At 41.4% G+C, this 288,358-nt stretch overlaps 8 protein-coding genes across 18 annotated transcripts in view; 6 read left to right on the plus strand and 2 right to left on the minus strand.

Annotated features, from left to right (window-relative positions):
* Nucleotides 1-57,212: 57,212 nt before the first annotated feature.
* On the plus strand, nucleotides 57,213-60,833 carry id4 (inhibitor of DNA binding 4). The gene is made up of 3 exons (XM_030072920.1): nucleotides 57,213-57,904; nucleotides 58,455-58,520; nucleotides 59,309-60,833. The coding sequence occupies exons 1-2, from the start codon at nucleotides 57,530-57,532 to the stop codon at nucleotides 58,500-58,502; spliced, it is 423 nt and encodes a 140-aa protein (XP_029928780.1). The 5' UTR covers nucleotides 57,213-57,529; the 3' UTR covers nucleotides 58,503-58,520; nucleotides 59,309-60,833.
* A 51,037-nt stretch (nucleotides 60,834-111,870) lies between these two features.
* Nucleotides 111,871-186,293, plus strand: ncalda (neurocalcin delta a). Of its 8 annotated transcripts, none has more exons than XM_030072329.1 (9): nucleotides 111,871-111,974; nucleotides 113,904-113,995; nucleotides 114,829-114,926; nucleotides 116,182-116,306; nucleotides 132,967-133,039; nucleotides 169,127-169,537; nucleotides 178,902-179,007; nucleotides 182,011-182,130; nucleotides 183,752-186,293. In XM_030072329.1, exons 6-8 carry the CDS (start codon nucleotides 169,160-169,162, stop codon nucleotides 182,106-182,108), a joined length of 582 nt encoding a protein of 193 aa, XP_029928189.1. In that variant the 5' UTR covers nucleotides 111,871-111,974; nucleotides 113,904-113,995; nucleotides 114,829-114,926; nucleotides 116,182-116,306; nucleotides 132,967-133,039; nucleotides 169,127-169,159; the 3' UTR covers nucleotides 182,109-182,130; nucleotides 183,752-186,293. The 8 variants fall into 8 exon arrangements, with proteins under 8 accessions (XP_029928189.1, XP_029928190.1, XP_029928193.1 ...); XM_030072330.1 differs by lacking the exon at nucleotides 183,752-186,293 and adding an exon at nucleotides 145,996-146,046; XM_030072331.1 differs by lacking the exon at nucleotides 183,752-186,293 and adding an exon at nucleotides 112,849-112,956 and having other exon boundaries at nucleotides 111,882-111,974.
* Nucleotides 186,294-187,152: 859 nt separating this feature from the next.
* Nucleotides 187,153-200,839, minus strand: LOC115373521 (grainyhead-like protein 2 homolog). 3 transcript variants are annotated; one of them, XM_030071967.1, is made up of 16 exons: nucleotides 200,522-200,839; nucleotides 199,549-199,735; nucleotides 198,666-198,891; nucleotides 198,445-198,575; nucleotides 198,231-198,286; nucleotides 196,557-196,815; nucleotides 196,254-196,365; nucleotides 194,952-195,046; nucleotides 191,731-191,889; nucleotides 191,522-191,579; nucleotides 190,666-190,805; nucleotides 190,508-190,545; nucleotides 189,818-189,909; nucleotides 189,571-189,656; nucleotides 188,622-188,686; nucleotides 187,153-188,454 (listed from the first exon to the last, which is right to left on the minus strand). In XM_030071967.1, the coding sequence occupies exons 1-16, from the start codon at nucleotides 200,533-200,535 to the stop codon at nucleotides 188,340-188,342; spliced, it is 1,833 nt and encodes a 610-aa protein (XP_029927827.1). In that variant the 5' UTR covers nucleotides 200,536-200,839; the 3' UTR covers nucleotides 187,153-188,339. The 3 variants fall into 3 exon arrangements, with proteins under 3 accessions (XP_029927827.1, XP_029927828.1, XP_029927826.1); XM_030071968.1 differs by having other exon boundaries at nucleotides 196,659-196,815; nucleotides 198,445-198,891; nucleotides 200,522-200,838; XM_030071966.1 differs by having other exon boundaries at nucleotides 198,445-198,891; nucleotides 200,522-200,838.
* A 1,488-nt stretch (nucleotides 200,840-202,327) lies between these two features.
* LOC115373523 (zinc finger protein 706) lies at nucleotides 202,328-206,973 on the plus strand. 2 transcript variants are annotated; one of them, XM_030071969.1, is made up of 3 exons: nucleotides 202,328-202,484; nucleotides 203,469-203,617; nucleotides 205,305-206,973. In XM_030071969.1, the coding sequence occupies exons 2-3, from the start codon at nucleotides 203,483-203,485 to the stop codon at nucleotides 205,398-205,400; spliced, it is 231 nt and encodes a 76-aa protein (XP_029927829.1). In that variant the 5' UTR covers nucleotides 202,328-202,484; nucleotides 203,469-203,482; the 3' UTR covers nucleotides 205,401-206,973. The 2 variants fall into 2 exon arrangements, with proteins under 2 accessions (XP_029927829.1, XP_029927830.1); XM_030071970.1 differs by having other exon boundaries at nucleotides 202,377-202,484; nucleotides 203,431-203,617.
* Nucleotides 206,974-214,214: 7,241 nt separating this feature from the next.
* LOC115374299 (14-3-3 protein zeta/delta) lies at nucleotides 214,215-229,945 on the plus strand. Its single transcript, XM_030073154.1, has 6 exons — nucleotides 214,215-214,353; nucleotides 217,801-218,141; nucleotides 224,375-224,498; nucleotides 227,740-227,903; nucleotides 228,185-228,280; nucleotides 228,780-229,945. Exons 2-6 carry the CDS (start codon nucleotides 217,836-217,838, stop codon nucleotides 228,834-228,836), a joined length of 747 nt encoding a protein of 248 aa, XP_029929014.1. The 5' UTR covers nucleotides 214,215-214,353; nucleotides 217,801-217,835; the 3' UTR covers nucleotides 228,837-229,945.
* Nucleotides 229,946-232,547: 2,602 nt separating this feature from the next.
* Nucleotides 232,548-239,336, plus strand: LOC115374298 (polyadenylate-binding protein 1). The gene is made up of 15 exons (XM_030073153.1): nucleotides 232,548-233,603; nucleotides 233,955-234,148; nucleotides 234,329-234,444; nucleotides 235,060-235,199; nucleotides 235,355-235,449; nucleotides 235,626-235,763; nucleotides 235,886-235,981; nucleotides 236,366-236,638; nucleotides 236,987-237,077; nucleotides 237,240-237,353; nucleotides 237,548-237,690; nucleotides 237,913-237,997; nucleotides 238,188-238,318; nucleotides 238,721-238,814; nucleotides 238,968-239,336. The coding sequence occupies exons 1-14, from the start codon at nucleotides 233,411-233,413 to the stop codon at nucleotides 238,808-238,810; spliced, it is 1,899 nt and encodes a 632-aa protein (XP_029929013.1). The 5' UTR covers nucleotides 232,548-233,410; the 3' UTR covers nucleotides 238,811-238,814; nucleotides 238,968-239,336.
* Nucleotides 239,337-243,147: 3,811 nt separating this feature from the next.
* Nucleotides 243,148-287,671, plus strand: LOC115373319 (E3 ubiquitin-protein ligase RNF19A). The gene is made up of 10 exons (XM_030071642.1): nucleotides 243,148-243,372; nucleotides 263,942-264,937; nucleotides 275,272-275,480; nucleotides 275,874-276,018; nucleotides 277,988-278,150; nucleotides 279,660-279,774; nucleotides 282,694-282,855; nucleotides 284,072-284,285; nucleotides 284,451-284,594; nucleotides 284,750-287,671. Exons 2-10 carry the CDS (start codon nucleotides 264,228-264,230, stop codon nucleotides 285,546-285,548), a joined length of 2,661 nt encoding a protein of 886 aa, XP_029927502.1. The 5' UTR covers nucleotides 243,148-243,372; nucleotides 263,942-264,227; the 3' UTR covers nucleotides 285,549-287,671.
* A 40-nt stretch (nucleotides 287,672-287,711) lies between these two features.
* spag1b (sperm associated antigen 1b) overlaps nucleotides 287,712-288,358 on the minus strand; it is a 17,167-nt gene continuing 16,520 nt past the window's right edge. Inside the window, exon 18 of the mRNA XM_030071643.1 lies at nucleotides 287,712-288,358. This exon is cut by the window's right edge and continues 1,102 nt beyond it. The gene's annotated coding sequence lies outside the window, so the exon portion shown is untranslated.

Here is a 288,358-nt window from a genome sequence, read left to right on the forward strand (position 1 = left end):
GGAGAGCTGCTTTTCAACAGAGTCTTCATGTTCACAGAGAGGGAACTGGGAGTGGAACTTCACTGCAGTCAGTATGTTTGTGGTAAGTAAATGTCATTAGGTGGAGAGTGGAGTGTGTGAGTAGTTTTCCTCTTTTGCAAGTGATGAAGTGTTGCCGTGACCAAATCTAACCATGGGTCAGATTTTCACCAGGGTCTAACAGTTAGTTTATTTTGCAGTGGTTCTTGCTGCTGTCTCTGTGTGATCCAAACCCAGCCTTGACCACACATTTTATACTTTCTCGATCATATCCGCACTATTCTTAAAGGTGCACTGTGCAAAACTGAGGACACATTGAATTCAAGACAGTTCAGAAACAGCTGACGTAGAGGAAGCCTTTAATTTATCAGTGAGTTAGGTCAACAATAACAACCATGTAGACTTTACCATCAAATTTTATGCTCATTCCACATTTTTTGTGAGCTGAATCTAAAACAGTGTTTGTCAACCTCGGGTGTGGGGACCTCCAGGGGGTCCTTGAGGAGGTTCTCAGAAAAATGGGAGATATTTTACTTTCATTCTTATTTAACTGACTAAAAGTTAGCCCAGTGAGAGAATGTATGTGAATGACTATCCAGCTCATAGGATTGTGCTTCACTGCTAACCTGCCAGTCTACAGTTTAGACAGTTATGAAATAATTAAATCTTTTCACATTAGGAACCCTGAGATGACAGCTCATCAAATACAAGTCTGCAGCCTGGTGTTTGTCAGTTTGGGGTTTCTTGACACCAAAAAGGTTGAGAAGCACTGGTCTAAAGGGTTCTCATTTAAATGTAATTTTACATAGTGCACATTTGAGAAAAAAAAAAAAGCTGCCATGAGTGAAAATCCTTTCCTAGATTAGCTATGATTCATTGGCGGGAGCGGTTGGGGGTACTCTGTGCACAATCGAAAGAATGCGTTGCTTTTTCAAAATCCATAACTTTAATTCAGCCAATTTAGGAAATGGCTTTTCTGGGATTCAGAAACCTCTTCCACAAAAAGGTTCTTTTATTCAGACTTAAAAATACAACCAAAATGAGTGAACTGTCACTATTAAATAACTGTTTCAGTTTCTTTTTGATTGACTTGGGGCTACATTGACCCCAACCTCGATGTATCTGCTAACAAAGACAAACTGGACTGTCCATGTTGGGATGATGACTGATGCCGGTGTCAACAGGAGACATGAAGGATCACGGCTGCATCTGCAGCCATGTTGACCTAACAACACACATCCAGGCAGGCAGGCGGGCGGGCACGCACACACATACAAAACCAGGAGGTGTTGTTGTCTGGGTTGCACTACAGTCCATCTGTTGTCCAGTCAGGAGGTGAAGCCGGGGGGGAGGTGGGGGTTGAACCTTGGAGGAAACACTCCCAGTATCGCTCATGTCCAGCAGCAGGGGGTAGAGTGTGTGTGATGGCTGAGAGGAATGCCTCATAGCGAGACCTGAATTGTAACCTGGCCCTTGCTAACTTTGCCTGGTTGTGACTTTGGCTAGCTCTGACCTAGTTACTTCTCCACTGAACAGGTGTTGTGTGGGTCAGCCGAGCAACCCTGCAAACTTGGTGATGTGTGGTAATTTTCATCTTGCGTTTGACTTGACCCTGTCCTCTTTTTGTTTATTTATTAATCAAAATTATAATGAGAATCACACACACATCCACACACACATACATGCTCGCACCATGAGCCTATCGCATAAACACCCGAACATGTCTGACCATCAATGTCCACGCTCGCTGTGACCTTATGACTTTATCCAGAATGTGCACCATATGTGAATCTTTATGAGTGAAATAGACTGCATCTTTATAGTGTGAGTGTGTGTGTGTGCATACATAAATTGTATCATAGTAAATCTGAGCAGATGTTTAAGAAGACTGTCTAATATAGTTATTCTGATCCCACAGTGTGTCAGGGTGTAACCGAATGTGAATAGGGGGCGTAATTGAACTGTCAAAGGTCCGTGACCTCTGCGGGGTGTCACTACTGCTCTATTAAGAAGCTCTCTGAGGATCACAAAAGCAATTGATTAGGCATTAAGCTCACATTCACAACAAGTCGTAGAAAAGCCAAAAATATGTGAGGAATGCGGGGCCAGTGTGAACTCAAACACTACACTGAAAATCAGGACTTCCTGGTGGTCCTTAGTCAGTCAAAGGAAAGATGGCTTCCCAGCTAAAATTCCCATGTAGGGATGTGAAACGGTAAACTGAGATGTAGGATTCTTTTTTCCTCTATTTTTTTGCGGGGAAACTGGCCAGTTCAGCCTTCAGATTGCATAGTTAAGATAGAAAAAAAGAGAATGATATTTAGGATAGTTATACAATATTGTTACGTAACGCACCACCTGAACACAGTGAATGTCCACATGTTGAAATAGTCTATTTCCTGTCTATTTCTGTTCAAATTGCTCACTCTGTCCAGCTTTGACTCCACCAGGTCAAATTCCTGGTTCGAGTGAATGCTTTTTTTTCCCCCACTAAGTTAATTGAAAACAACTGGATTCTTGTTATTGTAATGAAAACAGCTGGATTATGGGTATTGTAATAGCATATCAAGTACCATATTGAGACCCATGCAGGTGCAGTGCATGATGGTTGACTGAGACTGGGATCCTCTTTACCTCCCAGTCCTCTTTGCCCCAGTGCCTTCCACCCTCATTAAACCTCTACCTCATCATCTCTATCTCCATCACCGATCTCCTCATCCTCATTGCATTTTCTCCAAACCGAGGCCTCCGTCTCCTCCTCAGGATCCATCCTCCATCTGTCCTCCTCTCGTACTAGACCTCCATCCTCTTCCCATCCTCTCTCCCTCCGTCCTCTCTGGGCCGCGTCGACACATCTCACCTCCCCACCTTGTCTCCTTCCCATTAACTTTGGAGCAGATGGCAGGGCCCTGCTCTCTCTGTGTGAGCTTGACTGACAGGGGCTGGTCATCAGCCTCCATAGAGGACCAGTCATATGCCGCTCTGCTCCATCTCTCTCCTCTACCATCCTGTCCTCTACCTCCCCTCCTCTCTTCTCCGCCCTCCTCTTGCCCTGTCTTTTCCTTTCCTGCTTCTGGTTTGCCTCCTTCTCCTCTTCTATCCTCCTCTGCCTTATAGCTGTGACCCTCTGTCCTTTACATCCCCTATTTCTCCTCCTTCTTTTGCTTTATTCTCTCATGTTTCTCCCCTCTCCTTCCCACCCTCTCTTCCCTTCTTTCTCCTTATGCCCCTTCAGTGCACTCTTGGGAAAGATGCACTTACATGTACAAATTCTGCCAGAGAAGGAGATGGAGAAGGTGAATTTTGTGTGTGAGAGACAGCGAAAAGGAGAGAACAAAAGATTGATTTTCCCCAAGCTTCTGGCACTGCAGCCCTCTTTCTTTTAGTGACCTCTAAGAGCAAAAAAAAAAAAAAAGCAGAAAACATCATCCTCTCCTCTCCTTTCCTCTCCTCTCCTCTCCTCATGTGTTTTTTCGGGTGACAGCTGTGGCGAGCAGGGGGAGTCCTCAGCCACTGATGACAGGCCAAAACCTCCACATCACCACTAGAACGGAGAGAAGATGCTTTCGGCTCAATGTCAAATCTGCAGTGTCAGGACGGCAACCTAGCTGCCACAGTTCCATTTCAAGGAAGCCAAATCTTTTGAGAAAATATGTTAGAAGCACCCACCGTTTACGTCAAGGTCTTTGCAAAATAAAGGCGAGAGAACGGTACGAGGAGAAACTTACACGGCTGCATTCTTTTGTCGGCAAAACGGTGTCCCTGTTCTTCATTGTGGTGACTGATCGCTAAGTCGAATTGATTTTCCTTCCCTCTCCGGGGAAGAAGTAGGTCTCTGTCCCTCTGAAGACAGTAAACTGGCAACATAAATAGAGTGGCAGGATGGAGAGGAAATGAGTGAAGATCCATCTTCAACGCACCACAGAGAAACAGCTGTTTCAGGTCACAGCCAAAGATAAGCCTCCTCATTTCTCTCTCTCCCTCTGTCTCTTTCTCTCTGTCTCTCTCTCTCTCGTGCTCTCAATCTCACACATTTGACACTCCACCCGACTGTCTTTAATCAGTCTCGTGCTGCCTCACTTTCCCTCCTTCACCACCCTGCGCTTTCTGATCGTGTGTCTCTAATGGGAAAGTGCTCATTGTGCTCATCCTCTCTTAACCTTCACAGTCCCAGGATGCTTCCTTTAAATACAGCACAGATGGGACACGTTGATGACTAAGCTTAAATGTTCAACTTAAATAAAAGATGTTCTCAACATCTGGGCACAGGTCCAGAATAATTCATGAAAACGACCTTTAAATCATGTGAGCCTTCCTGTGTTTCTCCTATATATTCTGCACGCTTAAAAAGTAATTTGAAATCTAAAATTGCATTTTAATGTGGCCCTGATGGATTTTTTTCTGTGTTTGTTGGCTCTCGCATTAAATAATGAAATGTGATGCCTCATCAATCCTCGGTGGGAAATGCTCTTTCCACTTCAGAGATCAGGATCATCCTTCAGCGCCTTGCTCAAGGACACTTCAGCAGGACAGATGCACGGTCACACATCTTGAACTTGGGTCCTCCAGTCGAAGGAGTGTGTCTCAAACCACAAGGACACGAGTTAGTGAAAGTCCTCATTTAATTTGAAAGGATCTACACCCAAATTAATATATATTTTATAGTCTTGTGCTTCTTACTTGGTGCTCGGTATCTTACTTGAAGCCAACTTTTCTGTCATCCAAACTTTAACTATTAGAGTAACATTATGTCGGAGTTGAGATACACTAGATGTGTGCATCAAATCCCTCCTCATTCACTGATAAGGTTGTGTGTCAGTGTATGTGCTGGATTACACTATAGAGGCTGTAGACAGCTCACTCAGTGTGTGTGTGTGTGTGTGTGTGTGTGTGTGTGTGTGTGTGTTAGTGGTTGTGAGTCGACCTGGACTGTGGAGACCCCTAGACAGCTTATTCACAGCAGACAGATAGCAGCAGAATCCTTATCTAGCCTACCTTCTCTGATAGTGTATTGATGGGCCAATCTGCCTGAGACTGCTGAATTCAGGAACAAAGGCACTGATAAGTGTGGTAGGAGAGTGCAAAGGACTACAGGGGATTTAAACTAGGAAAAGTACCCAATTGACTCTTTGCATTTATGTTGTGAATGGTTGGAGATGTGAAATAATGAAGCACGACCAAAATCTATAAGTTAAACAATGTGAGTCTGCACCTGAGTCAGTGCAGAAACCATACAGTGGCTGATTCAGTCTTGTTGTGTTTGTGTTGTAGGGCTCAGATTTGTTACATAAAGATCAACTTTTCAGAAGTGACAGGAGAGCTCAGACAGTTATGCATCACCACCAAACCTTTCCCTTGAAAATAGAGTTTCAGGTTCCAGTTTGCCTGTAAATTTTGTCCTTTAAATACGCTTAATTGTGACATTAGAAAGACCATAGGACTGACCCATAACTGTGTGTTATCGATTAAATCTACTCGTAAATGTGTATTTGCTGTCAAACAACATGCCGAGACGTGAACTGCTACAATGCTAAGCTAGCTAATGCCAGCATGGTTTGTAATTTTTCATCGCAGCCCAAAATTTGTTCCACACCATGTAAACAAACAAAGACATCCACACTAAATCAAAAGATATGAAGCAAACCAGACAGTGTTGACTTCAGACAAATATTCAGTTTGAGTCAGTAATTATGAAAGCCAGTGCATTTTCTCGTTCCTCTGGCAGTACCATGTTCCTGCACATTGAAGGTAAATAGTGAAGGATTTCACACCATGGCCACTGTGAATACTTGAATCTGATTGGCTGGACGGCATCCATTAAAACTGCACATTAGGTCACCTGAAACATAGTCCCTATATCAATATGTTAATCCACAGTTCTACATGATAGTCACTGATAAAACCTGTGTGTCTGGTCTCATCACCATTTAAAATGGCAAAATTTCACTGTCTGTCATTGACTCTCATTTAAATTTGTGTCAAAGGTGAAAAAAAAAAAACAAATTTCCAGTTTGACATTGCAAAATTTTGAACAAAATTGAACTTTGCCCTGTAAATTCCTGTAAATTCCAGCCAATGGCTACAACCAAGCGAGTAAAACAGAAAGGCTTTTGACAGCGGTCATCAGTCTTATCACTTCCATCATATCCTGTTTCACTGCAGTGCAAAACTCTTCACGTGATACAGATATGCAGTATGCAGATGTGACCTTTACCTGTTAGCTGCCACAATCGGCCCCTTTTTTCAAATCGGCATTGCATAACACTAATGTGAACATTTTCCAGAAATTAACATTGGCTTAATGCTCACACCAAAGAGATACCCAACCCACATGTGTCATATTTATTTCAATTTTTCAAATTCATGTACCACACTGTGGTTGCATAATGTTAGTCAGTCTGTTCCAGTCTGACCCATGTGAAACAGTCTGGGCATCACAGTTTAACCAGCGATATAACTGGCATCATGATACAGGCGATTGTGCAACATGCAGTGTCTGAGGAAGAATAATACAATACATTTCCAAGAAGCAGGAATCAGTTGTGTTTTTCAGTGTTTTAATCTGAACAGCGACTGCAACATGAACATAACTCAAATCTCGATACTTGGCAAAAATGTATCAACAATCAAAATCACAAGAGGAAGTATCGTAATATATCGACATTTCTATATTTTTCATGGTTGAGACGACTGGCAGCCGGTTTACAGCTGTGGCATCATTATTTCTCCACCACCTCCTCCTCCATAAACCCTGGAGCTGTGTGCCATGAAGAGGACGGACTGGTTGTCCCCTGCTCCCCTCCTGCTTTGCTTTGGCTCCACTTGCATGTGCTTTTTCTTCCCTTTTACTGAACAGGATGAACAGATCTTCCTGTCAGCCTTTCACTCCTTCCATCATCCACCAGAAACTCTTAGCCTGTTTGCTTTGAAAGAATACCTCCTTCCTCTTTTTTGCCATAAAATAATGTAGGAGACTTTCCCGCAGAATCCATCCCGGTGGCACATAATGGAAAGTGCAAAGGATGCTAACATTGTTGGTGCTCTTATTTGATATATTTTGTGTTATATGTTTGTTATTCATTTGCATTTTGTTGTCATTCTGTTCCCTCTTTTATTTATTTATTAATTTTTTTGACACCTTACAGTATCTTGATCAGGACCCCATTAGAAAAGAGGTTGAAATCTCAATCAGGAATTTCCTAGTTTTAAAAAAAGGTTAAAAAAAATATATTGTATTTAATGCATCAGTGCATTAATGTACAATTATAAAGTACCTTACAGTAATGAGGCACCATCAATTTGTTAATATCACATTGATAAGCTTGATGTGAAGAACGCGGACAGTGTTTCTGCTGTGCCTGTATGTCTCTCAGTGATGTGAAGGGGATTTCTGGACGTGTTTGCTCTCTGTGGGTGAGGCTGCTGACGCCTGGCTGTAATTACACTAACAAGCGCTCCCTCTATTCAAGTTGGTGCTTTCTTGGGAAAGTTGGATGACACTGAGCCACAACATTTGCCTCTTATTCTCCCCTGAATGTTTTATTAAGACATTAATACGCTACATACGCTTCCTCTGAATTACGTTGCTGTCAGCTTTGTTCTTTTCCCTGAAATTTCCCATGAAATGCTCCACTTTAAGTTGGGTGATCCTTTTACTCATCTCCCAGAAAATAGAAGCTTAATTAAAAAAAAAAAAAAAAAAATTAATTCTCATTATTCTGGAAGTGGTGCTTTTGAATGAGCTCACAGTAGGTAAGAGAAAATGGAGTTAGTGTTTTTTTTTTTCTAAACACCTGACAGTTACTGTATTTATTACTGAGAAGTGAATTTTCACATTTAAATGCAAGTGCTGATCCAGTTTAAAAAAGTTTCAGTATTAAAAAAAAAAAAAAAAAAAAAAGGCGGTCCATTAAAAGTTATTCCTCTCCATCCAGCTCAGTAATTCTGCTTGATGGAGTTGAAAACTTTCCCACTCGACCTTGGGCTCCTTTCAGATTCAATCTGAGTCTCAGAAGCGTGCGTGGATGTACGTGTGCATATGTGTATTTGTGTGTAGTTGTGTGTGTGTGCGTGTGTGTGTGTGTGTGTGCACGCGTCTGCGCCTATGGATGTTTCTGTTTTCTATGTGCAGTTGCTTGTGTGTGTGTTCGTGTGAGCTCCACTATGTATGTATGTGCATTTCGTTTGTTTGCATCTATGTAATGTTTATGTGTGTGTGTGTCTGTGTGTGTGTGTTTGTGAGTGAGTTGAATGCAATAATTCTCAGACGTCTTATGATTAATTTATGTCTTACCTGCCTTTTTACTGAATTACTCGGCGGGCCCTCAGGGGTTTGTGCTGCACGCAATGCTGCAAATAACAGCTCAAATGAAAAAATGCAAATGATCAGGCTAGATCCAGCACCAAATCCATAGGGACCCCTTAGACACACACACACACACACACACACACACACACACACACACACACACACACACACACACACACACACACACACACACACACACCACACACCACACACACACACAAAACCACACAAACAAACTCTCTGTGTGTGTCTCTTGCATTTGCTCCTTTCTCTCTCTCTCTCTCTCCCCTCTCTCTCTCTCTCTCTCTCCCTCCCTCTCATCCTCTCCCTCCATCTCTCTCTCTCCCTCTCTCTCTCTGTCTCTCTCTCTCTCTCTCCTTCTCTCTCTCTCTCTCCTTTTTACTTTGGGGAGAGGAAGCCGGATGAATATCAGCGGGGGTCAGAGAAATGCTTGCAGTGAATAACAGAGGCATAATAAACACAAGCCTTCACTCAAATTATGAGTGCTGCAATTTCACACACATACACACACACACACACACACACACACTCGCTCACACACTCATATCCACATGCACACAAAGGAATCCAATCAATCAGCAAAGTTGCCTTATCTCCTGCATATGAAAATGGAACTTCAGAAATTAGCTCATTTATTTTGGACAATTAGGGTTATTGAAGTGTGACAGTGAAAATTTAGTGTTCACTGAGGCGTGGGCTTGGCAACAATAGCAGGGAGCCAATTGAGTGCGAGAAGCATTTAAAGCTGTAGTATTTACTTATCAATGTAACCGGCGCTCTGTGTTGATCTCATTAAAACCTCTTCCTCTGTGTTCCTTTATTTAGATGGGACAGAGACAGAGAGCGGAGATGAGCAGAGAGGAGGGGGAGAGAGACAGGAGCAGTCATCCCTGTCACAGATGATATTATAGCCAGATCAAAACAGAGAAATGAAAGAAATTATCTCAACAGAGTTTTGAAAACTAGGCCCTATACCTGTGAAATAAAGCAGCTCCACTCCGTCGTGGAATTGAATTTATTCTGAGCTGAGAGGGTTCACTGCTGCCGCGTGTCGCCCTGCCTCTTGTCGCTCACTTCAACAGAGACTTTTCGCATTTCACATTTGTGAGTTAGTGCTGTAATTGCTTAGCAAACAGTGTAAAGTTGGGAAAAATGTCAATACAATGATTTGCATCTGTGGTTAAAAGCCATCCAAGTGTTGTCAGAATGAAAGCAGAGATGTCTGCTGTGCTGCTTCCTATCAAGGTAAGAAATTAGCTTGTTTTGCTCCAGCAGCTTTTTTTTTTTTTTTTTGTCTGTTTGGCTTCATTTATGAGGTGTTGTGGTGTGTGCTGTGTGTTTTCAGGGTGGCGTTTTTGCCTATAAAATATTTGCGCAGGTTAATTTGTATAATATTTGTTTCATTCCATATCATAGTCATTTTCAAATACTACACATTTTCTAATCTTTTTTCTGAACCACTCCTTTTTTTTTTTTTTTTTACCCACAATGCACTGGAGAGTATGCCCAGGTCGTAGGCTCCCACCAGCTCACCTGCAATGACTCACATGAGACAGCAGGAACAGCCACATGTGAATATAGGACCATTCAACGGTTGAATTTAATTTAAGAAAGGGTGCTCTTGAATATCAAGGACATTTTTGGAAAAAAATAACAGACATTTTATGAACTTTCAAGAGCATTTTTCCCTTGAAAATGTCTGACCCTGCTTGGATTGTTTTGTGTTATTACATTCTCAACATTAATCAATACCGGCTCAATTTTTTTTTACATATAATTTTATTATGTCAGGAAGACATTGGCTCATTTGTCTTGAAGTAGCCACCTGCTACATGTGAAATGCATGCTGAGTGACAATAAATACTGTTACTATGTATGTTGATCTCATGAACCTAGACCAAAAAAATACCAAATTTCAGAAATGAGCTGGTGTGAAGGAGGGATCCAGTATTTCTCTCTGTGTGTGAGCAGTTCTCTGGTTGAACATTACACTGTGTGTTGCAGAATTTGTATCTGAGCTGCCAAGGCAAGAATGAAAATCTGCATTAATATCCTTGAATCACTTAGTTCCTGCACATTTTCAAAAGTACTTTTGAATAGTTTATCTCAATTACATTGAGTAATGATGATGTATCATTGTGCCTACATATTGAATACATAACCTGTTTACGTAGCTGATGCATCTCCTTTGCTGGGTAAGTTGAAAGCAGGTATTCATTTTATTTAAGACGTGATGAAAAAGTCCCAAGGAGATAAATGATAACACGTTACAGCAAGATCTCTGCCTCGAGAGCCAATAACTTTGTGCCAAACTGCTGACGGAGACAAACAGCGATACACCTGTACTAGCAAACATTTCAACCTTTAACACAATGCTTCACATCGTGCTAATCACAATACCTTATCAATATGCAGTGTTTCCCAGCACTTTAACATCTACCTAAGAGGTCCAAGATTAAAATTTTAAATGAACGACCGCCTTTCGCTCCATTTCCCTACCAAAGTCTGCATAATTCATCACAATCTACCATGTAGTGGCAGTTGATTTTAATCAGGCCATTTCTAAAGAAGGTGGGTAGTAATAGTCTGAATGGAGTTCATACAGTCCCGTCGCCTCAGACGGTAATCTTCAGGGGGAGAAATAAGGAAACAGAGAGAGGGGCCATCTATAAAGTGATAAATATTTAAGAAGCAATTTTAATAAGTAATATCTCCTCTCAACATAAAAGAGATGTTTGTTATGGCCTCCCGGTTGTCATTACATATTCAGATGCTCATGTGATTTTTTTTTTTGTGCCATCAGCATCTCTTCAATATTAACACCTCCGCAGATGGATTTCTGATTGCCTGGCTAAATGTGTGTATCCCCTGCTTCTAAATTATTATTGCTATTATCATTATTAATGGCTTTTCTGTTTGCAGTCAATTTACAACTCTCTCTTTGAGAAGAAGGGATGTGTCTGGATTATTTCCAGTGTCTTTTCCCTTCTGGCCTCCATGCATTCTCTACTCTACGTCTCACCCCGCCCCCTCCACCCCTGAACAGAAAGAGTGTGTTCATAAGAATGAAACTGATATTAAAGTTTTCACAAAGGAAAAAAAAAGTTTATTGAGCCTAAAAAGAGACAGCAAAAGACAGAGGGAACCAATTCTGATTTGTCCACAGAGCCCCTTTGTATTTCCTCCTTTGTTTTTGCCCCTGATTTCCACTGATAGCAAAGAAATCATGGAGCCAGCCAAAGAGAGACACTCCATGGAGGTGTATGACTATATTAATCTATACGATGCCACATCCCCAAATTATTTAGATCGCTGGATGTCATTAACTTCATTGCAAGAAATGTCCCAAAGCATCGGTTTAGACTCCACCAAAGACGATCGAATTCAAACTGGATTGTTTCTGCTTTTTTGCCGCCATGCTGCCATAAAACCTTGACACTATGATGTAATGGTTTGATGGTCTACGTGCAGAACCACCAACACATTATAATAATGATAATAATAATAATAATAATATGCTCTGCTATAGACACCGCAAGCAACTTACAGAATCTGAGGAACTGGAGGACTGACACTGGAATGACAAAATGTTTTTTAGGGCTTTTTGATCCCAGTGAGTCTACTGTGTCTTGCAAGTTAACTACTGTGGGTCCCACCATTACGCATCCTGCACAGCTTTGTATAAAAAGTGTCACTGGGTCAAACTGGGACTTGTGGCCAAGTACACTGAGCCCAGTGGTAGTCCATAGGCACAGTAAGGCACAGTATCCAGTGTCTTCCCTAAGATACAGAGGCGCTGAGCACGTGAGAGTTCCCAGGAGAGATGGAGCTATTGACATCTTACTACTATACAGACAGAGTCATTATATCTACATCTATTATTTCTCTGGACTCTGTCGTCTAGAGGTCTTAATCAGGACTATTAAATGAAGCATTTCTTATAAAAAAAAAAACAAAAAAAAACAGTCTACCCAACCCACTTATTTTACTATTTTTCTGTTCTACCCAGACAAAGAATATGCGATACAATGACTTACTGGCCAGGTTTAATGTATTTTTTATGATACAATATGATATACCTGCCCTTGTTGATGGTATATAATGGATAATGTTTTGTTTGTTTGTTTTTTTTTAATGATTTTGTATACAAAATGCTGGACTCTCACCATTTGAGTGGGCTGGGTCCTGGATGCTTTAATCAGCAGCACTCATTGTGGCACAGCCTATCAGATAACCCCAGACCAAGTATATATCCGTGAATGAGAACATGCACTACCATCTGACCTAACACACATCAGCACAGGACTGAAACATTATCTAATAAAGGTGCAGATACACAGAATGCAGTGTTTGAACTCTAATCTCTTTTGCAAATACATACAAATACCATGCAGGTTATTGGATGTGAATGAGACAATCTGTTATAGTATTTGTGTACTTTACTGTGAGTCTTGTATATTATTCCCAGTAATTTTATCTGAATTAATTGAACTGATTAATTGAACTGATGGAACTGAACTGAAATGAATTGAACTGATGTATGCTTCACACATGTATATATCAAGGGGGATGCCATTGCCTCTCAGCCCCCTGCAGCCTCTCCTTGTTTACGACACTTGGCGAGCAACAACACGGGCAGATACATGCTGCATGGAGAGGAGTAACGCTACACCCTGTCCACTCTCCATCACAGGAAGGAGCCCCTCTTAGCATGCCACTACAATAGAGGACACTTTCCTCCACTGTTCTGCTGAAAGACACACTAACACACTCACACACACACACACAGTTACACTAACACTCACACACTCTACCGAAGCGAGTGAGCGAAGTGAGGCTGGCAGCCAAGGCAGGCTTGGCACAGGGCCTAATGATGCCCGGCATGCGTCTGCTCTCGACAACGGCGGGGTAACACCTGCCAACTTTTACTAAGGTGTAAATGTCTCTATTAGCAAGCGGCTGGTCCCGCGTGTACGGCACTCGGATCAGAGAAGGGACTCCGGGCGCTCTGGTTGCTGTTCAGAACCTGGTAATCGGTGGGTCCAGTGGGCCTGTTCAGCAAGCCGCTGTCTTTTTCCACTCATGTATGCAATCTTTTCACATTATGGAGGCGGCACGAAAGACCAGGTGTAAATGTGAAAATGGAGCTGTGCATGAATGGAAATTTGACTGCCCTGCCAACTCCACACTCAATCTTTCTGTCTGTGCTTGTGCTTGTTGTGCTTGTCGTTAGTAATCATGATCTCTGTAACAGCTTGCACGCTCGCTGTGAAACTTTTGTGTTGCTAATTGCACCATTTTTGCAAATTCTGCTATAGTCTGAAATGTGTCTCTGGGGTATCCCCTCATTTGAATGCATTTAAATTTTTTACAGGGAAAATTCAGATCACACTGGTGTGAAATCACTTCTCGACCAGAGTGCCCTCTCCCACACTCCCGTCCAGATAATTTCCTTGCACTTCGCACTCTAGAAGTACAACATGGCGTCTGCAATATAGACGGGATATGGATGGGAAATGGCTTTCCTCCTCACTGCAAATAAACAGCCCACTAGTTTATACTGCTGAAATATTTGTTTGATTTAGTTATAGGGAACTGAAATGGCCCCTGCTGTGATATCCCTTAGTCATGAGTTTTTGCTCTGTCTGGCCAAGTTCACATTGGAGGAAGGAAATTGATTTTTCTGCCATGATTATGGACGAGTTTGTATTTTTATTTAATCTATTTGAATACCAGGAGCGCCATGTTACACAACCTCTTGAAATCAAAAAATGTGTCTTAAATGGAAAATCAATTCATTAAATGTTTCCTTAACCCCGACCTTAAAATTGCTTTCCCAACCAAAGTAAACAAAGTGTTTAAACAAGGCCCTTGTGAATGAGAATCCCTTTTCTGGACAGTAAAAGGACCCTGGTTTTATTCCTGTGTGTCCAGGCGAGGTTTATTTTTCTCCAATCATAATCCTGGCTTTGTTTTTACAGCAGGCTTTCTATTTGCATTCACATTCATAACGCCTCCTCCCATCATACCCATAGGACATATTGTAGGACAGAGTTTTGTACATTATGCATACTGCAGATACCAGGTTATTGGATATGAATAACATAATCCGAACGGGAAACAGAAGGCATTTGCATATTTTGGCAAAAGCTATTGTTACATTTCATTAAGCAGTACTGAAACCTATATTCCTATGAGAGATGAATATTGATGCAACCTAGCACTCTTCAATAATGCCATTTGTAACGCCATAGGATTAAGTGGGGCCTCTTACACTGAAGGACTTTCGAATAATGCCTTATATGAATATCAGGGATCTAATGAGAGGTTATGGGTTCTCCTTATTGGTTTATCATTGTTAACTGAATTTGGGTGGGAAATATGTAAATGACTCTCCATCAGCTGGTCAAGAAGCCAGAAAGATGTCTGCTATATTGATTCTATAATGAACGGCTTATGACTGGCACCTGTCTTCCAACTTCTACAGATGAGCTGCTTGACAGCCAAATGCAGAAGACTAATGTGATTGAATTGGGCCGCTCCCAGGTCTGGATGTTACTAATAAAAAAATTTTTAAATCTGTATTTTAAGACTAACAACACATTTGAGAGAATGTAGAAAAGAAATTTTACTGATCCACCTGCATCATCCATGGATTTCATCCTTGATGCCAACGCCACATTCCTGATGAAGATATCATCTCCCCATCTGAGCTGATGCAAAAAGTTGTCCATGTACAGAGTGATGACCTTTAGAGGTCACAGATGGAGCTCCTGTCAGTCAGCTAGTAGACTGGTGCTGAGTCGGGGCAGGTTGGGGTGCGGTCAGGATGAGATGAACAGGTGTGAGTGGAGGGAGGGCCCGGCATGACTCTGTAACCTTGGTCGTGTGCGTGTGTGTGTGTGTGTGTGTGTGTGTGTGTGTGTGTGTGTGTTTGCGTGTGCATATGTGCATGTATGTGCATTCAACGCTAGTGTGCAAATAAAATGTATGTTTGCATATAAGCAGGCATAAAGGCGCATGTTTACTTTAAAGCATGTGAACTAATGTATACATGTGTGCATTGTAAGCAGCAACATTGTACAGAGGGCGAGGATATACACAGTGTCAGTGTGTGTGTGTGTGTGTGTGTGTGTGTGTGTGTGTGAGTGTGGGTGTGTGTGTTTGTGTATGTGTGCACATGTATTTGCATTTGTGTGTGTACATATGCATGTGTGTATAGGTGTATGATATGTTTGTTTCCTCAAATGTGTGTGGACTAAGTCGTGTCTAAGTAGGTGTGTGCTTATAAGTGTGTGTGTGTGGCCTGGGGTGTGACCCAGCTTATTTATCTGTGGTGCAATGTGAGAAGTGGGAATGTGGAAATGAGCGCAGAGTATCCAGTGTTGGGTTACGTCCTCTGTAACACAGCTGTGTTTTAATCAGCGCAGCACACAGTCGAGCTTGAGAAGTGGACGCTCTGTGTTTTTACAAGGCGGGCGGTTCTGGCCGCACCAGAGAAGCAGGTTTTACCACAGCACAGGCTGAGGGAGAAGTTACACTGATATATCAGCCTTTTATTAAAAATCAGACCTCAGCCTGTCAGTGCCATCCATACGTTTGATTCCATATTTATTGTTGAATCGAACATCAGTGGTTTTCAGTGGGAAGACCTTAACCTGAATAAAGTAGCAGCAACAATAATAGTAGTAGATTTATGTCATTCTATTCTTGACTCTTCATTGCATGTTTCTGACTTAATTTACATAAATGATGTAATTACATAAATAAATGTAGGCTAAATAAACATATTGCTCCTTAATGGTTAAGTTGGAGTAAAGGTTTGAATGAATGAATGAATGGATGAGTACAGTAGTAGTCGTAGTAATAGACTTTCTTCACAGCAGCCATTTTGACATGAAATAGATAAACAAAGAAACACAGGTGTTATTAATTAATTCAATTTAGGTTCTGTTCCATTCAGGTCTAACAGAGTCAGAGTCCCAGTTTTGTTCATGCTGACTCACTGGAAAGACTCTGCTACACTGAGATGGAACAAAAGTGTAATGAATATTTACCTGCTATTTCATTTAAAAGTGGCTGCTGTAAAAAAGCTGCGTGAGAAGTGTGCAGTGAGACAAAACTGACATACTGGACGCAATACTTTATTTCCTAGGATGGTGAAGTATGATTAATTACCTTACAGTCATTCTCTACAGCCTTTCCCTAATGCTCCTAACACCTAACCATAACCATTAAGCCAAAAAAAAAAAAAAGCCTGTGGCATCCTTGGAAAAAAAAAAAACTGGCACAGTGGATGTACATGTCGCGGGAAGACCTGGTGCTCTGCCTCTGATTGGCTAACCTTAACTCTAACCCAACCTGAACCCTAACCTTAACTAACCTAACCAACCAGAGCAACAATGACCAGCCAATCAGAGGTGGTTATGCAATTTAGTCTCTCCTGAAAGGGTCTATAGTAATAGTACATTTGTAGCAGTTGTAATAATTATACTGTAATAGTAGTAATTCTAGCAGTAGTAGTACCAGCAGTAGCAATGAGAGTAGTGGCAGCTATAGCATAGTAGTATTAGTAGTAATAGTTGTAGTGCGCTAATGGCAGTGGCAGTAGTAGTGGTTGAAGTAGTGGATGCAATAATAGGACTTGTAGTAGTAGTAATGGTAATAAAATATAAACATATATTAACCCTGTCACTGTATGAACATATGTGACATCCTTTCAGATTCCTAGATGGTTGTGTGTGATTGTGCTTAATGGGTGAATGACTGGATGGGTGGAGTTTATACTTTTATGGATCAAACTAAGCCTATTCACTATAGTGGGCAAGGCACTGGACAAGGCATTTATCACATTTCTGATGTCGCATGTTATTTTGAGCCAGTTTATTTTCAACCGCAAGCTTTGGTGTCAGTTAATCCACAAGTCAATAAAATAAGGTGTCACTAGCTTTGCTCTGTGTTCAATGTAACTAAAGGCTGAGTGCTGACTCAAAAGTCAGTGTCAAAGCGCCTCAGGACATCTCCTTTGGCAAACACAACTGTTTCTGAGGGACGGATCAACACAGAGCAAAGAGCTGAAAGAGTAATACTTGACCAAACATTTTTTTTTTCATGATCATTAAATATCGCTTGAACGCCATTGTTCTCTGTGCAAACAAGCTTATCGGAAATATACAGAAAGCGACCCAGCAGCAGGCAATGGGAAAATGATGACTCTTGTAGTCTGAGAACTTGTGAGTTGCTTTTTTTTTCAGAGCGTGGCTGTATATGTAATTGCTCTCTCTCTCTCTCTCTCTCTCTCTCTCTCTCTCTCTCTCTCTCTCTCTCTCTCTCTTTTCCCATCTCTAATTCCCCCTTGCCCGCTCCCTCCCTTGTGAGCAAACACAACCGACCCAAGGCGTTACTTAATAGTGCTAAACACACACATTCCACCACACACCTGCATGCAGCTCTGCCTTGACGGGATGAGGAATGGAGAACCTGCCCTGAAAACACGCGCGCACACACATACTCACACACACACACACACACACACACACACACACACACATTGCACCTGCATATTGTTGAACAGGAGAGCTTGTTGTCTTCACAGCCAAATTCCACTTTCCCAGAGCAGGGCCTTGTGGAGCGGCTGCTTATTAGCTAGATGCATCTTTTTCAGACTCGAAGATCTCTACCCACGGTTCCTCTCAGATCTCTGGGCCTTTTTGAATAATGAATAATCAAATTAAGCCCACAAAAGCTAATTCAAGGATGGTATCTGGTTCCTGGACAGTGCCAGGTTCAGCAAAAAATGTTTACAGCGGCAAACTGAATGATGATTTCTTCGTCTGAAACAAAAGCTCAGCAGCTGGTAAATGGTCTCTGTTTGCAAAACACATGCAAAATGGATCAAGGAAAATTGGTTTTAAGGGAAATTGAGTCCCAGAAATATTGAGTAAGCAGTGGCTATAGCAGTATATTGTCTCCACAGTGGAAACCAAGAGACCTGCTGGGCCTATCAGAAAACAGCTTACTGTTTGATAAATACACACTGGCACAGGAGGAATATTTCCTTATTAGAAATTCAAAATCCCTCCAGGAAGAATATTGGCCACGATAAATCATTTACCGTGGCTGGCCGCCTTCACTAATACTGCCGAATCAGCAAAGCAGAGCCAAGTCTTATATGACCATCAATTATTAACACACAGTAACGCTATTAGCATATTCTTCTGGGCTGCAGAGAGATGCACAGTGGAGGCGGATTGGTAGATAGCAAGATAGGTAGATAGATTGGTATGTAGATATATAGATGCCGATTCCCACAAGCCATATGAATATAATAGGGGTCCAGAAGCCTCTATTTTATTTTCCTCCATCGCTCCTCTCCTGCCCCGGTCTCTAATCTTGGAGTCTAACTAAGTAGGAGCTGGATCGAATCTGACAGATGGATTATGAGGTGATTATTTATGGAGACTTTTTAATTAAAAGAAAAACTGCTTATTAGGAATCCTCAGTTCCCTCATTAATAGCAGGCAGAGGAAGAGTCTGTGTTGTTGGTGGGTTGGCGGGGAGCACTAATGAGAAGGGGTAGGGGGGGGTGGGGGAGGGGGTTGCATATGGAAGTCGGGTGGGGTGGTGGTGGGGGGTCAGAAGGTGTGTACTGAAAAAACACCATTCAGGGCATCGTGGTACATCAGTGGGCTAAGGTGCATAATATGTGCACTTACAATCAGTGTAGGTTTACGGGTTCAAATCAAATCAGTACCATCCAGCAGTGCAGAATATTAATTTGCTGAAGGGCTTTAAAATATTAAAAAAAAAAAAAAAACACCTTTCTGCCTTTCGGTACCACTTTTTAAACATTCCCTCTCCTCTTCCTGTGTGCCCTGAAGATGTGCAGCAGTTAGCTTTGTTATGGGCTCCTCCTCATGACCCTTAACTGTTTCACCATGTTTGCAAAGGACTTTGACTTGTATTGTTGCATGAAATGTGCCATGTAAATAACATTTGATTTTAAGTAGGAGATTAACATTCAAAAGATAAGGCAATGTAAGACAGAGATGGAGGCTACATGACCAAACAGGCCGTGGGTACAGGGTAGTGTGGCTGAGAATGAGGCTCAGACAAATAAAAGCTGTGGAGGAAGCTGTTGTGCGGCTCACATCATGAAAGTGAAAACGTTGCACTGTGAAAAATGACAAACCAATGGAGCATGAAAACATGCATTGCCGAACCGCAATTACTGTTTCCCCCCACAGGCCCTGCAGAGAAACCCACCACAGTGCACAGAATATAGCACGACCAGGTATAAGCAGCATCATGAATTAACCAGGAGCCACCGATACCAATTCAGCTGAGAGAGGACAGTGCAGTGAAACCGGTATGTGGATAGCGACGGTGGCCACCTGATGTTGGTTGCCCTCATGTACTACCTGCTGTTTTGAATAAAGTATTTGAATTTGAATGGAATTGTTTTGACTTGCCGTGAATCCAGAAAGTCTCCCACGCCGGTCGAAACAAGCTCTAGAAAACACCACAAGCCCTGAGGGGGGTTGAGGTCAGGCTCTACACACAGACACACACACACACACACACAAACACACACACACACACACACACAGATGAACGAGTGGCGAGTCCTGCTACTGGAACTCTCATATTGTCTCAGTCCAACAATGCAGCAGCTGGCACAAACAGGGAGCTATTTAACAGCCACCAATTGATGCTATGCCACCAGGTGCTACTGTGTGCCTTTCCCATCCTCATTTTATGCATCAGCAGAATTTCGTTTGCCTTTATTTTCATAGCTCAAATGCTGGGGAGAAAAAAGGGGGGGACCATAAACGCTGATATTTACGCTCAGCTCCTGAAATGGGGCAACGTGAAAGGTGTGACATTGTGCGCTGACACATTGCGAAGATAGATAGATACCCCATATCCTTGTGCTTCCCTCTCTTTGTGCACACAAAAGATGCATTCATTTGTGCTTATGTGTGTGTGTGTGCGTGTGCGCATGATGTACATGTTTGCGAGTACATGTTGTTAATACCAGCAACTGTGTGGGTGCGTGTTTCCCAGCATGTCTCTGTATCTGTGTGCGTTCTAAGCACCAGAAATAACACACTTCCATGGGACCTTTTAAATGGACACCATCTGTCTCTATCAGGCAAGGCTTTGGGAAAACTAACGCTCCGGCTCAGATGCTTTTTTACCAGCGGCCAGCCGAAAATGAACTGGCATCATCACTGAAAAGAAAAAGAGCCAAAAAGAATTTTTAAAGAAGAAGAAAAAAATATGTATTTCTTCTTCAGAGTGGAATTTAGAGGGAAAAGAAAATGAAACCTGACTGCCGAATGCATTTCACAGGAAAAAATGGTGATCCAGGGTTGTGTACTGGGAAGTGCAGGCAGCGGGACACGAAAAACATTTCTCACATGGATATGACTTGTCATATTGTCCCAGTGTAAACAGATTACGAACACAGACGCCCACACACACACACACACACACACACTCATGCACACACACATGCACTCCTTCACAAAACAGAGCAGCACCTGGACAAACTCCCTGTCTGTGTGAACCCCTATTAGGAGCCTATCATTCATTGTAATGGCCGGTATTTTCACTGTCAAAGAATCATCCCTATTGTTTAGAGAGAGCACAGCGACTGGACTGCAGCTAACACTGATGCACCTGTGCCCCTGTGTGTACGTCTGTGTGCATGCGTCACTTCATCTGTATTGCCTGCCCGTCTGTGTATCCGTGTATCTTTGTCTCTGTGTGTGTGTGTGTGTGTGTGTGTGTGTGTGTGTGTGTGCGCTTTCTAATCAATTCATCTGTCTGCGTTCCCATCTACCTGTCTGTCCTCTCACCTGTCATTTACACCGCATGTCTGACAGCTGTCTCGCTCCTTCCCTCTCCCTCTCCCTCTCCCTCTCCCTCTCTGTCTGAAACCTCTCTGCCTCTCCTGTCAGGCACACTGAGACAGACACAGACGTGATGTGATGGCCACACTGTCTGATAGCCCTCAGATCCTTCACGGTTTAACTGGGCTTGACTGTGGATGAGCCTCTAAACTGCCTGCTACAATAAGGGACACGTCCGAGAGAATGGGTTTGACCCCGCAGGTCATCTTGCAGATTAAGCCTGTTCAAGACAGACCCGGGGACAATTCACACCTCAATAACACACAGGCAGCCACACATACATGCACAGCAGCAGCAGCAGCAGCAGCACACAACCACACACACACATAAATATAGAAGGATCCTGTCACATCTCCATATGTATGCACACGCAGGCAGGGGTTTGTTTGGGTGGGAGATATGGATCTCCGCAAAAATGCGCAGTTTGAGCATAATGGTTTGTTTGCAAGGCACATGTGTTTGTGTTAGTGTGTGCGTGTGCGTGTGTGTGCGTGCGTGTGTGTGTCATCTATAGAGCAAGCAGACATCACAGTCTGGCACACACACAGACCAGGAGAAGACACCCTTGGGTTTTCTCCTGACTTTAAGCCGGCCTAATCCCTGAAAAAGATTTGCAACAGTTTGACGTAATCCTTTTGCATTTCAGCCCTCCTCACTCCCAAATGCCTCCTCTGCTGTGGCTTTGCTAACAATGCACATGTGATAGCTTGATGTAATTAGTCCTGTTAAAGGTTCTTCAACAAAAAAAAAATGGTTTGTTCACATTTTACACCGCAAGCCGCAAACAAATGCGTGATTTATGTGGTTATTAGCACATGTAATGGCTTTCACTGCACACTAAAGTGCCAATATCTGGGGTGAATTACAAACAGTTTCTTAAGACTTTCTTCAGTGTACAACCCCCCCAAAAAATCATGATTTATGTGGTTAAAATTACTCATAATAGCTTATAATGTAAAATCATATATCACTAACTGGACTGAACACCAGCTGCCGAGGGGTAGCTTCAGATTTGCTTCATATAGTTCAAAGGGATGGTAAACCCAGATAAAAACAGGATTATCTAGTTTAGTATTACTCTTGAGTACTATCTTCATCAGAGTTTCTAAAAACTGCAATAATATGAAGTTTTAGGGGCTGTGTTGTCTACAGTGACCCTATCCGGTGTGGGCTTTACTTCCTCTTTGGATGGATTGTCTGGATCCTGATAAGACCAACCTACTGTCCAGCAACATTAGAAGTTAGAAATTTGGATTACTGTAGTAGAAAAGTTCATCTTAGAAAGTCTATCTCTGACCTCCTCACTGGCTAAAGCTCCATAAAAGATTGATGCACTTTGCTAGCCTTTGCCTCTTCTGATGCATTGTTTGATTGGTACAATAATCCTTGGTGTACCATGCTAACAAGCTAATTAAGCAATATCGCCAAAGGGAATGCTGCTATACTGAATATCAGCACGGCTGTGATTTGGTGTGTCAAAGATAATCACAGTACAAGTAAAACTAAGCCCAACCAGCATGATGACCTTGAGGGTGATATTGCCTTTATACAACAGTTATAAAAACAATGTCATTCATCAAATAATGTTATGATTTACTAATTTAACCTTTTTTTTTTTTTTTTTTTGGCTCCACCAGCCCAAGTAGGTCAGTCAAGTCAGAAATCAAGCAGCTAAAATGACCTTAAACAGTTTACCAACCACAGGCTAGCTGGCCTGGAGGTTTTCCCCGCAGTATCTGCTGATGCTACTTTCTTTCCCTGAAAACTGCCTGTAAAGCAGCACTAGCTGAGCCTCTGCTCAACCAAAACCAAAGCTAAAACCGCTTGTCGTCTTCTGCCCACCATTCTCAATTTAACTCCAGTTACTTATAGAAATGTGTCCAACTTTGTGCTGACGTGGTGCAAAGTTTATTAACATTACAATGTAGAACCCAGGAATTTATGCATGTAATGGTTAATACTGAACACTAGTAAAGTGGAGTGATACATAATAGCAACGCGACAGAGTGCTGTTACACTTTATGTATATCAGCACTCATGGAAGGCCTCTCGCCCAATCAGATTGTCCCACTGGAACTACCTGTTATATTGCAGTTACTGTTACTCGCTACCTGAGCCTAGCAGGGCACGCAGGTGCAGTCGAAGAATCAATCAAATGAGAGCAGAGAGAACAAAAGCTGAGGTCTTGTTTTGATTGGATCACTCTTACAAATGTGAAAAGTCACTTTCAATCCCCAGCAAAACTGCTTGTTTGAGAAATCAACTGATAAGCCTCTCTCTGCAAAGAAAAGACTTCAGATTCTTGCACTTCAGTTGTGTTTTCTATACCAAAACATGATGACAATTAAAAAAAAGAAAAGAAAAGAAAAATTACATATTTTGTTTTCCATCCCTTTAAAGACAAAGCATGTTATCAAAGCCCTGTTAGGCTGTATGTATTAACTTGAAGTTAATTAAAGCTCTCAGAGCTTTTATCAGCAGTGGTGTCATGTTGGCCATGATAAGTTGTGTCGACATGAAAACGTGGAATGCTCTTTTCACAATGCAGGAGTCTGTAAAGCCACAACTGTTGGAAATTTGTCAGCCTCACCCAGAGAGAATATATTCCCTGTCCCCATTCTCACCATCTGTAACATGCAGCAGCACAAAAAGGATTGTGTCAAACACGTTATCATGTCACAAATAGGATTGTGGCAAACTTGTCACTGTCAGCGAGGAGGTGGTAAACGGCGGGTATGAGCTATAAACTCCTCGTCTGTGTACAACAGCTTTAAAACAACAGTGATCTTTCCATGACAGCATTAATTTATTCTTTATTTTAGTTTAATCGTGACATCATGTTAAAGGTGAAGGTGGTCGCAGCGAGGCACCTGTATGTACTGATGATGATGATGATGATGATGATGATGATGATGATGGTGGTGGTGGTGATGATGGTGATTGTTCCAACAGTGTCTTATTTACACATTGTGACCGATGACTCTCCGTCTCCACCAACACCTTCCATGACAGCACTGTCACAGCACATCACATGTCCTGTCATCACAGATGTCACTCCTTTACTGCTGGCAAATGGAGCATTCTCACAATTTGGAGGTGTGTTTGTGTGTGTGTGTGTGAGAGAGAGAGAGAGAGTGTGTGTGTGTGTGTGAGTCCTTGGGTGTACAGTAAACCCACTATATGTGTGTGTGTATTTACAGTAAGTGTGTATCTGCATGTTTTATGATTATTATGTGTGGTTGTAAGTGGGAATGTGTATGTGGTGTGTGAGCTCCTGCATGCATATGTGTACCCATGTATGTGTCCCTCATCAAACTCTGTCTACATACGTGCTTCCTTTTAGGTCAGTGTGTATGTGTGTATGTGAGACATCAAGGCATGAGATATTTAATAAATGCCACTATGGGCCTTCCTTTTGTCTGTCGCTTTCATATCCCAGAATCCTCTTGGCCAGGCGTGCTGTTCGCCCAGTAGTGACCAACGGGAGAAATTAAAATACTGAAGGTAGGATTTATTAAACTCAGTACAGGAGATGCATGCACTCACTTTCATGATTTTTGAGCATGTAATTTCATTATTAAACTTTATTTGATACATGAATACATAAAAGATTGATTCATTAAAGCAAATTATTTAAAAATTTGACAAATTGTGGGTGTTCCAGTGCCCTCCATTCAGCTTATTCTGCAAGTTTCAAACTGATTTCACCCACTTCTCATAATTAGTTCCCATAATGGATTCATTTTTAGTATGTCACCCTGGTATTTTGTTGAATAAAGATATATTTAGTTGAATCAGGCCTTTGATGGAGGAACTGGATAGAGATTCATAAATCAAATGTTAGCCTCCTGTCACAATTGGAGCTTTCTGTATGGGGGCTGGCACTATGTAACACCAGCCGGCTTTCCACTGTTGTGCCACATGGTGCTAGAGCTGTCTTCGAGCCAGACGATGTTAATGGCCCGCAGCCTCAATCCACAAGAACAAAAAGCATTTGTGTTTCCACTGTTGTGCCGATAGCCCCGCAGTCTTCACATGCCACCTCGGTGTAAATGCATGTGAGTGGGAAGTAAGTAGTGAATGGATAAAGTCTGCATACCTGGCACCAAGTAACTACTGCAAAAAAATGTTTTTTCCTTTGGACGCCTCTTTGTATGTTGTCTGCTTTAAATGCCTTGTACTAAGACCTCAGTTTTTTCAGTTTTTTGTGGGCCTTGTGTGTCGGATCCCCTTCTCTCTTACCATATAATGTCCTCATTTCAGAAAATGCCGCCAATTTGACGTTGGACATTATCCTCTTCCCAGATAGTGACCAGAGCCCTCATGTCCGCGTTTCACCACGACTGCTGCTTGTTCTCCATTTTTCTTTTCTCTGTTATTTTTCTGCTACAAAAATGAGCTGTTGTGCTGACATATGTACCAGTGACACCCATTTCCTCACTTATCATCCTCAACTCAACCTCAGACCTCGGTTAGCCCTGTCTGGACCATGGGTATTTGGTGGGTCTTCAGCACCTAGAAACTGGCCTTGAGAGACCCACCAAGGCACGATCCAAGTCTGGAAGTGACAATGGAAATTTGAAACTGCATATGGAAACTGGCCATGGCACGAACGAGCACGCCCATGTTTTGGCGCGACAGTGGAAAGTCGGCTAATGAGTGTATTTTTTCTATGTTTTTTTTTTTTATGACACTTTTCGTATAACTCAAACACATCTTGTTTTATATCCTGCAAACACAGCAGCATGTTGTGCACAGTAGTTAGCACTTTATTACCGCCAGATCATTTTTTTTCCTACAGTAGAGCCACTGCTGGGCTCTGTAGTTAAAGTGGATGAGTGCAGCAGCGTTGGCAACAGGCAGCTTGTGAGGTAGAAAAACAGAGCACCGCCTTGTGCCCATACTTAGATCTGTAGTCATAAATCACACACAAACACACACATGCACACACACACACACACACACACACACACACACACAAATGAACATGCAGGCACGGAAACATACTCACGCTCTCGCAAGCGAGCTGGTCTGCAGGTGGGAAGGTGATTACTCACCACAAAACAGGGGTTGGACAGCAGTAAAAGGAGGGCGTTTAACTGGTAAACTTTAATGCTGGCTCCACAGGAAGACCAGAAGGAAGAAATAAAAAGACTCACAGTCCACTGTACCAGCTGAAATCAGATGGAAATCAGTTGCTCGGGGTGACTGCAGAAACAAACTGGAGCCTGGTTATGGAAAAGAACAGCATCTTATGTCTAGAATTTGAATTAACAGCCTAAACCTGGACATGACAGTACTGACAAAAACATCATAACACACACCTGACATACTGTAGATAAAGTTAAAAAAAAAAAAAACCTGAAACAAAAACACACCTGCAAACAGTTTTAGAACATGCAAAGTGCATTATGCAAAACTAAAGGTCAATCAGAGGGATGTTTAGACTCAGCTGAATAAACATGTGATCTATCGATGAGTGAGGTTGATGATAAGAAGCATGCAGAGGCAGAAACGTGTTTTTTCCATGTTTATTTTCAGTTGAGTCTAAAGGCTCCTGCGCTGTTAAAGTTGACTGTCAGTTGTATATTAGTGTGAAATAAGTTTTGGTGGTATATTTAGAGTTCTGTGGAAAAGCTTGACAAACAGCACCTCAACCCACACTTTGTGTTTTCATTTGGTCCAGATTGTCTCTCTCAGGCTTCCTTACCTGTGAAGCAAAACTGCCCAAAGTCTTTCCTATGAAGGGTCAACAATCAATCTGGATGGAGGGCTGTGTGCGATAAATAAATGTCGATATTATGTGAACTTACATTAAAATGTATTATATTTATTCTTCATAGATTAGACCATGCAATTTACTAGGGAAGCTTAACATCTCTATGTGGTACATTGCTAAAACTCACATTATGCACTTTTTAGCTGCACAAAATCTACGTTTCAGCATTACACTTTCATTTCGTTTCTTACAGTTAGGATTTTACAGCACTTTCAAAACAAGAGGAGATCAAGCATGAGCCTGTCAAATGTCACACTGAGCCAAAACAAAGTTTGGGCCCGAACAGGGCGGCCCTGCTGTAAAGTTTGAAAACTCCCAGCAGGAAGGGAAAATAATGAAACATATCAATAGAAAGCAGCTCACTGGGCCATAAAATATAGAACTGGTGGGTATTATAATTAATGTAATTATATTTAATATTATAGACAGAGTCTCCCTGGTTGTGATTCAGTCTTTAAAAGTTATAGTATCTTTCTACTATTACTTCATTTCCTGAGCCAATCAGCTGATGTGTTTAAATGCTGCTAACTTATAGCAAACTGATAATATCTCTGGTCCAATCAGTTCCTCCTCATCGCTGCCCTAACCAACTGCAACTGTCTCTAATGTAGCCGGGACAAATCACAAATTCAGCTTTTAATAATACTGGAATTTAAAAATGAACTATATCATTAAAGGAGTATTGGTACTTACACTCCATGGACTGAAGTCCTATAATTTTCCCGAGTTCTAGAAACTACTAAAATCACTTTTGATGTGTGAGAGCTGCTCTTTTGAAAATGTACATCATCTAAGATCAAAAGTAGCAAAGCAGCTGCACATGATTCTATTTTCCGGCCTATAGGTTTGAGGTTATTACTGTAGCGGCGTCTGGTCTGGTGTAATGATGTCTGCTATATGATCACACCAGCATCCTCCTCATCTGTCTGTCTCCATGCATGGCCCATGCATCCTCATTAATGACCTATTTCATGGCACATTAATTTAAATGATTTTAGGGAATGCAACATTAGCACATCTCCCTGCTCATAACTCTTTCTGAGAGGGCAATATTTGGACGTTTAATTTTCTGAAATTCGCTTCATTCCACCCAGCCCCTGCTTGTCACAGATAAATGGGACCATGGGTGGTATTTATCTCTCAGGGAATATCTTGTATAGGTGAAGCAAATGAGATGCTTTGGTTGTTGATTTTCGTTGCTATCTTTGCCACTGTGTCCACTACTGTCCTCGGTTCAGCCTTGGCTTCTATCACCTCTCATGATAACTACCCGGCTCTTCTTCTACATATTCCAAACAAACACAAAACACAAAGCAGATCATTTCCTGTGACCCAAAGGATTTTATTTGGAAAAAAAAAAAAAAAAAAAAAAAACCTATACCAGATACCAAGAGCTTTAAATAGAAAATATAAATTGAAAATGTTAGGAAGTATTACCATTAATTAGTTAGTCTATTAAAAAAAAAAAAAAAAACTCATTTGAAAAGCATTAGCCAGCCACTTCAGCTCATTACAAGCCAGTTCTTGGTCTGAGGTATGTTTTTTATTTTTTATTTTTTACTTTTTTAATGTAGCATTTCTCTGTGTTACATCATCAGACCTGATAAAAGAGTTTCTTCTCCATCTAAATGCTGGTGCATCCTCTCTCTCCCCTCAGCGTACTGGTGTCAGTGGTTTCACTGCTGCGAGTTAACAATGTTAAAGTGCCTCTCCTGGATAGATCTCCCTCTGCCCTTTTTGATGTATTGCCTCACCTTGCATCATCGGCCTTGATAAAAACTCAAATCCCTGTGCATGTTCTTTTTTTCCTCACACACTCACTTTTTCTCTTTGTCTCTTTCTCTGCAAGCTTGCTGTGAAAACGTGCTTCTCCCTCGATTTTTGGCCTTAGCGTTTCAACATATTTCTTTTGTCCAGGTACATCTCTTCTGTGCGGATACAAGTGCATTCCTCTTCTCCCCTCTCTCTCTCCCTGCAGGTTGACTGCACTAAAATACCTCTCCTGTCCTCCACAGGGCGACCTCCATTTTTTACAAAGAGTAATGTTTCTTTTCATCGTCTGTCACCCCCATCTCTGTCAGCTGTCTACAGCTCCTTGTGATGCGCGCACACACACACACACACACACACATACACACACACACACACACACACAAACACACACCTCAGTATATGACAGTCTATTGCCTCACGATGGCTATCTGGTTGGTTGGAGAAGAACAGGGTGGCACTTGTGACAAACTGACAGGATTTTTTTATGAGAGCTTTACTCTTTCTCTCTTTTTTCCTGTTCAGTCCCTTTGCGCTCGCGCGCACACACACACACACACACACACACACACACACACAGTGACTATGACTGTATGTAAAACTTAAATGAATATGATATTCAATCTATAGTGTATGCTATTAGTGATCAGGCCAATGTGAAATATAGCCAAACAAGTTATTTTTTCTTTAGGCTACAATATATTTTCATATTATTTAATAAATGTCCAATATTTTTGCTCAGTGTCTGAGCATTAAGTGGAAACAGAGAGCACACAATGGTCAAACTGAAGAGGTATGGTTTCTTCAGAGCACCCTGCCTCATAATAAGATCCATACGGGCAGATCATGGGAGGATTATGGGATGTAATTAAAGGGGCTATTTAATGTTTGCCATCGTTTGTGAGGGGAGGGGTCTTCATAAAATGACAATGGCCCGGGTACACACAACTGGCACACATACATGCACACTAAGACATGTGTGTGCAGGAGGCATCTGTGCACATAAGCTAATACAGAATATACACACACACACACACACACACACACACACACACACACAAAGGCACACTCATGTGCACATGCACTGACACAAATGTTTAATGCAAGAAGATCTCATAAATGTAGTATGCAAGCATTTAAGCCGCATGTAATAATTTTTATTGGACAATTTTGAATAATTAGCAGGGCTTATAAAGCCTAGTTTCTTTATTAAAGCAAGCATTATCATCTTGCTTTAATAAGGCCTGTTTTTTTTTCTCAAATCAGCCAGGGCTGTCATTCCAATCAGATAATTCAAATGAGCAATAATGAATTTCAAGTCCTCCCAGGGAGGGGAAAGAGAACTCACTTCTTAAGCCTTTTTGACAGTTTGAACAAACTGATGTGGGTTTTTTCCATATCTTGTCACTTGCTTCTTTTTGTCATTTTTGAACCTTTGTATTGAATAATGCCTTCAGTCAGTGACACTGAAGTTTATTGCTCATCTAAAAACAAAGAGACACCATTATGAACCTTGCAGATGACAACTATTCACTGCTGAATGACAGATTTGATTATAGCAGTTGTCCTCTGAAAAGCATTTCTCTGTTTCCCTCAAGTGACTTTCCTTTTCCTTTTAATAAAAAGTGATATTTATATCACTCAATATGCTTTTTGCAAATGGATTCACATGCTGATTTAAGATTATAGCCCTCTTTTTATGTAATTGCAGACACGTCGATGTGTAAGTGCTAAGCCTACAGCACCATATACCTGACCGTGACCGTGGATTTGGCTTCGTGCTGAGAACAAAAAGCATCGCTACAGCGGGAGAAGGAGCCAATCTATACCACGGGGTTGCAGAAACAATTCTGCTTTGAGGTGGAGCAACAGTATCGCAGCAGTGCAGCGAGAAAATAACTGGTAAAAGTTCTTTGTCTGACTGTGGTGGAGAGGATTTCACAAGCACTGCCTCTCAGCTCCTGTAGGAACAAACATGTGATGCTCACGCTGAATATTAGACACACCTCTCCAACCTTTCACTTCCCTCCCTCCCCTCATCTCTCCATCCTGCCTCGACTCCGCTGTGATCCTCCATGGGTGTCACATCCAATGAGTGAGGTCACATCTCAGTCACCCAAAATGAACATCAGGAAGGACCTAAGAGAGAAGTGGGGGGCTGGGGGAGGGCAGAGGGAACGAGGGGCAGAGAGAGAAGGATTTCTGTGTCAGTTGTTTTCTCATTGCTCAATCAGCCAGCTACTCTGGCTGTCAAGACACATATGCATCTATATGACAGTGTCTGTGTCGGTGCAACTGTGTACATGCACGTGTGTGTGTGTGTGTGTGTGTGTGTGTGTGTTTGTGTGTAATGATTTCTCTGCAGTCAAACTGAATCTGAGCTTTCAAACCAGACTCTCTGTTTGGGGATACTTGCCTGTCTCAGGGAAGACACTTTTAACTAAATAAATCAAAACGTGTTTATCTTCCCAGAGGTAAAGACTGTGAGTGTATATGTGTATGTGAGTGTGTGTGTTTGTGTGCATGTGTGTGTGGCGTGTGCATCGGTAACAAGTGGAAGAATGCAATTAACTTGCCAGGGCATCTCTGGAGAGATGGCGGCACTTTGCGATTCTTTACCAACATAAATTAAAGGGATCGAGCCTGAGGCAAAGCTAGACACTGACAGCCTCTTAGGCCTGACAGCATCCACAAGCCTTCCCATCATGCCACAGGAGGACCAAGTGGACAACGCTTTCTACCAGTCATTAATATGCATTTTGTGTGTGTGTGTGTGTGTGTGTGTGTGTGTGCATGTACATGCATTTATACACAGCTCTGTACCAAAACAACCCTCACATTGTCACCTCTGAAATTACTACACCAACAGTATTTAAAATGTCTTTTAATATTAATTAAAGCTGCAGTTCAATATCAGCTGTGATTTTAAAATGACATACCGGCGTATGGTTAAAACCATAAACCAGAGTCTTGCAGAGTACCAAGCGTGGCTTTTTGAGATGATGTGGTGCAATTTTTGTGTAATCCAGAGGCAATTAATGGGGGGAGGGGGGGGCTTCCTTGGCAGTGAGCTTAATCTCATTAACTACAGTACACAGTGTTTTTAAGCTTTGTTATTTGTCTGTGCATTCAGCCCGGTCTAGACAATATGCCGTCTATTTCACAAGTAGGAGCACGACAAGCTGTTTATGAGATCTTGAGGGAAATGTGATGCTGCAATATGGCAGGGCTTACAGATAAGCCTCCCTCCATAGCAGAAACTCAAACAAGAGAGAGTTGGTCCACAGCCTGGAGGCGTTTACTGGGTGTATTGACACAGAGCCTCCTCCCTGCGCACAGCCATATTTAGATAATACTCAAGTTTTTCAGAAAAGATGACAGAGATGGAGGTCTTTTTTTCTAGTGGTACATTTATATGAGATTTGGTTTGTTGCATTACTTTGATTTAGTGTCCTCCTGTCTTCTATTACAGCATCAGGCTAATCAGACCTTAGACCTTAACCCAAACCTTGTGGCCATGTAACCTGAATAAATTATTCGCGGGAGCTAGTTGGCTCTAATGTATTTGCTCAACCTACATCCATCCAGTGCAGTGTTACTTCAGTCTGTGTATGCAGCTCAATGCAGTAGTTTCTTTTAGGTTGGTCAGAGAGTTTTTGTCACAATCAAAGTGTTATAGAAATGACCTTATTTTGAGTGTTTTCATTGTTGAACTGTCTTAACAAAGGGATAATCCACTATGAGCTGTGCTTTAAACTATTTCAAAACATGACTACAAAGTGTATTAAATACCATTTAGCACACATCTCCTGCACAATGGCCACTTGCCAACAATATAAAAAATAGGGTGAGATTAATTTAGGGAGTGACACGGTCTGAAAATAAAATTTTTCTGGACATGTTTTTTTGTATCGGTCAAGCCTTAGAATGCAGATGCCACCGATGTGATTCAAGTAAGGGATAATCAACTCGTAGGTGTGTGTTAAGCGGTTTTAATGTGTGAAGCAGAGGGTGGTTTGCCTCTGCAAAGTGCCTTAAAACCGTTTAACGCACACCTACAAGTTGATTATCCCGCTGATACCGTGGTCATTTGCCAACAAAATAAAGGAAAGAGGAGGAAACGATATGAAAAACGGGTGTGTTTCCCTTCCCGGTCGTAACTTTATCAAGTCAATAACTCAGCTGTGCTCGCCATGGTTGATAATGAATAAGCTGTGACAGCTGTGCTTTTTAATGTTGCTATGGTTACAAGTTGGGTAGCGGATGTATTTAGAGCGGTGATTAAAACTGAGCGAACTATTTGGGCAGTACACCGTTTTAACACACACCTGCCAGCCAATCAGAAAAGATTATGGTATAACTAACATTATTCAGCGTGAGCCACAACATTGTTAGCTGTGTGGATTTGCCAAAATAAATTAAATACTGCACATATCTACTCACTAGCTCAGTGCTGATTATTAAAGGCTGGAAAATGATCATTATATTCCACAAAACTATCATGATTAGTGTAATGAGAGAATGTGGCAGCTAACAGCTGACTTGGTTAGCCGTCAGATGGGGAGAGAAACGCAGTTTTATTTGATGGGACAGGTGGAGAGAGGACAGTTTGTTCAAAATTTTTTTGAAGTGTTTTATTGGTTAAAGCTCCTAATATCCTAGTCTTCATTTTTCTTTTTCTTTTCTTTTTAAAGATTTTTTTTTTTTTTTGCCATTTCTGTTTTATTTGACAGTGACAGTGGAGAGACAGAGGAGGCAGGGGAGAGAGGGAGGAGGACATGCAGCAGGGGATCCAAACTGGATTCGGACCCTGACCACTGCAGTAAGGACTCGGTGACGTTTGGTACACATGTTTATTCAAAACTTTATGGCCAGAGTATGAATTTAGCACAGCCAGAGCACCCAGCCTCTCCGGCCAATCAGAAATAGGTATGAGATGAATTTAACCTCCAATGATGAATATCTACAAAGACCTGACTGTAAACCTGGATTTCTTTATTGGCTCTGGTAGACCAAAACAAAGTCACCAGGAGAAGACTACAGTGTGTTTAATCTGAATACTGACATTTATTTCTGTAACTCATGACTGTGTCAGGTGGAATGAATGGAATGTTTCTTCAATCAGTTCAATGAGGCCCAATGAAATTGTTCCCAAAGGCTTATCACAATGCTATCAACCGGTGGGTTTTTTCCCAAAAAAAAGAAAAAAAGAAGAATACCTCTAGAGACAAACGCACTGTAATCCAGATCAGAGGATTTCTGTGTGTAAATGATGCATTCGTTCCAAAAAGGGGAGGGTATCAAAATTACCCAATCATCAAGGAACAAATTTGGCAGCAATACACACAGTGAGCATGGATGAGACTAATTTACTAAACATACCCTCCAGTCTCATAATTACATGTAATTTTACCGGCATAATTAACTAATTTAATTACTACTCCTCAAGAGCATCAATTATTGATATTACAGAGCATTCAGATGGCAGGCAGTGCTCTCGACGTGGCGCGCATTCAGAGGGTGGTAAACACATGCCAGCTCTCCAAGAGTCTTGGCCAGCTTCCTGCTAGTGAGCACAGCGAAGGGGAGAGAGAGGTAGAGATACAGGGAGGGGGAGCGTGAGAGAGAGAGGAGGAAGAGAGGAAGAGTTTGCGGTTGAGCATGTGTGTGTGAGTGTGTGTGAAAGAGGGAGCATGCCATCAGCGACGTTCAGGGCTCCTACACACAGTTAATTACAGCTTTGTGTCGGCCTCATGAGGAATTTCAGAGGTGGACAGATGAAGCTTGTTGGCCTCAGACGGCTGGATGTCGGCCCATCCCTCCTCCTACAGAAGTGTGATGATCCAAGCTGCTGGGTGTGAGAGGGAGAAAAAAATCCCGGTCGTGTTGTCTCAAGGATTAAACTAAGAGCCAGAGATACATTGTATCGTATAGATGTTGAAGTAAAAAACATACGCAAAATCAATTTGCAACAGCTCCTCTCAAATTATTATCATAATTTCTTTTTCTTGTTTCTTCAATCAAGTGACTCACAGTAACTAGAAATTTGTCTGTATTTGTATGTTTGTCCTTAATTATCCTCAGCGCCACAACAAAAGAACATATCAAATGGTTCTTATGGAGCTGAAGACAAAAAAAAAATCAGTACATTTATCCTCTCTATTTTCAGTTTTAACAAACCAGTGACGGCTTATCACTTACATCATAATTTTATTTCAACAATTTATAGTCTTGGTGATTTATTGCTGTGAGGTAACACCCATTTTCAAATTACATCATCACTAAAGCAGCACAAAGTGATTTCTGCTACCGGGTGCCTCCGGGTTCACGGCAGCTTGGTTGTATAAATCCAAAGGTTAAGGTGAACAAATGTGTTTTTGGATGCAAATGAGGGATATATGTCACTTACACAAGACCCCTCTTGAATTACTTGGATTATTTTGTCTCTGACCTCCAATTCAAAAACGTGAAGCTGCAGACTTTCAGCAACAAGGTAAGCAGCTTTGAATGAGCTTCTTCTCTTGCCGCATGCTGATTGCAAGGACAGAGGCACTGATGTGACAATGATCTGAAATTTGGATGCATTTATCTGTACAGCTCAAGAGACGCTTTGAATGAACATTGAATGTTTAAATGAATTTAAAGTTCATACATTGTGTATAAACCATTATTTTTACCCAGAACATTTTTTTTTTTTTATAAGAATGACTACTTTGGATCAAAGGCGTTAAAAAACAAATGTAGGCTCCGTTTGGCCCTCTGACTAGTAACATTTTAGTGTTAGTAGATACTGATGACGGCATATCTTTTTAAAAAGTGTAAGAAAGACAGTTTATGGTATCCCTGTAACTCACATTAGACTGTGTTTTTTGATCACGCAGTCCATAAGCTACCTTTATCTGAAATAGAGTATCATTATGCACAGATTATTTGTCATGCTACCGCTGCAGCACTCTTCCATACTGGACCTCTGCCCCTCTTATGTGGCCCTGCATTATCACCCACTTTTGATCCATTAGTACAATTTAAGGCCTGAGCACAGCACTCACCAAGAGCGCTTTGAAATGCTGCACAACTACTCAGAAAGAGAAAAAACACTGAGCAGGAAATGCTGCACCTTTTAGCTGAAGGTTGGAATGGGCGAAAAACAAAATTGTAAAATGAGTGGGCGTGTGGAACACGCATGGCCATGAGTTCATGTTGTTTATAAAATAAAATGCCCAACAGTGGACTGGAGAGAGTAGGATTGATACTGAAATGTCTTAGCCTTGGAAATAGACGGCAGACTGCTTTCAGGGAAAATCCACTACAGTATATTGTACAAAACAGAAACGCAGCCCACCTACACAGTGAATTTGTGTATCATACATAGTGTAATGAACATCATGCGGATTAGATGATAATTTGCGCATTTGGTCCTTGTGTTTATTGCTGATGATGCTAAGAAAGTTTGATGTTGTTTTCATGTGGTATCACATGAAATCACCTGTTCTACAAAGCAGTCTGCTCTTCAGTATGATGCTATTCTGATGTCTAATGAGTAAAATGCACATTAAACTGTCAAGACAACAGCAAAAAGGCTAAGTAGCTCATTATGGTACTATAGTATACTGTAGAATTCAATAGTACACATAGTAATTGTATAAATGCAAGAGTTAATGTCCTTATCCCCACTCAGTGTGTAAACCAAGCTCGTCCCAAGTGAGCTGGCCGGCCCGTACTTGAAGTGGAAAGACGAGACAAACCGAACACCAGGGTGAAAATGAAGTGTCTGACATCAGGATAGGTGTGTGTGTCAGTTGACGTGTGTGTCTTCAAGTCTCTGTGTTTGTGTGTTTGCTGAAGATGTAGTAATACTGACACGGAGACAGGAAGCAAGAGAGAGACACAGAGAGAGAGAGAGGCAGGGAGAGAGAGTGTATGTTTGTGTATGGGCTGTGCACCCATACACATGTTGCACGCACACCAATAAACTGCACACACACGTTTGTGTATGCGCTCCCATATGTGTTTGTGCACTCACATATGACTACGAGTGTGTGTGTGAGTGCCCCGAACATCTCCTCTGCGCTCCTCTCTAATTATATTCATAACAGCAATCTGAATGTGCAGGGCCCATGATGAATGTGCCACCCAAGTGTGACTCGCTCCTAATAGGATTCTGGGATACGCCAGCGGTCGACAACAGGGGCCCCGAGTGGCAGACAATGCCCCACGCCTCAGTGTCACACGTACACACACACACACACATGCAAGCAGAAATATGACGACGCGCATACATGCAAACCCTTGAGCATGCAAGCACACGGTCACACACACACACACACACACACACACACACACACACATTCTCTTCAAAAAGCAGTGAGTTCATATGACTGTCACTGAGCATTCTTCTCTTTTCACTTGTTCTTTCTCACCCCCTCTCCCTCTCATCATCCCCCACTCCGCATTAATTTGTAGTCAATCTCACCTCCTGTGTAAGAGGTTTTGTACCCAGCCTGTGCGCTGCATCTGTGTGACAGATCTGACGACAACTTGTGATGAAGTTACTGAGTAAGAAGTATTGTACTTGTTAAAACAGACAGGATTTTGAAATCGTCCTCGGCACGGATGTCTCGCACGTATTTTGCAAAGGCTTCCCACCTTTGCAGATGCAATCTTTTGCTAAAAAAGCTGTTGTTGACTGGATTTTTTTTTTTTTTTACACAAATCAATGCTCGAGTGTCTTGAGAGCTCAGTGGACTAAAGTGCCTACCATGCACTTGCAGCACTGGTCTAAATCTGGCTCACAGTATTGCTAGCTTGTCACAACCTCGCTCGCTCATTGTTCCTCTCTCTCGCCTTTGTAGGGAATGGACAAAATAACAGATGGGAAGTAAAGCATGAATCAAGTATTTGTAAAGACGTTGGGCTGTCTTCATCCTTAAATCAGCTTCAGTCCTCCTTGAACTGCTGTCCTGCAAGTCCTGAACTGCCTGTAGTGGGACACTGGTCTAATCTTTAAGAGTTAATGCCTCCAATTCATTAAGGGATGAAGTAAGTGGAAATCTACTTTACACCTCCTGTACCCACAGAGTCTCTGTTACGTTTAATCTGGCAGCATGGGAGCCCATGGAGGGAGTTTGAGTTTATTCAAGTGTTTGTGATATCACGTTTGTCTACCATTGTGCATGGGTTTGCTTTCACTCTGATTTACCGAAACATCAAGAAGGACGAGTGATAACACGCGGCTCTGTAAAATGGGCTCTTATTCCTTGGCTCTTCTATGAGAACGCAGAGCAATTCTGCAGACACACCCACCTCCATGTTTAAAAGCTGGAAACATACAAAGAGTCTGACTTTATCCAAATATAAACTCAAAAACGTGATTAGAAACTACTCATAGTGCAGGTTTGGTCACACCAGGTTATGCGACTTTGAGCGTTGGCCTGACACGCAAACAGTTCCCAAATGGCAGCCCTGCCATAAATACCAGCTCTGTAGAGCTTACGAAGTTCAGTGTTTGTTCAGACTGTGCCACAGAGGTGTTGATTCAATACTGTGGTCTTTTGTGGCTGTAGTTTTGTGATGTTTAGTGTCTGTCTATCCCTGTCAGCGAGCTTCAAATTGTGCTCACTGCTTCCCATTGCTGACAAATTCACTGTTGGCCGTTCACTGAAATCATTTTCAGCATTACCCCCTTTGCCACATTAATGCTTTTTTTGCACACAGATGCACATCCAACTCAGGCATTAAATATTTGGCCTCGCAGGAACAGTGTTAGAAGGATCAAACCTCTTTTGAAGATGGCACATATAGCTAAAATGATTCACTTGTATAGCTTCCTTTGTAATTCTTGGTCCAGTTACTTCAAAGTCTTTTTTCATGTGGTGCTACTGGTATCAGCATCAGCCCCTCCTTCAGGTCAGCCAGGGTCACTCCTTGGCCCGTCTGACATCAAAACTAAGTCACTGTGGGTAAGAGCATTACCTAAATTGCTAACATGTATGTATCTACTGTAAAAATATAATAATTATAGTAAAAGCACAAGTCGACAGCTGTGGGATCTTGGCATTGTCCCAGGGGTGTAAATGCACTCCTGCTAATGCACTTAAAGCATAGATGCAAAGACTCTGTGCACTTGATTATGATAACAATCAGTGTCCTTTCATAAAGTGTGTATTCCGCCTGCTAATAAAACAGCTCTTGAAGATTTCCTCACTCTATGGTATACAAACATGCATAATGCTTGATTACCATAAGAAGGAACTCTACCATCAGGATCAATTAGGCGCCTGCAGCTTCTCAGGTACGTGGAGATGAGATCTGAGACTTGGAGTGGATGTATAGGATAAGACACATAGTGAGAGGCCTTTCCTCTGGGATGCCATTACCATGGTGAGATGGCACAGGAGGCCGTTCCTCAACAATACGCCACTCCACATCCATCCGTCAAAGTGCCAGCCTGGTTTCTCCTCTCCTGCCTCCCAAGAAATCCATTGTGTCAAGGCGAAATCCCCTGGCAGTGAGCTCTAGTGCCTCGTGGCCCGATAGCATATATATCACATATATCCTTCCAACAGCTGACATCAAAGCCACGGATGTTTGATGTGTTGGTCGTCCTGGTTGGTCCCAGATGAGCTGGGGGAGAAGAAGAGATGGTGCACACATACATAGGCATGTACACAAACATGCACAGACGTACACATGCAGGCAGGCAGGGAACTGGACAGCCTATCAGGCCCCCACAGGCCCCAAACAGGCCCCTCTACAGGGCTCTGATAGGCTGTGGCATTGATAGACCATCTGTAACTGTGTCACGTTGGATTACAGTGAGCGGGGCTGAAAACACAAAAGAGAGAAGAAGAAGAAGAGAGGAGGAGGGAAGAGGAGAGAGAAGGAGGGGGAAAGTGAGGGATCAAACCCTCTCCTCCTCCAAGAGAGCCTCTCTCACTCTTTCTCTCAGAGACAGGTCCTTATCCTGGAAGAAAAGACTTAATCCCTCAGCCACCCCCCTACCCCTTTTTTTCTCTCCTAACCACCTCCCTCTTCTTCCTCATCGCTCTCTCCCTGCTTAATCGCCTCCCTCTCTTGCTTTCCCTCCTTTCCTCTTTCTCTTTCGCTCTCTCTCTCTCTCTGAGGCAAGTGAATTGGGAAGAGGGGTGGGGTGGGGGGGGGTGCTGTTGAGGGACAGTGGTGTCTCAGCTGTAAGGCTTTGTGTTCCCCTTGGGAACCTGCCTAGGAGATTGATCTGCGCAACGTGAGGAGCACAAAGACCTTGGGGTTTACGCGCTGCAGAGCCAGCAATGTATCAAGATGTATCCAGCGTGGGAGTAGCCATACCTGTCTTATCGCATCATGGATAAACGGACAGATGATGGGAGGAAGAAGAAGCGGAGGAGAGGGAGAACAAGGGAGAAGGGGGTGGATGGGGTTGCGCCGCTTGTGTTTGACATAAATTGAGCAACAGTGAGAGGAGAATGAATTCATGTTGTGCGTGGTGTTTTGTTCAAGTCTGATCTTTGGGTAAATCCTTTTTTCATTGTGGGATATTGTTTCTTTGCAAAATATGTGCTGTGAAAGGCATTCTTTCTCCATTTGGTTGTTTCCCTTCTTGTGTCAAAAGATGGCAAAGGAAAGGACATGATGAACACAACAAATCTATGCTGATAGACAGATTTACACCCATAAAACTGAAATCGCCAAAAAGAGCTGAACACATTCCTTTACTCAAGACATTTGCCTCTAAGTGGGCACATTCACTGCTGCATGACAGTAACACACAAGTGGCATAAAGAACAAAACAACAAACAAGAAAATGAACATTGCCACACATAAATTGTCACTTTTAAAGGTGCATTATGCAAAACTACAGAGGGTTGACTTAAGTGAGGATTGTTGACACAAAAAAAAAGCAGAATAAGCACGTAATTTGTCAGTCAGCCGTGAGAACCATGTAGATTCAACTATGAAATGATGTGCTCATTCCCTGTTGATTTAGTTCATTTGATTTGAGTCTAAATGGCTTTCACTTCAGCCACCACTCAGTAAAAATGTTACAACCCCACAGACAAAAGTCTCAATCTTAACAATTTCATGGAATCGCTTAGTTAGAGTAGTTATAATTTCTATCTAAACAGACAGTATCTTGTTTAGAAATTAAACTCTTTATACATACAACTCCTCCGGTTGCTCTCCTCGGTGTGATTTGCACCTTGACTGGAGCAGCACACCTTGGTTTTAAATCCATCTGCTGTCTTACCAGGCCGTTTGCTGTAGCTCGCCCACACACTGTGGGCAAAATAATAAACACCCCCAGGCTCTGCCAAGGCCTCTCAGCCTTTTGTGATAGATAGCATTCTTTTTTCTCTATTTCTGCTGTTTCCACTATCACATCACACACACACACACACACACACACATACACTGACTTAGGAACACACAGATGCATGCACAGGCTCACACACGTGCACACACTTTTGGCACGGCCCCTTGGTGTTGGGCCCACTGCAGCAGTGAGATTGAGTCTATGGGTCCGCTGTGTGCTGATGTATCTAAGAATCCTATTTTGCTGCTCTATTGTGTGAGTGGAGATAGAGGCCCATCACTGAGAGCGCAAGGTCACAGAACACATCAGCACAAAGAGCCCTATCTGTCTCCCTGTGTCCGTGTGTGTGTGTGTGTGTGTGTGTGTGTGTGTGTGTGTGTGTGTGTGGTGTGTGTGTGTGTGTGTGTGTGTGTGTGTGTGTGTGTGTGTGTGTGTGTGTGTGTGTGTGTGTGTGTGTGTGGTGTGTGTTCTTGCTCTCTTTCTCTCCATCGTTCCTGCTTTTCTCTCTTACTCTCACTAGCTGACTCACAAAAACTCTCTCTCTCTCTCTCTCTCTCTCTCACACACACACACACACACACACACACGCACACACACACACACACACACACACACACACCTATTCTCCATCTATCTCTGCATCAGTCACTCTCTCTTATTCATTCACTCTACAAGCCATGAGCAGACAGCCTCGTTCCTTGAATGCCCTGACCTAAAATACACTGAAATAGCCACAAAAGCTTCCTTGGCCACTAAATATCAGGCCTCTCAATCTGGACTCGGTGACTCAGGGCTTTTATTTATCAGGCCTCTGAGAACATAGAGGACTGATCACATGGCTAGATTGGCATCACACTTTGCGGGGTTATGGGGGCGGCGTGGCTCAGGAGGTAGAGTGCTCGTCGAGTAATCTGGAGGTTACTGGTTTTGATGCCTGGATATTAAAATGATCTTGAAAGTATTTCTCATCCTGATCCCTGGAGTTGTTTGCTCTCCCACACAGACTGAGCTGGGTTAGTTGAAAAATGCCAGAAATATCTATTTTCTCCCTCTACCAGTGAAGTGGTGAATAGAACATCTGACGTCAACACAGGTTGGTTTCAAAAAAATAAATCACTGCTCCCATGGAATAATATGGAGGGTAATAATGTGACCAATTTAAGGAATTATGAGTTTACTGCACTGCTGCTTTCTACAAGAGAAAATATTTGGAAATTGCCATCGTGTTAAGAGAGAGCAATTTTATACTAGCTGCCACTATAAGATGACTGAACAGGTCACTATGACTTAAGTTATGATTCACATTCATCTGAATGCGGCATTCTACTTGAATAGCCCTCTTAAACACACAACCCAAGAATATTAGAGCACACTGATCTGGGTTCATCCTGTGCAGGAGGAAATTCACGCTGAGAGTCACTGTCACCTTACATCGCCGTCACAAGCGGTGCTCTGTGTTCGACATGAGGCTCCGAACCCGGTGCAACTCAGGTTAAATCCTGAACTTTCATACCGAGCGAAGCAGAGCTTGACCCGGCTCTCAACCATGATCTCGACCAGGGTTGTTTTTGCGGGGTCGGCTAACCCAGCTGGACCCCTTCACGCTGACGATCAGCCCACGCATTTCCTGGGTCGCCAGTCTGATGTGAGAGGGGTTTCGGATAGTGAGAGTGCACCGAGTCCTGACCATGTCACTCCTTATGATCTGAGGCACGCCGCTCCTCCCAGTCCCATTTGGTTAAAATCATTTTGCCATCACCAGCTGACCTCATCCTGTCACCAGTTCATGAAAGCTTTTAAATTTGCAGTCCTTAAACCCTCAGTGTCAGGAAGGTCTTTCTCAGGGAAATTCCTAGTGCACAGGCAGTGATGCATTTTATGTTTCTGCAGTTTGAAATGCATAAAAAAAAAGAGCAGGGTCGCTAAGGGCGGAATGAGTCGGTTGCCACCATGGCTTGACAGACCATCCACACAAATTCAAACTCCATCAACAAAAAATTATCTCTGGGAAGTGCAGTGCAAAACAAAAACAACAACAACACAGCACTAGCCACCCAACCACTAAGATTAAATTCAATTGAATTAAAATCTTATTATTTAAGCCTTGAAAATCATGCCATCAAAAATCATGTGGAGATAAAATAGAGTTTTGCAGATTACCACAACATTTTGCAGGTAAAAATGATTGGTGATTTAAAAAAAAAAAAGGAAAAAAAAACCATCTGTAGACTTGGATCAATATTATTTTAATGACACAGAGCTTCACCTGATGACTTACAGTGCAGTGCACACATCATCATCATGCGGCATACATCATTATCGTTAATGATCCGCAAAGCTAAACTCTGCTCTGCTTCTTTGAAAAGTTTGATGCACTACATAGGGGCCGTGGTCTTTAATCAAACATGCTTTCCGAGGCTTTTCAGAAAATATATTTAGCATCTCTAAGGAATGTGTTTTCTATCTCCCATTTTCAAATAGATCATCTCTGAGAATGCTCCTATTATAGAAATCCCAAGTGAAAGAAGTTGAAGTAGTCTTCATCGCTGGCCTGGATCCTGAAACAGACATAAACAATCTACAGTATGTGGGCCAGAGCCTGGGAGAAAGTAAATGTGACATGAAAGGGAATAATCCTAAAGAAATAATCCACGCTGCTTTTATTAAGTGGTGTCCAATTCAGAGAGAAAGAAGCGTTCGCTATACTAATACTGTCAATCAGGTGTTAGGAGTTTTGTGTTGTTAATCCACAGAGATGAGGGTACTTCAACCATATGGATTCTTTGTAGCAAACGCTGGGGTTTGATAGAGCCCTGAGTGTGTGTGTGTGTGTGTGCATGCATGTGTGTGTGTGTGTGTATGCATGCATGTGGGTGTGTGTGTGTGTGGCAACACTGCAGCGTGCTACATAAATATTGTAGTGGGTTCTTAACCATTCTCTAGAGTCTTCTCTCGGCAACTGGAAGTGAATAATGCATTACGGAGATGCTGGAAAGATAGTGGTTTATTACAGTTTTGAAGCATAATATGAGTTGTTTGCCTCTGAAACTGTTCAGCCGGGGAAATGGTGCTACTTATTGTGGACTTTTTTATGGGGCATTCTCTTTTTTCTTTTGATACATATTTAATAATTCAGGTTATCTCTCTTTCCCCAAAGCAAAAAAAAAAGCACATTGGAGATTTTTTTTTAATCTTAGCACTAGCACATGTCAGTAACATTGGAGAGCTCTGATCAAAACATAGCAGCTATTATTTAGACCTGGTAATTTGGTTTTCTTTGAGACTTTTTTTTTTTTTTTTTGCTTGCTATTGCTGTTTCCATGGTGATATAAATCATTTTTCCTTTTCTTTACAATGGATCAAATGGAGCTAAAAGCAGAATCAAAGAAGACTCTTGCCTTACCGAGGTGACAGAGATCCTACCTCTACCATAGCTTTGTTCACGGCTCATTAGAGAAGGACCTGTCTTGTAAAAAAATAAAAAATAATACAAAGAAAATCTCAAACAGCACAATGCACTCATTACAATTGTTTTTCTGTCTTCAGGCAGTGCCAATTTTATAGAATCACAAAATTAAATATACATCAAACTCAAATTCTATAACATGTAAAAATGGTTTGCAATGCTATGTAAAAGATTTAAATATATATATTTCATATATATATGAAAACACACAAAGCAGCGGCAGATTTATTTTTCTAACTTTCTAGGATCATGACACTCCATTAAAGTTATGCAGCTATCTTTTTTCCCACCCTTTATTTATTGTGAAACACAATCCCCATCCCCACTGGAGACCTTCACATCTTTTCATTTGTGGATATTGGGAACACTCACACACACACACACACACACACACACACACACACAATTTGACATCACATCAAAGCGTGACAACAGTTTCCTCTCAAAATCATCATAGAGGCGAAAGGAGCTGGTGATGGAAATGAACCATTAGGGGGAAAAATCACATAAATAGTGCTGGTTTGTAAAATTAAATTGATAGTGGTAGTCTATAAGATATAGGGCTAAGAGGTAAAGGCCTGAGTCGCTCTCTCGCTCTCCCTCCCTCTCTCTCCCTCTCTCTCTCTGCTCTTACGATGTGCAGGCTCTTTCATCTGGTAAACAAATGTCTGAGATCTAAAGGCTTTCCCATAGTTGTTATGCTAACCTTGGAGAGCGAAGCCACTCCATTAGCATTTGAAGGAGCTAAATATTAGCTAAGAAAGAGAGCTCTCCCATTTAAAGGCATGAGAAAAAGTCTGCTGCCTTTGGTACCTAACCATCTGTGCTGGCTCCTCTCCCTGCACTGCAAACACAACTTTAGCTGAGGGTATGAACATCGCATACTTTGAGCATGCCTCTGAAAATAAGCCTTTCTAGTACTCTCTACTCCACATCTATTAATTTAGATAGGCTCCGGTGCTTCACTCCATCCAAATAAAGCTGTTTGGACTCAAGACCAAGCAGGCAATTTTCCATGGCAAGTCCATTTTTGAAAATCTCCCGGTTCCTCTGTGATTGCGGGGAAATGTCTGTCTGGATGCGCCGAAGCCAAACCAAACTATCAGTGCAGTGAGATATAAAATGCAGCACTATTTTAAGAAGACTATGTGCTTGATCCCTCACAGATTGCCCCCCTTGTAAGCTCAAGTACATCGAGCTATCTAAGGACTTGGCAATTTTAGGATTCACTCATACCCCTTATCATTATGTGTGTAATTTAAACAAGTGCAGATTGTGTACGGCCCCAGAGGATGAGGAGTTCTGTCTGGAGATGAGAAGAGGGTGGTGGGAGATGTGTGAAAATTTGCAGCTAAGGTGTGAAGATTGATAGTTACGAGTTACATTTTTTTTTTTCATAACATTGTAAGTTTAACTTCTGGTTAACAATCAGCTCGGTAAAGAACAAACATAACTTGTAGCCAATGATTTCCTCAGATGCTTTAAAAAGTAATGAAGTTTGAGAGTAAATTTGCATCCTGATGCCCCGTGGTGCAGCGGCAAAACCGTATCCTTGTATGCACATGATCTGCCTCTGTGGCTGAAACCAGGGGAGGCTGGTGGTAACAGGGTGATTTTATGGAGCGGAGGGATGCCCCCCACCCCCACCACACACACACACACACACACACACCACCACCACCACCTTCCCACCCCCCAGCCTTGCCGCTGCACTGCAAGGCACACCTGTTACACTTTCCCAGGGATGTGGAGGTGGAGAGGGCCCAAACACTGTGTGGCACAGAGCAGGAATGCACACACACACACACACACACACACACACACACACACAAAGCTCACACAACAGCAGCAGCAGCCGCCCACACTGCAGGCCATGACACTGAACATTCATTCAGCCTCTGTCGTTTTCACCGCACATTCCAATGCCACAAGTCGATCTGGACCCCCCAGTTTCCCACCATCCAACACCACCGCCTTTTATACATGTGTGTATATATCTATATATCAATAGATAGATAGATAGATAGATAGATAGATAGAGATATGAATGATGATAGATAGAAAAGGATGCCTTGACGTGTGGAGAAGGACAATTTTTTTTTCTTTTTTTTTTGCAAACCCCAACAGAGAGGAAGAGTTAGCAAGGGCGAACCAAGCGATAAAAAACAGATGTTTAAAAGACAAGACTGGGATGGCATCCTGGTCCTCAACCTGTTGGAAGGTTGCAAGAGAGGGAAAAAATGAATTATTCAAATCAATTCAGAGATTAGCTGAGGAAATCAGATGAAACGTCCCCCTGTAGAGCGCAGGAATGAAGGGATGAGAAAAGGGACAGAGAAAGGGATGAAGAGAGGATGGGTTAATGACTGGAAAGGGGAATGGGGGGGGGGGACTGCGGGTCAACCTGAGCTCAATGCAAAGGCCCCCGGTTCTCATTATGGAGAGCAGGCAGAACATAATCCCATCCTACTGCTGCCACAAGTGGCCTTTTGGTAGCAGAGGGAGAGGGAGGGAGGCTCAGGGAGACGGGAGAGAGACAAAAACTGGATTGGCGTTTAAGGTTTTGCTGCTTTATGACGTATCAGATTAAAAAAGCTGAATGGAAACATACAAATTGCAAAAACGTAATGAATATCGCAAGAAAATATTACGTTATTTTTGACGTTTTTTTTTTTTTTTTGATGAATTACAGTGGAAGAATATTTGTTGGAAAAATAATGAGTTTTGGCTCGATAAATACCTCAGAAGTGCTTTAGGACGTTGTGAACTGTTTTCTGTTGTCTATCGCAACCTCCAGAAATGTCACGTGCTGTCGCGGCTTTGTTTCAGGTGTCCATCACGATTGTATGGCAATTTGTCGGTGTATTATGATATTGCCAAGTTCATTTCTTTGTTTTTGTCTTTGGATGAAAGCATGAAATATAGCCAATATTAGCTGAATGGAGCCCGAAAAACAACTTGGCCCAACAGCCCTCCAAACAATTTTTGAAAGACTCTTTCCACTTGTGTTGTTTTCTCACATCCAGGGACCCTGTTGATTCGGTTCAAACCAGATGATGCACCTAATTCACATCTTATTTTGCGCAGCGTTTCAAAGGTTTGTGTTAAAATTGATGGAAGGCAGAAGTAAGGAGAGAGTGGAGACAAAAAGGAACAAGGAGTAGAGGAGGGAGAGGAAAAATGAATCGAGGAAAGGGGGATGACTTCTCTCTCGTGATTCTTTGGTTCTTTCTTTCTTTCTTCCTTTCTTCCTCACCCCCAGCCTCTTTCTTCCTCCTTCCTCCGTCCTCTCTCGCCCTCTCTCTCTCTCTCTCTCTCTCTCTCTCTCTCTCTCTTGGTCTGAATAACATTCCAGTCAGTGGTCTGCAGTTGGATCATAGAGATGCCGGGTCTCTGCTGGCGTCCGGGGTCGCCGACAAGAAAGACAAGGAGCAGATGGTGGTCTTTGTCATTCCCTCCTCTTTTCAGCCTCCTGGCAAGCCTCACCACCTCTCTCTCTCTCTCACTCTCTCTCTCTCTTTCTGTCTCACTCTCTCTCTCTCTCTCTCTCGCTCCACCACAGCAGCATTGCGGGGGTCTGAATAGGCCCGGCCTCCGCTATGCAACCAGCCTCATAGGTATGGACCTCCACAACCAGATGGTGAGATTATTTGGAGCAATTAATTCTTTGAGAAAATCAGTGGGAACATGTTTGCAGCAGAGATTTGAGGGCGCGTGGTTGAATGTGTTGAATGACATTCCTCCTTAAAGTCCCTCAGAAAAAAAAAAAAGAAGTTTTGAGCGGGTGGGAGGGTCGGGGGTGGGGGCAGGTGGGTTGCTGGAAGAACGGGGTGAAAGAGAAAGGGAGGGTTTTTATTCGAGGAAGAAAAGCGCGCGCAAAGTAATGGAACTGTGTATGGGAACTTTCCGTAATGAAAAGGGGTTGAGGGTCTTCAATGGCGTTTCCACATTCAAGAAGATATTGCAAAAAAATAAATAAACAGGCAAAATATGTAAGCTTTTTTTTTTAATATATAAAACATTCTCTGTTACATCAGGACACAAAAGATATACATCAATATGGAAGAAAATGACTAAGAACCTTTCAACTGCAGTGATAAGATCACTTAGAAATCATTTGACCCCAGGCTTTTTTAATTCTCAGTAAGCAATGAAAAAAATCATAGTTATAATCATGAAAATCAACACTCCAACAATTGATTAGCTGTCCAGACCAATCAATCAACATATCAGTCAACGTGTCCATCAACTGCTGGCCATTCAGGCCCAGCAGCCTGTTGTGCGAAGCAGCGTCGCAGAGACATAAGGGCTCTAATCCGTCACCACACAGCATCATAGACCTCCTAATGACCCCGCAGGTCAGGGGGTCGAGTCCCTCATTAACTCTGACACCGGTGTCATCGTCACCCTTTCTCTCAACACTTTCTCTGAGGAATTTGTCCCTTTTCTCCCTCGCTGTCCGTGTCACTGTGTCTCCCGCTCCCTTTCAGTGGATCAGACCTCTCCTCTCTCTGTTTGACTGATGTGGACTGGTGTGGAGTGAAACCAGCTGAGGCGACTCCAGGCCACAGCGGCAGGATGACTGACTGACAGACAGACGATAGTTGAAACTAAATACAGTAGAGGCGTAAGGATACACCTGTGGTCAGGCTGGTGTATCAGGCCGGTATCAGTCTTTCATTAAAGTTGCTGCATATAGCATTTTAATAAGATCACTCTATCATGATCAAATGAGCTGTAATATGAAAGCGATAATGCATGATGAGGTTTCCCAAAATAGGAATTTAATGGATGCGATGAAGGCAAATAATGCCATGTCGCGGAGTGGAGTAGCCTCTGCCAAGTCCAGTAATTTCCTATATTGGGACACCTCACCGTGCATTATTGCTCTTATGGCCCCATGCCAACAATTTAAAAATAGGATAGAGTTAATTAATTTAGGGAGCGATATGATCTAAAAATACAGCTTCTCTGCTCGCACTGTTTTAGGTCGGACTAATATCAGTATCTGGAACAGATGAGCAAAAGAAACGCTACTGGCTTGTGCAGCTTTTCACATGGGCCATGTCAAATTACAAAAAGATGGCACATATCTACAAAAGAATGGCTCAGCCGGCTCAGGATTAATGTTAATGCTACACCTGTGTTTATTGCTGAAAAATATTCACAATAGTTTTGATATTAAGATTTTGAAACCGAGGCAGAGCATGAATTAAACTGTTGACAGAAAATGTCTTTAGTGTCCAGATCACCTTTATGGTTATAAAAGACAACCTCCAGCCATTCAAGTGTTTAATGTTGAGGTGTTGGGATTATGCTAATGGTTAAACATGAATGTGGCGATAATATCAAATCTGATATGAAGCAGTCTGTTAATCACGTCTGACAAAACGGAGGTTCCTGTTTTTATCATTATCATCATTATTATTATTATGGCAATGTGGCATGAGGGAATTTTACTCACACAGCATTATGTGTGGCAGTCTGTAAAGCCTGAGTCACCAGGCCTTAAAGTGCTGCTGACACACCTTTTCCCCCCTCACTTTATTGTAGTTTAAGAAGCTGAAACACAGGGAAACACTAAATACTTTAAATATTTTTGCTGATAGATTCCCATGCCCATTCAGGTTTGACAGAGCACTTGGTGGGGTTTATCCTGACTGATCCTCACATTTACCCCAAAATCTTTAATGCTAATTATCAATCATTTTTACGAACAAGGGCTATACCACCATCTTTCAATCCACTTTAATTGCCCCCTCAGTTAAACTTTGTTCAATAATAAATCAAAGGACCACAACTGATCATAGTTCTCCTTTATAGTGTTTACAGTAGAATGTGGGTAGAAATCTGCGCTCATGCTATTTACAAATCCAAGCTTTGACTCATATCCTAAAGGTCTAAGAGCTGCTCTCTGGTTTTACTTTATTATTTTAAGGTGACTGTGTTTGAAAGATTAAAAAAATAAATAAAATAGACATGAATGGGAGCGGCAGACTGCAGAATTAAAAAAAAAAAAAAGTGCGGGTAGAATTCCAGAATTCCAACAGAAGAGACGGCCGGGACGGAGGAAGGATCAATATCCAGCATCGGATGTTTACCTGGCCAACGTCACGGCAAGAAAAATGCAGCATGTCCAAACAGTGCTGTACATAGAAACAGACAGGGAAATGAACATCTGTGCATCTTAACTGATCCTGTGCAAAACATCAAACACACAGCCAAACTACAAGGAAGCATCTCTGTGTTTCATAAGAGGTTTGTTCTCGCCAAAACAAGTCCAGTAGAATTTTCTCCAAAAGGATAAATGCATCAACTTGGCATTCTTGGATATTTAATCTTGGTGTGTTCCTTTAATTTGCTGCTGATGACCAAATGAACGCAGCCTCCGTGTTCATATGAGCAGCTTATCTCTCCCTGTGATTCTCCTCACTCTGCGTAAATACAGCGGCAAGGGAACCTGCAAGTCTGTGTCTGAATGTCTACTCTGAAACAAAACAAAAAAAAAATCTGTTCTGGGAAATCCATTGACAACATATCAACAAAGCGGGTTAATAACATAAGATGATAAAACTGGAGCTGGATCAGCTGGAGATCGGGCTCTGACGCTCCAACAGGAGACAACAGGCAGCAGATGTACAACAGGATGCAACAAAGGTGCACCTGTTGTGACTCACACACACACACACACACACACAGATACACACGCAGATAGAGACTGTCTCACACACACACAGATATCTGTCTGCACCTACGTGTTGTTGGGTCTCTCCACAGTTTGGAGTACAAACAGGACACGACAATACTGAGCTAGCATCCAAATTGCCAGGTCAGGAGTGTTTAATGTGACCACGGTGGGAACTGGGGAACTGAAAGTAGCAGCTGGGGGAATTATGAAAAACTCCCAGTGCCCATGTCGAGAAACCACTGAATAATGCTTTTAGAGCTGACTGGACTACTTATGACCTAAATGAGTCTGGCCCAGAACAGAGCTCCCTGTTTTAGCACAGTTAATCTGAGAATAGATTATGGCTGCTAAACACAAAGCCCACAGGTGGACTGGCACATGTGCGAAGGGAATTATCTGTTTCTTTCCTTTTCCAGTGTGGTTTTGCTACGGTCTTTCCCGTAGAGTTTCCATGTTCTGCCAGTTTACCTGGACCGTGAAAAAGATTTCTATTCACAAAAGAGGACACAGAAATTATCTCTTTTTTAATTTAATGTATTTTATATCACTCGGGTTATCAGTGCTAATTGAAGGGAAAATGAGGGTGCTTGTGGTTACAGGTGTGTACGGATATAAGTGTGTGTGTGTGTATGTGTGTGTGTGTGTGTGTGTGTGTGTGTGGTTGCATGCGCGCGGGTGGATGGTTACTCAGGTTGCAGTGTAAACAGTGAATGCACCTGTGTAAATGACAGAGAGAGAGCTGTTGTGTTTAGTGGCAAGGCCATCAGGGAATAAGACATGTTGTGCAAACTGTGTCACCTGGAGAGTCGGAGAAAGAGAGTGTGTGTGTTTGTGTGTGTGTGTGTGTGTGTCGCCACCCATCACAACTGCAGCCAAGCCAGCCAACCACGGCCAGATCTGGCTTTAGAGGTTTGTCCTACAGCTGAGAGACAGCAGCTAACAAAACGCCACGGATGTAAAGGCTGTACATCAGATTGCCTTCGGGGGAGAGCCAAGTGTTGTCTGAGCTGAGACTCAGAGAGACTCAGAGGGAAAGAGTGTGTCACCGCCCGGTGCACGCAGACAGACAGAATAACAGAAAGCAAAGCCACCTGCAGGGTGCTGTGTACAAGCCACGAGCTATTCTGCTATAAACTGCTCAAACTGGAAACAAGAAATGTTGGGCAAACAGGTGGGGAGGAAGGAGCGAGTGTGCCGCCGCCCATCACCGCTCCAACCAGCCAGCCAAGCTGCACAGGCTGTGTTCAGCACGCAGGCGACACGATGCAGGCAGCGAGGTATTTTGAAAGTGTGAGCTATCTTTAAATGGTAGCTCCACACCCACAGATTGGCCATGAGGGAATGAGGCATGTTGTGCAAACTGTGTCACCTGGAGAGAAGGTGAAAGTGTGTGTCAGCTCCCAGTACAACCACAGACCAGCACTGTGTGTCTGTTGTAACCCCAATGCTGCTGTTTTTTTTTTTTTTTTTTTTTTTTTAATGTTTTCAGATGTCATGTTATTTGGATAGTCCAGTCATGATACTTAAGTAATATCAGGTGATAAACTGAAGATGCTCAACAAAGTATTTATTGCCTTTTTGCATCGCCACAAAATACTATTTTTCTCGTATTTCTGATCACCCACAATTATCTGTACACCTGTCGATGGACTTTTTAGTGACAAATTACAGTCCCCGGATGGCTAGTTTCATTTCAGCATGGGGCATCCAAATAAAGTGTGAAGGAATACGTGCTTCTCTATGAACTGAGACAATCCTATCATCCTTGATCTTATGAAACCCTTTCAAATCATGTTGGATAAACTCAGAGATACATGGTGGTCGAGCTAAAATTAAAACTACTTTGCCTCTGTTGTGGGCCTTTTATCTGATGGCACTGATGTGTCACAATCCACTCACAACAAACTATTCTAAGACCGATGATATGGTTGCTATGCACCCAGAGTTTTAGAGACCAGAAAGTAGATTGCCAACGTTGTTTAGTAATTAATCCAATAGTGCCTTGTGTTTTTGAGCTGGCAGTATTATTTATGTTTCATGCACCTGCATAAAATATGTCCAGGCATCTCCGCTGGTATCAGAAGACACACTGACATTCTTTTTATCATTAAGGCTGCCTTCTACTTTGCCTCCGTGCCCAAAAGCATGAAATACTCCTTTTAAACTCTACCTTGAATCCGATAGGCCTTGGCTTATAAACCCTGCTGAAATATTTTTTTTTGTATTCATTATGTCTTCTTTTTTATCTTCCACTTATCACGTCTTTTCTTTCCTTTCAGATGTCTAATGCACTAAGAAGACAAGTTTCACCTTTATAACACCTTTAAAAAAAAAAACTTCAACCTTAATATCTGAATCCAAAAATGTCTGGAAGACGCAGGCAGTGTAACTGTAGACCTAATCTTAAGTTAGCATACCTCGCAATGTCATGACACACTCCATAAACTGAGAGAGGAAAGCTTGGAGGCACTAAGCCTGTTGTATAACTGTGGATTTAAAAGGCGTAGATTGAGCATGAGGGAATTAGAGGTGTTAGACCATCTCTGTCACCTGAGAGTGTGTCTCACCACCCATCACAACTCCCACTACAGCACAGGGAAGCCGCTTTTACATGTTTAGCATAAAGGTTCCACTTTTTGCATGCCTGTTGATGCACCACAAGGGCATGTGGTTGAATTTCTACAGGGCTGATCCAGGCCAGGTGCACGACTTCTCCTTAGCTATATAACTTCATAAAGATACAAAACAGGAAGGATAGTGTAGTAATTCTGCGTCCCAATCCTCATCATGTCCTTATTATCTATTATATTGTGTTAAAACATAGCACAATATACTCGATATGTTCTCTTAAGCTGCATGCATGGAAGCTGAGATTCGTTTTTTAAGTGTGATCTGTGTGATCAGAGCGGTTAAGTTTGTGCACAGAGCTCTGTTTCTTCACTGCAGGTGTTTACCACACCTGTGTCATCACAACAAACAGAAGTTCAACCACCACCTTATCTAGTAATGAGTCTCTAGTTACCATGTGCTGGTCCCCAGTCAGCTCAGCCATAAGGCCTATAGGGAAGTACAGACAGGAGGGCCACAATTAGACAAGTAGATGCAGGGGAACCACGAAAACGCAGAGACAGATGGACAAAGAGATAATGCACAGTCATGTTTCCTTCTTTGTTGTGAGCACCGTTTGAAATATTGCATCTATTAGGCTTACTTGAAGTCAATATACACATCATTGACCGGGCGCAGAGCTGAAAGACAGACAAGAATGGAAAATAACAAGGTTATTGAGCACGACGAGTCACACAGCACCTTGTTTACGTTCCTGCTTACACACACTGACCACACACACAGAACATACAGGTCTTAGGCTATAACAAGGTTATTCCTCAAACCTTAAATGCAAATACTTTACACAACAAGGGGAAGTCTGCACTGCACCTCACATGTACAGTCAGCCTCTTGCATTAACCTCCACCAAGAGCTAAATGCCAGAATTTTTTTTTTCTTTGATAGATAAATCAGCGAGGATCATGTTCCACTTTGGCCAGTATCTGTTTGAACTGGAAACAGTTGAATGTCTCGATTTTATACAGTCTTTGTCCCATCTCAAAGTTTTATGACTACTTTTCAAATTGCTGCCTTTCAGTTTGAATTCTGCTGCTCTTCTTTATGCAAAACAAACTTGATCCCCTGCATAAGTGAATGAGCACGTTTTAAATTAACACACCTTACTTGGTTCTATATGAAAGAGCATTGACATATCTGTATGAGGAAAAACTGTATATTAATTATTTAGGCTGTTTTTTTTGTTTGTTTTGTTTTGGTTTGGTTTTTTTGTTTTTGTTTTTTTTTTAAGCTTACCAGCCCTCCACAAGTGAAACAAATAGTTAAATTCAGACACTGCAAGTACTCCCCCAGTTTGATTATCTTCAGTTTTGGTCAGAAGGACACGATGATAAGTCAGTCTTTGCTAAGGCTGATGTGGACAGTATGGTTCCCTAACTCTTCTGTCATCTTTTTCTCACAGGGGCGACTTCATGCATCATGTTGCTAGTGGAAAGGCTACCATCAAAGATTCATACTACCGACCCCTTTGAAGTTGTCCCTGAACCAAACATTGTTGCACACATTACTGAGCAGAACAGACACATGCCATGGCAACAGAAAACACGGGGAGAGACAGAAAGAGGGAGGAAGACAGAGACGAGAGGAAAATACCCATTTAAAACCATTTAAGCCTTTCAATATTCATGACGGGGGAGACCGCGGCGGTTCCCATAAAGTTTCGGACATTAAACCCCCAAAGAGGCACTGAGGTGGGTGTCATCTCCGCGAGCCTCATACCTCGGGGCCCCATATGCGTCCTGGCTGGATAACACTCAGGCAGGACACATGCTGAACTGGAGTTGTGAAGTGTAGCGTCCGTGTTGTCTTGGCAACCTGCCTAGGAGGGAGGGAGGGAGGGAAAGAAAGAAAGAAAGAAAGAAAGAAAGAAAAAGAAAAAGACAGGAGGAGAGGAGAGGAGAGCTGGGTGTGAATGGATGAGGTCCCGGTGCGGCGCCAGGCAGTCTGCCCGGCAGGGCGGCTCAATAGGCGGCTGTGAGGGAGGGAGCGGAGCGGCGACGCGGCCCGGGGAGCGGAGGAATGCAGCAGGAACAATAACACACAGCTGGGGGAAGGAATGGCAAGGAGGCGCCGCCAAATTGGCCTATCCCGGCTCCCTTAGCGCCATAACCTCTATTCATTAAGGCTTGTAGATATGAAGATTTTTGTACTCTGAAGTAATCCAGACACTAGCAATAAGAAAGGCGAGGACTTCTAATCAGCCAGCGCATCTCTAAGCTGGAAATACTTCCATGGGGTTACATATTTATGTACATCTAAGAGCCATTTTGCAAAATAAATAACGGCTGAAATCCCGTAATAACTTTTTAGCTATATACCGATCATTACAAATATCACAGAGAAGGAATCAACCGGAATATCATGGGAATATCGTAGTGATTTCACATGTAAAAATATCAGAGCATATGGAATCATTATAAAGTCATTATGCCTACTGAGTCCCACAAATAGACCTTAAGTGCCTATAGAAATATGTTTGGGACACTGAAGTGCTTTTTGTTTATAATGGAGGCTTATTTATTGACCGATTTCACTATTGAGGCTTGGGCCAGGTCAGGTGATTTTTTTTTTTTTTTTTTCCATTAGGATAGGCCATTTTTTTCCTCCCAAGCTGGTGGTTTGGCTCAGTTGTTTCTGTCACTGGAGAGATGAATGAAAGTGGCTGTGCGTAATTACACACTAGTGACAAAAGCTCCAAAATGTAATCCGACGGTAATCAGCTTGGTGAATTGCGCAAATACAGGCCTACAATCACCTTTGACTGCATCAGTTATGGGCTAACCTTCAAGACAAGCCTCCTGTCCTCATGGTGTAATTCTATTTGAGATGAGTGGTCTTAGACATATTAACGTTTTTTACTGTGGAAAACGCAATTGAATCGTTTAATCTCTCTCTCTCTATCTCTCTCTCTCTCCCTCTCTCTCTCTCTCTCTCTCTCACACACACACACACACACACACACACACACACACACACACACACACACACACACACATATACACACACACACACGCACGCACACAGATGCATACACATATGCGCGCATCCACAGTTCTCTCACACATACACATACGGATAATGCCACCCCCCCCCCCCCCCCCCCCCCCCCCCCCCTCTCTCTCTCTTTCTCTCTCTCATACACACACGCACACACACACACACACACACACACACACACACACACACACACACACACACACACACACCTCTCCTACCGACAGGCAGGCAGCCCACCGCAGCGCACACAGAATGAGACACGCCTTTTTCTCGGCTCAGTTGTCGGGTCGGTGGGCAGCGGGCTGCCGGTGATTGACCAGCTTCTCTCCCTGATCTGTCAACCGACTGGCTTGGCGCCTCCCCTCTCCTCTATAAATGTAGGAAATCTATTCATTCCCTTCACACTGAGCCTGGTGAAGTAAGAGGAGCTGTGGGGCTCCACGGGATGTGTTGACAGACTAGAATTAACGCCTTTCGGGTTATCTTCTTCTCTCGGCAGACTGAGGCTGCATTAGAGTAGCTTTACCGTGTTTACAGCGCCGGGGTAATCTCAAATACCTCCTGCTACCAGTAGCTAATTGTTTGGGTTTTTTTCATTGCCTCTCTCTGAGCCGTTGGTTGTTATCTAAGATGAAGGCTGTTACTCCAGTCCGCCCCCAGAAGGACTCCTCCTCCAGCAGCAGCCAGCTCTCCCTGCACTATCTGTCGGAGCGCAGCCTCAACATCGCCCGGTGCAGGATGGAAGAGGAGGACCTGTTCTGCCTGCAGTACGACATGAACGACTGCTACAGCCGGCTGAAGCGCCTGGTGCCCACCATACCGCAGGATAAGAAAGTCAGCAAAGTGGAGATCCTCCAGCATGTCATAGACTACATCCTGGACCTGCAGCTGGCCCTGGAGACGCACCCTTCTCTTCATAAACAGCCACAGCGGACCGGGACCTGCCCTCCTCCAGCCTCCAACCCCAGCCGGACACCGTTGACGGTCCTCAACATTGACCACCAGGTAAGCCCCCCCACCGGCTCCCTGCACTCCTATTCCCGCTCCCACCGGGACTTACCGGGGACCCCGTTTGCCTCCCTGTGCCAGACTACCGTCCGCCCGTCAGACTCAGACAAAGCGCGTCATGCCCGTTATGTGTCATTGTCCTTTCAAATCCGTGTCAGGAAAATAGACTGGAAATAATCAGAATGCAAGTGCTACCTTACAGCGTAGCCTTGCAAAATCATGCGTAAAAAAACGCATTTGGCGAGGCTTAGATTGCGCACTTGATTGCGGGCTTTATGATTTGCATGATAATGACAGTGTGTGTCAGAGGCCCACCTTATCCCAGGATAGGTGAAGTACCTCAGTCTGCAGCCCACTTCACTGCGCACAATAAGGGCCATTTGTTATTCAATAGGGCTATAAGAGAAATGAGATATTCTGCCGCTTTGCTGTATATCATTTATTTTGCGGGGCGTAAGGCCTTGCGTTATTTAGTGTTGTTCACTGGAGCTAAAAAAAAAAAAAAAAAAAAAAAAAAAACCTTTCACATGTGTTTTATTTTTTGTAGAGGACGTCAATAGTCAAAAAGCCGGAGGACTCAATTTTATGCCGCTGAAATATAAGCACTGCATTGGTAAGTTGACTTATTAAATATCATTTATCATTATTCAGAATGTTGTTGAATTTTATTGTTTCCTATCAAAGGCCAGACGTTTAGTTATTACCGGCCTGTAACACTCACTGTCACAGACACTGTTCTATGATGCCGTTTGCTGTTGGGCTCTAGCCAGTAGCAAATATTGGTAAGTGATGGTCCTTGGCGCATCCTCATTACCTTGATCATAGTATACTGCATATCGACAGTCTCTCAGAGAGCTTTGGGGAGGCCAGTAGACGTCAGGGAAAAAAAACAGTAATTGAGGAACATGAAATTGGCAACAACCTTTGCAGCAGCTGTGCATTGCGCAATAACTGTCACTGGTGTAGCAATCTGGGAAGAAGAGAGAGGGTTAAAACCTCAGCTTGCCCTCTCTTTCACTCTCACACACTCCTCTCTCTCTCTCTCTCTCTCTCTCTCTCTCTCTCTCTCAGTTCAATCCAACCCTCTGAATGTTAAATTATCAGTGTTGCCAAAGCATCCAGATACACCTGAATATGAGAAACAAAGCCTAAATGCATGTCAGTCAGATGACAGTAGCAGCCTGTCCCTGTCTGTGTGGATGGCCGGGCCTGGGTGGCAGTCTTGGCTGCTTGCAGCTGGGTCTTGTAAGCCTTGCCCAACAGCCTGAGGAGCTGTGGTTGTTGTTTGACCTGGTTTGTTTTGGGTTGTTGATCAAGCATGGCCTCTGTTTTGTCGGTGGCGCCAGTCAGTCTGGAGCTCTGGGTTCACCCCCCCTCCTCCTCTATTCATCCCCTCCACAGGTGTGCAGGCTGCACAGAGCCGCTCCAAAGCCAGCAAAGCTTCGCCAGGGACTCACACCCAACTGGAGGCACAATCACAAGGGGGATTTCAAAACCGCTGGGAGGAATAAAACCCAAATAAAATCACCATTTATATGCCCTTTTTTTGGTTCCACTGAACAGGGAATCTGTGTCCGAGCAGCCGCCCCTTAAGTTGCCATAATAACTTTATTTCTTGTCATTTGAATTCTTTTTTTATTTTTTTCTAAAAGGGCGAAACATGTGGAATCCCTATGCTGTGAAGTTTTTTTGTTGGAAACCCCTTGGTCAACAGATTGTGAATTGTGCTAAAAAGAAAATGTAAAAACAACTCCAGTTTAAAGCTTTACTAAACAGCGAAAAATTATTGTACATGTTTTGGACATCTATTGTTTAAAATAGATGATTTGTGTTGAACAGGGGTGTTATCCCTGGGATTGAAAAATGTTTAATACTGTAAAGAACAATTCTGAGTCAAGACAATTAAGATTGTACATATAGAGAAACAAATGTTCTATAAATGTATGTGAAAGGAAATACTTATATGCTTCAAATAGACTATTGTAATTATAAGATATTTTTATTAAAACATTTTTTTGTTGTTATGTAAATATTGTGTTTCCACTTTTAAGTCTTTAGTGAATGACCGTGGTTATGCTCTGCCAATAACATCCTCACATCATCATATCAGTTTAACTCTTTGCAGTGTTTTGGAATAGTTTTAATATGTAGCATGTCAGGCTCCATTGCAAAGATATTGAATGTGCACTGAAACAGCCCTCCTGTGTAGATATGTGGTGGAGTTCAACTCGAGTTCCTCTCCTTTCTTTCATTTGCCCTGCTCAGCTTTCTCTCCCATTGTTTTGTATTCATTAACTATTTCTATAACAACTTGGAGCCGTTCACAGCTGTGGGGTCGGTTTGCTGTTTGAGCAAAAAAAAAGGCCCAAGTTTGATTCTGTTGTACTGGACCCTTGTTTAAAAAAAAAAAAAAGAAAAAAAAAAGACAGACTAGATCTGAGCGTTACAGCACTTCTGTTTACAATTAAAAACCTACAAATCACTGCATAGCAATGTGTCTATTATATTACAGGCTCTATGTTTGTCTTTGTGCGGACAGTGGTTCTCCTTGACAAGTTAATGATTGACGCCATGGAATCATTAAACTCTGGTTATGAATTGATTAAATACGTGAACATTAACAGACTCTTTTTGGATGACAAAGTATACTGTAAAGAAAAGCAATGCTGTTTGCTAGATATTAATTCAAAGATTTCCCTGTTGGAAAGTCAGCAGCCATTGTTAATGTTTAAAAAAAAAAAAAAAAAGAAAACACATAATTAATAATGCCTTTATTTTTCATGACATTGAACACCGAATTTACCTCACCTCCCTCCTGCCAGTGTGAGAGGGCACTTGTACATTACTGTCAGCTGCACTGTTGGACTTGACCTTCACTGGCTTGTGAGGAGTTGTCAAAACAATTAAAGGGTAAAGTTTCCAGGAAGAATTGTGTCGTCTCAAGTTTTGTCTCAGGGGACATTTTGGTTTATTGGTTTCAATGCCAGCGCTGTCATGTGAAATAATGAGGAAAGCGAGGGGAAATGCAATATAGCACCGGTAAACTCAGGGTGAATTTAGCTGCATTAAGATGTCAGTTTGATGTGGTCAAAGACACCACTGTGTGTTAAGAGTGTTATTCTAAGTCTTGACGCGTCACTTTCTGAAGTACTGATTTATCAGGTTTTCATGGTTTTGTGGGTCTCAAGTTCTTGTTTTTTTTTGTTTTTTGTTTTTTTTTTAATATATATTAATTTCATCATACACACAGCTGCAGTTTCATCAGGCCCAGACAAGACAAGTGACAGTTTAGAGGTCAATTTGTGTAAACAAATTGCATTAAATTATGTAAAAGTAAAACTACAATACCATTATGCTCTTTTATCTCACATATCTGATCTAGTTTTAAGTGTTTTCTCACAGCAACTTAGCTCCTCAACTGAGATGCATTTAGATTATTGGCAAGAATTTATTGCACATTTTATTACAATTGTGGCACTGCAAACTATTAAAAAAAATCTTTATGGACCAAATTAGTGGGATTATTCCTACTGAAATGACAGGAAAAAAGCTTTAGTCATATAATGGATCACTGATGAGGATTATGCTTACTGTGCGGAACTTAAATAAGCCTCTACATTTACAGTGTATATAACATAATCAAATGAGTGTGTTTTCAACCACCAGTTGAATTTAATTTGTGGAAAAAAGGAGAACCTACTGAGCACATGTAGCTAAAGGAAATGTATTCTGGTTAGCTATTCATTTAAATTAAGATTTTAAGCATTTTTTCACATTTAGCTGATGCTTTTACCCAGAGTGGCTTGAATGAGTACAGCTCTGGAATACAGGCAGAGATTCCCAGATCAACCACATTACAAACAGAGTGTTAGGGTAAAAACTACATCGCTTACAGTAAAGATGTAAAAATATTCATCTGTGGGGACAATGATCAAATATGACAGATAAGAGTGAGAATAATGAAAGAACAGAGAACACCTATTGCAGTTTTTTTTATCAGAGCATACAGTTTTCAAAAAGTCCAAAAAGTCTGATGTGTGAAAGTCTCAAGTCTGATTTTTAAAGACCTCATCAAATTTTATTCAGATAATAGAAGCATTTCAGTGGAGGCATCCAGATCTGAAACTATTCCCAGTAATTATTCAGTAATCTGAAGTAAGCAGTGGTTTACTGAGTTTGAAATGTTGATGCTTCATGTTTGAAGCCTTTAAAGTGACCTGAAACTTTAAAGTGTTTTTTTTGTTTGTTTGTTTTTGTTTTTTCTTTTTTTTTTTTGGTTTGTTCATTTTCTTTTGTTTTTTAAATTAAGAATTCAGTCTTCCAGCTGCACAACACCCACATTCATCTATCTATGTATCTATCTATCTCACAGTCTTTTCAAAACCATTCTATTTGACTATACATCCCTGTTCCTGCAGTTTAATTTTTTTCTTGACTGCCTCGCAGGACAGTTTGTCAAACTGTTGGATGCGGGTTAAAACGGGCGCTCGACACTGACAGAAGGCCAGAGAGAGGGAGAGCAAGTCAGAGGCCTTGTGTGTGTTACAGACACCTTTCAGACACCCGGCTCCTCTATGGCCATCTGAGGACAAGGAGGCCAGGCCACCTGTGGGTGTTTATAGTCCACAGTTAGAGAGCCTGGCCTCGCTGCCCTTCACAAGCACTGTCCTTGTGATGTGTAATGGGTGTGTATATGTATGTGTGTATGTGCATGTGTGTGTGAGATAGGAGGTTAAAGAAGAAAAAAAAAACAAGTGTTAAAGCGCAGGTGGCTGGCTTGACAGTTAGACCTTCTTGATATGATTAAAGATATTCTCGGTCCCAGCGAGGGCACAACACAGGCCTTATAGTTCAAACCAGGGTTTAGCAGCCGTGAACGCACGGTGGTTCAATACAAACTGAATGCATTTTCCAGGAAATTCCACTTTTTTATGGAGAAAATGCACAGATGCAGTGGCGGGGTAAACCCTGCTAAGCTCAGCCGACTCTCTCTGTGATCTTAAATCATCATATACGTTGTGAGGAAATCGAGTTAACAGTTCCAAATTAATATAGGTCTTATATGGATAGGGTCTTTCATAAAGCATCAATTTTATGAATGCTTTTAATTTATTTTTGTTCATAACACTCAACAGGCCTCATATTCGCCAGCTGAGGATTACGATTACCCACCCTTTTGATGGCTGAACTTTATTTATATGGTGCCTTCAATAAAGGCGGGCTGATTCACTCTAGGAAAATAAGGTGTATAGTTTGAAGCATAGACACCCACACACACATTATTCACCTCCAGTCCCATCAATATTTCAGTCATAAGTTCAGTTCAAGTTCCCACTCTCCTGGCTACTATGCAGCTGCACTGACATACATGTTTACAGATAATATATTTCAAAATGTGGTATTTCCGAGTAAATGCACGTATCTATAAATACAAGAAGGATCTCCTGACAAATGCATTTGGCATGCACTCAACAGCCATGCAACCATGCATCCTTATACATACTACATAAAATTCCAGGAGAAAACGTCATTCCTCCCAGCTGCAGTGCTAATACAGCATAGTCAGAGGACAGGGGACTTTTATTATAGCTGCATGATCTGTAGGTCTCTCTCTCGATTCCTCTCTATTAGTCGGCACCTCGTCTTTGCAAACGCTCGGAATCCCTGGACACATTATTCATCTCCACTCCTATTATACTTTTCTGCAGCCATATGTCCGCTCCCAATTCCCACTGTCTTGCTATGATACAGCGCTAGCTATCGTAGAGGTGCCTCTGTAGCAGGACAGCAGCGTTGCAGGACTATCCAAATAATCCCTGTTGGGAGCGGGACAGCAGTGCAGTGAGCAGGGCAGCGAGCCTGTGAAAAAAGATGTGGGACTTCGATAATAGCTTCATCTGCAGCTTTCTCTCCCCCGTCATTATTTTCCACATCGCCTGCTCGCTCTGAATTTCCACCGTCCGGCTCCTCGGCCTTCCTCTCCTCGTGCATGCACTCCCTCGTCCGGATCGTGGGAAAGCATCACATCCTGTTTGATAAGGAGGCCCAAACCACATTGGTCAACCTGTTTCCAGTGGGCCGAGGCTGAGGGAGTGGACAGAGCAGCCCCGTGACCAGTCACTCGGAAACGTCATTATGAACACAGTATCATTATTATCAAAACAAGGGACTGGCCGTGCTGCAAGAGCAACCAATTGTTTGAACAGGTGTGTGTGTGTGTGTGTGTGTGTGTGTGTGTGTGTGTGTGTGTTCATGCATGCCTATCATTTGTGTGTTTTCCTCTATGAGCACAATCTTAAAATGACTTTCTCGCAGACGATAATAGATATAAATTTGTAAAAAATCGGCTTGTCGATGATTAAATGACAGAGCCTCTCACTCTGTCTTCTTTTTCTTCTCCCAGGTAAAGCTACTGCGAATCTAAATCGGTCGTCGCCATGGCCTGAGCAAAAGACTAATCAAATTATGTTGTTTTGTGCAGTTTCACACAAAAGAAGCGCACCATCTCCTAATTCCACAAATTTGTACGACGCACCGTGACACAAACACATTAAACAAGGATGCTCGCTATCGTCTCTGTCTTGAATTAACCTTCTGCATATGTTAAACTGCAATAACAGGTTTAGCAGTGGTGTCTCGCCTCTCTCTCTCCCTGATTTAACTCCACATTATGGTGTTCCACGGGGGCCTATATCCCCGCGTGTTAATCACTGCTCTTCCCAGCGCACAGAGAAATATATGGCGAGTGCTTGCAGAGGAACAGTGGAGGACAAAAACGTGCTCGCTCTTGGACACTACTTGATTACAGACTAATTGGTCTAGAGTGATTAAATATCTCATGCTTCTCACTAATTGCAGCTATTTAAAGCAGCTATTAGCTTAAAATGCCTGCCACCAACAGCCGTTTACTCATAAACAAAATGTGAGATGCGGTAGTTTACCTGTGCTGCTCACACGCAAAAACAAAAGATTTACAGACTCGGAGGGAAAGTGTTGCGCTACAGCGAGACGTTTCAAACACATCAAATGTTAACTTCGTTTTTAACAAAGAAAGCAGACATGTTACGGAATACACTGCAAGTCTTTTTTTTCTTAATCACATTTTTGAATAATGAGCCACATTATTACAAAGTAGCTATCTGTCATTTTTCCCCCCTCCTGCTATTCTAAATCAGAATATGTAGCAGATGTACATTTTACTGATGCTTAATTAATCACAATTATATTTTTCACATTCATATTACTTGTGATAATTGATGTATAATTATTTCTTCATTTGGATTGTGTGTGTGCGTGTGTGTGAGTGAGTGTGTGCCGATGATTCACCCTTACTGTTTTTAGGTATGAGGAGAAAATATGAAGAAACTCCATTGTGGATAATTTATTCTAATTTACCATACGCAGCCAAAGCTTTACACTCAGGGTATTTCGGGTATAATCACCAAGGACATACAGGCTTGATGTGTTTGTGTGATCTGAGCCTGAAGCGGCCATCAGACACAATCACAAAAGAGTTAATGTGTGTACACCCACCAGTTTAGCTTTAGTCAAGCCTCTTTTAGGCCAACAACAAACAACGACGAGGGGTGAATGAGAGAAAGTGGGTGAGAGAGGGAGAAGGAAAGAGGCGCAGTGAGAGCCAGAGGACGAGGGAATAGAAATATAGAGTGTGAGAGAGAGGCAGACGAGAGGGAGGAGGGAGGCCTTGGCATCGCCAGTGCCAACCGCGGCTCCCGGGAGACAGGCGATGAATTACAGAAATGAGATCTCAGACAAATGCCAAGCTTTTCCAAGGAGCGACGAGAATGGCTGCGCCCCCCTGGAGAACACAGTGATTAGAGAGGGGGGGAACCTGGGGTCTGCCAAGCCCCTTGAAGGATCTGTGAGTGTGTGTGTGTGGGTGTGTGTGTGTGTGTGTGGGTGGGTGTAGGGGTGGCACTGGGACAACAGCCATGTCACAGAACATGACCCTGAGGTGCAGCCATCAGACAGCCAATATGGCGAGTTAAATACCGCTGCTGCATCAGAGCGGAAGGGCTCCAACTGCCTCCAATCAAACAGGTTTCTGTTCACCTAATGAGCTTAATTAATGAGGCTTAGTTTAGGCTTCTTTTGCTCCAGAAAGAGGCTGCAATGTGCGAGTGAAATATCTCTCCAACTCAGGTACGGCGGATGATGCGTACATAATACATTTCAGCAGGGGGCCTTAATCTTTTTCAGCTAAGGAAACAAATTGATTAAATCTGGAGGAATCTGCACGATACAGGCCTGCGACACATTTTGGGTCCAAGGAACTATTTGGAGAATTGCGGCAACAACACAATAAAATGAGGATAAAATACGCTACAGAGTAGAAATTCAAATGGCTCATTTAGCTGCATTTTCTTAAATTGATTTTGAGCACAAGATTTTTTGATATTTCTTAGCTATTTATTTTTATTTATTTTAGATAGGTATATAGATAGATAGACTGTTTTTTTCTGGTTTCAGACTCAGTGAATGCTGAGCATTGTCTGAGTCAAGGTCGAGACAGAGAAAAAAAGTCATATAAAAGAGGGTGTTTCTGTCTTTATTCAGACTGACAGGAGTCTGCATGTGATATTATGCCACTATTTTAAATTCTTTTTGGACTCAGATATGAGCTATCAGATTCCCTCAGTTGAAATTGTCTTTGAGTGGCAATTCCAAGCCAAAATGGGGATTTTATTTCAGCGACTGCCTGAGGGGAAACTACATCAAACCAAACAGAAATCACGTTGGAGTCGGAGATGACAAATGGAGACTTGGGATAACTGCATTACAGCGATTATATTTAGGAATGAAAAAATTAATTTTGCCCCACTGTAATGTTTCAGTTTCTTACAGATTGCACATCCACCTGCAGATACGCGTATTGATATAGATCATTTACAGTTTCATTAGAAAAAACATTTGTTCACATTTACAGCATTACATATTTGTCTGCATTATGCCCTGCTCCGTCGCACTGAAACTAAACTGAAACCAGAGACACTGAGGGGAAATTTAGTGCAACTACATTAAGGGATAGCAGCAGCTGTGCCGTATACAGGACACTGTAAGCTGTAAATATTCATAGGCTAAGTATTACACATGTTGGCCATTAATGCACAGTGGGAGGAGAAATAATCTATAACCTTCTACGGCAGGGATAACTTCAGCTACAGTGCATGTCAGCTAAAATAAGGCCTCATAGTTCTGTGATTATTGTGCTTTTGAATATCAATTTGTCTAAATATTTGCTCGTGCACAGCGGGCGCAAAAATCTCGCCGCAGCACAAGCCGAGTGGAAATTTAGCGAGAACTAGATCAAAACGAAAGAGCACAGCCGCGCGCATGATCCCTCCATATGTTTCCATATAGATATCAAGCCATCGATTAGGGGAATGCTGTCATCTAGTTGGCAGCGATTAGGCTGCTGGGTTTGGCACCCAGTCAACAACTAATTCACATGCTAATGTCTTCCAGATCAGGTCTCGCCCCCAAACTGGTTTCCCTCATTGACTTGATTCCCTGATTGGACAGATGGCCACCTTTCAATATCACAGTCTGTTTTTGTTTAGGCTTGGGGTACAGGAGGGGGTGGTGGGGGGGTGGATTCCCAAGCTTATGAATAAACAACAACAATCATCTAGATAAACAACAACATTATCTGGCGGCTGAACCTTGACGACGATCCATTATGGCCATTACTGTCACATCATGTGCTACAGTCAGCTTTTAATTGCTCTTATTCACTATTGAGAAGGGGGGGAAAAACACAGACACTGTATCAATTGGCACTCTTAATTGATTTGTCCCTCTGCTTGCCAAGACCGCAGTCAATAGGCGAGCACTGAAACCTATCAAAGAGGAGCGCCGAGTGAAGGCACAAGCACCGGGGACAAAATAGCTGCAGCTTGCGGAGTAGGAAAAGAAAAAGAAAACAACATTTCCCTCCTCCTCCACCACCACAACACCCCCCCCTCCCTCATATCTCTCCCTCACCTCTTGTTCTGCTCTTTCTTTCTCCTCTCTCCATATTCTTGCCTGGCAGCAATCATTCTCAGGAGACTTTAGCTGCAGTTGTGTGAGGAGAATGTCAGTTCTGTGTGTGTGTGTGTGTGTGTGTGTGTGTGTGTGTGTGTGTGTGCAAGTCTGCGCCTCCTCACGATACGTCCCCTAGATGTGCTCATTAGCAAAACACAAGTGTGTGTGGCTCCCTAGAACAAGGCATTATGGGTACTGCCAGTCTATCTCAGTCTCGTGAGTTTGTAACCAACTAATGAACAGAGCTGAGGATGAACACAGGGCATGCACACACACACCCACATACACACACACATGTATAATGGCTTTAAATGACCTTGAATGCTATAACGAGTTGTTTAATATCATAGTAATGCTCTGATTTTGAAGGCATATATGGTTGTGTACAGTCTGAGGCATAGCAAACCCACAACAAAGTCAGCTGTGTATTCTCTATATGCCTTTATGGTATTGATACGCTTTAACAAGTAAATTTTATAACAAATAAATTTATAAGCACAGATGTAAATGGAGCTAATGCATGCAGTGTTTGCTCTGGTTCTGTGTGAAGGTGTATCACCGTGTTATTTATTCATTCAAGGTGCAGTGCTTGATCAGTACGTGAGAGTTAAAGTAAAAATGTAGCATAGCCTTTACCAGAGGGTGTTACAACACTGTATGTTAAGAAAAAGCATTGTTCAGTAGCAAAAGGTAATATATTACAGTGAGAGTATACGCTCATACATATGCATTTCTATGTAAAAAAAAAAAAAAAAAAAAAGGAAACTGTTCAAAGCCAGTCATATTCCCAATGTTCAAAACTAATCAGTGCATGGCCATGAACGGAAAAAAAAACATTATAATCTTGCATGCAATAAAACCCTCTGAAACGAGCTGAACAGGTGCATAGGTGAACAAAGATAAATATAGCCTGGGCTTGATGAAATAATTTCTCTACCTGTCCTGGATAATAACTCATTATGTTAATCACAAGGCCTATTAATCATTTTCTCATTTGAACTGTCATGACGTGATTGTCGTAGAGGAGATTGTGTGAAGTACAGCGAAAAGATTCACCTTTCGCCATTTATCAAAGTCGCGCGGGGAAGTTTGAGCGTCAAACTGGAAATCAACACTGAGGTGAGGCCGTTGCGGCGTGTTTTCACGGAGCCATAACGATGAAAAGCCGCTCATATCTTCAGCAGTAAAGCAGAGAAGCGGCGATGATAAACGCATTTTGCACCAGAAACTCCGTCCAGTTGTTACATCCTGATGGCTCTGTAACACAACAGCACAACGGGAAGCATATTAGCAATAGCCAGGAGAGTGTGTGTCGGTGCATACTGTATGCGTGTGTGTGTGTGTGTGTGTGTGCTTATGAGTGAGTGTGTGGCACCAGGCTCATATATTGTGATTGTCTCATTGTGAAAATGCCCTACTGGGGTGGCCAGCTGTTCCTGTGCCCATAAAGAGGAGGCAGGAATGTCTGGTGGGATGAAGGAGGCTGCAGAGACACAGAGCGAGATTCACACAGTCGCTTTAGAGGAGCAGATGTGGGACACACACACACACACACACACACACCGTCACGCACAAGGTATGCACATATACAAATTCAACATACACTACTCTTGCACACATACTGTAGACAGAAGTGCACACAGCAGGCTTGCGCACACACACACACACACACACTCAAATCACAAATAAAGACACCCACTCACATACACATCCACAGAGAAAAATGCGCACACAAACTCAAAGACACACACTCACACGAAGACACATAGACATACACACACATGTACGACACAGTTACACACACTTACATACAGAAACAAACACACACCCAGCAGCAGGCGAGCTGGTGGAGGTGTTATCGGTCCATATCTGTGCTTGGAGCCACAGCAGTCTCCAAGGCTGCTATCAGCTCCCCCATTATCTCTGTCTGAGAGTGTGGAGGAGGAGGAGGAGCAGGACGACGACAAAGTCTGCCCCCCCTACCATCAACCAGCTCCCCTCATGGCTCCCCTCACACACACACACACACACACACACACACACACACACACACACACACGCAGACATTAACACACTCAGCACCAACTCGTTAAGAAGGCGGAAATGAAATGTCTGTCCCCCGAGTCGCCACAGCAGCAGGGCCTCGCCACTGTGGCACAGGTATGGCAGCAACACAGAGCCAATAAAGGACAGAGGATGGAGGGAGGAAGAAAAGAGAGAGAGAGAGAGAGAGAGAGAGAGAGAGAGAGAGAGAGAGAGAGAGAGAGAGAGAGCAGCCTGCTGCCCTTACCTCAAGTCTCATTAACTTAATGGTCTCAGTGGATGGTGGAGGGATGGAGAGCAGGATGGAAAGGAAGGCAGACAAGGGATGGAGCAGAAACATTCTCACTTTATTCCACATAACAGTGAATAAGGGCCAGAAAACAAACTTCTATGATGTTTCATCAATATTTTAGTGCTAAATCAACAATAAACCACCAGAGGTACCATGGTCAGTAGATGAGGTGACTCTGCTGCTTTCATTTTTTAAAAATCCAGTCAAATCATAGTCTTTCTTTTGCTGATGAAATAAATAAATACACAATAAGTATCAGTTATAGGACTCAGTATTGAAGAAGGCTGAAGGTGTATTTTAGAGGCCACTCACACTGGCAAGTTTGATCCGCGCCCAAGCACGATTGCCCTTAAAATCCGGATTCTTTGACCAGTGTGATCGCTCCGTATCGTGCTTGAATACAGTACACTTCCTCCGCTCTGGCACGGTTGGAAGGGGTGTGCTTCTGCACGGTACGGGCGCGTACATGAGCACATGCACGGTCACGCACGCAGTGCGCGGACGTAAATCATGCAACTTTCCTCCTGCCTCTGCAAAATTGTTTAATGTGCGCAGCGCGATTACCGGCGAATGGCCGCGTTGCGCAATCAATAATCAACCGTGTTGTCTGTGTCATTGTCTGTTGTGCTGCTGCAACCGCGTATAAACAAAAGTCGGTTTATAATGAAAGTACAGCAGTCTGTGTGCGGAGATCCGGCAGACCTGGTGCTGGCCGGCACCGCGTCGGCACTGGCCGGCACTGGCCGCGGCACCGCGCGGTGTGCGGCCACCTGGTCACCCGGTCTGCTGGATCTGACAGGTGCCGCTCCGGCTGTCAGTTGGACCTTTCTGAAGGAGGAGGAAGTTACCTCCGAAACTGTCAAGGTAAATAAACATCCCATGTCTGATTAAAAGGGCCATAAACGTTTTTTAGTTAAAAGGAAGACATGATGTATTTGAACTACATTGATTTATAATGACGTCGGGCCATGCCTGTTGTCGTATTTCAACGTGATGACGTGCACACCGGGGGCAATCGTGCTTGGGCGCGTTTGGGAAAAAGGTAATGTGAGTGCAGGCCAGCCGGGGACTGGGGAGGGGGGGATTTTGGCTTTAGCACGATACGGGCTCAAACTTGCCAATGTGAGTGGGCCCTTAGACTACAGGAGCTAGGCTGCATGCGTCTGTAGACAAGGTATTGTGTTGTAAGAAAGACCACAAGCTTGTTTCCCAAAAAATGGCATATATGAGCAACAGTAGCCTAGAGGTTAGCGAGGTAGTCTTAGAACGTTGATCAAAAAATGTCTGGACTGGAAGCAGGTGGGTCGGATCAGAGTCATGTCAACAAAACACTATCCTGATCTCAGAATTCAAGGGTTTACATGAATAAGAGCAAATAACTACACTGAACTACACTCATTTTCATGAATTCGAATAGCTCCTTTGCTGGTGAAGACAGAGGAAGAACCCAATACACACTGCGCTCTTCATGTCACATGTTATCACACACACATGCCAGATTATGTTCAGAGGCCCATCGTCTGGGCTGCTGAGTGATAAATGGTGCTACATGTATCTATTTTATATCAAAAAATCTGAATGGATCAATGTGTATGAAATACGGTCACATACAAATTGCAAATATTGCTCTCATATCTCCTTAGCCATGTAACATTGTTTACTGGTAGAGCCGGCAGCACGCTGTACACGTGTGATGTGACTTGTTTTGTTTGGTTTAAGTGCTTAAATAATTCAAGGCGGCGATGCTGGGGAGTGAAATTGCTCTCCTAGCGGAAGGAAGGCCTGGCGATTCTCTCAGTGCGTCCAACTCACTGATAGGGGTGAGCTAACTAGTCTGACAAACCACTGTGTTGTGTGGATATTGTGTTTCTTCCAACTACAAATGCCATCTGATCATTTGGCTCACGTCTGTGGAGGAAACTGAGGCTCAGTGTACCCCAGTGAGGCAGCGTTTGGTAAGTGATGGGTCCACTTTTACTGGATGTTTTTTAAGCTATAAAGGGCAGGACTATCAACATTACACATAGTAATTACACTAAGGGCCCTATCTTGCGCCAGACTCCCTAAACCCGCTATCTGCGGATTTAGGATTTAGGAAGAGGCGTTCCCCCGTAAAATTGCTATCTTGTGCACCTCCCGCTATCCGCAAAACACCTCCGCTACCCGCTATATTATGAATAGGCGTGTTTTGGGCGTTACGCCAGTTAAACCAACCAGTGTGCCAGGTGCCATTGCCTTTAAGGGCAGGATGCGCTATCCTAAATCCTAAATCCTAAACCCGCGATGGAGAGAGGGAGGTAGATTTTCTCAGGGCTTCTACTGAGGCTAAAGCAAGTTGGCTATATATATATATACATATGATATATTATATTATAGGCGAGTTAATTCGGGAGGTGGAGCCACATGTGTCCAAGTGGACGTATCACAAGGTTGTACTGATTGAGTAAAATCCCCGGCCACACCACACACACACAAGAGGCAGAGGTGGAACTATGTGTAAACTAATTTATTGACAAGGTAGATTGGGCAAATACAATATTAAAATAATAATAAAAATATAGCACAGCTGCTGGCTTATGATAAAACAATAAAACGTGCTGGGGTAAGTGTCCAATTAAAACAGTCTTTCCTCTAAACAGTCTATATGAGTAATATACTCAGTCCATTCCGGCGGCGTCCCGGTATCAGTCCGACCGTGTGCGTGGCGAGGCTCCGTCGGGGCGCGCATTGAAGCCGCCTGGGCGCGCTCTCCTAACAGCCCAAACTTTAGGGAAAGCGGATAGCGGGTGGTCAGGACCACCCGCTATCCGCTTTCCCTAAAGTGTGTGCGCAAGATAGCAACTTTAGGGATAGCGCATGAAACACGCCCACGACGCACCTCCAGGCGCAAATGATGCAGTCGGCATAACGGAGAGCGGGTAGCGGGTGGCGCAAGATACCGTTTAGGGATAGCGGAGGTTCCTAAATCCGCAATTTGCGGGTAGCGGGTCGTGGCAGCGGATAGCGGGTGGCACAAGATAGGGCCCTAAGTCATTGTATAAGGATCTGGTCGTGTAACTGTGATAAAAATGATTGCTGTAAATGAGATGGTGTCTCTCTTTTCCGTGCATTGATCTGTTCACAGCAGCCTCCCTCGTCTTCGGGGAATGTAAACATTCCTATTTTGGAGGACGTGTTTGTCCCAGACCTTAAAATATCCAATCACACAACAACATGAGCCACAGCTTTTTTTATGCTTCATCTCCAGCAATTTGAACTTGTTTTCAACTTGAAAAACCACTTGCCACTGCCTACTGTAAACAGCTGACCAGATGTTTTCACTCGTCTCGCAGTGACACAAAAAGCATTCTAATGAAACGGTCTATACTAAATCAATTTATACAATGCGCAGTTATTTATTATAATTTTATGCAGTCACATCCATACTGCATCCGTACTAAATTAGCTTTTTGCCCCAAGTGCTGCGGATACTACACAGCTGCTGGAAGTTGTTTATTTACATGTTATTTTTCAGATTTGACCGTAAGATCACAAAATTCGGGGCTTATTTTAGAGGTCCACATCCAATTTGTGATCAGCTTGTCTGGTTTGTGAGGCTTGTGCCACAGTAACTGCAGCTCTCAACAGCTTCCACTCCCTGACCTTTAAGCTTTTGTGGGAGAGTGTATGTGCTGCTATTTTAAAACCAATGGGCTTTTTTTTGGCACTGGCTACAGGTGGACTCGCTATCTGTCGACGACAAGACGTAGAATTGCAACACTGATGCAAAAGTTTCACAAAAAAAGAGGCCGATCACTGTCGACTTCCACCTGCATGTTTCTTTTACCCCGGTCTACCTCAAAACACTGATGTAACTAAAGATCCTATGCTCTATCTTGTGTATTGTGTGTATAAAAATGTGTACACCTCAAACTTATTCCCAGATCAAGGCTCATCACCCAAATCCTCTCAGTGTCTATTTTCTCCCCACAGACAGGCCACTTACTTGTTTCCGCCACTGGCAGTGTCTTTGTGTCGGCGACGCGGCCGTCAGTGTTGACATGGTATCAGCCGCTATCGTCTGGACTGTCCAACCACTGGCGCCGGACACAGAGAGGGCCTGGTGCGCTGCCCTTGGTCTGACATAGCATGGAGATAGACACTCAAGAGAGACGTATGAGTGGGTTCTGAGAGGACCACGGTCTGGGGCATAGAGGTAGAGTCCATAGAAAGACTTCCTGATGGTACGCCGGACAGTAACATTGTGATCGCATGTGAAGCACTGCAGTGACCGACATGACAGCTACTGATGTGTTCACTTCACCATGGTAACACACTGTCTTCCACTGTCCTTTATGCGTGTCCATAACAATAATCCATCAAAGGTCCATGTTACAGTAAGAGCACCAGCTCAATAACAACATAATGAAGTTTACTGTATCGAGAAGACTCTTCTTTCTTTTCTAATTCTCTGGTCTGGAAATATTAGCAGCTGCTGATTTGCAGCATGACAGGACACAGGCCCCCGGCTGAGAGACAGACAGACAGAGAGAGAGAGATGACAGGTGCCCAACTATTCTCCATACATCAGACTGGCACTTGGTAAAAAGAGGGAGCCACTACAGAGATGTATGGGAGAAGAGAGATATATGTAAGAGGAGTTGGAAAGATGGGAGGGGATGATGAAAACCCTGGACCAAAAAAGACCAGGGAAGGCCATAATTCATGAGAAAGAGCTGTACAGTGAACTTAGGTATTTTGTTTCTGCTAAAAGCACCTTGATCACAGCTGTGTGAGTCTAGAGGGGGAAGCAGCATCTTTAGAGAATAGCTTAGCCACCATTACAGCAACTCGCTACACTGAAGTTTGCAATTTCACGCGCAAGGTTTTCTGTAAGTTAATGAGACACAGGCAGACAAATACACACATACACAGTCACATTTGCTCTCTCTGTGTCTTTCCCTCTCCCTCTCTCTCTCATACACACACAAACATAAAGCCACACTACAGGGACCATCTGACAAGGCCAAAGTGATGTTGGTTTCAGGGGACCGTGAGCCGGTCCCTCCACAGATGGGCCGGGGCCCTGCACCCTCTCCCTAATGCTCCATTCTGCAGCTGTGTGAGATTAGCTAGGTACCATCAATGCTAATTTGTGCTGATACAACCAAAACTTTTATTGAGATGAGGGAGGAAAAAAAGGAGGGGGAAAAAAGCCAACACACCCCTGGTAAATTGAAGATATCTCCTTGAGTGTACTGCACAGGCTGCACCCAAGGTGTACTTCACACAGGCCAGGGTGCATTTAAAATGTATCAGTATAAATGATTGTTATATCTCCATATGATCATTCCTGGAAGTTTTTACAATGTTTTTAACCTGTGTAGAGGTATAAAGCATGTCATATAATTGTATTTTACGTGTATAACATATCTTGTGTTACAGCTTCTGGAATGCTGTTAGAGCTTGTAAAACACCAAGAGTGGCTGCATTTCAGCCTTTTTCTTTTAGTGTTGCATCATTTTTTGAGGCTTTGCTGAAAAATAGAGGAGGGGAAAAAAAGCTCACATCAAGAAATGCTAGACACTGAAAGCCTGTAGATATAGCCTGCTAAAGTGTTTCAGCCTGCAGTAATGTTAAAAACAGTGAATTTACAGCTTTAGTTTTGAAAAAAAAAAAAAAAAAAAAAAAAAACATCTATATATGTATGCATGTGTAGATAGATAGATAGATAGATGTGTGCATGTGTATGTGTGTGTGTGTGTGTGTGTGTGTGTGTATACATACATACACAGGGGCTTTCAAATAACACGAGATGAGAGAGCTGGCAGTGAATTAGAGTCACTGTGGCCTTGTGAGCTGATATAGATTAGACTAATGGTCTTGCCATCAGTAGGTTTCTTTCCTCTGTGTGATGTATACTTGTGATATCCAAATTACCATCAACACCTCTTTCCCTTGTCATTCCCTTCCTTTCGCTCTCATTTCGCCTGTCACTCACTGTTGTACGACCACCCAATAAAGCAACCAAAATATTCTTGAAAATGCTTTTAGAAAGGCGTAAGAAACAGCACGGTAGGCTCCATGTTTCCCCCTCCTTGCTGATGAACAGTGCAGAGTATGATTTATTATGTTTTGTGGCAGAATTTTCACCGTCGTAACGCCACAGTCTCATTCCTCTATTTACATCTATTTACACATGATGCATTTATTCATTTTCCTCCAGCCCTGGGTTTACCAAGTTTCATCCACTGCTTCAATAACCCACTGAAACACATCAGACCTGTAAATCTCATCAACACACACACTCACTCACACACACGTATCGTACCATAAGAGAAACCCTAATATGGTAACGCTGACTGAATACAATGCATTATTTATTATATGCATAATGTCTCCCAACTAGCCTATTTTCCCAAAGATAAGTAATATACACTGTAATGTCATTGGCACACTCACCTCTACACACACCGCAGTTGGAATAATGGGAAGGTTTGTTCACTTTATGAAATACTATTCATCACAACAGAGACAAACAAATTTGATTTCGGCTGTGGATTACTCACTGGTGGAGATTGATATTGTTTTCATGCAAAACCAATAAAAAGGCATCGTGTGGCTGTTTTGATTGCATTATCAGGCCTGCAAATACACTTAATAATAAAAGTGTGTACTAGTGCCTCATGACTGAATTATTACACAGCATGGTATAGTCCTTCGGGTTTTTAATGCAACTCTGATACAAAAATAACTGAATAAAGCCTCTTCAAATAACTTAAGCCTGCCTGGTGCGACAAAGCGCAGTCGTCTGATCTCCATCTCTACCTTCACGTGTGTAAGCATTATTTTATATCTTATCTACACTGCTCATTTTGAATGACTTTTTGAAAATGGCTTTGAATACTATCTATAAGGTAAATGTGGATAATGGCAGTGACAGTTTTTGATGGTGATGTAATGCTGCTGCCATCAAGATAGTATCTCAGGGTATATCTTATGGACACTGTAGTCTTGAGTATGTGCAGGACAGTGGCTTAGGGCAAGGACTCAGGACCTTTGAACTAATGTCATGCAATGGAAAATTTAAAGGAATATTAGGCTAAATAGTGACTTTATCATGTTTTTTGTTGTTGTTGTTTTTTTCACAATGGTCCATAAGCAGGTGCTCTTTTATTTTATTGATTTATTTATTTATTAAGCATAGAACTTTTGGCACTTTTGGCATGGCACACAAACTAACACTACAAACTCTTACAAAAGCCGCCTACCCCATACATATTGTTGCCAGGTGAGTTCCTGTGTCTTGTCCAAACTCTTACAAAGTCACCCGAGTCTTTCATAATTTTAAGAGCTGAGATCTCACAAGCTACAGGGCAAAAAACTCTCCTGCCACATCAGGGCAGAGGTATGTCCGATGCATCACAAAGGATTACACTGTCGAGCTTAAAGCTCAGACACTCTGCTGTCTGAGTAAAGTTCTGAAAGTTGGAAAATGACTCTCTGATGGGAAATGTTGCCTGCCCTATATCTGATTTCAGATAAAGCCTTTTAGAAAATACTTGAAAATTATTCTTTAATAGTGACAATTATAGCCCAGCTTCTGTATGCATACATTATCCAGTGTACAGATAGGAGGGCCTGTGCGAGAGAAGCTGCTAATCAGACAGTAATCCTTTTAGATATACATATTTTAACTTTGACTGATGTGTTTGGAGAGTTTATATCAAGCAAGGAGAAACAAATGAAAACTAGGCCAGTGCTAGTTAGATACATGCCACCTGGGGGGCTTATAGGTAGGTCACAGTTTGTAAATTGAAACCTTGCACAGCTGATGATAGCTTATTCCTTAGTGTGACCTCAAATGTAGTCGACAGATTAATGTTAGGTTCTATAATGGTCATGAATAAACTCAGCTCATATAAAACACCTATTTTCATTTTGTTACGCTATCTGTGTTAGCTATTAGACACCACACCCTGCCCCCTTTTTAAAATCCTATCTTTATTTTCCTGCAGTTAACATCAACACCAACATTGAGATTATGTGCCGTATTTAATCCGTTTTGGTAAATGTGTACAATTCCTTGGCTCAAGTTGAATAATGATAGTCGAATCACCTAGTAGCATCTCCAGACTATTCTAGATTAGTCCAGCCTGTGTGAAAATAGTGCAGCACATTGCTCCCTATATTAAGTGTCTCTTTTTTAAAACTGTGGTCATGATACAAGCACAATGCATCGCGGGGTGTCCCGATATGGGATAGGGAATGAGTTGCCAAGGTGGAGGTAAATCCACATTGTGGCATTGTGTGGAGTAGAGAGGTTGTGATCACTCTGTATAGCCTGTCAACATAGCCTGTCAACATTTGTACATAAACACATGAACACACTGTTTATGAAGCTGAAGAAATTAATCTAGCTGGGTTACCAGCTGAAATTATGGGCTGAAATTTCCAGACCCTGTTTCACTGTCACGGTGGGTGGTAGGTTTGGACCCAAATGCAGGAGCCAGGAGGCACAAAGTTCAGATGAACAACAAAAACATTTAATAAACTCAAAGGTGATGCAGGTGATGCAGGAAACACATGGCAGGTAGCACAATACAGAACACAATGAACAGACAAAGAACAGCACTCAAAACAGGACTTAAATACACAAGAACTAAATAGCTAACGAGACACACCTGGGGAAGGGGCAGGAACACAAGACAGGAGAACACAGAGGATAGGCTGAGGTTAAACACTGGGAGGGATCAGAACAATCAGGGATAATTGATAGACACAGGACAGGTGTGGCACTGGGAGGGGCACACAAGACTAACCAGACACAGATGAAATCACTAAAAAAGAACCAGGCAAAGGAAACACATGAAAACAGATACATGAGACCAAACAAAACACAAGAAACACAAAACCATGATATTCACAGAATGTGACCAATCCATCCGTCTCTGTTTACAAGGTGTGTTACATGATTCCTTCATCATCTTGCAACACATTGAATGCTAAATGCATTTAGTAAACACACCTAGGACAGTCCCACCACCAGTTTAGTTCAAACTCACAAAACCCTGCACTCCAAGCGGCACATCCACCTTTGAGAGCTGTGAAACAATGACTTTCTTTAAAACATGGCAAAGCTTTCTGCTCTATGTGGATCGCGCCTTGTGTTCACACACACGGCTCCTCCGGCTAATTTGCAGTGTCCATTGCATGTGAGAGACGGGCTTCAATGTCAGGATGGTCTTTACTGGGAAAGTGATACGTTTGAAAAAGACTTCAGAGTGTCTGACTGACAGGTACATCGCTGAAAGCTTAGCATCAAAGATGGGGGGGACAAAATACAAAAAGAAGGAAATTGCAGTTTAGCACATTTAAGTGGTAAATCTCTCGCACACACACTGACACACAGGCACACACAGGCACACACACACACACCCAGAGTGTCTCCCCATCTCTGTGTGTGTGCGCCTCTGTCTCAGATCTGGTGCCAAGTGGGCACTGTGTGTTTGTCTAATGACTACCTGCTGCCTGGCAGAGCTACATATGGACACTACAGAGAAATCTGATTAACCACTCAGCCCCACTCTGCACTGCTGCGTCTTTCATGAAACCTGTTTCTTTGTGTGTGTGTGTGTGTGTGTGTGTGTGTGTGTGTGTGTGCGCGTGTGTGTGTATGTGTGTGTGTGAGCATTTCCCCACAATGTGGTTATATAAATTAATTTATATGTAATAAAATGGCCAATTAAATCTATTCTAATGTTAGACATTTGCTTCCTCTTAAGGTGGTTTCTATTGGCTTTTTTTTTTTTATCGTTTTGGATAATTTAAGAACATAAGCTCTGTCACAAAGGCTTATGATACTCACACATTTTGTTGGACAAATCAATACACTTTTTTTGACTTTTGAATCACACACACAATTAGTGTGGTCAGAAGGTTAACGAAGTATTACTGTAAAAATGTACTGAAGTAAAAGTAAAAGCAGCTCTTTTCAAATGTACATGGATTAAAAGTTAATGAGTTACTTTTTCAAAACAATAACTTCCTCAGGTGTGATCTTGTCATTTCTTTTTTTAAAAAATGTAGTGAAGGACATGTAATTGTACTTCAGTGTAAATGTATTTATTTACTTCCAGCTGAGCTAGAGATAAACTCCTTTACCTTCACTTGACTTTTTTTTAGACGAGCTCTCTGGTTTCATCAGTGGTGGAAAAAGCTCCTTTAGTAAAAGTAGTAAGACTGTCCTGGCCTGGCAGGAGCTCTTGTCCAGACTTATTTTGACAAACCCTGCTGTTCATGGTACAGTGGCCTAACTGCATACCTTAAAACAGACTTCAGACTTCTCACCTAAAGGTAGTGAGGGTTACTCTAAATCTCCCCTTGAGAGCTCACCTTGGCCCGTCCCGTTGTGAGAGCCCTGGGCGGCTGAAAGTGCAGGACAGAGTCTCTCAGATGGAGCTGTGTGTGGTGCTGTCCCTCAGTGTCAAACTAATAATTTCATCCAGGTGAGGGATTTTCACAGCCACTCCACTGGGGGCAGCTCCACTGATTTTGTTCCTCCCAGGTTTAGGAGTACACATTTACCTCAGTTTCTGTCCACAGAGGTAAATGTGTGGAATAGATCGCCAGGAAATGTTAAAATCATAAGCAGCTCGGCGTTGACGTTTAACAACTGGCTCAGAGGTTATTTACAGCAGGTTATTATGTCTGATAATACGGTGCATTTTTCTTTATTTTATTTCTTGGTTCTGTGTTGATGTAACTTATTTAAACTTGTATATAATCTATCGAGGGGCTGCAATGTAATGCAGATATACTGATGTAATTATCTCTGATCTGCACAGTTGAATTAGCTTTACTCACTGAGTGGTGATGATTGCCTTGCATTGTATTGTTTTGTACTTTTGTTTTGACTCATGTTTTTTGTGTCATTCTTGCCATGTCCGAGCTGCCGTCGTGACCCCCACCCACTACACTCCCATCCCCAAAGACACCACAGTGGAAATGAGCTTCAGGGCTTTCTTGTGTTTTCCTGATCTTTCTTTTTCTGTGAGCACTCGCTGGTTTAGTCTCTCCTGGAGGAGCTGGAGAGTGAGCCTTATTACAACAGGTTCAGTGCATCCTCTGCTGCATTGTTTGTTTCCTCCTTCTTTTTCCTCCTCTTGTTTTTCCATCTCCTCTATCTCTTCTCCTCAGTGCTTTAAAGGACTGATGACACTTTGGGGCTCTTGGCTGATTTTTTTTTCCTGGAAGAGCTTTCTATCGAGGCTTGCCTTTTCTCTCTCTGTATAATTGAAGGATGATCAGTGAATCCAAATAAAAACTGTCATGTCAACTGTCGATCTTAAACAAAACAGGGACTTATTTAAAAGCCATGTTTATATTTTTTGGTGAATTTTATTTTATTCAATGCTTTTTTTCCCATTTAACATATGATCTTGCAGGTCAGCAGACATCTTTATACATTGATATCAAAAATAATTTCTTAGAGATATCAAGATAATAGATTTAACCATGGAGAATCATTTTTATGGTTTCTGAACAATAAAAGGAGATATTAGCACTAGATTTTGCAGATAAATAAATCAGTCCATTAATAAACTGATTAAATGGAAAAAGATTTATACATGATCAAATTACCGTCATGTGTTGGAACAGCACTGGCTGAGTTCACACGAGCCGACGCTGCAAAGGGGAGAACAAAAATGGCACATGCACAGTTTTCTCCCGTCTCGCCCACATGAGCGATGTGGCGTCTGCGGTAACCATGACAACGGCCCGTGCATGACAAGCCCTGCTCGTGGAGTGTCTGCCAGCTGTGGATGATAATGCTAACATTATCCTGAAAGAAACCTGAAAACCATTTCAAAATCCCAAATTAATCTACCTGTTGCTCATCCGCAGCGATTAGCTCATATTCTGTTCCCTCTTTGTCAGACATTTATTTACATGAAAATACAGATTATTGGGAAACAGAGTCTGAATGAAAAGATTTGGTGTCATATCAAGTCATCATCAGGATTGAACACACGTCAGAAAGACATTATCACATATATCCAGACACAAGAGAAATACTGTAAAAGCACAAATGAAAAGTTTCAAGTCCCAGCTCCGAAAAGATGCCACGACGAGGCCTAATTGAATCCCTCAGGTTTTCAAAAAAGGTCGCTAACAAAGGAACAACGGTTGACACATTCATTTGCCTCTCTCTCTCTCTCTCTCTCACTCTCACTGTCTCTCTCTCACACACACACATTTTACTGTTGTGTCAGTTACTGTCTCAGTGGTTTTCCTCACTCAGTCTGACACATCCACAAACTGTATGAGGACTCGTCAGAGCTGGTTAACCCTTAGGACGCCCCGAACTGGAAAACAGCCAGGGACCGTCACAGAGGCAGCCAGTTGTCAGCAACTATCATCCCCTCGCCTCCCAACTCCCCCCAGCGCCATCACCGAACACCAACGAGCACATCAGACAGGGAGCAGGCCGTGTTGATGAGAAGAAATTTGCTAATTGTTTGATTATACAGATCTCCATGATAATGAATCGCTACTCCACGGTCCGGGAACATGGTGTGCAACCCGAATTACCACCCCAACACTCAAGCTGTGAAAGTTGATTACTCATTAGCGGGTGACTGAGTGGCACAAACAACCCGGGTGCCCCCTTTAAATTCCCCTCCTCTGTTTCTTACTGTATGTATTTGTAATTGCTGTACGGGATGCTGTGGCACAGAAGGTGGCACCAACATGGCTGCATTTAAAACCAATCCAAACCAAACCACTGCATACTCAAGAAGCTTAAGAAATATGGTGTTTTCTCAGTTTTTATGCTGTGAGCGAGCAAATGTCAAACAATGTCAAAATGTAAAATGTCTGCTTGGAGTTACCACATGGCCAAGTTTTACACTGATAACCACTATCTGGAGGCAGGATACACCTGCAAAATGTCACTGAAATACAGAGCAGGACTGAGTTTGAGGCCAGAATCGCTCAAAATCATCACTAATCTCACATAGCCAGACGTGTGTGTAAAACAACAGAGCTTTGGAGAAGTTGAATAACGAGATCTTGTGGATCCAGACGGAGCCGTGTGACTGGCTCGGAGTTTGAGGACACACGGCTCAAACTCTGTCAGGGCAGAAACTTCGCTTTATTAGTTTAACTCATGGTTTAGCTATGTCAACGATAACATAGGAAATGCCAACGATAAAAATATACGGTATATGTTTCAGTAAGAGTTTGAGTTATCACGCCTGGCCAACAGCCTGTGATGTTTTACGTGGGAAAAAATGCACAATTTTAGTCGTCTCTCCTCTCCTCTGAAGTAATGCAGATGGCAAACACTTTGATTAAGTTTTGGTCATCATTTCCTAGGCCTAATACACATGTAAGCACCAGTGCCATTCTGTGCCCTAGTGCAGTTTTATTTGAAGCCATTTGAAGCTTGACGACAGCCCACAACGTGTCTGTCCTTTACTCATCAAGTGCTCTGCTTGAATTTCTTCAGACCTCAGGCTGTCAGTGTCGTGAGTCCCCGGGACCCACAGGTAGTCATTTGAGTGGGTCCAAGTGAAACTGAGTGGGTCCCCAGTAAAATTTGTGTTTTTTCATAAATTGTAGTGTGTAACTCAATTTTGATGTTATATGGTTATGGTTATGATTATGGTTTAATTCATGCTACAGCCATCATCAGAGACAGATACAGGCATGTGGAGGTGCTCTTGGTGGGGTGAGCAGAGGCTGAGGCAGGGAGGGAGGCATCAGAGGGAGATTTAGAGGCAGATGATATACCTGCAGTAGTTTGTTGGCCAGCAATATGTTTGGTCTTTGTCTTTGGTGGCATTTAAAATGTTTTCCTTTAACTGATTATTCAGGAAAAATAGATGGATGGTAAAGTATTATTGGTCAGTGATCATCTGGCAAACAGATGTGATTCTTTTTTTACAGGGTTGGCGAGGTTTCTTTTGTTTAATTCTATAATTTCAATGTGGATTTGGTGTTTAAAATTTAGTGAGAGAAAATAGGGTGTGTCCCCTGGGCGTTTAAAGTGAGTTTACAGCCTCCTTTCAGATTTTAACACGTCAGACACGCAGGACACGTGTCTGGCAGCATCTCGGTCTGTGTCTGCCTCTGGGTAAAACAAAATGGAGGTCTGGCTGGACATTACCTCGGTAGCATTCCACTGCAGTGGCAACAAAAGCATCTCCCTTGAAACTATCGAGCTGACCAAGAGCAAGCATGTTGCTGGAAATATCAATGTTGACATCACGCTCTCACGATGGAGAACACACACTTGTGCCTTTTCATGTTTAAGGGCTACGAGGATGAGGAGGGGGAGGAGGAGGCTAACATAATAGTATGCATCTCAGCTTACATTGTAGGACGAACTCCACCAAAGCAGCAGCATCAGTGCTTTCCGCCTTGCCATGGAAAGTGCTGTTTCAAACTGATTTATTCTTCCTATGCATGCACAGGATCGTGAGATATGCACAAGGGAAGGATAGATTTTACCCATCCTTGGAAAACCGCTGGATGAAGGCTGCATTTCTCGGCCATATTCGAAGGATCTCTCCTAATGAAACAGCCTCTGATAACGTAGCAGCTGAGAAAATCCACCTGCCTCTTAGACTTTAAGAGGCAGCTTGTATGATCAGAACTGATGTCACAATTAGTTGTTGACCATTTCCTAATTAACCTGATTCTTTTCATAACGTTTTTGTATTTTTGTAGCCAACAGCAACAGCAAATCATCCACCTGCAACTGACCTGCTGTGCGGACCGAACAAATCACACAGTATTGTTCTCGCAGTGTGAGGTAATTTGCCGTTTCCATGCCATGTAAGGACCACAGTGACCACAAACACTGATGACTGTGGCTGATGAAACCTTTTATTCTTTTAAGAGTAGCCAGCCAGTATTCAGGTGCATGCCAGCAACTGTCCTTGTTCCCAGCATTTGTGTTTACAAGCTTTCTGGCTTTCTTACAATTGTGCAATTTTTATTTTGGTCTGTTTGACTCAGTCAGGTATCATTAACCTAAATGATTGATTTGTGACCATCAATCCATTACTAGTTATAATTTCTGCAAAGCAATATTATTGTCTAACACTTGCTGTATTGGTATCACTCAATTCAATTAATCCCTTCGTAATGACAATTATATGCTTATGCACCAATTATGTGGAAATGACGAGGGCAATAAAAGGGCGAATCTCATCTGGAAAACAAACACAGTGTGAGTCAGTGACATAGGCTGGCTGGAGCGAGAGGCTTCACTGAAGATGGACAGCTGGATAATAAGCGGTGTGTGTGTGTGTGTGTGTATGTGGGTTATGTGTCCATGTGTATGTGTGTGAGCAAGTAACAAAATGAATTTGATTGCGTGCATGTACATCCATGTGTGGGCGGGCGAGCACTTGTGTGCATGTATGTGAGTACATTTATGCATGTGTGTGTGTGTGTGTGTGTCCGTGTGTGTGTGTGACTGCTGCAACAAGACAAAAGTTAATGAGGTTTGAAGGCTGTTGTGGCAGCGGCAGCCTCGTCTTTGTCTACATCCTCTGCCTCCCTGCTTCCTGCCCAGGCCTTTATTAAAAGGATAATGCAGCAAGGGTCTTTAAGTGTGCAGCTGCAGAGAGAAAGACAGAGGGAGAGGGGTAGAGAGAGGTAGAGGGAGAAGGAGAGAGAGAGAAAGAGAGAGTGAGAGGAGTGAATAAGAGAGGATGGCACAGAAAAAAAGAGAGAGGCAAAATTAATGATGATGAGAGGACAAGAAGGGAGAGCATCTGAACAAAGAATGCAGGGTTAGATAGATAGATAGATAGATAAATAGATAGATAGATAGATAGATAGATAGATAGATAGATAGATAGATAGATAGATAGATAGAGAACAGATGGGAGAGACTTGGTGCTCGAGATGGGCAATAAAGCCAGAGCAGGGGAAAAGAGTAATTACAAGAGGTGTGAGGGGAAAAAGGTCGTAATTAGGGCATTAATGGAAGGCAGGGAGTAAGAGCAGAAAAGAGACTCAAAGTGAAAGATGGAACAATAAAGGTCTGGGAAGGAGATAGAGACAGGAGAGATTTAGCGGAAGAAATACACAACAACTTGGGTATCTGGGCCATCTATGAAGAGCACAATGAACACATGGGGAAAGAATAACACAAAATCAAGCTCAAGCATTGGGACAGTGGGCTAATTTTTTTTCTCTACAATAGCTCATATTACTCCAGCAAATTTTTTGACATTGAATAGATGCTGATGCGATGACTGACAGCAGCGTGTCAAATCCATATAAACAGTGCCCATTGCTGCGTTCATAGCTTCTACCAGCATTGTTTGTAAAATTGGGCCCTAAAACCATTTCTGATATCTGTTCAAAAAACATCCCTGCTTGCAGTCTGTGCAAGACACTAAAGTGGTTTTATACACTGTCTAAGCAAGTGACATTAATGACATTGCTGTGCTTGGAAGCTGCTGTTCTTGGTCATTAATCTATCTTGGGTATCTGTGCTGTTGTCTCTGAAAAGAGCTGTTGACTTTCTCCCCCGTATAATCTTTGGAAAGTATGAGCTCCACAAAATACTACACATCCAACTTCAGTGTCTCGGGTGGAGGGAGACAGGCAGGAAAGGAAACCTTGCCAAATCACACTGTCTGGGTGGATAGATTGCATTTAGCGTAAGTGGGAAAATAACTTTTTTGTGTATTTCTGGTGAACTTTTCCTTTATGCACAACACGTCAGCTAATATATCAGATGTAGTGCTGTTATATAAAATAAAATGTTGACTAGGAGGGTCAGTCACTTTCTGCCAGTGGTGTAGCTGCGTCATCCTGTGCAACTTGCAAGATATTCTAACTGGGGACACGACACAGAAAGCAACAAATTGAAATAAAATGTAACGTATGTTGTCTTGGTGGGAATATTCTTTCCATTTTGATTTTACCTAACAAAATGCATATAATGTAAAAAAAAAAATGTGTATAATGTGTGGAACAACAATCAGCGAGCGGCACATCTCATCAGAAGGCCACAGACATTTCTTCCTCTGTGAAATAATAACCGTACAACCCGTCTGCTGAAGGGAACGGACATTAAGGCAATTTTTTTCCCTGCTTTGTACCAGACAATTAGTAACCTGTTAATTGGCGCAGGTGCACTTGTCTGAATCCAGGGCCATCGTTATTTATTAAAGGATCTCTGCGGACCTCCCGTTGGCTGAAATTAGCCCTCCTCTCGGCCAATGGCGGGTCTCAGGTGTGAGCGTTGTGGCCGAGACGGGTGCCTGTTAGTGTTAGCGAGTACATTGTAATTAGTCCACGGCTGTAATAATTCTCTCTCTCCTCTCTCTGTTCGTCTGGTTGGAGTCCTGGCCTCTCTCACCAGCTGCCTTCCTCCTTCCCCCGTTTTCTCCATCTTTCTCACCTCTCCCCTCCTCTCCCTGCCTTGTTGCCTGTTGCAACATACAGCCTCCAGTGGTCTGTACGCCGATGTCTTTCGCATCTCCTTCCCTTTCCTCTTATCTACATATATGAGGATGTGGTGATATGATGCTCACATGGCCACCTACAGTGTACTTGTGTGCCTTTTTTGTGAAATGCATGCAGAGAAAACACTCAGTGCCGATACTGCAACATGCAAGAACATGCAAGTGCAGAGAGAAAGCTGGCTCTGCTCCTCATCTGCTATGTGTCTGTTTTGCTCCTGGTCTAAATCAGCCCTTATAGCCAGACATGTTAGATATCACTGCTCATGCTGACTACCCACTTCCTCTTCTGTTTATTCCAGATACACCATTGCTTTCCTTCTCAGAAATGTAAAAAATATCACATCCTGTGTGCCGGATGATTTTTTTCCTGGAAAGATGTAGCAAAGTGTTTACAACCGCAAACGCAATAGCTAAAAAGCTGAACTAACATGAATTGGTTATAGGTTGAATTGCTGTTGTGTTATCCAATTTGGCGGTGTGGAGTTTTCTGTTTTTCTTGCATGTTTTGCTGTAACAATATAAAATGTCATTATCCTGAGAGGCGTGAAATTCTCAAAATGTACATGAATGGAAAAATGATGAGAGGCCATCATGTATCATGCAGCCCAAGTGTGTGTTGTCCTTTCATCCCTGATCTGTGTGTGTGTGTGTGTATGTGTGTGTGTGTGTGTGTGTGTGTGTGTGTGTGTGTGTGTGCATGCCAGCGCCTGGTCTTACAGTACTGATACAGAGAAATACAAGGGCTGTCAGACACAGTGATAGACAGCCATGCAGAGTGTGACAGCTGCCTGGCTGGCTGGGCGTGGGTTTGGAAGGAGGACAAGGGTGTGTGTGTGTGTGTGTGTGTGTGTGTGTGCGTATGTGTGTGTTGATGGGAGCTGGAGAGGGTGGGGTGACGGACACCTGACAGACTCACGCTGGGAGCTTCATTTCCCCACCATCCAACATGATGTTCGTTAACACTGAACAGAAAGACACAGAACAGGAATCCGTCTGCTTGTTTAGATATGGAGTAGACACGTGTTTTTATTACTTTGGTTGTTCACTGATAAGCTCATTAATTTAAAGTGAAGACACCATGAACATTCACAGGGGTTACTCCAAGGATTTTGAACATATATCACTATATGAAAAAAGACTGACCCGAAAGCCACCACCCTGATTTTCTCAGGCCAGAAGCATATTTTCTCCTCCGTTCTGTTTGCACTCAGTTACAATTAAACTTTCCAAATGCGGCATTTTTAAACATCAGCATATTATGGTGAAATTACCTGTAACGGCTTGGTATAATTACGTCAACAAACGAGACCATGATCAAGATGATGTGCATTTTCTCGTTCAAGAAGATAGTGGCAGTGATTTTTTTCATCGGGGTTTCACTCCTCTGAACATGTGACAGAAACTCTGGAAGCTTTAGGTTTGTTTGTGCTGGAAGAATAGCACCATCTATCTCTTTTGTGTCATAAAGTAAATTTGTTGTAAAAGCTGATTTGTGGCAGACTCTGTAAAATCTGAGGTAGTCTATATAGAGAGATATTACACCTACAAGAATATGTGAGGTCACGTCCAGGGGGAAACACTGAGCTCTAAAACTGGACAAACTAACTGAAATGAACTGCAGTCAATGGAACTTTTCCAGAAAATCATCTCTCTAAATTTAAAAAAAAAAAAAAAATGTAAAAATGTTTCACTGTGCATTGGCGAAAATGATCAAATTATGGTTAAGAAGATACATCCTTTTATGTGCTTAGATGAATGAAATCTGGAAACATTTAGGAAAAAGGTGCCTTTTTTCCTCGTTATGCAACCAGTCAACGTTTTTCAACCATTGATTTGACACCACCTTATTATTATGTCTTCATTACACAATGAGAGTAGTAGTCCAGTTACTAGGAAATATTTGGATTCAAATGCAATGGACATTTTATTGCATTTAGCTCAGTTGACCACCATTTACTCCACTCTGTTTAGCAAATGTTCAGCACTGCCCCCGATGGTCAAAATACTGTACTGCACTCTTTCTCTCTGTCTCTCAGCAGCCAGTGGCAGTAGTTTTGTTTTCTCTTTCATGTAAGCTTTGGTGTAAAAGCAGTGTTGAGGCCAGGTGAGACTGCTAGTCCTGTCAGGAGTGGTCTTGTTTGTTTACAGTACTTCTAACTATCTCTCGAAATTAATGAGGTAATGATTTCTTGAAGGGTCTATGTGTAATTTCTGCACCAATGCAGACCTCTATCGTTCAGTGAGCAAATAACAACAAATGAAAATTGGCTCGGCTCCTCCTCACGTCCCTCTCTCTCCCGTCTGTCGCCCAGCAAACGAGACCAGCACTGTCAAGGTTAGCGAGGTAAACCACTATGCTTATCACTTTTTAGCATGATTCAAAATCCCAGCAGTTTGCTTATCAGCAAAATATACCTCACAAAATATTTCACTTACTTTAATCACAGCTCTTCTATTCTCTTTCAAAAACCTATTAATATTTGCTCTTAACATTCTATACTGTGTATGATCAATACACATGGTCTCTAATTATCAAGTGTCGATTATTGAGTTCTCTTCCTTTGTCTTAGTTTTGTGAGAATCTTATTCACAAGATGTAAAATTAGATTTTTGCCAGCTAAATATAAAATTGTTGCCATCGGAAAAGGTTGGAGAAAGAAAGTTATAAGTAACATTGTTAACGCTGTGCTACATTACAGAGAAATTCACAACAAAAGTATACATGCTGCACGCATGCATGAGTCCATTTAGGTGAAAATGAGAGTGACAAACACATGTGAAGTCAGATTTCAGACAGATCTTTGCTGCTGTTCATGGGTAAGATCTCCTGCCCTTGTGTGTCTTCCATTCCCAGCCTGTGGAGAAACACATTATATTCCCTTTCCACATGTCTGCTCTCTTCTGTCAAAAGCATTCTGCTGTGCGAGTTAAGTCAAGCTTTTTCTAGACATTAAATGGACCTTCTTAGCCTTGCCCTTGTGTTTAGATTTGTCATCTCTTGGTTTTTGTTTTATTTGTTTGAATTTTTTAGTGCCTACTAGGTCTGTCAGAAACACCCATCTAGGGGTTTTCTCTGTTGTTAGTGCAGAGATGGATGCATGGGCAGTAATTAGATTGCCCTGATGTAATTTTTGACCAATCAACACGTCTCACGCTTCAAAACATGATGGCTAACGCAATTCAAGACGATCACCTCACCTTCATCTCTGTGAGGAAAACTATTTTTCAGAGGCAGTTATTTGTACAAGAAAATATGTATTTATCAGTTATGGTCTATTCCTGTTGTACCTGCCACCACTTTTCATTCAGAGGGCATGCTTCAGGGCACCCAAACACAACGTGAACAACATCCATTCAGAATAGTCCTCTTGACTGCCTAAAGCGCAGTGCAGTTATTCCAAGACTGATCACGTCCTGAACTTGGTCCTCTTCCTTCTTCACTTGGGTTTCCATAAGTGCCACAAAGGGCGAAACTATCATAACAATGGGCCGGTTGCTACCCGTCTCTTCATCTGTTAGAGTGGCTTGTTGATATATTAGGCTTTTACCGAAGTCTGCTGGCAAGACACCAAATGCATCTTGTCCCTGAGTAAATGCTTGTAAAAGCGTCTATTGCTTGGCTTTTAGTGCAGGTCTAGCTGTATTCAGTTTCTTAATAAGATCGCTGTTTACATTTTCATCAGTCATTGCTTCCATTGGACATTGTGCTGACTGATTACGTCATCACCACAAAGTGAGTGATCCAATCAAAATGCCAGAACATCCCAGTGACTGGACTGCTCTCTTTGAGGATGAGGCAGCCAGAACTACAAAGTACCAAAAAAAAAAAAAAATCAAACTCAGTAAGTATGGTTAATATATAAACAAACGGTACCCATGGACAATAATTAAACCGAGTCAGGCCAGAATTTTCTGTCTTTATATTATAAATCACACTGAGAATTAGTTTAGTGAGCTTCTATGCTTTTTTTTTTTTTTTTTTTTTTTTTTTGCTTTATTACGGACTCCTCTGAAAACACCCACTAAATAGGGTAAAACAACAAAAAGCCTCTTTATTCCATGCCTTTTCAATGCTTGTAGTCCTGGATAGTAAAACTGAATCTTACACACACACATCTGCTTCATATGGCTGGATCCAGGGTTGCGAGATGTGAGTATATATAGTTAATGTGTAATGATGTGTTGTGCAGAGGTAAGGAAGGGTCACAGGCACAGATGGGTCTTAAAATTTAACCAGATTGGCCGGTGCGATCTGAGAACTTGAGGGTGAAATTGTCCTGCATCTACAAAGTCGAGTAAAAACAGCCGCCGTCCATTCAGACACCTTCAAACCGCCATCATTTGTAGCTAGGTCACAGTCTCCATACTACGTGTACACATTCGTATGCTGCGTGTGTGTTGGTGCATGTGTGAAGTGTGTGAAGTATTATTCTCTCCATCCTCTATGTGGACATGGCCTACATTTTCATAAGACACATCACAGTGACACACAGAGATCTAATATGGCACAGAGGACAGACCAAACCAAGTGGATGAATCCCACTGCTCTTCTATGGGCAATTTATTCACATCCATCACTTTTAGTCTGGAGCACCGGGAACCGGGGAGACTGGTTAATTTATTAGCCATCTTCCTCCTCCTCAGTGGCTTCGGGAGCACCAGAGAAAGCCAGGCATGCAACACACAGAGCGGTTTGAGGCGGGGAGAGTCCACAGTGAAATACCTTCAGACATCAAACACAGTGACAGCATGGCCTGGCGCCGCGTTGCTCCTCATAGGTGTGATTTAAAGACTTCAACACCCCAAACGGCCAAAAATCCAAATTCAAAAAGAATATCCTGATGAAAAAAAAAAAAAAAATCACATAACATTCCTCTAAGGACTATCACACTCAGCAGAGAGTTTATGATGACCTTATCATACTTAATGATGTCTTTTACTTTTATATTCCTGCAGTGATTTATCATTTTGTTGTTGTAAAAAATTACCATACAATTACTGTAGTTCCTATTCATAAGGGTAGTTGTGAACATGCCTGCTTAGAGATCAGTTGTTGCTGGGATTCAGTTATTTTATCTCCTCTTTTTTTGTCTTCTAATTTACAAATTGGATTTTCCACTTCCACATGTCTTTCAAAAATCAGTAAGGTGCCAAAAACTATTTAACATTTTGAATGTTTCATATTACTGCTATTATTACTATTTTCTTTTGAAACTAAACTCTGACTGGAACATAGTGACTGAGCTTGTGAGTCACTTCATTCATTTAGTTTTTGTTACATTATTTCTCCATGTATCACCCTCTTTGTCTGGTGTAGTAAAGGAAGAGAGGAGAGGAAGCAAGATGTTGTTTCCTTGTTTGAAAGTGTCGTTTGATATGGAAAGAAAAGTGTAAAATGTTGGAAAAGTTGAGAAAAAACAAAGGGGAGGAAACAGCAAAAGAAAGAGAAAGTGAAATAGCAGGAAAATGAGAGGTGAAGAGAAAAGGGCGGGGAGCACTCTCTTCTTCCCTCTGAAGAAAAAAGCAAAGCGAAGGTAGACTCTGCGATGACAGCGGGGTCTGAAAGCAGCAGCCTTCTGAGAGGATCATACCTCCTGTCAGACCATCATTCAGGATGTCATAAATCCTCACACACACACACACACACACACACACACACACACACACACACACACACACACACACACACACACACACACACATCTATAGGCACAGCAGCCATAAAAGCAGACAGCTCAGTGGGACCTGTCTGAGGAAAACATGAGTGAATGGAGGAGAAAACACCAGGGTCAACACAGGTTGATGGACATGCAGTGCTACACACACACACACATACACACACACAACACACATACGCGCGCACACACACACACACACACACACACACACACACACACACACACACACACACACACGCACACACACACACACACACACACACACACACACACACGCACACACACACACACACACACACACACACACACTGTGAATATTTCTGGCCGCTTGACAGCTCTTGTTTGCCATTCAGGGGATAATTTGGTTGGCGGGAAGTGGAGATAGCATTCTCCTTGTTAACAAAAACGATTACAGTAAATGTTTTCGGCTTCTTTATAACCACAGAGGGGGAACAGCAATTTACCTGTCGATCTGTCTCTCACCCTTTGTGCTGAATCTGAACCACAAAATGAAAAGGATTTCTGAACTGTAGCTAACGAGTCAACATCACCAAAGGCTTTATTTGCATTTTTTTTCTTGTTTGTTTGTTTGTTTGTTTGTTTCAGTGTTAGTGCACTCCAAAGTGGGTTAACCCTCTCCAGCACACACACACACTTGATGCTACACCTGTGAATTCATCACCTGGTTCTGTGATCCACTTGTTGTGGTGGCGTCATACACCACCCAGCATATAAGGGCTTTCACTGTTAAACAAAGCAATCAACACAAGAGTCACAACACTGTCGACCAAATAAAGCCAGCGCGTTTACCGTTCATCTACCAGCTGTGTTACTTGGGTGTTGCGGCGTATCCAGCATCATCACAGATAATCAATAAGACACATGAAGACAGTGGACAGGGTGCAGTCCACACCTTCATGTGAGGACGGAGGTCTAGACCTTCTGCCGAGCTAAGGGCTGCTAATTGGGACGGTCCACCGAGGATTCCCCCCCCGTCATCAGGGGATCGCCTCACGAAATCAAACAGCTGTTACTGGCTGCTTGTTAAACGTTACACCATCCCCCCTTGCTCTGTTACAGCACCTTTGTTTCTGTGGCGAGCCTCATGTTGGCCTAGCCCCGCTGGCGTCCTGTCAGGGACAAGGTGAAAGGCCAACTCTCACTGTCCGGCCTCAAGTGCCTCCTTTAAATGAGGTGAGTTCACCAAAGTAAAGACGTGAAGACTTTTCTAACACTGGCTAATACTTTGTCAAAGTTTTGTTTAAAGCACATATTATAGCACATTATAACACGAAAAGTGGTGTTAGCACTTTTATAGTTGACATCGCTCATTTGCACATGCACTGATAGATCATTTTCACAGCAGCCATTTTGACAAGAATAACGGGGAAACACAGGCGTTAGTAATAATGATAATGAAAATGGTGTAACAGAGCCCAAGTCCTGGTGCTGGCTCACTGGAAGGCCCTGTTATTCTGAATTAATGTCAGGAACGCTTGTGTTTACCCCTCTATGTCAGTCTATGCCAACTATGCCAATGATGGCAAATTCAATTTGTTGCAGAGGAAATACAGGAAAGTATTTTGGGATTATTTTTCTGAAAACCACAGCAAAAAAAAAAGTCCTTGGTGCTGTGGCAATGGGAAAAAATGTGTTTGCTCTTTTGCCAGTCAGAAGAAATCTGACAGATACATGAATGAGTCAACTCTACAAGTACTGAGGCCACATTTTGTGTTAAAATATGCTCTTTAATCTAACCCTAGCATTAGCTATGATCCCTCTATGCAGAGCATCAGCTTCATGCTCTTGTTTAAATTAGCAAAATGTTGCTGTGTAAATTTGCATTGTCCTGATTCAGATAAAATAATAAATATATAATAATTAATAAACTTTGAGATACTCAATAGTAAAGTACATGGTTGTTCAAAAAATGGCTGTAACCTAAATCGCAAAGCTTTTAAAGTTCATTAAAACTTTAGCTATGCTACTTGAAAAAGACTGTGCCTTGATTGTTAAAATGGTAAAGCTCATTTTCTAATTATATTTTTCTTCAAACAAGGACTTTTAAGTCTTCCCAAAGATATTCATTGTTGATAGTGTATACCACTATATTTATATTTAGGACAGGCTGTATATATTTTCCTACACTTTTATGAAATGTTGACTTCAAGTAAAGTATTTGTGAATAAATAACACTGTCTTTATTCAACAAAGTAATGTTACACTGAAACATCCATTACCTTGCAGCTGTACGCTACAGCAAACCAAGTATGGGGCAGATGGAGCGGACAATGACATCAGGTAGATATTGTTAGGCTCTCACAGTTAAGTCCACTGTCTTCCTCCTTATCTACATATTTCATATGACAGACAGCATCCTGCTGAGCCTCGGTAACCTATTTATCCCTCAGATGTTAAGTAGAGCTGAAAACTGGTGCGCTGCGCTCTGCTGCGTTGAGTTGAGCTGTGTTGGTTGTGTACCCTTCCCTCCCTCAGCCTTCCTCTCTGCTGCGCTCCCTATCACTAATGCAACAGACATTAGCATAGTGTTTGATGTTGAGTTAGGAGACATTTAGACGCTCTCTGTTTAACAACTGTGTCAAGTGTTTGCCGCGTCTATTTACTTCAATAACAACATCAAACAATACACTCACAGGGCCACAATGACGCCCCGGCTGCGGAAGATGACGGGAGAGAGAGATAGACAGAGAGATAAATAGTAAAAGAGAGAAAGAAAGAGAGAGAGAGAGAGAGAGAGAGAGCACCCTTGTCATTTCCACCTTACCTCCCAGCGCTGAAGAAAATGGACTGTGTTGCTGTGAATAACAAGCACGGTGAGGAGGCCGTGGTGGCCACTGCAGGCCTTCATTAGAGCCCAGCCAAGACAGCAAGAGTCCAGCTCAGGTAGCCACACACCCAGCTGAGCAGTTCATTACAGCTACTCTTTTCTTTTCTTTATACTGTATTTCTGTCAAATCACACCCTTACTTCTCTAAATGAAAGGGCCTAAGTGTGTGTATGGTGGCATATGATGTATCAGCCAACCCATAACGCTTAAGTCCTTCTTCTGTTGCATTTTCATTTCGTACATGCAGAACAAAAATATTGTAATACTACCAGCAGACGCAATCAGGTGATTGCAAGACTATTTCACAGACCTCTTGACCACTGAAAAGAGGATAGGCGTTATGTTTCTCAAGCATTTCCTCCTGTGCATGTAGCAATTTATGTTGCAAGCAGGAAAAAAGCGGCACAGCTAAATCTGCATGTGTCAAGCCATGTGAAATTTATTCGTAGAGAATTCTAATAAATAGGTTTGCCCCAAAAAGCTGTACTGGAAACGAGAAGTTAAGAGCAGCATAGCTGTGCGGATGCTATGTAAACGTTTCCACCCCAAGTAGCAAGCATTGTTGCCATAGAAGCCTGATTCAGTGTGTAATTGGTAATGGGTGCATTAGTGAGGGGGAGAGGTGTGAGAGGCGAAGGTGAAATGTCTAATGTTGTGGTGCGCCTTCTTTTCATATGTTAACTGTGCTGTGTGGGTGCACTTGTTTACGGGCTGCTGTTTGGTCAATGAGGTAAAGGAGGTAAAGGTGGAGTTTGCACTCAATTTGAAGTGGGCCGTCCAGCCAGCGGGCTTCCAACCTGCCTGCTATGAAACCTTGGCAACAAGCGGCCACACTACAACAAAAGGTATATGGCCACACACAATTCACTGTATCACAAGCCAAACCCATGTTCACAGTCCACATTTGCAATTCCCACAGATTTTTTTAGAGGCAGCAATAGTCCTTTAGTTTTGTGAGAATAAAACCATGGGATATGGTTAAAACAGTTTATAAAAAGAACTGCTTAATTAGGCCTGAATTCAGTCACACTTTAGACTTTATAGCCCACTCTGATTATTCCCCTGAACTGCAACAGGTGACTGGTTTTATGTATCTCAATTCACAGAGTGACCACAGCAGCAGCTCACTGATGAGAAGTAAGGACACCTCTACTCCCCTTCTCAATCCATCTATCATTCTTAGAGGCGGGGCTAATTTGACTCCACCACCCTCTGCCTTTTAACAAGCTAGACTTAGTCGTTCGTATGTCTCCATGCAAGTAAACAAATCGAAATAAGAAGTCTTCAAAGGTCTATCCTTTTATAAACTGAAATGTCAGGTGTACAATATTTTCAAATTGTGTGAATGGTGGTGTACTCCTCAAGCTGATCCTGGAGATAAGCTTGAAACATTTACCTTGATGCACAAGCAGGCGGGTTGGATTTGTTGCCTGTTTTCCATCCAAATGCTCTGTCCACCTATGAAATTGAAAGCACCCTGTCCATCAGACCAAGCAATTGCCAGAAACAGGGACAGAACTTATGCATGTGTATAAATGCATGTACATATACTGCATAACCATGTATGCATATATATATAAGTGGTAGTGCACGTCCTCATGCATGTGCAGGAGCAGAGGACAATACCGGGCCAGTCCAAATAAGAAACGAGAAAATGATGGATTGCAGCAGAGAGAAGGTAGGCGGTGCAAAATAAATGGCTCTTGAATTTGCATTGATATACTGAGACAGTGTCTGATTCCCTGACAAGGGCAGGAACCATATTATGAGGGAGGGGGCGCTCTAGGAGGAGGCCTGTCAGTGGAGAGAAAAACTGGGGAAATATGGACTCTGTAAATCAGTGATATATTGAGGCACAAGGCCATTAATGCTTTGTAAGTTAAAAGGACTTTATAATAAATTTACAAGCAGTCAATGAAGAGAGACCGAGACCAGGGCAATATGCTTGTGTTTTCTGTATTTGCACTGCTGAGTTGATTAAATTGAATTTCTAATCATACGTTCACACTGTGAGCAACACTATCACCCCGTCACCTAAAGTCCATTAATTTCTTACAGAGCTGAGCGACCAGGAAAACAGCCTCCATTCACTCAGACCCTTTCATTTTATAAACAGCAGTTCCACTTTTTTGATTATTGATTAATGCTACCTAATTAGTGCTTTCTAGCTAGCTATTTTATCTCATCAAAACAATGGAATGTTATGATGACTAATTCCAAAGCAGCTAAAAATAATTGATTTTCCTGTTCAAAACTTGGCAGCTGCAGATTCCCATGGTGTGGCTAGAACAGAGTGAACCATGAACCAAGATACTAAGATTTTTAGTAGAGACATTTGATGCAACGTGGAACAATTGAAATTTAGGAAGAGCCTTGATAAGTGAGTTTCGTCCAGGTTAGAGCCTGAAATAAATATTCATCTAAACTGATTAGAAGAAAGTTGTCCATCTTTGGATTTTTAAAACACACAGTTCAATTAAATGTTCATTCACTTTTGTCTCTGTGTTTTGTTGCTGTATAATGGTAATTGTCTTGATAAAGACTGGATGAATGTCAGCATAATCAATGTAGAGTCCGATTATCTGGGTAAATTTTTGGATCATCTGCATAAAAGTGTGTGTGTGTGTGTGCACGAGTGAGTGAGTACGTGTGTTTGCTTGCATGTCCTCCTTCTCCAGCATAGAAAAGTCCAGGAGGTTCAAGGAGGGAGATAAGAGGACCCAGAGAGAGAGAGAGAGGGGCAAGAGAGAGAGAAAAAGAAGGAGAGAAAGCTTTCTGGAAGGAGGGAGATAAGAGGGAAAAGGTGAACAGCAACACTTGTCACAGTTGATGCTGCTTCAGATTGGGACCTGGAGAATTTAATGGAATCAAGGCAGGATGGGATGGGGTGAAAGCACAGAGGCTATTGGGATGTTCCCAGTGGGATGTAGTGTTACGTTACAGAGCACTGACCTGTGGTTGGAATAAAACGCTCCCTCTGTTTATCCTAGATAGATTCAATATTAAATATAGTTGCAAGCGGCATTGCATGGGCTCCAAGCACTTGGAGTAATAAGGCTGAATTATGAATCCAAGTAATGAAGAATGCAAAAAGAAGAAAAAGGACATCAATGAGAAGAATTTGGAATGGAAACACAAGGGTTCAGTTTTTTTCAGTTTTCATCTTAAGTTATTTGGTCGCTTTAACATCACCTATGGGCCAAATACCACCAAATTTGGCATGTTCCTTCAGAGCACATACATGGACTTCTGAAATTAATTTTATTAAGATAAAATCATGTGTTCATAGTTTAGGGTAATTTTTGTAAATGTGTGGCCCCGCCCACACAGACTTAATTTACTTTTTGTAAATTAAGTCTCGCCCACAGTATTTGAAAAACCTTTGCCTGCCGATTGTAGCAAAACCAGGTCAGTTGTCCCGGGCCCTGGGTCAACAGACGGCCTGAAACGGCCCTCTAGCATTTAGATAATCTACTGGGGGGGGTCTTTGGAGATCATCTTGTCAAGAGCAAGAGCAAGACACATGGCAGCCCTAATAGTATTTGTCTATTATTTGTAATCTGTGCCCAGACCTAATAATAATTGCATCACACAGTACAGCAACTATTAGAGAAATCCCCACAGCCTGCATTACAGCTACAGGATTGTCCAATCAACCCTGTTGAGGATAGAGCAACAGTGTAACTCTACCCTCAAAAGTGGGACTTAATAGCTTCATCTGTACGGTTTGCAAAATTAAATGTCCATTTTAGTTATACTTTGCATCTTTGGGTTGTGTCTAATTACCGCATAGAAATATGATACATCAGTATTATAGAAGTAATGTTTTTTTGTCCCTGCTTCAACAAAGAGCTCACACTGTCATAAATATTGACAGGCTTTACATCGCACTTTCATCTCTTTTTTCTACACATTATTATGCATGCATGCATTTTATCCCTACAATCAATACCTGACAGGGCTGTCAAATACACAGACCTCACAAGATGTTTCAGATGTGTGGCTGGCAGGTGTTTCTCTGTTTAGGCTGTCAAGGACAAATGGTGGGAGGTGGAAGGGTCAGTGGTAAGTGATGAAGAGCAATCTGTAAGGCATCTCTCCTCTATTGAGTTCCATCAGCCGCTGGCTAAATGAGGCTACAGCAGCTCTGGTAAGCAGGGCTGCTGGAAAACGTCAGATGACATTGTTTGTGTCTGTGTGTGTGCACGAGTGGATGCATATGTGTTGTTTTGAGTGTGTGTGTGTGTGTGTGTGTGTGTGTGTGTGTGTGTGTGTGTGTGTCAGCATGCACACTTTCATAAGGCTGCATGTGGGTATATGTGTGAGTATGTGCTCTGAAGCGGTGCCCTCTGATTCTTCACTTCCTGTACAACAATCCGGCGGAGGAGGCAGAGGCCTCTTTTCTTTGATATGAAGAGCCGCCAAAAGGTCCTTGGCTGGAGGTTGATATATGTCAATCAGCTTTTTTCCCCCCTCACACAGCAGCAGCAGCAGCAGTGTCTGCTGTCCTGCCTGTCTCTCTCACCTACAGCGAATCCCTCCCCAGCACTGATAACACTCCAAATAACAGGTGAGCGACTGCTGGCAGAAAGGAGATTGCCTGACCTTATTGTTTGCCTTCGCCTCCTCTTTGTTCTTCACAAATAAAGGGTTTTTTAATAAACTGAAAGGTCCTCTGCCGTGGCCCATAGAGAAAATGAAAGGGGGCAGTGAGGTATGGTACAATGTGGCGGGAAAAAAGAGCAGCTCATCAGAAAATAACAAAGGTGCAAGTTAAAGATAAGGCGGCTGTCAGAGATTAATCCAGGCCTGCTTGATTGTTTTCTTTAATACCAGACCTGCTACAGCAAGCGATAAGTTTGCTGAGTAATTTGGTTTTCTGGGGGACGTGCAGCGAGTGGGTGGCTGGGTGCTCGAAATAATATTCAGGTGTGCTCCATAATTGATTTCTTTTTTCTACCCCTCAGTTCTCAAAGAAAAATGAGATGAAACTCAAAACTGCTTTGACTTGCCTTTCTGTTCCACCCTGCTCTCTTTCTCGCTCTCTTCTTTTCTCCCCTTTCTGCTCTCTTCCCTTCTCTCCTCTCTTTCCCCTTTGGATTAATAAACTGGCTTTGTTGAAGACAATAAAGGAAGGAGAGAGTGTGCTTGAGGAAGCAGTTTTCTCCTCTTGCTCGAGGCTCCATTGTGATGGTTTCTGAAAGAAGAAGAAAAGGAAGAAGGGAGGACAGAGCAGCAGACAGACAGTGCAGTTTCTCAGTGTGAGTCTGTGTGTCACATTCTGATGAGTCTGTGGAAAATTAATGCAAAGAACAATAGATTAGTATCTATTAGTTTGGTAATGAAAAGCGCAGATACAGTCACCCTATGTTAATTTGGTTGCAGAAATGAAATATGTAAATATGGTATGGCAGGAAAATGAGTTGAAAAAATGCTGCCTCTAACTTATCTGAAAGGACTTTTAATTTTCTGCCACAATTATCATTCTTTCCCTCTTTCTATCTCCTCACTTTAGCTGCTAGTAAAGTGTCTCTGAGCACCGCATGCATATTGTATGGGTCAATATTGTTGGGAGCCATATGGACTTTCAGATTAATCAGAAAAGCAGCATAACAGTGGAACAATAGGCATATCAGCTAGGGCCAAACTTCCCCATATTGTATTTTCATTTCAAATCTCAAAGATGAGATGCCTTTGCATTTTTGAAAAGAAGAAGTGCACAAGCTAACTCGCAGTGAAATATTTATTGTTGAATTAATCATTCAACATCGCTCATTCTCCAGGCTGAGTGCGACGTCAGTGCTGCGCCCCTTTACCCCTGTGGATTTGAATAAACAACTTGTTTTTACCCAGAAAGAGAGATAGGAGAAATAGACATCGACGAAAAGGTTTTTATATTTTTCATTATTTTGCCATTTTGATGCCAAAATTGATCCACCTCACAATTCCCTCGTCTCTGCTGCCTCTCTCTGCTTCCTCTCCTCTCCTCTTGCTCTCTCTCTCTCTCCCTCCCTCTCTCTCTCACTCTCTCCTCCTTTGCAGCCACTTCTGAAGAAGATGGCCTGTACTCTAGGGCTGTTTTCCAATTATGGCCCAGCCTTTTCAGGGAAGGTCATTATAATTAGAGATCCATTTAGCTTTTCTGTGAAAAGCAGGAAATAATTTTTTTGTGATTGTGGTCCCTGGAAAAAAAAGCTGTATTGTCAATGTGCTGATCTCAAGTGGCTCTATTATTATGGCTGGGTGGACATGGTGCATGCATTAATGGCTTCAGTTGGGGAGAGATTGGCCTTTTGCACATTACTACTGCATGAATGGAGAAAGACATCTTGGAAATAGCTCTCCAAATCAATACTAGGCCTGGTGTACTGTATGTCTGTGTGTCCTCTGCACTTACTGAATCACCTCAGCAAAGAGGTGATAATGAGCAGAGAGGAAGACTTCACTGGGAGTGGAGTTGCAGTGGGGTACAACCTGCCCGAGAGAATGAATTTATAAAATGTAAACTAAGGGGAATTGATTGTATGGAGGTACTGAGTCCTGTGTTTTAACACGCCTGGGCTGAGTTTCCACTGAATATTAGGCTTGCTAAGGTCAGCTCAGACATAAGATAAAGGTCAGTGATGATGTTACTGCATAGGCATTTATTCAAAACACAAAATTATTGGATCCAGCATGTAAACAAGCATGTCAATGTCAGATAAGTGTATTTGCTATATGTCACTATTTCTGTGTGTGTGCCAAAGTGAGTGTGTGTCCATGGTCAAGGAATTCTAACTTGAGTTGCTTAAATAAGATAATGTAAAAATAAGGGGAGATATAATACATTTCAGTGCACCATACAATACATTTAGTACCATAAACACCACAAAATCTCTTTACAAGTCATGCAGTCTCATTTTCAGAGTTTTTTTTTCTTTCTTTCTTAAAACAAGTGGGAAAAAACTGCCAGTGGGGTAAAATAATCCCACTCATGTCTGTATTTTTTCTGGGAATAAATAAGCCCATTTGATTCAAGAAAATTCTGTAAACAATTGAGTTTACAGTTTATAGTTGAATATCTTTGGTAACGAGTGGAATATCATCCAACGGGCAAATTTTGAGAGTGAGACTTGTTAAGTCATGACATGTTAACATTATTTTTTTTTTCAATGAAAGGATTACTTGGATGAGATACAAATAGAAACAAATTGTTGTGTTGTGAAAATGATCATGTTTCAATCCCCAACCCAACCAATTCACACAATTTTTATTGTGTGTGAAGTTTGAATTTTTTCGCTAAAGTTATCTTAGCTTCATTAAAGTTGTTTACTTAAACCTACCTAAACTTATCCGTCAGCGAACAATTTCTCATGAAAAACACATCAGAATTGCATGTCTGAATCGTGCTATTGTGACAATCCATTTTATGGTGGAGGAATGTAATTTTTTTCATATCCGCATTTCAGTTTGTGCTCATTTCACAAAATTTTATGATTTTATCCTGGCTGATTTATCGACAAAGATACCATTCCAGATCTCCTCTATAGTCCTGCTCAGAAGTGGAGCTGTGCAGCATACAGTCCATACAGCAGTGTACTCTCTCTGCAGCTCCTCTCAGTGTTATAGAAACAGATGGCTGGGGACCAATCCTCCAGTGTGGTGGAAACCAACTAATTGGTTTGAGGTAAATCGATATGGTGCTGGCAGCAAACCCCTCCTTTCCCCTCACAGTCCATCAGTCTCGCTCTGCAATTACCCCATTGATTGGCCAGTGCTAATTGTGGTTCTCATTATTGTAGGTTTCAACCAGCCACCATCCCAGCAGCCGAGCTCAGGGGTAAACAGCGAGGAGAGAGTGGAGCTGCCTGCGGCTTCTCTGTGGATCAGTGGGCTCAGCTCCAGATCCAGATTATGTAATATTTTATTGAACCTCAGGAAGTTCCCATTCCTCTGGCTCTCCTCCACAGGCAGGCCAAAGGTCAGAGGTCAAGCTCAGCAACAGAACAGCAGTGTTGCAGCTAATAGGGACTCAGCATCTTGCTTAAGGGCACCTCAGCAGTGGGGGTGTTTGCTCACAATGAGACCTCAACTAAGGCACAATGTTTAAAAGATGGTCCAAGTACCATGCCATCCTGCCACTTTGGTCACTGTCTTTTCTGTATGTCACTCTCTTCATTATATTATAAAACAGAAATCCAGTAAAATTATTTTTTAAAGAAAAAATTGGACACATCATGTTGGAAACATCATGCAAAATATCTCTATTGGTGATAGAGTGGATGCTGTGCAGCACAGTGCTGGGCCATGGCACGTACATACGTCTCCCTGTTCCTATTTTACCCTCTTTGCCTTCTTTTCTACTCATTTCTACTGCATCCAGTGATGTGATGCACTAGAACTACAGCATCTCTGAGTATCCATGTGGGTGTGACGGGGAGGTGCGATGATCTTGCAGGGAAAAGTAGGAATGCATCCAACAAAAAGATCCATATTAACACATCCATGACTGTATGGAGATTTAAATCATCTCTGTTAAAAATAAATGGAAGAATATGCTGATTGGATGCAATAATTTCACTTGTCTCCAAAGCAAACCAAGATTTATTTTAACCAATGTCATTTTCTTGATCTTGGAGCAGTAGTTTATTTCAAGATATTAACATTTGATTCCGGAAAACCTCTAATAGTAAAATTCAATTGGAGACGCATAATCTTTTCTCACTGCATTTGCATTTCAGCACTAACTATGGCAGTAAATAACTTGGGAAGAAGTACATTTTTCACAGAGGAAGCACACACAATAAATGTGTGATTATAGCAGACAGAATTCTCACCCAGGCTTCCCACATAGTGTGTGCCAGTCTACTTATCTGTTATTAGGCTATTAGGTTAGTTAGGATTTAAGGTGTAAATGTAGCAGCCAGTTGCATGAGAATCCGCCGCCAGAGCCCAACAAGCGAGGCCAGGGGGCAACACACACACACACACACACACACACACACACACACAGATTTACTACAACTATCTATTCACACACAACAAATCCAATCATCATGCTCATGTTTACAGGTAAGCGCACACACATACACACACACACACACACACACACACATACACACACACACACACACACACACACACACACGCTGTGGCCTCCACTCGTCCTGTTCTTTCCCATGAGTCTCTGTTAAAATTGACCTTCTCTGTCTTTCATCACAGGAAAATATCACCCTCAAAGAATAATAAGGCCGCCAGACACATTAATTAGAGAGCGTCTATTTAGATAAACATCTGAAAGGGTGAGAGAGACAGAATGTAAGGGAAGTTATTAATATTTCATACTGAAATCATTTGAGCTTTTAAATCTGCAAAAATGGCACATCTACATTTGGCGAATGCGGTTTCCTTTTTACAAACCTCATATTCATTATATTTGCTCCACTGGAAAAACAAAATGCTTAAATTTGTGGAGAAAATATTTTGTGTGTGAGGTTTGTAAGCTTTCTTTTTTGTGCCATGGTGATTTAATTCTCAGCTGTCCAATTTGATACACATTTGGTGATCTTCATATGTAAATTTGCTATTTGTGGTTTAAAGCTATTATTTGTAGCCCCTTTTGATAATAACTGAAACACACCCTGAAGATTACAAAGAGGATAAATAAAATGCTTTTTTTTTTCAGTTTTTTTCCCCCAAACTTATTCAGCCCCAGTGTCCTTCAGGTTAGGTCTGTGACATGTGATATAGTTAATTGTCCTGATTTGTTGTCTGAGCGTGTGTGTCTGTGTGTGTGTGTGTGTGTGTGTGTGTGTGTGTGTGTGTGTGTGTGTGTGTGTGTGTGTGTGTGTGTGTGTGTCTCCAGCAGAAGTCTCAGGCTCAGACCCACAGATGGTGGGGAAGCGACGGAAATGACTGTTAATTAAGAAAGTGACAGTTCTGGAGACGGACGTAACACACATCGCTCTATTCTTCTGTATCTCAGGTGTGTGTGTGTGTGTGTGTGTGTGTGTGTGTGTGTTTGTATATACTAGTGTGTTAACATGCTTAAATACATGTTATGTGTTGGTGTGTGTGTGTGTGTGTGTGAGTGTGACTACTATCTTTGTATGTGTGTGTGTTGCTGTGCAAACGTGTAGAGGTACATACTTGTTTTTATGCACATGCTTAAATGCATTTATGTGTATGTGACTGTTTGTATGCATATTTGTATGCATTGTACAGTATGCATAGGGTCTGAATGCCATGTGGGTATTTATATGTATGTGCATGAAATGTGTGTGTGGTTTTTATCTATATGTTCATGTGTATGTACATGTGGATTTGTACACGTGTATTTGTCTTTGTCTTTGTTTGTGTGTGTGTGCGTGTGTGTGTGTGACCCTCTGCAAATAGGGTTTGGTGCTACATCTGGTCCCAGTCAGAACAGTTTGCGGCTGCGTCTCAATCACTGCTGCTGATTGGTGTTGTTCTCATGAACCCGCTGCCTGCGCTGAAGGTGGGAGACGTGACAGCTCACTAGCAGCTCTGCTCACACTCTTTCTTCTCACGCTTTCCAAGTCAAGTGCACAAACAGTACACTCGTGTCATTTGCCTTTACTCAGTGTCACAGCTCTGTGGCCAATTTTGGTAACCAATTTACATCCCTCTCGGTAGCTACTGGGTTTAATTCCATCAGGGACACAAAATGGAGCAAGTGATAACAATCTGTAGGGGAACGTTAGTCCTTGTTGCACTATTACACCCCTGTCTCAATTAGTAAAGCTCACAGTGACTTCTGTTACTTCCTTTTATTTCCGTTTGTCTTAATGAAAGTATTGCTGCCTTCAGTTCAAGTTCTGTCGGAAAATACTCTAATTACGAGGTGAGGATGCATGAACAGTGACAAAAGTGGTAACTACGTGTGAGAGAGAGGGAATGTTCTGTGATTTCCGTGCCGCTGAGATGTGATGCCTTGGGGACCAGGAGCATGGAATCTGATCGGAAAGGTCACATATATTCTAATTACATGTATGCAACTATTCTGTATGAATAAATGGCTTTATTTTATGTGTCTATTTTTCATTCTTTGTTCAGTTCAGCTATGTTTTTTTAATCAATCAAGCATCAATGTCATGCCTGATGGTCATTATTTGTTCACCTGCCAATAAGCTACTTTTGTTGCAGGGTCCATTTTATTATTATTTCTTATTAAAAGCATCAAATGTTTGGCTGGTTGCATTTACAATTATCAGACTCAGGAGTTGGTGGATGTGAAGGCACCAAACTCATAACCATCATTCGTTTCAGATACTTTGTGAACGCAGGCCGATGTTTTATTATTGCTGCTCTAATGATGATGGACCTTTTCAAACACCTCAGTCAGCCTCAGTAGCCGTCAGTGTCTAGAGACACAGACAGGTTGTGTGGGTGTTTGTGTGTGTGTGTGTGTGTGTGTGTGGGTGGGTGGGTGTGAGGTGGGTAGTATGATGGTTGCCAAGGCGACAGAAGATCCCATCCCTGTTCTGTTACAGCAGGCAGCAGGAAGACTTCATCAACTCTTGGTGACCCCCCAGAAACACAGGTGCAACATCTCCCTCCCTCCCTCCCTCCCTCCCTCTGTCTCTCTCTCTCTCTCTCTCTCTCTCTCTCTCTCTCTCCCTCTCTCTCTCTCTCTCTCTCTCTGTCACCCAACAGTCAAGACCTTGACAAGCTGAATAGGCCGTTTGACATCCATACAGAGTGCTATTAGGCGATGAGGGGACTTGGGGGTGAAAGGATGATGGAGGGAGGGAGAGAGAGAGAAGAGACGGAAGCAGAAGGGAAGAGGTGGAAGGGAGAAGAGGACACCGAGAGATTTATAGCAAGAGAAGGAAGGTTATAGCTGTGGATAAAACACAAGCATACTCCATATGACATAGAAGTAGCATTGGTCCAACAACACAATATGTAATGTATCTGTTGGAAACAAGTGCTTTAAACTCCATTAAAAACATTCATTTAATATACCTGTACATCCTAATGATTTGGCATTTTGATTAATAAAAGACAAAAGCAGAGAAATTTCTCAGGCAGGGATCAGCGTCACACACAACCTGATTACAGAGCCTGATGGAATTATCATATTTACAATAAGACCTTTCCAATATGAAGCTGAGCTATTGTGCCTCGGATGGCTTCTCCAGGCGATAAACTGAACCGTGGGCAAAGATACAGTCAGTAAATGTCAGAGCAGTTCGACAGACAGAGAGAGAAAAACCTGAGATGGATGCCTGACAAAATGAAAAAGAAAAGGACAAACTGGTGAAATGACACATTGATTGTGATCTGACTTTTTAGATGCATACCCACCACCACAACAACTACGTCATTTATTTGACAATGTGTTTTTGTGTGAGGCTTGCAGCATTTACGAAAACATAAAAAAGCAGCTTGTCTTTTTTTGTATTTTTTTAATTAGATTCTCAAAAATAATCACCTCTTTCGGAGGGGAAGCTGCAAGGGTCAAAAAGAAATGAGAAGTTAGAGTGCAATTCAGCATGCTCTTGTTCTTTTCCTGGTTATCTCTTCACCAGGAAGTCTCAGGGAATGTTTAACATGCGACGCTCTGGTTTGGACCTTTTCTTGGCTCCGTGCCTCATGAGTGTAATTTGGATGAGTGCAGCTCGCTTGCCTTTGGGCTCATTAACAACAATATAAACAGTAATTACTGTGATCGCCTAATTAATTCATTTAAAAATGCTGCACGGTTTAAAAGGCATGAGCAAATCTTTTCTGGAGATAACAATTTTACGGAATCATTGTTGACATAATTAGCAATTTCATGTTGCAAAATGCAACCGAAATAATTAAAAACTTTTTTTCCCCCTATTTTATACATTCACTCTTTTAATATTCAGATTCCCCCCGCTCTTTTTTCCTTTTCACTAAGCCTGCTTTCTGTGAATTATCCCTCTCTGATCCCGTCTCTCCCTGCATGGCAGCTCTGCAGTCCTGATAAATGTAATTCTCCCCTCTGGACACATTCTTTTCTTTTTAGACCATTTTTATACTCTCCTCTGATCAATGAGCTTTACTCATTATAGAATTCTTTGGCTTCATTCTGCGTGTTTTGTTGAGGTAAAGAATAGTCATTTGGGCTTGAATTCTCCATTAATCATATCTAGTTTATTGGCCAGTTAATTGTGATTAACAATAATTAAGATTCAGCAGAACAAAACCTGGATTTGTTGTGGGTCTGGGCTGCACACATAATGAATGATGAAATCTTTACATTGCTTCCACCATGCCCACAATTTTCGGAAATATCCTCCAAAAAAATTGTTTTTGCAGAAAGGCCCTATGATATGCAGCATTAATACATATGTTCCTTAATAACTATAAGAAATGACCTTATTCTATATGATTTATTAAGGATTAGATCATTTTATATGTAAGAAATTTGTTCTTAAAAAGAAGTACACCAGATTCATGTTTTAAGTTTCATTTAGATTCTAACATACATTTTAATATACATGCCCACATCTGATTTTTTTTTTTTAATATATTACTTATATAATTTGAGATATCTAGTGATTGCTTTGGAGATTTTTTAAATTAGATTCTTTAGATGCTACCAAGCGTTAGTGTGTGAGATGAGGACAGGAATGTCAGTAGCATGTGACAGAGTGGTTTATGTCACAGCCACAGTCCTCTGACCCTTCAAAACCCCAATTAGTATTCCTGCAGAATTTATTACCACGCCTGGCATCACTTCTTGTTGATTGCCTCTCTACTCATTAAAGTGAGAGTAGATTTATGGACAGACCTAATTGATGCATGGGGTAGAGGAGAAAAAAAAACACCTGACTAACACAGAAACACGACAAATCAATATGCGATTGAGTGTAGCTTGGTAGATATTAAAAAAAAAACAAAAAAAAACAACTGCCATAGGTTAACTGGTTATAGGTATGTGTTGGTTTTCTGGGTTCTGCAATGTGGTGACAATTATTTATAAAGCTAAACAAACACAGAGGTTATGGGGCAATCTGCTTTACCAAGATCTACAGATCAGTGACAGTTTTGAGACATATGGGGCAGACACACACACACACACACCCACACACATACATACATACACACACACACACACACACACACACAAATTGAACTATTTTCTTTACCTGATGTTTTCCACAGATACACAAATTTTAGTTGCATGTAAACAGCCTATTTATGGTTCTGTGTAACTTAATTGGCACAGAAATAGGACAGCCACTGTAGGAATCAAATCAAATCAAAATGACTATAAGCAAATACTGCAACAACAATACAGAAAAACAATCAGTAAACAGCCTGGATTTAAATGTATTATATGCATATGTATTATATATTGTATTCTATATCATAAGAACAAATGAGCGAGAATGAGTGAATTATAAAAGTCAACCTTTCACACCCTGAAAATTTCTGTGTGTGATCAGGAGGGTATAGCACTTGATCACCACCTGGTGGTCATACCTATAAACTTTAATGTAACATTCTAGTAGCCAAACCAGGCTTAATCAATGTACAGTATTTTGACTGATGGGTTGATTGTTTGATTGAAAGGCAAATGCACATTTGGCAGTAAAAACACCCCGTCTTATCCAACAAATGATGACAAATAGTTTGTTGAGAGAAAAGATGAATAGGTGCAAACACGTTGGGGGTCATTATGCCAGGTTGGCAACTAAATTGCATCTTAGGTTGTCATTTTAAACTTGTCCCAGTAGGATCACTATATTGAGATGGTCCTATTTGGATAACCACTACTATGAATTATTGCTATTACAGTTAGAGCTAGAATGCCTTTATTGTCATTGCATAACTGTACAATGAAATGTGGTGCATTTACAGAGCGGTAATGCAATAAACTCACACAAGCAGCATTCACCAAACACACGCATAAGCCCAGATATTTGAAGTGAATTTGTCTCCCTAAATATTTTTTGTAATCAAGTGTTAGCTGTTATATCACATTCATTCCTGAACTTGTCACTTAGAGATGAGCATTTGCTTCCTAAGCTGATGCATCTCGAAAACCAACCTGTCACAAATGGTAAGACAAGCCTGTCTTCTCTGGACGTCCGCTAGATGCCACCACACTCCTAAAAAACAGAGCTCATACAGAAACCTCAATCAGCTCAAACTGGCTTTTCATCCATCTTCTGCAGACTTTGTGAAAGAGTGGATGAAATGCAAAAACTACTGAATGTTTAATCTGCTAAAAAGTAGATTTGTTGATATGCCTGCGATGTTAGCGCTTTGACTTCCTCTCTGAAAGAGAAATTTACTCCGAAGAGGAACCAACCGGGGATGAGGTTGAGGCAAGAGCTCTCACTCCGCTTCTATTCCGGATACCACGTACGTCAGCAGATGGACAAGTCGCGGTATGCTTATATCTCTTCTTAAAGTTTCTAAGGTTTAATGGGATCAATCTTTCCTGGACGCGAAGCAAAGCCACCGTGTGTCAGGCATTAGTAAATCAGTCTATATGGTAAACGCCTCGGGTAAAGGCTGAGGGCAGACTCCCGGTTTTGCAGACCGGAAGACGAGCCACTACTTAAACAATAGTGATTCATCTTGCCATTACACTCTCTCGGATCTGAGCGCCTACAACTGACACTTGTTGAGGGTACATGTGTTGTGGACAGCAGCCGGTTGATGAGGAACCACTTCTGGGGACTAAACCGTAAGCTTCGTGAGTCTACCTGCTTTAAATAATTTACAGTCGCTATGAGAGCTTGTTCCCCTGAACGGCTTTCTTTGGAGAGTCAAGTGTTCAATAAATGTAACTTTTATCATTTCAAATGACAGTCTCACGTTAGCTCCGTACAGTTTTTAATCAGCAAATAACAATGCCCGCATAGGAAAGTTGAGCTAAAAACGAGAAAATGGTTTATTTTAAGTTTCCGTGCAGTAACGTCAGGTCAGTGGTAAGTTACCGTCTGTAGCTGTATTTTGGTGCATCCAAATACAATAGCATGTAGCTGAGTGTGCTAATTGGCCTTTGTCGAAACGAGCTCCTTACACTGACAGTTCAATTATTGATAAAACATACTTTTCTGCTCCCAAAAGGGTTTTTAATCTTATCGGGTGTCCATTAGCACACTGTAACTATTAATTACGTTTGTCGTACCACGTCTGTCCCGCTGCTATTAACGTCTTGTGGCATTTTTAACTATATTTGTCTACCATCAAGGTTCAAACTAAAAGAAAAAGCTAATTTGCTGAGCTTTCACGTGTGTGTGTGTTAGCTAGCAAACAAGCAAACAAGACCGCTGGCACCTCCTTAAGTGGCAGTCAGACAGGTTGGACGTAGTTTCAAATTCAAACTTTATTTCAGACCAACAAGTCATAGCAAATAAAAGAAAACGTAAATAGAATAAAAAGAAACGTGAAAAATAGGGCATACAAAATGAAGCCAACATTCAAGTCAAAGTGAGAGTGAAAGAGCAGTTCTCTCTAGGGTTAGCTAGTTCAAACTAGTTAATGCTGTTCTCTGACTCATCCGAGCTACACATACAATTATGAAATCAAAGTCATTAGGTGTCTGACAAGTGCCTCACATGTAGGAGCAGCAGAGAACAGTTGGCTGGCTCTGTGCCACCGAGGAACCTGGAGCAGCAGCCTCATAGCATGAGCCTCCAAGTACTGCTGCTTCTCCTGTAGCTACAGCAGAGGTGAGCTGCACATAAAGACCATTTTAAATCGACACATCACTTACTAAACTTAAGAAGCAGCATGCTGGCCTGAGCACATAGTTTACAACACTGTGGATAAATATCTCTGCCATCATTCAAATCTTCAGCATCAGTAAGTTCAATTAAAGGTGCCACCTGAAAGTTGTGTTTCCAAAATTTGCATTTTGAAAAGCCCTCAACTAGATATACAGCGCACATTTGATAAGACTCAGTTGTTGGCTATTATATGACTTTGTGCAGAATCACATATCTATGTTTAGGCGATAACAAGTGCAGCGAAAGCAACCATCCTTACACATTTACACCTTGTGTTAACCTCTGATGAGTGATATAATAATGATATTTATTTACATAACAGAGGGCAGGTGTGCTGTTATGCACACCTGCCCCCTGTTCACAGCATCCCCACCCCATTAACTATTTTCTGTGTCACTGTTACTTGCAAGGATGTCAGACATCTAAATAGCATGCTGTTGGTTTTCAGCTCTGTTTGTTCACATAATACTAAAAGGTCAAGACTAAATTTTCACATAAATTAAGAGCAGATCAATGGCACGCAGGTCTCACATCTAGTGGATGGTATTTCACAGGTTGTTGGGGATGGTATACTGCTGGAGGAAGTGGAAATATTTTAATTTACTGTAACTCTCCTCTACATTTCAGCAATTGTTAGGTTGATATACTCAAAGTATTGATTCTGTGATTTAGTATTCATAGGTTATCTTTGTTCATGTCCCTCAACTGGGTGAAACTGTTTTTCACCTCAGTTTACTATGATGACACGTTTTATGTTAACTGAGGGTAAAACACACATTGTAGCTACAAATTAGCAAGATGCAGATCAATAGCAAGAGGTGGCGGCGCACTCGTTCCAGACGTGCAAAGCAGATTTCTCACCTTATCCTCTTGTTTCATTACATTTACAGGAGACAGATGAGCCGACATCTGGAGCAGGTCACACACCATCAGGCAGAGTGATACTCTTGTCAGCCGCAGTCAGCATCAACAGGCTGAACAGGTATGCGTTTCACACCAATGCTGCTACTGTTTAGTGGAAGATGTGGCTACAAGTAATGTGGATTATGATGGAAATAGTTCATTTTTTGTCAAAAGATGAGCCATGTTCTAATTTTGTTAAAAAGAAGAGACATTCCCTTCCTTGTTATTCTGTTCCACATTGCTAATGGTAAACCTCGCAAATTTCAACTGAAGCCCCCTGTTTTGGGGTATGGTGCAAACAATGTACCTGCACAACACCCTGCTACATGTCATGCTCCACTCCCTCTTTCTCAGCCATCTCTCTTCTGTGAACTACAAAATAAAGTCAAATAACAAAAAAAAAAAAAAAAGCCTTTTTTTAAATAAATAAAAGTATGAAATACATTTGGCCTGAAATAGCAGGTAAACCCAGATGTTTCTGATGATATTAATGAAAGTTCTGCTCCATCCAGGTCTAACAGAGCCATGGTCCTGGCGTTGTTCATAGTGACTCACTGGAAAGACTCTGCTACACTGAAATGGAACAGAACCTTAGCTAATGTCATTAACATAACACCTGAGTTTACATGCTGATTTGGATAGACACCTCCAATAAACAGTTTTATTAGGTATACAGAGTTATCAAGTAAAACTCCAGCAATACTAGAGAAGATGTAGGGTGAAGAGACTTTCACAGTGAGCTAATTTTACAGTGCATACCTGTAAAAATAACATAACATAAATCAAGTGCATTTTTGTTTGATTTATGCAATATATCTATTTATCCATATATATGTGTGTGTGTGTGTGTGTGTGTGTGTGTGTGTGTGTGTGTGTGTGTGTGTGTGTGTATGTATGTGTGTGTGTGTGTAGATGCTCTGGGAGAGACAGTATAAAGAGGCCAACACATTCAGTCAGCCTCTGTGGCCACACTAATAGAGTGAACAAGCAGAGCATGTGATAAGAGCCAGGTAATACAGCAGCACAGGCCTGGCTTTGCCCACAGTCTGTGTTACACCTGACCTGCTGAGTGAACTCAAAGTGCAGTGGTGTAAGAGTCACATGTCGAACCAGGACCTTGGATATCTGCTGGGTCAGTGGGTCAATGAAGCTGAAGCGCACAGGCCACGCTTGTCTAGACCTCACACACTAATCTGCACAGTAACTTACAAACACATTCAAGTGAGGTCTAACTGGAGACCCACACACCGCCTCTAAGCACAGCTCTCTTTCAAGGAGAAATTATCACCTCTTTAAAATAAAAGCTCTAAGTTGTGCTCCCTGGCTGTGCCAGTGGAACTGAATCTCGTTGGAGGAAATGGATCCTGCATCTTCAAAATAAAATTCCTTCAAAGTGAAATTAATATCTGCTTGCCTAAGCAGAAAGCCAAGCCTAGCCACAGAGGCAGTGTGTGGGTCTGCATAATATTGACACACATGGGAACACATTGCATGTACACATACACACATACACACACAGAAACATATCCATATGAAGAAACACCAAAGAAGTGCAAAAACACAGTCAACTATACAACTGAATGTCGTTATAGCTACACACCATCACTTTGACATCTTGTCCAGGGATACTCGGGCCAGGGGCCAGTTGATAAAATGACAACATTAATGATACTTGATTACTTCTGTCTTTCATTTGTTTTATTTTCACAAAACATATCAAAACGTAAGTGCAATGATAGTCTTTTATGGCTTGGCTTTTCATTTCTATTATGTCCATGACGCAGTTTGTCATCAATTGAATTTGGCACATTTTTCCTCAGTATTGAATAATTCTGTAAGCGCAATTTGAACATTCAAGACAAACAACTTTTTACATGAATAACAAATGTACATGAATAGCTTTCTGTACAGCCTTGCCTGTTAAGATGAGTTATTAATTATATACTAGTAATGTAATTAATTATAAGATAATATCTTTATTACAATTTAAAAAATATATATTATTATATTTTATCATTTTATTTTTATTTTTGATTGGTTACTTGGTGGGGCCAGTCAAAATTGCGTCACGGGTCGGAAGTGGCCCGTGGGCCGGACTTTGAGTATCCCTGGTCTAGTCTGTAGTAAACACACACACATTAATCCTACATGCGATTAGTAATTGTGATTTAACTGGAGTTAAATTTCAAAACCTGTGCCAGGCATACAAGTGTAGCCAGAGGAACAGAAGTGTGAGGAGAAAGTAACTTTTGGTGCTCTCTTCAGGTGCTGCTCAGATTCAGCAGAGGTCATCATTGGTGAGGTACAACGCTCACAGCTCATCCCTCAGAAAGAGACACTGCAGTCTGAGACCCCTCACCAGGCCTGCAGGCGGCCTCCTCCTCCACCAGGTGACGAACAGAACTGTAGAGATAAAATGAGTAAAATAGGCAGTGATGGGGTTATTTACAAGTAGTGCAACAGATTTAACACAAAAGATCAGCCGTATACAGAGCTCAAAGTAGATAGGATGTGACTTTTGATACAGCTGCACCGCAGAGGTGTTGTTCTGCCTCGTTAACTGGCATCCATTTCCCAGCCATATTTGTCTGTGTCCCACTAACCCCTCTTCATGTAGGTACCTGGAAAGTCCATTTAAAATGAAAATGAATTAAAGGAAAGAGGCGATGTGAATAGATTTCAGACAAAATTCCATGTCAGTCAGTGACAGGCAACATTAATACATTTGTACCTCTGATGTGCAGTTCCACCACTAGCGATGACAAATAAATGTGCATGAGGGTTGAAATGTTAATTGTTCTACATCGTGACATTCCATTCACCTGTTTAATGCTATAAGAGGGTACCTACACAACATTACATGCTCAATGCAGTTGTTGGAAATAAATCAATCCTCTCCTAAGTATTCTCTGAAAGGAATAATTTCCTGTAGTGCATCAAAGTCCCGCTTCCTCATAATATCAGTTGGAAAGAGCTGCAAAAAATTGCATATCATGCTCTACATTTAATACCCATCACTGGACTCACACACCACTGGGAATGTTTATTAATTTGCTGTAATCTTGTTAGTTAAATGCTGCCCTTTACTGTAATATGGTATTTGGGAAAATGAGTGAAGTTAAGACAGTACTTCTTTTTAAATTTATTTTTAGTGGTTTAGTTTAGTGATTTGATTCCAGTGGTGTCACAGTTTAAGAATGAGTCTTATTCAGATATACTGTATAGTCATGATGTATGGACGGTTGTTCCATTATTGTAATTGTCTGTCTTTCTCTTGAGTGGGTTGAGCAAGGCCAGAGTATGAATTTATATTTGAGTTTGTCTAGCTGTTGGAGACTGCAGCAGCTACATGAGTGGAAAGGAAAAAGTGATGATTACCAGGGAGCATAATATAAGCCAAATGTTACATAACAACATCAACTGAAACTGTATCAACTGAAATGGCCAACCATCAACACATAATAAAACATCCCTGTAGTGGTATATCGCATTACCTTCCCATTTGGCTTCATAAAGCACCATGCTTGCTCCCTCATGACCCCATTTTCTCTATTAGTTCACCTCAGATATAAAACTGTTGTAAAGCATTTGTACTTAATAAAATAATTATGATAACAATTGTTAAATTCTAGCATTGCATTATAATGATTTTGCATTATGACTACCCATGCATTCCTTGCTCAACAAGATGGTTAAGCGGACGAAAGAGCTGAAACCAGTGGTGGATCCAGAAATTTTTACATGGGGTGGCCAAGAGGTAACACAGAGTTTTGGCAGGGTGGCAGGAAGCAGCAAAGAAATCCTGCAATAATGTACTGGATGTGACGGAATTCACCAACGTGACTTAATAGTGCATCACTTGAAATAGCCACATACATCAATGAAAAAACATTGCATATTGAGTTTCAGTCAATTATTTTTCTTTATCAGACATGGTCACATTATGGGAAACAGTTCATCATTTGTCCTCAAGTTTCCCTTGAATAGATATCAAGCATTGTTAGCATTCCTTTTTGAATCCAAGGATACAGCTATCCTCAGTCTTGCAGCTATTTGTGCCTCCTTCTCTCAATGAGGTCATGCCAAGAGAACTAAAAAACAAATGCTGAAACTACTTTCCCACAATGTGACAAGTGTCTGGTGACAAAAAATAACCAAAAGAAACTTGAAATGTCTAGGAGTATCCAGTATTGAACATATTGGAAGCACTTCACAGAGGGATATGATATTATCCCACCCACCCTGCAGTTCACAGAGCACTGTGTCTGTTCCCTCATGACCCTGCACTCTACAACACACGAGCATGATCGAAAGACTGAGATCAAACGGGACCATCAGCTGTCAGCCTTGTGCTTCCCACATTGGAGATGTGGCGGTGACAGCTTGAACCAGAGAACATGTTGTGATGCCCGCCGCCTGCAGGACATGGCTTGGCAAACGACACCATCTCACTCCATCCATTCATGGATGATTTGTGAGGCTAGTGTTTTTCTGTGTAGCTATGTGGCTTCCTCATGAATTGATGCCAATCAGTCTCAGATTGTTGCCACAGAAGCATTGGAATTTGTTTTTCGTAGGAATGCAGGACTCTGTGTCTAGCACTCGACACTTTTTTTCTATTTTGTCTTTTGTGAAGTGCATGAGCTGAACTGTACAGCACAAAAATATTTTGCTGCATGTTTTCATGACATGTGGACAGTCTGTAGTTCAGGGGCATATGGGGGGAACTGGAGCATATACAAGACCTCTGTGGAATGGTGAAGTGTTTTTATCATTAGTATTATTATTATTATTATTAATCCAGCAGTCGTCAACTGAGATTGCTTGCTCTTTTTCAGCAGCACCCACCTTCATGGCCATACAGTCAGTCACATTCACAGCTACAAGCTGCACAGTTGTCTGCCTATGGTAGCAGCTCCACTTCAGCAGTTGTGGGTCAAGTGTTTTGCTCAAGGGCACCATGGCAGTTAGTGTTGTTTTTTACAGAGGCGATAGTGTTAATCCTTTTCCCTGTTCCATTTGGGGATTTGAACAGGCATTCGTATGATCACAAGTCTGCCATTCTATCCATTAGGCTACCACAAAAAAAAGCTGTTAATGAAGTCAGAGTTCAGTTCAGTGGCTTACAGCAGGAGCAGACAGAAATGGTGAGCAGGGTGAGAGCAAAAGAAGTAATCTCCACGCCTGTGACATCATGCACAGGGATTCAACTATAGCAAGAAGGGTGAGCCAGAGATCTTGGATCCTTTCATGACATTGTGCTGTAGTTTTTGCGTGTAGGATTGGCCAAGCTGTAACAGATGAGGTGCAAATGCTCTTTGTGGTGACTGCAGAAGTGAAGCAGCAGGCGTTGTTTAACTCTGTATTTCTTGAGCTGTCTTAGAGAGTATGGTACCCGCTACGCTTCCCTATGGATAGGATCATACATAAATTAATTATGTAAGAATTCATTTTATTGTTATGTTTTTAGACATGCAGTGAAAAGCCTAGGACCAGCACTGTAATTACATTGAGTTATATCAAATATTGCAGGTTATGATAAAACTTCTATTGGAAAGTCATTATGCTTGTAAAAATGTATTTATGTGAATTTTTTGTTTTCTGTTTTTCTTTTAGCTGCTGTTGTATGGTGTGTGATGGAATAAAAATCACACCAGTAATCACAGCAGACTTAATGTGTAGACTTGTATGTCAGCACATATGAGTAGAGTGTTCCACTCTACATGTGCAGTACTTTTCATGTGACCTTGTGCCACATGGCCCCTGGGTTGACCTGACCAGGGCCTGAGTCAAAATATTCTTCGAGTAAAACAGTTGCCAAGATAAAGATTAATAGAGTTTCCTTTTCCATTTACACACATCCCCAGTCAAGAACCCAAAATGATTGTGCTTATGTTTCCAGTTGTTTGACTTTTATACTGGTCTGTATATCATGATAGTCAGTGTTTGTTAATCTCTCTATCATGCTGTTTTGCCATCAGATTTATTTAATCAGTTTAAAAGAACAGTTCAAGATATTTTCTCACCTATCCCTGGTGCAGTCTATTTGTCCAAGATTTGGTGAGGTTTCCAGTCTGCCATGGTCGTCCTGACTCCCAGCACCTCAGTACAATGGGGCTTGGTGGGGATTTTCTTGTGGAGCTCAATCCATCAAATATCAGCATGTTAACAATTGAAGAGCAACAGCTCTCCTCAAAAATAATGACACAGATACCTGACATAATCTGTAGCCATCAGAGTTGAAGAGTCATCGTGAACTATTTCCTGCCAAAGAACTCCTGCAATCTGTATCTGTCTTTCAAGGAATAGTTAGATGGTTAGGAGTTACACAGACAGTCACCAGATCACACAGAAGCTATCTGGATGGACAGACTGCACTAGGGGCAAATGGGAAAATATCTTTTTGTATGTAGTGACCTGTTCCTGTAATCTCATTTTATCTTTTAGTTTTATTTGACCTAACTTACTCAAGGAAAGCGTAGGGCAAGCATTTTATGAATAGGATAATGACCTACAATGGAAAAACCCCACCATGTTTCATGTGTGTCAGAGTGGCTCAGCAGTCCAGGGATCACAGGCTGGTGACACCTGGCCTCGGCGTTGGTCAGATTTCTCTTTCAGACTTATGAGTCATGGCAGCTGTGCATTACCAACCAAACAGATTGGCAATAGGTGACACCATAGCAATGGCCATACAGAGGACGTAATGGTAAAATGCCTGCAGTCTTCATCAGTCATTGTTTTGTTTTCAAACACATGAGGCTCTGGTGGCTAAGGTTCATGTATTTGCATTGGTGTGGTTGAGAATCTGACTCATTTTTTGTCACATGTCACGCTTTTCTGTTTCTTATCTCTCCCTTTTACTCACCACTGTGTGTTTTGTTCAGTAAAGCAGCAGTATCATAAGCAGTGTTGTCAGCATATGCTTTTATTCTGTTAGATGTTCATAAAGCCTTTTGCTAAGCGTTTTGTAAACAGGGACTGTAGGGAGACATTAAAACCTGTCACTGACAGCAAGTATTATCACCAGTCTCTCTTTGTCACTTGACAAAAGGGTTTAAAGTGGTATCAAATTGACACTGAAAGAAAAAATAAACACCCCTTGTTTGTTGTTAATTGGCTGGACACAGACGTTAAGCTTCCTAATAGCTCTATATTATGTGGATTATAGAAACGTTGTTTTGCCATGCCACATGTTCAACTTTGTAGAATTAACAGTACTCTAGCGCTGATTTGCCCTTGCCATTTGATCTGCCATGGGAATCATATTTGTTTTTGAAGATTTGCTGTTGATCAGCACTGTATCCCCCACCACGCCCTACTTGCTGGTATGCCTAAAAACCCACATCCCTCTGCGGCATCCCATTCAAATGTCAGCTGTACAGAGCAGCTGGCTGGGATATCTCAACATTGTGTGTGTGCTTCTGACTGTCTGTCTGGGATGACTTTCTCCTCTTCAGAAGGTCAGAGAGAGAGACCAACTGCCGGTGTTTGACAGTCTGGTGATGGGCTGCAGGGCCTGATGCTAAATACAGTCATATCACTCACCCTGCCTTCACACACTGTCAGACACAGAGGATTTGGATGAAATCTGTCTGTCTGCATTTTGCAGTATTCACTGATAGTCATAGGATTTACTTGAATTAGTTACTTCTGCCAGCCGGCAGTCCGGAGTGGATTATGTTTTTGGTCCCGTGTATCTGTCTGTGTGCATTTACTTGTTTGTGTGTGTATCTAGCCGTAGCTAATCTCCCATACTGGTGGGCCTATCAGCCTAATATTTTTTGTGCACAGTTATGACTGTATGATCAAGGACCTCTCGTAGTTGTGGTGATTCAAAACCTTTGAAAACCTGTTTTATTCTGCAATTTAGTGCTAATTCTTCAGCTGGTTATTCGCCAGGCACCAAGTCCAGGCACCGGAGAAGGGGAGATACGCAAGCAGTGCCTCCATATTTTTATCTCTCCCAGCATGGGGGAAAAAGGGTTTAGTCGTGCATCATTTGTTTGTGTATTTGTTTGCAGCTAATGTCACATACTACTAGGCCTATCAGCCAAATTATTTTTTTACACCGTTATGACTGTATAATCAGGGACCTCTCATTTTTGTGGTGATTCAACACTTCAGAAAAACCTGTTTTATCAGTTGTGCCAAGCACCAGAGAAGGGAAGATATACAGGCAGGGCCTCCATATTTTCTCTTCTCTGGGTAGGTGCAGAAAAGGGAAAAAAATTGGGTTTTGGAATTGGTTCTGTCCAGATTTACGCACCAAGGTAAGAGAACATGCCTGGCAGAGATGCACTCTACTGACTGCACTCTTCTAGTTGAATGAAAATTTTGAGTTACACAGAGAAGCATAACCTAGGAATGCATTGTTAAAATAGATTCTGAAGATCGTCATGGTCCAATCACAAAGTTCGTCTTCACAGTGGAGATCATAGGCAAACCTGCATCTAAACATGTAAAAAATTTGTCAAATCAGTGACCTAGTGCTCCAAACCACCATAGTAAGAAATTTTCCATGTTAGATGTGAAGGACCCTAAAAGTAATTACTGCAAATTGCTGATAGTGAAAGACAGATTCTGGGGCAGACAAAAATTGCAGAAGTAAATACCCCCAGCCTCATATGACGTAAATCCGCTGGGGCTAATGAACGAAGAAGTCTGTCAACATCCCCCAGCTGCTAAGAGTCAATGTGGAAAATCTACCCTGGTGGGCAAGATAGTATATTGCATCCATTTATCAATCCTCCTTAATGGCCAACAACTGTGGCGCGTCACTGTGATCCCCTTTGTATTGTACACTCTTCTGCCGTGCCTTTATTTGGCTCTTACCTTGGCTACAAAACAAAATGGGATTCACATTGAAATATGATTGTAATGGGATGAACGGACTGGAAGATTTTCATCCATGCCAACAGTAAAATAAAACCTTCTTTGGCTCTGTGTCCCGGTAGTTATGTTTTTGACCATACAGTACATCTGCCCTGACTATCCTGCTGTATTTACAAACTGAAACAGTGTTGCTAGCCACTAGATATGAAACTGCTGCTATAAACTGCCGCTATAAACTACATGTTGAATTAGTTCTTCCATAACTAGTAAATGCCACAGGCATGATAAAGTAAATAGCAGCAGTGGTTGTTTTCACTTGTCGCTGTTGCTATAACGTCCAATGTGTGAGTAATCTTGTACAACAGCTGCTGAACTTCACTGTGAGGTCTATTTGGCCTCCAGCACACACTCCACACACTGTTTTACCCAGACAGACATACACACACAAACAGCAATGCAGTAGAGGGTAAACCCACCTAAACTTTCAGGCACCTTTTTTTCACCTGACATAAAACTTTATCATGTAAATGCATAGTATATATCCCAGTGAGAAACATAAAACTGATTTAAGATGTATGAGGATATAGTGTTTCAAGGAAAACAGAATGCCTATAATTTAATAGATTTTAGTTTAGCTCTGTTCGGTGGTTGTGATGCCTGATGATGACTGCTTGATGAAGACAGCTGAATGCTGAAATGTTTTTACAGAGGCAAGGAGTAAAAAGGCAGGGGTAAAAAATGTAACCCACAATTACTGATGGTTTCAAATTTTTTGATTAAATTTTTTTTTTTTAAAAATTAAAAATTACTTCTTAATTGAGAATAAAACATCTCAAACCTGTAATTACATCATAACCAACAAGACACTGGTACTCCAATCCCAAGACCTGACAGGCTGTCCGAAGTGGTGACACTAATAGAGACAAGAGTGGTGTTGGGAGATCTGAGAGGAGTTGCTAAGCTTCGCTGACAGGCTCTGGCTTCACACCCTGGCTGGCCAGGAGTCCATGGGCAAGCCTAGAATTAGCACAGGGCTTTCCCACTATGTGTGAATGCTTCGGTGGCTGGAGCGCTTGTCACTCTCAGCCAAGTGTGAAGACTTGGGTATACAAAGACTTCAGCGGGATTTTCTCTGGAACAAAAATCATGTCTCATTTTGACCCTTTTAAGTGTGGGGTTCTAGTCATACAGTTCAGCAGGTTCACGATATATCTAGGATGAGCAATTGATTCTGGAAAGTGTGAAAATAAGTGTATAAAACAGGGCTGCAAAAATAATGTACACCAGTTGACCACCTCAAGTGGTTACAGACAGTTTAATCCTAAACAGAAGTAGCCCTCTTGAAGCTGAAATGTTTATGTACATAGTAATCCACATCAACGTCCAGTCTACAAACAGAAAAATCAGAATGATGTTTGTTGTCAGTATGATGCAGCTTTAATAACTTTTGAGAGAAAGAATGATAATACAACTTTGTGCTCTGATCATGATTTTTCTCAGTCCTTTGAGAGGTTCATGTTGTATTTTAAAGTCGGATGGATTTCACAGCAAGGTGGGCCACTCTCTAAGGGCATACAGTAGCCTGCAGGAGCTAAGATAACACCACTGGATGTCTTCCAGTGGAAGGAAAGAGACAGTCATGAAATTCAATCAGAAGACGCAGTACTTACTCTGTATTTCACATTTTCTTTCAGGTTGTTGCAAAAACACTGGTGGAATGTGAAGAATTTAAATAAGCAATAAAAATCTGCTGTTTATAAAAAATGCTTTATCAGCCATTTTTTGAGTAGAAACCTGTTAGGCTACATTTTGCTCTACAATTGACATCACATCCGAAGACCTTTTTTTTCCAATGCAGGTGAATAAACCCATGTGTATGCACACGTGTATACACACACACACACACACACACACACACACACACCCACACACAGCAAGCACACACACATGAATTGGACACACATTTCCTGCTTTATGTAATGTTCCGGCTTGCCACCCAGCGAGCAGTAGAGGAGAGGTAGGATGAAAGCTTCTTGGAGCGACAGCTATATGAGAGAAACGCTGATGAGTGGGCTGGAAATCGTGACAGCCGGTCTGCTGCAAGTAGGAAAGAGGAGAGAAAGAGAGAGAGAGAGAGAGAATAGGAGGGAGGGGGTTACATGTAGGAGTATACCACGGTGAATATGGTAGGCAGACAACACGTTATAGCTGCAGCCCGGTTTTATTGAACGGATGAGCGAATGAGCAAGCGAGCGTGTCTCGTCCAGACACCCACACTGCCTGGGCTGGTGTCCTAGGAGATTAGCACTACATTGTTGCGTCTTTCTCTGTTTTAGCTCTCTCTATGTTATGGTTTTTTAATACTCACTGCCATTTCAGTGCAAATCCATTACTGAGATTTTACATTCAGCTGGCAAAATTCCCTCTTCACATAATTCCATTGGAGCAGCGTCCTTCATTTTATTTGAAAGGATTTGCCGGTCACTCTTATTTCACAAACAAAACAAGTGTTATCTCTCATCCACTGATGCAAGTGTTTAGTGTTTAATTTCATTTTAATGTGTTAGTTTATAATATCAGTTTTATTGCTATGGTTGGAAATGGTATTATGTAGGGTCATTGATGAGCTTTAGTGAGTCCTCAGCAAAATGAGAAATAGTTTAATTTCACCCCTAGAAATAGATAAAAAATGACTGTGACTATTTTAACATTTTGTTTTCATCTCTGTACTTTGAACATATTTTTCTGTGTTCAAGTAAGGCATCTAAACATTTTATTACTTTACACAAACCAAAATATATTCTCATATCAGTGTTCTAAGGGCAAAGTCATTTTGGAGTTTAATAAAATTCATCTCTAGGAAACATGAATAATTTTGAAAACTAATAAATTTTGAATACTTAAGTGATCTCCCAAATGTGAAATTTTCTTTTCACCCACTGGTTAGGATGCAGGGCCAGCCAGCTAGTGTGGCACCTCTTGGAAACTCAAAGGCATTTATGCATAGGTAGAGTTGCAAAAGTAAAATTCCCATTCATATTGGCCACAATGAATGTGATAATTGGCCATAAATTATAAGCCGTTCAAGATGCAATTATGATCAGCTACATTGTTCTTATTGCAAGAGTGTCTGCCCCTCCAGAAGCCATTATTTACCCTGATTTCAGCTTTGTTTTTCAGAGACCAACTTTACTCCAAGCACTAATGCAGAGGTGTTTCATTACCCACAATTCTTTAAACAAGTTCATCAGTCAGAGTGCTGTAACCAGTCTGTCTTACAGTCTACAGAGAGAAGTTTTTCATTTGTTGTTGCTAGCATGATTTCGAGTCAGTTGTCAGTGTTTTTTAGAGGAGCATCAACAGGGACAAGGATTAAGAGTGAGCATGTATTTCTCTCTTAAAATACAATATGTACATTGGAATATTTTTTGTTCAGACTCGATTTAAATAATGTTATGATCCATCTCACAGGGGATTGACACCATTTAAGGCATAACACTCTTGAAATACTGATTTTTCCAAAAGTCTTTGGGAGAAATGAATTGGAAATTCACTTCTGGATCCTGGCCACTGAAAAAGTGGGCATTAACGTTCCTGCTCTGTAGTGGCACATAGGATGTTTAGGGGATTTCCTCAATTACCACTACAGGTATATGTGTGAAAAAAGAACAGGTAAAAGTCTACAGTCTGCTTTTGTCATTAGAGCTGAACAAGAATATTTTGCATAGTAGACAATTGAGTAATTCTTTGCAGACTGACACTGGAATATGTGGCTCAGGCTCTTTCACACAAAAGTGTAAATTATAGGTCCAACACAGTAACCTGTGTGGAATCCAGTCCTCTGTGTAAGGCAAAGGTGGAGGTGCTGTGTGCTTTTCAGTCTCTAGGCTGGGCTGTACTGCTTGTGGCAAACATCAGCTTAAATTTCTGTCATTTGAACTTAAATGGGATGTAGTTGCTCCTAGCTAATAGATTGTTAATCCCTTGAATTACATAATCTTCTTGTTCACTTGTCTGTATCAGTGGTGTTTGGTAATTTGTAGGAATATTTTATCCCCAAGTATAAAACAGAAATAGAGCCTGGGTGCTCACAGCTAATACATTTTTAATCCCTTGAATTACATAATCTTCCTCTTCAGTTGACAGTGACACTGGTGTTTGATATTTTGTGTGAACGCATGCACACACAGGCCTTTGTTCCTTGATCGTTCTTTCCCTGTGAATATTGTGCAAGTTTTAATACCTGATTCATGCTGCTTTTTTCTCACCTGCCTCATGCATAGCGAATGTTGCCATGGCATCAAAGAAAAGGCTGAGGTCTCCTTTTTCTGTCACACAATGTTCAAGCACAAGCTGAGTTCCCCAAACTCACTCTGCTCTGCCCGTCTACCTTTATTTCTTCATTTCCAGCTTTCTCCAGCTCTGCTCACTTCAGGGCAGTTTTTTGTCTTTATTCTGCCCTTGTTCTGTCTCTCTGAGTGAGCCGATTGTTTTCTCAGAAACTTTGAAAAACTGAAATATGACATCATCTTTACAAAAAAGAATTGAAAAATCCCACTCTTCTGTGGTGGTGAAAAGATTATTTTATTGTAGTCACAACCCAGGATGTTCTCACATCTAAACAATGCAGTCATTCTCTCGCATAATGGTCTGTTGTCATTATAACTTTCTTTGTTGTCTGTGACTGTCGTCTGATTACAATAATAACTCATCACTGATAGTATTCGCTTGTTGTCGGCTTGCCAAAATAGCTCTGAGGTGATGTAATGGGGCTGGTTATGATCGCTTGCCAGAAAACAAATATTGGGCTCATTAGTGGATTTTGAGGCAAGCTGCTCTATTTTTAACATTTTTCTTTCCTTTTTCCTTAACTGTTTCCCTGACTGTCGAAGTGATTGAGTAGTTTTGCTGTAGAGCCAGAAGTCTCAATCCATATAGGGCTGTCAGTTTGGCCAGCTTCTGGGTCATTAGTGTTTGTCTTGTTTCAGAAATGATGTGTGAAATATGTTCTGGCAAGGGAAATTTTTCTGTGTGTGTTTGTCAGAGAGCATTCACTCATTGCTCTCTATTAAAATTGCCCTGAGCCAAACCAGCTTTCACCTAACCAGGGAGAAATGCCCTGTGATTTAGAGGTATCAGCAGATTGAGGGAAATGTTGTTGGAATGATCTTTGATGGATTGACTGTTATCCATGGTACAAATCCTAGTTTTACCTCAGGCAGCAATCTTTTTTCTCTTTTTCCTTGGTGATTGTTGCAGTGTATGTGTGTTTATGTGTGTGTGTGTGTGTGTGTGTGTGTGTGTGTGTGTGTGTGCGCGCGCACGCGTGCTTGTGTGTGTGTGTGTGTGTGTGTGTGTGTGTGTGTGTGAGAGAGAGAGAGAGAGAGAGAGTGTGTGCACATGCTTATATATCACAAAAACTTCACCATGTCTTTGAAAAAGGAGATGCATTTGATCCCATGACAGGTATGCTTGTGCTAAGAATGAGCATAACAGGACTCTATGCTAATTTTTTTTCTCAACTAAATGAAAACACTTAGGAGCACACAAAGAAATGTAGGAACACAGTGAAAAATGTTCAAGTAACACAGAGTTTATTTAAAAAAACAAACAAACAAGCAAAAAAACAATGTGTGACATGTATATTTATACTGCACATGTGTACTAAGGGACACACATCTATGTAATAACACATCACAACACTCCAAAATCACATGTTGGCCCCTGCCTATTGGAAGCAGAGGCTGCGGTTTCATACTATTAAAAGCTTTCCACTGGGGCGCCTGGTGGCTCACCGTGTAGAGTGCAAACCATGTAAAACAAATTGTGTATGTGCTCCATAGCTGCATAGTTTGTGTGGGAGGTCAGAGCAACAACACAACACAGTAACAATGGTGCCAAAAAATTGTGGTGTATGTGGATGCAAGTCCTTCCCTTCCATCACTGCTGTAGTCTCTTACATTCTACTTCTGCAGAATGATATTGATGTAATTCTGGTGTGCTAGCAGGAATGTCAGGAACTGTGTGAGGAAATTAAAACATAAAACACCAAAACAGCACCACAAGCACAAGGTAAAATAGGCATATTTGTGTTTAAACAACGTTAATTTGTTTTACTGTTGAATCGTCCTTTAAATGGTGGCTTCAAGATGTACATATTGAGATTACATATTGACACAGGCAGTTCAAACCCGATGCTGTGGTCCAAAGATTAGTGGCATTAGGAAAGACATCTGCCTTAAACAATGACACTTTTGTGTGGCTGCTGTACTGAGTGATTTGCAACATACTGTTTGTCAGGGGATTTGGCGTCCTTACGAGAGAGAAATCCTGACAGTCTTTGTTGTGGTTACAAACTAAATTAAGGGATCAGTATCTCCACAATGGTAAAAAAAAAAAAAAAGAAAAGAAAAAAGAAAGAAAGAAAAAGAAAAAAGGATATTTTCAGATATATATGTATATGGTATGCTGCAGCCTCAGGCCCTCGGCTGGCATATAGATCCATCAGTCAGGTCCCCTGGTTCACCCTGCGTGTGTGTCCTGAAACAGCCTCTGCTCTCTCTGCAGTTTCCATGGTAGGAGGAGAGGAAAAACACTCTTCATATGCCAGGAAGATCTATCACTGTGGATAATCTTTACAGGTGCACAATCTTATGGGCATGTCATCAGTATCGGCTGATAAAAGCTTTAAAATGAATATCAGGATATCTGCAAAAAAAAAAAAAAAAAAAACATCCCTAATAAAAATAAATATGGCATGTTTTACCTTAACCTTAGTTGCAGTAGTTTTCAGGGAATGTGTACATTTCACTACAGGAGAGACTTGATGTTCTCTGAAATTAGATGGAAAAAATATACGCATATATCAGTATCAGGATCAGCAATCTGCTAAAATATTGGCATATCAGATGTCCACAAAAAAATCCAGTATTGTGCATTCCTAGTAATGTTTGCATCTGACCTACCTTCATGAAAACAAGCTTCACCGTGTCGAAAGCTGAGGAGAATGAGCTACCACCACTTTTTCTTTTAGCTTTTAGTGCAAGGGCAGTAAAGTGCCGTTTAAAATGGATTCGTTTCACTGTGAGATGTCCTGTAATGTAATTTTGGCATGCTGCGTTTGGAATGATAGAGGATTGCTCATATGGAATAAAGGATCTCTTTGACTGTCTCAAATTGCATCATGATCTACACCTGTGCTTATCTGCCACTAAAATTGTGACATAGCGACCTTTGAGTTTGCCGAAAAAGAGTTGGTAATCTGTTCTGGATTGTTTACTTTACTTTATGGAGTTAAGGAATTGTAATCAACAGAAAAGATGCCTCCTGGTGTCTCATTATTATCATGCGATAGTTTCATAGAATAGTTTTATTTCACTTGTGAATAGAAAGTTGAATGTAACCAGGATGAAATTCCGGACAAATTAACAGCGGACAACATTAGTATCAGCTCAAGGTGGGCATTGAGTCTAGGCTTTCCACCGATCTGATCAGCTATATCGGATCGGCCGATATTTTGCATTTTATGCAATTTGTGTGATCGGCTGTAATGTCTTAATTCGCCGATCCGATCAATGATGTCATTGTCGTGTTGAGACTTTTGGCAGATGCTCCCGTTGCGTTGTTTTATCTGTCTCATTTACTCCGAAGATGTTCCACACCACCGCCATGTTAGTTTTGAGCCCTGTCACTGTGTGACAGACAGTAAAGTTTTTTGAATCTTGAATCATTCGCCGTTGGATTCAAACAAACATGTCGGTGGTGTGGGACTTCTTCAAAGTGTCTGAGACAGATAAAACTCAAGATATTTGCAATCTGTGCAACACTACAGTACCTCTGTCAGTTTGGGGCATGGCAAAGATTGTTAAACATTGGCAAAAATGCTTGAGTAAATGGCACATAAGTATATACAGTAAATAAACAAGTTATTTAAATAGACATATTGCTCCCTCATGTGATCGGATCGGTGATTGGTTTATTTAAACTCACTGATCAGTGATCGGTGATCGGCCCCAAAAATCCTGATCGTGTAAAGCCTAATTGAGTCATACTTCTCTTAAATGCTGTCTGAGTACAAACAGCATGGCTTAAGACATACACTGCGTATGTGTGTGTGTGTGTGCGCGCGCGCGCCTGTCTGTCTGTCTGTGAAGAAAATTGTCTTCCCTGGACAAAAAAATGTTGCATAAAGGTCATCATGCCTCTGCCTACACACACACACACACACACACACACACACACAGAGTTGTCAGTGTGCTTACAGACTTTGAGGTTATCAAGCTGTGCTCTGTCAGAGGAGTCGTGTTATTACAGGGAGTACAGGGAAGTGAGAGGACAGGAACCTCAGGAGCTGTTCAGCTGAATGTAGCTTTCCTCATACTTTCCATTCCTTCATGCATTTAGCAGGAGAAAGACTTGGTTTGTATGGCAGTGTTTACTCTGTGCTTTGTGCTTGCAGAGAGCAGGTCGTGTAGCTTGGTATTCAAATAGTGCGCTTAAGAATAATTACAGTGAAATGATTCAGCTCAGTGGTGAAAAAAAGATTATAATTCTGAAATCCTCTGCTTCTGAAAGTAGAGCCATTGTCATTTTATTTTTCACAAAGTTTCCCTCCACTGCTCCTGCAGCTGATGTGTGGTCAAACTCATTACAGTTTCTCTTTGTTCTTTAGTCACTTTAGAAAGCAGGATTTCTTCCCGTTTCTCTTCTTATTAGATGTGACATTTGCTTCAGTAAACAAATGGGTCTTTTATTTTTCATTTTTATGATTCTTTCACATTCTCTATCATTTCTCTTCCTTGGACCATTGGCTACCTTCTTCAAATTTCCCACCTCATTTAACTCTCCCAGACACTGTCTAATTTCTCATCTATCTTTGCTTTTCTTTACTCATTCATTTACTATTAGTCAAACAAACTGGAATATTTAAAATTTTTAAATAAAAATAAAAATTGAAGTGTATTTGGCTACTTAACTAAAATGTGCACTTGTAGGGTTTTACTGAAAATAACTGAAAGCAAATTGATGTGGTGCAATGTCAGTCTTTTTGACTTTTTGGCTGTATAGCATCACATAATCTGCTATGTTGATGCTTTACATGTGGCCTGTGGCTTCCACAGCCATTTGGATCCAAGAAGGCTTTTTTAATTTGCTCTTCCCAACATTTTTTGATAGTATTGGGTTGAGTTTAACTTGTGTAATGTGTAAGTCAGAGGGTACAGAGAGTCTCAGTCAGGTGCAGCTTTGATAGCAAACCTGCCATTCTGTGAAACGTCCAAAATCCTCATGGAAAATATGAATGGAATTTGCAAAATACGTCCAGAATGAAGTCTGTGCTACACTGAGCCGTACTAGCTATGCTATGTTTTGTGCCATGAAATATAATACATCAACTAACATCAACTTTTGTGACTTTTCATTACTCAGTTCTTATTTAAATCAAATGTTGATAGTAAAATTCTATTCCTTTGGCAAAGAGGTCTGTAACAGACAGCAATAACATACCATATCTCAATAAACTAAGTATATTGGGCAATAACAACTGTAAAAACCATGCAGGACCATGAAAATCTTTGAATTTGAATGCAGGAGAGTCAGAGGATTGAGCTTTGGTAGCAAAAATTGCCTATCAACGAAATGTAAACTTTTGCTCATAGTAGTCCCCTACCCAAACATTTAGCATTTTGTACATATTGTGGATATCTGTCCAACACATTTCTCGAAAAACCCATTGATATTTTCCACAGGGATCTTGGACAACATACTACATGGCAGAGATGTTAATCTGCACCATAGAAAATGATGGAAAACTACCAGTTTTGTTTTCCGCCATTTTCATCAATCTTCTTTGTTTTGAATCTGCAAAGTTGGTGTAGGAACCAAAGTGCTGTGGATTGCTTCGAAGCAATTTGTTTTTGGCCAGTAGGAGATTAGAGTATTTGGTATTTTCCAACAACTCTGTCTTGCTTCAGCCTAAATATAGACAGGTCAAGGACCATGGTTAATTCCAATAGTTCCTGATTAATTGAAGTAATTCACTCTAACAAAAAAAACAAACAAAAAAGAACAGCTCTTTCCACAATCAGAGTGGGGAGCCTTGAATTAACTTGCTTGACAAAGTTCCTGACACAGTGCTCACACGTCATGTAGTGCATAAATCAAATTCTCTTTTTGAAATGATTCGAAGCATATTCACTTGTTTTTTTTTTTTTTTAGATCTGACTGGCTACTTGGTCTGAAAGGCTGAAGTCCCTTCAAACACCGAGAAAGACAGTAATTCCACTTAGAGGTAGGTACCAAGATGAATTAAGTCTTTTATATTTTTGTTGTAAGTTGAGTTGTAAAGTAATGAAGTAAAAATACTTACTGTTCTGAAGTATTTGTTCTGTGTTTTGTGCTTTTTTTTTTTGTATTTCTGTATTTATTTTTCTGATAACTTTCACTTTAATTCACTATATATTCAGAATAAAATGTGTACTTTTATACATTTTTTCCTGAACACCTACTCGCTAGAATCAAAAATTTTGTAAATGAGAGGCACATTGACGCATTTGGTGAACAGGCAGCACTGTAATCAGGCAGTTGTTTGGCAGCTGAAGGGTCCTGCCAGCGTTTCTGATATTACACGACAGTGCTGCTAAGAAGCTGTCAATAGCGACTGATGTGTGATAGTGAGATGGCGGTAACAGTCATTCCTTCCAGCAGTGATGCTGGCCCAGGGATAGAGGGAAAAATGAATATAGGAGAAGGAGAAAGAAATACAGAGACACGAATTGATGGAAAGTCTCAGAAGCTTGGCACAGGAGCGCTACATGGTCTGAATGATTTGAAAAACAGCAGTTGTTGCTTTTTGATTGGTGGTTAATGTTCACTATGGTAAAAGAGACAGAAGGAGAGAGGATTGTTGCTGTTCTTAATGTATTTTATTGTTTTAGTGCTATGCTGTAATACCAATTTCCCATTTTGGGACAAATGAAATTGATCTTTGTGACTTTGGAATACATGGAAAGGAGGAAGAAGAAATGGAAAGAGGGGAGGAAAACAGTTTGAGAATATATTGGTAAAAATTGGTATTTGAGAGACAAAGAATATGTACTTTTGCTTGTTTTTTTGTGTACTTTTGATACTTAAGTACCCTTAATATCAGATACTTTTAGACTTTTTCTCAATTAATATTCTCATGGGTGACTTTCACTTTTACCAGAGTAATGTTTTAGCAAGATACATCTTTACTTTTATTAAAGTAAGACTTTTGGACACTTTTTACAACACTGTAAAAGTCATACTTTTCGCATGCTTGTGTGGAAGCATTAGCTGTTCCTTTGACAGTGAATGGGAGACTGACTGTGATTTTGAGATTTGTCACAATAACATTTAAGTGTTAAAATAATACCACTAAAATATATGATATTTGATGCAATTTTTGGTACCAAGGCAGAGGGTAAAAAACTCACAAAATTAGAAAGCACCTTTTTAAAATGAACTGTAAAAGCTGCTATTCTTTATGATGAAAATTATTTTTCACCCTTCAAAATATTTTCAAGGAAATTTGACAGCAATAAAGATCAATATAGAATAATGTCAAAAGCTGACAAGTTGCACTTGTAACAAAGGTGGAATAAATCCTGTATTATTCTTTAAAATCCCCACTGGTGTGAGGAAATAACTTGCCCATGCAGAGCAGAGCACAAAAAGTTAAAAACAGAGGAGGGTCTGTCAACAGGGAGAAAAGTTTCAACAGAGAAAAAAAATAACAGCTACTGTTGAACAATTGGCACAGGAACACACTGCTGAGGAGCTCTGAGTGTCGCATCATTCATCCGTGTAGTTCTGCAGTTTTTAATTTCTTTGCAATTGCAAGATCGTTCGACAGGAACACCAGGATTTCTGTGTGTTCCTATGCCCGGCTCGGCTGCATGTCATTATGCCTGACAAAATGATTCAATATGACACTAAAGAACAAGTGAGAGGCAAGAGAAGAGTGTGTGTGTGTGTGTGTGTGTGTGTGTGTGTGTGCCTCTCTGTGTGTAGGTGTGCCTGTGCGTATCACTGCAACATCCAGGCTTCTCTTTCCTCTCTTACTAAATGTTGAAATAGTTTGACCTCTGGTTGAACTGCTGTATTTCATGAAAAATGACGATGCTGGTGTTGAATGTATGGCACCCTGGGTATTAATAAGAGCATTTAGAAAATTCAGAATCGATAATTAATGGAGAATTTATTCTTTTGTCAAGCTTAGGGTTTTGAATTTAATCATATGACCTACAGCTTTGTGCGTACAGTTTAAGTGGCTTAAAGATTAAAGGAATATTATATGATATCTCCATCAGTTAGATAACATAAAACGTGGGCAACTGTCAGGTACAGCCCACAAGGCACTATTTTCTTTCTGTGTGCATTATAGCATGGCACAGCATTGCAGAGTTATCGATTCTGGTTATGCTATAGTGTGCTGATATGACACATTGTCCAAAGCCAAAAACAAATGCCCTGCTATTTTGTCCTGCTTTTTCTCACTTAGCCCCCTCCTTTTCTTGTGGATCTATAAAGTTGTGTGAATTCACCTGGCACTGCAAGGTAGTGGGCAGCATTTGCAGTTATTCCTTGTGTTTGCCATTGGGAGAAATGGAAGATGACAATTGTTCCTCTCTAAAGGGCTGCGTATATCAGTTTTTACTGCCTCAGATTTTACTTAACAGTGAAATCTGGGGTGGTCACTTGTAGAGTTCTCATATTCTGCCCGAACCCGACCCGACCCGACCCGACCCGACATTTTCGGGTCGGGTCGGGCCTAAAATTTACGTGAATTGGGCGGGTCGGGTCGGGCTTCGGGTTCTGTGGGGGATTTTTTTTTTTTTTTTTTTGTAAATAAAAAAATAGAATTATGTGTTGTGTTATTGATTATGACGTTTAATTTTTATGTGACTGGTGGAGAGTGAGAGACTGGATTGGATTTGGAGGCTAAACTTTCAGTGACAGACAGACAACCAGCTGTGCGAGCGCAGCGCAAACAAGTGAGAGAGAGTTGCAGCAGTATCCCGCTGTGCTGGCAGACTCGGCAGCAGGGACGGTTTCTGCTATGGGCAGTGCAACTGCCCAGGGAGCAATCTACTTGGGGGCGCACGAGAAAAAAAAAAAAATCTCCAGTTTTCTAGACTACCGTATTGACCCGCACATGCCGCGGCACCATCAGTCGGTATCAGGCGGGCCGGCCGCGGCACCGTCCGATACCGCGCCCACCCGGTCAGGTCTGCCGGATCTGACAGGTGAGCTGCCTCATGCTGGCCAGTGCGGCGGCCGGCCCGCCTGATACCGACTGATGGTGCCCCGGTGCCGCGGCCGACCGGCTCTGCTAAATAATGGCGAATTTGGCGATTTTTTTTTTTTTTTTTTTTTTTTTTTTTTTTTTTCGGGCTTTATCGGGCTGTCGGGCCTAAAGTTCGGCTAATTAGTCGGGTCGGGTCGGGCCTCGGGCTGGCCCAGTCCGGCCCGGGTCGGGTCGGGTCTTAATTTTCAGGCCCGATGAGAACTCTAGTCACTTGGTGTATGAGTCCTGTTGTTGTTGGTCACTCTTTTTTCCCATGACTCTGAGATGAGCCGGGGGAAGCCCAGTGTGATCACCACACAGTTCCCAGGCCCCCAGATCCTCCCAAGCACAGGATACGACACACAGAAACACACACATACACACACACACACCCTCATCCCTCATCTGTGAATGTATTTATGTGTGACTCTCATCAAAAGAAATAAATGTGCGTGTCTGTAGACTCCCCTTTCGTACACAAATGCTCCCTCTAATTTTTCAACTGCACTCACTCACTCACACACACACATACACACACTCGCACGCATGCGGAGCTCTCAGGCTAAGGGACAGCTGCAGCACGTCCAGTCAAGAGACCTTCTACACAAACTAAGGGAAAGCTCTCCCTCACACACACACACACACACACACACACACACACACACACACACTTGAGGAAGGTCACTGCTGGCAGTAGAAGCTCTGAACTCCCCTTAGATGACATCCGCTTCACTAAGAGCTTATTAATAACCAGAGGGAATGTATTCAGTGTGGTTTTGAAATGATTATACATAGTTAATCATCACTTGCTCCCAGTAGTTATTACTCTCTGCAACAAGGTAATGGCATGGTGGACCAAAGGTGTGTTAATATGATACCAGCGCAGGTGAAGTTGATACTGATCAAAACTATTTAAAATATGCATTGACAAATACACATGATCTGATATTACTTTCCTTATTTGAACATTAAGTGCAAAATACACTATAGAAGGAGAACTTGTGATATTTGTATGGTAGATACTTGAACATCAGTTGGGCTTTAGTCTCTTTGTGTGTATTTGTTTTGTCTCTCTGTGTGTATGTGTGCCTGTGTGTGGGTACATGTGTGGGCGGATGTGAGAGTTTGACGGTTTTTAAGTCACATTTTCCTGAGTTGCTTTCAAGTGAGGTGTTTTTTAAGGTACATTAAATGCCCCACATACTTTGATCAAGCAAAGTTGCAATATGCTGCTCCACCTGGCAAACTGATCCTGTTACTGAAGTCCAGTTCAGTGTAGTTACAGTGTGTGTACTCTGTATTATTTATTAGCCATTCATTTACTGTTTCTATCTTGCAGCCTAGTTCTTATGCCTGTCCTCCAGGTCTGCCCCACTGAAGCCAGGTTTGAAGTTTTTTCTGGGGTAGGATGACCTCATCCTCACTAGTAGTCTGGGCCTCACAGCGAGGGCCCACAGTAGTAAAGGCTGCTGGGTGTTACTAGAACTGTTAATGAGAAGGCCTCATGGACTTCAAGAAAACTCTATGACTCTAAACTCTATGACTTTGCATACTTCTGCATGTTATTAGTAAAGGCAGGAGCAAAACCCAGGGTCACCGACCCTCAGATAGACACACATTAGACAAAGATTAGACCACACACCCTTGACAGAGCCAGTTTAACCCCACAGTCCTCTTATGGGACTATTTTGTTGATGTTGATTTAAAAATGAACAGTGAAATGTCTACATTTTACATAAACCGTCAACCTGTGTACCCACTGAAGGACACTTTTAGCAAGGTATTTATTTTCCCCACCCACATGTTACCAGCTAATCAGGGGATTTGAGCCAGCAACCGTCCGGTTGCAAGTTGCACAGGCTACTCCTGCCTCTGTTAATGCCTCACGTATTCCTGTCTAACACAATCTTTCCTTGTCACTTAAGCCTATCCAACAAATCCAACAATAAATATTGTACTTCTGATCTGTCTCAAATACAAGTATTATTCTTAGCATTCTTTTTATTGCTGTACTGGTATGTATAATGTGCTAGTAAGTATAATGTTGAGCCAAGAGCCATGGTGCAAAGACAAGCAGTAGTTCTTTATGTTGACCTCCACAATCAAGTTTGACATTTTTGTTTGTTTAAATGTGGCTTTTCATTTCTGCTGTGATTCCTCACACTCTGTGTGACAATGAGTTCCTGGATCCTCATGATCATACACTGCCTATCAAAGCGATGTCACATTATTATGTGGACGTCCGCCTATGAGATGGTTTCATAGATATCACATTGTTGGCATTTTTTCCATTGCATAACCCATGTTCATAGACACTATATGAACTTTATACCAAATGTTACTGCAGCTTGTAGCAGTGGTATTCTTTCCAAACAAATTTCAAATGCAGTCATTTTCCTTACAGCATCTACTTAGTATCAATGTAATAAGCGACAGTGTCCACAAGTTTCAAGGAGGTGCCTGAGTCACAGGAAGCCTGGCAGATAAAAATAAATGTGTCATAGCTGGCTGCCTTGAGGTCCTTGCTGGTCTGGTCTGACATTTGACGGGCAAGCTGCATCTCTCCATCCCCTCCATGCCAGTAGACCATCATCAATATGCAGAGACAACCACTCTATTCTTGTTTGAATATTATTGATGCAAGACAGACAGCAGGGAAGATGTGTGTCTGCATGAGTGTGGGCTTTGTGTGTGTGTGTGTGTGTGTGTGTGTGTGTGTGTGTGTGTGTGTGTGTGTGTGTGTGTGTGTGTGTGTGTGTGTGTGTGTGTGTGTGTGTGTGTGTGTGTGTGTGTGTGTGTGTGTGTGTGTGTGTGTGCTTCAGCATTAGCGAGCAGAGGACTAAAGAATGACTCATAGGAGAGGTAGTGATGTTCCTGTTTCTTGCTCCCAACTCCCAACCTGCTCCTTTCTGATAAGGGAGAGAGACTGAGACTGTGGGCTATGCTTAATCCTCTCTCAGCATCAGGCCTGTTGTCTGCCATGAAGAACAATAGAGAGGAGAGATTGGTCATCAGTCTACCTTCTGTCTTCTGTTTATAGCTCCTGAATCACCAAGGATGGAGTGGGTCGTAAAAGCTGTTGAAATTCTCCTGAGACTCTTTGCCGATTGTATAATAAACCTTTTCTCAGGCCCAATTTCCTGATTTTCACATCCCCACTTAGTAAAAACCCACAAGTAAAAATGTGACTAAATGAATGATTTGAGTGATTAATGTTTTTGGTACCATTCAGGGTTATGAAGAATACAACCCCATCAAAAGGTAGCTTAGGTGTTTTGGGGAGTCATGAACAGCATTTATTCTTCCAAGGCATATCCAAGGATGGAGAGAGTCGTGTGTAAATGCTGGTTAGACAATCCTGAGACGTGTCAAACATTGCTGTTATCATTCTTGATTTCCTTCCTCAACTTCAGTTATGCAATTTATTTTCTTCATGCAAGCTAGGGCGACATAACTATTGGTAGTACTGCTACTGTACCACCACACTCTAAAAACACTGCTATTGGACTAACACAGCCTTAAAAATTGTGTTTTTGGAATCCTGTTTTATCCTAACTATCAAAATTAATGCTCAACATGGAAAGGAAGCATGTGTTTGCAGCATTACAATATAGGAAAAAGACATCCAGTACACACAAATCCAGTTTGTACAGCCAAAACAGAAACTGTTATGACTTATTTACACCAAGCACATTAGCTTGTCGTTTTATTTTTGTAAACACGCTGTAGTAGCTGCTATGTGTCATGGAGATTTGATGGAGGGTAGTTTGCAGGACAGCAAACAGTGGTGCCAAGTATTTCTATTACCACCCCAGCTTGATATTCTATGGAATTACTGCAGATGGCGGGAGTCATAGGCTCTTGTTTTGACATTTACTAAGTATGGAATAAATTGATTTTATGTGCCTCTTTAAATATGCCAGAAGAGAGGTGATGGTTCATCTCTTCTGCAGAAGTAACGATTGTATCTGTCATTTTCACTGATATCCGCCAGTTGTTCACTCTATTTTCTGCCACCAAAGCTCATCACTTCCCAATAAACACTTCATGAAAATGTTGCATTCATCACTTCCACTATAAAAGCTTTCCCAGGAGCCCTGAATTCTGACAGCTTCTCAGTGCGGAGATTATACAGCAGAATGTCAGCTCACTCCTTCAGTATAACAGGCTGCCAAGTGAGGATGGTGTAACATGGCGAACTGAAAGCAAATATTAAGGGAGAGAAGGAGGAGGATAGTGGGAAATGTGTCTCTCTCTCTCTCTCTCTCTCTCTCTCTCTCTCTCTCTCTCTCTCTCTCTCTCTCTCTCTCCCCCTCATACCAAGAAGCTGTGCCAGGTGCTTTACACTACACCCACCTGATCTATGTGTGTATATATGTGTGTGAGCTTAGGTGCCTGTATGTGTGTATATTTTCATGTGCCTTGTGTGCGCGTGTGTTTTTATGAGTGTTTTTGTCAGTTGACCCCATCCACCTCCACCTCTTCTTCTCTGCATCATTTTCAGAGTCTCTCCTCCCTCTTACTGTGATTTATTTCCTCTCATTCGCTCACCTCACACTCACGCTCACAAACAGACACACTTGTCTCTGACTGGTTCTGTAACAGGTGGTACATTACATTACAGTACTTCACTGCACCAACACAGACCGTATAGCTCTCAGTGATCTCACTCAGAAAAATCTGTGCGAGGGAGTTAAGGAAGATGAATTCATTCTCTAGAGGTGGACTCCACTTTGTTTATACAGTGTAGTAAAAATTACAGTTCTGGATCTGCATCATGGATCTCATTCATGAGATATGTGAGTGAGAAGTAGTTTGTTTTCGGTGGATAAGCTAAAAAATATGCTCAGAAATAGCACACAATGTGTTGTCTTTGGCTACATTTTTTACCACATTTTCATAACAATGGGTTATTTTCCAATACAGTCCACTTCTCTGTTAACCCAATACACATATTTTTAAAAGAACAGTTCACCCAAAACACACAAAAAGGTATTTCCAAAGTACCACTAGTGCAGTCTATCTGTCCGCAAAGTTTTTGTGTGATTTAGCGAGGTTTCAGTCTGTCGTGATCTCCCCTGTCGCTTGGCAACCTAATGCGCCTGGATGGGTGTTCTTTTGTGGAGCGCAAAACATCAAAACTAAAAAACAAAACAAAACAAAACAAAAAAAATATTATTTTGAGTGAAGTATTCTTTTAAATGTGTAGTTGGTTCAGTGTTGTACAGATTACATCCCTCCTCTGCAGTCCAGTTACAAAATATCTGATATCACTGTGAATATTCTATGATGTATAATTTACTGATTTACGTAAACAAATATTTTTCTTTAATGTGCATTATCTCTATGTTGGATCAGTATAAATCAGCGTCATCTGCAGTATTTTAATGACACAGCAGCGCAGAGACTTGAGATGCTTTCATCAATTCTTTTGGCAAGCTGTGCGGTACATTGGATTAGCCTGTTCAGTGAGGTGCATCGGCTCGCCCACCTCATGTATTGCAGTTACATAACACACAAAAGAGATGTTTTTTTGTGAGTTCCTGTGTACTCCTTTCAGTGAGTTGTGAATTAAGCTACTGCGCTGACGTAAGGCTGCGTGCACAGCTGTGTGTAGTGCACGCTGTTTGTAAGCTTAATACAGCTGTGGACTGCAGGATAAATGAGTGCTGTCAGATCCGTCTTGCTTCACTGTGTTGTTCAGTCGAGCTCATTAAGGGCTCACAAGGTTTCCTAGAGTGTGAGGATTCCTGCATTGCTGCACATTTATGTTTGTATGCATGTGTGTATGTGGACGTCCCTCTCTCTCTCCCTCTCTCTCTCTCTCTCTCTCTCCCTCACTCTCCCTCTCTCCCCTCAGGACAGGACAATGTTACATTAGTAAACATATGGTGTGTGGGTGATGAATTCACTTTCCTGTCGGCCAGCCAGCTTTCTGCTGATAACGCTACGTGTCATAATTGGCAGATAGATTGTAAGGCGGCACTTGTGATTGTGTAACACCTCAGTTTTTACACTGATGCCTCTTGTTCAAGTCCTCTCATGATTGATCTGTCCCGCCTTAAAGTGCAGCAGTTGGCCACATATGGACATATTGATCAGGTGCAAACAAATTTTGATTAGGAACTTTAACTTCATGAGTAAATTATTATGAGGGCTATTACGTGGTCTTTCACTGAGCTTTTATGTACACACGTGGAGTGGTTTGAAAAGACATAATCAAACCTTGTTAGCAGTTCCCAATAGTGTGATATTGCATTCCCACTTTGACAACCAATTATCCGGCCCATAATCTGTTGGCTCCAGCCCAGCCTGTGACACTAACGTGACAGCTCCTTGATATGGGTCGAACCCTTAAGAGCTGGGTCCCGTTTCCCAAAAACAAATTTCACTCGCACAAAAGACGCAGTAAGTGTGTTTATCAAATGGAAACAAGCAAAACTGAGGAGCACCAAATGTAAATACTGGCTTTTCAGAGGATTTGGACCAGGCTCCCATACTTGTGTTTTGTTTTCAGCAGTTAAAGTGTGTTGAAAAGAAGGCATAATAACAAATGTATAGCTATTTCAATATTAACATGTATTCAGTTAAAAAGAAGCATGAGAGTAGTTTTCCTTGTCAACTGCTTTGTATGATGTACTAAAATAATGTATTGTTTTGTCAGAGCTACCAGGTGGTGTAGTGAACTTAAGTGTATACACTAGAGGTAGGAATATTACAGCAACATACAGCAAACATACTTTTTAGATTTAAAAAATGTTCATATGCTGTGGGTTATCATGAATGAAAATGGGAAACAGTCAACAACTTTTCATTTTGAATTGAACAAACTGAACGTGAACTTAAACTAATGTGTGGATCATTATCTCTTAGCATAGATATGTCATGTTTCTGTCTCTTGCTCTGTCCTGTTGTCTTTCACTCTCCACTTTAGACAGATAGATAGATAGATACTTTATTCATCCCGAAGGAAATTCACAGTTTTCAACAGTATCCACAGATTACAAGATTAAATAAATAAAAAATAAAAAATAAAAGATGGCACTAGAGATCTAAGTACCCAATGTGCAAAAAACTGTGTGCATAGATGTATACAATGTGCATAGATGTGGGCAATGTGCAAATTTACAGTATAAACAGATGATAAATAGCAGCAAGCAATATATACACTATAAACAAGGAATATATAAAAAATAGAAATATGAACAATTTAAACAGCAGAGAAAAAATAACCTAAACCTTTACTGTCCAATAAAACAATATCTTAAAAAAAGCAACTTTATAGAAAAACCAGCTTTGTCTATCTGCTTATTTTGGATTAAAGACTGTCTTATTTGTATTATTAGAAAAATAATTGCTGGTACGTTGGGAGAAAAACTATTATTATTATTTGGACAACATTGTCAGCATCTAGCATGGTGATTTCCTTTCATTATAGTGAATAGTTTTCACAATATTTTTCCTGTAGTTGGTCAGCTCAGTGTTTAGAAATAATAATTATCCACCTCAGGTATATGTTGTGAGAGCATGTCGTTTTATACTGTGTTGTCTCCACCATTTTTTTGTATCTTCAGCTGAATTGAGTAACACTGAATAACATTGCCTGTAAGTTAATTATTAGAAATGATTTGCTACTGTCGGCACAGAGCATTTCCTTCTTCAAAGGAACAACTTTTAATGGGTTTGCCTTGGAAAGAGAAGTTGTTTTCTCTTCCGCCCATGCTGTTGCTTCCTGAGCAAGGAGGAAGGAATTCCCTCCAGTGCCTGTTGCACACCCTACATCCTAATAGACACACGCACAAACCAAGGCGGTCACCTCCCAGACAGCAAGCTAATCCCAGGGCTCAGGCCTCAGTCTAAATAATTTATCCGTCTACCAATTTACCCGCCTGGCAGTCAGACCTTCATTTCTGTTTCTTACATCATCTGAGCTCTGTGTCCCTGGCTGCTTTTCATCCTGGTGGCTTTCAGTCTTGTCTCCGCTTTGCTCTTCAGCAGGACCTGTGTAATCTCATTTATCCTAGCTGTGGGCTTTTTGATATTACTCTCACTACAGGCTGTTTGTCTATTCTCTCTCTCTCTCTCTCTCTCTCTCTCTCTCTCTCTCTCTCTCTCTCTCTCTCTCTCTCTCTCTCTCTCTCTCTCTGTGCAACTCATGACATTTGAACTTAGCTGTCTTTGTTACTTTTTTCTCTTATTCTCTCTCTACTTTCCCCACAGTTTGCTCTTTCTTTGATACACTCTTCTCCCTCCCTCCCTCGCTCTCTGCTCCCCTTCCCCCACCCGGGCCAGTCCAGCCGTACATACCCCTGCATGCTTTAGTCCAATGGGGGTGATTTTCAGGCGGCTGACCTTGCCCCACCCTCCCCCACCCTGCCTCTGGTCCTTCTGCTCTCCATTCAACTGGCCAGCAGATGCCATTAAAATGAATGTGATCAAAACTGTGCATACTCTTGGGCGAGTGGGGGATGGGGTAAGGAGGGATACTAGTTGTCCCCAAAATAGCTCTCACTTCCCACACTACCCTCCCTTGTTCTTTGTTTTTCATATACGATCCTTGCTAAAGAATAATCTTGATACTGTGCTGCTCCACCTTATGGAAGTGGAAGAGAAGTGTTGCATACACCGAGCATGTAAAAATGTTGAAATACTAAATACAGAGTGTTAGTATTTGTCCTTGAAACATGAAAAAAGAATATCCTATTTCAAATAATTTCAGCACAAACTAACACAGAAGGGAATCTGTCAATATTTTGATCAGGGCTGCTGCAGTAATTTGGAAAACTGACAATATCACACTATTGATTGTTGAAATTTACAAATGTCATGCTGCAGAAAAAGCATTTCCAGCAGTCAAAAAGAAAGGATTAATGCAAATCCACACAAATCCAGATGCATTGGGTGCAATGTTTTATTTTATTCAAACAATAAGCAGAAAGTAATCCTGAAATTTTTGGCAGTTTGGGTGCATCACCAACTCTGACACAGTTACAGCAATGTGCTTTTAGTCACTGCTTATGCAACATAATTGTAACTTACAATAACACCCTCACTCCCATTCCCGTGTCTTCAGTTGTATTGTTAGATCAGCTGTTAATCATAATGTGAATTACATGAAATCTTATCTTTGTTTTGAGGTTTTGCTGTTAGAGCCTGTCTCTGTGGTGTTTTGAAATAAAAACTGAAACTGAAACTGCAGCCGCTAAAATCACTCCTTCCCTAAAGTAATGAAAGCTAATTAGTTTCTTGTTTTTTCTTGGTTTGTTTCACACTATTGTTCCTCTCCCTTTTAGAGATATTGTTTGTCAGGTCACATACATGAACTGGTTTTCCATGTGATCTTAGATTGAAATAATATGTGAAAAGTAAGATATACAGTAGAAAGGTATTGAAAACACAACAGAAATCCACCCTTGTGATACTATAGGCAGCACTGAATTGAGAGCCCTGGTAGAAGGTCATGAAATGTAGTAAAAACAAATTCAACATGCTGCTTATTTTGGTTCAAGAAGTCAAAACAGGAGTTCAAAAGTACAGTTTGTCTGGTGCACATTCCTTTTTTGATTGCGTTTGTTTCCAAAAACTGGAAAAACCCTGGGAGCCATGTATGATTTTTAACCAGTTTCCATCAGTTTCTAATCCTCTTTCTCTTTCTGTCCTTCTCCTTTGATTGGTCAGTGTGAGCAGCACTGAGTTTGTCTTGTGCCAGCTTTTCTGTATACAAGAAGTAGCACTCTGAGTCTGTGTGTGTGTGTGTGTGTGTGTGTGTGTGTGTGTGTGTGTGTGTGTCAGATGACCTATTGAAATCATTTTGGCGCAGTGTGCCTGTTACCACAGTAACGCAGGCTTCTCTGTCTCTCTCCCTCTCTCTCTCTCTCTCTCTCACTCTCTCTCTCTCTCTCTGTCCCTCCGCCCCTTTCATTTCCCCACCAAACCAGAGAGAGGTCATGTGACAGGGCTGACGTCAAGCCGGGGAGGCAGGCAGAGGAGTGAGTTAGTTTGTGGGCTTCTAACAAACCTCCTGCTTGGACTGGGAGTCGTTGAGAGTCGTCAGTCACCGCTCGCTCTGCCTCACTCACTCACACACTCACTCACTCACTCAGTCTTAGCCTCCTCTTTCCCTCCTGCTGTGCTCTCCCCCTTCTCTCTCGCTCTCTCTCACCCTCTTTTTCTCATCTTTTTTCTCTCTCGTTCTCCCTCCCTTACTCTCGCCTGTTGCTTCCTCCGTCGGTGCTGCTGCCCAAAACCTAGTTTTGCGAGAAAGTGCTGGGTAATGGACTGCTGAAAGGCTTGAACTATTAAGTGAGGTAAGCCCTCTACATATTCTCTTTGTGCATGTATTGTGTGCTTTTGTGCGCCTTAGCAGCCACTGGTTGCTTCCAGAGGGGCTGGGCGGCGAGTTTGAGCTGGATGTAAGAGAGGTTTCAGCTTGTGTTGCCTTCCTCTCACATTGTTGTGAGAGTCATATACTTGTGCAGAGGGGAAGTTGTGTTTTCACATGGATTCCAAGACAGCAGTGAGTGAGTGAGCGCGTCCGTGCGTACATGGGGGGTTGATGGGGTGCACTCGTGCTTCAGTAAGTAACTCTAATGGATTCGCTTTAATCCTTTTGTTGATCTTTAAGAGACTACAGAGTCAAAGAAATTCAATAAATGTTCCGGGAATAAAATCTGAAGGAGACAGGATCTGGAAGGTTTATTGCTCTCACTCTCTCTCCACTCCCGCTGTCTGTATACATATATAGCCAGATCTGTTCTCAACCCCCTGCAGGAAGTGAGTGAATGACAGAAATACAGAGAGCTATCACCACTAGGCGCCAAGTGTGTTATGCACAGCAAAGTTGGAAGTGATGGGCAGCTCCACATGTTTTTTCCCCCAAAGTGTTGCTAATGTTAGTGGGCTGCAGTTGCTGGCCCCATCTGCCAGGGAGTTAAGACACAGAGAAGGGGCAGAGCAGCTGCCACCAGCCCCCCTCAGAAGGGACGAAGAGGCCTGAGAGGCATGCACCGCAAACATTTCCATCTTAACATGTCCTCGTGATTCAAAGTAGCTTCAAAGTGTCAATATCTACAAACAAGGCAGAATAGAGCATATCATCCGGTAGTATAAAGATAATGTCATTTGATTTTAAAAATATCTTGAATCATCTTCATTTGCATTTGAAAGAAGCAAAATTAGCTCAAATGATCTCATCCCCACTGGCAGATTGTTTCTCCCTAGCCAGAAGAAAAAAGACTGTAAGACACCGTAGCATATAAAATTCATATTTTTCCTGTTCCTGAGTCTCTATGTAAGAGGAAGAAATGCAGCTCAATAAGTCCCATGTACCCCCCCCCCCCCCCCCCCCCCCCCCACCCACACACACACACACACACATAAATCCTTATGCCCCCACCCCACCCCCCGTATGCCTGAGACAAAAGCATGCCAGCCCACATTTAGCCCAAACAAGGTGGAAGGGAAGGGAAATGCAGTGAGCAGGCAAAAGGACCCTTGGGAACCAGAGATAACGAGGGTGGTTTGGATGTCAAATGATACTCCATGTTCTCTCTCTCTCTCTTCCCATTTCTAGAATGAATCTGCTCTTAGACTTTATCTCTTCCTCGCATGCACTCCCTATTCAGCACTGCCTTCCTCCTTTAACTTAGTAAAGCGGACACAAGCTAAGAGCATGTAACAGGTCTGTGTCACTGTCTGTAAAGCATCCTATATCCAGTATCTGCATTTAATGAAATACACAACACTGAATTTATAATGTGCAGGGACAAGTTGAAGCAGCATAATACGTTTGTAAGGATGCTGTAGCTTGTCTGTAAATGGCATTAAGTTTTATATTAAAAAAAAAAAAAATCAGCCAGTTGCAAATGATAGGAGGACATAGTTAGGTACTCATCGATGATAGTGGTCTTGCACTTCCTGTTTCTAGATGGGGTGAATATTTCTGTTTCCTTTGTGTTGTGCGGTTATGACCTTAACTAAGATGTTTCCGTGCTTTCTGAGAAGGACCAAAGTAAGACAAGCAGCATTTAGATTTAGGACACCAGTCCTTTATACAGATTACACAGCCAAGAAATGAGGAAGCTTGGACTTGAGTGAATGCGTGTGTGAGAGAGTATGTGTGGGTGGGTGTGGGTGTGAATCTAACTCCAGTGTATACTGTCAGTGTTAACCAGCTCCAAATGTCTTGTAAGTCGGAACAACTAGTCTCTTCCTGTTGTGGAGAGAGCCGCCTGAATACCACAAGAGGCCATTTTGGGTAAAGAGAGAGAAAAAGACTATCACATATATAGTATGTCTGTCTCATCTTTTGCTCTCTGTCTCATTGATAAATGAATCCTGTTGTATCCTCCTTGTATCCTATTTGTGTACAAACAAATGTCCATTGTTGACCTTACATTGCTAAGCTGAGCATGTACACAACATGTATTCTGAGGAAAGCAACACCACTACACACTCCTCCTGCATACAGCCAGTAGCTTTATCTCACATCCTGCAGCAGAGGATGACTCTCAGTCAGTGGCTGTACTGTGTGTGTCTACTAGTGAATGTTTCCTAGTAAGAAGCAGCCAGCAACATGCAAGACTAAGCCAAGTTCAAATTCAATAGTAGTATATACAATATTATATATTTCAACACAGTAAAATTTTCTGTTTTCCAAATATCATATTTTCATTTTGGCATTACAATTACACAGCTCCTCAATTTGGGCACAGACCATCATATCAGCACCTGCTCTATGACAGAATGTTTGCTGGGTTGTGTGTGTGTGTGTGTGTGTCTGTTTATGTTTACATAGATGTTTATCAGGGCTGCACAAATAAGCAAAAATGATCACCCCAATTATTTTAAATACTACGGTCATGATCATTAGTCACATTTATTTGTCTTGACGTCACAAAACAACATTGTTTTATTGAACTTTTGAAGCTTAATACATACTTTTTTCAATTTCTGCACCTGCAACTAGGGCTGAGCGATGTGACCAAAACATCAGATCAACATTTAATGATTCTCGGTTTTAATCTAGATTTTTCTTGTTTTTTTTTTTTTCTTTTTTTTTTTCATTAAGTACATGAACTACTAATGTGCATGACTGTGCATGATTTCTGGGCATGCATGTTACGGCTTGTTTGAGCACTCAGAGGCTGATACGACGTTTTAGTTTACAAAATCTAGATTTTACGATTCAGCTGTTATTTTAATTGATTTAAAATATAAACCTGATAAATCATTTTATCACCCAGCCATACCTACAACGGTCTTATTTTCACACTTATTGTCTTACTGTTATTATGGTCCTTAATATAAAAATTCAAATAAATATTTATGTCATTATATACATTATGGGGTTTGGGGTGCAGCTACAGCCCTAAGGCAAAGTGTGCACACAATCTGTAGATTGTTGTCATGGGAAGGGTTTTCCTGTCTATTGTCTGTTGTTCCTGTCACTAAATTATATGATTAATAATCATGGAAGTTGGGGAATCATGGAAATTGCAATATTTTACAACAAGTTGTGCATTACTGTGTGTGGACCTCCAGGGGCAAAGGGCAAGCTCAGTCCCCAAGCAGATCAGCCATTTAAACCAGCCTCCCCTGTGTAGGAGGCGATTAGCTCCAATGCTGCCAATGTCTTTTATCTGCTCTGCTGTTATTACAGGCAAAACCCAATACATAGATCATCAGCACCGCCTGGGAATACGTGTACATGTGTGTGAGTACGTGCATGCACGTGAGAAAGAGAAGGAGGGGCTGTCTATGGTTTCAGGTGGAAGAATATATGAGTGGCAGTTGCATGTGTGTGTCCTATATACGTGTGTGTGTGTGTGTGTGTGTGTGTGTGTGTGTCAGTGAGTCTCTGTGGTTCCAGGTGGGTGTATATGTGGGTGGTATAAGTGTGTGCATCTGAGTCTCTGTGTGAGAAAAATTAAAATCCAGTGTTGCATGAGGTTTTACATAAAACACTTTGAAGGACCATTTATTGAATGTGACCCATTCATAGACAGTGAAGTAAAATATTTTTATGCTTGTTGATTTAATTTATCAGAGGAAGGATGACTTTTTCTTCATGTCACATAGGAAGAAGAGGACCTTCCTGTTCTCAGTTATTGTTGTGCAATGGAAAGCACAGTTATTTGAGTCATATATGCATGTCCACATGAATTTATAAAACACAGCAAAATAAAAATGTGCACACATGCACAAGTTCAGCTGCGTTGAGCTATATGAGCCAGGCGTTAGTGTCGTAATGGTTCTATAACATCCTGTGTTGTACTAAAAGGAGGCTCATGTAACATTGGTGGAAACCATCTTGAAGGCAGTTTATATAAGTGGTGATTTATTACAGGAGTGAGAGAAGGAGACTCAGGGAAGCATGGAGTTTGAGAGAGAAGGAAACTCAGAGATGGAGAGGCACAGTGAGAAATACTTGGGGCAGTGGTGAGAAGTTTTAACTCATTGGCATCTTCTCATCCTTTTATCAGGTGTAAAATAATGGCTGCTTTTAGTGCTGGAGTATTTTCAGCTCTGCAGCTCTGTATCAAAGCAACACAGTCTGTCTTTGATGGGTATTTAACTGTTATTATTCCAAAAGAAAAATATATTGTCTGCTCCAGAATTCCAAGAGGTAGTTAATTCCATACCTGTCAAACTTGTTCAGACTTTACTCTTCAAAAGTAAAAAAAAAACCACTAAGGACAAAATTACAGCTTGTTATATGAAGATAAGCATTAAATTACATGCCATGAACCATAGTTTGGTGTGGTGCTTAAAGCAATTGGCTCTTAGTGTAAAGCCAATTTAACAGAGGTTAAGATGGTGTTTTATGGTGTGACCTACAGTTTGGTTTAGCATATGGCTTTCATCTGAAGTGGAAGAGGTTCTAAACTTTGAGTTTGAGTGGGCATGATGAATGGGAAACACTAGAACATGTTACTTAGGAGGCACACTTACATAAACACCCACTCAACGTGAGCGCCATTCACATTAGAGCTACTGGTCTAAAATGGGGAACAAAAGCTTTGTTTGGTGAATTTGATGTCAGTAACAGGCAAATGCTACTTGACACTTTGGATTTGAGAACAGAGATATTCTGTGAATTTTTTACTCATTGTGTTCACTAAGCTATTTTTGTTCCATCGCTGGTCATTACAATGAAGCAGGTATCTTGAATTTCACAATGTTATACCAAATATTAAAGTTGAGTTTTGCAGTTTATGTTTTCCACTTTCATGAGGCACCAGTTGCCTAAACACAGACGAGACTGAAGGTGGGTCACTGAGTTCACCATACGTCCTTCATACATCTTACTCTACATCCCAGAACTGTCAAGGATAAGCTTCTATTATGTTTTTTTAATATTAATATTAATTTTGAATTGATATTGATATTTTTTCCCATTTTGACATGTGGACGCAAAGGACTTTAGTTTCTTGGAAGCTCTCACAATAGATCCAACATAACAATGTAGATGGATATGACGCCCCATTTGTTCTGCAAACCGCTGTGGTCTATTGATTTTTATTGATTTAAATTTTATTTAACCAGACATGAATTAAGATGAATTAGGTCGTACAACGACTGCCCAGGGAATACACAGGCCTTCCGCAGCAGTGAGTGAATGGCTGTGGCCTGGGGCCTGTCAGTGATGGTAAACAGAGCAAAGCGATGCATGTAGAAAGAGGACAGTAGGGTTATGAAATCATTAAACAGACTGAAGACCTGACATTAAACAGACTGCTGTGCTACCTCCTTCGTCTTCACCCTATAGAATGAGTCTTTGGAAAGGTCGAGTTTATGCAGCAGATGTGTAGAAATGCAATATAGAAATGTATTCTGTTATAGTGCTTGCCCAAAGAGTACACAAGTTGTTTTATGAGCTCGACTTGGGAATGAGTTGTGTAAGTCTCCCACACAGCAGCAGTGTGTAGATAGTTTCACTTATCATTTTGTGTGAAAGCAGTCATTTCTGTGATGCGCCAGCTGGGAGAACACTTACTGACAGGCAAGTTAGCCGTGGTTTCCAGGGACAGCTGGTCAGCCGTTCTCTTTGTCATCCTCCGAGAGACTTCTTTATCTAGGGGTCAGAGGTCACTCACAGAACCCCAACTCTGTGAGGCTGGCTGTCCTCAAACTATAGGGTCCTGCACAGAGTGATACACTACCACAGGTCAGTTTGAAGGATTGCCCCAGGACTGTAAACTCCCATGCATTGACTTGGGGAACAAGGGTAAACAGATGTTCTGTCTTTAGCCAAATAGAGCAATTCACACATATCTGCATGCTGTGTTGGTTTGTGTACTATTTGAGAAAAAACTTAAGAATGGTAGAAATGGATGATAATGTAATGATGATATCAGAATGATATCAGATGATCAGTTGTCCTAGACATTAATGATCAAAACTAATTATACACTCACTTCAGGTATTCTTCCCGATCGCTGCATTGGATCCCATCCACACAATTTACGGCTTGATTGTCAAGAGGACTGAAAATCATTCTCATAACCTTCAACCTCATCTCCCTTCATTAAAAGTGGATTTAATAGGTTAAATCAATAAGGTGTAACACCATTTTCACCTGGATTCTCCTGGTGAGCCTGTTTCTCAAAAAGAGCAGGCCCTTTATATGTCCTCATGTATAAATTAGAGGGTTTTTTTTCCTGATGCCAATTTTTCCTCTTATTTGAAAAATACATTTTGCCACAATTTGAGGTGTAAGTTAACATTCCTTATCGTCTCTCCTAAATGAAGTATAGTCCTGATCACATGTGTGTGTGATGATTAAAGGGCCATCGCAGCACGATATGACAAACTCCCTCCAACGTGTGTGATGCCAGCTCAGCAGGAGTGTTAAACTGCTGCCACCATAATGAACTGGCTCCCTCAGAGGACAGAAGGCCCACGGTTATAGTAAATTTACAGATGTGAAATACTGCTGATGAAAACGTAGCACCAAGTGGTAAGCATGTTAACACACTTGGAACTTGTATGTATGTTTACCTGCACTCATTAGGGCACCTGTGAAGAAACAAAATCAGAAAGGGCCAGTTTGCAGATGTGAATATATCATACAAACAGGGCTCCAGCGTGCGACCTATTAGGTCGCATATGCGACCTACTTTTTTTAAGGTGCGAGTTAAAATTTAATTAGGTCGCGCCGGTGCTACTTGCAGGAGGACGAGTGAAAAAAAATATTTTTTTTCTCTCATCACTCCCGTGGCTATGTTAGTGCAGTAATGGTTGTGGTTGATAATAAAAAAATTAGGCTACTTTCTGGCTCATTCCCGCGTCTCCTATCTCTCCTCTCTCTCGCTCCCCGTCTCTGCCTGCCTGTCTGTCTTAATGCGTGACGTGCACAGACGTACACGCGTGTGTACACGCAGCGCGCTCACTGAATGATCACCAACGATCCCGCTAAAAAAAAAAATAAACAAAGAAGATGAAGCGTCTATCGTTGATTATTTTAAGAAAAAGAATGTGTCAGGAGGCTGTTGATGCTGGAGGGTCTGAAAATAGGGAAGCGACAAGCGAATTTTGGACTCGGAAACCGAGTCGAAAAGGCAAAGAAACCTTCCAGGCTACAGCAGCGCACTGACATAGATTGAGTAATAAAGTGAAGAGGTGCCACTCCTCTATTTTCACTGGCTAACAGCAGCACACTGGCTTAGCTTGTCTATTCAGAGAAGAGGTATCACTTCGTCTTATTTTTCAATCTATGTTATCACGTGCATACTACTGCTCATTCATTGGTAGCTGAATTGTTAGGTCTGTTTGATAAGCAATTTACATTGTTAAAACAAATAATAATTTAACATATTGTTACAGTAAAAAGTACTCTGTCAACCCTCAGGTGAAATAATTACTGATGCATCCTCTTGTCATTTTTGTTCAATCATTAATAACATATAATTTCCTGGTTTTATAGAAGTATTGGATCGGGACTCGACAGATACTCAAAATCAAATGACTCGGACTCGGGGGCAAAAAAAACGTTGATCGGGACATCCCTACTTTCATTTTATGTTTTGTTTATATGAAGAAGATGATCTATTTTGTACTGCTGCTGCAGAGAAATGTAAACTTCAAATTACAATATTTTGCAGACAAGTTTGGGTCATTTTTAATCTTTAAATTTCATTAACATGATAAGGTCGTGCATTAATAACACGCTATACATAGAAAAATATGGTGCTACCTAATTTCTCTTGGTGCTACTAAATGAAAAGCTAGGTGGCACCAGTGCTACCTGTGAAAAAGTTAGTCTGGAGCCCTGCATACAAATGTTATTATAAACAACTCAGAGAGGTGTTTACTATGTGTATGTGTAGCACATGAATGGTGTTTTCTTCTTCTCTACATCACACTGTTTTATGCAGTGTCAATGAACATGTGTTCTCATTTTTGCTTTGTGTGTGTTTATTTGGTGCTAGCTTACTATTGTATGTGCAATGTGATGTTATTTCCTTCATCATGTCTGTGTGTATGTGTGTGCTACTGATGATGTTACTTCACACAGATGTCATACCTGGTGTCTAGACTGCAAGGGTAGCGTGAGCAGTATGTTTAGCAGAGCAGCAGCAGCAGTGAACGTCTTGTGTTTCTAAACATCAGTGTGGAGCATAGGTCACCCGCATTTTGGAAGCGCTCACACCCCAATACACAGTGATTGTAGATAAATGCACAAAATGGAGGGAAATCGACTTGGGGGCGTAAATAAACATTTAAGGTCATGGTTACATAGAGACGCAGAATGCACGGAGCTGAAATAGTCAGATGCGTAGATTAAAATGAGAGTGTATCTGATAAAAAAAAAAAAAAACGCATCTGATAAGCTTACGGTGTAGGTGCAGGATTAGGCTCAAACACATCACACATGCTTAGCCAGTAAGGAAAGCCACAGGGTAATTCTTTTTTTTTTTTTTTTTTTAACTCTCTCCTTTTTTCTCCCTCCTTTTTTCTCCCTTTTTTTATACCTGTCACATCCCAGTGAATACTTGTCAGGTGTTGCATACTTTGTCTTTCATCACCTTGATAGCGGGTCAGCCAGGGAACTCCCCTACTGCTGTTATTGAGGGTACTGAGTCAATTTCATCCTACCTCACACGACACATTGCCTTTGTGGATCATGAGAAAAAGGAGAGAAGCTGTGGCCTTGAAGTTGTTTGAAATACAAAAATAATAAGCCGCATTTTCATGTCGTGCACCAATGTCACCAAGACAAATTCCTTGCAGTTTTTGTTGCACTTTTAAATTTAAATAATACTGATGATGAATCAGAATAAAATTAAAAGTACAATTTTCAAATGGGACAGTGTCTGTGTGAAGCCTGATTGTGAAGGAGCAAAAATTTATAGTTCAGCAGGGTTTCTCTAAAAATATGCTTTGGCATTAAATAAAAATGTTGCATATGTGCTGTGACCTTTAAATATATTCCTCCATTTGAGCATCCAAATGAATAACATTCATTCTGCTGCAACATTCAAACAACATTAAGTTGTTTGAATCAAGTCCTTCACCTGGTAGGCTTTCTGTTCAGAGCACAGTTTTAGGGTCAGAAGAGAGAAGTAACAGTAGAGGATTTTGATTTGATTTTCTTGAAAAAAAAAAAAAAAAACATTCTGTCCAATCATTGGTAACATTAATTGGACCTTGCTCTTTCCTTCTGTCTTTGGCTTCTCGCACAGCTCTCCCATCTGCACCCCGGTAGAAGATATTGCATTATTCACAATACAGCATCAAATTATTTCGCAAATGAAATGGGAATGTTGCACATGACAGCGTGGCAGCGAGGAGGTGATGGATTTCGGACGCAGCTACTTAGAATTCCTCTGAGCTTGCGCCGAGATTGCTGGCAGTCAGGATACATGCCTTAGCAGGGAGCGTGAGGCTGAATTGTCACTTGAAAATCATTTAAATTCAGTATCTTCCTGGAAACTGCTTTTTGAAGGTGTACATATAACTTGAGCTGTCAGCAATTAAGATGCTATCATGATATTGAATATGGAGTTCCCTCTTATCATGCTTGCTTGTATATAGCTATGAAAAGTTGCTCCCCATACAGACAGTGTTGAGCCCACACAGCACAGAATTTCTTTTCATCTAGATGCCGTCACGTGTGAGACTGGTGCGTCAATGTTGAGAGAATCTTATTAGTTATCTTTGTGTAATATGAGTCAGATTGATCGATGTGAGCATTGGTATCTAATGCCGTCCTTACCCATTCTGTGTGTGTGTGTGTGTGTATGTGTGTGTGCCTGCCTTCCTTTTCTGTTGTTGGGGAGTCCCTGGACTCAGTGAGCCAGATCACCCTCATCTGCTAAAGCTGCTTTCTTAGTGAAGTGTGGGCTTCTGACAGTCACGTTGTTTGTGATATTAACACTAGCGGGCTCTACCAGGAAGAGTCATCTCTGGAAGCACAAAGCCAAGGTCCAACTCATACTGAGCAGAGAGGGAGGGAGGGTGGGAGGTGAGAGAAGAGAGAGAGTGAGACAGAGAGGAAACGAATGAGATGGGAAAAGTGAGAAGGTATGAAAGGGAAGAAAACAACAACGAGTGGGAGATGACAAAAATTTTAAATCCAGAGAGTAAAATAATAAGAGAGCAATAGGAAAGAGAGATGGTGAAGTGCAGAATGAGATACTCAAAGAGGAATAAATGAGAGGGATGGGACGGAGAGGATATAACCACTGCAATAAGGAAGACAGCAGCAGTAATGAAAACAGCCCAGAGAGACTCCTACAGAGCACAATGAGACATCATTACTGTCCTGCCTGGCAATATCCAGCCACTGTTCCGTGTGTGTGTGTGTGTGTGTGTGTGTGTGTGTGTGTGTTTGTGTGCCTATGTGCACTTGCACACCAGGGCTGCAATGTGAGATATTACTGAACAGTAATTCCCTGCTAAGATGGTAAGACAATGACTCATTTGAGCCAGGCCACACTCTCAGCAAACTGCTCAGAAATTGACTCTTGGTTCATTTATAGTACAAGTTATCTATATTTCATTTAAACCTGGTGTTACATGGACGTCTCAGTTATCTATAAGAATAATTTTTTGCAGGCCCAAGGGAGATCATTTTCAACTCTTGTTGACAGTTAAAATCATATCTGTCACAAATATCTGTACAGAATAGTATACAGAATATGCGTTGTTAGCTTAGAAGTCCTTGCTAATTTCCCCCAATTCACTTCTTATTCATGTTTAAAAATGTGAAAGTGCTCTGTGGAGCAGTTTTTGAGCATGATTGGGAATGAAGAGGGCTACGTTACCCTTGATTTCTACACTTTCTACACACAAAGCATATTCTGTACACACTTATACAACCAATATTTGTGATGGACAGATACAATCACAACTGTTGACAAGAAGTCAAAATAAGACCCGTATGGTCCTTCAAAATTTGCTCTGGCAAACTAGGAAAGGCTGACCACAGACAAAAGCTGTTCTTCAGTTGGCTGACTCTGAAAAGTACAACCACATGTTGATCTCACTGCTGACTGATGAAGCAGTATTCTCGTCTGATAGTGATTTCCCTTACATCTGAGTAAAATCCCACTGAACACTGGTTGAGAACAATCAATGCAGATTTGAACTCTCACATAGATATAACTTCAGTAATTTCTTTGCTTCTAGAAACAGCCAGCATTCAACACCAAACAGTGATGATTCACTGTTGTGGTTAATGATAGAAAGCCACAACCAAAGTAGGAAGTCACCTCCCCTGAGTACAGCTCACTGCAGCTCAGAGTGGCCTTCCCAGACACAGTCTATTAATGGGTGTGTGTGTCATTTGTTCTGTTTGATCGGGTCGGTTGGTAACCTTGTGCCTTTGTTGGTCACCCTGCCTCCCTCTGAGAAACTGTAATTATTATTCTCTCACTGGAGGGCAGAGAATGAGGGAGTGAAAGAGACAGAGAGAGACAGAGAGCTTGTGATCAATATAATTTTGAGTTAGAATGCAATTATCGTGTTTTGTCAGTGGAATGGTCATGCCAGTTCTGCTGATGGAGCTCACAACAACAGTTTGAGCTACATGCTAATAAAATAAACCTTTAAGGACGCTGTCAGTAGAATATTCTCAGTATATCTGTGAAAGCGCTCATGGTGGCACGTACTAATGTTAGCAAAAACAGCAACAGTAACCCTGGGGACTTTTCATTTTATTGAACCCCTGTGGGAGAACAATGGAAAACATGGAAAAAAGCCACAGAGGGAAAGAAATATATCAATCAAAGCAGCTCAGGAGGGTTGTGTAACTTTAGCCAACAGTTTAGTTTCTATAACAGACATATATTGTATATATTTAATACAAACAATAAAAAAAAAACCAGTTCTATTTCAAGATTCTTGAGATTCTTGTCTTTTATTTCGGCAGTAGGTTTCACAGTAAGTGCCAATTTCTATGAAGTTTTCCAGTGCATTTACCAGACATCATTGTGCAACAGTGCTGTCACTACTTTTGACGTCACTGGACTGACAGCAGATTCCAGTCACCAAAAACAGCCCAGCACAGGCTGTTGTATTTACTGAATTAGAGGAGAGGTGAAGTAGCGGAGCCACTAAGGAGCTACAAATAATATAACCACAGTCTTTTCAGAAATGGTATCATCTACACAGCGTGCAAGGCAGGTGTCTCCAGGGAAGCACCAAACACTTTCAGAGATAGTTCTAGGAAAGTTTTATATTTTTCCTGCTTCCCCAGTGTCAGACAAACTAATAGATGCCTTTTGGGTCAGTATTTTTCATGTTTTCATGTGTATTAAACTAGCTTACCACAATTGTTGAATGTCTGTTGGATCAAATAGTAGCTACATAGTCCCAGACTTTGCAAACCCCTTAATCCCACTGAATAAATATATCATATTGTTCATAAAACATCAGAATAACACAGCAGTGACCTAGAATAATAATAAAAACACCCAGTGTAGAATGGCGCCGGTAAAGAAACATGAACCCAATCAGTCCAAAAGAAAAAAAGCCACAATGCATTACATTGAGTGTGAGGCTGTACCTTATTAAGCTCAGTGATGGACATTTTGCTTTTTAGCAGTTAATATGTTTTGTTTTGCTTGGATTCTCTGTTGATGAGTTTGAGTTTCTGTAGAAAGTGCTCTTATCTTTGTCTAGTCATATTACTGCGTAAGCTGACCACCCAGTTCTTCTTCCAAACAAGTTGTTTTTGCCAATTCATAGTATGGTATCAACCATTAATAAAGGGTAGGAAAATATACTTAATTTGGAAAAAAAAAAAAAAAAAAAACCTGCAGATTGCTACTATATCATGAAAAACAACAGGTGTGTGGAAGTGACTCATGCAAGGCAGCTTTTATTCTCCGCTGAAATCATATCTCTTCAAAATGTTTTGGTTACTCAACACATCCCAGTTCCCTGGGTTCAACCTGACCCTTGAACTTGGTTGTGATGTAACTTCCGTTCTATTTGTTATTTTCCGTGATGCTATTTCCTGTTTCTATATTTCTGTTTGACCACAGGAAGTGGAGCTAGCTTTGTTTGGATCCCCAGGGACATTCTTCACTCAGATCCATCTTGAGGCTGAGGCTCTGCCTGAATCACATTTTCTCACTGTCTCTTTCTTGCTCTTTTTTTCGCCCCCCTCTGTCTCTCATAATGCACATTGGATGAATAATGTGAAGACACGATAGACTTTAAACTTTTATTGTCCTCATCCTGTGGCTACCATTCTCTCTCCAGCTGCTATAATGGCTGCTCTCTGCAAACATCTTTTATTACTTACAGCTCAGCTTCAGCCAATAATTTTGGCAGATTTCACAGCCATCCCACTTATCTTCCACCATGCTGATGGCTGCTCATATGCAGCAGGTGTGATTGAGTAGGAGACAATATTTATTTATCATCAGTTTTATGGAAATTCAGTTTGAAAGGCCAAAGTGAAACCAACAGAGACAGCAGGCTCGTGACGTTGGTTTTATCTTGACAGTCAAGATCAATAAACTCCAAAACTGTGACCAAGCACATTTCAACCTGGATCAGCCGTGCACAGTTGTATAGTTGCAGTCGCACTAGACATGCTGTTATGGTGAAGCTGCTGATGTTCGCAGACTGACTCACTGACACATAATAACTACAATAACACACAGACAGACATGCCTTTGTGTCCTATTCTAGTTTCCCCTGTTGTGCCTCAGGGGTTAGTCATCCATCCAATTAACCAGCTCCAATGAGCCTGTGCCAGGCAGGCAGAGTCCCCACCAGGGCACCACAGACAGGGAGCCAAACAAATTAGTCACGACCCCTGAGTACAAGGCAGGGGTCACTTCCTGTTGGACAAAGAGGAGGAGAGGGAGAACAGGGATGCCTCACAGGCACGCAACCAGAAGTGCCTCCCATATCAGTACCAAAATAGTTAACATATCTGGCTTAGCTGCGAAAAAAATTAGTAAATAAAAATTGGGAACACTTTATGGAAAATTGCATGTTATCATTCAAGAGGTCTTACTCTTTTTCGATAAAGTACACATCAGTTTGAAGTTCAAGTTTGAAGTTCTGAAGCTGCACCTTAACACATTTAACTGATGCTTTATCCAGTGTTAACCTACAAGCAGCTAACTGAGTCTAAAATGAATTCACACAGCCCTGTTTGTGCTGGCATGCACAGCCGGTGTTACGTAATACGTATTTAATGCTTCTAGCGAATTAGTAGCACTTTAATTCTGAAAATGAGGGAAAACCCTGCAGGTAGATGAAGTTGTGTAATCCTGAAATTGATTATGAACTGATTGAGGATATATGTCATTTTATGTTTCTCACTGGTTTACTCTTCTTCCCCTGAATCAATAGGCACGATGCTTGGTTGCCGCCTCCTCTCTTCCTCCTCCTATCAGGTCTGTTACCATAGTAACCTAATGAAGGCTAAAGAGGCCATTTAAAAGTACAAGGGCTGAGAATAAAAGACTGTGGGCAGCATGTAGCTAGCCAACTAGCAGCCCCAATCAATCTGACAACACATCAAACACTGGCTGTCTGCTGTCTCAGGTTTGATGTTGAATTAAAAGGACAGAGCTTACACAAGTAAGGTCTCTTTTATTACAAAAGAAACAGCGATCCTGGAAGAGCTGGCTTTTGTCCAAGTGATACAAACCCATCCACCCCCTGCTTTGGATCAACCTCAAGCCACCTGGCAGTGTGCTGGCGCCTGTATCTCAGTTTTCCCACCTTGCCTCCCAGTGCCAGAGTATTGTGATGAACTTTGGAGAGGTGTGACGGGTTGCCCTCTTCAAGGCCTTTTTGGGGGCATGTCGGGGGCAAGGTTTTCAAATGGTTGATCACTGAATTTACAAGAATGTGGCTAAAGATCCCCCATCATGGTTTGGCTTTTGAAGTGCCACATTTTTGTCTGGAACAAATTTTCCAGAGGCATCCACCTTGTTGTTTAATTAGACTACTTTGAAACACTGTGCCACTGGAGTTTATTATTATTACACATGGGTTTTCCTGCTTGGCCCACTGAGTAAGGAAAGTGCTGCAGTCCACCTGTGGATCTCTGCAGCTGCTGGGGCCCAACAGAGAGTAGGCAGACACAGCCATCCATCCATTCATCAGCACTCCTTCATGTTCTTTCTTATTTTAATGTCCATTTCTCTCAGTCTTTGTCCCCCTCTCTCTGCCTTCCCCCCTCTTGTCCCTGGTGTCCATTGTTGTTGAGACTAAAGCTGCTGTACCCAGAGCACAGATGTCTCACCAAAAAAGGGTCTTTCCTGCTCTGTTTTCCCTCTTTTTCCCTCTCCAAAACTATTATGTTATCATCACAGCATTGTGGTCCCTTTGCACAGTCACAACTCATGTTAAATTTGTGTTTCAGCCCAAAACCACTTTTATTTTCCATTGCAGCTTTAGCATCTTCACATACATCGCCATGCAGGAATATATGGAGGAGAGATCAATAAAATCAAATAAATTTTTTGAACTCATTCATTCATTCATTCATTCATTCAGCTTTTTATCTTAATAGGGTGTCAGTGTGCTGGACCGTAGCCCAGCACTCATTTGGTGGAAGTTTGGGAACTGTGTTATATATTAAATATCATATAAAATATATAATATATGCTAGGATTTAGCAGCTCTTGACATTGTAGTGCTGAGATAAGATCACTAAAGTAAACCAAAAAGGTACTCCAAATTATTTAGAAAATGTAGAATATTTTGTGTGCTGATTTTGTATGTGTATTTGCACCTACTTTCAAACATTTAAAACCTTTCGTTAGATACTTGGTAATGAGAATTTATTTGGAATTTATTATCATTAAAATTTTATTTGGAAGCAACTTTTTTTTAATACATGTCAGCCAGATTCCATAGTGCATCAGTGATCCTTGCAACACTGAAAACTCATTGAAATGAATCTTTTTTACAGCAACCATTTGACATGAAGTAGCAGGTAAACACAGGTGTTTCTAATGACATTAATGCAGGTTCTGCTCCATCCAGGTCTAACAGAGCCAGGCTCCTGCTGTTGTTCATGCTGACTCACTGGAAAGACTCTGCTGCATTGAAATGGAGCAGAACTGTAATGAATGTCAGTAGTAACACCTGTTTTTACCTGCTATTTCATGTCTAAATGGCCGCTGTGAAAATGGTCTATTGGGGAGACAGATAGGTGTCAATTGAGAGGTAGGCTTCAGAAACAGTGTCTGTGTGTATTGTAACCGGGGGTGACAGAAAAGGTTGTGATGTTACATTTTAGCTCTTCCTTGAGGGTCTGCAGTCTCAGCCTGCATGTCTGGCGTTCCAGGAACCTCTAGTGGGCTCGGGCCCCCTTTTCCCTCGCTGAGTGTATGCGTGTGTGTGTGTGTGTGTGTGTGTGTGATGGAGAGAGAGCATGAGAGAGAGTGAGAAAGTATCCTTTTCCCCAGCTTGAGAGCGCAGCAGGAATGTACACGGCTTTGCTGACTGAGTGCTCTGTGAATCCAGCTAAGACAGAGTTATGTTTCCCTCTTAGCGGGGTTAGCACCATGGGATACTTGGGGTTAAGTCATTGGCAGGGGCCCAGACCCTGTGTACAGATTTAGCCACCATAGAGGGGCCTGTTTATTACATGGCCACTGCCCCATTGCGATGCAGCGTTGCTCCATAATAAATAGTTGTTCTGAAAATCTTGCAGTATTTAATACAAGTAACACTTGGGGGGTCGGGGTTAGAATTACTACTACTTAATCAGCCATGTGTTTTGATTAAGTCTTAAAAATGATGATGAAAGAATAGCCTGTAGATCAGCACTCACTTTTTGAGGTGTTTGAAGTGCTGACAAACTGATATAGTCTTAATTCTTGCGGGGTGAGATTTGGCAGCCCCTTCCTTCTGTTCCTCTTCGCATTGTTTTCACTTCAACCATAACATAAGAGTCATTCACTCAGTTTCTCTTTCCCTACACATTTCCAACCTGAATTCCTTCTCTACAGGAATCTGCTGCAGCTGGACCTTAAGACCTCTCCACCCCTGCTCAAGAGCAGCTGTTAAAGTGGAGGAGGTCGCTTTGGGAGAGGGGCTTAGCCCGGGCTGCATGGGCATTATAGGAATGGTTTGGTTCACTAATGAGCGTTATTGGGGTTTTGTTTTCTGTAATTTCCTCACGACCTGCTTTTGTGACAATCAGTGCATCCAACAGTGAAACAGTATATTTATGGTCTGTTCCAAGAGAGATATGTGTGAAATTATGAGTTTGTTCCTTTTGTAAGAAGGACGCACAAAGAGTTGTTTGTCAGCCAGGTCTTTGTTTCACAATATGTCTATTACAGCATTTTTAAGCATATATCATTATTTTAAAAATATATCATTATCAAATTCTTGGTTTTAATACTGTAAACAAATGATTGTTAGCCTCTGTCCCACACCAGTAGTAGTTAATGGTTCTGATTTACAAAATGTAGACCACATTTCCTGGGAACCCAATTGCTTGTTGTCTCAGAGTATGTTGCCTCTTGCATTGGCATAAATACAGCATAAACACTATGATTTTTTGGAATTTGTATCATCTCACTGGTTTACAATCATGTCGAAGAATTAATTGGGTGTGAATTTATTGATACAAAAACGTTGCAAACTGTCTACACTGGCCTCTGCAAAAGAGGAATGCATGCAAAGTAGATTACCATATTATTGGAGCACTTGTATATTCATTTCCTCAGTTAATTGTTTCTGTCAGTTTTGCAGTTTTGACTCACCAGTTCCCATAGAGGATTTTTTTTTTAGTGTTCTGGCTTTACAGAGCTGCTGGTGGCAGTGAGCTACTTTCTACTCAACTCACATACCTGCACCCACATAACCACCCAAACACCCACCCACCTACACATGATTATACACACATGGACGCACACACACACACACACACACACACACACACACACACACACACACACACATCCTGCAATCAGTGACTCAGTATATGTGAGTAGTGTGTGTGCACATGTGAATGTTTATGTGTTTATATATACATGTGTGTGCATTCTGCCAAAAAGCTTGTCAATATCTGGGAGTCTTTGGAGAAGGTTTCTATGGTAACTGCTGTAAAAATTGCTTGAAAGGAGAGTGAAGTGGTGATGTGCTGGATTAAAAAAGAGGAGGAGGAGGAGTAGAGGGAAGAAAGTGCAGGAGGGGTAGAGGCGAAAGAAGAGGACTGTGAATGGGGTGGCAGAAACATTTTTGTCAAGAAGATGGAGAGAAATAAAAGTGGAGGAAAGGGGTTGCATAAGGGAGAGATGGCAAAAACATGTACATGAAGGAGCTGGGGAGGCAGAGAAGCTTGAGATTTATGAAAACACTAAAGAGAAATATTTACCCAGTTGATTTCCTTCTGGACAAATAAATTCATTTCAATGTCCATCTACCTTTCTATCTCTGTCCTCCCTACTCCTTTCCTCCTCCCTCACTCTCTTTCTAGCCTTATGACTGATAATTCTCATATTTGTGCATGAGAACCTCTTGATAAAACTATTCACACGCTATTTCCATCACCATGGTCTTCTCAGCCATTCAGCTCCTGTATGGTTAGATTATGTAATTTGAATGAGAATCTGAGCTGTGCAACCAGCTCTGTCCCGACTCAATTTGAATCTGAATCCCTTGTCCCCTCTGTCCAAATTAGACTGAATTTGAATCTGAATAACTATCTGCTTCTGCCCACATGCTTGATTTGAATAATCCATAATCCAGTCAGTAAGACGGCATCCAATTTTAAACCAAGCAGTTCTGCATCTGGTTTGCAGAGAGGAAATGTGACCGAACGAGAGACAGCAGCACTGAGACAGAGGCACAAGTTTGTCACTCAACCACACCCACTTATCTCTGTTTCATTCTGCTGTCAATCTGAAATATACACACAACACTTTAATGTAATACACACAAGCTCACTTTCTCTTTCTCCCATTACACACACACACACACACTTTCACATCCTTAAACTTCTGGCCATGCCCACTTCCTAACCTCAAACTATCCACTATAAGAAGTGAGGTCCTCAAAAATATCCTCATTTCAGAGGTCTAAAATGCAAACTGGTTCTCACAAGGATAGGAGTACACACACACACACACACACACACACACACACACACACTCACAAGAGCAGCTGGAAATAAAAAAAAAATCCATGTCATCACACAAGTGGGTTGCCAGCTCTTGGTTGACTGAGCATGTCATTAGGGGTGACATGGTAGAGTTGGTTCCATGGTTTTGCGTGTGTGTATATGTGTGTGTGTGTGTGTGTGTGTGTGTGTGTGTGTGTGTGTGTGTGTGTGTGTGTGTGTGTGTCTGTGTGTCTGTGTGTGTGTGTGTGTGTGTGTGTGTGTGTGTGTGTGTGTCATGGGTCATGGTTGTGAACTTCACCAGTCAAGATCTAGGAAATGTAATCACTCAGAGGGTCAGTTGCTGCAGCAGCACCTCACACAGCTGTCAGAGCTGTAATTGGCCTAAAGCCAGCAGGATTTTTACATTTTTTCAGACAAGGATCCAAAAAACTCTTTCAGCTTCTTGATTCATGACCGGCTGATGAAACCATCATGATGATGAAGAAGGCTAGTGGCTGATATTTTTCTGACTCCTAATTCAAGAACCAAGGACATAAAAGCTTTGATGCTCCCTGAATTAATTTTAATGCACCACAGCCTGCCCACTTTCTTTGCCAGCCTCGTTTGTTTTTTTCTTTATAATAAGAAACCATTTAGGAAAGACGAACCAAAGGAATGTAGGAAAACCTGCATTAGTGATGAACATGAATGAAACCATCTGGAAGAAACCACTGATTAAATTTCATGTATACGTAAAGGATGGCAGCAAGTTGTCTGAGGAGCTGTGAAGGGCTTAAATATTGAGATTAACCTCAATATTTCACACCAACAATTCTCTTCCTGCCCCTGCATCCTCATCTGAAGTTTGGAATTTGTTTCTTCTTCTTAACCTTTTGTCAGCAGCCTGGATTGTATTGTTAGCCTCATTAATTTCTATATGGCCTTCTTTATTCAGTTCTACAGGCCATCTGTGGTTCTTATAAATATTCGTATTGTGTGCTAAATATCACCATCTTCTACTATACTATTTCCCTTTACTGTCAGTGTGCTTCTGTGCACTGTGCAAATGTCAAGCAGCCTTTGCCTTGCTCAGTATGCCTGAGCAAATAAGTGTATGATCGAAGTAAACAAAATTTAATTGAGTGGATGGTACAAAAACAAATGCCTTTCAAAAACCTTTCAAAAAACATTCATCCAAGCGCCTCTCAAGTGATTGTTCCTCTTGATTATGATTTTATTCCACCCAGCCATAAGAGCCATTTTCATTATCATGTTTGCCACAGCATGATGAAGCTGTTCTGCAGCATTAGCCGCCTGACTGGTTATTTCAGTGTTGTCGGGCATCGCTTTAGTTTGAGCTTTTCCATCGTCAGGCTGTGAAAGTAGATAAGCTACACTCTGATAAGTTATCACTTCTCAAATATCCTTGTTTACAGTATGGAATTTGTGCTCAGCGGTAGCCTTGGGTGGACCTTGAGGACAGGAGGTTTATTGTTTTAGTAGCTACGATGTAACTTTGGGCTGTAGGTGGATTTGAAATGCTGGCTGCTCTCTCCTTCATTCTCAGTTCTCTGAATCAGAGAGCTGGAATTTGACAATGCAGAGGACATTATGTCAGTAATCAGAGAAACTTGAAGCAGTTGCAGTATTTTTATGGTTTCTTATTGCTGTATTGTAGTCAAGGTCCGTGCTGGTTGGTTTTGAACACATCAGAGAGTCATTTCCTGACCCCGGCACTGCACAAAGACTCAACACATGCTGGACTCAAACTAAACATACAGAATTGATACATGCAGAACAAAGCTCAACACAACCACTGTCTTCAGTGAGATTTCACCTATGCTTCAGATATTTTTATGTATTTTTTTGTAGATTGCATAATGGATGAAATGATAATAAAATGATAACATACAGTCTAAACACATGCATTAGTCTGTACACATACAAATTGATACCAGTAGAGGGCACTTCTTGTCTATCAATCTATCTATCCATCTGTCTATCTATCTATCTATTTATCTATCTATCTGTCCATCTTTCTGTCTATCTATTTCAACCATTAGCCCTTCCTCATGACTACTGGCCATCCTAACTTATCAACATATTTTGTTTTTCTTGTAAATGAACCATAGCGCAGCCATGTAAGTATAAAAACAGTCAGTTGTTGCTAGATAAACAAAAAGTGAAAGCCCCATTGAAAAGCTGTTCCTTGAGGTGTTTTATGAACTGAATATCTGGATCACCAAGTCCTTTGTTGGCTCTTGTGTCACACCTTCCACAAATCACTCAAGCTGACAGCGAGCAAACAACAGCAGTTTCCAGAGTCTTTTTTATGGATACTTGACTTTTATATCATCAGAATAATACATGCCTACAAAGTTCACTTCAATTATATGTTGATGACTCATCATTCTTGTTGTTTCATGTAAATTTTTAAGGGATTTTGTTTTGTTTTTTTTTTTTTTGCATAGACATGTAATCCACTGCAGATGCTGTTTGCATAGAGGATGATAAAGCTCTTTCAAGCTAACAAAGATCAGCACCACAAACACTAACATGTCAGTGCCAGGAAGAAAATTAAGAAATGATTACACAAGCGGTGATGAATCCCAAGGATTGTTTGTTGAGCAGCTCAACTTTAAACGTTTGACTGCACCACCTTTCTCACTTCCCTCAATATGCACCTAAGCATCAGCTGAATGTGTGCAGAAAATATTTTATAAGCTTGTTAAATCCATGTAGAACATATGGTGCATGATGTGTGTACTGTTTTCCAGGGAAACCTCCACCAGTCTGGAAGGAGAGAGAGTTTTTAGCTCTGATACACGTGTGCTAGTAGTCTGAAAAGAAGGGCTGCTTACGTGTTTTTGCTCATACTTCAGCAAGGCCACATGAGGATACAGCAGCTGTCTCTTCATCTTAGCCTGTTGGTTTTCCACCTGACACATGTATAGCATACATGCCCTTGCAGTTAAGCTAGTTCTCAGAGTGCCAGTAAAATCTTATTAGGACAAATGTCCTCTTAAGACAAATGTGAAATTCTAAGTAATTCATTTGGAGAGAGCTAGGTATAGCAGGTATACATATAAGCAGCAAAAAGCAGAGCATTTGACTTCACCTTCATGTAAGAAAGAACTGCCTTTTGAACTGGTTAGGCTGTTAAGTTGACCTAAATCTATTGTGTAGCAACAGAAACATGATGGCATGGTGGTAGCAGGGGTCATGTAAGGTGTTTATGCGGTACTAGATCAGCCATGCAGATTAAAATGGACATAAAATTTGTCTCGTTCAGCCAATGATCTTTAAGTTTTTAAATTCTTTAAGTGACAGGTGTCAGTTGTTTGATGCTAAACTTCTGTATTTCAGTGCCTGTCAGAAACAAATACTTTCTTTCCTTCCATCTATCTGTTCTTCATCAAGAGATGACATGGATAGACATGCATATTTATCTGCCGCCCGCTGTAAAATGTTAATTTGTCTGTTGCTCATCACAGCCTAAAACAATGCTCTCCCACTACTCTCACTCACAGCTGTGAGCCGAGTGATTGACAGGACCGACAGACATGGGGAAGCAGAACAGCAAGCTCCGTCCTGAGGTGATGCAGGACCTGCTAGAGAGCACTGACTTCACCGAGCATGAGATCCAGGAGTGGTACAAGGGCTTCCTGAGGGACTGCCCCAGCGGGAACCTCTCCATGGAGGAGTTCAAGAAGATTTACGGCAACTTCTTCCCATACGGCGACGCTTCCAAGTTCGCCGAGCATGTCTTTCGCACGTTTGATGCAAATGGCGATGGGACGATAGACTTCCGGGAGTTCATCATTGCACTGAGTGTGACATCACGCGGCAAGCTGGAACAGAAGCTGAAATGGGCTTTCAGTATGTATGACCTGGACGGGAATGGGTACATCAGCAAGGCCGAGATGCTTGAGATTGTACAGGTGAGTGGTACACTGGATGGATGGCTGCATCATGCTTAGTGTATCTTCATGTGCACATATGCTGAACACAACATTGGATAATAATAGTTCATGATAGCTGAAATACAATAAAATAAAACAAGGCAATTTGTAATACTGGATTTACTTCAGCAGTGCTGAGGTAATGGCAATCAATAAAACGAAGGTAACAAAGCAGTTTTATGCTTAGTCGTGTTCACACTGATACTAACAGCCATCTCAGCTTTGGTGATCCAATCACAAGTGGACACCCAAGACTGGTCACTGTTCACATCTGGCATTATCCTGTGTGTCAAATCACTTGTGATCAGATCTGTAATAATCACTTCTCTCCTGTCTTTACTTTGATTCCTCTGCACCTTATTCCAGTTCCTTCCTGTTCCTTCTTCCTCCTCACCTCTATCGACAAAAGATTATCTTAATTCAACAGTCAACAGTCCACTCTATCAAGCACTCCCTCCTTCCACAAAATGTTGTTGGGGGAACATCAGGATGCATTAGCATTCACATTACAAATGGGATGTGGCCTGGTGTGTCCCTGAAGGCTGTTTAGAGTGATCAGATAACAATGCATCTCCAAGATGCACTGAGCTCCTCTCACACTTGTGCTTAGAGCTGTACACTCGTGATCAGACCAAGTGTGATCGGGATCTCAGATATATACTTCACAGAAATGGTATATGAAGGCTCCGGAGTTTATTTCAGTCGTAGAAATAAGATATTAATTACCATAAATGTGTGAAGACGTGGTTGTACTGGGCAACTCCCAGGTGTGAATATGCAGACGGGTGATGCTTAAAAAGAGTGCATGCTCAGCCCAAACTACCTTGGATAAATAGAAGTGTAAAAAAAAGATACTTGATGTTCTAAAACCTTATCTCAAGCGCTCATTATGCTAATTATGACTTTGTGACTATGTTATAATTATGAATTAATTTTCATCATGTCTCACACACACACACTAAACAGTCTTATAAACAGCACGAACAGCACCACCACTTTATCCATAATACTCTTTATGAAGCTGCATTTTAGGAGCAGATGGACAAAGAACTGTTCTGTGAGAGGTATCAAGCTCTGCCTCTGGAGTTTTGCACAGACTGATATTTTAAGTCCAGAACCCCTTCTACCACTGGCATTAAACTGCCAACGTAGGGCGTCCCGGTGGCTCGCTATGTAGAGCGCTTACCATGTAAGACTAAGGCTAAGTCACAGCAGCCTGGGTTCAAACCCGGCCCGGACCCTCTGCTGCATGTCATCCCCTCTCTCTGCCCTGTCATTCCTGTCTCATTCCACTGCAACAGTTTAATAAAGCACAAATGCCCAAATAATAATCTTTAAAAATGCCATTGTAGAGAAAAGGACATATTTAGATATTTTCATAGATAGAAACAGAAAGCCACTCTTAAAGACAAGTGTAAAAACATGCAGCATTGATTGGAAACAGATTTCATTAACCTGCTTATTTAGATAGGGATATGTTATTTTTACTTGTGGGTAAATGTAGCTTTTATCCTTATCTAGACAGAATCTAGATACATTTTCCATCTGCTCTGGGATTTTATTACTAGGTGCAAATGGAACCAAACATAAGCTAATGCACATGTGGTAATCCGGCTATATTTGTAGGTCTGTTTTAATGTATTGTTCTGAAATGCCTTTTATGGTAAAGACAGTCATGTTGGTCTTTTCAGACATTTACATTTTGCATAAAGAGGGATAATGCAAAATGCATGTTCTATGCTCAGCAGTAGCATATTTTTTAGAGAACACTTGTTTTTACAGCCAGTGGCGTTTGTCTCTTTAAGCAAACTCAACAGCCCAACACTGCAACAATAAGGAGGGATGTTCATATTTAATTGAGTGTAAAATTGTAAAAAGTGTAAAAAGCCCTATATGCCTTTATGCCTTAACAAGCTAGGTAGCTTTTCAAGCTTTCTTAGTCTTAGACTTCCAAAATAATATAGATTTTTCAAAAATTCTGTAAATAAGACAAATAAGAAGTAAGTGATACCTGATTCCTGACTCTTCTTTTCCTAGGAAAACATCTGATTTGTTGATTTTAATGATGCAGAACACCATCTGTTTCTTAGAAGGATGAGGGAGGTGCAGCCATGGAAAAGTGGCATCCGTTATTTGAGCTGTACAGCAGCGCTCAGGTCGCTTTTGAATAAGAAGACAAGGGAAAAGTGGGGGTGGCATTTCCTGCTGAAGTGTTCTGTGTGTAAACAGACCTTTTTACATGTATATGTGAGTGTGTATGTGGGTGTGTGTGTGTATGTATGAGACCTTTCCCTTCATACTTGTGTTTCTTTTTCCTGATTTCTGTTGCAGCAGCTAGTTTGTCCCAGTTAAGATTTGTCTTTCATTAAGCTGAAATTCCTGTCCGTTAGGCTGTCATTTTTAGAAACAAGAGCTCCGTGTGATGCAGGAGGAGGATTTATGCAGAAACTAGGAAATGAACATAGTGACGGAAAGGTAGAATAGTAGCGTAAGAAAAGATGGGGGAGAGGCTGTAGCTATCCCAGTATGCACGTGTCATAAATCGTCAGCTGATCAGAGAGGGACTTGATATCATTTTCCCAGAACCACAGAAAATAGTAATCTTACTGATTTGAATGTTGGCAAGATGTGTATCTATCATCTTACGTTCATCAGTTTCTGAGTTCCTGGTTTCACTAACTCAGTTTCAACAGGAATGCAAGTCGCTCTACTTTGTATGTTTAATGCGTTCAGCTTTAGTCTCTTCCTGTATACTGTCAAATGGTGATGCTGAATTTGCAGTTGAACTAATGACACATGCATTGCCAAGTTAAATTAAGAATTACATATTGTCCTACGAGAGAGTATCGTGTCAGTGCAGGCAACATTTTTAGGCAACATAGATTTGTAATTTTTTGCTTTGACAGACAGCATTTTTCTCATGATGCACAACCATATGTCATATCTGTGTACTTACGGTACCAGAGGTGATTTCAAGATGGGAAAAACACCCTTTTCACAGTCTGTGTTCAGCAAAGGCTATTTAAGATTAAGAGGTTTTATTTGCATTATATGCCTCTAATATTGCTGGGTTATTTCATTTCTATGACATTTTCAAGTCAAAGCACTTTATTTAGCTACAGGCAAGCTACACACTTAAGTGCCAATAACCTATGTCACCGGCTGCCAGCAGCTGAGTCTTAGTGTTGCTTAGCAACGGCACCCCAATATTGTATCAATATTGTAATATCTTATTACAACTAAGCATCTCACCCCAATATAACTATCTTGCAACTCCTCTGTGATGTCAGGTTTGTTGGCTTATCAACAGTTTTTAAGGATGATTCAATTAAATTTAATTCAATTTTATTTGTTTAGCATCAAATCATAACAAAAGTTATCTCAAGGCGCTTTACAGAAACCCAACAAATATTGGCCAAATCCAATCAAAGGACCAAAATCTCCCCCAAGAGCATCATTATTATGATCAGAAAAGTATGAAGACTACTTGAGACTGCTGTTTGCTAGAGAGAAGAGTCAGAGTGCAGCCAGCCAGGGCCACATTATAGGACCGTTGGGCCCTGCGACTTCATGCAGGTCCTTGTCCACCATGCCCACACATAATAAAATGATGAACATGTACACAAACAAAACCAGACAGACTCAGCTATTTTTTTTCAATACTGAAAAAAAATGCCTTTCAAAAAACGAAAATGATGGGGTGCCCCGGTGGCTCACCGGTAAAGAGCGCGTACCATGTGCCAGGGCTTAGTCCCGATCACAGCGACCGGGGTTTGAATCCGACCTCAGGTCCTTTGCTGCATGTCATCCCTCCTCTCTCTCTCCCGCCTTTCCTGTCTATCTCCACTGTGAAAAAAGCAGAAATGCCAAAAAAATTATCTTTTTTAAAAAAAAATAATAAGGAAAATGATGAATCTGTTGTTCCTTCTTCTGATAATGCCTTGAAAAAATAGCAGCTAAAAATTTGCAGTGAAGCCAACTCTTTTTAATCTTAAAATTCTTCCTGTTGGATTATATTTTTATATTTTCATACGTATTCATGCAAATATTCCCACTCCGTTGTAAATGCAGTGTTTGCTGCTTGGTGCTTAACGCAAGATAAGCTTAGAACAGTTGTAGAACAGCCAAACTCCCCTTGAGTAACTTCGATATCCACATCTGTGATGAGACAGTTATAACATTTGTAACATTTGCCTTTTATTTTACTCATTTGGTGGCTTGCTCTTGATTTGTCAGGGCCTGTGTATTTGATGCATCAACTCTGCATTTAAGACATACGATTTATGTATAACCACAAAATAACCAGAGTGTGCTAAACAGAGATGAGACAGAGATGATAATGTGTAATCCTGTTTTCATTACTCATAGAGAAATATGCTGGAGCACCTCAAGGCAATGCTGACGTCATGAGGTCCTTTTGTTCCTCACAGTCTACAGTGAAAACCACATGTGATTTTCTGTCCCTAATGCAACAGCTAGTTCCAGGAAATATCAATCTATAAAGCCTCAAAACATTTGCCCACGTACGATCACCTCGGGCTAAATTAGCCTCCCTAACCTTAGACTGCAGTGATTCACACTCCAACCTGTCCCTGCTTTCTACATCTCATCGACGTCAACCATCTGCCCACCATCCATTTAAAGGTGTTGCTGTTTCCGAGGACAAAAGAATCAAAAGCGTGACTCAGATGCCCATGTCTGGCCGTGTGTGGGGCTCATGAATTGAAGTGAATAACTGGATAAGTGTGAGTGACAGTTGCTAATTAGCCACGGTTTGTTAGAGGCTCTGAAATGTTGGTCCACTCATGCCATGCATTAAATAAGTGAAATTGATGTGCATATGTGTGTTTTTTGTAATTCACGTGTCCCTGTAGGGGTTGAGGTGCCAGAGCAGAAACACTGTGCCATTCCTCATGGCTGAACTACAGTTGTATTTTATGGAAAGAGCCCAAGGCTAGCTCAGTTTTCTCTCTATCTGACACTGTCTCTCTCACTCACATACACACACTGCACCTATCTATCCATCTATCTATCTACATATCACTCTACACTCTCTCTCTCTCTCTCCATTTGGCTGGCTGACTCACTCCAGGTTCAGAGACACCCACCTCTACAGAGAGAAGAAGCAGGCTGAAGAGAAAAGTTTTTAGGGAGAGTTGACTTCTGCAAGTAACGGTTCAAATTAATCACACCTTAGCTCAGTCTCCTGTTAAAGTCTCTGCTCAGTGTCATACGTTCAGCCTTCAGCTGTGTCCAAGACCAGCTTGTCAGGCTGATTTCAGTAAAAAAAAAAAAAAAAAAAAAAAAAAAAAAAAAAAAAAAAAAGGTATTGCAGGTTCAGTTTGGGGAGATGGGAGTGATGAGGGTGTTGTGTTGAAATGGATACAAAAAAAAAACTATGAGGATCTCAGTAATATTTTAGATTCATGCTCTTGTTACCATAATCAGATTTATATTCATATACTATTATGTATGGAATATTGCGTTTTGTAAATGAGAGAAATCCTCTTTAATTCATGTAATCCTGCATTGGCAATAATTCACACAGTTTTTAGGCATCATTTACCATTTCAACCCACAGTGTTTTTTGGTCTCAAAGAGATAATATCTTCTAAATCACTATAATTTTGGGCTATATTTGCCAGTACCTCACCGAAAGGACCCTGCCATTCCTCCCACAGTGCTCTCTGCATTTTCTCTTCACACTTGCCTCCATTCACCGGAGTGTGTCAGAGCCAAGCCTCACTCCAGTTAGCTAATGCTCTCCCCTGTAGTGAGTGTGTAAATGCTAGTGATGCTCATAATTGGCCTTGCTGTGGGAGTAATTGAATGAGATGGATCGTAGCCAGCCCAGCTCATTTTCTTCAGATAATGACAAACCCTGAACACGGGGAGAAAGATAAAACCGCATCATCCTTTCATCAATAGTTGATGTCTAACTTCTCTATCCGCCTTCCATCTGAAACGCAGTGCTATCTCAGCGGAGCAGACGGGCATGGAGGGAAATTCATTGTCTCAAATGGTGAGAGGGAGGCAGAGAGCATTCGTTGCAATAATTTACTGAGATTGAACAGAATAGGGAGGATAGATGAATACTTAACTGCTGGGGTGAATAAAGTCGCTGTGGGAAATGTATTCATCTTTGGAGTGAGGATGAGGCAAGAGGGTGTATATTATGTGTATGTGTTTGTGTTTTTTTACTGCAGGACCACTCCAACACAGCTCCGATGGCTGTGTTAACGTCTCCATGTTCCTTGCTCTTTTCCTCTCCCCTTTGCATTTCTGTCTCTCACTGTAATGCATCCCCCCCTCCCTCTATCAGCCACTTACACTCTGCTCTCCCACGGGTGGGTTTGACATTGCTGTGCAGCTCAGCTTTGTTGAAACCCACAAAACTTTATTTGAAATTCTAGTGGATCTCAAGGTTTCCAAAAATCCCAAATATGTCCTGCTGAAGTGGCTCCATGAGAGCTGATGTTGTGGTCTTGTCTGGAAGCTCCGTCCGCGCTGCAAGAACACAAAACCGACACTACAGTGTCTCGTCTTTGTTCTCCCTTGAGCCATTCAGGTTGCAGCACAAATGCCGATGAGGTTATTAGTAAAGATTAAAGTTGGCGTAAAGCTGTTGAAAATAAAGGAAAAGGATGCCTGTGCATGTGGATGGGTTACGGAGAGACAAAGACCATACCTAGGCAGTGTCGATTGTTGAATTACTGAAACAAATGAAGAGAATCCAGCCATAAGGCAAAGTAGGAGGTGAGAGTGGCGATACAGACAGACAGTCAGCCAGGAGGATAGACCAGTAGGCAGTGTCCTGTGTAGGAAGAGAGAGAGAGGAAGATAGAAAACCACAGTCTGTTGAGAAGAAGGTTTCTGTTCCCTGGATTTAAAAAAAATAAAGAAAGAAAGACAGAAAGAAAAATCAGGCCTGGATAAAAACAGGCCGCATTTTGAGAAGGTTGTCACACTAGACTTCGTTGTGGTGCACTGCAGTTACACTACCTAATATTTTTTTAATAGCCTCAAGAGTTAAAGTATCGTTTGAAAGCTTGGCAGAGGTAAATCAAGCATTCCCTATGTTTTCAGATATTTTAAGCATGCAGCAGGAGACATTGTAGAAGGGAATGGGTTAAAACTTAAAACATCCCTCCTGTCACCAACTTGCTCCTGTATGATTGCTCGGTGGTCACAGGAATATTGGAAGAGTGATGAGCTCCTGACCTTTGTAATTCCTATTATTAGCTTATAATTTTAAGATTTTGGAAGTTTGTTCTACTGTGGCCCTAATTTTAATGGATCATGCCAGTACTATTGTGACTTCTCATCAAAGTTGCAATCTGTCTGTCACAAACATCAGTTGCATAAGTGTGTACATAATGTGCCGATGTGTTTAAAGCTCAAAGAGATTTCTGGGTCCACTTGTTATTAACTCCCGAGTGCTTCAATAAGAAGTAAGTGGCCTAGTTGATTAGTTTAGGCGTGTGTGGAACGGAAGATTGCGTTTATGGTTTACATGTAAGGAACGTGTTTACTTGTTCTGTGGTGCAACTTCCAGCCAGTTGTTGGACTCCACTGGGTTCAGTCCTTTTAGTTGTCAGTCACAACTTATCATCAAGCAGAATGGATTTACAGTAATTTTACAGAATGTGCACATCAGCCATGTATTCATAAGACTGCATTGTATATTATGAGTAGCAACTCTCAAGTTTAACAGAGCAGTTTTTCATATTTTCTGAACATGAAAGGGAATGATTTGGAATAAGCTACCCTTAACTTCTACCAAAGCAAATTCTGTATACATGCAGGTGGATAAGAACTCAAAATAAGGCCTGTGTGGTTCTTGAAGTCCTTCAGAATAAAGGTTAGAGGCTAAATGCCTAAAGTGCACTGTCAGTGTGCTGATGTTAAGGCTCAAAGTTATTGATTTCAGTAAATACCAGACTGAGCCCTGGACTGAACTGAAGGCTGCTGGTTGTTCCTCAGCTCCGCCGTGACCCCAGAGCTGAGCAGCCTTGCTTGTGTGAAATAGGCGGCATAACCAGCGCCTATTTAAAGCTCCCACTGCACTGTAATCACAATCATCTCTCCTCTGTTCACATGTCAGCTCCCATTCCCCTCAAATCCTCCTCCTTATTAGAGATAGAGAGAGTGGGCTGTGATTTCTCTGTTTACTGCCAAACAGACTGCAATGCAACAGGGAAGAGCGGAGACACAACACTGATAAATAGTCTGTGAGTGGTTGTGTGCGTGCATGTTTGCGTCCACTTCCCTCTATCTAAGGCGTGGAAACAAAATGAGAGAACGGTGATGCAGTGGAGCAAATTGGCATATTAGAATCTAAATTCATGTTAAATTGGTATAAACCAGAGAGCTGACACCGTACAATCACTGTAAATATTCTGAGTCATTTGTGTGCTTGCTTTCATCTGTCTTTGCGACACACCAAAATAAATATGATGTACATAAGAACATTAAATAGCTCAAGGGATGGTTACATAAGATCCTGTGCATTGGTCACTTGGTTGCCTGGGTGTTTGCCTCCCTTTGTCTCTAACTTTGCTAGTTGGACGTTCTCTGTCTCAGAGTGCATCATATGTGGTCTAGTACAGAGTGTTTTTTGTGAAACCCATTACAGCGCACGAGCCAGAGCAGCACAAGGTCACCCAATGAATGCCTTGTCTTTTCCTGTGACTAAACTGAATGAGTGTTCAAATTCAGTTGAAGGGAAGCAGCAACAATTACACAAGCTTAAAAATATAGGGACTGTGCGTTATAATGTAACATTTCATAAATATTCACGATCCGTCCAAATAGTGGAAATGCCAAACATAAACTATACAAGTTGTGTGCAGGCGTTGTCATAAAAGATCTTTCGTGGCCTCTGGCTGTGAAAATTTTTTTATTACAACTAAGAGGGAAGAACAGAATGAATGTTTGAAAGGATGCATGAATGAATACTGGTCTATTCAGGAAATTTGCCCTCTACAAATTTGTGTACAAAATCAGTTCAGCACTAGCTCACATAAAATATTAACACCTTTCAGTGCAACTTCTGTGATCTAATTTAAGAGGCATGTAGAATGGCACAGATTTGAATATACAACTATTGGCTCAAGTTGTGAAGGGCATTCTATATAGTCTGGATCTATTCCATCACAGCAGTTTAAACAGATGGCAAGAGAGAGCAGGGAAAACGTAATCTAGAGACACATTGAAATAAGCACAGTCGCATAACATCTCTGTTTCAGTCTCTTTAACAAAGAAAAACTGCTTCTTAAAAGTTGAGCAAAACTGTTTTGGAGCTTATGGATTTATCTCCAAATTCATTTGTTTCCTCATGCAGGCAATTTATAAGATGGTATCTTCAGTGATGAAGATGCCGGAGGATGAGTCAACACCTGAGAAAAGGACAGAGAAGATCTTCAGGCAGATGGACACCAACAGAGACGGTAGGCTAATAAGCAATTTGATATTTACTTGTCTTCTTTTTTGTCCTGGTATTTACCTTGTGTGTTTTTTTTTTTGCTGTTAGATATATATTAAGTGGTGCTAGTCTGACACAGGAGTTGTATGCATTTAGTTTCAAGAGTAAACTGATAAAAAAAAAAGGCCGACTGACCTCCGATTGTTTTGTTGTTTGTTAAATCAAAAACGATTGCTACGATGCATAATAAAAATACCGTGGGTGTACTAAAAGCATTCCTGGTGTAACTGGAGGACAGATATAAAAGTTAGTTATACAGGTTTTATATCTGAGGTTGTTGTAAAAGTTGTTGGTTGATTGGATAATTTATCAATTGTCTAATTGTTAATCACTCTGAAATAGCATTTCAGTAATTTGAGATACAGCAGACAACTTTAGTCTAAACCCAGTGACTGTTCTGTCGGCCACGTTTCCCACCCCAGTCACTGAGCTGAGTGAGGGGAGCTGCTTGTCACCACCACCTGGTTGAGTGAGCTGGAGTGTACTAGCTGGCTGACAGCTGTTGTTATTGTGCAAACTGGACAGGTTCTCCATTACTGAAGCACTTACAGGGCCCTCATGCCTGAAGGAGTAATTCTTTGCCGATAGAATTCACCGTTGACCCTGGGATTGCAATCATACACAACACACTTCAGTCACCCGCAGATATAGATACCCAGACAACACACACACTTCAGTCATCTTCCTGAACACAGGAGACACTTAAAGAAGCGAGAGAGGAGAGAGGAGATGGACGCTAGAAACTTGTGAGGAGTAGGAGGCAGGAGGAGAACAGACAATGGAAGGAGATGAGAGAAGAGGGAGGATGAGAGTGGAGGATGAGCGCAGCATGAAAACTGACAGCAAGACAACGAGAGAGAGGGAGAAGTGTATTGACCTCCTGGGCATTGAACTGTATTGTCTTTTTCCCCCCTCATGATGAGAATCACGAGTACTGAGCAACGATGTGTGTGTGTGTGTGTGTGTGTGTGTGTGTGTGTGTGTGTGTGTGTGTGTGTGTGTGTGTGTGTGAGAGAGAGAGAGAGAGAGCCTCCTGTCTCTCTTGATTCTGTATAGAGTGTTAGATGTGGAGAGTTGAACAGAGAGCAAGTCTCAATACTGCCATCTCTTGGTGAGAAGTGGAATGTCCTTAGGACGGCCATAAATTTACACGCTGTGATTAAAAAATGTAGAAAAGCAAATCAGGACTCAGTCAGTTTTGCCTAAATTATGCCTAACCTTTCATAATTATTTAATATAAATAGATACAAGAACATATATCGATTGTTTGATCTTCTCCACAGTGTTTCAGTCAGTTTGCCTTATAAGTACAAATCCCACCTACCTTCCACCCAGGAAGACTGTTACAGTTAAACACACATTAGGGGATGTGACTTCCCTAATGCTGCAACATGGTGCCTTTTTAAAGTTACAGTTCACTGTAGAATGCACAAGCTGGTTCATTAGCTTAATAGTTTATTTAACAGGAACCATGTACACACAGTAACGGTGCCAGAGCTGGCCAGATAGTTAATTTACATTTGTGGTCCCTGTATAAAACATTAAAATAACACAATTAACCATTTATCATTTGGGTGGTATCAAGGTAAAAGCGGGGCATTTAGAAATCCTGATTTTCAATACCGTCAAAAAAAGGCGCCCAAATAGTTAAAGCACTACAAGCGTGCTGTAAAATCCGAAGTGGTACACCAGTTTCCTAACATTAAGAAGTTAGCGATCATCATGTTCACTATGTTTGGATCAACACACACATATGAATCAAAACATTTCAGACATGAACTTGATGAGTGGCAACTCATGTTGCTCCCTTGCAAGCCAAAAGTCACTGCAAAAAATATCTCCCACACTAACTGCAGCCTACATATCAACATAATGTGTCAACAAGGGTACGTCTAATCACACAGGTCCTGGTGATTTAAATCTAACACATTTGTTAGGTTCCTTCAGTGTGCAGGAGGAGGCGCTGTGTTGTGTTTATGTTTGTTTTTGGCTACTGCTGATGCCACTTGTTATGGCTCTGTGTATTGATGGCTCTTTATTATTCTGTTTCTTCATTTCGTGATGTGCCTGCGTCAGATATGTGACCAATTGAATTTGTAATGGAATAGCTCTTGGCAGTTCAGCTTTTTTTTTTTTTTTTTTTTTTTTTTTTTTTTTTTTTGGTTTGAGCAAAACATTGTTTCCATGTTTGAAGCCAGCAGCTGATTTCATGCACAGGTGAAGGTCAGTAGTAACGTGATTCCATACAGTGGCATGGTTTGTCTTGAGTCGTGCCCTTGGTGTTTATTATAAAATACTGAAGCTTGTGCTTTCCCTGATGTTGATGGGGTTTGAGTTGCATTTAACCTATAAAGCTGACTGTATGAAAAGCAGTTTTTACAAATTGTGACTGATGCCTCATTTTCCCTAGAATTATTCTTGCTTGAGGACACAAATGGTGTCCTCTAGTGATGCAACATCATAAAATAATTAATGCATTAGACATCAATCTGAGAAGAAAAAAAAAACAAGTTCAGGAGGTTGTATTTCTGAATCAGTGGTTAAGTGATGGTAGCTCCTTTTCTGTTTCTGTGCTAAAATCATGTAACAGTAGTAGAATAGACATCTGACAGACACCTTAGGTTCAGAGATGAAATCACAACACAAATGGACCAGATAGCGAGTTTTGAAATCCATATATGTTAGCACTTTTTGCGCCTTTTGAACAGGATACTGTCACTTAATATGTCTCTAATATTGACCCAGCTCTGTGCAACGCTGTGCCTGCTGAGTAATAAGAGGCTATTTGCAACATTATGGTTTTGGTTTCAAATCCTTATGTGTAGCATGTCGGATTTTCCCTGCCTTTTTCATCCCTCTGTTGTGTTTTGTAATGTTCTGTACCAATGAAGTACAAAAACAGAAAAATGACCCCCCATCTTCTGCTGGTGTGTGTGTGTGTGTGTGTGTGTGTGTTTGTGTGTTTCAGGTAAGCTGTCTCTGGAGGAATTCATCAAAGGAGCGAAGAGCGACCCCTCCATCGTCCGGCTGCTGCAGTGTGACCCCAGCAGCGCTGGACAGTTCTAAGCCCGGGCTGTCAACCCAACCTGTGAGGCTCACATTTCCATTCAGTGTCTTAAATTAATAGAACAGACATCATGTCAACTTCAGCTCACTGTGAACGAGGATTTTAATATGATGTTGGATGCTTGGTGTTATTTTTTGTCATGTGGCTGTATTATACTATATGTAGAACGTTTAAAGCATACAGCTGCATTGTTGACCACTAAACATTCATCTTTGGCATTTGATTTACTCTCTGATTGGTCTAAGTTTGCTAAGATGGCCATTTGGGCATAAATGGATATTTACGTTTCATTGTCTCTCTGACTTTTTGCTAAAATATGTTTGGTTTTATCTGACAAAAAGACATTTTTAGAACAATCATCAGTCTCTCTGCGTGACTGAATTTGTTCTTCCTGTGGAAGTTGTTAGTCTAGTCTGTAGAAAGTAATTTGATGGAGAAATGTGGGATTGCATGCACTATGACAGCACAAATAATGTAGTGCTCTCTCAAAGGACTTCACTTTGTGATTTCCTGTGATGGGCGTGTCTGTAGTCACAGCCACGCCCCTTACCCAAAACACAACGGCCTATATTCATAAAAGGCACCAGCAGTTTTAGCGCTGCACAGTTCTGTGGCGGCAGGCATTCTCCTCATTCACAGAAAAATCTTCTGCTGTTTTCACTCCACCACGACCTTCTGCTCATTTGCATAAGTGATTCATAAAAGTACACTGCTGTGCAAAAAATACCACCAACTTCTGTCAGATGGTCAGATTTTACAGTTCAGGTTCAGTCCTGGAGATGAATTCAAGTTGGGCATTTCTCCAGATAATAACTACTACATTAAAATTACAGCCTTTGATTAAAAAAAAAAAAAAAAAAAAAAAAGCAGACCTAAACTGAGACCAGTGTTCAAATGCTGTCCTCGGAAATATAGATTTACATAATAACAATAAGAAGAAGAATATGCCAGTGGACTAATTTATATTATAAACTATGTTTCATTAGTTTGCCTGTTTATAAATGCCACTCAGAATGTTTTTTTTTATGTTTTAATAATGTTTACACCTATTTTTAGATTTTTATGTAAGTGCTCTTGTGGCAGCCATCTCAGTCGGCCCTCGGGGTGAAGTTTATTGAACTGAACTGACTTGACATTTTGATTCTCATTGGCTTTCCCCTGGGACACACCCAACAGTAACACCGCTGAAATGTGATTCTGCTGCACTGATCAGCACCTCGCTAACTTAACATCACACCAAATCAAACCTCACTGTCTTTATCACTGATGTTTTCAATAGCTGAACCATTTACTGCCATTAATTAAACTCCATTATATCTGTGACATCACATTTTTCTACATTCAGCTAGTTCTGCAAAGGAATAAGAAAACTACACCACCAAACAACTAAATGAATTTCAAAGACGTTTCCTCTGCATTCATGCCAGTACTGTTACCATAGCCATTCACAGATATATTAAATGGTTAAGGGGTACTTAACCTCTTATACAGTTTGTTTATAAGAGTCTATAATCTGTGCAAATCATGTATTGTAGCATGTAATTACTGTTTACCGCCACATGAACGATGGGTGCTCCTGTATCAGCGTCTGTTAGTTTAATCTGAGTATTTATCGCTGCTTGCATGCATCTTGTCTTTGCAGTGCTTCTGTGGGTGCCGCCACTAGCCCTAACTCTCCACTATGGAGCAGACTGATGATGAAGAATGAGAAGCTGTTGACGATGAGGAAGACAGGCCTTCAATATGCACTGAGGACTTAACAGATGGGCACAGGAGCCGCATTCTCCAGTTCTCCCAGACCCCTTCATCCCTACCCTCCAAATCCCAGCAGAGACTGAACCCAAAGTTTTCCCCAAGGCCTCGCCAGGCCGCCTCCAACCCCACCCACCCCGTAATTGACAAGGATCCCTCAGTTTTCCAACAGGCATGTCAGAGTATCCGGAGGGCCTACAGTACGTTGTATATATAAACTGGAGTCTCTGTATCGGTGTCTTTGCTTGGCTCTCTGTGCCCACGAGGCTCCAGACAGGACAGCACAGACCTTATGTGTATCGTAGACAGAGTGTGTGCATGAGAGAACGAGAGCGAGAAAGGGAGACGTGATGGTGTTGAATTAAAGGACATACTGTAGTTGAGATTATTTAACCGTCAGGAAGGACTTTTGAAGTTTTGTCCTACACTTGGAAAGAGAACTGGTTTTAGTTTTCCTCTTTTTTTTCTACTGTGAGAATGTGTACGTGTGTTTGTGTTTTTTTTTTTGTTTGTTTGTTTTTTGTTTTTGTTTTTTTTTTTTAAAACTTGATACACTCGTTTATACATATTTTGTGCTGGGATTTCAAGACTCAAGATTATGTGGACTTAATATTGTGCTACTATGCATATACACCCTCATCAATAGTTTTTATTTTGTGAAGTATCACAGATGTAATGAAGGATGAAAAGCATCCCTTTACCTATTGCTCTTTCCAAGGGTTTTTCATACCAGTAAGAATTGAAAATTTTATAGTTGCAGTGTTATCACCACCTAGCAGAAAAAAATTAAAAACAAAACAAACAAACAAAAAAAAAAAAAAACAGCCAAACCTTTTAAGTATTTCCAGGCTCTTTGAGTGCAGTGTAGACACGCACCCGGATATGTAGAGCAAAAAGTTATTATAGATAGTTCAGATGGCTGAGTTCTCCAAAACAATCACCTCCTTTTAAAAATCAAGTTGTCAAACAAATGTGAAATGAAAAGTTGAATTTAAGCTGTTTTGAGGGATATCAAGCATGCAAACCAGTTTGTTCGTTGACATGTGCTGCGTGAAGAGCAACACCATGCTTCCTCACACTCACTTTTAGATGTTTTAAATGCCGCATGTTGAATCACTTGTTCAGAAGTTGGGTAAGGGGGTGCGTGGACTAAATAACACGTATGCATGTGACTTATGTGCATGTGTGTATATGTGTGTTTATGGATATCAGTGGCTAATGGTCACCCAGCTCTACCAGCTTCTGTATGTTAGTATTGTCATCATTATTACTACCAGTAGTCAGTGTTACTGACAGCGTATTGACTGCCAAAGCTGACATCTAATGGTTGAAATGAATAACTTCAGCGGCGGCCAGCAGACACAAGAGTCTGTGCACGTGGATGACGTAGGCACACATACACATGTGCACTGTTGCGTGGGAATGCTGTATTGTCATGAAGGAAATAATTCAGTTATTGTCCATCTGTGCAGCTGCAGTTCTGTCATGCTGCAGCCCGACAGGGCTGTGAGCCGTGGCTTGACGGTGCAGAGGACTAAATCTTTTCCTGTGCAACAGCCCCAGATCTGTGCACACGCAACACGCCCAAATTTGGCTTCTGCTGCATGAATGTAATTCACAGTTTTGCTGCCGGTTCCACATCAACACATCAGCGCTGGTTTCCCAAAAACATTGTAGCACTAATGTAAACACTGTAAATTGAAATGGAAGAGAGATGCATCGTGGTGGCTCACTTTTTTGACCCTGATGGCTTCATCTCCTCCCACTCCATCGTTCCTCAGTTTCCTCAGAATACTCCAAAAAAAAAAAAAAAGCAAAACAAAACAAAACAAAAAAACAACTCCCCCCTAGGATGTTTTTGGGAAACCCAACCCAGGACCATTTTGACCCTCACCCTGAATGTAACTGAGCCCCTCCCCACAGGGCTGAAATAAGTGGTTTCAGTTACTGAGTTGCTTTTAAATCAGAAAAGTTTTGAATGTTTTTGTTGAATAACTGCTGTTTTGTAAAAGGAAACAAAAATTAAATAAAACTAAAAAAAATATATATAACATTTAAAATAAAAAAAAACATTGAAACAACCGAGGATCACAACTACTGCAATGATATTGTCACAATGTATTGCTTTTTATTGTATTTCTATTATTATAATTATTTTTATTTTTTTTTTAAAGCTGCGTCAGGTGTAACATTTCTGTTAAACACAATAGCATCTTGTGGTCAAGTGCCAAATAAAAACAAAAACAGTATTGTATAAATTTATACTGTAAAACTGTTATCTGTTGAACAAAATGTTTGTAATTGTTGCATTTTGTAGGTTTTGTATGGTATCCTGTATTTAGTGACTGTAGTTTTTGAACACAGGATTCTGTTTTTTGGTCAACTTTAAACAGCAAAAATTAAATCTACAAATTTTTGTGCTCTAGCATTGACGGGGTGTCTGGTTTTTGTGTATTGTAGGCAGTTTGGGTCATTTCAACAATCGTCCATGATATAGGAATAACTGGATTTCCAGTAGCATCTATTATATTAAATTGCACTTGGTGGGATATAGTTTATTGTAGATCATAAATATCAAACTGCCTTTTAATATGAAAACAGAAATGTGCAGGCCGGTAGTGATTAATGTGACGACAGTGATTTGAAATGCTATTCCTTGTCATTAAAAAGCAGTTTTCTCTGGTCATAATGGTAAGCAAATTGCTAGAACAAGATCACTGTAACCCACCACACTGGGCGTTGACTGCACAGAGGATCCAAGCAAAATCATAGTAGGCACTACTAATCTGGCCTTGGTTACCCAAAAGTATCCAAAAGTCCTCAAATAGTTTGCCAAACCATCTCAAAGTGGTTACTTTTGCACTTTTGGGTTAATTTTGTGTAACTGCACAGTTTTGGGTACTTTTTGTCAACTGTTTCTGTACTTTGGGGTACTTTTGAGTACCCGAATACCTCGAAAGGCACGCACATTTTTAGTGTGATCCTGTGAGATGCTAGTGACATTTGTGATGCCAAGAGAGTACATGAACCAATGTTACTGGAAAGCTGGAAATCAGGATATCCAAAAAAAAATCTTAACACACTACTGATTTTAAAAGCAACACCTGTTCAGCCCTTTAACTTCTGGGTGTCAACGGGGTGCTGTTAGAAATTGGAGGCCTCTTCTCCGTGAGCTTTTTTCCTCTTAAACATTGTATTACAAAAGTTACCTCAGTGTTTCTCTGATATCAAAACAAGCTATTCATTAAGGCTGCACTGTCACAAGTAAAACAAACCACAGAGGGCAAACGATTGCATAAAAAACTATATTTATTGACTCATTTAAAAGAGACTATACAACACATTGCATGGAGCTGATGAAAGACAGGGAGGGTTGCACGTGTGTTTGCAGCAGTTACTCTGAAAATGATGACATTTCGATTGGTCAGCTGTGATGATTTGCATTAGCCCCAGAAAAGGGTTCTGTAAATTCATGGACCAGCTGGGTCTAGCGGCCTCTAACCAGTGTAATAAATACTAATGACTAGTCTCTTCAATGAGTGAAAAGCAATAATCAACCCGCGGAAGCAATATAGACAATGTAACAGCATCATGGAGCATTTGGCAGCCTTGTTGCATGATGGCACCTCATCTACTTATGTATCCACAAACACCAGTCTGAGCCTGGGATGAGTAGTATGTTCGTGTTCGCCAAAATATGGCCAATCAAACAAAAATCCCCTGAAATTGCTCACTTTGACAACATCAAGAGGTCATGAGGTCATTTTCAAGGAACGCCTAACATTTCAAACATGTTCATACCAAAGAATGTGCCATTACCTCAAAGGTTGCATAGCCTTGCTACGAAGCACAAGCCTCTCAAACATCTGATCAGGTAATTCATCAGGTAATCTGCCACCACTGTGCTGACTGAACGGCCTTATCATGAAATCAAGCTGGATGAAGGCGTTGACTAGGCTCTATGTGTTGAATCCCTGTGGCACAAAATGACTCGTCCTTTAGGAGAAGCAGTCTGGAAAGATTATCATGAAGGTTCTTTGATGAGCCACTAAGGACTTGAACAAGTAGTTAGCCTGGAAAGAGGAGAATTTTTCCCACCATGCCAAAGATCAACACGTTATAAACATTAGCCTTGTGGTCCCAGTACCAGAAGCTCTCCCGCAGCAGGTTTTCCACCAAAGTGGCACTGCATGTACCAGGATTATCCCCACTGGATGGTACTGAACCATGGATCCGTGTAGGGCAACAAATACTGCTAACTCGAGTGGTGGCGCTCCCTGCCTGCTGGGAGAAAGGGGGCACAGCTTACTAATCCATTATATGTTTGACCATCCTCAATTTGTCACTGTCATCTAATACTGGAGAGAATGCTGATGATTTCTGCAGAGAAACTGGTGTGGGAAGCTGTAGCCACACCAATCAACCAGCTCTGTCTGTGACAGTGTGACCGCTGACGCAACACTGAATGTGGGTCACTATCAGATCTCTGACAGAGTGACCCGCAGGCAGTCTGCAGAGCTCTCTATAGCCAGGATGAAGGTGTCCTCATTAGAGTAGTGCTCGATGATGTTGTCGTCCATGTGCACCAGCACCCTGAGGAAGACAAACCACAAGGAACCCATGTCATTTATGATCTCTGACGACTAAATTCTTCCTTGAGTTTAGCCAAATCAGTAACACTTTGGGTTAGTGCTGATATTACCACACAGTCCGAATAAAGAGTGACCATCAAATCTAAAAGCAGTTTGACTCTCACTCACCCTTTTTTGCTTTTCTTGTAAACTTTAGCCATCTTGTTAACAGGCACGGCGTATTTCTCAGAGATCTGCGAGAACCACAGTGGTAGTTTGGTAGTAAAACAGAAGAACAAACAGTGCATTTTAAGCATGATGAGAAGTATGGAGTCCTAAGAGTCATAATTATTCAACGTTTTAGTTTGGGTTCTTATCCAAAAAGTGGTACTTGCTACTCCATACTAGTGTGATAGATAATAATAAGCTTGTCCTGTCTTCTCCTTCCCTGTGGCAAGAACAAGTGCCTCACTGGGACTTCTCCAAAATGCATTAAGTGTACCTGGTCCAGCAAACAACACGATTTTAAGCGAAGACCCAAAGCTGAAAAATGTTTTGAAGGATGCACAGCAACATGCATTTGTTTGGGATTTATTATCAACGCTCTTTTCTAGCCTTCTTGCTTTCTAACTGGTGGAACTACTTTGTTTGGGTATCACTACATGACAGCTCCTCTCAGCACTGTATGTTTGTCTACTCGCCTGCTAGGTGAAGCTGTTGTTGTAGTGATACAGAGACAATATCGTTCCTCCAGTTACCAAGCAAAACAGCTAGAAAAGAGCATCAATAATGAATCCCAAACAAATGTATGTTGTTGTAGATCCTTCAAAACATTTTTTAAGCTTTGGGTCACCACAGGAAATGGTGTTGCTTGCTGGGACAGGTACACTTCATTCACTTTGGAGAAGAACACGTGGGTGAAGCGCTCATACTTGCAACAGGGACGGAGCTGACAGGTAAAACTTGGATGAGCTATTGCACTCATATGGAGCAGCCAATATCACCATATGGTTAAGAACCCAAACTATCACTTTAAGGACCGCATTTCTAATCTGGGACAGATGGATATTTTCTGACACAACAAAAGCAGTTATTTTACACTCCAGACAAACTAAAACAAAACTTGAGGAGTACTCACTGCCTCCATCAGGGCCTTGAGGGTTGGGGAGCGGAGCATCAGGGCATCAAACACCTCATCACACTCTTTCCTCACATAGAGCAGAACTGGTGAGGTGTGGATTGGACAAGAAAATTACTGATATTTCATTCATTCAGTGAAACAGAGAGGTATGAAGAGAAATCCACAATACACAGCTGCTTCCAAATCTTCTGTTCTAAAATCTAGCAACGAGAGCGAGAGCTGATGAGAACAAAGTGACACAAACCTTTCCTCTCCAGCTCCACTCGGGGGTTCTTGGGCTGTGGCGGACAGAGGTCCTCTTCAGAAACACATGATATCCGCTTCAGCATGACAGTCCTGACACACACACACACAAACATAACACACTGCACTGTTAAAAAGTGAACTGGATCCCTGCTTTGAAATGTGTTAACATGGAGGCTTTTGTGCCTCTGCTGAATCTACTGCTCATTCAGTCCATCTGAAACCAGGAGAATAACATATTGATATTGTCGGGTGAAAATGTCTCCAAAATGTCAACTTGTCAGGGACTGAGAAAAAAACAGCTTTGTTTTTAGCTTGATCACCATGCAACTTTAGCTTATCTAACTCATTCTGAAAACATTTTATAAATCCAGAGAGTGTAGTATTTTCTCAACCTACAGAGGGGCAGGTAATCCTACAATTGGAGTTACAATATTGAATTGAAAACTGGAATTGTGACAACTCTACCCAGCAGCGATAATACATTAATTTTTTAGTCAAGCCTGGCAATCAAAATTGCCAGACATAATCTCTCTCAGCCATTAACTCAATCAGTCGATCAAGCACTCAGTGGATTTGTCACACAGGAGTGCTGCAGAGTGCAGTGAGCTGGAGCACCATAACAGAGTTTGGAGTAAAACACAAGTGTAAAAAAATAAATAAATAATAACTGAAGACCTAAGACACTCACCCATCTCTTTCTACATCCTCAGTCTTAAAAGCAAAGATCTGCAAATGGAGTACAGGACAGAATGAAGCACAATGCAAGATACAAGATAATGAGAGAGAGAGACAGAGAGAGAGAGAGGGAAAGAGAGAGAGAGAGAGAGACAGAGAGAGCTGCCTCACCTGGCCTGCTCTCTGCAGGTTTCCAAAGTGGACATCAGGGATGAAGAGTACTGGCTGGGAGTCCAGATCCGTCATGGCCTTGAACTGCGTGCTCTCAGCTTTCTTAACAGGAGACATCGGCCCCGGGTTGCCACTCTTCCCTGATCCAGACAAAGAATGAACTCAGCATCTGTTGCCGGGCAACAATCTTTCCATCCTCCTCTTCATCCCGTCTGACTGACTTCACGGTGCTGCGTGCCTACAGTCCTGCCACTCCAACTCACATCTGATTAGATGGTCTACCCTGTAGCTAATGTCTTTATTACATCTACTTAACTCATGTTTATTATGACTATTATGAATGTGAAACTTCTTAATATGGATTCAATTCGATTCACAATTTACTAGTTGGCAATTCAATTTAGGAAAAAATTGTCCTTTTGGAACAATTCGATTTCAAGTGATTCAATAATTTAATCCCATACATTTAGCCAAAATTGTATATCAATAAAATAAAAGGATGTGAGACCATTATTTTTCTTCTGAAATGTGAAAAAATAGGCAATAGAATTTCTTACATTATAAACTAACATTTAATTTAAATTGACAAAAAAAACCTTGCAATTTACAGTTTTCTGTTAGATCACCAAAACAGATATATATTTTTAAGAGCTGTCAATAAATCAATTCAAAGAATTTCATACCATTTCAGGCCAAAGTCAGAGCAATTTCTTGCATTTATTTGTTGTACTCAATTGATGCAGTTGAACTAACAGAATTTATAATCGATGCATCGATGCATGCAATGCAATTAGTCATTACACCCCTGATGAATATGCCTTATTTCAAAGAGTGCTTTTATCCGCACTGTTTTCACCTTTTGCCCTTTTCCTGAGCTGCTTCTTCTCCTCATCACGTAGCTTCCTCTCAGCCCCCTGCCAAACACACAAGCGTTCAATGTAAATCAAAGTGCAGAGCGATTAAGTATGCAGAGACACAATAAAGGCAAAAAGTCATCAGTGGCTGTGCAAATGCTCAACTCTCTGTGGGCTGCAGTCAGTGGGCCGTGCTCGCGTCTGTCCTCACCTTGTCACAGAAGACCTTGATTTGAGCGAAGGCCCTGTGGATGGGCCTGCTGCTGCAGCTGTTGTAGCTGTATGTGTCGATCTGGATCATCAGAGGCATCCCCTTCACGCCCTTCTGGGAGGAGAAGTCTGTGCTCAGACAGTTCACAGAGATAAAGACCTGAGAGAGAAATGTGACGGGGTGAGAGGGTTACTGCAGAGACAGCAATGTCAGCTCTCTCAGACAAAAGTCAATGACATTCAACTTGACAAGTTAAAAACAAGGTAAATTTATGGCTTTTTTATCCAAACAGGCAGAGGCAGAGAGGGAAAGACATGATCAGCAAATAATTGTCACATGGGATGTTTTAAGAGCAAAACAGGTTCATTTGGTAATCAAATTATGCACAGGTTAGGAAAGAGATTCACACACATTCAGTGTTTTTATGGTGAGGGTAGGTGAGAAGGTTTGCCTGTGAAGCAGCATACTTTACTTGTATGTTTGTTACTGACATCTTGGACACTTTTTATTCATCTTTTCAAATCTCCTCAATAGTCTCTAAGTATTAACACCATTGTATTTTATATTTTACTTGCAAAAGTTAAAATATTTCAAAATCAAGTCAGCCTCTTGTCCTGTCCTGACCATGTCTGAAGTCTGACAATAGAAGGGTTTCCTTTGATTTCACTGAAATAGGTAAAAGTCTCACCCAAATGTCAGATTAAGTCCTATTGTTTAAAGCATGAGTAGGTCACCATAAACAGCAACGCCTGAGGTTATCTTCACCTGTTTAATTATATGACAGCACTGATTCCCATGCTTCATGATAACATTTCTTGTGTAATGCCAAACCACCTCAACCAACTCTGCTACATCAAGTCCTGATGACACTTCCAGTTCAACAGGACAAACAGCCTGAGCAACAGGTCTGCGGAGATGGATAACGGTAGAGATTCCTCACATCGACTCAGCGCCGTTTTCCCACTACGAATCATCAACAACATCATGCCTGAACCTGCAGAGGCAAGGCCTGATTGCTGGGAAGGCCTGAAGCACAAATAAGCCTCCTTCACTGCTCCACAAATTCACACCTCCACAAGCCCATGCCACTGAAGGTTCACCAGAAGCACTGGATGTGGTGGTTCAAGAGTGTGTGTATCTGTGTAGGAGGCTTTTTGTGTGCTTATGTGTGTGTGATCATTTAGATTACAACCCTCCATAAAAAGCAACAAATTCATAATGTCACTCCAAGTCGCTTTTCAATGGTACCCGTTCAATCTAGCACAACAAAAACAGGAAGTAGCTCTCATCTCCCGTAACCAGCACATTTATTACAACGAGGGCAATGACTGTTGCTGCTTGGTAACAGCAGAGTACTGCAAAACAAAAAAACAAAAAAAACGAATCATTCCCCCCAAAATATTTCTGTATGCTAGCCTACCACAGCCTGATTGGACATCCAATTATCTTTGGAAAACCAAATCCAGGCTTGGCACAACACACACACACAGACATGGACACCTAATGATGATGACATGTCAGCCTGTAGTGGCCCACAACAACACCTGATTCAGTGCCAGGCAGATAAATGAAAAAAAGAGAGGTGTGCTTTCTGCTCTTGTTCCTTCCTATCCCCAGCGGGCTCTGACCCTGTCTGCTGGCTCCGGAGGGCAACTGCACTGATCAGTCGGCAGCAGCAAGGCTGATAATGAAGAGACAGGCCCAGAGGGAGGGGTTTCTAGCAGTTGCTGTCACACAGCACAGCCACACTGACCCAACACAACACAACCTACTCACTCAGACAGGAATTCAGTGCTCTGATGGCATTCTGTGTCCTGGGGAAAGAAAACATTCCCCAGGTTAAAATCTCAATGAAATGAGAAACAACTTTTCAATTTTAATCTATGACAAAAAATTGAATACACAAAAAAAATATATGAAAATCCCATGACAACTCCCTCCTGGAAAACAGTGCATCTTCAGTGTTGATGTAATGAAGAACTAGTCAGTGAGAACAAATATTTCAACCAATAAAAATATCAGATTTTTGAACAATCACACCCCTCGCATTGAATGAAACTGCCTCTCCCTCCCTGACTGACTGATATCCCATAGGTTTGCACAAGATGCCTCTGTGTTAAACCCTGTCCCAACAAGTTCTTTCAGTGTGAATTTGAGAAATTATTTTGAGATGACACAACATACACCATGACCACCAACAAAGCAGAAAGTACTAAAACCGCAGCATACACCAACTATACAAAAGGCACAGCTGCTATCTGTCTAGGTAAAGTTATAAAATATCTGGTCCCTCTTCTCAGCATATGGTATCTTACTATAGTGAGGTATGATCAAAGCTAGACAGACTAAATAAAAATACATAACTTGACATGACATCATCATATGACCACCTGCACACTTTAAGCCACAGCAGTGACGTAAACATGTGCGCCCAACAGCGATTATTCATCCAGGATGCTGCAACTGTGTCTCTTGCATCAAGACTATTTGTGGACTCCTCATTAAACTCTTAAGCCAAATGGGGGCCACAGCTGCCATCACCCAAATCCCAATACCCCGAGGGTGGACAGACTCTGTGTGTGTGTTTACTGTCTGCCTTTATCCAAGTGACCACCTTTACAAAGGTGAAATCCGAGCAGCTCCTTTCATGGTCCGTTGCTGGCTGCCAGGCATGTCTGGATCCCGGCTAATGACCGAACACAATGCAGCTGACACTCCCTCTTTCATGGAGGACAAAGAGCAAGGAGTGTGTTTACTTGGGAGGGGGGCACATATGCTCCACAGAGTGACCACCATCTATTTTGCAACCCTTACAATCACAAAAAGGCCCAGCAGTTTGCTTAATAAGGTAGGAAAGGTTTAAAAAGGGTGCATATATATATATATATATATATATATATATATATATATATATATATGCACACACACACACACACACACACACACACACACACACACAGTTTAAACAGAGTTTCTGCATCCAAACTTAACAAAGAACACAGATTTCTGGCTTCTTTGAGCAGGTTTCAGTGTCTGGGAGCTTTGTCCCAACAAAAAAGACGTCCATCCACATTTTCAGCTATCTCAGTGGTGTGAGATGGCAATGGATTGAACTGCTCTGAGGGTAGATGAGAACACACTGAGCAGAGAAAGTGATTTCAATTTACTTATTTCACTTTAAAGCCAACCATCTCTTTAGTGGAGCAGCTTCTCTTGTTTACCTTGGCTTCCTCGTTGACATCCCAAGTGAAAGACACGGCGTTATAGGCAATTTCTTCAACGTTCCCAATCGTGCTGAAGCTCTCTTTGTAGTCGGCTGTGTGTAAAGCAGGGATCAGAGAAAACAATAGCAGTGGGTGTTCGGCAAGTAAGTTAGGGTCAGCCATGCTTTCAGCATTTCAGTGCACTTTGAATGGATTTTCAAAGTTGTGGCAAAGATGTGGAGAGAGTTAGCATTGGAAGTCAATGTCACACATACATGAAAAGATTTACTTTCATCACAGGAACACTGAGAAACAGCTTCTACCCAAGAGCTGTCAAACTATAAATCCCCACAAAACCAAATACTGGACACTGAGCTATCTGCCTCTCCATAGCCATTCTGTCACCCCTGACTCTGCCGGCATCATTATTATTATTGCATTATATTACTTACATTATATTGCACTATTATTATAGTATTGTTACATTATTAGATCAACAGACAGATCGATATTTACAGTATTGTATCATTTATTTTGTTGCAGCTCCTCTGATACTTTACTGATTAGTACACTCTATTACTTCACTGCACTCTGTCACTCTGTACTGTATGTCATGCATGTTGTACCGCAACTGAGAGACCTAATCGTCAGCTTTGTTGAATTTATCTTCTCAGCGTGGCATTTTTCACCTGCAACACAATTTAAGCCAACCAATCCAAATCTAGATGGGTAAAGATTTCCACATGCTCCTTGTTACCCTCTTACACACTAAACATCTGAGCACGTAGGCTCATACCCACCCATCTACATTAGGCTGTACTCATCACCTGGGTATTGGCATAAACATGCTAGACACAACCCCTGGTTCATTCCAATCCATTCTCAACCACACGTTGAGGCCTGTCTCTTGCTGATCATACGGGATATGGCCTCCGTCCAGGCCCCCGCCCATTTCTCCCTTTAACGTCTATTCAAATAGAGATCTTGTAGCTGTGTCCTCCTGGGGCTGTTGTGAGAAGGTGAAATAGGCCGTTATTTAAATGGGCTCTACTGTGTCACGTTTCACCCCAGGAAACCCGGCAGCTTTCTCTTAGAAGTTTCTACAGGTTTGCCACCTGCTCTCTGTCACCCTGTGCTGCTTTATGTGTCAATATGCGGTTTTACATTTGATATTCAACACCTACGGGAACATGCCATTTTAGGATATCTACTTATTCCCCATCTGTTCAACCCATGAACCCCGAAAGCTTGGGATGACTTTTTTGTGTCATAAAAAAGCGGCAAGCTTGTCAAAGAGGAGAATGACAGTAACAGCCATACCGATGTCCAGGACTCTCTGTTTGGCAGTGTGTTGGCGGGAATGCCAGTACTTCCAATTTTTCAGCTGCTCGTCTCTGCTCTTGTCTTCACCAAAGACCACCATGATAACGCTCTGTAATAGAAACACCAATATACCCAGGTTGAATCACAATAACAATCATATTATGAAGAAAGGACATTTAATTGACTCTGATGTTTCATATTACCCAACAGTTAGAGGTCACTTTTATGTGCTAGCACTACCTGGCAGTTTAATAGCCTCTACCTCTTTCAATACTCTGTTCCCCACTTCCCCTCCCTCACCTGTACAATACTGTCCCGCGGCAGATCAGAGCCTCCCATGGTGCATTGCTCACTACTGGATGGGCTCCCATCAGGCCCTTGTGATGGCGGCGGTCCACTCACCCGCACTTTGCCTCTGGTCTGGTGTAGGCATGATCTGGCGCCGGTCTCAGTCAGCGTCACAGCGTAGAACTGGCCTCGGTTCAGGTAGGCCATGGGTCCGTCTCCTTGCCACTGGCGCAGGGACATGCTGGCCTCCAGAGAGTAGTGGAACGAGTTCCTGCATGGAAATGAGGAAATGTGGGACTATGGCAACCACAATTAAGATATCACCGTTAAAGCAATTATTGTTTTTTTTTTTTTTTATAAAAATGAATAGGCATTTTGCTACTTCTCATCAACAACTGATATAAAACAGTAATGACTGTTCTAACAAGTTCAAACTGTTTTACATTTGCTATTCTAAACACTCAGGGTTTTGTAGGTTATGAGAAAACCTCTGATAAAACAGGAACTGTTGTGTTTTACATTCCCAGTGGCTTGTTTGAAAAAAAAAAAAAAACATAAGAGTCGGCTAGTTAGTACGAGAGGTGATAGCTGCCATGGCTCTAGAGATAAACCGAAAAAAAAAAAAAAAACGATCGCCACCAACAGAAATTCAAACTCCATGGGAAAAAAACCATCACAGCAGTGGGGACACTGTTTGAAAAATGATCTCTGGGAAGTGTGGTGTAGAAACACCACAGCAATGAAAATTTTGCACCAATGGTGTCACCAAATCAAAAAAAAAAAAAAAAAAAAAAGACGACGAAGAAGAAGAATTAGGGATGCACGATAATGGAGTTTTTGCCAATATCCAATATTTTCCAACTCTCTCCCGTCTCTCCTGCAGTGGAATTAACATTTTATTTATTATTGTGAAGGCCCACTGGCAGATACAGACATGAAACACAATGCTTTTCAAAACATACACATTCCACTGGGCAAAATAAGAAAACTACTTCAACTTAGGATATGTAAAATATACCATTTATATATATATATACATAAAAACATTTTCTTTCAAACAAAACTGTAAGACTCATCCTGCTCAAACAGGCTTGGATGATTGTCTCCCTGAGAAAATCCTGACAACAGCCACAATCAGGGCAGATTTGACCTATTTCACATTTCAACATGTCATATCGGCAGAACTCTTCACTTCAGGCCAATATTTACAATATTTCATTTCTAAAGCCAATATCGGCCAATACCGTGCCAATATTACTGTGCATCCCGAATAATAAATAAAAAGCATCTTGAGGATAACCATTTTAAGGCCATGTTATCCCTCATGAACTAAATAGTTTGGAATGAGGAAAAATTAGTTCTGAAGCAAGCGTGTCCAAGGCTTCTTTACACTGCAAATGGAGCATGACGATCAGACCATGACAGCATGAGGTGCTTTTTGCTTTGTTTATTCTGAGCTGAAAATGAAGACTTTTGGACTTTTCAGAGGTACTCCTACACGGAATAGAAAAGCTTTAATATCTAAAAACACTTCTGCATCAGAACTCTGAGTGTGCAGGCAGCTCTCACTTGTTTCAAAGGTAAAAATAAATAAATAAATAAATAAACATAAAAGTGACATGAATCTCTTTCAATTGCAAAGTCTACATGTTTAATGTTTTTGTTTGAATCTGAATTCTGACTTACACTGTTTGACTGTGGCAGAATTCATCAATTCCTGAAGAGGGACTTGGGTGGTAGCTCTGTGATAGAGACATATAATAAAGACGTATACATTTAAAAAAAAAAAAAGAAAAGAAAAGAAAAGAAAAGAAAAAAGAAAAGAAAAAGTATAAGCGCAACCAGGTAGCTTTGCAAGGAGTGAGACAAAAAACAGAGGTTATCAAAGACTAGACTTCACCTCCTCTTCACCAGGATAAGCATCCTCATAGGTGCTGTCTGGAGAGCTTCTCTGATCATCTTTCAAGTAACCGGGGAGGGACATGGTGTAGCGGCTCTGATCATACACCATCCTTATCTGCTCCTGCGGTTCTGCTCGGAAGGACACCCCAGAACAGGGCTTTACGTATGCCGATGTGGATGTTGGGTCCTCTGTTTTGACCAAAGCTAGAGCTGCCCCACCTGCACTGTCACTTCCTCTGACCTCCCCTGCTGCACCTGCAGCTCCGTACTTGGAGCCCTGATGTTCTGCAGCGGCGATGTTGTTTAGAGAGAGGTTGACAGGCATGGATCCCAGAACCTGAAGGTGGTTTCCCAGCACCTCCAAGTTCCCACAGTTATCAGTCCCTGCAGCGGGCAGGTCTGTGGGTTTAATGCTGCTGGGTACAAGCCTCTTCTCCCGAGGAACCTGACAGGATTCGTATGCAAAGATGTTCAGTCATATTTTATCAGCACAGTCTGATACATGACAAGGATCTAGTGTACGAGTGAGCAGAGAGATTTCATCAAGGGATGAGAGGGAATGTCATCCCTTCTTGTTAGCTCAAATATCTCCACACCACACGTCACTTTACATTAACTGACCAGATTAGCCAATTGGTTATACGGTATTTACAGTCGATGTAAATATATGCGTGGTTCCAAAAATACTGACAAATAGCCTTCTATTTGTTTCACTGAGGAGATGCTAAGCAAATTTGTCTATCAAGTAGGGATGGGTATTAATACAATATTGTCAATGATCTTTGAACAGAAGTTAAACTGCGATGAAATAATAATATCTACCTACTATGATACACCACTGTGTTGCCTAGATTAAATACTGAAAGCTAATTAAAATCTATCCCAAAATGAGACCTGAAACAAATCGGGGGACATCATTTGAAAATTTGAGTTTTATCATACTTCGTAATTTACCATGTTGTTAAAAATGGTGAAAACCACTTTGATAACTGAGCATGCGGCCTCATTTTGCATGTGTTCTCAGATATCATTATGTATCTGTATTGAATTAATTTCTCACAGCTAACAGTGATACTAATTTTGTCCCACTATGAAGCCACACCTTGTAGTAGTCATACAGCAGTCCCAGGGCTGCTGCGCTGTCCTCGTCTCCGTTGATGCTCATCATGGCCTTGGTGGCGGCCGTCAGAGGGTTCTCCAGGTACGTTTTCCACGCCTCGTCCTCACTGCTGAACACTCTTCTGGAGGGCACCGACACCTCGTTTGGTACCACCACTACCAGCCGTTTACTGCAACAACGAGACAATGGTCAGAGACAATGAGGCATGTTATTACCACAGAGCCTGTCTGTCATTAAAGAGGGCATGTCTGCCAAGCCACAAGATCTGCCCGAGGCTGTTTCTCACCAAACTTCAATCACATTACCCTCTCCTTGCGAGATGTGTTTATGTAAGAGCTTCTGTGAGGAATAACTGCTTGTACATCTCACAAATACACACACACAGAGACACACACACTTCTGACTGTCAGAATGTGAAGTGGCTGATCAGTTATGTTTTAAATGACACATTGTACATGCACACACACTGTGTATCTTCTGATGTGTCATAGCTACTCAGGGTTAAAGCAAAAACTAAGGAAGAATTATATTCACTAAATTACTGTCACAGTTAACTGATGACTTTGTTTTCTACTAGTTTTGTTTTCTACTATGACTTTGTTTTCTATTTTATGATACTTTACTCCTATGGCACTTCTATAGGTTTCATATAACACACCTAGGCTCTAACTGTAGGGATTCAACATTTTGCTACTATATCAGCGGTATTTTTTATTTATTTATGTATCTATTGTAACAATGACATGAAAAGCATCCTGTTGAAGACCAGCACAGTAGAGCAGGGATGAAGAGTCTAGCACTACCTGAGGAGAAGAGTCTAATTAAAAGCTAAAAGTAAGTCTCAAGTCTCGCCAACACAAGAAAGAACATACTTGTATTTTTTGCATTTTATAACTATTTTATAAACTAGTAGAAATTAGCCTGCTACCCATGAACGCAGATACTCCTCTCTTACCTGTCCAGGTCCATGTTGCCTCCGGGACTCGCCAAGGTTTTCCAGGACTCGCTTTACTGGACTTTCTAGTTGGTGTCGCTCACAGTCTGAGAGAGAGCTGACACGGAGATTAGCTACGCCTACAGGAAGCTGGCTTTACTCCGCTTTCCAGCCCAAACACCCGGAGAAAACATTTCAATCCCAATTAATCAAACAGCCTTTTCCAATTTTGTTGGCACAAGGTGGAACATTAACCCAAATGAACCGAATAATGTGCCGCTGAAGTTACACGAGCCAGGTCCTCCTCCAGTTTGAAAATTATCAGGTAGGACGCTGCGCCACCTGAACACACTATATGTAAACAAGGAAAGAAAAGCGCCTCCGTGATTGGTCAGCTGCTCCTCCAGGTGCTCCTCCGGATGAGAGGGGCGTAACCACAGAGGGCTCCCCATTAACGATTTTCTGCCTCACTGAACTTGTCATAACTTTTTTTTTTCTCACACAGCATGTACATCTCCACCTTATTTTCGTCCGTCACGTGTTTTCCTCTTAGATCAAGACACATATGCACGACCATTAAAATCCACATCAGAGAGGAGCAGGGGTTTTAAAACCTTTTCATGCCTTGGACCCCCAGGTTTCATGAATTACACTTTGTTGAGATGTCCTATAGGCTACCAGAGACATATGTGAAGTCTGGCAAATAAAACATAATGCTATAGATAGATAGATAGACAGACAGATAGATAGATAGATAGATAGATAGATAGATAGATAGATAGATAGATAGATATGTATGTATGTTTGTATGTATATATATATATATATATATATATATGTGTGTGTGTGTGTGTGTGTGTGTGTATAATATATATATATATATTATACATACACACACGTATTACAATTATTATTATATATCACGATGATTTCCGTTGAATAATAATTGTAGTGAAACTAACTCGAGATGCCTGAGGAAACAGGTGCTTGCTTTTATTCTGTTTTATTTCTTTGTGATAATAATCAACTACTTAAACTTATTTCCTGCCTAATGTAAATTATCATCCTTTTTATGCAAAGGCCAAGACAAGCTTTAGGGATTTCTGTCTCTCCCTGCACTGTTTCCCTCTTTATTTTCTGCCTTTTGTATTTAATTGTGTTAGCTCCCGATATGAGGGAAAAGAAGTTTTCTGCTCTGCCTGTGGCCCGTTCTGTTGTCTGTATCATGACACCTTGTGGTTTAATATTGAACCATACACGCAAAGAAAATGTAATTTTGGATGGAACGCTACGGATTTGGTCATATATTCACACTCTTTTAGAAGTTATGTTTTAGGGGGTGGATGACTGGTTAAAGTTCACTAACATAAGTGCAATTACAAGTCAAACTTGTGTGTAAGTAATACTTTGGTATTATGCTTACATTCTTACATCAAAACAGGATATGATGCTCATGTCCTAAACAGATATGAGCAGATCCTGTGGTTCTGGTTCTCAGTTGCTGATAGAAATTATTAATCAGAGTCAATAAAGGAGGATTATAGTTTTTATTTCATTGTTTTGTGCTCTTTTTACTTAATTATTGTTGTATATTTGTAAATTTTAGCTATCCTGATTCCTGCTTTTAATAAGTCGATTAAAATGTGAATTTCACACCAGCTGTAGTATTTCCCCACTTTGCAGCTCAGAGGAGTTAAGTGCTGCTTAAAATCTAAAACAAGGCACCAACCATCTGTGACATGACTCATTTTGCGGTGTCCACCAACAGGTCATACTGATGACTTGTAATAACGTGCATCATTGGTTTTAGAAGTCCGAGCTAACGGGGAGCACGTGAAGGTAGCACATTCATCCCGCTCGGCGTGCGCACGCGCACGGCAGCATTTAGGACAAACTAGTAAAAGCCACGGAGGGTAGCAACAGAGTGCCTACCTTTATTTCGTTTTTTTGTGGTTATCTTCTGCAATAACTTTATTTTTTCCAGGTAAGACATTGATTTAACAGATATTTTTCTCGCTAGTGCTTCAGTCCCTAATATCAAAATCGAGCAGAATATTTGTGAATACGACCCTGTGCGCCGCTGTTAGAACCGGAGATTTGTTAGCAGCAGCTAGCGATAGCAGCCGGCTAATGCCTTTCTGTCTGGGTTGACGTTAAATGTACTTTATATGTGTGCTATAACATTACACATAGTGATATAGTCCATGTCGACAGGGCGAAAGTGTCTAACCACAGCCGCTGCGGGGATTTTTACATTTTATTAGCGCGTGTTTTGTAGCCGGCGACGTCCTGCCAAGAGAGCGAGCTAACGTTACGGTTAGCCGGCACGAGCTAACTTACAGTTGAGATGAGGAGGCATGGCGGGGTCCCATCATCCAAGATGCTCCTGTGGAGCTCAGAGATCTGTGGCTGCCCTCGCCCTGTGAAGGCTCCCGTAGAGCTCAAACCGGCACTGGCCTAGTTTCAGCTCACTGTGCCTCTCAACTTTGAATGGCTGAGTCTGATTTTCTTTGGGGATACTTCTGAGTTAATTGCTTTTCCCTGTGACCCAGATCGCTGCAATTAACCTAGTTTGAAAAGGTGTTTTAACAGCTGCTATTGTCTCATATTTGGTGAGGAATGGTTTATTTTAAGAGCTAGCTGTCCTTACATGAACTGGACATCAACTAGGCGCAACAAGCTTGATCCTGAGCAGCCGGATGTACCTGATGTGCTGGCCAAATTTGTACAATATCCAAAGCATGGAAGCTCAGTGCCTTCAAGTTAAGACACAGAATAGGTTGTATTGTCAAAGACTTATTTCCATCACTCTCTTAGTATGTTAAGCAGTAAGCATGCCATCAGAAGTGTCATTCTAAAAAAAAAATAAAAAAAAAAAAATTGCAAGTTAGGTGTTCATATTTTATCTGTGTCTGTCTTTTGCCTATCAGGTTGTCTCACTGGTCAAACTCTTGTATCATTTCTTAAGGTTTGGCTTTCAGTATGGCCCGTGGGCACCAGAAGTTCCAGTCCCAGCAAAAGAACGCCAAGAAACAGGCAGAGATCAAGAAGAGCAAAGGCCATGACCAGAAGGCAGCAGCTAAGGCTGCTTTAGTGTACACCTGCTCTGTTTGTCGGGTAAGTGCGTAGTTGGAAGGCAGTGTGTTTGAACCAAGTTCATACAAAGGTGCCATTTTTTTTTTTTTTTTTAATCAAATATCTTATGTATAATTTAGTTTGAGGAGGTAGGGATGCACTGCTGCTGTTATCAAAGCTAAAATAAAGCCTAAGTATTTGGCACTGATAAAGTGAGCTGATGCCAAGAGATGCCATGGCTTGCACACACTCTTGTGCAAACTGGCACTTGGGTATATTCTTTCCCATGTTAACCCCACGGGACCAGTTCACAATGAATGAAGATGGAAAAGAGGTTACATGATTGATATAAGTGAATATGATGTACTTAGTATTGACGAGTACTCAGAGAATTATTCATACATGTGCTTGATCCGAAAAATGCCCTCCTTTCAGGAATGTAGGGACATAGTGTGAACCATGTACACAAGCATTTTGACTAAAGATAAAATTGAAGAACTTTTTTCTAGTGATTGTCTTTCAGGCTAGGAACAATAATAAACATTCTTTGTGTTTTACAGAAACAAGGTAAAATCAACATCAACAATCAGGCAAAGAGACATGGAAGAGGAGAAAACAGCAAACCAATAAAATGTCAAAAGAATTAAAAGGAGTTGTAGAGAAAGAAAACTGCAGTCAGAAACAGGCAAACAAGGCAGGAGAAACAAAAGAGAGGAAATGGATAAAATATGCAAAACAGGAGGGTTAAAATACACATTAGGAAAAAAAAGCTTTTACATAAACATGAGTTTTGAGAAGTGATTTAAAACATTATATTGACTCTACACCCTGATATTTAGGAACAGCCATGACCATTTGTGTATTGCAGGCTGTGTTTTGGCTCTGAGGGCCTAACATGTCAGAAATGTAAGTAGAGGAACTAGGATTTGTACACAAGCTCTGAAGCTAACAGGTGACCGGTGCAGAGAGGACAGGATAGGGATAATGGCTTTCTGATGGAGCACAGAGAGAGTGCTGTGTCTAGCCAAGGTGAAATAAAAGCACAGATAACCTTCTCAAGGTCAGCAGAGGATAAAAAAAAAACAACTTTCAGTTACCCATTTTCCAAAGTAACCTACTTGAAATCTCCTCAAAAACACCACTGGCATGCAGCTACAATGTAACACAGATGAAGTTGGTGTAGCAGGTAAAGAAAAAACAAAACAAAAACACTCCACCACACCTTCGTGATGCATCGTGTCCGTGTTTGGTGTATTTTGAGCACAATAGATGAGGCAAGCATTAGCTAACTTGCCAATTTTGGGCCAATTTGGCTATCGCTGCTTCAGTGAAGCAAGTAAATCATACAGCAAATTGCAGTATCAATATATATAGTTCAGACTTTTCTTCTATTCACTTTGTGTCTGTCTTAGCACTGTTTACCAACACCATACATGAAAGATACAGTGACATACAGTTGTAGTCCATTAATATGCTTTCATTACTAACAATTATTAAATATTTATTTTCAAAATGACAGTGTATTGACCAGAAATACCATGTGAGAAGACCAGCTTTGTGCAGCACATCAGCTGAAACTATATTGCTACCCAGATATGATTATATAGGGAAGCACTTTAATATAGTTAAAATAATATCATTACATTAGAGTGCTTCTGTCATCTTGTCATGCTGAAATGTGTATTGTACAAATTTCTAATGGCTCTGTTTTTTTTCTACACCTTTTCAGACACAAATGCCTGACCCAAAGACCTTTAAGCAGCACTTTGAAAGCAAGCATCCAAAGTCCCCGATGCCCCCAGAGTTGGTCGGTGTGGAGGCATGAGACACTGGCCCCTTGTTCAGAAAGACAGTTGGAGTTCAATCAGGATGGGTCGAATACATTTTGCCATGTTTCAGATAAAAATATCCTCAGTACAACTTAAATGATTGCCCTTGCTGCCTAATTTAGTAATTTATGTATGGCTATTCTATGCAGGGATGAAAACTGTACTCGCCTTCTTGTCCAAGGTCTTTGTTTTTTAGACTGGATTCATGCAAAATTTTCCTCATTTGCAAGAATTTAGATGGGGGTTAGCGGTGAAGGTGTAAACATAGCAACCAGAGACCCTCTGTAGGCTTGTGCCAAAAGTCCATAAGTTCTGTCGCTGGCTGTAAACATGATGTTTCTATCTGATCATTTCAAAATGTTAACGCTCACAAGACCAACTTGTCCCTGGGCTCTACCACCGTTACTCCATCTCAGGGCTCCCGCTGTTTCAGGACAAGCTTTGAATTCAGACAAAAATATGAATTGGCACTGACTCAGCTGAACAAGCTTGTAATGTAGTTAATGATACTTGGAGATCATCTGCATTGTAAACCAGTGTACTGTGAAAGCCACAAGGGGTTTTTTACTGAGAGTTCTGATGCACCGGGGTGTGGGAGGAAATTAGAGTTCATGCTACTAGGGATTGGAAAGATAGTCATCCAGAGCCACTCACAATGTATTCTTTTGAATGAATTCAAATTTACCTCAAATCTGCACTGTTTTTTCCCCTCATAGTTATTTTCAAAGAGGATTAGCCCATACTTACTTGTTCATGTTAATATATTTAAAAGTCATTGGCGCTGAGAATTGCGCATTGCGTTTTCCCTGAGATTTTTCTATAAATATGTCAAGTCCATGTCTAATGTGAGGTTCTCATGCACAAGTTGTCACATCTATAAATTTGACCAGAGAGGGCGCTGCAACTTTACTCATAGCACATCCATACTTGACAGTCTCTTTGACTCTTCTCTTCATGGAACATTGTGACAATTACATTTTTTTTTTGTCATTCCCCTCATCCTGTTAAATTGTCTGTTGTGTGAATTTTGAGAGAAATAGGATGAACATGAAAGTTTGCACTGGTTGTTGTAAATGATGATGCAAATGAGCTACTACTGTCCCTCTGAAAAACAGTCTGTGTTTGTGGCACAATCATGGAACACCACACCATATTTGATAATGACTTTGTTCACTACTGTTTTCCCAGATGTGTTATTTGTCAGAAATACCACGCTGGCATCTTGGCACATACGAAAACCACGGTCTTTGATGTTATCCCGTCATGATGGTGCAAAAGTATCTAGATTCTAACGGACCTTGCATTAGAAGTCTGACCTACATTACACTGAAAGTTAGTTTTGGTTGTTATTTTGTTATTAGCTAGTTATCTTAGCATGCTAACAGATTTAATTTATAGGAAGAAGCTATTTGAAATAAATTCGGACCTACTGTCATTAACCACTGATGTTATATCACTGTGCTAAAGTATGGACTGACAACCAGCCATGTTTTTACTCTTATTATAATCATATCTTTGTCCACGCAATGTAATGTATAGCCTTTTAATAAAGGTATTACTTTTATATGAGCTACTGCTGATCTGTGTTTTAAATTGTATCCTCAGAAAAGACTAAATATGTATGTGTGTGTGGGGGGATGCGTGTATGTGGGTGTGTGTAGTGGCCCGATTGTGCTGGCAGGTTGATGTTTAAGATGCATTCACTGAATTCTACAGACGTAAATTGCACAAACTCAAACTGCACTTAAACACACATTAAAGGACAATGGGTTGCTATGGTGATGTTATATTGTTTGCAGAAATAAATTATATTGTTGAAAAATGTTTTGTGTGTGCTTTATATATTTATATTGAATTATAGTAATTAATATACATTTATAATATTTGCATATAGTGTTGTTGGAGTGTTCTGATCTAGCTTTAAATTCTGTCAAAGAGGATATTTCTGGCAGAGGATGGAAAAAAAGTTAAAATATTTGACCTTAGGATGGCAGATTTGCCATCCTGCTCTCATCCACATTAAAGATATGTGATTTACTGGATTCTGTGTCAACGCAGCTTCAGGCCTGTTCCAAGCTGAGCATCAGTTGGTTGAAAAAGCAATTCATCATTACATTTGTAAGCAATTTCTGCTTATGGCTTATTTGCTTATTTCACATTTTCAACAGAGCAGTACACCTTGGATGAAAGACCGTGTTATACTTTAAAGGTAGCCTCGGTAATCAGTGTAATCTATCACACATTTGGCATTTCAGTTGTGCCCTAACTACGGGCTCTAGAAATTTAATATCACTGCCCTATTGGTTGAGTATTTTTCCCTGGTCAGTTTACACCTTGGTGAGAAACCAAGGCCTCTTTTAACAGTTGCTCATCTGCTCTGTTGATAACAGAGATGATTTTACATTTAAGAACTTCACACATGGTGAAAGTAATTATAAAGTGATGCCTCAGTGGGAATGTGTTCTGGTAAGCACTGAGAAACAGCAACTCCAAGTAATGATATGGCTTCTTGATTAGTCACATCCTTTATCCATTAATACCCTCATATCCTGTTGAATGTGTTAAAAGATCTGTGTTGCTGGAGAGATTTAATCCCCTCAAAAGTAATTAAGGTAGATAATGCCTTTGAAATATTAAACCTCTTTTAGAGAATGCTCCTTACAGGATAGCATTCTCATTCTGTTGTCTCTGAGTGTGTTTAATTTGCCTGTTTGTTTGCTGCTGGTCCAGTCCCAGGGCTGGGGTGATAGGTGATGAGATAGGCACACCTATGGGAAGCAGATATACTGGAACTTCACAATCTTGTTTCAGCATTAATAAGGTTGATCTGTGAGACTAATCTATAATAATTATATGTAAATTCTGTCGCTGTGGCACTGTGCAAGTGGCAGTGAAAGAGCTAGTGGTTACAGTGGTTCCTGTGTTCCTGTGCTAGTGGTTACAGTGGTTCCTTTCACAATTTTGTATTGTGTTTTTATAGTTTTTAATATTATTTCGGCATTCTTGGACATCACAACAATAGATACAAGCTGGTGGTTCAGGGTTTAACTTGTTTTGTTTGTTGTTGGAAAATTTTAGCTGGCTCAAGGCAATGTGTGCACCAGTAGAGGCAGCATAGTTTACACACAGGAGAAGCTGACAGCACTATGAGAGTTGGCAATTTTCTGAGGAGAAAATGCTGGAAATCCTGAAAGAGGCAGAGATTTGTGAAAGGAAGAGAAGGAAATGTAAACCTGCCATCATCATGGGGAATGTGAGAGCACTGGCCGACAAGATAGATGAGTTAGCAGTGTTGACAAGGAGTCAAAGGGAGTTTCAGGAATGCATCATAATGTGCTTTACCCAGACGTAGCTGCACAGCCACATCCCAGACTCAAGCATGACTGTCCACAGCTCTCTGACTGTGCAGGCACACAGAAATCGTCAGGAGAGCAGTCAGCATATGACAGAGGACCCTGTCTTGGCTTCTGGCCATAGTGGACATTCCCTCTCATCCACTGCACAACACTATGGATGTAACAGCTGGTACCAGCGTAGACTCATCTCCAGCTCCTGGTTAGGCTGCTTGGTCTGACCACTGGACTGGGGTGGTGCCTGGAGGAGAGGCTGACAGTGGTGCCAAGGAGTGAACAGAAGAAGCTCCAGAACAGGAAGATGAGCTGTGGCCCCGTACTCCAGGGTAACAGGGGAGAGGAGAAGTGTGGACCCAATGGATGATCTGACAGCAAAAAGAGGCAGGTACAAACATCTGGTATGGGTGACAGCTGTCCGGTACTTAATGCTGTCTTACCCTTTCCTCAGTGATCTTTGAGACTGCCCCCAGCACACAGGAAGAAGGCAGGGTGTTGGTGGGGGACTTGGGGGCTCAGAAGAGACAAGGCATTGGGTTTAGTGTTATTAGATTGGTAAGACAGGGTAAAGTTGAAACAGTTGAAGGAAAGGCATTGAGGCACCTGGCATTGAAGCAATCCACTCCAAGTTTTTGTGATCCATTCCAAACCAGGAAAGAATGCTGCACTCCATCCAGACAGTGGTGCCACTCCTCCACGGCCACCGCGGTGGCCAGCAGCTCCTGGTTGCTTACGTTGTAATTCCTCTCCATGGGTATGAGCTTCCGGGAGAGGAAAGCACAGGGGTGGGTTTGTTATCCCTTTGAGACCACTGAAAGAGGACCACCCTAGTGCCGACACATGAGGAATCGACTTCCAGAATGAACTGTTGGTGTGGTAACAGCAATGACCTCAGTGGGATCCATTGGATCCAAAATGAAACCCAGGAATGCAACAGAGGAGGCATGGAACTCACTCACTTTTCAGCCTTTACAAAGAGCTAGATGTTGAGGAGGCGCTGGAGAAACCTGCAAACGTGATGAATGTGTTTTTTTCATTTTTTTCTTCATGTTTTCCAATTGGAGAAAAGATGAGGATGTCATCCAGATAGATGAAGACAAACAAGTTCAACATGTCTCAGAGAGCGTCACTCACCAGAGGCTAAAACACAGCCAGAGCACTGGTCCAAAGTTCAAAGGGGTGTTGAAAGCAGTTTTCCATTTGTCCACCTCTCTTATCCCAACTAAATGGTATGCATTTCTGGGGTCCAGCTTAGTGAAGATCTCAGCTACTCGCAGTCACTTAAAAGCAGAAGAGATGAGAGGGAGAGGACACATGTGTTTGATGGTGATATCATTCAAACCCCTGTGGTCAATACAGGGACGAAGCAAACTGTTTTTCTTGCCAAATAAAAAGGATCCATTGCCAGCAGGAGAGGACAATGGTCAGATTATTCCAGCAGTAAGTGAAGAGTCAAGGTTCTCATCGCCTCCATCTCTGGAGCCGTCAGGCACTAGAGGCGCCCCCTAGGGGGTTAGGTACTTGGGTGCAGGTTAATAGCACATGGATTGTGACAGGGCAGATATGTAGGACAAGCCTTGTAGCACCTCCTTGAGGTCAAGGTAACAGGGTGGGACTTTGACAATGGGCAATGGCCAGAGAAATGAGAGAGTCAAAGTCTGGAGGAAGCTCAAGAGGAGGTACCTGTTCCTTTATGGAGTCGGCTAACCCATGGGGGAAAGCGTTGAAACAGCAAGACCAGGAGCCCAGTGTTTATGAATAGCAACTCTCACCATTTGGAGCAACATGTATCCCATGTTGTGCTACCTATGCAGTCCACACACATGTCTAATTTGGAAATTGGCCTGTAACTGCTGGGAGTGAGGACATGCAGTTCTGGTTTCATTAACAGAGGTTGAACAATGACATGTTTAAAATGGGATGGGACACACCCAGTGGCCAGACAACTGTTAACAATATGCAGGATGTGTGGACAAAGTGTATTAAGATACTTTATCAGAAAATTTGCAGGTATGATGTCTAATGGGAAAGATTAGGGTTTCATGTGTGCACCAGGACTATTAAACATGTCCTGGCACTTTAAACCCCAATCACTGGTGCCCCAACTAGGTTAAAACAAACGCAGTGAATCACTAACACTGTTTGACCTAGCTGTCCTCGCTGTCCATATGCCTGCCCTCAGCTATGACTACACTTATGAGGAAACCTGGGTCTCATCTTATCACTATGGCAAACAGTGGCATCTCTAAGCTTGTTTTACACATGTCCAACCAGGTTAACAGGTTTTGAGAACTGTCCTATACAATAGTTTCTTTCACTCCTGAGACAAATGCCTCTCTCCCACACCCCCATCTCTGTTTCAAGATGCAGGTGTGCATAACCGTTGATGGTGCAAGACGTAGTGACATATGATGTGGTCCATACTGTTACTAGTCACCTTGTTACTCAGCTACATGATCATTTGGCAGTCACATTTTTTTTTTTTTTAAATCAGTCATTTGTAATTGCTGTTCAGTATATATAGAAGTATCTCATAAATACTTGATCAAAAGATAATTTGATGACACATTTCAGTAATTTTTATGTGATTTAATAAGATTTATTAATGTAAATGTTTAAGAACAATAGTCACTAACAAAATAATACAGTAATAGGTAATTCCAAAAGACCCTCCAGTGGCCTGAAAGGTGACACTGTCTGGTGCCCACACACTATAGATAAATTAAATGTTTGAGTCCAAAATAACCAAACAAAGTGCTGAGAGGGGTTGTATGTTCTATTGGCACTGCAGGCTGCAGACAGACTCCTCCAAAACATACAGCACAACCTAGGCCCAATATTTTATCACAGAGCCGCCCACAGACAGACATATACACAAAACTCATATTAGGACATGCAAACACATGTACTAAAATATATTAATTGTAACTTTTTATTGTGCATCTGTAAAACAAAGTTCACAAATGGAAATCTTACCTGATGATTACAACAAGATGGTTTTTGGCAGACAAGTTGACAAAATGAAGTGGAAATAAAAATGTGATAATCAATTGATAAGAAAAATTCTTATCCCTTCCAGGGGGGGTTCAGAGATCACCGTCAGCAATAAAACTGTGTGTGAGAAAAGGAGTGTCTTGTCTAGAGACCCATATTGCAAACTGTGCATCCTGATGGTGGCTGACTTGGCAAATGAATGTGCAGAGTGACTTGTTCTGGTTGAGTAGGAAATTATTCTCGGTGCTCCAAGCACTAAGAGCCTTTACCTGGCAGTATTCTACAGACTCTACTGAAGATTAGTGCACATAAACTACTGAGTAGTGAAATCAGCAATCATGTTAGAAAAAGACAGATATAACATGTAAGTGTTATATAATTGAATGATTTTGCTATTCCTTCTTTGTTACACAATACAGGGCCTTAGCAGCGCTCACATTTTCTTGTGTAACGAGTAATGACATTTGAAATTATGAAATAACATGTGCCTTGTTGTAATTGCAGGTTTCGAACAGAGGTGTTGTATGGCTTTGTTGGATTCAAGAATCTCTCTGGGAATTTCTTTCACCTGGGTAAGAATTTGTTTCGTGTGTGTGCATGCATGTGTGCATGTTAATGTACTGGTGACTGTGTGGGTATGCGTGTGTTGGCACATGTGTGTTCATGCCTCTCAACAATGTGTGGCTGATAGCAGTCAGTGTTAAAACTCACCTAACCAGTCAGGCTACTTTAGGTTCCCTCGCCCAACCTAGTATTTTTCCCTTTACTTGTAAAACATCCAGTTTGCTGCCACAGACCCTCCTAAGCCACACCTTCACAACCGAAGAGATTCTCTCCCTTTGTTTCAATGAATGCATCATATGCAACTTTGTATTCTCTCTAACAGTTATCAATATGTGAGCCAGCTCATTTCTACAGCCAATATTATCTGATCTGCCCTTAAATAGGTTACAGGCTTGAAACCTTGGCCCAAGGGGAAAACATGTGACATGGCAAAAATAGCTTCACTCTCTCCCTGTGGAAACCAAGCAGCATGCAGAAATAGTAATTTCTATTAGGCAAGCTAGCTCTGTGTCCTGTGTTCTACTTAGTTTGTGATGCCCTCAGCATCTCTAGCAAACATTCCTAATTGCTGTTACAGAGATAATTTGACGAGGCCATCACAACTGTGTGCAAATTGACAATATCTCATTCTGAAAGAGGAAGGTCATTCTGGTAAGTACAGGGCTTGGCAGTCTATACTGGAACCAAAAGGTATGAGTCATGTATTTAACTCATATAGCATCACAACCACCACTCATTGTCAAGGGTCCTGCCCAGTCTTGAACCTAATCCTGTGCAGTGTGAATTAAACAAGTTGATAGGCTCAGCTAGGATCTGTGTCACAGCACAGCACTCTTGCATGTCAAGCACCAATCTTGTTAGCAAGGACTACAGCTTCCTCTCACTGTTGAAGCCTTTCGTCCTGTCTCTGTTTTCAGCAGGGATAGTATTTGGACAGGGCACTCAGGTTGATTACCCTTTTAGGGCTACTGTGATCTTACTTGGTCAAGTTTCCATAAATTTGCATCTCTCCTTGCTCTGATGCAACACCAGAAACAGATGTAATGTATTGTAACGGATGGACATGTTAATGTTTAACTGCTGTGAGTGTCACTTTGTTAAGAGATAGTTCGGTTAAGAAAAAGATTGTCATTAATGCTGTTACTGAGATTTCCAGGAGGCCATTGAACATGTCATGTGCTTAGAAGCTGTGGATCCTGTCAGTCACTTCAGCTACCTGTGACAGTAATTTGGTGAGATAGAATACCTGTAATTGGCAAAGTGCTAGAGAGGATGTTTGCGTTGTTCTTGTTCCTGTTTTGGAGGAGGGAGTTACATTAATTTTGAGCAGGAAGCCAAGCGGGCTATAAAGTGAGCGGTCAGGTTTCGTTGTTTCGGCATTGGTCATGGCCTACAGTAGCCTGTGTACCGTTGTTAATTAAGTGCCAGTGAAATCAGCAAACGTCTCGCGGCCCACTCACTGAGGAACGCTACAGTATGCGTGTGTCACTTCATTAAACCTCGACATATGACAAAGTTCCTACTGCTAATGTCATTTCCCACGAGATCTTTATTGACTCATTCTGGGGAATGACTTGTGCCTCAGAGAATTTAAATGATATTGATGTAGGTCAATATGTCTTCTGCAGGGTCACATCACTTAAAGGCAAAGTCAATCTGAAATATTTTTTGATAAGGGATTTCTTGCCCTTTCTGCTTGACATTGACATCTGTGTTTTTCACTGTAATGATTTAAATTGATCACAGGGTCAAATTTGGTCCAGAGATGGCAAATGCTCATACCAGTAAATGTCTTTATAATGCTCATGACTGCTCTACAAACCACCTTACATTTACAGGAAATAAAGAGAAACACTACAATTCCCATGATGTCTCGTGGTCCGTTGCCGTGGTAACGTTTGACGTCAGGCTTCCCTGCTCCTGCCGTGCATTGGGCTGGTGTGATTGGAGGGAAACCCCGTGGATCACATTCAGACGGTCGGGCTGAGAGAGTCAGCTGTAGCCTGCAGCACAGACATCACCGCTACCTACCGCTACCCAGGTACGAAATCATCTGTAAATTTCAAAACTGCTGTTTCATATTTGCATTAATAGTATTTACACCTTATGATACATTGCGAGGCGTACTATCAGTGGAAAATTGTTGTCCGCTATTGACTCGCAGGCTGCTATTAGAGGCGACAATCAGCCGACCAAGAACAATGGCTAGCTACAGTTTGGGATATGTCTAACTGCTGGTACAAAAATGGATCATCAGACAGGCGGACGGAGAAGGCGTGTCAGGTTGAGGGTTCAAGCTTTGGTTTCCATGTAGCACTGGCTGTTAAACCTTCTAACTTACGCTCATTGTAAGGCTCTTAAAATGATTTAAATCTGCTCTGAGAATTTAAACACTCAGCTCCAACGAGGCCATAGTTGTCTTTGAAGGAGCAGTATTGCTAGCCGATATTGCTATTAATTTCCAGACATTAGCTTGGCCCAAACTTGGCTTCAGTGTCTATGCAAATGAGCTGCTAGTTAGTTAACGTTAGCCATTGTTAGCCATTGTTTCCGCGTGTCACCTTTCATTGTAGTGTCAAGTGGCCCGCTGGCGTAACTAACTGGACTAAACAAGGTGTGAGGTTTTTTTTTTTTTTTTTTTTTTTTTTTTAGCACATCTGCCGGGGGACCAGCGGCACTGGCACACGGTCTATTCAGAGGCTGGGCGTTCCGCTATCCAGCCAAGATTTATCGCCTTGGTAGTCGAGATAAAACAAAACGTCTGAAGGGGGCATGTACATGCATTATGTGTTGATAAAATTATGATAAATGATGAGCCACCGCACCCCACCCTATCCACTTTTAAAAGCTCAGTGTGGCGTTGAATGTACCGTTTCGGGAAATAGTCCGCGCCATACTGGAAACAGGTCACGAGGACCTAGACATTCTTGGTATATACCGACTGGTGTTTGTAGTTGTTAATATGCGTGTGAATGTAACGGGCCACACTTGGATTTGGCTGGTTGTGATGTTATATCTCGGCTTATTCGGCATCTGCTCGATGTAATGATTAAGCGCCAAGTGAGCAGTCTTTCATTTCCGCTTGTAGGGCGAGTCGTTCCAACAGGTACGAGGATGGGTGTGGTGTGTGTGTGTGTGTGTGTGTGTGTGTGTGGGTGGGTGGGTGGGTGGAGGGGGGCGAGTGAAAGTGCACATCTGCGTTTGCCCTGGGGACCAGCCAGGATTCAGGTTACTAGCTCAGGTTAATTCTACCATTTACCTCGGTTAAGACGCATTCTTTGCATGAATGAACACAAGGAAATTTAAAAACTGTAACCATGATTTTACTTGTTTTATGGCTTATTGATAAAGCCAGCCTCTCTTGCATCATCACATGCATCCACACTGGAAGGATGTGTTAGGTGGTTTGTGGTTGCAATGTCCGAGATTTTAATTTATCTTCTGCAGAGCATAAATAATAACTTGCTTACAGGAAGCTGTCTGAAACCACTTTCAGGTTAAGAGGGGAATTGTCCCCTTCATCCAGTTTTGAAATTTGATTTGGTGATTTCAGGATTCTTTCAATTAATTTTGCATCTCTTCAACAGTAAGAGCCTGAAATATGTTATAGCCAGCTTTCTTGCCCAGGACACGTTTTGAACACACCACCAGACTACATGCACTCTGGAATGGAAAATAAGTGATTGATTGTGTGCAAGCCTGCTGGGCATTCTGGATTCGTTAAACGGATGTAGGCTATTGATTTAGTGATTAGGATTCCTCTGTCTGTGTGTGTGTGTGTGTGTGTGTGTGTGTGTGTGTGTGTGTGTGTGTGTGTGTGTGCGCGCACGCGCGCACATGTTTGTAGAGGGGTGTCTGTACTTGGGTGGGTTATGTACAAGGTTAAACTAAAGTTAACAGGCGCCTCCTTTTCCTCCTCCTGTAGGCCTGCAGTACTGCTCATTAAATATGTAGGCTTGATGCCTATAATTTCAGTACTGACATAGCCTAAGTAGATGAAAGTGTTTGTGCTAGCTGTAAATAGCTTCGTCAAACTGACTTATTTTTGATAAGATTAAACTGTCACTTACACAATCTGAGAGTCATGACCTCCTTTTCGAAGAGCTGCAATGTCTAGTGTGAAATATTACAGACAGCTAGCTTTGTATGATCACATCAAGCGCTAGTTCTCGCAGACATACTTTTCTTTTTCTCTGACTAAGGCCAGATAATTACTCACTCATCTCATGAGTCACTTTTCTACTGCATCACCAAGTAGGGCTTGTCAGGGCCCAAGTCTGAAGGTGTAACACTGGGCTGAAAGGACATTTATTTATATGAAACTGTATTCCAGCTGATGTACCATCTGGGTATGTAACGATTGTGTGCTGAAACCAGAAACCATGATTTTGCAGTTGTTAGTTTGGAGTGTGTGGGGTGAACTGTGAACCCCCCACCTCCTCCCTCCCCAGCATTTGTGTATATAAAGATTTTTTCTTTTGGGCCAGTGTGAAATTACAGCAAACACATTCAAAATGTTGAACCTTCAACTGCTTTTCATTAATAATAATAATGATGTTAGGCCTTAAGGGTGACTTTTAAATGAGCCAAATACAAAGGCATCCTGTTGCTGGGTTGTACAGGCATAAAAGAACATTTGTAAAAGCCCCATTCAACTTTAGCTTTTAATTATTGGTACATGTTGAAATTAATAAGAAAAAGAATTTGAACTCGGAGTCATTTCAGTTTTCAGTCAAACCATGATACAATGACGAACCCTCGCACAGCTCATGTCATGTCATCAAACTAACCAAAATACACTTCAAACAATGGAAAATGTTACTTTGCCCTTTGACTCAACCAGGAGTAGGATCATTGCCTTGTCCTCTTTGCAATCCTTCCTTGTTTTTGTGGTATATCACAGCCTTTGGCAGACACCTTTTTGTCATTCCAATTGCTCCCTGTCTCCCACAGCCTTTAACAGCCATGGTGTGACTTTCAGCAGCACTATTTGGCATGGCAGAAAACCCAAGAAATAGTATTTGGACATGACATTATACCTTTCTGCTAAATGTGAATGAGAGTGGTAGCTTCTCTGCACTGTGCAGCTCACTGCATCTATTCAGTGGCAGGGAAATTCAGTAAATGATTGTCTTTTCCAGTGAGGCACTAATTTGGCTCATTAATTGCTCTTGCATAGATTTTATACAACTCCAGTGCTCCCTTTTGTTTTACTCTACTCTTCCAGCCTCCAGAAAGTAGCTCTCTTAAATGAGAGGAGCTGATTGCCACTCCTACCAACATTCTTGGCCAACATGTCCTTCACTTTATCTTTAATCTAGCAATCCTTCTTCCTTCTCTTTATATCTCAGCTCAATAGCACTGAGTGGCTGTGACAAGGTGGAAATTAGTCTTACCTATAGTCTTACCTATATACCTATGCACTGAAGCTGGAGTACATTTGTATACCTGCTAGTCATGATACTGACAAGTTGCTTTTCTGTTTTAGTCTAGTTGTCTTTCCTCAGCCTTCAGCGAGCAGCAATGGGGGACGACTCCAGTAAGGATGAACTGGTGCAGACAGCCAAGCTGGCAGAGCAGGCGGAGCGTTATGACGAAATGGCCGCTGCCATGAAGACCCTGACAGAGCAGGGCGCCCAGCTGACCAACGAGGAGCGTAACCTGTTGTCAGTAGCCTACAAGAATGTGGTGGGTGCCCGACGTTCTTCGTGGCGTGTGGTGTCCAGCATTGAGCAGAAGACCGACGGCTGCGAAAAGAAGCAGGCCTTGGTCAAAGGCTATCGTGAAAAGATTGAGAAGGAGCTGAAGGAAATTTGCAACGATGTGCTGGTGAGATTGACTAGTGGTATTTTGGTGTCTTTCATGTTTTGTTTTTTTTTTTTTGTTTTTTTAATAATTGAAAAAAGCTGCATTCAGAGCTATAGATGCTACTTGGCCAAGACTGGAGATAAACCATTCATTCACATGTAGTGTCACCACATTTTTACATGAAATTTTTCACCTAAAACACATTCTAGTTTAAATATTCAACAAGAGGTTTTTGGCCCTGTCTGCATTGCATTCAGAAATTTATACCAGTGTTTCCACTAGGTTGACTGATTTTCGGGTGGGGTGGGGGGCTTTTTATTATAATTAATCATTAAACTTACTGCTGACCTTTTTCTCTCCTCCACTCACAATCGTAGTGAATTTTCTGCCACTTGCTCCCTCACACTCACTAAGCACACATTACACACAATTTCTTAAAGGAGCTGCACTACTCTTAAAGCAGTACCTGTCATGTATTGGTCCTTTTGAAGAATGAGGAGAGAGAGAAAGTATCCTGAGATTCAGTGTGCTACTAGATGACTCAAAACAATTCCATGATAATGTAGGGTGTTACCATGCTGGCACAGTGTGTGGTGAAAATCATTAGAAGCCCATTGATATTAATGATAATGTGAAACTTTAGCAGTGGTGCTCATAACTCTGTATGTAAAAACTGTTCAATGACTATTTTAGAGGGACACAGATTTATAAATGATGACTGAAGAGACAGAAGCAAGGTATCATGATGTAAATTCAGGGAAACTACTACTATTCTAATATTTATTTTATGTCTAGAGAAGTATGAAGGCTGAAGACTGCTCAGTCATACCTCATTTCAGCAGCTCAACTTGTTGGTTGTGCCATTTATGTCTGTAAGAGGTGTTGGATCTTCTGTAGAAATGGCCATAGAACATGAATTGGAGTAGACCATACTTTCCCATTCAAATGAGCATAGCACGATGGTTAGAGTGGCGGCCATTTTTATGTAAATGGTTGCCTTTGCAAAAAACTATGGCTATTATACCAGGCTAACTTCCACTTGGTGGAAACTATTAACATTTATTCACTACTTTCATCAAGCAGCCACACCGCATCTTCTCAGTTCTCAAGAAGGTGTAGCACACTTTACTGCCCTATATGTCCTATACACTGTAGAAACTTACTATAAATGACATTTTATTTAAACTAGCCAAATGGAGCATAGCAAGGAGTTCCATGACCATTTTACTCCATTGAAGTTCTGCGTAAATGCCACATGTCAGCTACTTCATTTCTCTCCTCGCCCACCTGCACTTGTATAGGTGCTTTACAGTAATCCAGATAAAAACATTTTGCTGGCTCTGATTACTTATCATGAGTGATGACCTCCTATGGCCCATTAAGGCATTCTTCTCATTTGTCGCTATGCAAAATGAGATGTGCAGCAACTTAAAAGGGAGCACTTTCTTCATACTTTGGGGGATAAATCCCAAAGCCCTTGGCCAATTTAACATTATGATACGCCAAATGAGGATGGTTTTTAAGACTTTGGACACAACACTGGTGGTTCCTGTTTGATCATATTTTTTTCCTGCTATATGCTATTCTTATGTTGTGCCTGATCACTTTGTCTATGAGAAACAGAGAGATATATTAGTCTCCCCCTTCTATTAAGATGTTTTTGCTTATAGCCTTTCATTTCTTTATTCATTCTGTGCAGTAGTCAGATTTTCAACACTATGAGGTGTATAATAAGCTTATTTAGTTAGCCTGCCTTGTGGTAATGCTCCCAAGTGGTCCTTTCTCTTCACACCTGCTGCTGTATTGAGCCTTTTGAAATGGCATTTCCTTGTTTGATCAGCAGTGCTGGTGCAGTCAGGTGATGCATAATCTTGCCCCAGGAAATGACAGGAACATGAGATGGCAGAGAAAGCATTACCTCATGCAGTGCAGGAAATGGCATGTAAATATGTTATCCGCCCTCTTGAGTCATGTTAAAGTCTTCTATAGAGCAAAGTTAGCATAACTTATCCCAGTGCAGTTTCCCTATACTGTGGTTTTGCTTGATAAGCCAACAGTTCAGTGTTTACCTGTTTGTTGGAAGAAATGAAAGTTGAATGTTTCGCTGTTTTTTCTGCTCTACAAACATGAGGGGTAGTACAAAGAACTTGTTTTGCTGGATGTCACGTTATATTGGATTGTAGGTCTTTGTCAGCGGAGGACGCATCCTGTATTGTTAGTGAAACAAGCATACCCAGGCAAAAGGGGCAACCTGACCCCATGCTGAACAAACTCTTCATACCCAGGCCGTAAGACTTAAAGAAACAGTTTAAAACAACATTTAACCCATGAAACATCTTGACCTTAAGACCTTAGGTCATGCAGATAGGTTTTAACCACCAAGGTCCATGTAAAAATTAGCAAATGTAAAAAGTTATGGCTACTTGAGTGTTTATGATTCTGAGACCCGACAACCTGGAAATACAATCAAAATCTTACTTAGCTAATAAAAACAAGATTTTTGTCCCTGTGTTTGGAATTTCATTGTAAAGTCACAAAACTAGTTTATTCATTTATTTCAAACTGCCAGCACCTTTTTACGTAAAAGTGAATGTGCCCAGGAAGAGAATCTGATCAGAGTTTTTGATTTATATAAAGCAGACCGTAACGTGGCCATCTCCTGTTCCCATTATACACAATATAAGGCAGTGTTAAAGATGTGAGAGGGGCCTGAAATAGGTTTGTTTCTAGTGGGTCCCCACATGATGAATAGTAGTCTATTTTTAATGAGCCTGAGCCAGGGGGAGACAGCATTTAGTCAGTGCACTTACTGTTAGGACTGTTCAGCTTGGCAGATGCTAACTAGCGTCCAGGGCTGACTGAGGAGGGGCTGATAGCGATGGTATGCAGAAATGCCCACTGTAGCAACCTGTAGGATAGGACCTTTGTTCTCCTCTCAGCCTGTGTATTATGTGGCCTTGTGAGTCACTGGGTCCTAATTCTATGATGACAGCAGCTGAACCACCAGCGTTCTGGGTCACTGACTTCCACCTCAGTCAGACACAGCCTCGAGGGTACAGGGACAGAAAAAGAGCAAAGGAGGACAGGTGGAGGACAAGGCTACTTTGGACAGTCCAGCATAGCCACTCAGTGAATGGTTAACAAGGCCTACCACAACCTTTTTTTCCTCCACCAGCAGTCAATATGTGGAACATATCTAAATAATGCTAACTAAATGTAGTTAAGTGTAATTTATTACAAGATTACATCACAGTTTAACTTAGATGAATTTGTTTTTATAGAATACAGAGTAAAAGTATTAGAGAAGGGATTGTACAAGAGCTCATTAGGTGTCTTTCCACTGTCGTGCTACCCCAAGCGAGGGTTATCTTCGAGCCACATGGTGTTAATGGCCCTCAACCCACTGCCACGAGAACAAAAATCATTTGCTTTTCCACTGTTGTGCCGATAGCCCCACGGTCTTGTCCTGTCAATGCAAGAGCGTGAGAGGTAGGAAGCGGGCGGTTAAAATCTGCACACCCAGTACTAACTAACTACTGCAGAACTACGTATCACAGGGTTTTTTTTCTTTGGACGCCTCTTTGTGTGTTGTGTGCTTTAACTGCCTTGTAATGAAACCTCAGTTTTTTCAGTTTTTTGTGGACCTTGTGTGTCGGATCCCCTCCACTGCCTTCTCTCTTACCATTTACTGAATAATGTCCTCATTTCAGCAAACACCACCAATTTGACGTTGGACATTATCCTCTGCCCAAATAGTGAACGGAGCCCTCATGTCCGCGTTCACCACGACTGCTGCTTGTTCTCCATTTTTCTTTTCTCTGTTATTTTTCTGCTACAAAAACGAGCTGCTGTGCCGACATATGTACCAGTGGCACCCATCTCACCACGTATCATCCTCAACTCAGCCTCAGACCTCAGTTAGCCCTGTCTGGAGCATGGGTATTTGGTGGGTCATTAACACCTAGAAACCGGCCTTGAGAGACCCACCAAGGAGCAATCAAAGACTGGAAGTGACAATGGAAATGCAACTCGACTTGGCAAGCACTAGCATGCCCACATTTGTCGCGACAGTGGAAAGCTGACTACTGACAATTGTGAAAAATTAATCAATTCTTCTTCACCACATGACCAACCTTTTCACCAAATTTCATACAAATCCATTCATAACTATTTGCTGACAGACAACTAATAGACAAAAGGAATGGGATGAAAACATAACTCCCATCCAACTTGGTAGAGGTAATCTATGATTGCATTTTATTGCTTGGAGGTCGTTATTATGTAATCTGACACAGTCTTCTGTGTATTAATATTGCATAACACTACATAACACTCTTGCTATCCCTTGCTTGTCCTCCATACCAGAGGAGAGCATGCAGCTTAGCTACCAGCCTCGATGTTCAGGCTGACTGACGTGACTTACTGAGTGCTCTACAGAGAGAATATGACCCATTTCTAGTCAAGTGGGCAGAAGTCATCTCAGAGGCCTCTCCTGTGTATTTCTCTTAATGCGTGTGGCACATGACTAACTGTTGCCAATCCCACAGAGCTCTCATTTCGTTTTCCTTCCCTAGCTATTCTGCTCATTTTTTTTCTTGCCCTTCATCTCTGACTCTTCCTTTTTCCATTTGCTTGTATGCAAAAAGCCATTTATTCATCTGCAACCCCAAGGCCAATGCCTCAGAATATCCCTGCTGCCTGTTAAGACACAGCTATCGAGGCATTTCAGACAGGGCAATGAAATAAAAAATGTAAGTTCCATCTACTCTATGCATTCTTACCATGGTGGTAGGTTGTTGTCAGCTCTGCCCTGTCAGTGCTACAGATCCCCTCCCAGCTCCCAGAGTGCCCATTTGATCCCCAATGTTAGTCTAAAAGCACTGTGTAAGTACAGGCTCTTGCATCAGTCTGATGTTTTTCCATTGTACTTAGGATAATGTACTTATGCATGTTTTTACAGAACAGAATTCTATAATGCTTAAAAATGGATGTCTCTGAGTATGTCCTGTCCCAGGGTAGGAAGCTCATCAAAGATTTGTATTTCAGCTGTTGCTGTGAATATAATAGGATGGAAAGGTTTGCTGTGCCTTGTCACCCTATATTTGTTTACTTTCTCAGTATTTTTCAGCATGACTGAAAGCCAGATATTTTTTTTTTTTTTTTTTTTTTTTGGTCTCAAGGACATACTCCAGGACAAAGTAGTTTTACCACTCTCTTACACGGGGAACATTAGAAGTAGATTCAGAATTCACACTGGGTCTCAGTGATGGAGGCTTTGTGAGTACAGGTCCAGGTCTGCTTTTGGTTTCTTAACAATATGGCATCACGGATGGTGAATTTACACAATCACGGAACTCTGCTTTGTTTTAATGAGTAGAGCACAGCTTTTTTGTTTAATGGCTATCAGAATGAAACCTCATTGAATTGCTCTTTAAGCCATGAAGAGATCAGATCTGCACTAAAATTATTAAGTCATGTTTCTGTAAATGTAGTCTGTAATCCTCTTTGTCTCATAACATTAACATTGTGTAATGGCAATATATAAAGGAGATACTGGTGCTAAAGCACTTCTGAAAAAGTAAGATGTGCCTTTCAGTTGTGGTGCCAAATAATGTCAGAGTGCTCCAGTAACCACAGTATGGTACCGTGTGTTTCTGCCTGCCTGCATTCATGCTAGCAGCTACAAAATGGTGTGCTCAAAAGCCAAGCTGGGCTCTGTGAGTTGACCTACTTCCTCTGTGAAAGCCCATCAGAAGTTCAGCAGCCTGGCTCTCTCCTCTGTGTCCTCCCCCATTGTCCTCCATCCATGCCTCCCATCCTCCCTTTCTGTCCCCCTCCATCCTCTCCAACCCCACCCCAGTGTTCTTTGTGATGTAGCCCAGGCACAGTCCCAGGCCCATGGCCAGATGCTATCAGGGGTAACCAGCTTCTCTATCTCGCCTCATTTAGGCCTGACGAGAAACAACACTTAAAGATGCAGACATGTCTGTCTTGACTGTATTTGACATACTACCACTGCTTATAGCATCATTGGATGAGAGATGAATTAAAGTTGGGCATAGAACCTTCCTTAAGGACCCATTGTGGAATTTGCCATGAAAATTTACATTCACGTTTCTGCTTTTTTCAAGACCCCCCGGCCTCCTTGCCTAATAAAGCTACATATAAATAATCAATGCACTGGAGTGCATATTTTGGAAGAAATCATCATGCTTCTAATGATCTGTCCTTTTCTGTTTTTTTTTCCACTCCAGAACCTCTTGGACACATACCTCATTCCCAACACCACTTCACCAGAGAGCAAAGTCTTCTACATGAAAATGAAAGGAGATTACTGCCGCTACTTAGCTGAGGTAGCTAAGGCACCAGAAAAGGAATGTAAGTCCTTTAAGTCCGTTTTTACACCAGCTGTTAATGTGCAGGGATGCTTGATATTTACTATGTACTTGCTTTGTATATATGTGTATGTGTGTCACACCAGCTGAAATGTTGGATTCGAGGAGGATTGATACCTGCATCCAAGCCTGGGCATGTCAACCCTCTCAGACTTTATCCTATTAAACGAACACTTAACTGATCTACATTGGCCCTACCACAAAGATTACAAAAGTATCCTCATGTGCCCCTCTGGCCGTAATAAACGGAGGATAATAAATGCAGACATTGGTACATACTACAATTCTTCCTTTGTCCTGTCTTGCTTCTTACACATACAGTCATAAGTCACCAAATGTTTAAGGATAGGTTTGGTCTTTTTTAACCTAGCCAGTGTTAAAATGTTTATAGACCTTTTATAACATTACACAACACAACTTTGCTGCTGGCTTTTGTCATAAGAAACTCACCACTCAGCTGCAGCTTCTTGCTAGCCTTCAACACAATCTAGCAGGCCATTATTTTTTATCCTCAAACATTATAAATGGCTTTTCTCAAAGCAGGAAACTCACAATGTTGTCATGTATGTCTTGAAATTGTCCACCCACAAAACGGTTGGTAATGGTGCTTTTTCACAAGTTTTAAGATAATACATTGCCTTGTATACCTCGCTTGCAGGAAGCTGCAGCAGTATAGTCGGTTTGCACGGTTATGTGCCTAAATGATGGCTATCAACATTTTAATAAATACCAAACCTTACCGTCAAATTTGTATTTTATTTTAATTGAGCAATTTAATTTTTAACAAGATTTCTTGCTGCCTTTGTTATTTGGACTATAACAGTAGAAGAGTTCTGTTCATCGGGTCTTGGGCAAAAGCAGAGCTTGGTCAAAAATAGATTTTTAAACAGAGGCGTATTTCAGGATGTCAGTGGTGTTGAACCCATCTCCCACTGATTTCTAGTTTAAAAATTTCCAACTTATGTTTTTCAGATAATATCCTGCCATTTGTATTGTCTGTATTACATCCCTATGTACAGGAGGTAGAGAGAACACTGTTTGTAATGGATTGGTGATGGTCTTCTTTTTGAATGTTGACAATTTGAAGAAAATGTGTCAGTGTGAAGCATTCAGTGTTTTCCTCCAGCAAGAACAGCTGCCTGATTTAGAGGACAGATCTTAATGTATCAAAAAAGGCTTCCCTATTGGTTTGTCACTGCCCACTACCCCTTGCACATTCATTCATAAAACGACTGCCACAGGATGTTTTAGTTGTGGTTAGGAATGGCTCCTCTCTTGTGTTTCCGTTTTCCGCTCAAACTTTGATACAATGCCAGAAAAAAAAAAAAAAAAAACTAAAAGGACTGATGACTTAGTGGAAGCTTGTCTTTTGAATTTACAGAAATTATAAGAGAGGAAATGTTTACTTTAGTTACAAGCATTTTTAGATTATTATTTTATTTTTTTTAGATTTTTTTTATGAGTAATTTGCTTCATGTTTGCGGGACTTTAGGCCGTGGTGGAAATGCAGACAACGGACTGAAGGAACGGTGTAGTTGAAAAAGTAGTTGCTGGGAATAAGATTGAGTGAGGTGTGTGTGTGTGTGTGTGTGTGTGTGTGTGTGTGATTGTGTGATTGTGTGAGTGAGAGAGAGAGAGAAAAAAAGAAAGAGCTTAGTAGCAAGTTTGAATTTTGCTATTTTGATTCATGCTCTTTCTGAAACGTGGTTTCTGTTGAAAGCCATGACTTCTGGCAAACAGCCAGAAAAGGCTTGTGAGCCATAGGCATCCAGCCACTGGTACAATGTGTGTAAGAAACAAGAGACGGCAAACTCAAAAGACTTGGGGAGTTTTACGCTGTATTTTCTGTAATGTCTTGTATTATATTTGAATCATACAGAAGTTAAATCATTTGAAAAGCGTTTATCAATATAATTTGTTCCTGAGTACCAAGTTTTGTTCAGCACATAGGGTATCTATAGTCCAGAAAAGGGTAGATACACCTGGTGGAGATCTGCATTTTTCTCGGTGCACTCCTCTAGTTTACCTTGATTTTAGCTTTCTTAGGGTTTTCAGATTAAAGACAGTTGCTGAACCATTACCCTGTTTCCCCTTACTTTTAATAAAGTGCAAGATGATGCATCAGCTTAGTTAATGGAACAAGCACATAATGCATAACTTCTGTAGTGATTGACTACTTTCTGCACAGACACTTAAGAAACCATTGTGCATTGAAACCTCAAACAAGCTGCCTACTTTCTAACCCACACCCAGCTGAAACTGAGGCCCTTGTCAACCTCTCAGAGGTGTGGCTCATCACATATCCACAGGATTAGTCATCACTTTATCACCACCACATCACTGCAGGGTGTTAGGGAAAGTCATTAGATGTCTCTGAAAGGTTGTCACAATATGCCATTGATAAGCAGCAAGGCAAAATTTGAAAGTTATTGGTAGGCATACTTGTTAATTACCCTGGACACCTGACAGAAACAGACTCGGTTTGACAGCCTGAAATAGCACAAACACTAGAATGATAATGTCATTTGGCAGATTGTCATGGTTTCTGTTTCTCTTCTGAGGATTGGGATGGCAGAGATCAGGGAGACAGTTAAGCCGGTTAGTGTAATGTGGGAAAAGGGGAAGTAACTCAAAAGCTCAGTTCCTTTTTGTTTGAAACACAGACAGACAGACTTCCCATTGTATTCATCTACAGAAAGGAAACTGTCTGGTCTCCTGGCTGAAGGAAACTATCCCAACTGACAAAAGCCAGCTCCTCTGCAACTTGGTCACAATTATTTCTTCTTTTACATCATGCTTCCTTCATGCTGTTATAGTTAACTCACGTAATATGTAAGGGAAAATCTGTATATTTGTTCACTCTCACACAGTCTGTCAAGTAAATGAAATGTCTGCTTCCACTGTTTAGTAAGCACTGATCACTAGCAATAAATTAAAAGTATGAGAAAGGAATGTAATTTATTCCTTAGACAGTGTCCGATTCAAGAACTACTGGCTGTTAATAGTACTGTATTTCCTAGGAGGACCTAACCCTACCCCCGTCAAAGGCAACTGTACTTTTTTGCTGGTTTGACACAGAAATTTAAGGGCATTTTCCTACAATGCAACACACGCACACACACACACACACACACACACACACACACACACACACACACACACACACACACACACACACGAAGGGTAAGTCACACAACTCTAATGATATGTTTTCTCTCCATCAGCCATCACTACACGTTCACTTGATGCCTACAAAGAGGCTTTTGAGATCAGCAAGAAAGACATGCCGCCCACGCACCCCATCCGTCTTGGCCTTGCCCTCAACTTCTCTGTCTTCTACTATGAGATCCTTAACACGCCTGATAAGGCTTGCCAACTGGCCAAACAAGTAAGAGCACAACACACATGTCGCTGTTGCTGCACTGATGAGGACATTACACTGACATATGTAGTAGAACTTTTGAATTGCTAAGCGCAAACAAGCATTCATTCAAGACTCAATTTTTCTTCTGTTTTCATAACTTGTTGAATGTGCAGCTGTAGTTACACTAACACAGAATCAAACAAAATAAAACATTTCCCTACATAATCACATGGACTTCTGTATAGTTCTGTCCAGACTGTTTGTTTTAAGACCATTGCTATTCTTGTTTGTTTTGAATCCTGCAGGCTTTTGATGATGCCATTGCAGAGCTCGACACATTGAGTGAAGACTCATACAAAGACAGTACGCTGATCATGCAGCTACTGAGAGATAACTTGACAGTAAGTGTGTCTGAAAGTGCATTTCCTACACAACTGTACCAGTGTAAATAAGAGATTTCATCAATAGAACCATTTAGATTGTAGAAACCACTGATCTATAATAAATATGTGTGACAAAACTTACGGTTAACTTAAATAAGATCAATGGTAGGAATACAGCTTATAGAATGCTGTGTATCTTGAAAATGTTTGCCTTCAATAGGTTTTCCAGTAAGCCATTTAAGTGACATATAGACTGGGCAGCACTAAATCTCTCCACTCACACCAGGATAAATAAAATTATTTCAGACAGAGCATACCCAGATAATAATGAACTCTAATTGGCTTAGTAGATTTGAATATTCATATCTAGACATTTTGAGCAATGGCTCCTATTTTTCATATAGAAGCAACACTCTGGAGACAGGAGTAGGCGTTAATGAGCTTCCTTTCTCTGCCTCTCCCTAATTCCTCTGTCACCCTGTGTCCTCCCTCCTCCTCCTCCTTCCTCCTTTCTCAGCTGTGGACCTCTGACAACCAGGGTGATGGCGAGGATGCAGAGGAGCCCAAACATTGAGACAGAGCACCCTATTCGTCCCTGTCTGCCTGTCATTGTCCCAGCTCATCTTCATCATTATCATCAAACACTGAGACCACGTCATCATCATCATCCAGCTCTTTCCATCCCTTTCTTCTATTTAGTTCTCTCACCAACAGTCATCTCACTTCTATTGGTTTACTATTTCTTGTTTTGTAGTTATTGTGGGTAAGGGGAATGTGAAGGGTAGGTTTGGCATTTTGAAGCGGGAGGGTCAGTTTTGAAGGGTGAGGGAGGATAAATTGGGAAGGGGAGGGGGTGTTTGGCCTTGGGCGCTTGTCTGCTGATCTTTTTGTTTTTGCGTGTGGGAGCAATAGGGGTTTTACGATATTAACATGGTGGGTGTGAGGGCAAGTTCTCAACTCAGGCTACGTTCGACTGGCTGAGTTTTCAGAGTCAGAGCAGTTATACTGTACATGCATCCTATTCATGTTAACGAACTTATGCTTGATTTGACACCATCACTCGATGATCCATCTGTGATTTCACAACATCAGTCTGCTCCTCACGTGGCGAGGTAGCAGCTGTTAGTCCGTACTTAGCTAGAGAAATGACAGAAGTGAAGACAGTGGAGGTTTCTTAAGAGCGCTGGAGACAGTAGGCAAGGTTTTGTCAGAACAGAAAGGTTACATTCCATCTACAATCAATTACTCAGCATTCTGTTTCTCTTCATTCTGTTTTTTTTTTTTTAATCTTTTTTCAGGTGACCTATATTTTTATTTCTGTGTATCAATTACAATTTATAGAAAACCTAAGAACAAAAGAGCACACTTGTTACTGTTGCTGTTTTGTATGAGCAGAACAGTAAGAATTTTCCCCATGTGCTGGTTTAGTTACCGCTTTTCTCCAATTAAGGTTTTTATTTGTTTTTGATTTTGATTTTTCCTTTTTTTTTTTTCTTTTGATACTTGCCTAAATTGCATGTGACTTAAAAAGTAGTTAGCAGAGAGGGAAGGGAGGTTGTCGGGCTGGCTAGCTTTGTTCATGTCTTTGGAATTTTCATACAGAGCACCCAAGCATAACTGTTATTTGGAGGGAAATATGTAATTTCATGTATGTGGAATTAAAGAAAAAAGATAATTTAAAAGTTTCACGTTGTTGGCTTTGATTAACAAAGGGTTAGTCCCACCAGAGCTATCTCCTGAACCTTGTTTTTCTTTATATAGCTTATTCTTTTTCTATATTTACTCATATGACTCCAAGCCATGTTTCGCAGCTCAGACCCTCAGGTAGTTAATGAGATTAAGCTCACGGTAGTAGTTATTTTATCTCAAGGGGTCATATTGTGTCATGTCATTGGGGTACAACACTTGCACAGTGAAATCTGGTCTGCACCTGCGGAAAGCTGCAATAGTCGGTGTGCGACCATAGAATACCAAGGCACCCACAGAACACCTGAGTGGATACCATTCTTTTATTTCTAGCACCGTCTGCTGTAACCTCAAACTTCACATCTCCAGTTATACTGCTCATGTCATACCTCTTAGTTCCCATTGGGTCGGAGACCATGACCCAGCATTCCTTTAATAACCTTGTCTTCACTATAGGAGGACTAAACTTGCATGGTTTTTAAAGCAGACTTCCATTCTAACTGAGCTGCTCTGTTTTCTTTAAACCACTGTCTGGGCGAATGAGAGTGAGTCACACTGACGTGGAGACAGAAATCGGCCAAGTCTTCTCCCCTCTTATTACAAACCAGTTTGATTCAGTCTCCACAGCAAACACCCCCTGGTTGCCGTGGCCACTGATGCCTTTTGTTCTGCTGGAGTGCATCTGTCTTCCTGGAGCTGCGTCACACAGATTTGTTCTTCCTGGTCTCCCTGTGCCCAGATGATTTTATGCAGGCCCAGCCCTTTAATACACAGAGTCTTTGGAAATATTTAAGTATGAAGAACTCATTCATTTATTTTCAAAAGTTAAGCTAATCACAGAACAGAGCTTAGACATGTGGAAACACTGGAGCCAAAAAAAAAAGTCAAGCTTACTGGTCTCAGCATCAAATATGCCGATCTTAGTGCTCCACTTTGCAAGCAAACAGCTGAGGGAAGGAGGATTTTTTTTCTTTTTCTTTTTTTTCTTTCTTTCTTTTTTTTTTTTTTAAACCAAGCCCTTCCACACAGCTCTTTGGGTGTGTCTGTCCCTCTGTCATGAGCCCAGTGCGTGGGAGGAAGGCAACGCTACCACAGAGGAATGTTGAGCTGCAGTACCATCTATTAAACCTTACTTGTGAAGGATTTAAAATAAAACAAAACTCACCAGAGAACTGTTCTAACTCTCTTGCCTTCAGTCTGAACACAAACACAGTAACAGATCAAATTGTAACCTTTTGGTATCTGACTGGTTTGCTTACTTGTCTTGTTTCCACTGGCTTCACAAGTTAAGAAGCCAGGTTAAATGTTGCAGCATTATGAAGCATGGTAAAAACATGATAATGCCATTTTATATTCTAAGACAATCCAGAGTTATCATGATCAAGCAGACTTTCTGGGCCTTTAGACTGCCATTGAAGGGAGCAGGAGGGAGGACTAAAACGCTGCTCTAGTTTTTCAGCAAAAATTATACACACTTCACATACATTTTCTCTTCCAGATGCAGGATCAATAATGGGACTGTTAGTGCCATGTCTTAAATAAGGCACGTTGCATCATCTTGGTCCACCAATCAAAGTGAAAGTAAAGACTGAAACAAACCAGTGTCACAAACAAATGCCTAATATTCAAAGCTAATATGTTAAATCTGTGCCCGGGTCACGTGTTAACCACCAGCATTTCCATTTCACATACCTGATACCACTCTGACTGTAAGAGGCCTGCCCAGGGAGCTGTGAGGAATGCCTGACACGCACAGAGCCCCAGCAAGCTTGTCCAACTCCTCGCAGGGACCATGGGAGTGTCTCTGCTCAGACAGTGCCATCAGCCCTCCTGGCTCTTATCTTTCTGAGGCCAGCATAACATCACCAGATGGGCAGATTGGCCTGGAAAGGCTTGTGCATTAAAGGGCAAGAACACCCTAACAGAATGAATAACATAATACTAAAAGATGCCCCATGGAGACTTCATCTAGTCAGTGAAGTTGGTGATGTGCACAGACAAGGCAATAAAACATTTTTCAACAGCTGTATCACATTAAATATACTGCATGCACCTAACGTGTGACACCGTCTGGATGTGCAGAGGAAAATGCACTTGCACTTTCTCCGCAAAGACCTCAAAATACATTACTGGCATTTATTCTTATTCTTAATGTTTTAGGCCCATTGTCGCATACTTAGGGATACAGTGTTCTGGCTCAGGGACCCTCCAGCAGAAACAGTTGTCCCATGTATTCCTTATTTCCCTGCTCTCTGCCCCCACCTACCGGTTGTCAAAAGACAGAGCAGGATGTCACAACTGCCCTTGAAAACGTTTTAAAATTTCAAGGTACTTACATCGGAACGCAGACTTATTATTATTTTTGTGTGTGGGGGGGGGGGTGGGGGGGCACAATTATATTGGTCAAACGTTAATTAGGACGTTTTGATGCTGTAAAAGATTCACATTGACTTTAAAAAATAAAATGGGCAGAGGGGATCTTGATCCTGGCCCCACAATAGGAGGAGTTAATGAAAGATAAAAGCAGGTGCAACACGGACTCAATCAGTTGCTCCATGGATCAGCCTTACAGAGTTACTGAAGAAGTAAAAGTGGTGGGTTTTCAACCACACAACCGAAAATTAGAAACAAGGTTGCAGTTATAAACAAGATTAATAGATAATGCGATGTTAGTGGTGTATGTAATTAAGTAAATATTAAGTGTAATTCATCCACCGGCGTGGTTGGAAATCGCGTTACCGGTCTCGCGATAGCCGTGACGTCACCCCCGGGGGCTGGTCGGACTGCACACGGGAAACATCCACTCAGCGACCGTCCTTTCATTCCTGTAATCCGTCTGCGTAGGGTGTGCTCCGGAGCTAGTCTCGGCACACATTTTATTATTATGAAACAAACCAAAAGCTAGAGTACACACGCAGACATATTTTTATAAGAAAAAAAAATCGGTGAAGCAGGATTTGATTTGCAAACCCAAGCAACGCGAAGAAGACGCTAAATTTAAAAAAAAAAAAAAAAAACGGAAGACGCAACGAGAAGAACGTTAGCAAGCTAAGCAGTTAGCATCATTGTTGAAAGCGTGGGTGATTAACGTTAGCCAGTCATATTGTTAACTATCGTTTTCTTTCCCGTTTGAAGGGCTTTATTATTCCATTTTATTGTAGTTGACATATCTGCTTTGTATATTAACAATAAGTCCGCTTGTTAATCGGCAGTTACGGCATACGGAATCACGAATTGTGAAATTCAGTGAGCCGTCTTAGCTAGGCCGCACTCCGACATTTTGCTAATCAAGCTAACTAGTCCACGTTGCTAAGCGAGCAGTTCCTTCTGCGGTTTCATTTTCGGAAATCGAAGTCGGCGACCGAGGAGGTTAGTCATTCCATTCCAACGGCTTTTATAGTGCCACAGTTGCCAATTGGATATTGATCTATTTACTTTGCTTGAGAGCACGCGTCATCCGACATGAATCCCAGCGCGCCCAGTTATCCCATGGCCTCCCTGTATGTGGGAGACCTCCACCAGGACGTAACCGAGGCCATGCTCTACGAGAAATTCAGCCCGGCCGGGCCTATTCTCTCCATCCGAGTGTGCAGGGACATGATCACCCGCCGATCCCTCGGTTATGCCTATGTCAACTTCCAGCAGCCCGCCGACGGTAAGGCTTACTTTGACGAAATATAAGCGCAGGAAAATACAGTACACGATCTGACTCCATTTTGTATCGGTACATGGCATGCAGTAGTCAGTACATAATTACTGATTCGTTGTGGTATGCACTGTTGGTATTTTAGTTAGTAAAGTTGGTGTGACATTGCTACAATGACGTTTCCTGGCACGACCACGAGTTTGTTACCCTTTTTTACATGCCAGTAAACAGCAGGACCCTGTTGAGCCAGTCTGTCTTAAAATATTGGAAGAAGATAACCCAAACTTTATGTGTGAGGCTCAATACAGACTAAACGTACGAGTTTGGACCTTTGAAGTTTTGATTGCTTGTCTCCCACAGCTGAGCGGGCCTTGGACACCATGAACTTTGATGTGATCAAAGGCAGACCTCTCCGCATCATGTGGTCCCAGCGTGACCCCTCACTGAGGAAGAGTGGAGTGGGCAACATCTTCATCAAGAATCTGGACAAGTCCATTGACAACAAAGCTCTCTATGACACATTTTCCGCCTTTGGAAACATCCTGTCCTGCAAGGTAAACTGGGAGATAACACCTCCTGTCTGTGTGTTTGAGTGCTTCTCTGCACAGATTACTGCACTGCTTGTCTCAACATTGCACCGGCGTGAAGTATAGTGTTTGTATGTGTGTAATAGCCTTTTGATTTGCATGTGGTTTTGAGACTGTTGCTTATATGCTCAATATCCTTCTTCCAAGGTGGTTTGTGATGAAAATGGCTCAAAGGGTTACGGCTTTGTGCACTTTGAGACCCACGAGGCTGCTGAGCGTGCCATTGAGAAAATGAATGGCATGTTGCTCAATGACAGAAAAGTGTAAGTGTGACTATAATTACTGCCTTGAGTCTACAAATAATTTGAGCCAATTTAACTGCACTGGTACTTAAATGTAATAAATAATCGATTTTGAAGGGTGTTTAACTGCATTTTGTTAACTAACTCAACTGCCTGTTACCTTGAATGTATTTATGTGGTCTTTTTGATTGTTTACAAGAACAGTGAAAATAAACATCCCAGGGCACTGGGCCCCAAGACAGGGTTCATGTACAGCTAGATAGAATTTTATTCATCCTTGAAGGGGATGAATAAAGTTCATTCATGAACTTTACTTTCGTGAATAAATGAATAGATCTTACAACATCAGAATGTTTTGCATTATAAAGTCCAAACATGAATTACTCCTATGCCTGGGAGATTTCATCCAGCCCAGGTTCCTGTTCTCTAGAACAGCAGTTCCCAAACCAGTCCTCAAGGACACACCCCCACCCCAATTTTTTGACAGAATTCTTTTTTTTTTTTTTTTTTTTTTTTTTTTTTTTTTCTTATTATTTATTTATTTACCTCACTGATTGTCTGCTTTATCACAAGGTCTTTCAGCTTGATTTGCATGATTTGTTTGGGTAACCAGAAGTTATGCGGTTAATACTACAGATTTGTTGGACGCTTTAAATCACGGAAAGAGAGAGAAGCTGAGCTTGGTGCCCGTGCAAGAGAGTTCACCAATGTTTACATCAAGAACTTTGGCGAGGACATGGATGATGAGAAGTTGAAGGAGATGTTTGGCAAATATGGTGAGAAAATAACAATGTTTCATCTTTAACCGTTACATTGGTCATACCACTGTCTCTTGATGCTAGTGATATTTTATAAGAAAGCATTTAGCCATCAAAGTGCTGGTAGTTTGACTTGGCCATGAGGTGTGTTGATAAGAAGTTGTCGTTTCTAGGCCCTGCCCTCAGTATCCGTGTTATGACTGATGACAGTGGCAAATCCAAAGGATTTGGCTTTGTCAGCTTTGAGAGGCACGAGGATGCACAGAAGGTTAGTGATACCTCCTGTTCTTTTCCTGTATGTGGGCCATTTAAGAGATTGGCCCTCTGATATTTGGGAATTGAAATATTCACTTAACTCATCTTATTAGTCCTATTAGTCAAGTTAGTTATATGTAATGTGTGTTCATCTTTTGAAGACGTTTCAGTGGACTGTTTGTTTTGCAGGCTGTGGACGACATGAATGGTAAAGAGCTAAATGGCAGGCAGGTGTATGTGGGCCGTGCACAGAAGAAAGGAGAGCGCCAGAACGAACTCAAGCGCAAGTTTGAGCAGATGAAACAGGATCGCATGACCAGATACCAGGTTGGTTGGCGCTCTCCTCAGTCTTACCAAGTAGTTGCCTAGATGTTGGTTTTGACTGTTACTGCGTTGTCATATACATCAGAGGGTTAAAATATTTTTTGCAATCCCTTTCCGCTTACCAGGGTGTCAATTTGTATGTGAAAAACCTGGATGATGGCCTGGATGATGAGCGTCTGCGTAAAGAGTTCTCTCCATTTGGAACAATAACAAGCGCTAAGGTAAAAGCTTCAGTATTTGCCCCTAATCTAATTTTCAGGTGGTTTGGAGTCTTGATTACAAACTGAGTTGATGTCCAAGAAGCTGGCAATACTTCTTTAAAAAAAAGATCATTGTTAAATCCAGTTGGATATTTGTCACATAAGTGACAACTGTGACAAATGATAGTTTGAATAAGTGTCACTAATACATAAGTTATGCGGTAAAAGGTCTGCATGTCTTCCCTACCAAGATTTCTTGGTGTCTTACCATCTTCAGTTGTGCAGATGTTTTTTTTTTTACTAAGGCATGTTGATGTACAGTTTAAAAATGAACAGCAAAAAAACAAGTTCATACACACTTACTAGACAATCAGATTGAGTGATAATTGTTTTCCTCTCTACTAGGTTATGATGGAGGGCGGTCGCAGCAAAGGATTTGGCTTCGTCTGCTTCTCTTCCCCAGAGGAGGCCACCAAGGCTGTCACAGAGATGAATGGGCGTATTGTTGCTACAAAACCACTGTATGTAGCCCTAGCCCAGCGCAAGGAGGAGCGTCAGGCCCACCTAACCAACCAGTACATGCAGAGGATGGCCACTGTCCGTGCCGTGCCCAACCCTGTCCTGAACCCCTACCAGCCTGCTCCACCCTCTGGCTACTTCATGGCTGCAATACCTCAGGTGAGGCAGACGAAGAGAAGGGTTTGCCTCCTGGTAGTCTGTCAGATCAACACAGGATTGAAAGTTCTTCTGCTTTTGTAAATGTCAATTAAAGATGCTATGTATTGGCGACAGCTACCAAAATTCTGATATCATGACATTCCTAGGCCAGGGTTTGCATGGGACCATACATGTTTTCATTCTTAAAACTAAAGCTCATCTTTCTGTTTATCTGATTGAGGTTGTGCTGGCCAATTAAAGATGCCAATTTAGTGTGTTAGTGGAAGTGATACGATGCATACTCAAACGTCTCTACTCTAAGTAAATTATCTTAATGCTAACTAAGCTTGCTGATCTTCCCTCTCGCAGGCCCAGAACCGTGCTGCATACTACTCAGCCAATCAGCTGGCCCAGCTTCGCCCCAGCCCCCGCTGGGCTACTCAGGGAGTGAGACCTCAACGTAAGGATCCACTGCATTTTTATCACATTTTACTTCATGTATTACTTAATCTATGTTGCCATTCTGCCAAGTATAATATGTAGTGATGCTTAGGCCATATTTCTAGACATATCTGGATAGAGTATTGTTTCTCTGGTTTACCATTGTTTTTTCTTCCCACAGACTTCCAGAACATGCCCAATGCCATGCGTCCCTCTGCCCCGAGGCCCCAGACCTTCAACACCATGCGTCCCACAACCACCCAGGTCCCACGCATGATGACTTCCCAGCGGATGCGTGAGTATTGCAGCTGCCAAAGTGCACAGTACACTGTATTTCAGGTATTTTCCCTCTGCCTGGCTGGATGCTTGGATATTAGAACAATAGCGGATCAGGGCAGAGGAACAAAAAGCAACTAAAAAAATCGTCCTGCTTGTGTTTACCTCAATGTATGCATTTGTGACGCAGTTCCATCTTCTCTCTCTCCTCAGCCACCCAGGCCCTTGGCCAGCGCCCTGCCAGTGCTTCAGCCACTGCTGCACCAGTGCGTGCAATGCCCCAGTACAAATATGCAGCTGGTGTGCGCAACCCCCAGCAGCACATGGCCTCACAGCCACAGGTCACTATGCAGCAGGTAAGAATTCACACTACCTCATAGTTTCATCATATTACTTAGATCTGAAAAGGCCATCGTATTTTGTTGACTTTATTAATGTGTACAGATCTTATCCGATTGTATCCATAATGCAGCAGGACAAAGAAGTTGGTTGTGTAGTCTGGTGAAGGACGTGGAACATTGTCAGATAGGTTATCCTTGAGAAATGACTCTAATGCAGCAGGAATGTTTCTTTCTTAGCCTGCTGTGCACGTCCAAGGACAGGAGCCCCTGACTGCCTCCATGCTGGCTGCTGCCCCCCCTCAGGAACAGAAGCAGATGCTGGGTTAGTCATTATCTACCTGAACTGTCCCTTTTAGTGACTTGTTTGAATGTGGTCATACCAACTAAGTACAACCATTAGGTCCCCTGTATCACAAGGTTTTTATTTGACTACTCCCCTTCATTATTTGAAAAAGCTTTGTTTTCAAGGACTGGTTGTTTTTTTGACAGTGGCCTACTCTTACTCCCTTCAGGTGAGCGTCTGTTCCCCCTGATCCAAAACATGCACCCCAGCCTCGCAGGCAAGATCACCGGCATGCTGCTGGAGATTGACAACTCAGAGCTGCTCCACATGTTGGAGTCACCTGAGTCACTGCGCTCTAAGGTCAGTTATTGGCCAGTATTTCAAATTAATGACAGTCTCTGTTTGTGTTTTGTGAAAACCAATAAAATATCGACTGTGTGTGTGTTTATATACATATACACATATATATACGTATATATGTATATATGTATGTATGTATATATATATATATATATGTATATGTATATATATATGTGTATATATATGTATGTATATATATGACCTATGTCTAGAGCTGTATCATCTGTATTGAGTTACATTGTACATTGTGTTCCTCTTCTTAATTTCAATGAGTCAGGGTGCTGTACAGCCTCCTCACAAGGCATAATGACTCAGTGGATTAATTGTGTGTGGCTCGTTGTGCTTGACATGCAGTTTTAATTGGGACAGTCTTTGCAGAGGGTAACCCAGTGTCTGTTTTAGGTGGACGAGGCTGTCGCTGTGCTTCAGGCCCACCAGGCTAAAGAGGCTGCTCAGAAGTCCACCACCCCTGCTGGAGTTCCAAGCGTCTAAGAAGGTAGGGGATCTTACATGGCATTGAATTAAATACTGTGTTGAGGAAAAATATTTATCATGACTAAAATGAGCATTAATGTTTTGGTTTATTTATTTTAGTGGATGATACTTTGCTCCTGTTTGATAGTTGATGTCAAATTCTTTTTTCTTACAGATTGAGCATTTTGAAACCTGCTTCACCGATGGAAAAAGATAGAAAAAAAAATTAAACATTGAAAAACCTAAAACTCTGAAAACATTGCAAAATGATAAATTATTTCTTAAAAAAGATGAAAACAATTGACTCTGCCAGGTCTAGGGATGGTTTGACTAGACCTTGATCATAAAAAAAGCAAAAGTTTGTTAAAAAATAGCAAAATATAGAAAATTGAGATGATACATTTGATGAATGCATTCCTGTTTTATGTCATTTTACTGTGTCAGTGCTCAGAATATCATTTGTGTACAGGAAGGTGATGGCTGAGCATTTTGAAAAGTAATTTGTATTGTAAACTACTGGCTGTTAATAAATTCTCAAACAATATTTATGCCTCTTGTTTTCTTGTCAGCTTTCATTCTATTTACATGTGCTGATAGTATTGTATTATGCATAAAATTATGACACCATTTGATTGCTGTCTCCGTTTGTAGCCATAATGGAGTCATTAATTTCATACAATTGTACCCCCAGCATGTTGGACAAAGTATCTGTTATAGTCTCCCACTAGGTGTCGCTATTGTTCAGTAAAATAATTTGACATTAGTTTTATCAGTATGGTCTTCAAACTGATACCTGGGCTATAATGCAATTCCTGTCCCTTCTTTGTAAAAGTTGCCCTTGTATGTGATGCAGATAAGACCTTGGAATTTTTTTTTTTTTTTTTTTTTTAAACTGTCCCAGGAGATACTGTGTGGTGCAGACTATATTGTCTTTCAGTATTCATCCTGCTGAAAACCACTATGGGCTAATGAGTCAGTATGACAAAACATTGGTGCATGTGCATAAATGATCCAGCATTTACAGAAAGTAGGACAACTTTGTGTAACTGAGTGCTGATCACAGCTGTTGAGCAAAGCCTGAACTGTGCTTTGGTGGGTGTGCCATTTAAAAAAAAAAAAAAAAAAAAAAAAAAAAGCTTAACAATTCATTGAATAGAACAAATGGGGATTTACAGCTTTTATACCCCCATCTGCCTTTGTCACAGAAAATGTTTACATGGAAACCTGTAATGTTTGAGGTCAAAATCTCAAGGAAAACGTGACTATAATATAAAAAGAAATGCCTTGCCCAGTCTTAAGTCTAAGGAGTGGAACGTCATCTGTTCACTGCCGTCTGTTTACAATTGTGCCCATGCTCTGTTTACTGTAACCACCTCACTGCTTCTACAGTTATTCCAACTGCTCCCTTTTTGTTTACTTAACAGCACTTAAAATAGGGTGCCATTACCGATGTTAATTGCGGTGAAAATACCATTTCATCACAGCCTCCCACCTTCAAACAAAGCTTATCCTTCCAACTGAAGCGGAGGACACTTGGCACCATGTCTTGGACCACAGTAAGGGTGAATCTGTCGAGAAAATGAAGGAGCAGGCCTGCTATAGGGCTTCTGGGAGCATGTACTTTTACAAGGATGATTTTTGTCATCTTTTTGTGGGAAACTTTTGTCATACTGCTGAACGTAATCACCTCTTGCCAAATTTCAGAGATGGAGGATCTGCAATGTCTCAGTCTGACATCTAGTCCTTTTTTTTTTTTTTTTTTTTTAATTTTTTTTTTTTGGCCTGAGAGATGCAGAGTAAAAGTAAATTCATCTTATCTTGTTTTTTCTTTTTTGTAAGTAGAATGGTCACCCTCATTGTTTTTATTCTTCACTCAGACAGTGGGAAAGTTGAGATGGAGACAGGAAAGAAAGCTCTGGTGAGAATTAAGTCGTAGCCAAGTGGAGGTGCAAACAAGCATTTCCACTCTCCAGTTCACCCACTCCAAAGGACTGTTTGATCGAGAGAAATTCCTTTCAAGTTTGACCTCTTCCCTCTGTGGTTAGTTTTATTTGAGCCCACCTGCAAAGTGTTGGAAAAGGAATAACCGTTGCCTATCAGTGTGCATTGTAATGACTCCAGGCATTCAAAGAGCAGCTCACTGTGAAACAAGCCACCAGTCCATGTGCAAGATGGCCCTCCTCAACCCAGTTCCTCTACACCAGACCTCCTCCCACAGCCAGCCAAACCTGGCAAAGAAACCAGACTGTCTTACTCTATAAGCCAGGGCATCCAACTTTTATAGGGGCTGCAGACTCTTCTAACGTTTCACTCAAAAGTCCAACACTCACTCTCCAAACCCAGAGATATCCCCTTGTTTAAGCTGGGCCAGACTGTGAACATATTCCAGAACTCGACACAGTACACGACCAACCCAAGAACAACTTTCTGCTGGGATTTCATGAGATTATCCAGCTTTGACTTTCATGATGTACATCCATGGTTCATTTAATGAGGACTTTGAAATCTTGCATTCCTGAAGCTTGATAGGTTCATAAAAAAAAACACAGCTATGTATCCTGTGCTGTTCTCAGAGGATTCTTGATATTTGTCTTGGTCCTCATGCTTTTTCATCTCAGGCTTTTTGCTCATGTGTGTACCCTGTTTGTCAGGGCTTATGCAGTGTGTGTGTGTGTGTGTGTGTGTGTGTGTGTGTGTGTGTGTGTGTTGCTGCTGGCCAATAGTGCACTGTGACCTGCATCTATTGAAAACAAGAGTGTCAGCTTACCCTAGATTCCTGCTATTACACGATTTCCCCCCCGTCTGATAGTGGGTGTTGTTCATTTGTCTCTGCTTTGCTTCCTTATTTGGGGTTTCTGCAATGAATACTTACAGAGGATTTGCTATTAGTAAATTTTCAGTTTCTGAACCAAACTTGTGAACATGTGACTGGCAGTAATCAGTGCTGTAAAAATCCACTATCCAAATACATCACTTCCTCCTGTGTCTCTTTAAATAATGATCAACACAGAGAGCCACCATGTAATCCCCTCTAGCTGGGATTAGATCTGTCGTCTGGAACTGCTCTGTCTGCCAGTTCATCTACCAAATTTACATTTCTCATGTATGAATCCCTGTATAGAAAAAAAAAAAAAAAAAAAAAAAAAAAATCATGTGATCTACATAATATCAACTTTATGTAAGACATAAAGACAGTTTGATACTTCTTGCCTTTTATGTTGCACCTCTGGTCTGTCTGACTTCCTCTTTATCTTTGGTATTATAATCAAGAATAATCTGTTTATTGCTGATATTTTCTTATATCCGCTACGGCTATTTACATCTATTTACACTACATTTACATTCATCCAAAAAAAAAGAACTTTATTCAGTTTGGGAGAGTCAACTCATTTTTTTTTTTTTTTTTAATCTCACAGACTGAAAAATAGAACATATTCATGAACTTTACAGTAGTTGTGGGATGGTGGATATTTAATCAGTTGCCCTGGAGAGGGACCTGCCTGGACGTCAACCTTGAGGACACCTTCAGCTGCTACATTTGAGCTGCATCCAAGTCATGTATTCATGAAGATTTTTTTTTGGTGCAGGCTGCTGTCAGAGGAAGCTGGTGATAACTAGAAATATAGCAAGCGATTTAACAGTTCCCTCTTTGTGTTAAACCACACACTGGCTGTTAAATGTCTTGTACAATTGCTGGTTGGCCAATGTTAAAATGTTTGTGGCAAAACAGTTGCAACACAACAGTTTGTCCTCATGTTATAAAAAGAAATCGGGTTAATATTACACATCAAACCATCAAATATGCCTGCATAGCAAGTCTTTTGTTAGTTGCTATCCAGTAATGCATCCATCCAATGATGTAGTTGTAAATAAAGGCCTGTAAACTATTACTTTATTTGATATCAGTAAGACTTAGTTAACTTTTAAGCATTAACATATTTCCCCCCTCAAAGCCCTACCCTAAGCTCAGTTTTATACGTAGCCTATATGTATATTCAGGATTTATAGCATGAAGCCTTCCTCTTTGTCTTTGTAAGCTTACAGGTGAGTAAATTGTGAAAAAAAAAAAAAAAAAAAGTTTAACTTTATCTCACTTCATAGGCAAGGACACACAAAGTGCTCATTGGTCATTTAGTACTTTATAACTCAAGTATTAATATTTTAAAATATATAATATCACTTGGTGGTAGCCGCTGACGGAGGCTCGGTGGTTAACAAAGTTTATGTACGTTCACTTCCCGCTACATGACAGCTGCTGCCGTGTAAAATGTGACCAAACGTAAACTTTGCAGCGGCGACTAGCCTCACTCAGAAGTTTGGACGAGATCTCGCGATGCATTTTGAAATTTCAGAGCTGGAACGAGAACGGCGAACAACAGAGAGAGAGTGTCGGAGGAGCTGTTGTCGTTCAAAACGGAACGGATAGGTGGGACCGACCAGAGAGTCTCTGGCACCGACGGCCGGGGAAAACAAGTAACTCGCAATACTTGCACCAGTGTCACGGATTTATCAACACCGTTTTGGTAAAGGAACGCGTTTTCTGTCGCTGCCGTCCGAAACAAGTGTCACTGCAACAGACGGTAGGTTCTCATCGTTTCCAGCTAGCCAACCCAGCTAGCTAGTGGCTAACACTCGCTAACCTTGCTAACGTTAGCTACCGCTAGTACTCTGATGACCGTCAGTAAGGCAAACTGGGACCTTATGGAAATTGTCCAGTGGTGCTTAATCGACTGCCCCGCTTTTTGTCTCAACATCTGTGCCAGATATAGACCATTTATGCATAATGTGAATGCATTCAGCTAACCCAAATACTTCCAACAAATATGTAACTAACTAACTAGCTAACGTTAGCAAACAGTCGATAGGTCGAACCCTTGCTACTTTATAGCTGTAACAATAGATGAAACACAACATTTCGTTAAGACTAATGTTGCTGTATCTCCGAAACGATAACAACAGGATACCAGTGTACTCTTGCTGGATTCCTCTTTGTAAACAGTTAAAAACAGTAGCTAACCGCTTGGGCTGGAGTTGTCTTCAGCCAAGTCTAAGTGATAGCGGTATGTGTGTAGGTTGTAAGACCGATCTGTTAATGAATATCTTGACAATATAAATAACTGCTAATTACAGCGTCATCAGCTCTTAGTTACAACTCCGCTAAATCAGACACGGACAGGAGTGTTGTCTGTGGTTTGCTGGAGATTGATGCCTTTCACATCTTTTCCAGTGCCGTAGTAGACATATTTTCGTGAGTCTGCCTCCAGATAGTAGGCTTTTTCAGGCGGTATCTTGTAGCCTATATATTACTTGAAGGTACCTTGTTGCACTATGCAATCTGAGATCCAGAAAAACATAACTCAGTATTAAGCATAAAAAGCACTTTAAATGTGATGGTACATGATGAGACATATCCCCTGCAAAAGGGCTGTCAAGTAAGAAGCAGATAACAATGGACTCTAGGCAACAGCAAACAGTGGCAAAAAATCTTAAGACAAAGTATGCATTAACATAAATTATTTATTTATTTATTTTGCTGTCTCTCTTTGTCATTAGGCCACCCTAATCTGGGCCTTTGCATTTTATAAGAAGGACTTAGTTACTTCTATACCAGGGGTTCACCTGTAGTAGTGGGGATGCAGTTTTTTCTGCCATTAAGTGACCCTAGTCTAAACCTGGAATGGAGGACAAATAGCCCTACAGTCTACAGATGAACCATTCAAAATATTCTGGTGCAGCTTGCTTTGCACATTGAGTTTGAAGTTCATCTCAGCCTGGAGTCCAATATTACACAACAGTGAATGTGTGTTTTCATATATAGGATTGTGTGTGAGTATGTGTTTTTTGTGTGACATAACTTTGAGGCTCTCAGGACATGTACTTTTAAAGCTGCATGTTTCCTTGTGTTGCTATGTGGCCTAACCCAGGGATACAGAATGAGTTTAGAGGTCTAAATGAACTCTGATGGCAGTTATCTTTATTAAATGTATAGACGCTGTGCAGCAGAGCGGGAAGCGTGTCCCACTTCCCAGGAACCCTCCAGTGTAGTTTTCCCTCTTAGCTTTTTCAATGTTGTTCGGACCTCTTACCCTTGGCTAGAGGAAGACTGAAACACATGGTATCATGCATTTTGGCATGAACAGCAAAAAAAAAAAAAAAAAAAAAATGCCAAACTGCATTTCCATGGCACAACCAGCCAGGGCAGGCTGGTTATGGAAATGCAGTTTGGCATTTTTTTTTTTTTTTTTTTTTGCTGTTCATGCCAAAATGCAGGTTTTGGCATGAACAGGTTTGGCAGGTTTAGTCAGGGATAGGAAATTTTGTGTTTTAATTGTACAAATGTGGGCCTTTTGGACACAATGTGCGAATGTATTTTTGATTGTAGACCCACTTGCTTTAAATGGTCCTGATTAGTCCACTGATAAGTGGATCTTATGAGTGCTGAAGGCAGCCTCATCAGTATGTGTGTGTCAGAGGCCTCCCTGTGCTTAGCAGTTTGTTATCCAGACCTGTGTGTTCTTCCAAAGAAAGGTCATTGGCCCAGCATGGCAACCTGGCCTGTGTTCTCTGTGTGTGTTTGTCAGGACCTGTGTGTCTGACCTCCCTCTTCCTCTAAGGTAAACACAGCTGTAGGGTTGGGTGCTGGTGGCCTGGCTAGCACACCAGGGTGCTGTCATAGATGACCAACACCCCCTCAACCCCACCCATATCTTAACTCCCTCTATCACCCCACTCCATAGTTTCACTCCCTCCCTTCTTTCCAGACTCAAGTTCCTGACAGGCTGCTATCTTGGTTGCCTTATCTCTCTCTGTCTTAATTTTTCCCTTCAGTAGCTCTGAAAGGCAGATGTCTGAGTTTTTGGGGGTAGTAGAGAGATTCCTTAGGTTGGACAGGTGTTACTGCTTGTTTAAAGTAGGCTATGTGACGGCTGTGCCTGTGTATGTCAGCCTTTGGCTCACATGTTCCACAGATTCACACTTCAGTGTGAAGCAAATTCTCATTTCTGTCAGGGTGATGGGGGGGAATGAGGGGAATGATGGGTGAGATTCCCTGGAAGACGGTAGCACAGGAGGTGTTTGTGACACTGATGGTTTTGTGGAGGCTGAAGACTCAGAGTAGTATGTTTTAGCTGAGGTTCTTACGTTAGTGGCACCAAAAGGTGTGGCTGAAGATTTTTAGTGGGTTTTTGTGACAGGTGTACTCCATTATCCTATTGAAAACTCCATAGCATAGTGAATAAACAGGTGAAGGCAGAAACAGGTGATAGCAAGGGATGAACGATAATATTGGCACATCATCGATATCAGCTGATATCAGCTTTAAAATGAAATATCAGTATTGAAAAAATTCTGCCAATATGACATGCAGATATGTGAAATAGGTCAAGTTTGCACTGGTTGTGGGTATCGTCTGGAGCATCATCCACACCTGTTTAATTAGGATTTTTGTTTGGAAGAAAATATTAGATAAAAATAACTTTTGGTTTGTTATACATAACCTAGCTTGAAGTAGTGTTCTTTTGCCCTGTTAATGTACATTTTGAAAAGCATTGTATTTAACATGTGCATCGATAAGAGTGGGCATTTTACTAACATTAACATATGTTAATTCCACCACAGGATAGACTTGTACTCTACCATTAGGTGGAAACAATATAACATATCAGTATCTGCTTCGGCAATCTGCTAAAAGAGTTGGAAAATATCGGCATATTGGCTATCGGAAAAAAATCCAATGTCGTGCATCCCTAGTGACAGCCTCAGGGTCATACCTGATGTCACACTCTCAAATGTGCCCAGTTGTTGTTAGGGCAGTCAGAGTAAATGCTAGGTATGGTGTTGGAAAAAAAAAAACAGGCTTCAGAAGCAACCATAAAAGCTTCTTACTGAAGAACCCTGTGCAAGAAAATGTCAGGAATGAAGTTCAGCTAGACACATTTTCCAAGGGTGACACATTAAACTTATTGAATAGCTCTTCTGGACAGGAAGAAAATGTGAACATGCAGTCTGTTTGAGAGTAGAATAGGTAAGAGGACACTGCTACTGAAGCCATGTTGCCAGCACATCAGGCACCTTTTGCTTTCTGTTAAGTCAGGAGTTGGGGAGTAGTGAGAAAATTTTTACTCGGAATTTATGAGCGTACATCTTTGTTGGGGTGGGGTTGCTTTCTAGATTGTGATTCCTGGGAGCCCTAGAACTTTGACTGAGAGGCTGATAATTTATTAGAGGAGTTGTGAACTCTGGCCTGTGTTGGTGTGAAGAGCCCCACAAGAGAGACCTGTCTCTCTCAGAATGAATGAATGGTTTTGGGTGGGGGGGTTCAGAATATTTTTCCCCTCTGAAAGGAGAAATGTATTTCTCCATTCCTCTCAATTGACCACTTCTTTACTTCTTCATACCTCCCTCTTTCACACCCTCTCCTGAGCTCTTAGCTCTCAGCTGAGCAGGAATGCCAGGGTGCTTACCTCATTTCCTCCCCTCTTGAGTGAAGTGAGGGAGGAAAGCAGGGAGGTCAGGGAGGAGGGGGTGGCTGCTGGAGACTATGCTGCCTTTGTTGAGATTGGAAACTTTGCCTTTTCTTCTCCCTGCCTGCCTGCCCTGCCTCTCTTTGTGCTTTTAATAACGGCTCCCCTGTTAACATTGCTGTGGCCATGGTGTTCAGTTTTTTTAATTGTAGTAGGTTGTAGGCTTCAAAATTCACTGTATGATTAAATTTTACATTATGGATAATGGATGACTGTTTTTTTCCCGTTTTAATTTCTGTATGTCTGTGATTTATAGTGTCACTCCCTGCTCTTTTGTTAACAGATGGAGAGACTGACACAGATTGTTGTCAGTGAACCACACACATATCAGGTTTCTTGTTCTTGGGAACACAGTCCTGAATGTCTTTGTTCTCAAAACATACTGGACAAGGTTAAATCCCTCATTGAAATACAGTCAGTGACCCCACCCACAGTTTGCAGCTTGCTCCACACTTGGATGAAGAGAGAGAGGGGAGGGAGACTGTTTGACTTCCACCCCACATCAGTCAATTGCTGTTCAGCATGCTTGCCAGGAGGTTGTTGTGTGTGTTCATGCTGCAGTGGAAGCCTCACTGAAGGCTGGTGCACACTAGCAGATTTTGTCATCTTAACTGATGTTAAAAATGTTTGAGACCACAGACATAATGACAGATTTAACAGATTTTTAATATTGTAAGGATGAGAACGCAGACACCATACGATTCAGTCAAAATGCAGGACCACGCACTTGGTGCTTATACTAAACAGTTTAGGATGGTGATTCCAGGGACTTCGGATCTCACAGAAACTTGCGTGTCTCACATGACTTCATATAATAAAGTATAATATTTTCTGATACAGGCTTTACAAAAACATTTCATAGACCTAAGTTACATCACCTATTACATCCAAAGCCAAGGCAAATCTGCCCAACTCTTTTCCTTGTATGTCCTATTGTGGTGCGTCTTGCATGAAACAGCACTGTTACCATAAGTCTACAAGCTTGTCCTTCTTTTCTGCTGTCCAGCTCATTTGGGAGACAACTGGTTGGTGACACTCTCTGGTTTATATCCATGGCCAGCCTGCTCTCCTTTGGTATTGGGGATTAGCACCTTAGATTTCAGTTGCTGTTCCTTTCACACAACACAGGGCTCTACACTAACTTTTTTTTCACATGGAGTACATGTGCTCCTAAATGAGAAATTCAGGAGGTCACAAAAAAAATTAGGAACACAGTGAAAAATGTTATACTGTGCACACGTGTGTGTGTGTGTGTGTGTGTGTGTGTGTGTGTGTGTGTGTGTGTGTGTGTGTGTGTGTGTGTGTGTGTGTGGGTGTGTGTGGGTGTGTGTGTGTGCGTGTGTGTGCGTGTGTGTGCGTGCGTGCGCGTGTGTGTGTGTGTGTGTGTGTGTGTGTGTGTGTGCGTGTGTTTGTGTGTGCGTGCAAAGGGACACACATCTGTGCAATAGTACATACTACCAAAATCACACACTGACTTATGCTTACTAGCCACAAAGGCCAGTGTTTCATATTAAAAGCTTTCCATTGGTGAGCAGTGGAAAGATTTTTTTCTGAAGCAAATACAGGAAATGCTGTTTATTTACATGCAAGTTTAAATAGGTAGTTTTAAACAGCCAGATATTTGGGGTTGATCTGTCAGTGGACCAGTTGTCAGTGTAGGTGGCTGTACTGTAAACTTGAGGTAACTTCACTACTTCACATTTTGTTGTCATTTAAAAATCACTGTTGTTTTGTATTCGGCTGATACATGGTGTTTGTAACAAAAGATTATGCTCTATTTTTAGGGGTAAATGCAAGTGAAATACTCGCATTTTAGAGAGCTGCTACAGGATTCTAGTCCAGTAAATATCATAACATTTGATATTTAGGATTCTAAATCAGGGACACTCATATCATTAAGATTATGTCTGTAAACCCCTCACACTACAAGATCATTTGTGCAGGTAATTGGTTGAGCATGGAATCAGGGACCCCCTAACACCCCAGCCCCCTCCCCCCACCCCCACCACCACCATTGTCAGGAGGGCCGAATCAGATCCAAAATCTGCCTGATTATCCTCTATTCTGGGGCTAGCCTAAGTCATTGACTGTCCCCAGCCCCATAGAGGCCCAGGAATGTGCACAGAGGCAGCATTACACAGGAGACAGGCAGGCCAGGAATGCAGCTCGAGTGGACTCTGACTGGTGAACTACACTGGCTCAGCTCAACTCACTGTTCAATTTTTGTTCGTCTTCCTTGCTATTTGCCTGTTTGGTTACCTGCCTACCTGTCATCACACTGCCCGTGTCTCTCTCTGCATGCCTGTCAATCACCACACCTATTGTGTCCATGCTGGTTTTAATGTGTGTTCTGTCCATGTTCCTGTCTGCCTACCTCTCTGACCAGTGTAATTGTTTATTTGTATTCCAGCTACATGGAATAGACTAAAATTGCACCGTGTTTTCATAGAGCAACAATTGCTAGGCAGTAGCGGAAAAAGACCTCATAGCCTGCCACTCTGTATGTGGGTGGTTTCCTCTACTCTGTTCAGTGTAACCCCACACACCCTGTTACTGGTTATAGACATGTTGCCCACTAGTGTGTCTCCACAGGCTAAGTTTAGACGAGTAGTATCCCTGGTCTAATTATCAACTGACTGGAATGGCAGGCATTTGTCTGCACTGCTTAGTCACTCAGGGTGGTCTGCTCTGTTGGGCTGAGGAAGTGTGCTGTTTAAGTGGTTTACCTTCCTTGGCTTGGGCCAAGACCACCGTTAGAAATGGAGAAATCTGCCCTTTCCTTTTTAATTTGGAGTTGGTCTAACCAGGCTCATGTTTAACCTGGGTGTCAACACACCAGGAAAATCACTCAGTGGGTGCTTAAAAGGTCTCTAATCCAGTGCTTGTTTAGTTGGTCAGTGTTGTGTGTGTGCACGCATGTTTGCACGTTTTAAAATGACCGTTGAGAAATGGGTTTGGTTGACTATCTTCTCTTATTAAGTGAACCACTTCACCCTCTGTAACATAGAATACTACTACAAATCTGCTGTGATTGTGTTCTTCCAGAGTTAAATGTTACACAGATCTTGTGAATGTCCAATTAGGACAGCAATTTATTTGTCCAGTATGTATCTAACTAAAATGGAAGGAATCCCTGTCTGTATGTCCTTCCTATCTGACCAACTTCACACTTGGCGGATGTATTGCTGAGGACTCAAGGAAATGCAGTGTCGAATATGAAGCTTTTTGGATGAATGGTTCTCCAGATAGCTGCATAGATAGTTAACATCCTGCCCAAACACTGGCCAGTTCCAAATAGGCATGTTTTGAATGGGCACTGCACAAGTAGCTTATAACTTACATGTAATATGCTAAAGATGTTTTGTGGCATTTTTGCTTTAATTGATAGTGACAGTTTAGAGAGACAGGAATGAGGCTCAGGCTGGATTCAATCCCAGGCTCCTGTGGTAAGGACTTAGCCTTGATATGTTGTATGCACTCTGCCAGGTGAGCTGTCGGGCTTTTTGGCATTTCATTTATGGAGGAATTATTAGGGCCAATAACCAATTGCTTGAAATAGAATCAAGAGGTGCCAATACAATCACTGATAACAGGGAGGGGCAGGGCTGAGTTGGAGAATTTTGCCAGAGGTGTTTACAAATTCCTATTTAAACTGCTTCTTTTTTTAAAAGGAGAAAACATAAATAGAAATCCATCACTCGTAAAGGGTATTTTTAATGACACGTTTGTAGGAGGAGCACAATTAATGAGAATTTAAAAACTTGTGAACACTGTATATATCTGTGTATTAACAATGTTAATCTGGCAAAGTTTCTGTCAGAGCTGCGGAGGAATAAGCTACCAGCCAACTGTGTGTGTGTGTGTGTGTGTGTGTGTGTGTGTGTGTGTGTGTGTGTGTGTGTGTGTGTGTGTGTGTGTACGTACAGTGAGAGTGGTACTCTCCCAGGCTGTAGTGGGTCAGCTGAGGTCAGTCATGGATCTGTTCCTCACTGGAATTCCATATGAACTCTGTCCCCAAGGAATGGCAAACACTCAGGGAACCTCTGGCATTTCTACTAGCTCTCATTTTTTGTCTCTTCCCTTTGCACTATGTACCCCAACCCAATTCTTGCACACATGCACAAACACTTCCATGCACATACCTTATCTACATGTTTTTTTGGTTGCTAATTTGTGAAAGGTTCCATCCATACAGATGCCAGTATTATGGCCTGTCTTTGTGTTGGTGATTAAAGGTGTGATTATGTAGGGACTTCTCTCTGTTCTCCTGTGCCATTTTTTTGTTGATTTTCAGTGGTTTGGTCACAGCATGCCTGAGTGGGACCCCTCCAAAACTGTGCGCCTTGTGTTTTGAAATCAGTGCTGATCTAGTTGCTAACTGCTTCAATTTGAAAATGTCTCAAGGTTAATCATGCCTTGCATTATATCAATGTCAAGTAGAGATATGAATTAGTTGCATCTGGAGAAATGTAAGGAGCCTCTTGCACTTTCCTTGTGAGTCATGTCAGGTTTAACTACATCTTCTGTTTTAACAGTGGGCTCCTCATGCTTTTCTTCAAGATCACTGCATTCTCTTGTGTTTTCCATAATGTTATCTCTTTTGTTACTCCATGTGAGCATGCTAGCACTAATTACATAGCTTACAAGTCGTCAAACTTTGTATTGCATAGCAACAAGAATGATGAATGTGCTGTGTCGGTGTCTGTGTTACTAGTCACATGCTACTCATAGCTGCACTTTGTGTAAAAGCATGAGAAAAAATTGACCTATCGGATCATTGCCTTAAAGCAAAGTAGCAGTGGAGGTTTAAGAGGTGATTATGATCTCCTCTGATCTGAAATGAGACTTTTACTGTTCTGTTTTTCCACAACACAAATGTTTTGTACCCTAAACCCTCTCATGTGGTTTCCACTAAGCGGTTTTGGACAGTTGTTTACAACAGCTAATGACTTCTTGTCAAATGTGGCTGCTGTGTCTGGTGTTAGGTGTAAACAAACCCCTCATTGACATTGGGTATTTTTGTGTGAGATAGGCAGAGTATGGGGAAGTGTCCTGCTTGCATACTTATGTATGAGTTTGTATACATCCTTCATCATCATCCTTATTTGCTGTGTGTGTGTCACAGTGTTGTCAGTATTGTATTTTCCTGTGTTTATGCAAGGCTCTCAGATTAAGATGGTCATTGCTACAGCAAATAGCGGTGAATGGAACATTCCAGCCAGTACAGCATGCTGCTGCTTCATTCAACTTTTGAACATTTTTATATTTTTTATTGCATTTTCCTTGATTTTCAATGAAGTGCTTGACCGCATTTTTTCCCCCGCTGATATTTGGGACCCATTTCAAATGTGTTCATATTTATCGCCTGCATAGTTGATCCCAATGTGGCACAATACTCGGGAGTGTTTCTTTTCCATTCATTTAATTGTGGTGTCCTCCCACAGCTGGAAAATTGTACACACAGCAAAATGAAAAGACGATCAAAATGTGTATGTAGCTGCAGCTGGTAGTTAGTGACCTGGTAACCACTCAGTGGCAAACTGTTATCTGTGGTATTCTGTTTTATCTGAGAGGCCTTGGTTTCTCCTCTGAAGCTGACACTTAAGCTATGATAGGAAATGTACTGTAGTGATATGGAAAGCTGCTAATATCAGAGTGGGGTTCTGATACGGGAAAGCCAACAAACTTGAGAGAATTAGGCCCATGTCTCTCCATGTCTGTTCTTATATCCTTTTTCATTTCTCCCTTTCACGTCTCCATTTTTCTCACATTTATCCCCCTTTTCCCATTTGTTTTGGTTTCTTTCTGCTTTCCCTCCAGCTTCTTACTCTTTCCTGTCTTTCACCCCATTCTCAGCTTAACTGAACTCTTTCGTGGTGTGTATGCATTTGTGTGTACATAAATTCACATTGTGAATGAGGAAAACCTTTACTGCTGACTATAGCCCACAGCCAGATGAGCTGACATTGGTGTTTTGTTTTATGATGAAGAATCAGCCACGTCCTTGAAATGAGACCTAGTCTTCCTCCTTGGTCCAGCCCTGTCAACACACATGAACAGCTATCTGCATCTGCTTTTTAATAAGCCTAAGTAAGACTGTCACTTTTTCCCAAAAATCCAAAGTAAAAGAATTCATTCTAACTAATTCTAACTTTTATGTAATGTAATTAAAATCCTCTATTATAAATCTCCTTGATCCAGTTAAATAAAGCATTTGGCTTGTGAGAGACATTAAGTTCAGGATGAAGCACCTGAACTGCTTTTATGTTTCCACAGTTGAATAAATAACATTGGCCTTTTCACTCTGTTTACTGCACATTGTAAAGTCACAACTCAGTTTACCTTGCAGTGGTAACATTGGATTAACAGTAAGAATGAACGCATGGAGACGCACAACTGCACTTCCAGGTGGATGAACAAGAACATCCTTAGGGAAGGCGCTGTAGGGGGTTTCTGCTTGGTTGCCGCAATGTTCTCTTCTTGCCTTGCTTACAGGTTTTTTCCACTTACTTTTGACAAATCACCATTATACACCAAGCGTAAATCAGGCAACCAGTCATCTGAAGGAGGTGTCACGACCTCAGTGTCTGTCATGTTTGTACATACATGTGCACTTTGCAGAAACTTTGCTTAGCTTACTGTAGCTAAGGTATTTTAGCTTATCTTAGCTATAGAATGGGAACAAAGAGCCAATTTTTGCTCTCCCATTTCATTTGCATCAGAGCCGTGTGCATGAACAAGCATCAGGGTGGGAGGGACTTGGAGAAGGCTGAAAAAAGTTTGAAAATGGTTGAAAGGTGCTTGAATTAAATTTAAGAAAAAATGTAGAAACCCTGTAAAATAAATTATGATGTAAACTCCCTCCAAAATTGAAAATATTAACGCAATTGCAATAATTGTCTAAATAAACACTGATTTTTTTACCATATCATGCAGCCCTAATTGCCCTCATAAAGCCATACAATTATTTAAGTTGAATTATTTAAATTCAACGCCTTAACAGTTGTCAAATTTATTTAAATGCTGACTTTGAATTGAACAATTGAACAGATTATTTCATTGCTGTAGATAACATTACTTTTTATTTGCCCTTTAGAGAGGCTTAGGTGGCATTATATAATTCCCCTTTTCATTTTATTGCTCACAATAGTCTTTACAATGTACTATATAAAAGCAGAAACAGATGACACATAAATGACAGATTGACTTCAGGCCTCAGTCCTAAGACTGAATTTTGATTTTGTTGTTTTGAGTAAGTGACTGAAGTTAAACTATACCTAATTGCTTTTCTAATTCTATATGCCCAGCACCTTAACCTTAAAGGAACACAAGGTTGTGCACAGTTTTGTTATTTGTGAATATTACATATTGTGAGCCAAGGACTGTTGCAGCAATAGAGTAATTTGCTTTATAATAAATCCATTAGAGTTTTTGTGGAAGAGACCCCTTTCCTCAGCCACACTCCATATGTGCATACCTATACCCTGCCTACTACTTAAGAGTTTCCTGTTTTCCACCCTGGCTCACAGCAAGTTGAGTCAGAGCTGAAAATCAGGGAGGGGATCTATCCGCGTGCGCGTGCGTGCGTGCGTGCGTGCGTGCGTGCGTGCGTGCGTGCGTACGCGTGTGTGTGTGTGTGTGTGTGTGTGTGTGTGCGTGCGTGCGTGCGTGCGTGCGTGCGTGCGTGCGTGCGTGCGTGTGTGTGTGTGTGGGAAAGAAAAAGTGAGTGCAAGGGGCCATGTAAGAGCAGCATGTGTTTTAGGAAGCCAAAGAAGTGTGGTAGTGTTGTTGGGTTGAGTGAGCAAGTGTCAGTGGTTTGGTTGCAGCTGGAGTTTCTCTTGAAATTAAGATGATGTGCATTGCATGCTGTGCTACTTTAGATTTTTTTTGGCATAGTGGATCAGATTGACAGATTTGTGTGATGCTGTTACTTTGTATGCAAATGCAGAGTGAATGTATGCAGCAGGGTTGCGTGGTATAGAAAAAATATATTGGATTTTAAAAAATATATCATTATTTTGATTCATTTTGCAGCATGGTAATACTTAATATCTTATCTTATTTGAAGAGGGTTGAAAGCACATGTTCAGTAGCCCACTAAGAAAGATCATAGGTTGAAGTGCATTGGTACTAGGGTTGAGTACCTCCGACGTAAACGGTAGTAACGAGACCCAATAAGAGCGAAAATTTCGGTGCCTCATTTTGGTGCCGGTCGCTGGTTTTCCGGCGTCAACTTGCGGTTGTGGTCAGTTGACGTCAGTCAGTGCCGCTGCTCCGCACACTTGTTGATCAGAACTGATAGTGAGAGGATCAGTAAAGATGCCAAAGGCAAAACGCTCCAAGGTTTGGCTGCATTTCATGTCTAAGGAGGATGCAGACTGACATGCAACAGATGCCTTAAAGCAACGTAATGCAAGGGAAGTAACACGTCGAATTTAATGAAACATCTGGCACACATGCAGTTTATTTCAAAGCCTAACAATGCACTGTGTTTGATAATCTACGTCAGCGGTCCACAACCACCGGTCCGCGGACCGGCACCAGGCCGCGAGACATTCCCCACCGGGCCATGCAGCCCGACTGTAACCCCCTCCCCCACGGTTGCGCACAAATGCCACGAGTTTATTAGTACCATATGTTACTTGTATTTATATTGTTTAAATATTTAAGTTAATATTGGGTTCAATATTAACCTTACTGCAGAGACCCTATTTTAGATTTGGATGGTGAGGTGGAAAATAAGTCAAATAAGCTGTTATTCTTTGTGTTGCTTGCTGCTGTAGCCTGCCAGTGTTTTCATGAATCATGATTGTGCTGGTGTTACCCCCAGCCCCTTGAACTTTGTTTTTGATATTTAATATCATTAAAAAACATGTTGTTGTTGTTTTTTAAAATTCTTTTCACGTCTTAATTTTTTATACCAAATTAAATATAAGAGAATTGATAAGGGTATTGATAAGTACCGGCACCGATAAGAGGTAACAGTATCAGTATCGATACCGTGAAAATCCTAACGATATACATCCCTAATTGGTACACAGCAAATTCTGGTCTTTGGAATAAATATCACTGTGAGTTTATATCAACTATATTTGAGTGTACATGTGAGACCATCGAATACACTCTAGAGCGGGCGTCACCAAATGGCGGACCGCGGTCCAATGACTACAAAAAAACATTGATTACCACACATTTTTATTTAAAAACGTTTTTTTTTCAACATTACAAATAAATAAATAAATAAAAAACTACAAATGATATTAAATACAAAATACTTAACAATTAACAACCAAAAAGACATTTTTTTTTTAACCAAAACCACTATCACAATCTACAGAACATAAATTACAATGCTTTTTCAATTTCTTAACCCAAATTTGTTTATGCTTGGTTTTGAAGAATGGCTAACTTAAGAACAAAGTGTAAAAGTATGCAAGTAATAACATTACATTTCTTGTGCGGGTGCTGTCCATGACAGGTTGAATCATTTGACATCCAGCATCACTTGTGTCGCTGCTTAGACTGCTTGAGAGGGTCGTTAGGCTTTGGGAGGAAGGCCCTTCACTGTACTGCTGCAGGGGTGTAAAATCTGAGAATCACAAATAACAAAATAACAAAAATCAGGTTACAGGGCACATACAATCAAAACCAACTAACACAAAACTACCATATACACTAGGGTGCCATAGAAGATCAATAAATAGCACCCCAGTAGACCATTTAGCCATTTTGTATATCTTGATTAACATTTACTATAAGCTTGCCTATCACAAGGTGTGAGTGTCACACATTCTGTCAGGATGGAGGAGTCTCCAAATTCTGGCCGGTCTGAGCAGTCAACTGTGTTCTTGTGTTCTGCAAGTGGGATGTCTGAAATGCATGTCATACAGGAGAGTTAAAATACATCTTTTGATTGCTCAGAATATCAGACAAACATTAACCCTGGTTCTTTCAGGGTCAGATACATTACTTGAAATAGAGTAGTGTGGATGCCGGGCCCAAACGTCGCTAAAATGATCCATTTTAAAATGAAAATGTACTAGTGTAGATGTGCCTCCTGCTCAACTGCTAGCTAGTCAGCTAGGGTAACATTAGGTTTAGCAACTGAGGCGACCGTGTCTCCACCATTTACTTGAAAAACAGCTTCTCCAACACCAGAGACAGTCGCGTTGCAAGTTATTAGGCTGTTATCTTAACCAAAACTGTAGGAAAATATATGAAGCATTACCTTGTAGACACTTCAAACATTCACTCCTCAAAACATGGCCTGTGTCGTGTCTGTTACTGACCTAGCCGGGCCGAGTCAACAAAGACAACAACGCATGTTCAGTTAATATGTTGATAGAACTAGAAACAGTGTTAGCTAACGTTAACTAACCTACAACACACACACAAACAGATATAATGAGGAGTATAATGTTAATTTAATGTGCGAAGTGCGTACGAGTAAAATGAGAGAAGCCATCAAATTATATTCAGCAAGGTTCAACAAGTTTGGGGCAAGCATTAACTTCAGCAACACAGGAGTAGTGTTGGGACACGCTTCTCACACAGTGAATTAACACTGAAATTTTACACTGCCAAAGGGTTTCCCTGAACACAAGCTGTAGTCTAACTTAGAAAATAAACTCCAAAAATCCAACCCTTTCACACTTTTTTGTTTAACTCCAGATTATTCAACTCCAGAAATTTGCTGTGTATCATAACTGAAATCAGAAGGGTGATTTTCAAACTTTTATTTGAAAAATGAATAGTACAATACAATATCAGCTTAATAAATGACCAGAGGGGGACTTTAAATATAAACATGCCAGAGCCTGGCTTTGAGTGAGTTTGGACTTTAAGCAAGGAATGAAAGTGCACCACTGCAAAGGAAGGAGGTGCGCTGTATTTATAACAAGACTAAATGAGAGCAAAACAGAACCAACAGTGATTGGTTTATCTTGATAAGGATATCTTGTTTTCAGAATTGCAGTGGTGTTGCCATATACACTTCTCATAGCATTGTGAGATGAATGAAGCGACAGAACTCTGTTAGCCTGCTTGTGGTGGATGAATAAAATTTGAAAAATTTTGAAAAATATTCAAAATTTAATGTTTATCAGTGGATATGTGACATAGCATGATTACTACTAATTTTTTTTTTTTTTTTTTTTTATCCGAAAAAGTGCTTCAATAGTTAGAAAACTGCTGATGTGGTTGCACTGCTGTGATGGACTTGCTAAGGCAAGTTCAGCCAGCGCTTATGGAAAACCCTGTTAACACTGCTCAATTCAGTTACCTGGCAGAAAATATTTGTGTCACCCACAGGTTGGGTACCCCAGTTACAAAACTATGAAAGTAACATTGGCCTTGTGTTATGTGAGGGATCACCGTTTTGACAGTAATGCGCTGGCAGAGCTGAAGTTTACTCCTGATGAACGTCTTCCACTGTGGGGGAAAATAACCTGCTTTTGTGTGCAAGTTCACTCAAGGTCCATTATACAATTTGCATTATGACAATTTCCCTGTCACCTCTTCTGCATGCATTTTTTCAGTCTCTTTGCATTGTGCAGAGGGGTCAACAAGATGAGTTGTGTTTGTGACAGTTAAGTAAAACATTACTACAGAGGGGCTCAAGGGGTTGCCTAAGTCATCAGTTTTACAGTCAGGCAGCTGATTTAAATCACAGCTTTGTACAGCTTAAGTTATGATTTTCAAATTTGATTTTATTAATCATGCAACTCTTGTATGTACACCTGTATGTGTGGTAGAGCATTTTCTACAGACTTCCGTAGGCTGCGTGTGGTTTGTGTGATTGTAGTAATGTGTGGGTGGTTGTGGGTGTGTGTGCGGTTCCCTTGGTACCACTCTGTGTGTTTCCACACCATGGTTCATTGCCAAGGTTTAACCAAGGACACAGAAACACGCATACACACACATACAGGGGAGGGTTGGTCGTCCATCCAGCAAGCTGGACTTAAGTGGCACTGGTCTTCTAAAATAACAGACATTCTTTCTCTTTTGTCCCTAGTCAGCAGACACACAGAGAAACCCAGAAAGCAGGAGAGAAACACTCAGAAATCAGAACACAGATTTATTATCAGAGAGAGAATGCTGGTGTGTGGTAAGCTGTGGCACAAGCCTTGGGTATTTTGTCTTGGTAAACCATTGCCTGAACAGTGTTGTTGCACAAGCCCTCTTTCAGAGATGTTCTGCCGTCTCAGGTTTTATTTTAAACATCTTTGTGGGTTTGTTGTAGTTGTGGAAGGGGAGGCCTCTCTCTGAAGACAATCTGTGTTTATTGGCTGCAGTTCATTTCCGTGGAACTGTACACATTACCCCATCCTGCTGGGAAAAATTACTTGAAAAGCAAAGCTTTAGGAAAGGACTGCTTGGAGATATAATTATTGGCGTTTTCTAGTTGTAATATCATTTCCACTCCTTTAGTTAAGAGGTTTGTGAATGGAGCTTGCTGTTTGCTGCCTGCTCTATCTGACCTGAATAGTAGGCATGCTGCATTCAGCAACTAGCATAGTTTCTTTGTGTTTTTTTCCCTACAGCTGTGTGATGTTAAAGGGCACACAGTCTCTGACCATGTCCACTTTAAGCTGGGTATATTTGAAAAAAGGTATATTTTTCTCCAGTTTGGCCTTCCGTCCATGAAAGCAGAGCTTTTCAGGAATGGTCTCCCAAGATGTGTAAATCTGACAACACCGGTTTGGTGTGTCAGCAGTCCATTACAAATGTCCTTTTTGAAAACAGGAAACTCACTGCATAGTCAGTGTGTGGAGACTGTCCATCCAGAAAACTCTTGGAAACTGCTTTCTAACAAGTTTTATTTAGCAGTTTCTATGATAGGCTACATCTACCTTTGTTTACTTCCACTGACTCAAGAGGCCGCTGCTGTCACTGACTTTTCATGGGATAAGATCTAATAAATTTATGACCTGCAATATCATGTGGTTGTTGGTGTGAATTAATGAGGAATGAATGCTGTCATGGAGAAACCACCCTGAAAACACCCTGAATTTTCCCCTACAAGGTACCAAAGCAGGGGGGTTCCATTATCTTTAGTTGACAACATACTCAAAATCAAAATAAAAAATATCAGAATTTTATAAACAGTCCTCTGATTTCCACTTTCCCATGAGCACAGCATGGGCAGAGTTTTTGTCTGTTTTTTTTTTTTTTTTTTCCTTTTTTCCCATTATTATCAAAAGTATTCTTTTGAATAATAGCCTAGTCACTTGAATTTTGAATTTATTTGGCAGAAGCATTGAATTTTAAAACTGAAATATTTGCCAAAAGCACAACCAAGTTTTTGTTTTTTTTTAAATTATTTTTGAAGGATAAACCTATGTAGCTTAACAAATAGAAGAGAACGTATGAAAAAGATAATTCGGTGTAATGTGGATGGAAGGGCAAAACAATGTTTTTGGATTTATCCGGCTTAGCGTGGACAAGACCTCTGTCTCTCTTTATCTCTTTGTTTCGCGTTTACTCTCAAATGTATGAGTTCATGAGAAGCACTATGTGCGCATTTAAGCATTATTACATGAGAGGGTGTGCTTGACCGTTATTATTGTCACGACAGTGATGCGGCCAGGAACGAGGCGCTTGCGCCGAGTTCCGTTGACGGCCCAAGACGTTGACCGGGCCAAAACTGAATAAATACCACAGAGAGATAGCAACAAAACTGCTCTGATAGCTCAATCATGTTGTTACTAGAATATCCGCTGGGAAAAAATATTTTTTTCGTGGACTGATAGTTATACTTCTGCCGACTTCTCAGTCATTTTTAATCTAACAGGTGCCGTGACAGCGACTCAGCAGCATAGCTGAACTTTAGTCTATCTACAACCATCTTATAAGAACAGTTAGGCTATATTTAAATATAGGCTACTGCTTTCCAGTGTCGGCACCACAACAAACAATCTTTTCATAAACTCACCGGCAGATGTTTTATTTCAGCTGGCGGTGTGTCACTCCAGTTTAACGTCAGCTCCGATTAATGTGGCTAAGCAGCAAAAGTAACAGTAGGCCTAAGCAGTCACATTAAGGCTGAACAGAGTTATATAATTTCAACCCCACCTTTCAGGGGCTTTTGCTAATCACCTTTTCAGGCTGTTATCAATTTACCTCTGAAATAAAGACGACAGTTTTCACAGATGTGTTGCTTTATTAAATGTTCACTTCAGTGTACAGATGCAAACAAATTGACAAATTAATTCAATCAATGGCCTAGGCAACTCATAAAGACTAAACAAATTAATAACGATTAATAGGCTAATTAATAACAAGAAAAAAGCTATAGCCGCACATCTCCGTGGAAAATCTTACAGGTACTGTCCGTGGTGCTGACTCCGCATTTCATTCTCTATTGTAGAAATTAAAGCTCCATAAAATTCACGGAGGATCTGGTTTAGCTCTTCTTTCTTTACAGGTGAGAAATCAGCTGTTTGTCCGGTGTTTTTCAGGTAGTCTTGTAGACATTTGATGGCCCAAGATGTTGACCGGGCCGTACCGGCTTCATTTCCTGACCTCTCCAGCTGATCCAGCTCTTCACTCGTCACTCTCGTGTATCTCTCCTTTTTCTCTTCTGTCTTGTCTTCCCCGTTCAGCCGTTTATCCAAACTTAGGTCGCCAAATAAATCAAAATTGACAACAAAACGGTCCAATATGTAGACTAACAAAGTTGACAGCGGCTTTTGATGCGGGTTTTCAGTGAAACGTTTCTTGTTGCCATGGAAACCACACAGACTCGGGCAATAACATTGCCGGGCGGAGTAATATTTTCAGTGAAGAGGTTTTTTTCATTTGAGCACGGCTAGCCGTGCTCAATTGCTCATTTGAGCACATTCTAAACATCTGATTGACCAATCAGATTGCTCGGTCGGATCTACGTGTTGTATAATGGGCTGTAGAGCACACACAGGTTTGAAATTCCAAAGTGGGTGAACACATTATGATTATCATTCTGTAGCGTAACAAAATACACAGACAGAAAATGCAGAAATCAAAGTAAAGCCTACACTTTGACTTTTGAAAATCCATACTATTCACCTCCGGCTCTATTGGTGTAAATTGTCAGCGAAGCTTTTTGCTATAATCATCATGATTTTGGCAACTTGTCACAGGTCTCATCTCTGCAATGCCAAAATGTCCTCGAGGTTTGCAAGTGACTTTAAGTGTTACTCACAGTTTTATTGTTCAACTGAAGAAGTTTTTTATATGATTCAGTGCAATAATTAAACAAGGAATGAATGAGTAGGATGAAATAGAGATATGAAGAGTGGGGACAGACGGGGAATTCTGAACAGTAATAATTTCCTTTTTTTTTTAACATGTGCCCTCATAAGTTCAATTAACAATGAATCACAATGAATCTTGACAGTTACCACTGTTAACATTGTTAGCTTAAGTTTTGTTTTGAAATATACCAGTTTATAAACTAGCATATTTCAGTACCTGCACAGATATGATAAGGTAGACAAGGGTAATCTCATTTTACTCTTTATGCTGAACTCCACTACCTCCATGCTAACGAACAGAATGACTGGTGTTTGTTCCACATTGCCAGATTTGGTCTGAATGCAGCCTGGGAGGTTAGGCTGGCCATAGACCTTGTCATTGTAGATATACAGGTAGATTAGAGTGGTGTCTCTTTACGTCAGTGCTTTCAGCCTGCTATCTTCTGTTCTCTGCTCTGTGACTGACAGGCTGATAAGCTATGCAAACCTGCACACACTGATAACTGGCTGGGATACTGACTGACCAAAAATGTCAGGAACTGTTGAGCACTAAGGACTACTGCAGAGTTAATCATTTATTGCCTTAAATTACCATTGTGTTTAGGCTTAAGTTTTGGTCGGTCATATAATTAAGTAACTGAACACATTTATTGCTATTGGAGATATTTACTTTTGGAAGAGAAACATGTAGCCGAACTTATGCTATGTCTTTGTGCTGTACTGAGGAGATGGAGTATTTAAAAGCAGTGTGTTTGTGTTAAAGGCCAATCTTTTACTCCTGCTTTTTACTCTCTTACTCTCTCCCTCTTTTCTTACCATTTGGCATCGTGGCTGTTTGGTCTATGGATATCATATCTACACTTTGCCAGGGAGTGATGTAGAGTAAGAGATACCTGTGATGTGTTTTATTCTGCTGCAACACTCCTCTCCTTCACACTCACACATCTCCTGTGATGAGTGCGATGTCATCTCAACTGGATAAACTCCTCTCCTCTCCTTATGTTCAGAATTGGAGACACCAGCTGTCTTCAGACAGTCAATTGCAATAATGAGTGTTGCATATCAGGAAAGTTATTATTATATAATATAGTCTTTTGTCGACTGTGATGGAGAACACAATAAATCTGTTGCTGTCCACCACTGAAATGTTGAATTTATAGTTTGCTACACTTGGACGCATTGCATTTAACTTTGGGGAATGCCCCTGTATTTGAATGAGAAATGACTCCATATTTCTGTGTCCTTATGTTGTCCTCGTGACTTTTTCGAATTTAAATATTAACAAATATCTTTTGTCTTACCTGTCTTCCTCTCTCTTTCTCTCTGTCTCTCTCCATTTCTTCTGTTTCCACTTCTTTTTTTCCCCACTTTGTCCTCTTTGACTCTTCCTCCAGGCTCTGTTGCATGTCTGTTTTGCAGTAAGCGAGTCCCTACCCCTCCGCCAAGATCCGGCTGTTAGATGTGACCACGAGGCTGATCAGGAGAAGCCACCATGTCTTAAACACCGACGGGCCCTCCGGAGCCCTGCCCCCCCACCCTGGACCTCCCTCCCCTTCCCCTGTCCACCACCTCACCCCTTCCCCCAGCCCCATCCCACTTCCAGACCTCCCCACCAATGTGAGGGACAGGCTCCCCAGCCCTGGCTCCCCGCTGGCTCCCCCCTCCCCTGCCTCCGGAGACATGAGCCTGCAGAAGCACCAACGGTTGGGTGGTGGTAGTGGTGGTGGGGTGATGGGTTCTGACCGTGACCTGCAGTCCACTGCTTCCTCCATCTCTTTGCCATCGGTCAAGAAGGGCCCCAAGAAGAGGCGCCTCTCCCTGGCCTCTCTTTTCCGACGGCGAGGTCGGGAGTCCAAATCCGGGCGACATCGTTCCCGAGAGCTTCAGCATTCCGGGGCGGGAGGACTGGGAGGCGTTGATGGCATCGCCAGCATCGAGAGCATCCACTCTGAGATGTGTAATGATAAGAACTCTGCCTTCTTCTCTGTGGCTGGTGCTGCCTCTGCTGCTGCTGCCTCCACCTCATCTGCCTCAGGGCCTTCCTCCTCTACCTCCTCCTCCACCTCCAAGGTGGGCAGTGGAGGTGGGGCGGGGGCAGAGCTGCTGGAGTGCCCGCTGTGCCTTCTGCGTCACTCCAGGGAGAGCTTCCCTGACATCATGACCTGCCACCACCGTTCCTGCGCCGATTGTCTACGCCAGTACCTGCGCATTGAGATCTCAGAGTCACGTGTCAACATCAGCTGCCCTGAATGCTCAGAGCGCTTCAATCCGCATGACATCCGCATGATCCTTGGTGATCGAGCTCTAATGGAGAAGTATGAGGAGTTCATGTTGAGGAGGTGGCTGGTGGCCGATCCTGACTGCCGCTGGTGTCCTGCACCGGACTGTGGGTGAGAAATGAATTTAATTACATAGATGCATTAATGTACACACAATGGAATAGCAGAGGAAACACAGGTGTTATTAATGACTTAACTTAAGGTTTTGTTTCATTTAGGTCTGAACAGAGCCAGGGCCCGGGTATTTTTTATTTTATTTATTTTATTTTATTTAAAGTCAGAATGATGAAAGCTGGCCCCTCCTCCCTGGCTAAGTTAACTACTAGCAGTGAGTTTTTGTTTCCTAGGATGGAATGAAATGACCACCCAAAAATGTAAAACATTCTGTTGGCGCTTGTTGTCAGCTATGTTTTTTTTTTGGTTTTTTTTGGTGGTAGCCTAGTCAGGCTTTATTTAAGTTTCACTGTTCCGTATATCTGTAATATATAGACTCATAAAACATAGAATATACTATATTACTACTATATACTACTATATTTTCAATTAGAATGTTTTTGTAAACCTTTATGGTCTCTACCCCCTAATGGGCGATTGGCTTGTGGAAAATGGTCTGAAATTGTGTAAAAACGCTAATGCAGTGTAGGGTGGGTGGAAGGGCAAAACAGCGGTTTCGGATTTACCCAGCTACCCAGCTTGTGGACATGGCCTCAAATAATGTCAGTAGCAACTAGGGTTGCAAAATTTTGGGAATTTTCAAAGTTGGAAACTTTCCATGGGAATTAATGGGAATATATGGGAATTTACAGGAATAATCTGGAAATTTGCAAAATTGCATGTTAGCCTATAAGCGGGAACTTAATGTAGTTGAAGAAAAACCATCTTGCAGCATAGTCCTGGTTAAAACAACCAGATTTAATGCAAATTCAGTTGAATTTCTGCCCTGCACTGTGCGTTCCTCAAACCCAAAGTTTCTGGAAATTTACCAGAAATTTTCTGCCCCTTTGCAGCCCTAGTAGCAACATCTGTGCTTACCTGCCGTTTCATGTCAAAATGACTGCTACAAAAAACCCTGTCTATCTAAATCTACACTCCTAGTGTGTAGGGTTTTTTTTGTAGACCATCGCTGTGTGGTGAATGGAAGTACCTCAGTGATTATAATTGTATGTACAGACCATAGAAGGAACATTACTGTGATTTACTGTACTGCTAGCTGTTATGCTAGTGATACAACAGAAATAGGCTGGACATATACCAATTGTGTAGTCAATGCCTGGATGCTGACAAACAATGTTGCTGAAAAGTTTAGGTTTGCTTAGCTTTTATTTGTTGACTAAGAGGAGATGAAGGCAGCTTTGGTCACTGTTGACAGATGTGTCGCAATGGACACTAAGAGGTCTTCCCAGCTGCGTGCAGTGAGAACACATAGTTAGACGATAATGCTTGTCATAAGAAAGCCCTGTAACTCGTGCAAGTGGTGTTTTTTCTTATTTTCTTCTTTTTAATTAAAATTGATATGGTCTGTTATGTGTTGAGGAAATGTTATGTTACTGTGGTCCACTTAGATATTCAAAACCATTTATATAATCCTAAAAATACACAGTTGTCAATCAGAATTTAAACTTTTTTTTTGGAGATTTGAGGTTTTCAACTGACAGCTGTGATGGGATGCATGAAATATGGTATATTCTCCAATATCCACCACCTCTGCTTCTAGCTACTTTTGTAGTGATGGACTGTGGCTTTTCTATGAGTCTGAATCTAACCCCAGTCTCAAATTTTGACAACCACAATATTTTTGGTCTTTTGAAATCTAAATCTGATGTGAATTTAAGTGTTTGTGGGTCCAGTTGGACCTTGGTTGGTTAGGGCATAAATGCCAAACTCTACTCTCTGTTGCCCTGTGACCACAGATAGGGGAACAAAAGGCATGGAGGCTGTCTGGCGTGGAGCCTAAATGCCGCTGACACCAGTATTAAGGGCCCATTGTGCTTTCAGAAACACAAAGAAAGGAGGCAATAGTAGCTACCATGGACTGGTCAATGGGGGGGGTGGCAGGCAGGGTGGAGTAAGAAAAGGATATCATTTTCCCCCCAAACTAGTTTTTTGGACAACTCCTTCTGTTTTTTATTCATCTTTAATCTTGCTTTCTTTTTTGTGTTGTTTTAATCCCATGTTTTAAAAGTTTGACATGCTGAGAGGAGAGACATGTTGTGGTGGAGAGAATTAGGTGGAAATGCAAGGAGCTGAGAAGGATGAGAAATGGATGGGGTCATGCTGACATGTAATAAACAAATTGGGACTGTAGGGGTTGTGTAGCGATAAAGAAGAAAGAGCTGAGTGAGAGGGAAAAAGGCAAACAGACACTTGGTGAGGGTGGCACAGAGGCTAGCACGGATATACCAGTGACGACAGCGTAGGATGCTGTTTGGTGCCTCACAGCAGCAGCACACAGCTCCACCAGTGACAATGAAATACTGTTTACTTTGTCCCACATCCAGGACATCACAGTTAAATGCACCTTGGCCAACCGAGCTAGCAGCCATGAGTTTGAAATACTTTAGAGGACATAATTCTTCACTTTTGAGATACTTCTGGTTTCTGAATGGCTATTATTTATTTAATTATTTATTATAATAAATGTCTCTCAAAGTGTAAAAAAGTGTGGCTTGGAATAGAGCATGTGTTCTGAAAACCTTTCCTGAGTAAATTATGGTTACAAGCCATTTTAAGGCATTGTGCTGTTCAGAAATCAGCGAGAAATCTGCCTTTCAGCTAAGGGATCCTGCAATTATAGATTTTGTTGAAGCAATTAGGCTACAGTCCGAGGGAAAAATCACGGTTATTTCACATCACTATAAATGAACAAAATCACATAAGCAATGACTTGAATTGATTTTTTAAAAAATATATTATTATCATTATTATTATTATTGTTGTTGTTGTTGTTAGTAATCTTGTATAAAATTAAGATGAATTTTATTTATCTGCTAGGGGGAAAACATCATTAATACGGGTAATACACTGAAGTGTTATTGTCATTAACTGTCATCAATGCTTACTTTTTTAATGTTATTTTTTAGTAATCTGTTTTAAACAATTTAATGTGGCCTGAGAAAATCCTGTCTTTCTTTTGTTATTTGCAGTTTTATTAAAAATTAAGGTGCAGATGTTATTTATCACTGAAATGCAATTAAGTAGACCCCATGGCATAGATGGGAAGAAGCAACAAGATGTAAATGATCGCATTGAAACCTTTGAGGGAATTACATGCTGTTTTGGTGAGCGTTCATTTATAAACAGTGCAATGCTTCTTTTCCTGCTTTACTGGTGTTGGTTTATTTTGCACTGAAATTCCAACTCTTAACTCACTGCTACACTTTGATTGTAAGTGTCACTTTTATATTTAATTCTCTACCAGCTCAGTGTTTCATTAAATAAATAAGTTGCCACTAAAGTAATTGCTTTTTCAATTCAGTTATTACTTAGTGTATTACCTTGGTGTGTGAAGCTGGATTGTGATCTCGAAGATGTTGCACTAAATTTTAGGTATTGGACCATTTAGCCACCAAGTTTTGCAGATAGGATCTCCATCGTCTTGAACAACTCCCTGGTCATTCTTTGTGTATCCGAAATGCTCTGACATGGACGACTTAAGGTGTTTTTTTTTTAATGGATACAGACCATCAATGCTTGGTCTCACTGCCATTATTTAGCTAATGTAGCGTAGCCCCCTCAAACACAAATGTCACTCTTGTGGCAGTATGTCATTTTATTTTAAGCTGTTGCACCGCTGGCGTAACTTTATTGTCTGTTTTTTTTAAATTTTCCTCAGTGTGCAGTTGTTGTTCATAGAAAAATAATGTACGACAGTGTCTCTTTTTGGATAGTGACAGAAGAAACACTCAGTATAGCTGAGTCTTTATGTTACAAAACTGTGATGTTTTAAAGGTAGTTAATAGTGAAAACGGTCAATTGCTGCATCCCATTCATAACAACTTAATTTTGTAAAGAACTTGAAGCAGAAGTAGAGTGTATGTGTGCTGGAATCTGGGGCTTGATGCGCAGAGCATATCCATTTAAGATACACTTTTGTCAGCTTGATCCGTGCAGAAGCGAGCCTCTCCACAGCTAGTGCTGCAAGTGGAATCTATGCCTTTCCATAAGGAATGATGGTATTTTTGTAGTAAACACTTGGCAGTCTAAATGGACATCAGATCTGTACCGAATTCCAGGTACTGGCATTGGTTCAAATGTGAACGGTAGCAAATCCTACTGATCATTGAGTACTGAAATATTTAGACCGGAAGAGAATGACAGCTTTCATTGTTGTGTTTAATAAGTTACTCTCTGTTTGCTATTGTTTTGATGAATTTAATGCTACACACTTAAACAGCGTTGGTTACCACTATAGTGCCTTTAGGAGCCTCAAGAACACATTGGCCACTAGCCTAGAATAGAAAGATGCATGATGTGTCATTAAGCCCTTCCTTTCACTGCAGATGTCCAGAATAGAGGCCGTTTTCTGGGTGTTGGCTAGTTTTTGGCTCAACTTCCCTGTTTTGATGGTCTTCCTGGAAGCTAAATTGAATCTCAAGGAACTTCTGCACTAGTGAGAGACCTTGATTTGAACAGTTTGGGCTTTTTAGAATAAACCAAATGTGGCCTGTCTAGTTGTGTTTGATATGTTAAATCAACATGTTAAAATCTACTGCTGAAGGAAAGGAGTAAAGGGCAAAGTATCAAAGTCATCTGAGACAGAAAATTATAATCAAGAATATTAAGGAAATGCTGAATGCAACTCCAGCCTCCAGGACCAGATGGTGCAGAAAGAGTGTGATTGACCTTTGCATGTGTTGTACTTATCTGCAGCAGGAAAGGGTCTCCAGTTAAAGATCCAGCAGCTGTTTGGGCTTTTATTCTGAGCCATGTTGAAATATCCCGTCTAAACCCTCTCAGGTTTGCGCATTCACAAATAATCCTGATAGCCTTTTGAGCATCCATTGTATTATGTGTGTATGTCTGTTTTTAATTGTTTTTCAGCGAGGAGTGTCCGTTTGTCCATTTGTGTTGGGTTTGGTGGACAGAAAGTACAGAGGGGTGGACTTTTTGGAAGTTATAGAGACGTTATCATCTGCTTATACAACGGCTAAAGGTTTTTTCCTGTTGTGTTAATGTTGGTGCCTTCTGATTCTGGTCCTGTCAAGCAGATCCTACTTGTAGAGCGACAGATCAGTATGGCCACAGCCTTATTTTTCATTTTAGATTTATTTAGATTTTATTTATTTATTTCTTAGCTGTTAGTTATTTATTTTTTTTTTTTTTCTGTTGACCTTCAAGTTTGGAGTAAGTATCTGTGTGGCAGATGCCTGTTACAGGGATTCGACTGATAACATGTTGTCCCTCAGTATTTTGAATTGCTACTTGACAGGATGTAACTTAAAACAGATTAAACTGGTTGTCTTTGTGTCAGCTCTGTAGAACTCTCTCTTAACTACCTGTCTCCTATCTAAACTGTCCCATCTGTCTGTCTCTTTCCCTGTCGATTGCTAAGTGTTTTCCTGCCCTCACTGCCTGTCTTTCTCCCACCACTCTGTCTTGTGGCCTGTCTACTTTCCTGTCTGTCTTCGTCTGACTCTTTCTCTGTGCGCATGTGTTCACTCCTATCTGTCTGTCAGGAGTGGTATCTTACTGGCCATGCTTTGCTGTGTATAGCTGTCTAATCCCCTTCCTAAGTGATGTCTGGCTGGCTCGCTGACACTCACTTTCCCACAGCGGCGTGTCTTTGGAGACCCTGCAGGGGTCAAGTGGCGACTCAGACTCACTGGCAAATCAAATCAGCTGCTCATTTATATGGTGGTTGAGTGGATGTCTGTCTAAATGCCTTAACTGTTGGCTAATCATAACACACACACACACACACACACACACACACTCACACTCACACTATGCAGGCAACAGTCAAAAAACATGGAGCGTTAGCACATCCACTCACCACGTCTGGCTGCTCTCTCAACCAAATCTATTTACCTCTATGTTTTATCTTTTGTCAAGAAGGGACAGTCCTAGTGGTCATCAAGAGGTGCACTGAATGACTAGTTAGTCAGTGAGCAGTAAAATGCTTCACTCCTCTATACATGGACATATCAAAGTCTTCTAATTCTAGTCCTGCTACGATTCGTTGTTTTCACAAGCTAAAAGCCTTTTGATAGCTTTAGGACTACAGTAGGGGTAATCTCCACCAATCATAAGTGACCATCAGCCCACATGGGTGGGATTTTTATTGTGTGGGCTATGCAAACTCACACAACACAAAGTTTTGACTAGGCGTCATCCTCATCAGACTGATGATGAAGATAAAAAGGTAAATGAGTAAGCATCTCCCTCGTTCTCTTATGTTCTCTGTGCTGGGATTTCGCCCCATGCTGTTGGAAGTTGTATGGGCTGTATTTATTGTAATAGTGTGTACGTGTCAGGTGCTTCTTTTTTCCTTCAAGTCAACACATTATCTAAAATGTAGCAAAATTCAATTTTCCAAATACTTCATTTATTAGACAAACAAACAAACAAAAAACATGCTACATGAAATATAACCTAGCAGGCAGCTCTCCTTCATTCTGCCTGCTGGAGAAAAGTAGCCTTCTCCAGCTGATGGCCTCTGCTGTGATGTAGCCGATGACAGACAGACACTTGTCCTGTCTCATCCTGCTTGCTGCACTGGGACAACTGCAGCTAATATGCATTTCTGTTACAGATTGCTGCCGGGAAAAGCTGAGATAACTTTATACAGATGTATACAGTGATGTAATGATGTGGTTCTCTAGCCTATGGAAAAACAAACCGGTCGGTTCAACTTGAACCAACTGTGAACCGGCACTAGCACGAGCCCTGAATTAGGACTAAGTCTGCGTTGCTGAAAAGAGGGTAACATTCACACACTACATGTTCCTGCCTGGACATATGCCTGCTTAGAATCATCATAATTCTTGCCCAGGGTGTCTCAATAAGCTTTTTAATATAACATTTGAGCTTTCATTCTACTTTCCTGTGTCTTTCTTGAGATAGCAATAAAGTCCCCTATTTGTAAACAACGGTAGCCATGAACAGTCTGTCACTTGGATGTGTTTTGTTTTGCTTTGAAGGATATCCTGTTTGGTAGGCTTGGCCAAAATAGTCGTGGAATATTTTTTTAGGCTAAAAAATATGAGGACATTTTGCTTTTAGAAAAATGCATACTCATGAGTCATTTCCCCCTAAATCACCTGTCCTGTCTTACCTGGAGAGGTGGCTCCGCTACCTGTGCCTCTTTTTTTTTTTTTTTACACAGTCTGCTCTGGTGTCTTCAATATCTGACTTAGTTTGAGTCTTAACACTGGAGTGCTGATTTTAGTGTAGCCAGTGTGCCATTTGGATTTGAACACATTTGGACACAAGAACTTGTTTGAGGGTGTTGTTGTTAGTTGTTGACTCAGCATGTGTGTCAGAAAGGCCAGAGTCAGGGATGGCAGCTGTGTATTTCTAGTGCCGACAGACCAGATTTTATTTTTGCACCTCTCAGTGGACCAGCGGAAACCACAGTGCACTTCCTGTGTTTTTCCACTTCTCTGTTGCTTCGTTCTGTACCCTCCTTCCCTCATCCCTTCTTTCTGCAGCACAGGGGCCTACTTGCTGATGTAAATGCCGATTATGACTCAGTTTGTCATGTGTATTGGTTCAGAGGGGCTTGAGGAATGCACAAAACAGACATTTGGGCCAGTTACTGCCTCCTGTAAACAATAGCTCCAGCTTGCTCGACCCACACAGACAGCTGGAACTTGGTTCTGGGCTTGGGACCATCAGTCCTTCCAGCCAAGTAGTATTCAGGGCCTGTGCAAAAGAGACTTAAAGATAATAATAATTATTATTAATTAATTATTTTCAGCATTTGTTGAGTTTAAATTTATCCTGTCACCTTATGTATGAATAGAAAGCTTTTGCCAAAACCACCACTCAGCAGCAGGGGTGATCTTAGGGGTGATCATTACGTATTAAAATAATCCATTATTGGGGGTGCCCTGGTGTAGACCACATACCATGTAATACTAAGGCTCAGCTGGGTTTGAATCTGGCCCAGACCCTCTACTGCATCTTACCAGCAAACTGTTGCTATGTAAATCTGAATTGTCCCTATTCAAATAAACTAATATGTAAATAAATAATGGAAGAAACAATTCTTTGAGGACACCAAAACTTCCATTACAGCTGAATATCTGGTACTTGTCTGGGATTTCATTAAAAGTGAAGTAGTTTTCCACAACAAAGGGTTGCATAGTAACTTGACTTGGCGTTTTTTATTGGGGTTCGCGAGAATGCATTTACCTTTGATCTTACTTTTGTAGGGGATTTTGTTAGTAAAGGGATTTCTTGTGGTGACTGGCTGTACAAAAAGGCTTCTGATTTGTTCATTTTGTGTGTGTTTGTGTGTGTGAGTGCTGTTAGCCGCTTAGGTGGCATTTCTCACAGCAGTTGCTGTGGTTCACTTCATAATAAACGTCCATCCCAGAGCGCAAAACAAATGGTTCTTCTGAATCTCCTAAGGCTCCTCAGTGTTTAGTGCTGGTGGTTTACCAAGCATGATTTAAATAAGACTGACATATCTCTGTGTTTCCCCCTGTCTGTTTCCTAGACACAATCCTCAGCAGAGGAATATGATCCATGATGGAGAAAGTCTCCCAGGCCCTTCTTGGCTCTGTGATAGAAACCTAATCCATGGGTCAGTCATGGAGGGACTGGGAGACCTCTGCTCTACTCATGCACCAGTCACTCAGAACAACTATATCACACACAGAAAAAACACTGCTCTTTTCTGTCAGTAGAGATCTAACTTTTTGTTAACACGGTTTTGCCCAAGTGAGAAAAGGGTACAACTGTGCCCTTTCTCAGAGTGCACAGGTTCTCTTCAAAGCCATTTGAGTCCAGAGCAGTTCAGTGGTGAGTCAGGAACCAGAAAGTTTCAGTAACATTGAACAATAGACAAATTTTTATGTCACTTGATTAATCTGCAGCATTATTTTACCAGATCAAGCAGTGCTTCTTAGTTTTTCATTAAATGTACCCATAAATCCTAGATATGTTTAATCACACACAGGGTGTTTGTGAATCTGTAAATAAAATCTCAATGTCTTACATTGTATTATGCAATTTTGGAGCTGACATGATCTGGAATACTGTTTGATGTGTGAAATTCTGTTTTAGAAGTCTTAAAAATATTGTGATATCTTTCATGCAGGCAACTGATATTTTGTGTCTCTCTCTTTGAGTGAGGAAAGCAGTCTTATGTTTTTGTTATATCTGGCATTTAAAAGATTTCAAAACGTTTTATACCAAATCTTAAGATAATGCATTTCCAGGCATCCCGATAACACTGAGAATATTGTCACCTACTCGATATTTTGGTCAATTATCTGATGAATGAAAATATGAATTGTCTCTTTAGAATAGCCACTGTAGTATATTGAGTGATTTCATCCATCTGTTATATTTTTCATTTAGTTTAAATGGACATCAAATAAAGTGTAGCCAGAATCATCTCTCCACCTCAGCTAGTCTGTTTTGGCTGGCGGGCTGGCTCATTAAATCCTCTGCTGTTTCTTTGTAACAGCTACATATACACGCACGCACGCACACACACACACACACACACACACACACACACACAAACACACACACACACACACACTCACAGACACATCGCACCATTACTCATGTCAAGAGAAGTCAGCATCACACAGATGGATCACAATGCCGATGGACAGAGGGAGATAAAGTGGTTGTCTAGCTTGCCATTTTGGAAGCTTCCTAATATAAATTGTGAGGGATAATGGATTAAGCCTGTGTCTCAGACCTGAGACAAACGCTAGCTGCATCAGTTGAGGTGGTAAAAAATGACCACATGGTGCTCTACTGAATCTCAACTGTTCAGCTGTCTCATTTTGACATTGGTACCTCTATTTCATATGCATCACTTTGTTGTCAGATTTGGATCATTTGTTTTGGAAACAAAGACTGTTTACTTTATGTAGTTTAAAAATGTGTTAAACAGAATTCATTGAAGAGAAGCCTCTCTGTTGTACTGTTTCGTCTGTCCTATATTACTTTTGCTGCCAATATTTGAACACTTTTGGAATTTGCATTTTTCTGTGACTTTTAACGGTCAAATTAACAAAACAGTAAAAGTTTTTTTTGTTTAAAAAACGCTTGTGTAAAGATACATGTCAGAGAAGCTTAACATATTTTGTAGCTGCATTTGCTGTGAGGTTTCTTTTTAATGGATATCAGTATTGAATATTACTATGATTTGTGTGCATGAACAAGTCCAGGAAAAGCCAAAACTCAATCTGTCATGTCACTGGATGACACTTAGAAACTTTTTTCTTTAATCTTTTTGTGTTTTCTTATCCCTCACACAGGTACGCAGTGATCGCCTTTGGGTGTGCCAGCTGTCCTAAGATCACATGTGGCCGGGAGGGCTGCGGCACAGAGTTCTGCTATCACTGTAAGCAGCTGTGGCATCCAAACCAGACCTGTGATGCAGCACGACAGCAGAGAGCCCAGAGCCTCCGGCTTAGGACTGTCCGCTCCTCCTCTCTCAGCTACAGCCAGGAAAGCGGAGCTGCAGGTCAGCTGTCTGAACATACACACACACTTACACGCCGCCTTGTTTGCGTTTTTTTCTTGTGCTCTGTGGTATCAAGGCTGATTGCATATCATTTGAATCGCGTGTGCAGTAAACTACACAGATCTAAAACCAAACCGCTCAGACCACAACACATTTGTATCAATTGTGACAGTTAGCAGCTAAGGTGCCAAAACTCCGTTTTATAAATCTTAGGCATTTTATTTGTTCAGGAAAAAATATTTTTAGAAAATATTTAATCCACACCATGAAGTCTGATGTGAAGTGGAGTGATCCGACTGACTGAGCTGGGTTTACTACATGACAGTGCTAAGGAAAAACTCCTACCGTATCATCTGAAATGAAATTGTATTCCCCTGTCCTTCCTGCTCCCAGCTGACGACATCAAGCCATGTCCACGCTGTGCCGCTTATATCATCAAGATGAATGATGGCAGCTGTAACCACATGACCTGCGCTGTCTGCGGCTGTGAGTTCTGCTGGCTCTGCATGAAAGAAATCTCAGACCTGCACTACCTGAGGTCAGTAGTTCAATACCAGCATATAATCAGTTAATCTCAGATTACATTTTTATTAATCAGATAATTGAATGAAGATTTGGAAAAAGAACTTAAAAGGAATGACTTTATTTTTTAAGATTATTTTTCAGGCATTCCTGCTTTATTAAAGAGTCATAGGAAACACAGGGTAGAAAGAGTGGATGACAGCAAAGGGTCTGGGCTTGATTCGAACCCAGACCACTGCTTAGCCTTAGTCTTACATAGTACATGCTCTACATGATAAGCCACCGGGGCACCCCAGTAAAGTGTTTTTTTTTTTTCTCCAAAGCAATGTTAGTGTAAATGCTACATTTCTAAAATATGCAGAAATTCCGAGAAATCCATGAATGTGATCAGTGCCAAGTACAAGTTCTTATGCACCTGTGCAAGGAAGGCATTCAAATTTACACAACCATATAAGGGTTATAACTTTAATATCACTAGCTAAATGAATGTCATTGTAAAGAACGCATGCACTTCACTGAGCCCACATGCTCTGGTTAACTTGTTAACCTGGATAACGCTGCAGTGCACACCCATGGGCAAAAATTAGCCCAAATGTCAGTCCTTAGTTCTAAGCAATTGAGTTTGTTGGAATCAAATTTTAACATTGAAATTGGCCACTTTGTACAAAACATTTACTTTGATAAACAATCAAGACAGAGGCCAAATAGGTATCTCATTGGTAGGTATCTCATATTGTAATCAGAGCACTGGAAAACAGTATACATTGATGCTAAATAGTAAAAGAATGCAGTAAATTGGCAAAACCTTCAGTCATCTGTAATTGCCCTTTTAAAATCTCTGAAATGCTGATTAGCTATTAGCCTGTATGCATACACACCCTGGCTGTACGCATAAAAAATTTCTGGACTTCCACAGATGGATAAAGCTGTCAACACACCATTTTTTCAGTAGGAAGAGGATGTAAAAAGGGAATAGAGAAAACATTTATGTATGTGATGCTAATGGTTCTTCACTCAGTCTGTCAGTTTCAGGATGCAATCCCAATTCCACCCTGTCCTCTAAACCTGTCTTCCGTTAACTTTGGATTTGTTAGCTCGTCAGGTTATTGCATGTGGGTGCCTACCTAAGTTATTATTGGAAATTGAAACCAAAAGGAAAGCAATTGTATTAAGCAATTGTATCTTTGTAAGCCGAATTGAAATTTAAAAGAAATACACACTCATCTTAAAATGATATTACCTGATTTTACTAATAACTGAAATTAAATAAAAATTTTGAATTGTTTTTACCCTAGCTCCCCAGTGTGGAGAGATTAGTTTCTGAGATGATGGCAAATAATTCTTCCAGTAGAAGGGATTTCACCGTAAGTCATATACAAACATAAGAGATGTACTTTCCTAAATATGAGGTCAGCTGAGTGCACAACTGCCATTTTTTTCTTCAATAAGCCTGAAATGCAACACCGAAAAGAAAATAAAAATTAAAAATTTGAACAAAACCAAAATGGGAAGGTTAAAAATGTGATCTGAAACTTATAAACACTGCAAAACTTACTGAAACCACACCAAGTTAGAAAGTAGAATAAATAAATTAAACTTGTGAAACCATGTTAGCCTTGACTCAACAGGGTGGGATCTTTTTTTTTTTTTTTTTTTTTTTAATCTTTGACCAGAGCTTAAAATGATAATGATTATGATAATATTACTACTGCTACTACTACTACTACTACTACTACCACTACTACTACTACTACAACAAATAATAATAACAATAACAATAATAATAATAATAGTTGTAATAGTAGTAATGCTACAAAACACACTTTAACCATTTTTTTTACTCCTCTTTTTCTGTGTGATGGTCAGTGGAGGAGGGGTTGCTGTAGACAACTGCATAGACAGTAAAAATTATTTAAAAATCTCGCATCTTTACAATATACAGTCTGTGTTGGTCAACACTTAGTTTTCTTCTGACTTTCCCTCAGTCCATCAGGCTGTACTTTCTGGGGGAAGAAGCCATGGAGCAGGAAGAAGAAGATCCTGTGGCAACTGGGAACACTGGTGGGCGCCCCTGTTGGCATTGCGCTTATTGCTGGCATAGCCATTCCTGCCATGATTATTGGCATACCAGTGTACGTAGGAAGAAAGGTGAGGCTCACACTCTGTTACATACGTTAGATTGTTACTTGACAAATTCACTCTTAGTAATATTCACCATCTGGTTGAAGCAGAATGATGACTTGCTCATTCACTTGAGTTTATAGTTTGGATCTGTCACTGTAAGACAGAGCACGGTTTAGAATGATAAAAAAAAAACATGCTTATATTCCATGTATGGCTTTTGGTAAAGACATTGAATAACCAGTGTGATGTGATCTAAAACAGATTGCCTCAAATAATTAACTCGCTTGCATTGGAGGTTTGCTTCCGCAAACAACATTTCTGGGAAGCAGATATCTTTTCAGTGTAACCATAGTCAACATTACATAACAGGCTATACTATCACTGTTATCTGTAATGGAAATAAACACACTGAATGGCCACAGTTTACATACAGTTTAGCAATATGTAACTGTTTGTACTGAATCACCAGAGCACACATCCCATTTTATTTTCTGTAGCTCTGAAAGTTATTAGAGTTATTTCCCACATCTCTGTAATTCACCCTCATTATCTGTGTGTCATGGTATGCTTATGTTTTATCAGGTCGCTCATCTATGACCCAGAATGTTTTTAATAAGGCATTGCTGGTGCATCAATGATATTTATGTAGAGAAGAGGAGCCCCTGGGCTCGCTGATCATCTTTTTGACCTCAAGAGCAGTACTTTGCATTTACCTGGAGTTTACTACCTAACAACTGTGAGCGCCCGGTATTTTTTCCTTTTGTCTCAGTGACGTTCTTGTGTTTTGGAAGTTGGTAGAATTCCCCACTACAGCCTGCCAAGACATAACAAGAGCCAACAACTGCTTTTCTTCCCTGACAAAACCAGATGACTCTCAGTAGGGTTTACACGCCTAGTATGAAGTATGCGAGCATGAATCACCTGCATTCCACACTGGCCAGATGAATGTAGCTGCTCAGTCCTCCTGTTAAAGCTGCACCCCAGTGACTCACTTTTTATTTGACAGGAACCGATACAATGCACATAGACAAACCTAAACAGTTATCCATTGCAAGTATTATAGTGTTTTTTAGTGGATGCTAATTTGCAACACCCATCCCCAGAAGGGTTTTTGTAAAAATGAAAGATTGAAATTAAAAAACAGAGAATAGGAGGTAAACTGATTATAGCAAGATACAATAAAACACACATTTAGTGGTAACATAGTTATAGAATCTGAGCAGGAAGAAATTGTTCCTGACATGAAAGTTATCACTTGCTATAGTGCCACTATTTGTCCTTGTACTTGTAATTTTTGTAAGCTGAATAGTGAAGGAGATTTGAAACCTATCCACTCGGGCTAGGTGATGTCTTACTCTATTTTGAAAATTTTGTTGGTAATAGTTTAAGTGGAAGGTTAATTTGATTTGGAAGCTGAGTCTCCCCTTGGTATATGAAACTGTTTTTTGCATTTAACTGGTCATATATGTATAGATATTAGTAGTATTGAAATGTGACTCTTTCCTTTCCCCTTTGATCCTTTCTCTCTGTCAGATCCATAACCGCTATGAAGGCAAAGACATCTCCAACCACAAGAGGAACCTGGTGATCGCTGGTGGAGTGACTCTCTCGGTCATCGTGTCTCCGGTGGTGGCAGCAGTCACTGTCGGTCAGTCTTTTCACCAGCCATTTTCACCTTTTTCATCTGTGTGTCTGTCCCTCTCTCTTTCCGTCTCTTTGCTCTTTTATTTATAATTTGTTTCACTTTATTCCTGTCTCGCTTCTGTTTTCATTCAGTTTTTTTTTTCATTGACACTTGATCCTTGTCTCCTTGGGATGCTCTGATTTATTGGTGCAATAGCACTGTTGATTTGGCTTCTCCCAAGTAGGCCTACATAAACTAGGTATAACACAACACGTGATTAAAAAAAAAAACATACAAAATATACAAATAAAATAGTACACATGGGCACGTAGCAGCAGGTAGGTTGCAGATACGTCAGATTTTATCGGCTGATATTGGCCTTGTTGACTGCCATCACCCTATCAAACACTAAGATGATATTCACACATGGCAGTGGCCAATATTTAGCTGACTGAGGGGTGAGATCCGTGAAGAATATTATCCATTCTGAAATGTTGCCTGTGGTACTGACCATTCTCCCATCAAGTGAGAAAAACATGTTGCGCTACACAGAGAGTAAACGGAGGCACAGTTGCACAAACTTGCTGCTGAAACTGACCTTTAAATCCAAAGATGTAATTCACCACAGTCTCACTGTGCTGCCTTCTTATCCACACTGCTGTCGGCTCCTCATTAACATTAGAGGTTGTATTGAGTTACATTATGATGCATTCAAGCTCTAGTCTGTTAAAATGAGTATCAGGCAAAGATAAATTATTATTTTATCATGATGTGGTCAAATGTAGTCTTACAAAATATCGTTTTTGGTGAGAAACTAGAATTAAATATATATTTGTTTGCTGGAGAATGTTATGGGAGTTGGTAGTTGAACAGCAGACTAAAAATTCTTTTAAAACCGTTATTTTCACAAAAGGAATCTTTGACATGTTAAAGGTTATATTAAAGATTGATTCATAAATTTGTAAGATTGAATTTGTACTCATTCAAAGATAGCGTAATGAAGGCCTAAAAGAATTTCAGTTTAAAAAAGACAGATCAGTTAGAAACGAAAAAAAACATTAGTGGGGGTGCCCTGGTGGCTCACCAGATACACTATATTACCAAAAGTATTCGCTCACCTGCCTTTACTCATACTATGAACTGAAGTGCCATCCCATTCCTAACCCATAGAGTTCAATATGATGTCGGTCCACCTTTTGCAGCTATTACAGCTTCAACTCTTCTGGGAAGACTGTCCACAAGGTTGAGGAGAGTGTTTATAGGAATTTTTGACCATTCTTCCAAAAGCGCATTGGTGAGGTCACACACTGATGTTGGTCGAGAAGGCCTGGCTCTCAGTCTCCGCTCTAATTCATCCCAAAGGTGTTCTATCGGGTTCAGGTCAGGACTCTGTGCAGGCCAGTCAAGTTCATCCACACCAGACTCTGTCATCCATGTCTTTATGGACCTTGCTTTGTGCACTGGTGCACAGTCATGTTGGAAGAGGAAGGGGCCCGCTCCAAACTGTTCCCACAAGGTTGGGAGCATGGAATTGTCCAAAATGTTTTGGTATCCTGAAGCATTCAAAGTTCCTTTCACTGGAACTAAGGGGCCAAGCCCAGCTCCTGAAAAACAACCCCACACCATAATTCCTCCTCCACCAAATTTCACAGTCGGCACAATGCAGTCTGAAATGTACCGTTCTCCTGGCAACCTCCAAACCCAGACTCGTCCATCAGATTGCCAGATGGAAAAGCGTGATTCATCACTCCAGAGAACGCGTCTCCACTGCTCTAGAGGCCAGTGGCGGCGTGCTTTACACCATTGCATCCGACGCTTTGCATTGCACTTGGTGATGTGTGGCTTGGCTGCAGCTGCTCGGCCATGGAAACCCATTCCATGAAGCTCTCCGCGTACTGTACTTGGGCTAATCTGAAGGTCACATGAAGTTTGTAGCTCTGTAGCAATTGACTGTGCAGAAAGTCGGCGACCTCTTTGCACTATGCGCTTCAGCATCCGCTGACCCCTCTCCGTCACTTTACGTGGCCTACCACTTCGTGGCTGAGTTGCTGTTGTTCCCAAACGCTTCCATTTTGTTATAATAGAGCTGACAGTTGACTGTGGAATATTTAGGAGCGAGGAAATTTCACGACTGGATTTGTTGCACAGGTGGCATCCTATGACAGTTCCACGCTGGAATTCACTGAGCTCCTGAGAGCGGCCCATTCTTTCACAAATGTCTTGTTTCACAGTCTGCATGCCTGAGTGCTTGAGTTTATACACCTGTGGCCAGGCCAAGTGATTAGGACACCTGATTCTGATCATTTGAATGGGTGAGCGAATACTTTTGGTAATATAGTGTAAGTGTGTGTACCACGTACCAAGGCTCAGTCCTGATCGCAGCGTCCTGTGTTCAAATCTGACCTCAGGCTCTTTGCTGCATGTCAACCCCTCTGTCTCCCCTGCCTTTCCTGTCTCTCTCTACTGTGACTGTCAAATAAAGCAGAGATGCCAAAAGTAATCTTAATTTAAAAAAAAAAAAAAAAAGTATTGGCTATTTACCAAATTGTTATTTTAAACATCGGTATCAGTATTGTCCCACTGTTCCTCAGGTGCATTCCTATTGTCTACTCCGTTGCTTCTCCTTTGGCAAGGTTGAGTGTTGACTATTGGACAAAACTCATAAATTTCTCCACTTCATGCCAGGATCTTTAATGATTTAGCCTGGTTTGACTCATCTGATGACAATGATTTCTTTTGTTTAATCTTAAAGTTCAGAATATGTAAAACTTTGTTTTCAAAGACAACTGGATTTCTCCTGAGCTGTTACATTAAGATAAGGAAGTGGAGGGGGATTTCAATGTTTTTTTTCTTTTTTCTTCTTGTTTAGTAGCACACTGACCTCTGCTGATTCCTTCTGTGACTTGATTTAACCTGTCTTTGGTCTCTCTCTGTCACCTTCAGGCATTGGCGTTCCCATCATGCTGGCCTACGTGTATGGCGTGGTGCCCATCTCGTTGTGCCGTAGTGGGGGCTGTGGCGTCTCCGCTGGGAATGGCAAAGGGGTTCGCATCGAGTTTGACGATGAAAATGACATGAACATTGGCAGCGGGGCGGCTGCAACCGGTAAGCATCAGCGGCCACACATCATCACTCCAAACCATCCACCCACGCTGACATCTGAAAATAACCTTCTGTGTTTATGTCCAACTCAGCAAGAAACACTGTTTACTTTTTGCTGACAACTACACTACTGACTCCCAAATGAAATCTCATGTTGATTTAATGGCAGATGTCAAATGTTCTCCCACTATTATGTGAAAAATTTGTCCTATTTCCGGTCATCCTATGAAGCCAGGAGACCAGTACTTACTTGAAAAACATACTTTCCTGTCCTGGACTTTCTAGTTTATGGTGTGTGTATCTAAGTGAGGAAGGCTAAAGGCCAGTTTAGACCAAAGATTAATGACGAGACGAGTTGAAACTCACAGCTACTTGTAAAAGAATGTCAACATGTCTGGTCTGTAAAATTCTGAAATCTGCCAGCTTACACCAGTGAGACTAGATAAGACAGTGTACTGATTCCCTCACAAGGATAGCATCTTTACTCTGTGTTTCTGTGAGCTCATTGTAGCTGGATAGTTTGTAGCATAGCTCCATGCTACTTTCACAAGAACAGGGCGTCAGAATATCATCTATAATATTTCACCAGCATGATTTTTACTGTCAGCTCAGGAAAATGGACGCTCTCTTCCTTGGTGTTCCCTGTGGATAAAATGATTTTTTCCTTCATCTTGAAAGCATGAATTTCTTGCAAGGTTACACCATGAATGCTCTTATCATAAGAAATTCACAAGAGCTATATTCTGCAGTCCTGTGAAAGCAACTTAATTATATGACATCCAGACACTCTGTCTCTATCACCATCGGTGTAATCAAAGCTGTATCATAGTAAATGCTAAATTAAATATCTAAGATCTATCAGGATAATAGGCAGAGAGATCAGTAACTACCAAGACAGCATTTCACCATAACAGCATAACACTATGCTTTTTGACAACATGTGAGATCCAGCCTGTACATATGGACAGGCTGGATACAGACTCTGTAACACTATGACATGCTAAGAGCAGCCACCTGCAACTTGACAAACTTAATCACAGCAACATCATCATCCTGCTTGAGTCCACCTCATACGAGGTAGTTTATACAGCTACAACTTTTCTCTGCAACATTCTAAGTTTCAACATTCTTGTTTCATCTTGGTCTTCCTCATAGTGGTGATCAGTCAGTGTTTTTTGCCCTTTCAGATTTTTTTTCATGATTACATTTTTTTCTGTAGACACTACGTCAGTGGCAGACACCAGGAACAACCCCAGTATTGGTGAGGGCAGCGTGGGGGGGCTGACAGGCAGCCTGAGTGCCAGCGGCAGCCACATGGACCGCCTCGGAGCCATCAGGGACAACCTGAGTGAGACCGCCTCCACCATGGCCCTGGCTGGAGCCAGCATCACTGGCAGCCTCTCTGGCAGCGCCATGGTCAACTACCTTAACAGGTACAGGGCCAGCAAACAGTATCATCAATTATTTTTTTTTATTCTTTCAGAATTATACGTTTTTTGAATCCACCATTTTTATTTGTTTCCACTTCTCCTGCCATTTCCCTTTATTAATTTCTCTGTTTTTTGCATTGTCTTAATCTCATTTGTACATGTTGTCAGGCTGGAGGTGCAGGCAGATGTGCAGAAGGAGCGCTGCAGCCTGAGTGGTGAGTCTGGCACGGTCAGTCTAGGGACAATCAGCGACAACGCTAGCACCAAAGCAATGGCTGGATCCATTCTTAACGCCTACATGCCCCTTGACAGGTAAACGCCACATACATTTGTGCTGCTACATCCAGCAGTTTTATGTGAATCAAACTTGTATCCATATAAAGATAGAGATTATAAAAGGACTAGTTCTGCTACTCAGATCTCATTGGTTGACTTACATAGGATACGTGTCACTGTCTGTGTTCCAGAGATGGGAACAGCATGGAAGTGCAAGTGGACATCGAGTCCAAACCTGGCAAGCTGCGGCACCACAGCGGCAGCAGCAGCATGGATGACGGTGGCCATGCTGGCCGCTGTGGCTGGACCTGCTCCTCCACCGGCTGCACCTTGTCGGAGGGCAAAGGAGCCTCTGCCAAGTGGGCCAAAGAGCCCTCCTGCTCCTCCTCCTCTGGCTCAGTGGGCAAGAAGAGCAAAGGCAAGCTGCGCAAGAAAGGCGGAGGCGGCACCAAGATCAACGAGACACGGGAGGATATGGACGCTCAGCTGCTGGAGCAGCGAAGCACCAACTCCTCGGAGTTTGATTCTCCTTCTCTGAGCGGCAGCCTGCCATCGGTGGCTGATTCCCACTCCAGCCACTTCTCTGAGTTCAGCTGCTCTGACTTGGAGAGCATGAAGACGTCTTGTAGCCACGGCTCTGGTGGAGGCGAGTACCACACACGTTTTGCCACCGTCAGCCCCCTGCCCGAGGTGGAGAACGACCGCCTGGAGACCTGCCCCGCGTCGTCCTCAGCCCAAGGGGCCGTGATCACCCCTCACTCACCCACCTCCACCACCTCCTCCCTGGGCCACGGTGCAGAGCTCTCCCCTCTCTGCTTCATCACGGAGGAAAATGTCAACCTGGTGTGCCCTGCTGAGTTAGACTCTCACAGCAACACTGGAGAGCTGCTAAAAGAAGCCAACAACAATCACCACCACCGCCACCAACCACAACATCCAGCCCAAACCCAGCAGCAGCCCAAGAACTCCTGTATACAGACTGAAATCTAATACCTTAAGTGCTGCACACAGACTCCATGTTTTTAGTTAACCTCTTTCCTCCACTGAACTAACCACCATAGGTTACAAGGTTTAAACTGCATCTTCTGTTATTCCCTTCTAAAGGGGCATGATAATTGTGGGATTAATTTCCTTCATTTAAAAGAGGAACCTTTGGAAAATAAAGATCTGTGTCCATTGACTGTCAGGAGGTTTTTTTGGAAATGATGAGAGGTTTTCAAAGAGCAGCAATCTTGTGAGACATGATAGGATTGTGAATGCTGGTGTTTCTTCCTGTGACCCTCAGACTGCTATTCCCATTGTTCAAACACCTTGATAGTTCACTTGCCACTTCTGATGTAAGGCAACCCATTGATTTGGTTGCTGTCGTTACAATATGTGTAGGTTAACAAAATAAAACCACTGTGCCGGTTTTGCCAATATTTGATTTTGGCTCTTCGATGCGGATGCAACACCATGCAGGATTTTTAACAGCTTTCCAAAAACAATGAACTCAAACAGGGACCAGGCAATATGATTCACCGTTTTCTCTTGTTTCCAAATTGAATTCTTAGATGAATATTTTTGTTCTCCTGTATTTATTAGATTTTTTTGTTTTTGGTTGGAACATTTGAAATGAACCTTCTAGTGTAGAAACGAGACTTGGGCTTAACTTCCTAAATGTATTTTAGCACTAAAATCTCCTTTATTGTCTGACTTGTAATGCAACTGAGATTCTCTTTTAGAGCCTGAGTCCCATTTTGGAGATGACAGCTCACTCTGCTGCAACTTGGTAACATCTGAGTCAAGAAGTGTGGCAGAAATCACCTGAACAACACTGAATATGCTTTCCTTGTCAGTGCTAAGATGCTTTAGGAAATCCCAGGCCTGGTGTTGTTCTGTGGACGGCTTGTAAGAGGCGCGGAGTATCTGAGCAGAAATGTCTGATTCCTGGGTTGGTTGCTGCTCTCTGGTAGAGATTAGAGAAAGGTCTCTGGAAGGCCACAGTTTATTAAGTCGACGTTGTGCTGAAAGTCATTTCGATAATATTAAACAATGGGTTGGTCAGTTCTGTGAAATTGTAAAATGTCCTGTCCCAAGGTGATTTATTCAGGCTGATGGTTTCGCCTCACTGAGTAAGAGAGAACTTTGATATCTTTGTTAACTCATGGTGCCTTCAAGAAGCTGTTTTTTTTTTTGTTTTTTTTTTTCATCTTGGTTTCTCTCCACCGTGTCTTCAAGACTTAAAACAAGAGATACATGATAGATTTCAGAATGTCTGTCTATGTAGGACGGGGTGTTAGGGTATCACATACAGTACATAACTGTGGTAGACATGGTTAATGAAGACTTTTCAATTGCCTACCAAAGACAGCACTCAGGCTCTTGGTAAATCTTACTCCTTATACCTTTGATGTCTGTTTTTTCACCTGTAGACACAGTATGGTGCATCCTTTTTACACCATAGGGATGAATGAAGACAAGACCCAGGAATATACACACATACAGACTGCTGTTTTGTACATGCTTTACAAATGCTACGCAAATAACTGAGGCCGCTGAATGGCCCGAGGCACCTGCACTGTTAACTGTTATTTCTTCTAACATTAATGTACTGCAATGCACAACGTTAACGGGATACATCCATTTGTTTGTCATGGGCTCCCAGCCCTGTTGATTTGTCCTGTGATTCCTGTTTGTGTTGCCAATCGGTGCTGCTGAGCAGACCTGAAGTCAAGTTCTGTTTCAAATACTCGCTTATTTTTGAGTGTTTGCTTTGAGCCTTTGTTGAGTGCAGAGACCACTGATCTGGCTCAGCTGAACCTCTAAGGTAAAAGCATTGTGAATGGTATTTTGACCCAGGTCTGTTACTGGTTTTTAGGATAAGGCTACATGCTGCAGTCCTCTTCACATTACATACTACATTGTTTGGTTGATTCCCACTTCCTGGTTCTGTTTCTCTCATTCTTCACCACAACTCCCATTTCTTGATCCTAATTTGAACACTAGTGCCAGATATAATTTGTAATTTGTGCAGAATGGCATAAGGTATTTGTATATTTGTTTGCTAATTTGCTTTACAATATGCGTGTAAATGCATATCTGAAAAATTAAAAAAACAATCTATATATGAACTGTTTTTGTTGTCCTCATTAGTCTCACGGTCTTGAGAAATTAAAGTTTTCATTATTTGGTCTTTATTCAACTCATTATCCATAACATATTTACATATTTATTTATTTATAGCATAGAGAAATACACCTTTACAAAGTATTTTTGAGTTTATTGATAAATAAACCTTTGTGACTCTTTAAAACAACATTTTAGTAAATCTCTACTGAAATAGAGTGTGGAGAAACTGTAGAACATGCAGGTAGTGCCTCTTGGCTCCCAGCTTGTCTCCCTGAACTGAACACAATACATTCATTTAGAATTGATTAGATGTAAAAAATAGATCTATGGTTTGGATTCAGAGAGCCTCCAGTTGTAAGTTTGGATAGCAGCTATTCAACAGTAAACCAAAACTATTCATTCATATGAATTCCTGACTTGATGACACGCTGTTAAGACATTTGTGAGCATGGACACCAGTTTGAAATCTGCAATGCTGCTTTGCCTGAATCCAAACCATGTTAAATTTTTAATGACAGCTATTGAACAAATGTGTTCTCCCTTGAGGAGCAGCTTGAGCCTGTCTATGCTCACCAAAGACAAAACAGTCACCCCCTGACCAGAAATCCAAGGCACACATCTCATACAGATGCTGCTTCTCTCCAGTGTGCTGGGCTGCATGTCCAACTGCAATGAGCTAAACATTAATG

Source organism: Myripristis murdjan, chromosome 16 (assembly GCF_902150065.1).
Source record: "Myripristis murdjan chromosome 16, fMyrMur1.1, whole genome shotgun sequence".
Lineage (NCBI taxonomy): Eukaryota > Metazoa > Chordata > Actinopteri > Holocentriformes > Holocentridae > Myripristis > Myripristis murdjan.

Coding starts and splice junctions, on each gene's coding strand:
- LOC115373521 (XM_030071966.1), bottom strand. Junction 189,910..190,507: donor GAGGATGTAGAAAGAGATGG/GTGAGTGTCTTA, acceptor TGTGTGTGTCAG/GACTGTCATGCTGAAGCGGA. Junction 188,455..188,621: donor TACAAGAAAAGCAAAAAAGG/GTGAGTGAGAGT, acceptor TGTCTTCCTCAG/GGTGCTGGTGCACATGGACG.
- LOC115373319 (XM_030071642.1), top strand. CDS start 264,228: ATGAGCCTGCAGAAGCACCAACGGTTGGGTGGTGGTAGTGGTGGTGGG. Junction 275,481..275,873: donor CCAGGAAAGCGGAGCTGCAG/GTCAGCTGTCTG, acceptor TCCTGCTCCCAG/CTGACGACATCAAGCCATGT. Junction 284,595..284,749: donor GCCTACATGCCCCTTGACAG/GTAAACGCCACA, acceptor TCTGTGTTCCAG/AGATGGGAACAGCATGGAAG.
- id4 (XM_030072920.1), top strand. CDS start 57,530: ATGAAGGCTGTTACTCCAGTCCGCCCCCAGAAGGACTCCTCCTCCAGC. Junction 57,905..58,454: donor TCCTCAACATTGACCACCAG/GTAAGCCCCCCC, acceptor TATTTTTTGTAG/AGGACGTCAATAGTCAAAAA.
- LOC115374298 (XM_030073153.1), top strand. CDS start 233,411: ATGAATCCCAGCGCGCCCAGTTATCCCATGGCCTCCCTGTATGTGGGA. Junction 235,450..235,625: donor GGCACGAGGATGCACAGAAG/GTTAGTGATACC, acceptor TTTGTTTTGCAG/GCTGTGGACGACATGAATGG. Junction 235,982..236,365: donor GAACAATAACAAGCGCTAAG/GTAAAAGCTTCA, acceptor CCTCTCTACTAG/GTTATGATGGAGGGCGGTCG.
- LOC115374299 (XM_030073154.1), top strand. CDS start 217,836: ATGGGGGACGACTCCAGTAAGGATGAACTGGTGCAGACAGCCAAGCTG. Junction 224,499..227,739: donor TAAGGCACCAGAAAAGGAAT/GTAAGTCCTTTA, acceptor TCTCTCCATCAG/CCATCACTACACGTTCACTT. Junction 228,281..228,779: donor TACTGAGAGATAACTTGACA/GTAAGTGTGTCT, acceptor CTCCTTTCTCAG/CTGTGGACCTCTGACAACCA.
- ncalda (XM_030072329.1), top strand. CDS start 169,160: ATGGGGAAGCAGAACAGCAAGCTCCGTCCTGAGGTGATGCAGGACCTG. Junction 169,538..178,901: donor AGATGCTTGAGATTGTACAG/GTGAGTGGTACA, acceptor TTCCTCATGCAG/GCAATTTATAAGATGGTATC. Junction 179,008..182,010: donor GATGGACACCAACAGAGACG/GTAGGCTAATAA, acceptor TGTGTGTTTCAG/GTAAGCTGTCTCTGGAGGAA.
- LOC115373523 (XM_030071969.1), top strand. CDS start 203,483: ATGGCCCGTGGGCACCAGAAGTTCCAGTCCCAGCAAAAGAACGCCAAG. Junction 203,618..205,304: donor ACACCTGCTCTGTTTGTCGG/GTAAGTGCGTAG, acceptor ACACCTTTTCAG/ACACAAATGCCTGACCCAAA.